General features: G+C 44.8%; 7 protein-coding genes and 2 pseudogenes across 19 annotated transcripts in view; 3 read left to right on the top strand and 6 right to left on the bottom strand.

Moving 5' to 3' along the window:
• Positions 1-2,449: 2,449 nt before the first annotated feature.
• LOC109899448 (protein CDV3 homolog) lies at positions 2,450-7,287 on the bottom strand. The gene is made up of 5 exons (XM_020494693.2): positions 6,797-7,287; positions 5,270-5,346; positions 5,007-5,137; positions 4,682-4,844; positions 2,450-4,571 (listed from the first exon to the last, which is right to left on the bottom strand). Exons 1-5 carry the CDS (start codon positions 7,001-7,003, stop codon positions 4,442-4,444), a joined length of 708 nt encoding a protein of 235 aa, XP_020350282.1. The 5' UTR covers positions 7,004-7,287; the 3' UTR covers positions 2,450-4,441.
• Positions 7,288-12,268: 4,981 nt separating this feature from the next.
• Positions 12,269-71,381, bottom strand: tmem108 (transmembrane protein 108). Of its 4 annotated transcripts, none has more exons than XM_031836071.1 (5): positions 71,069-71,381; positions 31,007-31,090; positions 16,638-18,092; positions 16,243-16,397; positions 12,269-14,470 (listed from the first exon to the last, which is right to left on the bottom strand). In XM_031836071.1, the coding sequence occupies exons 2-5, from the start codon at positions 31,044-31,046 to the stop codon at positions 14,360-14,362; spliced, it is 1,761 nt and encodes a 586-aa protein (XP_031691931.1). In that variant the 5' UTR covers positions 31,047-31,090; positions 71,069-71,381; the 3' UTR covers positions 12,269-14,359. The 4 variants fall into 4 exon arrangements, with proteins under 4 accessions (XP_031691931.1, XP_031691929.1, XP_031691930.1 ...); XM_031836069.1 differs by having other exon boundaries at positions 12,269-14,476; positions 71,069-71,378; XM_031836070.1 differs by lacking the exon at positions 71,069-71,381 and adding an exon at positions 33,511-33,882.
• An 8,281-nt stretch (positions 71,382-79,662) lies between these two features.
• On the bottom strand, positions 79,663-111,991 carry topbp1 (DNA topoisomerase II binding protein 1). The gene is made up of 27 exons (XM_020494691.2): positions 111,730-111,991; positions 111,217-111,310; positions 110,930-111,064; positions 110,627-110,770; positions 109,773-109,954; positions 105,705-105,898; positions 105,272-105,451; positions 101,110-101,276; positions 100,674-100,837; positions 99,855-100,111; positions 99,362-99,708; positions 99,051-99,223; positions 98,175-98,386; positions 97,634-97,956; positions 94,558-94,743; positions 94,032-94,144; positions 93,772-93,895; positions 93,436-93,600; positions 92,950-93,043; positions 90,916-91,096; positions 90,371-90,612; positions 90,030-90,166; positions 89,805-89,907; positions 89,153-89,316; positions 88,719-88,937; positions 85,664-85,825; positions 79,663-79,953 (listed from the first exon to the last, which is right to left on the bottom strand). The coding sequence occupies exons 2-27, from the start codon at positions 111,301-111,303 to the stop codon at positions 79,807-79,809; spliced, it is 4,602 nt and encodes a 1,533-aa protein (XP_020350280.1). The 5' UTR covers positions 111,304-111,310; positions 111,730-111,991; the 3' UTR covers positions 79,663-79,806.
• Positions 111,992-112,495: 504 nt separating this feature from the next.
• LOC109899445 (dnaJ homolog subfamily C member 13) lies at positions 112,496-161,491 on the bottom strand. 8 transcript variants are annotated; one of them, XM_031836076.1, is made up of 56 exons: positions 158,160-161,006; positions 157,883-157,996; positions 156,583-156,663; positions 146,269-146,344; positions 145,849-145,998; positions 140,080-140,121; positions 139,036-139,236; positions 137,602-137,808; positions 137,323-137,418; positions 136,904-136,995; positions 136,471-136,637; positions 136,167-136,246; positions 135,915-136,084; positions 135,643-135,675; positions 134,933-135,032; positions 134,664-134,771; positions 134,360-134,515; positions 133,987-134,043; positions 133,760-133,881; positions 133,525-133,600; positions 133,050-133,145; positions 132,776-132,916; positions 131,218-131,235; positions 130,486-130,568; positions 130,115-130,268; positions 129,898-130,001; positions 129,590-129,749; positions 129,317-129,481; positions 129,023-129,127; positions 128,630-128,832; positions 128,390-128,474; positions 127,966-128,120; positions 127,656-127,856; positions 127,317-127,518; positions 127,064-127,179; positions 126,882-126,960; positions 126,613-126,748; positions 122,095-122,279; positions 121,712-121,786; positions 121,322-121,441; positions 120,760-121,143; positions 120,491-120,604; positions 120,216-120,332; positions 119,673-119,850; positions 119,312-119,403; positions 119,048-119,147; positions 118,874-118,948; positions 118,625-118,737; positions 118,227-118,396; positions 117,965-118,007; positions 117,618-117,791; positions 117,257-117,436; positions 116,818-116,958; positions 116,406-116,549; positions 115,209-115,308; positions 112,496-113,750 (listed from the first exon to the last, which is right to left on the bottom strand). In XM_031836076.1, exons 2-56 carry the CDS (start codon positions 157,987-157,989, stop codon positions 113,653-113,655), a joined length of 6,927 nt encoding a protein of 2,308 aa, XP_031691936.1. In that variant the 5' UTR covers positions 157,990-157,996; positions 158,160-161,006; the 3' UTR covers positions 112,496-113,652. The 8 variants fall into 8 exon arrangements, 7 of the variants coding, with proteins under 7 accessions (XP_031691936.1, XP_031691937.1, XP_031691932.1 ...); XR_004211734.1 differs by lacking the exon at positions 158,160-161,006 and adding an exon at positions 114,881-114,989 and having other exon boundaries at positions 112,501-113,750; positions 157,883-158,139; XM_031836077.1 differs by lacking the exons at positions 157,883-157,996; positions 158,160-161,006 and adding an exon at positions 161,314-161,491.
• A 2,763-nt stretch (positions 161,492-164,254) lies between these two features.
• On the bottom strand, positions 164,255-166,678 carry LOC109899444 (cytochrome P450 2F3-like). Its single transcript, XM_020494687.2, has one exon. The coding sequence runs from the start codon at positions 166,501-166,503 to the stop codon at positions 165,028-165,030; it is 1,476 nt and encodes a 491-aa protein (XP_020350276.1). The 5' UTR covers positions 166,504-166,678; the 3' UTR covers positions 164,255-165,027.
• A 5,561-nt stretch (positions 166,679-172,239) lies between these two features.
• LOC109899443 (thread biopolymer filament subunit gamma-like) lies at positions 172,240-189,250 on the top strand (annotated as a pseudogene).
• A 1,794-nt stretch (positions 189,251-191,044) lies between these two features.
• On the top strand, positions 191,045-194,895 carry LOC109899442 (C-C chemokine receptor type 9). Its single transcript, XM_020494686.2, has 3 exons — positions 191,045-191,133; positions 191,349-191,395; positions 193,261-194,895. Exons 2-3 carry the CDS (start codon positions 191,354-191,356, stop codon positions 194,320-194,322), a joined length of 1,104 nt encoding a protein of 367 aa, XP_020350275.1. The 5' UTR covers positions 191,045-191,133; positions 191,349-191,353; the 3' UTR covers positions 194,323-194,895.
• Positions 194,896-216,670: 21,775 nt separating this feature from the next.
• Positions 216,671-216,810, bottom strand: LOC116376376 (uncharacterized; annotated as a pseudogene).
• A 4,083-nt stretch (positions 216,811-220,893) lies between these two features.
• The window catches only part of LOC109899441 (transcriptional activator GLI3-like), a 141,199-nt gene continuing 73,734 nt past the window's right edge, over positions 220,894-288,358 (top strand). For 2 of the 3 annotated variants that reach the window (XM_031836078.1, XM_031836080.1), the window contains exons 1-3: positions 220,912-221,276; positions 249,036-249,209; positions 274,370-274,639. In XM_031836078.1, coding sequence (XP_031691938.1) covers positions 249,077-249,209; positions 274,370-274,639 — 403 coding nt within the window. In that variant the 5' untranslated portion in view covers positions 220,912-221,276; positions 249,036-249,076. Of the gene's footprint in view, positions 221,277-249,035; positions 249,210-274,369; positions 274,640-288,358 lie in introns of all 3 variants that reach the window. The other variant, XM_031836079.1, reaches the window with a different exon arrangement.

Below are 288,358 nucleotides of genomic sequence, written 5' to 3' on the forward strand. Positions count from 1 at the left end.
AGTAACAGTACAGATGAAAAATGTTCAGGCCTACTGTATAAATTATTGTTGAAAGTCTAGGTTGGAACAGTTGCTGTTAAAACACAATACATATTTTTATTCTGAACTGGAATAAACTGATTGATCACATCACACAGATGTAGAACAGAAAACACACACAGTCCTAATGAGAGTATGTCTATTCTGGGCTCTGTTTTTGACAGCCTTAACTGCTTATATACTTGTTTTTTAAAAGTATGCCAGAGTTGAGAACCCTGACTCGCATAGGTATGTGGTGCCAAACTGGATCAGAACATCTACTGCTTTCTCAGTCAGGCAGGAGACCGCTTCATGCTGTATGTAGATGAGCAAACCAGAACTGTGTGAGTGTGTTTGCCTCAAAAAAGCATCTTGCTTCAATCAGTTTGTTCCGGTTAAGAATAACAATGAACAGAAACAGTTCCAACCTAGACTAGTTTTCAACAATCATTTCTACAGTAAGATGTACCGTACCGTAGGCCTGATCATTTTTTCATTTTCATCTGTACTGTTACTGGGACTATCAGTAGCTAGATTGCTTTGGCGAATGATAGCTATTAGCTGTGTACAAGGCCAGGGGATTGTTTGAAAGAGAAACTCACATCTACTACTATGAGAGGTAGCTAGTACTCACTTATCATCACCTGTTATAAAATTACAACAATACCTTGCTAGCTGACTTTTCCACTGTCGAATCACTGTTTCCTGAACCATTCTGCCCTGTTCTGTTTACCATCATGCTGTGGATGTTTGGTCAGGACGTGTCGTTTTTATTCATTTGTTCGTTATGGGAGACTCATTACTAAGCACTTCCACACACAAAACACACTGTGGGCGATCCTCGTTATAAGTTTGTATGAAAAAGAGAGCAATTAATCGCTGTATATGCGTTTCATGACAATTGAGCTCAGTCACAATTTGTGTCCATTTGAGGACAGCGGTGAGTGATGGCGAGTGGGAATGGCAAACGTTGCATCATCTGTTGCTGAACGACAGGGTTGCATCGTGTGTGTCGCGGACTGATCTCCAAGAAAACTGCAGGAAAAAAGATCCGTTAAACCCGCGAAGCACATCAATTGTCATGAAACGCATCTCCCTCTCACACTCGCTCAGCTGGCAAACAGCAGAGAGCGCAGATGCACTTGGCCAAATCAATTCCAGTAATTAATGAAATAATTATACAATTTAACTCTGACACGTCGCGACCCAACCCATACTTTAAGAAAGGCTGATGTAGACTAGCCTACCCATACCCACACAGCCTACTCGCGCTGTAGCTGCGAGCTGTTGGCTAGTGAACGTGCCAAGACCAGAGTAGACACATTTGCTATTTATTTTTTTGAGAACTATCGGTACAGTTGAAAATGTGATGGAAACACATTGAACTTTAGATTTGTATTTTGTGTACAGTACGTCATCACGCACTGATTTTTTTATCCGCATCAAGTCATTTGTTGATTGTTTATTAAGTGTGAGTAAAATATAATACAAATTGTTAGCTACATATGGGTTATTGTAGGGGATTTCTAAGCTTGCAATTTTAGAGGTATTATCTGTGTCCGAGAAACAGAACCTTAATGAGCAAGTAACCCAGACACCAGTCATGGGGTCAATGTCAGGTCCATTTGACTGCTTGGCATGGTGTTTACAAGGTAACGTATGTTAACTCATGTACATGTAGTCTGATCCTTGTCATTGAGGCTGGTGGGAGGACGAGCTCATTGTACTGGCTGGAATGGAATTAATGGTACAGAGTCAAACGTGGTTTCATGTTTGATACCTTTCCATTTATTCCATTCCAGACATTACAATCGCTCCTGCTCCATTCCAGAAGCTCCTCCCACCAGCATCCAATGGTGCGTCTGTGTCTCCCCCAACTTCACTCCTTGACTTTCTGTTTACCACTCGAACGCGCCCATTGGGGGAGCCACAGCGGGGTTTTCCACATTAGTTAAGCATTTGCATCTGATGTAAACTTTGACACAGCCAGAGATTTACTTATCCTTTACACCTGTCGCAGTCTTTGGCTCCGTACAGTTGTGGCTAGATAGAGCACAGCTTTCCAACCTTAACCTGCGACGTTAAGTAACATACCGATTCAGGTTAACAAATCACAGCTGGTGAGGTGAACCCTCAAAAACATTAAATTACTTAAGATCGTTAAAGATCCCAAAACACCACTTTAGATACATCTGTATCTAAAGTAGTGTGCACTTTTATCAGCTTTTAAACTGCAATTACATTTAAGGCTCAACCCCAGATGGTGCTCTGAAAGATCATTTATCAGTGCATTATTGTGCCTACTGAAACGTAATACTTACCTGTTGCTAATTCTAATGCAGAATAGTTTCTCAGTGTGGCCTTATGTGAACATCTAGCCTACCTGTGAAATAAGTGACTTTTAAGTTAAGAACAAAGACAAAGACACCCATCACAAAGATCACTGTTTATTGTGTGTTAAACTAGTCTTCGATAACAGTTCTCAGTAGAAATGTTCGCTACTTCCACCCACAACGTTTAGGCAGGGGTCCACAGGATGCTTTGTGTGCTACAGTGCCCTCCACAACTCTGGCCATCCATTTGCAAATTTTAAGTTCCATTACATTTCAAATGACTTCAACAGAAATATCTGAACACAACTCCAGCAATTCTTAGTTCTAACCCTCTGTTCAACCTAAGGAAATGCAAACATGGTTATTCTAATCTAAACCACCTGACCTTTCTATTTTACCACATCGGTTCATGAGAGGAGACAGTGGTCAGGTGGTTTGGAGCCCAAGCGGAAAGATAGCAGGCACTGACTGACGCTCTCCAGGACCAGGGATACATGTCATCGATCTGCTCGAAAGATTTCAATAAGTACAGAAACAATACACCTCATATTTGGAGAAGGAGCTTTGAGGGCAACTAACTCTATGGGGAGGATGGAGAAAGGGGGTTGAGTTCCATTCTGCAGAATAGGGTAAACTTGAATGTCTTGCACTGAAGCAATTCAATGAATATAGGCAAAAGCAAACATATGTACTCAAAAATGGACAGTAGTATGACAGGCCATACTTACTGTGGTCAATTACAGGCATTGGGTACAGAAGGGTCATTTTTGGGACGCTGTAGCTAGTATCTTTGCACCTGTAACAATATGTCAGTCTATTTTTCATATCCCACCTCTACACAATGACGTAAGTTCACGAACACTGGTGGAAACAAAGCCCTCAAAAGTAAAACAAAAAAGGGCCGTATCCTCAGAATCCTGTAAAAAGTCAAAACATCTACCAAAGGAATGACTTCAGATTAGAAAGGAGGAGCTTTAATAACGGTTTGCCAATGTTAACAATCAAATTTTAAAAGAGATGGGGCGCAAGTCAAACAGTGGATATGAAGGACAGTCAGTATAATATTCTGACAAACTACAACTCAGCACTACATTCTTGAAGAGGAAAGGAGGTTGGTTTATCTTTAAGTTGCGAGATCCAGGAGGCTGGCAACATACCATGAGACAACGAGCAAGTTTCTCTCTAGAGAACGAAGCAGTTTCCCTCTCTCGCTCTTTACAGTAAGGCCACTTTTAAATAGTCATTCTAAATGAGGACCATAACTTCTCTCCTGTGTCCACAGATCTTTGCAGGAGTCCCATTCTTGAGGAAAACAAAATCTTCAAGTTTCTAAGTGAAAGAGCCTGGTGGTCTTCTCGTCTGCAGGCCTGGTGTTTGCCCCACTCACCACCAAGAGCCAAAGCCCACTCAACATGGTCACCACAGCTGTGACTGAGGTAGTCTCCCCTCACATGCCCAAACCATAACTCAAACACACCAACCAACCATGTGCAGTTTGGGTTATAACGATCTCGCAAAAAAATAGATCTATTCGCAACAGTTCGTAAATTCTTCTCGCACAATTTTTTTCGTCTTCTTCGATCCTCTGTGGCTTTATAATCAAAGCAAGTTGAAGTCCAGAGAGAAGTTGTACCACACAACTGCTGCTCTGAAAACAATCCACAAAAGACAACCGTACGTTGTCGTTTGCTGTTGTTGATGCTGCAGTGTCATTCATATGGGTGTATCATATAGATTTTATATTTTTTTGTTTCAGTTAATCACTTGCCACAGCACTTTTGGATGTAGTCCTTCAGTTTTGCCAACCAGGTGCTTTGTGTATGTACTGTATATAATGCATGTAGATGTAAAGTGTGTCAGTTTATATGGTTCACTGTGTGAGGTGTATGAGAGTGTGTTTGTATGTATAATGTATGTATTGTACGGTGGTGTGAGGGAGAGAAGGTCCAGTGTGGTGGTGGCAGCAGCGCCAGCATTCGTTGTCAGGACTGCGCTGTAGTTAGGTACACACAGCTGTAGTTCAGCTCCCTCTGGCGGCTGGGCAAGACCACGCTGGATGGGCGGGGAGGGGAGGGGGGGGTTGGGGTGTGCTACTTGTCCCCCAAGATGGCGTACTGGTTACCGAGCTCCAACTGCTGCAGGGAGGCCCCACTGCCGCCTTCCTCTCGGCCACGGTTCTTGTGCTTCACCACCTCAAAGGTCTTCTCCATCTCCCTGTCTCTGAAACCCGAGCATTGGATATATTAATTAAACAAACAAAGACATTTCTACACTATGTGTGCCCACCTATGCATGCGTGTAAGATGAGTGATATTTAGAGGTGCACTGACCTGCGTGTCTCAACATGCTTGGAGCCGGCCCCGAGTGAGGGGAACTGTGTGTCGCTGAAGATCTCAGGGGGCCCCTGGTTGGGGCCACGCTTGGTAGTGGTCAGTCGGGCCCCTGGGGGGCGGTACACCCCAGAAGGCTTTGACTCAGGCACCTCTTCCACCTCTGTAGAGACGAGAGAAGAGAACCCGTCAGTGAAAACGGGGGCAAGGCTCATTAGTAGTCCACATTAATTGTCAAAACTACAGTGTCTGTATGGGAGTAACACTTCAATACTACAATTAAGGGTGTGAAATTAATACACAGTGCGGAGTGAGATATACCCACCAACAGAGGCAGGGGCAGGTGGCGGGGCACCGGACTTGTTCCAAGGCCCAGACATTTTGTCTCCACTGACCAGGATGATCTCGCCATCTTCACCGACCTCCTCCTCATACTCCTCTTCCTCCTTCTCATCACTGCCACAACCACCAGAGAAAACATTCAACAAAAACATGCAACTAGTACAAACATTTAACATGTCATTAGGGTAGTGCCTACTGTTTTCAGCCCACTGAATGAATGCAACCCCCCCCCCCATTCAGCCTTACCTTATCTGGAGAGCCTGCAGCCTGAGTCCGCTGTAGTCCACCTCCTTTGCCTCAAACTCCTTCCACTCCTCATCCTCCTGCAGACAGAGCAACGCTCATCAGTTACACAACCCACTGACTGATGGTTTAGCAATCAAAGGGTGTGTTCGTAAATTCAATCTTGAGTGCCAGAGTGCGCCCTGGGCGTTCATACAGTCAGAGCGTGGTCAGATTGTTTGTAAATTCACAACGTTTCGCTCCAGAGCGTACACTGGACACTCTGGCTGAGGAGTAGGTTTGAGCAGAGTGTTCAGACCTCTCAATGGCAGTCAAGCACCCAAGCCAAATGGTTAACGTTGGCTAGCTACTTCCAAACAAATGAGAACACCTCAGACTATTTTACAAGCCCTTGCAGAGCTGGTTAGGCCGTTTACGCTTTTTTGCAGACACTGGCCATATTCAACGGGTGTTGTGCGTTCTTAAATTCATCAGTTATTATGCGCTCTGGCACACTCAGACAAGAGTGCTCGGAAATTGGAGTAGATGGCCAGAGTGAATTTGCCAACGCACCCCAAGGACTCATACATTTGTGTCACATTTGTGTCTCAATTGATCATGCAAACTTGGCCATGAAAAGGAACGTTTGTCAAGGGTACAAATAAAATAGAAACTTGGATCTAGATACTGGCCACGCCCTAATTTGGCAGACTCAAAACGTTATTACAACATCCCTGGAACGTGTCAACCTCAGAACCATGTTACCTGCATAAAATGCTAGCTACTAGTAACGTTATCGCCAGTAGGTTCTACTCTTTGTGCTTTTGTCTGCACAAAGAAAGGTTCTATGTTTAACAGCTGTAGTCCAGTCCCCATTTTCCAGGCCCAACCACCTGAACCCTCAGACGAATATTGCAGGCCTAAGCATCTAGCGAATGAGGCCAAATAGCTAGTACGGTAACGTTACTCGTCTTCCAATTTGACAGATGTCAAAATTAATTAGCTAGTTAGTAAGCTAGTTATTTGCATTCGTCATGACGCATGTTACTACAACGCTGGCAATATTTTCCAATAATATTCAAATTCTTCACGAGCCATGTTGCTGGCTAGCTAACTAAGTCATATAATCCAATGTGTGCCAGTTTTCACCTGTCGAAAACATTCTAGCCACACTGTTTGCCAGTTAGCTATCGTTGATCAATCGAGAAAGCCGACACTGGCGCGGCCTAAAGTCATCGAGAAATGTCTGCTCACCGTCTGGAATACATCGTGAGTTTGCAGTCTAGCTAAGTTAGCAAACTCAATTATTGGATTGCTCTTTTAAGTAGCTAACCAATTGGCTAGTTAGCTAACTAAAACGTACATATTTCTCTCCATAAATCATGTGTGAGGCCAGTGTAATAACTAGCCAGCCATTGTGTATTACCAAACAGTCATGGCATGAGTCATCATCGTTATCAGGCAAACTAGCTAGCAAACATATTGACTTGGCTAGTAGTAGCAAGTAGCTTGTTGGCTAACTAGTACTAGCGCGTCGCTAGCTAACGTTACCTTCTCCGGCTGCGCATCTTGATTTTCGTTTTTCGTGCCCGACTTCTCCTTTTCCTTCTTGTTCTTTTTCAAGACAATTGGTGTGGGCCCAACTGGAGCTTCTTTTCCCTTACCTCCCTTTTCTTTCTTCTTCTTTTTATCCCTCTTGGCAAAGAAATCATCCAGGCTCTTCTCCGGAGCAGCACCACAAGTCTCTACATCCGCCATCTTCTTTCAGAAACAAACGCTATGCAAGGACAATCGTAAATTTCACAACGTCTCTATAATTCAGTTGAAGGGGAGGGATTAAATTGTTATTCGACCAGAGCAATCAAACAATTTCCCTTCTAGCGTAAAAAAGAAAATGTAGCTACTGTCTGACCGCCTGTCTTTCAATGTGCCACATTACCAATCTTTGGGGGCTGCGCTCGCTCACTGCTATTTGACAGGCAAACCGGATGTACAGCCAATACATAATTTCCAGGATGCCCCGGATGAACATGAACAGAAACACAATGGACATGCTGAAGAACCAATTAACTGCAAATAAAAACCACTTTAACCAATGAAATTGCATGTCTTTTTTATCGCCCTATCACAGTAGCCTGGTAGTAATCTGATACCACACCATGAGGTCTACTGTTAGTAGTGTGGTCCTCACTGATCAATTGATTGTATTGCTCATTGACCAGTTGATCATGGAACCAGAGAGCAGCACTTAAACAAATCTTTATTTTATTAATGAGTTTTCTTGTTTTCTCAATGCTGGCATTCCAAGTCATTACATTAGAATCAAATTTCAAATTTCTTTTTTTATATAGCCCTTCGTACATCAGCTGATATCTCACAGTGCTGTACAGAAACCCAGCCTAAAACCCCAAACAGCAAGCAATGCGGGTGTTGAAGCACACTGGCTAGGAAAAACTCCCTAGAAAGGCCAAACCCTAGGAAGAAATCTAGAGAGGAACCAGGCTATGAGGGGTGGCCAGTCCTCTTCTGGCTGTGCCGGGTGGAGATTATAACAGAACATGGCCAAGATGTTCAAATGTTCATAAATGACCAGCATGGTCAAATAATAATAATCACAGTAGTTGTCGAGGGTGCAGCAAGTCAGCACCTCAGGAGTAAATGTCAGTTGGCTTTTCACAGCCGATCATTAAGAGTATCTATACCACTCCTGCTGTCTCTAGAGAGTTGAAAACAGCAGGTCTGGGACAGGTAGCGCGTCCGGTGAACAGGTCAGGATTCCATAGCCGCAGGCAGAACAGTTGAAATTGGAGCAGCAGCACGGCCAGGTGGACTGGGGACAGCAAGGAGTCATCATGCCAGGTAGTCCTGAGACATGGTCCTAGGGCTCAGGTCCTCCGAGAGAGAGAAAGAAAGAGAGAATTAGAGAGAGCATACTTAAATTCACACAGGACACCGGATAAGACAGGAGAAATACTCCAGATATAACAAACTGACCCTAGTCCCCAGACACATAAACTACTGCAGCATAAATACTGGAGGCTGAGACAGGAAGGGGCAGGAGACACTGTGGCCCCATCCGATGATACCCCCGGACAGGGCCAAACAGGAAGGATATAACCCCACCCACTTTGCCAAAGCACAGCCCCCACACCACTAGAGTGATATCTTCAACCACCAACTTACCATCCTGAGACAAGGCCGAGTATAGCCCACAAAGATCTCTGCCACGGCACAACCCAAGGGGAGGCGCCAACCCAGACAGGAAGATCACATCAGTGACTCAACCCACTCAAGTGACGCACCACTCCTAGGGACGGCATGAAAGAGCACCAGTAAGCCAGCGACTCAGCCCTTGTAATAGGGTTAGAGGCAGAGAATCCCAGTGGAAAGAGGGGAACCCTTCCAGGCAGAGACAGTAAGGGCGGTTCATTGCTCCAGAGCCATTCCGTTCACCTTCACACTCCTGGGCCAGACTACACTCAATCATATGACCCACTGAAGAGATGAGTCTTCAGTAAAGACTTGAAGCTTGAGACCGAGTTTGCGTCGCTCACACGGGTAGGTAGACCATTCAATAAAAATTGAGCTCTATAGGAGAAAGCCCTGCCTCCAGCTGTTTGCTTAGAAATTCTAGGGACAATTAGGAGGCCTGCGTCTTGTGACCGTAGCGTACGTGTAGGTATGTACAGCAGGACCAAATCAGAGTATGTAATGCTTTGTAGGTTAGCAGTAAAACCTTGAAATCAGCCCTTGCCTTGAAAGGAAGCCAGTGCAGGGAGGCTAGCACTGGAGTAACATGATCAAATTTCTTGGTTCTAGTCAGGATTCTAGCAGCCGTATTTAGCACTAGCTGAAGTTTATTTAGTGCTTTATCCGGGTAGCCGGAAAGTAGAGCATTGCAGTAGTCTAACCTAGAAGCAACAAAAGCATGGATTAATTTTTCTGCATCATTTTTGGACAGAAAGTTTCTGATTTTTGCAATGTTACGTAGATGGAAAAAAGCTGTCCTTGAAACAGTCTTGATATGTTAGTCAAAAGAGAGATCAGGGTCCAGAGTAACGCTGAGGTCCTTCACAGTTTCATTTGAGACGACTGTACAACCATTAAGATTAACTGTCAGATTCAACGGAAGATCTCTTTGTTTCTTGGGACCTAGAACCAGCATCTCTGTTTTGACCGAGTTTAAAAGTAGAAAGTTTGCAACCATCCACTTCCTTATGTCTGAAACACAGGCTTCTCGGAAGGGCAATTTTGGGGCTTCACCATGTTTAATTGAAATGGACAGCTGTGTGTCATCCGCATAGCAGTGGAAGTTAACATTATGTTTTCGAATGACATCCCCAAGAGGTAAAATATATAGTGAAAACAATAGTGGTCCTAAAACGGAACCTTGAGGAACACCGAAATTTACAGTTGATTTGTCAGAGGACAAACCATTCACAGACGGATATCTTTCCGACAGATAAGATCTAAACCAGGCCAGAACTTGTCCGTGTAGACCAATTTGGGTTTCCAATCTCTCCAAAAGAATGTGGTGATCGATGGTATCAAAAGCAGCACTAAGGTCTAGGAGCACGAGGACAGATGCAGAGCCTCGGTCTGATGCCATTAAAAGTTCATTTACCACCTTCACAAGTGCAGTCTCAGTGCTATGATGGGGTCTAAAACCAGACTGAAGCATTTCATATACATTGTTTGTCTTCAGGAAGGCAGTGAGTTGCTGCGCAACAGCCTTTTCTAAACATTTTGAGAGGAATGGAAGATTCAATATGGTAGTTTTTTATATTTTTTGGGTCAAGGTTTGGCTTTTTCAAGAGAGGCTTTATTACTGTCACTTTTAGTGAGTTTGGTACACATCCGGTGGATAGAGAGCCATTTATTATGTTCAACATAGGAGGGCCAAGCACAGGAAGCAGCTCTTTCAGTAGTTTACTTGGAATAGGGTCCAGTATGCAGCTTGAAGGTTTAGAGGCCATGATTATTTTAATCATTGTGTCAAAAGATATAGTACTAAAACACTTGAGTGTCTCTCTTGGTCCTAGGTCCTGGCAGAGTTGTGCAGACTCAGGACAACTGAGCTTTGAAGGAATACGCAGATTTAAAGAGGAGTCCGTAATTTGCTTTCTAATAATCATGATCTTTTCCTCAAAGAAGTTCATGAATTTATTACTGCTGAAGTGAAAGCTATCCTCACTTGGGGAATGCTGCTTTTTAGTTAGCTTTGCGACAGTATTAAAAATACATTTCAGATTGTTCTTATTTTCCTCAATTAAGTTGGAAAAATAGGATAATCGAGCAGCAGTAAGGGCTCTTTGGTACTGCACGGTACCGTCTTTCCAAGCTAGTCGGAAGACTTCCAGTTTGGTGTGGCGCCATTTCCGTTCCAATTTTCTGGAAGCTTGCTTCAGAGCTCGGGTATTTTCTGTATACCAGGGAGCTAGTTTCTTATGAGAAATGTTTTTAGTTTTTAGGGGTGCAACTGCATCTAGGGTATTGTGCAAGGTTAAATTGAGTTCCTCAGTTAGGTGGTTAACTGATTTTTGTCCTCTGACGTTCTTAGGTAGGCAGAGGGAGTCTGGAAGGGCATCAAGGAATCTTTGTGTTGTCTGTGAATTTATAGCACGACTTTTGATGCTCCTTGGTTGGGGCCTGAGCAGATTATTTGTTGCAATTGCAAACGTAATAAAATGGTGGTCCGATAGTCCAGGATTATGAGGAAAAACATTAAGATCCACAACATTTATTCCATGGGACAAAACTAGGTCCAGAGTATGACTGTGACAGTGAGTAGGTCCAGAGACATGTTGGACAAAATCCACTGAGTCAATGATGGCTCCGAAAGCCTTTTGGAGTGGGTCTGTGGACTTTTCCATGTGAATATTAAAGTCACCAAAAATTAAAATATTATCTGCTATGACTACAAGGTCCGATAGGAATTCAGGGAACTCAATGAGGAACGCTGTATATGGCCCAGGAGGCCTGTAAACAGTAGCTATAAAAAGTGATTGAGTAGGCTGCATAGATTTCATGACTAGAAGCTCAAAAGACGAAAGCGTCATTTTTTTTGTTTGTAAATTGAACTTTGCTATCGTAAATGTTAGCAACACCTCCGCCTTTGCGGGATGCACGGGGAATATGGTGACTAGTGTAACCAGGAGGTGAGGCCTCATTTAACACAGCAAATTCATCAGGCTTAAGCCATGTTTCAGTCAGGCCAATCACATCAAGATTAGAAGTATTGTGGGAGCCTGGATGCGACCTTCGATGAAAACATACTTATTCCTGCTCTCCATTCAATGATAGTCTTCACTTTATATATTGTGTGCATTCTACAGGCGTGATGCCACCGTGTGAAACTATGAGCTTAGCATGGGACTGGGCTGTCCATCGAGCAGATTTCCTCTATTAGGCCTACTATGACTATTGGGCAGGACAATGACCCAACACACATCCAGGCCCACCAGTATATTTTGTGTAAAGGGCCTACATGGTCCCATTCTAGGGTAGTTGAAACCTCTTACATAATAGTCAAACAATGACAACAAATGACATTGAATATTAGCGTATTTATTAGTGATAGGAGAAAGTGGTAGGTCGTCAATGCACCCCAAGTAGTGAAGCTCTCTAGTTAAGCATTAGCAAAGTGTAGGCTTTATCCAATGACAGTGAGGCCATGTATAGAATGGCCACTAGCCAGATCCAGCAGAGATGAACAGAGAACATTCTAGTCAATGGTTTAGCTGGGGTCAGCAAGGCACTGACATTGCTTTGTCCCAGAGGTTTAATGTACATCTGTCTGCAGCAAGTGGTAATGATTCTTCTCTCATTTTTTAGTTATTGTACAATTAAAATTAAGATAGCCTTGTGTAGTGTAGAAGGTTGATCATATAAAATACCAATTGGCAGTGGCACAATTTCTCAGTAGTACTATGCAGCTACTATGCAGTTAATATGCAACTAAAACAGTCTTCATGGATGAGTGGAAGAAGTCAAATAGATGAATAGTCAATAAGACACGGAGAATGTTCAAAGCTTTTCTCTTTTATTGCTCAGCAGTAAAAATGACAGTGTATGTTACGATACAAAAAATACATGACGCTGGACACAAGATACTGCCCCTCCTCTCCATTCTACATTTAGCAAAATACCCATTCTCTGGTATGGCACCTCGTGCCCGTTGCAGCAACACTGAGTATACAAAACGTTATGAACTCCTGCTCTTTCCATAACATAGATTGGACAGGTGTATCCAGGTGAAAGCTATGATCCCTTACTGATGTCACTTGTTAAATCCACTTCAATCAATGTAAATGAAGGGGAGGAAACAGGTTAAATAATGATTTTTAAGCCTTGAGACAATTGAGACATGGATTGTGTATGTGTGCCATTCAGTGGGTGAATGGGCAGGACAAAAATGTAAGTGCCTTTGAACAGGGTTTGGTAGTAGGGACCAGGCGTACCAGTTTGTATCAAGAACTGCAACACTGCTGGTTTTTCCACACTCAACAGTTTCCTGTGTGTATCAAGAATGGTCCACCAACCAGACGACATCTAGCCAACTTGACACAACTGTGGGAAGCATTGGACACCTTGTAGAGTCCATGTCCTGACGTATTGAGTGTCTTCTGAGGGGAAAGGGGGGAGGGGTGCACCTTAATATTAGGAAGGTGTCCCTAATGTTTGGTATACTCAGTGAACATCCAGTAGATTGATAACATATTCAACAAAACGCTCATTCAACAACATTTTCAAACACTGGGTAGTATGATTGAACAGATAAGCGTTTCACAATGTGACAAGCAGAGGCAGTAACAAAAGGCAGCATTTAGCAACTACAAACATGTGACAAAGCAAAAGTAAAGCATGATACACAAATCGATTTGATAATGAAACAAAATATGTATGTTTGATTAAACTCTACCACTGTATGTGCTCACAGTAAATATTCAGGATAAAATATTATCTCAGTATTTTCATTGGTCATGATTTCTACGGCATTTTTTATTTTTACATCCAGAAATTAAATCAAATATCATTCAGTATCTGTACATTACAGTAATAAACACAATTTACTCTCATGGACAAATACTGTACTTATGGAGGGAGATTATGATATGTTTGGTCTCAAAATATTTAGGGTTAGAGAGGGCTAACGTTAAACAAACATCATTGACTGCCAAAACCAGAACCCACTCCATAACACAAATCCATACAGACAAACAGACAGAGATACACACAGACGGCCCATACCGGTGAACACGCACACACACGCACACACACACACACACACACACACACACACACACACACACACACACACACACACACACACACACACACACACACACACACACACACACACACACACACACACACACACACACACACACACACACACACACACACACACACACACACAGACACACAGACACACACAGACAGACAGATAGACAGACAGCTTGACAAAGGGAGTTAAGACATGTACGTGGTCCCTCAACAGAGAGGCTGGTGACACGCGAGGGGGAAAGTCCATTTGGTCTATTCAGATACAACGCTATACCCTTTGGGCACTCTCTACTACAACCTGGCCTCACAAACCTTGCCCTAAACCTCCATATCCCCTCAAGTACGTAGGTACAGAATTCAAGTTCAACAGGCTTTTCAGTAAGTATTTTGGGTTTGATTTTTAAGAAAATGAAACATAACGTTCTTACATAATATATTTTCTCTAAAGCAGAATTCAAGTGGCCACGTCCACAATGCTCTCACCATCAAGCCACTGTAACCAAAGGCAAATCACACATACTCCGTAGATTATAAAGACATAAAAACCATTATCACAATTAAGCTTTTGTAGAAAATGTACATCAGAAAAATATGCAGGCAAACCCTCATAGTAAATAGTGTCTGTTTTTAGCTCTTCTCTTCGTCTCGTTTATGTATTCATAATATACAGTATAAAGTGGGTGTCTCTGAAGTTAACCACATGTATAAAAATGACAACGACAGGGAGAAAAGGGCGGGGGACATTTATTTTGAAAGTCAGACTTTTATTTTTGACAGTCTTGTACCGGTGGTATCAGGACATGGCCACCAGACCAGCATCTGTCCGCTCTAGATGTCACAGGCCTTCTCTCTGTTGATGAACAGGGTCTCCTGGCAGAAAGGGTTAACCAGCACCACCCCGCTGTCGCTGTAGTCTCCATTAGGAGGTAGGCACGTCTCCTGCTCCTGAAACACACGCACACAGACATGCACGCACACATGCACGCACGCACATACGAAACACACAACACACAAAGGCTAGTGAGATTCAGGACAGAGTGTTTTGCGACCTAGGAGACACAAACAATTCTCCGTGCTTGGGGTCTGAATCGTATGTAGTAGAAAGGTGAGGACAAAAGATGGCTGACTGATTAAGCTAGCAGAAAGAACACAGAGAGACAAAAATAGAGGGAAAGAGGGAGGGGAGTTGAACAGGCTACACAACAGAGAAAATAAGTAAAGAAGGGAAGGGGAGACTCAGCAGAACACAGCAACACAGCAGAGAGAGGGAAGAGTGGAAGAGGGAGGAGTGGGAGAGAGACAGAGGAGAGTTAGTAGAGGGAGAGGGAGAGGGAGAGAGAGAAATCGTGGCAGTGACTCAGCTAAAAAGACATCAGGGGGTGGGGGAGAAAAAGCAGAAAAAAACGGATGATTCAGAAGAACGAGCCTTACAGAAAGAGAGGGGACGTGAAGAGGTACATTCTAGCTGGCAATACCCCTAACCCTAACATTAACACGTCACTGTATATAGTACTTGAACTATTGTATGGAAGATACACTAGGTTGCACTGGAAAAAGGCTATTTGGCAAAAATAGATATTGACCGTAACAGCCATATAGATAAATCAATTCACGGTTCATCTCTATTGTAACAGCATCAGCAAAGCTAGAGGCACTTTAGGGGAATTATAAGGAAAGACAAAGAGAGAGGGAGGGAGGGAAGAGGCAGCGCTACAGTGGGAGGAATAAAATAGGGACGCAAGACAACACCTGTGTGTCACCACAAACACCCTAAACATGTTCCAACCTCGGCATTCCCCTCCTGCACCACGGGAGGAGGCATTGACGGAGAGTGAGCGATGGAGTGAGCAAAAAGAGAGGACAAATCAGAAATAGAGGTGTGGTCAGTATGCAGATGAGAAATTATGTGGAGAGCCAATGATGCTGGGGACGTGCTGATTTCATAGCAACAAAAATATGTCCGTAGAGTGAATTGAAATGCGATAGACGACACCAGGGATAAGCAACTTTGATGGGGGCCAGAATTTTTTTTGTAATCATCAAGAGGGGCTGCTGGCTTGCGGGTCTGCTACCCACATCTATACCCACACATACAGTGTTTTGTGGGCCCTAAGCACCACCCACCCAGTTGCCCATCCCTGAACTATACAAAGGATAATCTAACGGTTTAAAATGACCCCAACATGATTCAGTTGAAGTTTTGGCTGTAATTTTACAGCAGAGGGCACTATAGTCCACATATATAGTCCACTGTAACCAACATGTTGACCTCACATCTGCTAAAGTACTCTAGCTACTTGGCAACAACACTGCTCACTTATTTACATGTTTTGTATCATTAGTGAATTCTGAAGAACATCTAGTTGAGGAGCCTAACTTGGAGGAGCCCACATTTGCAATGCCTGTACAAACATAGGCTGTATATTCAGAAAAGAGCTTATTTCTAAACTCCAGTCTATGCCATCACACAGATGATGTCAATTTGACCAAATGTCCATTATACCATGCTGAGTCCAGGCTTCACAACAACCGTACATATCGGCCCTTTCACTCTATATAATACATCCCCTGTAGAGCAATTTGGTGCCAGATTGGGGGGCTGTAACTTACATACAGGCCCTTCCACTGAAGTGAAACATTTCTCATTTCCTACAGGAATTCCTCTTTGGGTTTTATAACAAGGTTGTCAGTGACATCAGGAATAGGTGTACCTCAGCGTTGTCTAGGGACGTGATCTCCCGAGGCAGCTCCACCGCGTGCCTGTTGAAGTAGTCCATGGTGATGGCATTGTTCCAGTAGCTCAGGTTGTTCTCCTGGCTTGAAGACTTCTTCTTCCTCCTCATACAGCACACAGTCAACAGGACAGCTGGAGGGGGAGGGAGAGAGGGGGAGAGGGCAAAGTCAGTAATCCTCTAAAATGATATAACCTCTAATACATCAATCCAGGGTCTTTCATTATGTATCACAGTATTTCAGTGGATACGGTGGTCAGTATGAAAGTGGTCTCAGCCGCCAAAAAGTGTTGGTTAGCCTCCCACTGACACAAACACAATTTCTCTAACCTCTTGTCACCAGAGCCTTCCTCAGGTTGCTATTTGATACTCACAGCATGAGGTCACAGGCACACTGATAGCCAACACGATCCACATGATGTCCATCTTGCTCAGGCAGATGGTGGCGCGGGACAGCGGCGAGTCCATAGCAGGGCCAGAGCCGTTGCCTGGACCCCAGGGGTCCCTGGTGGTGGCGGGGACCAGGCGGTTCAGAAAGTTCCCACTGGCCGTGGAGGGAGGCTCCGTAGGGGACGAGCTGTTCCACTGGGAGGAGGGGTTCTTGCTAGGGCTGCCCTCCACACTGCCGTTATGAAAAGTGGCATTGCCAAGTGGGCTTTGTGGGCCAAGGGGGGCATCATCTGTTGTTGTACCCTGAGGAGGGGCCCTGCCGCTGCCTGTCTCCTGGGCTGCGGTGTCATTGGTTGTGGTACCATTGGTGGAGACAGGGCTGGACTTTGGGGCCAGACTGGCATGGGTCAGGGAGGGGGGAGATGGAGAGGTGGGGGCCGGGGCCGGGGAGGGGGAGGGGGGCTTGTCTGGTGGGCTTTCTTTTGGAGAGGCAGGCCCCTCTGTTTTGAGCTCCCTGGTGGGCCTTTCGTTGACCAATGGGTGCACCCCCCGTAGGGTGATGGCGTGGGGTTGGGACAGCTCGGGTGTGGCTTCAACATGCTCCCTGAGGGTCTGATCTAGAGCAGCATCCACTGAGGAAGAGGAGGAGGTGGAGAGGGAGGAAGGCTGCAGCTCACTGGTGAAGTCCTGCTGACTGGGGTCTGTGGCCTCCTCGTCATTCCCCACCAGGGGGGCATGCGTGTGTGTGGGGGACGGGAGACCACCAAGCTCCGGGTCAAGAGTATGCCCTCTCTCTGTGAGTGGGCTAGGCATTGGAGGAACCAGGGCAGACCCAGAGTCCGGAGCCACCTCACTATGCGGGCCACCAGAGCTGGTAAGGCTAGGAGGGCTGTTGCCCTGGTTAACACTGACAGTATCTGGGCTACGGGCTTTATTTACACTAAACGAGTTGGGCATGAGTCCCTGGTCTGCACTGAGAGAACTGGAGCTGTGGCCCGGGTTGAGAGCACTAGAGCTGGGGGAGTGGGCCTGCTTGACTGGGCTGGGGCTGGCAGAGCTAAGGCCAGGGTCTTGGTTAACTCTCACAGAGCTCACAGTGTTAGGACTGACAGTAGCTGCAGCTTGAATGAGGCTGTCTCTACTGGGTGGTGTTATAATGTGTGCCAGGCTGGTGTTGTGGTTTAGATGCCAGCCCCAAGAGCTGTGGGATGCGGTGGGCTGGATGATGCCCGTGGGCATTGCCCCTCCCTGTGGGGTCCAAGAATCCCCGCTGCTGGAGCCCTCCTGCTGCCAGTCTGGGGGGGCCAGGGCCGAGAGCGGGTTAGGGGGGCTGCTGTGGGGCGCTGCCATGGAGACAGGGTCCTGGGGGGTCCGGCTGGGGTACAGCTCCTGGGTAGAAGACACCAGGCCCACTGGCACAGCCAGGATCACTAGGACATCTACAGAGATGGAAGGGAGAGAGGGAGAAAGACAGAAAGAGAGAGAGAGTGTGAGGGAGAATTATTAGAAAGAATGTGTGTGTGCGTGCAAGTATGCATGTCTGAGTGTGTGTGTGTGTGTCTGAGTGTGTGTGTGCAGGTCTGTCTACCATTTCTCCTGAGGTTCCCTGCTTAGCATATTGAGGCACCAACACTGAGGCTCAGGAATTGCAATAGGCTGTTTATGAGTCAGGGAGGAACCTTACAACCTTGTCTTGCATCCATTAAAACTCATCATGCCTTAATCAACTGCCTGCACTGTGTTTGTCACTCGCCTGGTTTAACTAGATTGCTTTATTAACCTCATAATGCTGTGTGTGTGTGTTTGTGTCAGTGTGTGTGTGTGTGTTTGTGTCAATGTGTGTGTGTCCGTGTGTGTCTGTATGCGTGTTTGTGTCGAGTCTGTGTGCATGCCTATGCGTCCGTGTGTGTGTGTGGCAGACAGGTTGAGGACTAGTGGCACCTCTTGTCTGTCGAGAAACTTGCTCTAATTGTGCCAGCATGACTGAGCCTGCCACACATACATCAAATGCAAGAAGGCATCCTGACAAAGCGTTTCTCTTTCCATGGACAACACAACAGAAACACGCAGCAGTTATTGTGTTGATTCTGAGGTGATGCTAGGCCACATCTGAGAGGTCTGCAGTGGGAGAAAGATACAGATAGAGAGATGGATGACAGACAAAGAATCAAAAAGCTTATGATGTTTTCATATGTCCAAAAACCTGACAGCTTCACTCTAACCAGCCAGGACCCATAGGGAGGCAATGTAGCAACTAGCTATTAGAAGCTACCTGGGGGAGAACCATGTCATACTACTACATTATCTATGAGAGAGAGAGAGAGAGGGAGAAACTCAGAGGAGACCGGCGGGAGCTAATTCATTTCCCTCTGCTCCTTTCCTACCTTGTCTTATTGACACAGTTAAACATGGCTACTGTGAACACATCAATACCGACCGGCCGGTGTGTTCTACGCTGAACACTGTGTTAGTTAGCACAAAGGCAGGCAGGCGGTAGCACCAAAGCGCTAGCTAGCAAAGCCGTTGTTTTACATGAGAAGAGGAATAAGATACTTCATAGTGTGTTTTTCAAAGGCTACCCAGTGGTTAGCGGGAAGGAAGAAAGGACTGATATGAAAGAGACAAAAGAGAATGAAACATAAACTTGTAGAAAAAAAGGATCTATCTAGAACCTGAAAGGGTTCTTCGGCTGTCCCCACAGTATAACCCTTTGAAGAACCCTATTTGGTTCCAGATGGAACCCCTTTGGTTCCAGGTAGAACCCTTTCCACAAAATGGTTTAACCTGGAACCAAAAAGGGTTCTCCTGTGGGAACAGCCAAATAACCTTTTTTTGTGTACTTTTACCCCCTTTTCTCCCCAATTTCATAGTATCCAATTCGTAGTTACAATCTTGTCCCGTAGCTGCAACTCCCCTACAGACTCGGGAGAAGCGAATGTCAAGAGTCATGCGTCCTCCGAAACACAACCCTGCCAAGCCGCACTGCTTCTTGACACACTGCTCGCTTAACCCGGCAGCCCAAAGTCAGCTTGCAGGCGCCCGGTCAGCACAAGGAGTCGTTAGAGCGCAATGGGACAAGGAAATACCGACCGGCCAAACCCTCCCCTAACCCAGAATGACGCTGGGCCAATTGTGTGCCACCTCGTGGGTCTCCCGGTCACGGCCGGCTGTGACACAGCCTGGGATCTAACCCAGATCTGTAGTGACGCCTCAAGCGCGGCGATGCAGGGCCTTAGTCCGCTGCGCCACTCGGGAGTCCCGAAGAACCCTCTTTTTAACTATTTTTTTCTTCTTCTAAGAGTAGAGATGAAAAACTCTGTGTATGGAGGAGTGTTGGGGAGAAAGTGAAAGAGAGAGAAGAAAAAGAGAGGATGTTAAAGGAGCTGAAAAGACAGACAGAACAGTGTTAGACCTACAGTCATTCCTCTTGAATCTGTTCTACAAGTCAGTTACGACTATTGACTACGAAAGGCTATTTATTCTGTCCTTATTCTTAGTATTAGTCAGATTCTTAGCCTTATTCTTAGTCTCACTAAGCTGCTACACCTTTAGATGTGCCTCACCTTAGGTCAGACAACCCACACACAGGAAAGCAGCTGGGGTGCCTGGCTTATCTACGCTTTGGAAACACACCACCAACCCACACAATCAGTCGTACACACACACACACACACACACACACACACACACACACACACACACACACACACACACACACACACACACACACACACACACACACACACACACACACACACACACACACACACACACACACACACACACACACACACACACACTGATTCTCAATGCTACCCATATGACCCAGGTGTTGAAGCTATCGTATCACCATGGTGCTGCCTCGGTAACTATGGAAACCAAGTTTCCGTTTTCCAAACGAATGAAGAGATGGGCGACAGAGCCAGGGAGAGGTGAGAAAACTACTACATATACTGTAATACTGTATGTACAGATGGAGAAAATAAAATATAGAAAATAAATCCCAGAAGATAATTATGATCAAGGAGAAAGAAAAGAATAGTATTATGAGGGTAACAGCACACATCCACAATCTCAAACACTGTACTGATAGAATAGTACCCCCTCTTAACTCCATCATATACCAATACTCAGCATCACACATTCCTATACACTCGTTTCCTTCAGTCCATTATGTGATCCAATACCATGCAAAGGCCTGGAAGCATAGGCCGTTTAAACGTTATCTTAACTTAGTGTGCGTCCCAAATGGCATCATATTCCCTATATAGTGGACTTCTTTTGATCAGGGCCCACAGGGTCTGGTCCAAAAAATAATGCACCACATAGGGAAAAGGCTGCCATTTGGGACACAGACGCTATCAAAGCTTCTCCGGCTCGCTAGGTACTGTATGAGAGGGTCCTCTTTCCTCTGCCTTCTATTTACCAAGCCTGTCACGTCCCTAATGCAGAGAGGAGCCTATTCCAGACACTCCAGACCCATAACCGGGCGATAACAAAGACGGGATAGTTTGATTTATGACTAGTGCTCTCAAGAGAGATGGTCGCAAGGCAGGGAGACCATATACTCTCTCAGAAATAGCCCAACTCACCCTAGGATTTGTAACCTCATATTTAGACCCATTGTTGATCTCCGATGGTGGTATGTTGACCCCCGGTCTCCCCAGCCCATTGTTACTGTATTCAATCCTCCAACACGCACAAACATTATAATCATACTCTGCATGTTTTTCTGTGACATATAGCTATAGTTCCATCCACGCAGAGTAGAGTTGATAACTATAATGTTGATGGTGGGAGGCTGTTAGTAGACAGCTTATGCTACTGTGTTACTGCTATAGACTAAAGCATTGTACTACAGGCCAATAGAGTGTGATTGTGATAGCGACACTGCTTGCCATGCTGTGGTTTGGCCTCAGTCACACCCTCAATCAGGATCTAACCCCCCTGTCACAACACAACCTGGCAACCCGGCCCGGTCAGTCAGAAAAGTCTGAATAATACATGAGCTCCTGCTCCACTGGCAACAAAGTGGTGCGCACGCACACACACACGCACACACATGCACACACACACACACACACACACACACACACACACACACACACACACACACACACACACACACACACACACACACACACACACACACACACGCACGCACGCACACACACACACACACACACACACACACACACACACACACACACACAGAGCCCTGGTGTGCTCCTCCTCATCTGCAATAAACATACTTATTAATATTCATCTGGGAACTTGCTGATCATCATGTTTTATTGAGCAGCATATCTAAAACATTAAAGGAGGCAAAACACCTTTTAAGTTTGGTAAAATCAAAACATGTTGCATGATGTTCCTTGTCAGCCCGAGGAATAGTCAATATTTTGTGAAGTGTCTAGATTACTTGTGTGGGAGGCTACAGTATGTGTGGTTGAGTTAATCAATCAATGAAATACATCTAATCTTGAGAAGCACATGCACACACACACTAAAAAACAGATGGGAAAGGGGGATACCTAGTCAGTTGTACAACAGGATGCCTTCAACTGAAATGTGTCTTGCGCATTTAACCCAGCCCCTCTGAATCAGAGGAATAAAATGGTATTGATTCTCCATAATCTCAAACTCCCCTTCTCCCTCCCTCTTCCATTTCATTGTGAATTTCCCTTCTCAGACAATAAAGATCTATTGAATTGAATTGAAATGTGTGTCTCTTCCGTACAGTAAGGTAAATGTGACTATGCCTACTGGTGACTGCACACAGGGCTGAAGGTTAGTGAATACCAAGGACAACTACGATGGACCTCCAGTTATATCTGGGAGAGCCCTTCACCACTCATAACCCATGTCCTGCTTCTAAAGATTCCCTATGAAGACTGTGACTAAGTGTCCAAGGCCGCATCCCAAAATGGCAATATATTCCCTATATATAGCGCTCTTCCAAGCATGTGGGATGGCACCCCAAACCCAGCACTCCGTTCTGCCATGACTGGTCTCTTGGTCCTCCCGACCTCACGGGAGGGCAGCTCCCGCTCAGCCCAGTCCGAGCTCTTCTCTGTCCTGGCACCCCAATGGTGGAGAGGAGCTCTGTAAGTCACTATGGATAAGTCTGCTAAATGACTAAAATGTAAATACTGTTTCTTTCGGGTGGGGGTTTGTGTGTGTGTGTGTGTGTGTGTGTGTGTGTGTGTGTGTGTGTGTGTGTGTGTGTGTGTGTGTGTGTGTGTGTGTGTGTGTGTGTGTGTGTGTGTGTGTGTGTGTGTGTGTTCACCGGTATGGGCCTGTGTGTGTTTCTATTTGCTGATATGTGTGTGTACCACTAATGTGTGTGTTTGTATGCGGCAGTGGGTTGAGCTGGGTGTGGCAGATTGAGCCATGTAATTTGTCACAGAGCTCCTCTGGCTGGCTGATGAAGTGAATGAGTAAGCAGGACAAACACAGACAGAGAACCTGGCTCTCTCCACTGTGGTACAGTGAGAGGAAATGAACTGGGAGTAAATGAACCAGTGAGATGATCGAGAGGCCAAGAAGAGTGAACAGGATTTTATTAACATCTATTATTGAGCGGGCTGAGGTAAGATGGGAACATGAGAAAGAGAGGGAGGAGGAGGAGATGCAAAGGAGATAGCTGAGGAGAAGATGAGAGGGAGAATAGTGGTGGATGTGTGTGGTGGTTGATGGATGAGGCTGAAGCAACAGTGGTCAGGCAAAGAGAGCCAACTGGTGTGAGACAAAGACATGTTCAGGCAATATATTGTGTGTGTGTGTGTGTGTGTGTGTGTGTGTGTGTGTGTGTGTGTGTGTGTGTGTGTGTGTGTGTGTGTGTGTGTGTGTGTGTGTGTGTGTGTGTGTGTGTGTGTGTGTGTGTGTGTGTGTGTGCGTGTGTAAAATAGCCCCTTTGTTCCAAAACTCCAGAGGAAATAGTCTATTGTCTTCTCTTTCCTCATCCCTCTGTTTGGTTGAGATCCTCAAGCTAGTCTGGACTTGTCCACAAAGAGATTGCATTGGCACAGATGGTTTGGGAATGGTTACTAGATAGATTTCATTAAGTTATTGAGGATTTGGTTTACAGTTGAAGTCGGAAGTTTACATACACTTCGGTTGGAGTCATTAAAACTCGTTTTTCAACCACTCCACCATTTTCTTGTTAACAAACTATAGTTTTGGCAAGTAGGTTAGGACATCTACTTTGTGCATGATACAATTAATTTTTCCAACAATTGTTTACTGACAGATTATTTAACTTATAATTCACTGTATCACAATTCCAGTGGGTCAGAAGTTTACATACACTAAGTTAACTGCGCCTTTAAACAGCTTGGAAAATGGCTTTAGAAGCTTCTTATTGAAGGTGGAGGTGGAGGTGTACCTGTGGATTGGTGGAGGTGTACCTGTGGATGTATTTCAAGGCCTACCTTCAAACTCAGTGCCTCTTTGCTTGACACCATGGGAAAATCAAAAGAAATCAGCCTAGACCTCAGAAAATAATTTTAGACCTCCACAAGTCTGGTTCATCCTTGGGAGCAATTTCCAAACGCCTGAAGGTACCACGTTCATCTGTACAAACAATAGTATGCAGGTATAAACACCATGGGACCACGCAGCCGTCATACCGCTCAGGAAGGAGACACGTTCTGTCTACCAGTGATGAATGTACTTTGTTGCGAAAAGTGCAAATCAATCCCAGAACAACAGCAAAGGACCATGTGAAGATGCTGGAGGAAACAGGTACAAAAGTATCTATATCCACAGTAAAACGAGTCCTATATAGACATAACCTGAAAGGCCGCTCAGCAAGGAAGAAGCCACTGCTCCAAAACCGCCATAAAAAGCCAGACTATGGTTTGCAACTTCACATGGGGACAAAGATCATACTTTTTGTCGAAATGTCCTCTGGTCTGAAGAAACAAAAATAGAACTGTTTGGCCATAATGACCATCGTTATCTTTGGAGGAAAGAGGGGGAGGCTTGCAAGCCGAAGAACACCATCCCATCCGTGAAGCATGGGGGTGGCAGCACCATGTTGTGGGGGTGCTTTGCTGCAGGAGGGATTGGTGCATTTCACAAAATAGATGTCATCATGAGGATGGTAAATTATGTGGATATATTGAAGCAACATCTCAACACATCAGTCAGGAAGTTAAAGCTTGGTCGCAAATGGTTCTTCCAAATGGACAATGACCCCAAGCATACTTTCAAATTTGTGGCAAAATGGCTTAAGGACAACAAAGTCAAGGTATTGGAGTGGCCATCACAAAGCCCTGACCTCAATCCTATAGAAAATGTGTGGGCAGAACTGAAAAGGCGTGTGCGAGCTAGGGGGCCCACAAACCTGACTCAGTTACACCAGCTCTGTCAGGAGGAATGGGACAAAATTCACCTAACTTATTGTGGGAAGCTTGTGCAAGGCTAACTGAAACATTTGACCCAAGTTAAACAATTTGAAGGCAATGCTACCAAATACTAATTGGGTGTATGTAAACTTCTCACCCACTGGGAATGTGATAAAATAAATAAAATCTGAAATAAATAATTCTCTCTACTATTATTCTGACATTTCACATTCTTAAAATAAAGTGGTGATCCTAACTGACCTAAGACAGGGAATTATTACTAGGATTAAATGTCAGGAATTGTGAAAAACTGAGTTTTGGCTAAGGTGTATGTAAACTTCTGACTTCAACTGTACATGTAAAACATAAGGTGGCTGAGGAGACGAATGACTGTTTCAGATGAAATACAGTACATCTTGACTCCATCTAACACAAGACAAAGGACACAGAGGTACTTGACTCGCTTTAAGGTTGCTAGTACATTTGCGTGAAAGACCTTGTCTCAACACCAACACCATCTCCAGGTCTAGGAAGTGGGCAGCTAACGCCACTATCGAAAGCTACAGCCTGCTAGAAAAAAAAGGACAAGGTAAATATGACTGTTAAAATTACATTCTGATTTATGTCAGTGATATTAACCAAAAACCTATTTCCATTAACCCAGTCCAGAGATTTATCATGGGGATGGGCAATTTATGCAGTAAACTTGCATAAGAAGCGAGTGATATTCATGTATAAGTCCTCCATTGATGAGATGGAGGGAAATGGAACATTAATAAATCATAGGGCTGGCTGCTGCATCTTGTGCACTTGATCCAATAGCGTTGTCCCCCATCTTTCTGTCCCCGTTCCATCATTCAGTATTAGAGTCAAGGGCCTAGAAAGCCAAGATGGCTGCTCGGGGCATAGGATGTTATTGAGTTTGAGGCCTAGTGAAATGAATGCATCCTAATGAAGAAAATGATCAAATCCTCTACATTCAGCCACATCCACATCAGTCTTTACTCAAGCTCCCAAGCCTACATTCTTTTAAAAAACAGTGCTATCTAGAACCTAAACATTTTTTTTTTCCGGCCAGATGTCCCCCATAGCAGAACCCTTTGAATAACCCTTTTTGGTTCCAGGTAGAACACTTTTGGGTTCCATGTAAAAACTCTTTCCACAGAGGGTTCGATGTGGAACCCAAAAGAGTTCTACTTAGAGCCAAAAAGGGTTCTCCTATGGGGACAGCCCAAATAACCCTTTTTTCTACAGAGTGTACCAACCGGTGTAGGGGGATAATAGTGTGAGATGTAGCCTACAGTACTGCATCCTATATCCACCAGACCAGGCTAATCAATCATAGAAGAGAATCCACTTAGTGTGTGTAGTGGAGAACAGATCAGTGGATATCCCTCGCCTAGCTATGTAATCAATCATGAGAGAGAGACACTCTCACACTCTCTCTCTCTCTCTCTCTCTCTCTCTCTAACTCTCTCTCTCGCTCTCTGAAGGATAAATCTCCAGTCTGCCTATGTGGCAGGAGCCCAGTTGTGCTGCATCATCAGTAGTCGGTCGGTCAGTCACAGCGTTTCATTTAGCAAATCCCAGGAAATCTGGCATTCCCCAAAATAGGTCCTATAATACGCAACATCCTCCCATCGACAACATTCAATCCCCGGTGGCTGTTCTGTAGGCGCTATTTCTAAACTGCACAGCACAGTTTACCCTCCCCAAATCCTCACCTTCACCATTAGTAGGTCAAATCACTAAACTGACCTAAGATCAGTGTCTAAGGGGCATCTTCTCCAAGCTTAACACGCACATCATTCACTATGATGCCACAGGTGCAGATAATCATATTATCACATCATTAGCTGCTGGTGTATAGGCTAAACATGCATGGGTTGATATTGTATTGTAAACACTGTGGGCACTGATGCATAGCAGTTAGCGATTAAGGATGCCCTCAACGCCCAGTCCCCTATGGACTGTGTTAAGGATCGTTTATACTAATTGCTAATATGGTGCGCCGCGGATGCTAAGTCCATGGGATGCTCTGTGAGTCCACACGGGAGTTAGGAGGGTTGTCTCTACAGCATCGATCAGAATACCAATAAGGTTCCATCTCAAATCTAAAAAAACTCAAACTACACATGCACGCACACACACAAACATAGCCAGCAGCATACCACCCTGCATCCCACTGCTGGCTTGCTTCTGAAGCTAAGCAGGGTTGGTCCTGGTCAGTCCTCCCAATGCCAAGGGCATCCCAATGCCCAGGGCAGTGATTGGGGAGATTGCCCTGTGTACGGTGCCGTCTTTCGGATGGGACGTTAAATTGGCGTCCCGACTCTCTGTGGTCACTAAAGATCCCATGGCACTTATTGTAAGAGTAGGGGTGTTAACCCCGGTGTCCTGGCTAAATACCCAATCTGTCCCTCATACCATCACGGTCACCTAATCATCCCCAGCTTACAATTGGTCATTCCTCTGCCTTGTAACTATTCCCTAGGTTGCTGCTGTAAATGAGAATGTTATCAGTCAACTTACCAGGTAAAATAAGGGTTAAATAAAAACACACAAACACTCAGCTCATATTTGTAAATAAAGCTTGACGGAGTCGAATGAAAGTAGATGTTGGGCTTCTTTTGACGATGTGATTTGTGGAGAAGAGCCTGTGCATTTCACCTCATCTTTAACATGCTATCTGAACAGACCAGATCAACAGATCAAACTGATGAGATTCTTCACAGCAGGGGCACAAAAAGCCCCTTATCCCCAGTCAGACCAGTGGCGGGATTTGATTATCAAGCCTGTCCATGCTATTCCAATTATGACCTAGCTGCAGTAGTCAATAGGCGTTACTGATGTCACCTACAATATAGTATGTGATCTGACAGTTGATTGGTGAGGAGGTTGTATTGGTATTCGTAAGTCTCTCTGGATAAGAAAAACATTTCGACTCATCAAAACAAGGGACTGGTTTTCCATCCGTTTTCCAGTTTAATCCCCAGTATGGGTCCGGGGAATATACAATGGGATGAGGGTCAAATCATACAAATAAAAATGTAAACAGCATCTCTCCTTTAAGTTCAATACATTTATTCAAACACACTTATTTCTAGCAGCTATGTGCAATCACCCTTAATGAACTCTGTTTTCAGGTTAGGAACTATTCTTGAACAACAATTGTTTTCAGTCGGGAATGAAACAAACTGTCAGTCAGAGGTCTAAAGAGAGTGCATCTTTAAAAGTGGTGTCAACAGACAAATTCCACTGGTCTGCTGGTTGGGTGTGCCCGGCCCGCCTGCCAATCTATGGGGGAGAGTGGTTATCCCAGGGGGCTGAGGGATAGATGGGGCACATCCTGTGGACCGCTGGGACTGGGGGTGGGGGGGGTGGGGGGGGGGGGTTACGGCGGCACAGACGTGAGCTCTGAGAGATTCTATGGTACCGTTCCAAAAAGTACCCTATTCCCTACTTAGTGCACTACTTTTGACCAGAGCCATAGGCCCTGGTCAAAACTAGTACACTATATAGGGAATAGGGTGCCAGTTGGGATTCATCCTATCACACAGTGGGATAATATCTTCCTGTTTGAATGTTCTGTAAAGCTTGTCAGATTAGGTTACCCCCCCCCCCACACACACACTTTTTACAACACGGACATGTTTATCCCAGATCCCATATCCACTCTGTCAGAGACCTGAGGAATGAGAGACAAGGAGGATAGAAAGGCCCTCTGATGTTTACTGGGGTATTGATTTAGTAGGACAGTAGTTGCCTGGTTGACTGGGGGCTGAAACAGCAACTGGGCCACAGGTCCGGTCGGTTTAAACAGGAAGGAAAGACATAAACTAGGAAGTTATTCGGGCTCTGGGGAGAACATTGAGTCACGAAGACTGAGAAAAACAACGCAATAAAGTAGACCGGCAGCACTGTACCGCTCACACGTAATGTATAAGTTATTCAAGATATTACGGCGGTGTTATGACATTATTACAAGCACAATGTAGTGCCACAATAGAACCCAACCAAAAGGCGAGGAGCGCGGCCCTGCAACTCAGATTAGGGAGATTTCTCATAGCTTGCAAATCACTCTAAACGCTCTCACAGATAAGCATTTTACGAGCTGACGTCACAATGTCATTTGCACTTGAGTCAAGGAGAATTGCCGTACTGGGTAGGAATTGGATTGAGGACAGAGGGCAAAACAAACGTTTTCTGAAAACAAACAGGAAGTTTTCTGTAGCTTCAGGTGGGCCTGTACAGACAACCATGTTGAGACATGGAAGGAAAGAGAGAGTACAGAGAAGAAAAAACACCACAGGAAAGAAGGATTGGGACCAAAGGAAATGGGAGTACAGTGTGATAATATCCTGATATCATCCCACTCTCTGTGCTCTCTGAAACCCCTCTCCACAACCAACGCTATAGGCCAACTCATAAAATGAACAAAAATTAACTCCCAAGAATTCTCAATGAGCATTGTTCAATTCAGTTGAAATTGACCCAAACTCTGGTTTATATTACGATAATTGTATTTGCCAATTTATTTATTTGGCCAACCTAAATTTGACCTTATCTGAAAGACACACATACACAGGTAGGAGAGGGGGCTCCCACACTGGGCACCCATGGAGCAATTGTTGTGGGGTGCCTTGCTCAAGGACACAATGGCAGGCAATGGCATCTAGGATTTGATACCAGCAGACCCCTCCAGACCCGGGATTCAAACTGGCAACCCTCCAGTTGCTACAGTAGCTCCCCTCTCTAACCGCTAGGCTACATGCCTCCGCTGGCAGGTACAGGCCAGAATGAGAAATGAGAATAGACTGTTGTACAGAAAGGCAGCAGGAGTCTCTGGTGGGCTTCCCTGTCTAGACATAAGAACAAGGTACCTAGGCTACCCCCCCAAAATAGCACCCTATTCCCTATATAGTGTAGTACTTTTGAACAGGGTAGTGCAGTATATAGGCAATAGGGTGACATTTAAGATGCAGAGAGTTGCGTGTGAAGAGTCTGGGGAGAGGCAGGCCACAGCTGTGACTCACACAGCACATCTAAGTGAAAAATACCACCTGGACTGTCAATGTTGTGTTCCACAGAAAACTGATGAAACCTCTCAAAAAGAGGCGACAGATCATTTGGTACGAAGAACCACACGGTACCAAAAACAAACGGCAAAATGAGAAAAAAATTATAATCATCTCATTCTATGATTTCACATATCCTACATTTCTGAGCCAGAGAATGCTAAGAAATAGGTTCCATTATTTCCGTGGCTGTACCCTGTTCTCAACCCAGCACCACTGGAGAACATAGTACAAGCATTGGAACACTTTGACTGGACCATCTGTTCTTGAGTATACAACAGCATACCCTATAGGAGGCCTCCTGAGCAGTCAACAACCTTCATGTAACTGCTGTGTGATATGATTGAGTTAGATTAGTCAGGCCCAGCCTTTAACCCTTGTTGCTCTGTTCTGGGCCATGGGGCACAGGGTGAATCATATCATAGTAGATATGAGCAACCTGCTCCACTAACAGCCTGTGGTAATGTCAGTGGTTCAGCCTGACCCCATGTTCCACATTCTGCTCTGGACACCTGCCAGATATTCACCCCCCCCCCCCCCCCCCCCGGCCCTGCTAATATTCTTAGAATGTTCATCAGCATATACTGTATGATATGATTATGTAACGCAGAGATAGATAAGGATGAGTAACACTATGCGAGTACAATACCCGTTCTCTGTCTACATGGAATCGGCTGAGACTGTGTTTTGAAGGTCCTTTTCTTGTAGCTGTTATCAGCACTGTTATTGTGCCTTCACTTTAGCTGTTTTCTGTCTCACTGGACTCTATTCTACTGGCCCTTACCTGTGGCTAATGTGCAGTTTTACAAGTTTGGCTAATGTACAGTAAGCCCGTAGCTTAGTTATGTCACGTGTGCTATGAGTGTCAGTAATGGTTTGACTGTATCCTATCTCAGCTATGAGGACCCAGCCATGTCTACTCACTCAGCAGCTGGCGGCGCAGGACCTGCAGGCTTCTCTTCATGGTATCATGTGGTCCGGCTCCTCCTCCACAGTGCTCATGGTTCTCTGTGGAACACAACCAGACCAGAGAGACAGACTGAGATACGGCACCGCGGTCAGGAAGCACGGTCAGACACTGATGTGATTAGGTGAGGACATAGGGGGGGGGGGGGGGGGGGGGGGGGGGGGGGGGGGGGGGGGGGGGCGAGAGAGAGACAGAGAGAGTAAGAAAGAAGAGAGAGTGAGAGAGAGAGAAAGAAAGAAGAGTAAGAGAGAGAAAGAGAGAGAAAGAGAGAGAGAAAGAGATTGATCACATAGCCAGGTGAGGGGATATCCATTGAGAGACAGAGAGGACAGACAGAGAGACTGATATAGAGAGAAAAATACAGCCAGTGACAGATCAGGACAGACAAGACGATGTTTACAATTCCCAGTCAGGTCACAAACAGGAAAGAACTCAACAAACCCCCCCCCCCCCCCCCCCCCCCCCCCCCCCTCTGACAACAATAATAAATATTCACCATGACAGGCATAAATACTTAGCCATGGAAAAGTAACATAAATCAAGGTTGGATTAGACCATTAATGTACAGGGGGGTCATTGTGTATTTGGCTCCTGAACACTGGCTATGTATGAAATGCAGTACGCTGCACTCACTGCCTAGGCTGGTCAGTAAAACCAATCATGGGTCGTTAAACATTGATCAGTAGGGCGTGTAGTGTGTACTGAGCTATATATCACTAGACTGTATGCTAACTTCCACGTGTAGTCTTTAGAAGTGACAGAAGTGATAGTACCTTGATAAATGAAAGGAAGGCCCACACGCGCGAGCTGTGCACACACAAATTATTTTCACCTCTGGAAAAGCTTGCCTGTGTATGTGTGTGTGTGTGTGTGTGTGTGTTTGTGTGTGTGTGTGTGTGTGTGTGTATGTGAGAGAGAGAGATTGTATTTCCATGTGTTGCCCTGTCTTTGGGGAATAAACACACCTTCACGTCCCCTAAGGTGAATCCCCAATGCATAAATAATCTGGTGGCAGTGGCGAGTGTGAAATTGGATTTGTGCCCCCTAGGACGACGGGGTCTGTATGTGGGCAACCTGTGGATACGTCCCAAATGGCACCCTATTTCCTATATAGTGCACCACTTTTGACCAGAACCCTATGGGCCCTGGTCAAAAGTAGTGCACTATAAAGGGAAAAAGGTTCCACTCGAGACGCACCCTGTCTTTCTCTGAAAGCGCAACGCAATGAGAGGGGAAAGGATAAGCAAACAAGCACAGCAACACTGATAATTTCATAATGTATTGTTCCTTATGAAAATAATCACTTTCATAAAAGACTGGATTGAAATACGCACGCTGCAGGCTGCAACTCAATTACCAGTCATATTGATATTTGGCCAGTCGAATGCCAAAACAAGAGACTGGCCCACCGTGAGAATGCCCATTTTGGGCAAATTTCATTGGGGGTTGTCTCTCTCCTCTCCTCTCCTCTTTTTCTCTCTCCCTCCTTTCCCTCTCTCTCTCTCTCTTCTCACCTCCCTCCTTTCCCTCTCTCTCTCTTCTCACCTCCCTCATCTCTCTCTCTAACCCTTGCTCTCTCTCTCTCTCTCTCTCTAAGCCCTGCTCCCCCCCCCCCGCTCTCTACCTCTTTCTAGGTGCATAAGCATCATGCTCCAGGGCTAATGAGCGGAGTGGCGGTGAGTGTTTAAGGAGTACAGCTGAACCTCTCCAGTGTCCACAGTGATTACACATCATCACCCGTACTGGCTACCAGAATACCTTTCATTCACACAGGGCAGAGGAGGTGGAAGAGGAGGAGGAGGAGGAGGAGGGGGAGGAAGAGAAAGAGGAGGGGGAGGAGGGGTGAGCGGTGAATCATATCCACCTGCTATGATGGCACATTAGCTACAGGTGCGTGCCACGACTTGTCCATACACAGAGAGAGCGGGAGAGCGAGATATGTGGAGAGGCTGTGGATTTAACTACGATAGAGGAAAGGAGAGTATGGGAAAAGCCCCTCAGACCCCGGGCAGAGTTCGGCTAGACACAGAGAGTAAGAGAGAGAGAGATGATGTATTATGTCCTTAAAGTCCAGGAGCTGGATAGGACAAATAGTCCAGAAACAGAGGATTACGTCCGGGTTGAAATATGACTCAAGATACCTACCCAAAGATGTAAACACGGTGAGTAAATCACCGATCAACACAGATACCGTTGGTCTGTGTCTTTTCAGTAATGTCAGGGACAGCTAGCAGCTCCATGGTATTCCAACATTTTACAGGAGAATAACAAACGAACCACTGCATGGCAACTGACACACATACCCACACACACACACGCAGAGTGTGGCCATTGCCATGACAACACTAATAGTACATTGTATTCAAATCTCCTTCCCGAGGACAAATGGGACTCCATCAGAGAGAAAAAAATGCAATAATCCCATCATTTCTAAGAGAGAAAGACTAAATAAAGCACTCACCATTGGGACTGGGAGAATATGACTTTCAGAAACAATCCCTCTCCTCATAGCAACGCAGCGGTCTTTGTGTTTGGGCTCATGTTGACAGCCCTTTGGGTCCCCAAAATGCCTTTGCTGCTGCTGCGACTTGGAGAGTGCAGCTCTGAATAGTGAACCTGGAGGGGCGCACAGAGTTTAAGCCCCAGCCAAGGTCACTCGAGACGGGTTAATGAAATAAATCTGTCACTCTGTCGCCACCAGGGTGCAAGCGCGCAAGGATAACAATGCCTTTACATTTTGGACTTCCCTCTATTTTACTGTAGGGGTCTAGCGTCTAAGGATCTGGCTCGGCGCCTGCATGAAGCTGCACCTTCCATAACGAAGGAGGAAAGAGGGCGAGGAAGGAGGGAGTAAGGGAGTCACTGAACGAGTGGACAGGGCTGTGCTCTCATAACAACCCACAGATAACCCAAAGACCTAATCACACTCGTTTATGGGAGCTGATATTTTCCTCCCTCCAATGCGATGTTCTCACGGCTAGGTTCATCTGCTGGTTCCAGCTGCATTTGAATGAACACACTGTCTCAAATGGCACCCTAAGGGCACTACTTTTGACCAGGGCCCTACGGGTTCGGTCAAAAGTAGTGCACTGTGTCGGGAATAGGGTGCCATTTGGGACGCAGGCACTGTGAAGGCGGTCGGGAAATGGAGACATGCTCCTGAATTCCTTACACAGATTCAGGGAGTCAAATCTCAGTCATAAAGTAAGACAAATCTGAGAAAATGTGGAGGTGTTACATTGACTTCTTTCTTTCTTTCAGATAGCTGAAAAACATTATAGAGGTAACAACTTTCCCATTTCTCCACCATTTTAATATCCAAACTCACTGTGGAGTTATAAATAGGTCCATTTACAGTAAGGCCACCATGGCAGCCCCAAGGGACAAACAATGTGTCAGTCCCAAATTGCACCCTATTCTCTATATAGTACACTCTCAACAGTGCACTACCCATAGGACTCTAGTCAAAAGTAGTGCACTATAAAGGGAATAGTGTGACATTTTGGAAACAGACCAGTTAACATTAGAGGAGTGGATTTACAGTGGACCTCATTGGCATAATCTCAAGGGATTTGGTGATTGCAACAACACTGTGATGTCTATCTCGATCTCCTCCTCCCAGCAGACCAGACAAAAGTGAGGCGCCTTCATGGCATTCACCCTTTGATTATGTTTCTTTCGCTCCTTTGACGGGAATCAGTAAACAGTTCCTGATACCTCCTCACACATCAGGCCTTGTCCCTCCATGTGTTTCCTGTGCTGTTGTTGTTGGGGCTTTGGGGCCTCAGAGGGCCTCAGTTTGGGCTGTGGTGACTTAGTAGTGCTGAGCAGTGATGTCTCTGGGGCCCCTCCTCCCTCGCCTTCCTCCCCTCAGTCTTACTTGTCCTATTAGTGACCTCACAGTAGACCAAAGGCTGCTGGGCTTTCATAACAGGAATTCAAGTAAGACCCTGCTGAGGCTGATCCCCACTGGGCAATAGACCAGGGGCCTGATTACAATGAACAATTCCATTATGAAACAAATAACACTTATTCTTCAAGCATGAGCCACAACAACAGCTGGGGCCAGTGAGCAGTGACTCAACCACAGAGCAGCCGATTGGTTGTTGGTGCCCCTGGAGTACTGCTGCGATCACTTAATTGGCTGGCCAGTCAGACAAAACAAATGTAATGTTTACTACAGTATCGATTTGCTCCAATAACGGTCCCTGGTGATATAGCACCAGGTATTTACCGCAAGCTCTATAGAAAGAAAGTATTGGTTCTTCTGTATCCCATTTCTCCTCTCCACCACACCAAATGTGTATCTGCAGGATGCTATGGTGCTGAGTCACTGTCAGTGCTGTGAGTAGACGCTGCCGACCATGGCCCTGATGGCAGGATGAGTTGCGGTTGCTGTGTCATGCAGGCTGGTGGCGGTTGGTGTCGGCTGCGCGGGTCATCAATCAGCGCCACCAAGTCCCCCCCACCCCTGCCGCCCAGCTAATACATGGCAGGCCATTAAAAGGAGTGTCAGCATGACGTTCACCTCACCACAGGGGGGAGGTGGGAACACATCATTACTTCCTGTCACCCTTACTGACTAACTGGTCTGGCTACATGAGTCTCACATACTGTGCTGTACTGTCTGTCTGTCTGTGTGTCTGTCTGCACATCTCCAAAACCAGTCCACACCCTTTAGAGTAAATGGATAGAAAGCAGTAGAAACAGCTGTTTTATAACGTTGCTATAGTCCCCTCATAAGCGGCTCGTACGTAGCAACTCTGTGCTAATCGTACAAGAAGCGTATCGTAATAGCCACAGTAATTAGTGCGCAAAATGCCTCTGCACGAACATTAATCACCAAGAGACACCACTGCCATAAAACACAACCGTTACAACCCTGTTCCACATTCACGGAGCTGTGGCTGTCAATTCCCATTCCTCTCCCTGGGTTAGAGGCTAAGTTAACATCAGTAATGCAAGGCAGAGCAGTGTAGCACCAGAGATGACACACCTGCCAAAAGCAATGCGTGTGACATGGAGCATGGCAGAATAGTGAGTGGGCACCTGTTTAGTGTGTGCGTCAGTGTGTATGCGGTCTGCTCCTCAGGCTGACTCTGCCAGCTGAGCTCTCATAACCACCCATCCACACACACATACCCCCCACACACACACACACACACACACACACACGCACACACATACACACACACACACACACACACACACACACACACACACATGCATTCACACACACTAAAAGAAATGATGGGAAAGGGGGATCACCCTGAATGTGTCTCTTACTCATTCACTTGCCTCCACTCAGTAAAAGCCACAGCGGCACTTGCCTGCAGTAGAAAGGAAAGTTGAGGGGAGTGCAACAACAACATGTTCATCCTCCCCATGAATCACTAGCCAAGCCTGTCCTCTGACTAAGACCATTCATCAGGGGAACTGTGACCATGGTCCTGGGTGCGTCTGATTCGTCTCACACTATGGTTTCAACTCCTGCTGAGCACCTGCACAGTGCCAAACTCCTGGAAGCTGTCAACCATTGTACCGGTGCCTAATCACCAAATGACTTTCGACCTGTTGCCCTCATGCCACTGCTGGCCAAATGCATGGAGAGGGTTGTCAGGGAGCACCTTACCCTGTCACCCTGTCAACTGGACCTGCTACAGTTTGCCTTTAAGGCACAGAGTGGGACTGTAGGATAGTACCCTGACCTTGGTGAACATGGTGTCTAGTCACTTTCAACATGCTAAATCATATGCACACATATTTATTTATTTTAGTTCAGCTTTCAATACAATGCAAATATACACTGCTGAAACGACGACTGGACCTGAACGTCAACGGTGGCCTCGCAGGTTGGATCAAGGACTTTTTAACTGACCGCCCACAGAGGGTTCTCCTGAACGGGGCCCTCTCTGATGAACTGACCCTGTACACAGGGGCGCCCCAGGGGTGTGTCCTTTCACCGCTGTTGTTCTCTATCTACACTCACGAGACAAAGACCCAAAGGAAACAATGTGAGCCTTTGCAAGAACGCAGAAGACATGGCTGTGGTGGGACTATTTTTTAAAGATGCTACGTCAGACGGGGACAGCTGTTTTAAACAGGCCAACAACCTTCAAGAATGGTGCCGGTTAATTGCCTTCCACATTAATGTGGACAAGACAAAGGAGCTGATCATCAATGGCAAGGACCTGCCAATGTCCCAACAACTCTCTCTGAACAAGCAACCAGTGGAGGTGGTTGAGTGTTTTAAATATCTAGGGACACAAATTGATTAAAAGTTGGGATTTACAGAGAATGCAAAATGTATTTTTTTTAAGGCATGCCAGTGCCTGTTTTAATCAGGAAATTGAAGGGTTGAAGGGATGTTCTGGAGAAGTTGTACAGCAGTCAGGTGGAAAGCATCCTCACGTTCGATATGACAGTCTGGTATGGCAATCTGAGCGTGAGGAGCAAAAGCAAACTGCCCAGAATAGTAAACACAGCCAGCAAAGTAATCGGTCGACCACAGGCCCAGTTGAGCAGTCTGTTCCACCAGGTAACCAAAAGGGAAGGCACTGGCTGTCGTTGACGACCCCTCCCACCTACACCCTCACGTTCGAGTGCTTCCCTCTGGCCGGCGCTTCAGAATGCCCATGGCCAAGAAGAACGCGTTCAAACATTCATTTGTGCTGTTGGACGACTAAATGCAACATCAAATGTATTGGCATATGCACTTATCTATTTCTCTATTTTAACAGTGCAGGGCAGCGGTCAGTTGTGAGTAAATGTATCAAAGTCCTCTATGTTTTTAGGTTATGCAGTATGATGGGTTGACTGGTTTAAATGTTTGTTATGTGAGAATATATATGTATTTGATCCTTTTTAATGTAAGGTGATGCCAAAGAAAACTTGTAATCCTGGATGGACAATAACGTTTTATTCTATTGTAAGGTACAGCTCCCATAGACTTCAAATAGTATTATGGTTAGCCACAAAGATGATGCTGTGGACCTTAATAAGATGACCAAGCAGGGTAATAGGGCATTCAATTGGGAAGGATGGGGCTCCCCCAGAGTGTAGACGGACAGTGTCACTATACAGTGAACAGGGTGTCATCGTGAGTGACACAGGCTGCAGTTTGTCTGGAACACACACTTTAGTACAGGGGCCACAAGGTGACACACACATATGGGGGCCATGGGAAGGTCACTCTGAGTTACCGTTACATAAGGTGTCAACCCTCCCTGACTCACTGACTGACTGAATAACAGACCCACTGCATGCCACAGAATGGCAAACGATCGCAATGATCTGCAGGCACATTGCCAACACCAATAATGGGATATATATAGATATAGGCATGGGTGCAAAGACACACACACACACATACACTCAGTGTGCTAGTCCTATTATCAATCTCTGACATTAATCTGAGACGCGCAACATCCAGACATAGCATGGCTGTCATTTAAAGGGAAAATGTATTTTCACAAACATGCCTTCTGTCCCTTTGGAGTTATTAGGCCGAGCGATAAAGACAGAGATCGGGATGCAGGGCGTCTCTCTCTCTGGCAGCGTCTCAATCGTAAATACCTCTCTCCCTCGATCGGTCTCTCTTTCTCCCTTCTCTTTCATCTCTCTCTATCCCCATCTTTCTCCCCCTCTCTCTATCTCCCTCTCCTCCACCTTGTATCTGTCCTTGTGTGACCCTGCAGACAGTAATGATACAATTGACTGCTGCTGTGTTGTGCTGGTGCTGCTGACTAACAGTAAAGTGAAGCTAGCAGCGCGCCACGTCCCGCTACGCCTGTCACAATCACTAAGAAAGTAATACCACAGAAAAATAGAGAGCGTGGGGCTGACACCTAAATTCACCACTTTACACAAAGCGTGATGACGCCTGTCAGAATTTCCTGGAGTGTCTGGGTAGCATCCCAAATGGCACCCTACTCCCTGCATAGTGCACTGCCTTTGACCAGAGCCCTCTGCACTATGTGGGGAATAGGGTGCCATTTGTGATGGAGACTCAGTAGTCTGTCCCTGAAACGGTAGGCACAGCATGCACCCTGGAGAGTGTGAAGACAGGAGCATTTAAAGTGAAGTATTTCAGAGTCGAATCTACTTCTGAGACTACACTAGACAGGAGTGAAGTGAACATGAGTGTATTATAGCTCAGCAAAAGGCAGAATGACAACATCGAAAGACAGAGAGCCTGGGTAGGAGCTAGCATCGCTATATAGGCTAGCAAACACTTGTGTCTGATATGAGGCTCCCTGTGGGAATAGCCTAGCTAGCAGTGGAATTTTACAGCTGCCCCAACGCACCATAGAGTCGTCTGATATTAATATCTTCATCTTTGATCACCAAAGGGAGGCTTGTAATAAGAAGGCTCCCATGGGGGCAGAGGGTGGCGCACTAAAAAATAAACAACATCCACAAAAAAGCAGTCTGCTTCGGTCGAGATGAAAAAGTACAATTATAAACTGGGTGGTTTGAGCCCTGAATGCATTCCATGGGTATGACAAAACATGTATTTTTACTGCTCTAATTACGTTGGTAACCAGTTTATAATAGTAATAAGGCACCTTGGGGGTTTGTAGTATATTGGCCATATACCACACCTCCTCGGGCCTTATTGCTTAAGTATATGTTGTCTGCAAAACGCTTTCAGAATGATATAGCTAGAGAGAATCACTCGATTGGAGAACTTGCTGTGCTTATTGTGAGGTATTTTACTCACTTTTGCTTTATTCCCACCACTGTTCATGCTGTGTCTGTCGATTCATGATGAAGGGAATAAGAATTATGTTGATAATCTAATTGACTTAATTTCTCCCATCCAAGTGAAAGATGAAGTTCCAGAGAGAAGAAAAGAGGAGAGAAATAATTCAAATCTCCAGACAAATAACTCAAGGAACCAGAAGACGGATGCTTCCAACAGCTCTCAACCTTTAACAAACGCATCAACGTGCGATTAGAACAGATGGTGTTTCCTCTTGTCCCTTGTGTAAAGATTTCTGAAGCAAAGGGCAAACGTTTCAGCTCTAGTCTAGTTCAAGATGAGCCCCCTTACACCCAGATTGTCTAATCGTTAAAGTTCATAGCGTTGGCTGGATCTGCCAGACAGACAGACATGTCAGAAAATGGATTATTTGACTAGGTCGCTCAATGAGACCTTAGTAGGAGATAACGAGCAAGCATGTAACCATTTACCCTTGATCTATCCAACGCCTGGCCGTCCAGTGTCCGCAGCTACTCAGCTGTGACAACTGCTTGATTGGCACTTTGAATATCCTTTATGCAACAACCCAGCGGATTGGTGTAGGTGTTGTACTTCGTATGCAACGGTTGGTTGACTGTTAGAGGTGTTGAGCGTGAGCTAGAGTTGACATTTGAGGCTTGGTTAGCTGCATAAGCCCGGGAGTTTCTATACTATGTTCCTCAAGCTTGGTTCTTAGGTAGTGGGGGGCTGTGGGTGACGGAGTATCTGCAGTGGGACTGCTTCCACTCACAAACCTACTGTGAGAGGTTTGTGAGTGGGAGAGGTTGCGATAGCGCTTCACTATGATCTGATCTTATAGCGGTAAACATGGTTTAAAGTTGCCGTCTAACACTCCATCTCCCATCTCCCTTTGGTCTTCTCTCCTTTACAACTCCTACTTTCATCCGTACGACCGCCTTCTTTCATGCTCTCTCTCTCTATCTCGCTCTCTATCTTCCATAGACAAGATTGATGACTCCATGTCCTAACTCTCTGTTGTATTGACTTCAGAAACGACTTGTATTGATGCTCAGAAACGATCATTAGCTGACATGTACAGCAGCAATGCTTAAAAAAGAATCATACTAGGACATGCACCACTTCTGGGACTTTAACATCACAGCACCAAACATCACAGAAAAATCCTCTTTGAAATGTGCAGTTCATTCTTCATAACTGTCTGGCAATACCAAATCATGGAATCACAAGGATGTCCTAAAGAGGAACTATATGTCAGCCTCTGGTCAGACTCCTAAACTTCTTCACACATTTTATTATAATGTATTATCTGCTATTTGACCTGTTTAGGGGAATGTATATATAAAAAATATAAAAAACGGAAATATCACATTTACATAAGTATTCAGACCATTTACTCAGTACGTTGTTGAAGCACCATTGGCAGCGATTGCAGCCTCAAATCTTCTTGGGTATGACTAGGGCTGTTGCGATGACCGTGTTACCGCCACACCGGTGGTCACGAGTCATGAAGGCAGTCAAATTCCATGTGACTGTTTAGTCACGGTAATTAGGCTCTGATGCTGCTGACGGTCATTAGTAGCCTGCAAAATGCCTGGTACTCAGCACTCTATTGTCCCTCTAATCACTCTGACATCAATGCAAATTGTTTTTGAAAATCTTATCAAACACTTCATGAGAGCCCATGAGCTCATTTTGCACAATATTTCAATAGGCTATGCAATTGCGTGAGAAAACAGAGTGATGGCCTCTACTAAAAATAGGAGGATCAGCTTTCTATAGGCTAGGCCTACTGTCACGACTCCGACCGAAGGACACTCCCCTTCCCGTTCGGGTGGCGCTCGGCGGTCGTCGTCGCCGGCCTACTAACTGCTACTGATTATTTCCTCCCCCTCCTTATGTGTTGATTGTGTGCACCTGTTTTGTGTTAGGTAGTAAGCTTTATTAGTCAGCCGACCCGCAGGGCTCCTTGTGCGGGATTAATTATTGTGATCGTCTGTTTGGTGTACTTATGTGCACGTCTATGGGTTTTGTGTTTTCCCATTTTGTGGTTTTTCCCTGGACAGTTTAAGTCCCCCTGTTTGGGGCATTTGTTTGTTCAGTACGCCCTGTGTGTTTGTGAGGGTTGGCTTTATGTTCAGCGTTTTCTCAGTGCATTAAAATAGCACTCCCCTGAACTCTCTGCTTCCTGCGTCTGACTCCTCACCCACTACACTCAGACCGTTACACCTACTATATTTATTTCTCAACTTTCCTAATATTAAGCACATTGTTATATATATTTACAACAGGAGTATAGCGTACCTGGCTGGCATGAAAATAAACCATGGGGAAAAGCGTCCTCCATTCACTATTTAAGTGCAGAGATGACAATGTGTACTGCTGACCCTGTTTCGATACAGGTCCATGATAATGGTCCATTCTAAATCTAAACAAATTTCACACATTTAGTATATGTAAAGACAAGATCAAGAATAGTCTGATGGGTGACAATATTAGCCTATCACTTGTGAATTATATATTATAATGTAGCCTAGCCCATAGGCCTATATGTTTTGATAAGGTTTGTATCACAACTAAAGTAACTAACTTCTTAAAATGAAGCACATTAATCTGCTTCACAAGAGGTGTAGAGCCTAACTGGCAAACATAAGCAGCGAGTGAGTTTCAAGTTTGGGGAAGATCATTTCCACTATAAAAATGCATCTTTATAATAAAAGCATTACATGCATAATTGCATTTGCGGTCACTTTTGATAATGGTGTTTTCCGCTAATGGAACATTGGCACTTATAACCTACTGCCATGTGTGCATTGCTGCGCTTATAATGTGAAGAAATAGCCTAATAGTTTATCAACATTTTAAGCCAAACGTTCTGATCTGTTGCATCAGCCACATTGCGCACATGGTAGTAGGCTATCTATTGCATCCTACAACTGTCCCAGACTATGTTTGGAATATTTATTTCTCACACAGAATAGGTTGACCTTTGTACTATGGGGGATAGTAGATTGACATAGGCTAGTGCTTTTGCTGCTCGTTAGGCCTACTCATTTTGTTGGCTGACGAAAAGTAAATGTGGACAGTTATCTTCAATATGCACCTCGGAATTGAATAAGAACACACACAGTTGCGTCCCCGATGTGCCTGTCTTCACTTGTAGCCTGTGAGAAGTGAAGGTGATGGAGCACGCACAATGGCCACTGGCCGAAAAAGGCATGGATTTTTTTAGGGTGCATTAAGGCCACACAAAGTGGATGCCGCTGAGAAATTCTAGGCATAATCAAGTGCTTGTCAAATTGTGAATGAGTGACTGATGCAAAGCAAAGCTCGGCCTTTCATTAGAGTCACATCATGCAGCCTTACAATGTATTAAAAATCGAATCATATAGCCCAACGTTTGTAGAACAACTAAAGTTACATTAACAACTCTAAATTAAGCATATAGGAATACCTATTTCTTTGTTAACCGCTCAACACAGAATATTTTTATTTATTTTATTTCACCTTTATTTAACCAGGTAGGCTAGTTGAGAACAAGTTCTCATTTACAACTGCGACCTGGCCAAGATAAAGCATAGCAGTGTGAACAGACAACAACACAGAGTTACACATGGAGTAAACAATAAACAAGTCAATAAAACAGTAGAAAAAAATAAAAGAGAAAATAAAAGAGTGTATATACATTGTGTGCAAAAGGCATGAGGAGGTAGGCAAATTATTACAATTTAGCAGATTAACACTGGAGTGACAAATGATCAGATGGTCATGTGCAGGTAGAGATACTGGTGTGCAAAAGAGCAGAAAAGTAAATAAATAAAAACAGTATGGGGATGAGGTAGGTAAATTGGGTGGGCTATTTACCGATGGACTATGTACAGCTGCAGCGATCGGTTAACTGCTCAGATAGAAGATGTTTAAAGTTGGTGAGGGAGATAAAAGTATCCAACTTCAACGATTTTTGCAATTCGTTCCAGTCACAAGCAGCAGAGAACTGGAAGGAAAGGCGGCCAAATGAGCTGTTGGCTTTAGGGATGATCAGTGAGATACACCTGCTGGAGCGCGTGCTACGGGTGGGTGTTGCCCTCGTGACCAGTGAACTGAGATAAGGCGGAGCTTTACCTAGCATGGACTTGTAGATGACCTGGAGCCAGTGGGTCTGGCGACGAATATGTAGCGAGGTCCAGCCGACTAGAGCATACAGGTCGCAGTGGTGGGTGGTATAAGGTGCTTTAGTAACAAAACGGATGGCAGTGTTATAAATTGCATCCAGTTTGCTGAGTAGAGTATTGGAAGCTATTTTGTAGATGACATCGCCGAAGTCGAGGATCGGTAGGATAGTCAGTTTTACTAGGGTAAGTTTGGCAGAGTGAATGAAGGAGGCTTTGTTGCGAAATAGAAAGCCAATTCTAGATTTGATTTTGAATTGGAGATGTTTGATATGAGTCTGGAAGGAGAGTTTACAGTCTAGCCAGACACCTAGGTACTTATAGATGTCCACATATTCTAGGTGCACATTCCCTCAAATCGTTTGGAGAAAATATCCTTTCTATTTGTTTCAGCTTTGCTCAATTGTATTCTTCATACTATAAAATAATGTCAGTGTACTAGTGAACTAGTGTAGCCCAAAGCCATTTGAAATAGCCAGATTAGGACAACTCAGAGTATGCCATTTTGATCTTCTGAAATAGACTACATTTTCTTCATATCATGCTTTTTTAGACCTGTCTAAAATAAATAATGGATTTATTGTGAAGGTGTAGGTTATATTACATGGATTTAGGAAGACTTTTTAAAAGTAGATGTTCCAAAGGTCTGCATCAGTGGCTTGTAGGTTATGTGTGGAAGCCGGAAGAGGCTAAATGTGTTTATGTTAATTAACGGTCAATAACTGTGAGCCCAACAGTTATTTGACTGATAATCACTTGATAATCACTGGCTGACAACATTTTGTGACTGCCACAGCCCTAGGTATGACGCCTCAGTGTTGGCACACCTGTATTTGGCGACTTTCTCCCATTGTTTTCTGCAGATCCTCTCAAGCTCTGTCAGGTTGGATGGGGATTGCGCTACACAGCTATTTTCAGGTCTCTCTGGAGATGTTAGATCGGGTTCAAGTAAGGGCTCTGGCTGGACCACTCAAGGACATTCAGAGACTTGTCCCGAAGCCACTCCTGCCTTGTCTTGGCTGTGTGCTTTGGGTCATTGTCCTGTTGGAAGGTGAACCTTCGCACCAGTCTGAGGTCCTGAGTGCTCTGGAACAGGTTCTCATCAAGGATCTCTCTGTACTTTGCTCTGTTCATCGTTCCCTTGATCCTGACTAGTCTCCCGGGCCCTGCCGCTGAAAAACATCCCCACAGCATGATGCTGCCCCCACCATGCTTCAACGTAGGGATGGTGCCAGATTTCCTCCAGACGTGAGGCTTGGCATTTAGGCCAAATAGTTCAATCTTGGTTTTATCAAACCAGAGAAGCTTGTTTCTTATGGTCTGAGAGTCCTTTAGGTGCCTTTTGGCAAACTCCAAGCAGGCTGTCGTGCCTTTTACTGAGGAGTGACTTCCTTCTGGCACCTCTACTATAAAGACCTGATTTGTGGAGCGCTGCAGAGATGGTTGTCCTTCTGGAATGTTCTCCCATCTCCACAGAGGAACTCTGGAGCTCTGTCAGAGTTACCATCAGGTTCTTATTCTCCTCCCTGACCAAGGCCCTTCTCCCCCAATTCCTCAGTTTGGCCAGGTCTAGGAGTCTTGGTTTGTCCAAACGTCTTCCATTTAAGAATGATGGAGACCACTGTGTTCTTGGGGACCTTCAATGCTGTGAACATTTTTTGGTACCCTTCTCCAGATCTGTGCCTCGACACAATCCTGTCTTGGACCTCTACGGACAATTCCTTCGACCTCGTGGCTTGGTTTTTGATCTGACATGCACTTTCTACTGTGGGACCTTATATTGACAGATGTGTGCCTTTCCAAATCATGGCCAATCTATTGAATTTACCACAGATGGATCAAGTTGTAGAAACATCTCAAGCATGATCAATGGAAACAGGATGCATGAGCTAAATTTAGAGTCTAATACCAAAGAATACTTGTAAAGAAGGTATTTCAGTTTTTGTATTGTAAATAAATTAGTAAAAAATTCTAAACCTATTTTCGCTTTGTCTTAACGGGGTATTGTGTATAGATTGATGAGGAAATATTTGGATTTTATCCATTCTAGAATAAGGCTGTAACGTAACAAAATGTGGAAAAAGTCAAGCGGTCTGAATACTGTCTGAATGCAGTGTATGTGTATGTGCATGTGTGCGTGTGCGTGTGTGTGTCAACGAATGAGACTTCCTGTAAGACCACGGACATGTGTGTCCTCGAATGATCTGACAGTCAATGTGCGGCGGGCCCGACACCTGTCACTCCTCCCTGTGTCCGTCTGCAGCTGTGTGTGACAGCTAACCCCGTTGGTGTCTGTCTCTCTGCACCGTCTGACAGGTTCTGAGAACAAGCACTTGCGGGGTAAACTAATCTCCAACTGCAAGGGAACATTACTGAAGGTCCACACCACAGACAAGCATGCAGGAGGCTAGGAACTTATTTACTGTCTTCAAGGTTTTAGCACAGAACTCAATGCAGCATGGAATAAGTTTAGCACAATAATAAGGAATGTATTACTGGTAAAGGGTGCTGGCTCATTCAAATTTCACTTGAAAGCAGACAGGTGGTTGAAAGACAACACAATTTATGTTAAACAAATGCTCTGCACTCTTAGAAAAAAGGGTTCCAAAAGGGGTCTTTAACTGTCCCCATAGGAGGACCCTTTTTGGTTCCAGGTAGAATCCTTTTTGGTTCCAGTCAGAACCCTTTTGGGTTCCATGTAGAACCCTATGTAGAAGGGGTTCTACATATAACTCAAAATGGTTCTACCTGGAACCAAAAACAATTCTACCTGGAACCAGAAAGGGTTCTCCTATGGGGACAGCCAAAGAAGCCTTTAAGGTTCTAGATAGCACCTTTTTTTCTAAGAGTGTGGAGGTCGTATTAATGAGCGAATTAAAAACTCTCATTTCCAGCTGTGTTAGATTCAGTTGAGCTCACATAGTTCAATACTGTGGGGACAGACAGTGGTAAGTCAGAGAGCAACATGGGAGGGACAATGTCCTGACCAATGAGACCTCACTGTCCAGCCCTTCCTCAACTCTGATTGGTCGGACAACCCGGTGCGGGATATTTTTTGCCCCAGAGACACAGCAGTATCAGATGAGTCTCCTCACCAGTGATGTCAAATGGAGACAAACAACCCAGCGTCCCATGGCCCACGCTGTAGCATGACAAAGCAGCAGCGGCTGGCGCCACAACGCCAGGGGACCTGTCAACGACTATCTATCCTTCAACATCCCAGTGGGCATTGCAGTTACCCGGTGAGCCCTCCCCTGGCACCTCTTGCCCTGACACACTGTGGTGCACACTGTTATACATAGCCTGACACAGCCAGCCATGATGGATGGGGAGAGGTAGTACAAGGAAAAACAATGCTTTTCCCTGACAAAACCAAACGAGAAGTGACACTCGAGGACCGTAATACTGGCAGTTGAGAGCATGTAATTGGGTCGGAAGGTTTGTCAAGGTGTTTGTCAATTGGATGTTTTTATGAGCCTATGAGGTACCCATGGTAACCGTGGTCCTATTGCTCATCAATGAAGGAGAGGTGAGTCATGTATGTAGAGGATAGCAAAGTGTAGTGGTTAGGGGAGTTGGCCTTGTATCCAGACACATTCAAGTTTCAGACACATTGAGAATTCCTCTAAGATTTGGAGGACAGTGGAAGTATCCTGCTGCTTGTCTAAATGATTCATGCAATGATAAAGTATAATGCATTAACATTAACGCAATTTTAGTGGCCCTTAGGGTATCTATCTGCATGAGAGATTAATAATGTAATGGTGTAATATGCTATAAGGGCTGTATTCTACTGCCATTAATCTCCCGTGGGCAGATTATGCGTGTAGGCCAAGAGAATCTGCCAGAATTAATGCGATGGGTGAGATCCAACCAACATTAGTTCCGGTTTTGGGGTTATTTGGACGTATCAGGATTGGGGGAAGGCCACGCTTAAACTACACTATATATACAAAAGTATGTGGACACACCTTCAAATTAGTGGATTCGGCTATTTCAGTCACATCCGTGGCTGACAGGTGTATAAAATAGAGTACACCGCCATACAATCTCCATAGACAAACATTGGCAGTAGAATGGCCTTACTGAAGAGCTCAGTGAATTTCAGCGTGGCATCGTCAAAGGATGAGACCTTTCCAACAAGCCAGTTTGTCAAATTTCTGCCCTGCTAGAGCTGCCCTGGTCAACTGTAAGTGTTGTTATTGTGAAGAGCATCAACGGCTCAGCCGCAAAGGTGCCACAATCTCACAGAACGGGATGGCCGAGTGCTGAAGTACGCAGCGTAGCACATTAAAAACTCACTACAGAGTTCCAAACTGCCTCTGTAAGCAACGTCAGCACAATAACTGTTTGTCAGAAGCTTCATGAAATGGGTTTCCATGGCCAAGCAGCCGCACACCTGACTAAGATCACCATCTGCAAAGACAAGCGTCGGCTGGAGTGGTATAAAGCTCGCCGCCATTTGACATTTGACTCATTGGAGCAGTGAAAATGCGTTCTCTGAAGTGATGAATCATGCATCACCATCTGGCAGTCCGACGGATTAATCTGGGTTTGGCAGAATCCAGGAGAACGCAACCTGCACGAATGCATAGTGCTAACTGTAAAGTTTGGTGGAGGAGGAATAATGGTCTGGGGCTGTTTTTCATGGTTCGATCTAGGCCCCTTAGTTACAATGAATGGAATTCAAAACGCTACAGCATACAATGACATTCTAGAGGATTCTGTGCTTCTAACTTTGTGGCAACAGTTTGGGGAAGGCCCTTTACAGTTTCAGCATGACAATGCCCCCGTGCACAAAGCAAGGTCCATACAGAAATGGTTTGTCGAGAAACAGTGTGGAAGAACTTGACTAGCCTGCACAGAGCCCTAATCACAACCTCATCGAACACCTTTGGGATGAATTGGAATGCCGACTGCGAGCCAGGCCTATTCACCCAACATCAGTGCCCGACTTCACTAATGCTCTTGTGGCTGAATGGAAGCAAGTGCCCGCGGCAATGTTCCAACATTAGTGGAAAGCCTTCCCAGAAGAGAGGAGGCTTTTATAGCAGCGAAGGGGGGGGAGAAACTCCATATTAATGCCCATGATTTTGAAATGAGATGTTCAATGATACTTTTGGTCATGTAGTGTTATTTGGCTGAGAGTTTCTTTTTGCAAGGGTGGTGACTCTATTTTTAACACGTATGAACACAGAAGTTCATCACGCAGCTGACCAAATTAGGTGATATTTTACTTCTGGGTTAACATAGATTATGCAGCCATAGAACTGAAGCATGCTACTTGGGTTGCGTTTGATGTTTCTCCATAAAAGGTCTAATATACACCAACAGAGTGAACATAATAACACCAACATACTTAATTGCTCAGATAAACAGATGACAGACAACATGTCACCATGTTCATTTCAACACGGGGATGGGTTTTGACATACACATGCCAAATATTTACCACAAAGGGGGTGACTCAAAACCAGTCTCATGGACTAATGCTCTCTTTCACAAGGCATCAGGAGTGACACAGCACACACACCATACAGACTAGGCTCAGATAAACGCCCCTGTAAAGACATGCAGCATGAGGCAACAGTATTTGTTATAAAAGCTCTTGTGAATTATTAGTATGAGTCAAAAACATGGTATCCAAGATGGTTGGAAGAACAAGCAATGATGACCAACTATGGTATTTGTACTTTACGGAGAGATTTGATCTGGATTTAATCTCTATTCTTTCTCCATGTTTGAAACTATGACCCACTCCAATGCTATGTCCGGTACAAGACCTTCTTGAAAGCCCAAGTATTTCCATGAGGGTCCCTCAGCAAGCCTGTCTGTGGAGATAACCAAAATAACCTGCATTGTGTGGGAAATAACAACTCTCCAATGTGTCTACACTTCCTCTCTCTTCCTTCTTTAAAATCTGTCTGGCACACACAGATACACACATAAAGTAACGAAAAAAAATGCAGGAACGACAAGTCCAGGAAGTTCCATACTCTACACACACAACATTTTACCTCTTGACGCAGACTGCGCTTGTCATGGTGACAATGGCAGGAACGCAGGTTAGTGGGCGGTGGGGGGGGGATTTCCTTGACTGTCGAAACATGAACCAGGGACTTTAAAGACACAGCTGTGAGATGAGCGGGAGAACAGGCATCCGCCGCGAGAGCATCCAAGAGCGTCTAAGAAGGAGAGATGCTGCATTGTTCTCTCCCCCTCTCCTTCTACTCCAACCCCCGCTATTAGTGAGGCGGATTAACTCCAAGAAAGCGGCTGGCCATGGAAGCATGTCTGGCTTCGGCGCTCACGCACACAAACACACACACATGCAAACAGACACTCACCCACACCCATAGGGAAGCACAACACTCCAAACATGTGCACAATCAGCCACTGTAAGCTTGGTTAATTACACAATGATTATGACATGACAGTCAAAGGCAGATGCTAGACAGTCTGCGTATGAGAACACGAGGATTGTAATGATGACTGAGGATCCCTTACTCATGGCTGCAGTGTCATTGTCTGGTTGCTGGTTGCACTGTGTTCTATTTACATCCTACTGGTCCTTCATCCTTCGGATTCTTCCCATACAGTGGAGTGGGTCTGTGTTGGAGTGGTTTGACTGACCGAGGGTGTTCATGATTGACACCCACTGAGAGTAATTCACCAGAGCTGGAAGTGGCAGAACTAAAATTCTTATACCCTGCAGCCTTATCCACTGCCTGGGTACTACTAGGCTAGAGATGACCTTTCCCTATAGCCACTGAAGGAGATCCATGATTAAAGCAGTTGCAATTTGTGGAGAACCCTGGCTGTACTAGTTTATGACAAAGGAGTGGGAGCAGGGCATCCTAGGCCACCATGGAGCTAGTGAATGAGCCAGTCCCTGTGGGTATGGAGAGGTGTTTGTTTACCTGACCTGACAGACAGACAGACAGACAGACAGACAGACAGACAGACAGACAGACAGACAGACAGACAGACAGACAGACAGACAGACAGACAGACAGACAGACAGACAGACAGACAGACAGACAGACAGACAGACAGACAGACAGACAGACAGACAGACAGACAGACAGACAGACAGACAGCAGATATGAGGACATATAGGGTGTGGACTCTGTCTAGGCAGATTGGTTATTATAGGAGATGTGATTCTGCTGGGAGTTCAGACCAGTAGAATAGGTGTCGGATGGGCTCAGTTCAGACATATTAGGTGCTATAACCCAGCCCAGAGAGCAATCTAAGGGTGGAACACGATTATTGGATAAGCAGCTAATAAACATCCATACAGGCACTGCTCAATCAGAGCATGCCTAGCAGTGATTGGCCTCATCTGACTGGCAGTGCCTGAAGCAACACAAAGGGTCTGCCATGCACTTTACAAATTCATTACGCCCTTTAGAGCGCATCAGCAAAGATAACTTGGCTGGATCGGAAGAGGAGATTGCACTTCCTATCAATTGATTTGAAGATCATATCTAAACCTCATTGTCCTACATCTCTCTGGTGTCTGGCCATGTTAAAGTGAGCGTGACTCCATGCTGTTCGGGAGTTTATTCAAGGTTTATTTGCACCCCTGGATAGTTTACTGTTTGTTAGTTCCATTATCTATGGGTTTCTATTGAGTGCTTTGAAAACGTTGAACGCTCCGCCATCACGGAAACATTGATTTCAAAGTTGAGGATTTACCAAGACATTGTCCAGCAAGCATCATCGTGTTTAGCTAGCAATGGGCAAACACGCCAATAACTTCAGGTGACGTACTTTGAAGTAAATGGTCTTAACAAAGCAATAAGGCCATGATGCACCCTAAAATAAACTTTAATTTCATTCCTCCCAGCCAGGCTTCTATCTGAGGATTGAATTCAGGCTTTAATGGTGATGGTATCATCGCCATTACTGTAGAGAAGGGCTCTCCAACCCTGTTCCTGGAGAGCTACCTTCCTCTAGGTTTTCACTCCAGCCCCAGTTGTAACTTACCTGATTCATGTCATCAACCCAGCTAATTGTTAGAATCAGGTGGGTGAGATTAGGCTTGGGGGGAAAACCTATAGGACGGTAGCCATACTGTAGAGTAATAACAGCAAAGCATGTTGAGGAGTGGAGGCTTTTATAGCAGTGAAGGGGGGGAGAAATTAAATTAAAAGTACTTAATTGTCATACTTGAGGAAAAGTAAAGATACCTTAAAAGAAAAAGTGAAAGTCACCCAGTAAAATTCTACTTGAGTAAAAGCCTAAAAGTATTTGGTTTTAAATATACTTAAGTATCAAAAGTAAATGGAACTGTTCAAATGTACTTAAGCATCAAAAGTAAAAGTATATATATTTTTACCTTTATTTTACTAGGCAAGTCAGTTAAGAACAAATTCTTATTTTCAATGACGGCCTAGGAACAGTGGGTTAACTGACAGATTTGTACCTTGTCAGCTCGGGGATAACCTTTCGGTTACTAGTCCAACGCTCTAACCACTAGGCTACCCTGCCGAATGTCAAATTCCTTATATTATGCAAACCAGGCGGCTCATTTTTGTTTTTTATTGACGGATAGCCAGGGGTACACACTCAGACAAAATGTACAAACAAAGATGTGTGTTTAATAAGTCTGCCAGATCAGAGGCAGTAGGGATAACCAGGGATGTTCTCTTGATAAGTGAGTGAATTGGACTATTTTCCTGTCAAAATGTAACGAGTACTTTTGGGTGTCAGGGAAAATGTATGGAGTAAAATATATATATATATTTTTAGGAATGTAGTGAAGTAAAAGTAGGCAAACATATAAATTGTAAAGTACAGATACCCCCAAAAAACTCACCACTTTATTTTAAGAATGTGAAATGTCAAAATAATAGTAGAGAGAATGACTTTTCAGCTTTTATTTCTTTCATCACATTCCCAGTGAGTCAGAAGTTTACATACACTCAATAAATTGGGTGAATTTTGGCCCATTTCTCCTGACAGGGCTGGTGTAACTGAGTCAGGTTTGTAGGCCTCCTTGCTCGCACACACTTTTTCAGTTCGGCCCACAAATGTTCTATAGGATTGAGGTCAGGGCTTTGTGATGGCCACTCCAATACCTTGATGTTGTTGTCTTTAAGCGATTTTGCCACAACTTTGGCAGTATGCTTGGGGTCATTGTCCACTTGGAAGACCCATTTGCGACCAAGCCTTAACTTCCTGACTGATGTCTTGAGATGTTGCTTCAATTTATCCACATAATTTTCCATCCACATAATTTTCCAGCCTCATGATGCCATCTATTTTGTGAAGTGCACCAGTCCCTCCTGTAGCAAAGCATCCCCACAACACGATGCTGCCATCCCTGTGCTTCACAGTTGGGATGGTGTTCTTCGGCTTCAAGCCTCCCCCTTTTTCATCCAAACATAACATTATGGCCAAACAGTTCTATTTTTGTTTCATCAGACCAGAGGACATTTCTCCAAAAAGTATGATCTTTGTCCCCATGTGCAGTTGCAAACCGTAGTCTGGCTTTTTTATGATGGTTTTGGAGCAGTGGCTTCTTCCTTGCTGAGCGGCCTTTCAGGTTATGTCGATATAGGACTCATTTTACTGTGGATATAAATACTTTTGTACTTGTGTCCTCCAACATCTTCACAAAGTCCTTTGCTGCTGTTCTGGGATTGATTTGCACTTTTCGCACCAAAGTACGTTCATCTCTAGGAGACAGAACGCGTCTCCTTCCTGAGCGGTATGACGGCTGTGTGGTCCCATGGTATTTATACTTGCGTACTATTGTTTGTACAGATGAACGTGGTACCTTCAGGCATTTGGAAATTGCTCCCAAGGATAAACCAGACTTGTGGAGGTCACAGTTATTTTTCTGAGGTCTTGGCTGATTTCTTTTGATTTTCCCATGATGTCAAGCAAAGAGGCACTGAGTTTGAAGTTAGGCCTTGAAATACATCCACAGGTACAGCTCCAATTGACTGAAATGATTATATTATATTATATTATATTATTATTTGTGCCCTCGTCCTATATGAGCTCTTTGTCACTTCCCATGATCCGGGCTGTGACAAAAACTCACACTCATTCTTATGTTCAATAAATATATCGTATAGTGTGTGTAGCAGGCTTACAATTATAGCAACAACAAAAAACATTTGAGAGTACACTGACCCTGGTGCTAGAGGGGGTACACAGCTGGAGGTTGAATGTTTCAAGGGGTACGGGACTATAAAAAGTTTGGAAACCACTGCTCTACACTATTTTGTCACATAAACTGAAATCAGGCGAACTATGAGTTTTAGCAAACAGCAAAGGGCGGAGCGATTTCTGCATAGTGCAATTTCAAGGAGCTTTCGCATGTATTACTGTCAAACTCACAGCATCAATCAACTGCCTCACGTAGATGCTTATCTGGGAAATAATGAAGTAATCAATGCGACCACTCAGCACACTAATGACCAAACGCTAGCCTGCTCGACCGGGACAAGTTGTTTCTGCCGGCACCGACGCAGTGAGTGTGTGTGTGTCTGTGTCTGTGTTTGGAGTGATTTCAAGGCGGAAAACGACCCCCAACAGATGTTTAATTACCAGAAGACGAAGAGAGCTACGGTTGGCCTGTACGTGTCATCAGTCACGGCTGAATAAATGAATAGGTAAACAGAGGAGGAGGTACCTAGCATAGCAGGCCCCCAGCATGGTTTGTATAGTGGATGGAAGGACCAGCGGCTCAGAAATAACATGAGAGATCACAAACCCACACAGTCAGAACTGTTTATTAATATGGATGAAGGCAACGCACGGTCCAGCGCTAGGCTTGAAGTGTATTATTCCCAGTCTTTTTGCTTATGTGCAGTGGCAACATTGCTTTGGTGGAAGGTGATGGTTTTTTTCTGCTCTACTTGGAAGACAGACGTGTCGGCCGAGAGAAGATTTGAACAAATTACGATTGTGCCCCATCAATGAAAGTTCACTTACATCCCTTCTTGATATTCACCGTGTTAATAAAACACGTTATAGGGTGAATGTCCTCCTCTACACAGTTGTGTTGGTGAATGTCCTCCTCTACACAGTTGTGTTGGTGAATGTCCTCCTCTACACAGTTGTGTTGGTGAATGGGCTCCCGAGTGGGGCAGCGGTCTAAGGCACTGCGTCTCAGTGTAAGAGGTGTCACTGCAGTCGCTAGTTTGAATCCAGGCTGCATCACATCCGGACGTGATTAGGAGTCGCATAGGGCGACAGCATTGTCCAGGTTTGGCCGTCAACGTAAATAAGAATTTGTTCTTAACTGACTTGCCTTGTTAAATAGTTAAAAAATTATAAGCCCCCAACACTTGAGAGAGATCCATTGTGTGCACTAGAAATTGTCCTGAGCTGTGATGGATCTTGGTTGAGTAAGGTAAGGAGACAAAACGCACCCAGCGAGAGACCGTGCGTGCTAGACAAAATGAATGTCAATGGCATTCCAGCGCCAGTTTATGGCTGTGGTAGTTAAATGTCAAACGCTTGGCCCAGGGGAGAGTTTGCAACTGCAGCAGACAAAGAGCAAGAAACTCGCAGGTGTCTCTTTGCTCTCTCTCTTGTTCCTTTATCACGCTCTCCTGTGAAGTGCTGTGCGCGGGACAACGAGGCAGTATGATCAGCAGGATCTATTATTAGCGAAAGAGTGAAAAATGAAGTGAATGGAGCAGGGGAGGATGGAGGAGTGGAAGATTGGAGGAGTAGAGCCAAGCCTCCTCAACGACATTATTTTAAGAGCTGCTGTGGTGACAGTTTCCCGAGGGGATGACTGCAGCACCGCAGACAACAGAGCAGTGTGTGTGTGTGTGTGTGTGTGTGTGTGTGTGTGTGTGTGTGTGTGTGTGTGTGTGTGTGTGTGTGTAAGGAAGAAGGAGCTAACACCATAATACCAGTAGTTTAAAAGTAGCGTCACAGACAGTACATGTTCTATACACAAACACACAGAGAATAAATCATCAACGTTTCTGAGGCATGTCTGACTTGTAGTGCACTGCAATGAACTGCAGTGATTTTACTGGCACAAACAGTCTGCACCACAACCACTTGTCCAATTTAGATGCACCTTCAGATGAACCTGAAATGCTTCCATCTCTGGCTCAAAGACGCGGCTAAAGAAGACGGACTGTCCAGCAGGCAGGCAGCAGCTACGGTAGGGCCATTTCATTTGGCTCAGGGCTGTCATCCAGAACAGAGTCCATCTTCCATAGAGTCGGAACACTTAGCTAGGAAATCCGGGAGAGAACACAGAACATATGGGCAATGGAAACAAGTCCAGAATCATATCCATAACTCATGTGTCGTAACCCCCCCCCCCCAGCCATAACATCAAAGCCAGCAGCCAGGAAGGCAGACACAGCGAAGGACAGCTTACTAAGCAGACATTTCCCAATGGCTGCCCAGTTGTTCTTTCTGCCAATGAGTTACGGTGTAGTTTGTGTGACTGGGAGTAGCTGTGTTTGTGTGACCGGGAGTAGCTGTATTTGTGTGACTGGGAGTAGCTGTGTTTGTGTGACTGGGAGTAGCTGTGTTTGTGTGACCGGGAGTAGCTGTGTTTGTGTGACTGGGAGTAGCTGTGTTTGTGTGACCGGGAGTAGCTGTGTTTGTGTGACTGGGAGTAGCTGTGTTTGTGTGACTGGGAGTAGCTGTGTTTGTGTGACCGGGAGTAGCTGTGTTTGTGTGACTGGGAGTAGCTGTGTTTGTGTGACCGGGAGTAGCTGTGTTTGTGTGACTGGGAGTAGCTGTGTTTGTGTGACTGGGAGTAGCTGTGTTTGTGTGACCGGGAGTAGCTGTGTTTGTGTGACTGGGAGTAGCTGTGTTTGTGTGACCGGGAGTAGCTGTGTTTGTGTGACTGGGAGTTTGTTTAATGTGTTACTATGTTTATTATCTGGATGCCCCCTCCTGTGTTGTTTCCAAGCTGTCCACTCCAGAGACCTCCCAAGATCCATTGAATCCACTGTCTCCATGGTGATGTGGCTTGTACAGATGCCCCCCCCCCCCCCCCCCCCCCCACTCAGACACACACACACTCTCTCTCTCTAGACAATATCCCAGTGTGTCGTTTTGCAGTGTCTGTGTTTTTTTCCCTACTCTGTTGAGGCTTTATTCATTATTGTCAGCAGCTCTGTATATGGAAATTAATTGTGGGGCTGACGCCTCTCTCCATCTTATTCAATATTAATTCCGCCTCAGATTACCAGACGGCTCTACTCCAACCCCCAGGGAGTTGGGATCTCTTTAGAGCAGAGAGCAGAAAGAGAGAGAGCGAGAGAAAGAACCATATAAAGTACTCTCTAATTGACAAAGACAAGTGCCAAAAGTCTCTATTTGAATACACATACATACAGTACCAGTCAAAAGTTTGGGCACACCTACTCATTCCAGGGTTTTTCTTTATTTTCTACAGTGTAGAAGAATAGTGAAGACATCAAAACTATGAAACAACACTTATGGAATCATGTGGTAACCCCCCCCCCCCCCCCCCAATTTATTTTATTTTATATATACTATATTTGAGATTCTTCAAAGTAGCCACCCTTTGCCTCCATGACAGCTTTGAACACTCTTGGCCTTCTCTCAACCAGCTTCATGAGGTAGTTACCTGGAATGCATTTCAATTAACACGTGTGCCTTGTTAAAAGTTAATTTGTGGAATTTCTTTCCTTCTTAATGCGTTTGAGACAATCAGTTGGGCTGTGACAAGGTAGTGGTGGTATACAGAAGATAGTCTTTTACCAAATATTATGGACAGCTCAAATAAGCAAAGAGAAATGACAGCCCATCATTACTTTAAGAGATGAAGGTCAGTCAATTCTGAAAAATGTAAAAAGTGCAGTCGCAAAAACCATCAAGCGCTACAATGAAACTGGCTCTCATGAGGACCGCCACAGGAAAGGAAGCCCAGAGTTACCTCTGACCAGAGGATAGGTTAATTAAAGTGAACTGCACCCCAGATTGAAGCACAAATAAATGCTTCACAGAGTTCAAGTAACAACTCAAAATCAACTGTTCAGAGGAGACTGTGTGAATCAGGCATTCATGAATTGCTGCAAAGAAACCACTACTAACTACTTCCAACTGCCGTGTCTTTGTGAGACGCAGAGTAGGTGAACGGATGATCTCCGCATGTGTGGTTCCCACCATAAAGCACAGAGGAGAAGGTGTGATGGTGTGGGGGTGCTTTGCTGGTTACACTGTCTGTGATTTATTTATTATTCAAGGCACACTTAACCAGCATGGCTCCCACAGCATTCTGCAGCGATACGCCATCCCATCTGGTTTGCGCTTAGTGGGACTATCATTTTTTTTCAACAGGACAATGACCCAACACACCTCCAGACTGTGTAAGGGCTATTTGACCAAGGAGAGTGATGGAATGCTGCATCAGATGACCTGGCCTCCACAATCACCCGACTTCATCCCAATTGAGATGGTTTGGGATGAGTTGGACCTCTGTGAAGGAAAAGCAGCCAACAAGTGCTCAGCATGTGGGAACTTCAAGACTGTTGGAAAAGCATTCCAGGTGAAGCTGGTTGATTGACTGCCGAGAGTGTGCAAAATTGTCATCAAGGCAAAGGGTGGCTACTTTGAAGAATCTAAAATCTAAAATATATTTTGATTTGTTTAGCACTTTTTTGGTTACTACATGATTCCATATGTGTTATTTCATAGTATTGATGTCTTCACTATTATTCTACAATGTAGAAAATAGTCATACAAAAAATATATATAAAAAAACTGGATTGAGTAGTTGTGTCCAAACCTTTGACTAGTACTGTGCTTGCGAAGGTGGCTAATTCAGGGATTTTGGTGAAATGTCAGCTACTTTTGAATTAACTAGGCAAGTCAGTTAAGAACAAATTCTTGTTTTACAATGACGGCCTACCCCTGCCAAACCCTCCCTTAACCCAGTTGTGCGCCGCACTATGGGACTCCCGATCACAGGCCGGTTGTAATACAGCCCAGGATCGAACCATGGTCTGTAGTGTCTCCTCTAGCATTGAGATGCAGTGCCTTAGATCACTACGCCACTCGGGAGCCCGAGTGATACATTGAGAGCAATAACATGACGAGAACAGTTAATAATCCATACTATTAAAACAGGACAGACTCTGGGTTTCCAAACAAACTCATCTCTAAACCTGGATACTCTTCTAAAACCAGCCTTCTGAAGACCCTCATCCCTCTCAATCTGTCTCTCCTGAAGAGCTTTTTGCTCAGGCCATTCTTGCAGGCACTCTCAGTACCCTTCATCCTCTGCTATCGTCTAATTTCCCTTAGGTGACCCTAGCTAGCTAACATCAGCCTGCTCCTTCTGAGCCAATTAATCAGATGGCTGCTCAATCATGAAATGAGCCACGTGTAGTAGAGAAAGGACGAGCAGCATATACTTACTGTCAGAAGAAAAGGAATGTTTTATGAAGAGAAATGGCTACCATTATCCACTGTATCCTATAGACAGCCAGGCTATCATCACTTTAGTCCAGGGAACTCTCAGTTAACCCACAATAGCAAAACCGGCAACGGTCTAAAACGCCAAAGCTGGGTTGGGGAGGAAGGATGAAAGCTGGGATTTGTGGAAGGACACTGCTAAGGGTAAAGATGGAAGAGGGGGGCATCTCCTCAACCCCCCCAACCGATTAGCAGGCGACAGTGACATGGGAGCACACTAATCAGTAGTCCCCCTGGGCTGGCTCCTCAGCATATGGTGCATGGTTTAATCTCTAGCCCGTCTCTGATGAGCCCGGCCTGCATGGGCACCGCTGCTATGGCTTGAGTTTTGCTGTCAAAAGGAGCTAAATGTTCTGAAGTAAAGCGGAGAAAAGAGAAATATTGTTCCTTTTGTATAACGGCCACAGTATTTCAGGCTCACTCGAAAGAGATCTATCCAAAGGAGTTTACAAGGAAACAGAAGTGCCCATTTAACCCTTTTTAAACTTCAGATTGAAAGCCACTTTAGAAAGGTGATGAGGGCATTAATTGCACTGCTTGTCAACAGGGGTCACAACCTGTCCACCATTAGTGGGTCTGTCGGAGTAATCCTCCTGCTTGAGCCCAGTCCAGCCTCAATAAATCGGGAGGGCGACACCGGCCAGCATTGTTCCCCTTCATCACATGACCCTGGGTGACCATCCTGGGCCAGAGCACAGGGGTAGGAGTGGCATGTGTCCCCCTTCACCTCTCCACCCACCAGGCCCTCTTTATAATCCTATTAGTCCTATTCATCTGTACCACATTAAAAGGTCAGGTCGATCCTGAACACGAGCCCTCGCTGTGCCTTCACTCACAAATGCCTCCAAATGTCTTTCCGTTTCACTTTTCACACTTAGGCAGCCATTATTGACCATTACTGACCATGAGAAGCTGTCTCAGAGGTAACACGGTAAACGTAAATCCGGGACACTCACATTAATACGATATGTTACGTTTAGTATGGTTATATAAAACAGATGGTTACTTAAGGCAAAAACACTGGTCGAGGTGGATGGGTGGTCGTATAACACGAAAGTCTAGCAACCCAAAGGCTGCAAGTTCTAATCTCATCACGGACAATTTTAGCTAATTAGCAACTTTTCAACTACTTACTACTTACTTTTTTAGCTACTTTGCAACTACTTAGCATGTTAGCTAACCCTTCCCCTAGCCTTAACCCTTAAGCCTAACCCTAACCCCTAGCCTAGCTAACGTTAGCCAGCTATAAAAATATGAAATGCTCTGAGACCAAGTTGACTTCAAAGCTTAGTAGTGAATCTATGGTTAAAAAAAGTCTAGAGTTTCTCAGGGCAAACATGCAACACCTGTCAAACTAACAATGAACTGGGTGACAAAGACTGAGCTGGTGAAAAATTCAGACAACTGGGGGATAAAGTCTAGTGTTAAGCCCAGCCTTATGACTTCCTTGTACAAAGGGTACCAGAGATTTGTGCACCCCGTAACCCTGAGGGGATTTAGCAATATGTCCTGGAATGCCAAATTCCAATAACCAAATTGGACTCAAATTGTGTCCACGTGATCCGTAAAAACAACTCTCTCTATGATCATTGAAGAAGACAGCAGAAAGAAGGGCCATGACTATTTCAGGACAATCTGAAAACTGGCTAAATAATTACCTCAATTGAAACAATAACAAAGTGGTCACCTCACTTGTTTCGGTAAAAATCTGAGGGATGGGCCTGGAGAAATGCAACCACTCTCAAACTCATAAGACAGAGCTATTGATGCCAGGAATCACCATCCATCATGTCGAAATTATAGTTTTAACTACACATTGTTTGTTTACATTTACATTGCTTGCAAACAGTGGGATAAAAAAAGCTTATATTTTGTGTTCTGATGTGGTACGACTGTTGAAATAAGCTCCTGGGGCATTCAAAAGTTATATTCTTCAAGAATCAATGGGTATGCAGTGCATTCGGCAAGTATTCAGACCCATTCGACTTTTCCCACATGTTGTTACATTACAGCCTAATTCTAAAACAGACTAAAGTTTTCCTAATTGTTTATGAACTAAAACTGGCCAATGAGACACAAGGACCCAAACCAGTAACTCATTTAGCAGAACCATACACCAAATATGCAATACTACTGGCATACGTTTCGCTTTACACTCGGATTGCAATTCCATAACAAACGTTTCCCAAAACACAACACACAATTCTCTACCTTTGGCGCCTACCTTCACAACTAAAATATCTTGTGAGCAAATGAAAAGCAACACTGTTTAATAACAAGCTAAGCTCAATTACCAATTAATCACTTTCACGTGTGCAAACACTAATCGTGTAAATGTTCACTTTTGCAATCAAACCTTTGGTCTGGATAAAAAGGCCACAGGTGAATACTCCTGTGTTTGGAGAACAATGGAGGCAAACTTGGCAGAAAAAGGTGGAGGAAGAACAAGAACAAGATCAAGATCAAGATCAAGAACAAGAACAAGGAGAGTAATCTCTGATGAAATTCAGGCAACTGTGGTCAACCATGGTTTGACCTTGAGAGAGCCTGGGCAGAGAGTGCAGCCCAATCTGAGCCGCTTCACCATAGCATCCGGATGTTCCAAAATGAGAAAAGGTACAACTGAAGTCGGTAGATTACATACACCTTAGCCAAATACATTTAAACTCAGTTTTTTACAATTCCTGACATTTAATCCTAGGATCACCACTTTATTGTAAGAATGTGAAATTTCAGAATAATAGTAGAGTGACTTATTTAAACTTTAATTTCCTTCATCACATTCCCAGTGAGTCAGAAGTTTACATACACTCAATTAGCATTTGGTAGCATTGCCTTTAAATTGTTTAACTTGGGTCAAATGTTTTGGGTAGCCTTCCACAAGCTTCCCACAATACGTTGGGTGAACCGAGCTGGTGTAACCGAGTCAGGTTTGTAGGCTTCCTTGCTCGCACACGCTTTTTCTGTTCTGCCCACACATTTTCTATAGGATTGAGGTCAGGGCTTTGTGATGGGCACTCCAATACCTTGATATATCCAATATATATAGCCTCAATATATCCACATCATTTTCCATCCTCATGGTGCCATCTATTTTGTGAAGTGCACCAGTCCCTCCTGCAGCAAAGCACCCCCATAACATGATGCTGCCACCCCGTGCTTCACGGTTGGGATGGTGTTCTTCGGCTTGCAAGCCTCCCCCATTTTCCTCCAAACATAACAATGGTCATAATGACCAAACAGTTCTATTTTTGTTTCATTTCTCCAAAAAGTATGATCTTTGTCCCCATGTGCAGTTGCAAACCGTAGTCTGGCTTCTTCCTTGCTGAGAGGCCTTTCTGGTTATGTCGATACTGGTTACGTCGATATAGGACTCGTTTTACTGTGGATATAGATACTTTTGTACCCGTTTCCTCCAGCATCTTCACAAGGTCCTTTGCTGTTGTTCTGGGATTGATTTGCACTTTTCGCACCAAAGTATGTTCATCTCTAGGCGACAGAACATGAGTCCTTCCTGAGCGTTATGACAGCTGCATGGTCCCATGGTGTTTATACTTGCATAGTATTGTTTGTTCAGATAAACGTGGTACCGTCAGACATTTGGAAATTGCTCCCAACGATGAACCAAACTTGTGGAGGTCTACAAAATGTTTCTCTGAGGTCTTGGCTGATTTCTTTTGATTTCCCCATGATGTCAAGCAAAGAGGTACTGAGTTTGAAGGTAGGCCTTGAAATATATCCAGAGGTACACCTCCAATTGACTAAAATGATGTCAATTAGCGTATCAGAAGCTTCTGAAGCCATGACAACATTTTCTGGAATTTTCCAAGATGTTTAAAGGCAAAGTCAACGTAGTGTATGTAAACTTCTGAGCCACTGGAATTGTGATACAGTGAACTATCAGTGAAATAATCTGTCTGTAAACAATTGTTGGAAAAATGACTTGTGTCATGCACAAAGTAGATGTCCTAACCGACTTGGCAAAACTATAGTTTGTTAACAAGAAATTTGAAGTGGTTGAAAAACGAGTTTTAATGACTCCAACCTAAGTGTATGTAAACTTCCGACTTCAACTGTATGTACTCCATACAATGGACCTCTCTACTACTTTTACTACTTGACAGTAGAACAACATAAAGCACAGTAAAGACCGTAGATTCCAATACACACTGTAAGGGGAAACAAAGTAAATGTTTAATGTATTACTGTATGTATGAAATTGGGAGCAAAACTACTTTGTAACATGTTCATCTTGTATACTGTAGTGTTTACTGAACTGTATGCTATTTGGTTTTTTGTAGAATTGAAAGACGACCCTCACTTGGTGGTAGAACGTGTCTGTTTACAGATGAACAGGAGGCTGTCATTAGGCAAATGGTAGTTGAAAATAATGCCATAAGACTGTGGGGAAATCCAACAACAGGCTATTGAAAACTATGCCATGTTCCATAACATCAGAGTGAACCTATCAACCATAGCCCGCATCCTTAAACACCATCTCCGGATTAAGCAAATCTACAGAGTCCCATGAATTTTCAAAGAGTGAAGGTTAAACGGTACGAATATGTGCACGTACGTAATGTACTAACTAGTATTACACTCTGAAACATTAGACTCATTGTTGCCAGTGAACTCTACTATACAGCAATTACAGTATTTACTGTCATTTCAGAGAATCATGGAGTTGGATACAAGTCCCATCCCCCAGGAATTCATACTCATAGATGAGGCTGGATTCAATTTAGTGAAGACGAGGAGAGGAAGGAGCATCATTGGTCAACGCGCTATCATTGCGGTACATGGCCAGCGTGGGGTAAATGTCTCTATATGTGCAGCTATGAACCACAATGGGGTCCTCCACCGCCATGCCACCCTTGGACCATATAACACTGCCCATCTCCTTAATTTCCTGAACATCTTAAATTACAATATTTTTCAGCCAGAGCAGAGAGGACCAGGTGATCCTGAACAGCAAATGCATGTTCTAATTTGGGACAACGTGAGTTTCCATCGGGCTGCTCAGGTCCGCAACAGGTTCCCCATGACCATCCCAGGTTTACAATTCTCTATCTCCCACCCATATTCCCCATTTCTCAACCCCATTGAAGAGTAGTTTTCAGCATGGCGGAGGAAGGTGTATGATCGCAAACCCCATGAACGTATGGCCCTTCTCCAGGCAATGGAGGAGGCCTGTGGTGACATTCCAGCAGAGTCCTGTCAAGGGTGGATGAGTCATGCCAGAAGCTATTTTCCAAACTGTCTGGCCAAGGAGAATATCGCCTGTGATGTTGGTGTAAATCTGTGGCCCGGACCAAAACAACAGACATGACTGATTTTCCAGTGGTGTAAAACAATTAAGTAAAAATACTTTAAAGTACTACTTAAGTAGTTTATTTGGGAATCTGTACATTACCATTTAATATTTCTCGCAACTTTTATTTCCTAAAGAAAGTAATGTACTCAAGTAGTATTTTAGTGGGTGACTTTCACTTTTACTTGAGTCATTTTCTATTAAGGTATCTTTACTTTTACTCAAGTTATGACAATTGGGTCCTTTTTCCAACACTGATTTAGTTTTTTCGCAATGGAGTATTTTGACAGTTTCTTTATCTATTCCGTACAATTGATCTAACGTACAGTAGTTCTTTTGCATATGCTAAATATATTTACTGTATGTTTGCTGTTTGACATGTACTGAGTCAGGTTGAAATATTGCGTTCCTTGTTTGAGTACACAGAAACAATATACAGTATAACAACAATCTTAGTCTTTACACTGAAACAGGTTTTGAGTATGTCACATTAGTGTGATCTCGTTCGTCACTAAGTTAGATTCATTTGATGTGTGTGTCTCATTTGTATGCAGGGAGGACATGATTTTGATTGCTGTGTTTCATTTTGCAAGATGACTTTGGGGCTTGTGGAAATTAGCTAAATGTTGTGTGTTTAGAGTTGAGTACCTGAGATGTAGTTCCAGCAAATGTGTGTTAACAATTGTGAAAAACTAAATAGTTTTTTTACCCTCAACAATCTACACACAATACCCCACAATGAAAAAGCTCAAATTTAGAAATGTTTGCAAATGTATTAAAAAACAGAAATATCACATTTACATCAGTACTCAGACCCTTAGTACTTTGTTGAAGCACCTTTGTGATTACAGCCTCGCGTCTTCTTGGGTATGATGCTACAAGCTTGGCACACCTGTATTTGGGCAGTTTCTCCCATTGTTTTCTGCAGATCCTCTCAAGCTCTGTCAGGTTGGATGCGGAGCACTCTGGCTGGGCCATTCAAGGAAATTCAGAGACTTGTCCCGAAGCCACTCCTGCGTTGTCTTGGCTGTGTGCTTAAGGTCGTTGTCCTGTTGGAAGGGGAACCTTCACCCCAGTCTGAGGTCCTGAGCGCTCTGGAGCAGGTTTTCATCAAGGATCTCTCTGTACTTTGCTCCATTCATCTTTGCCTCGACACTGACTAGTCTCCAAGTTCCTGCTGCTGAAAAACAACCCCACAGCATGATGCTGCCATCACCATGCTTCACAGTAGGGACGGTGCCAGGTTTCCTCCAGATATGACGCTTGGCATTCAGGCCAAAGAGTTCAGAGAATCTTGTTTCTCATGGTCAGAGTCCTTTAGGTGCCTTTTGACAAACTCCAAGCAGGTGGCCATGTGCTTTTCCTGAGGAGTGGCTTCCGTCTGGCCACTCCACCATAAAGTCCTAATTGGTGGAGTGCTGCAGAGATGGTTGTCCCATCTCCACAGAGAAACTCTTGAGCTCTGTCAGAGTGATCTTTGGGTTCTTGGTCACCTCTCTGACCAAGGCCCTTGTCCCCCGATTGCTCAGTATGGCCGGACGGCCAGCTCTACGAAGAGTCTTGGTGGTTCCAAGCTTCTTCCATTTAGGAATGTTGGAAGCCACTGCGTTCTTGGGGACCTTCAATGCTGCAGACATTTTTTGGTACCCTTCCCCAGATCTGTGCCTCAACACAACCCTGTCTCGGAGCTCTACGGACAATTCCTTCGACCTCATGGCTTGGTTTTTGCTCTGACATGCACTGTCAACTGTATATAGACAGGTGTGTGCCTTTACAAATCATGTCCAATCAATTTAATTTCACAGGTGGACTCCAATCAAGTTGGATCAATGGAAAGAGGATGCACCTGAGCTCAATTTTGAGTCTCATGGCAAATTTACTTATGTAAATAAGGTATTTCAGTTTTTTAAATATATATTTTTTAACATTTAAAAAAAATATATATAAACCTGTTTTCACTTACTCTGTCATTATGGGGTATTGTGTGGAGATTGATAAGGAAAACATAATTTAATCTATTTTAGAATAAGGCTGTAATGTAACAAATGTGGAAAAAGGGAAGGGGTCTGAATACTTTCCGAATGCACTGTATATAATGAATGAATAAGTCAAAAAATGTATGTAACTAAGGACTCTGGCTTTGAAAGTCCTTATGTAGGCTAGATTAGAAAATATACAGTATCTGTTGACTGTCTTGGCCAATAGTCTTATAGGCTTGAGCACAGCTCTTTGAGATAACCGTCCAAACCTGTTGAAATCCACTGGGAATTACTGGTCCTTAGTCTCCAGAGGGACTGGGGATCATCTGGGAGTTTGACATAAGCAGGTTAAATATCTAAGCCAGCTCTTGTTTTTGTGTTTTGTGGAGAGTAAGATCAGCCAACCATGCTGAAAAGCAGTAAACAGGATGTATGAGGAATTAAAGGCACAATCACTTCAACCTGCTGCTGATACTTCCTTAGAGACTGAAAACATATGAAGAAGATATTCTCTAACCTAGGGGTGCTTTCGCAAGATGACTTAGCCGAGCTTCCATTGGAAGTTAGAGAGGATCATAAGACCAGCTTGTTGTCACATTGAAGTTGGCCAGAGAGGACCCTGCCACTTCCTCCTGGGGGACCCCATTGTCACAGGGGATGAACAACCCGAGCGTCAGTGGGTGGAGGTGTAGAATCGGATCGACGTGGCTGCAGCCGAGGAATGTAAGGAATTCCCAATGTAAACACGTCGTCTTCATGCTTGGCCGGCCGCTGCCTGCGCTCTTATCTCCCTGTGCCCATCGGGCCCTTTAATCAACATAATGGCTACTTATCTATTACCACTGCTTTTCCTGTAGTTGCTGATGTGATTGTGTAGCTGGGGCCTCTGCTAGCACTGGCCTGGCCTTTTGTGTTCCTAAAGCGTCCGGTGGTTGGTATATCACTGTTCACTCAGATACCCCCCAATGCACAGACAGACCTCAGTCTGATACTGGTCTCTATACAGTGTAATGGCTTTTGAAATGTCACCACCATTGAGAGCCATTTTTTTGCGAGGCTAACCGCTCTGCTTGGCTGGCCAACGCTCCTCCATCTCCTATGGGAGCGCTCTCTATAGCTGATAGGATCATAAGTGGCTAAGGGGGAAATGTACTTTTCTTCCTGGTTCGAATAGAGCGCTTTCGCTGTTCCAAACAAACAGTCTTCAGCGTGTCACCAACTCCTGCGGTTCTTGTGTGTGAACCCTCAACTCTTTCGGCTTAAACGAAACTCATTTCTAAGGCAGCCGAGTCTGAAAGTGCATCGCTAGTCGCTAATGCTGTGTGACATTTAGAAAATGGAGGAAAGGAGAAGCAGGTGGCTGTTTTTTCCTTCCCTCTCTTGTTCTATGAAATCCTGTTTTTCCAGCATGGTGCTTTTGTCAGCGCTAGAGGTAGTGAGTTCTAAGTCTACCCTGAGCATGTATAGTTTGCGGGGGCCACATTTACTCAGGGGGGTAAATTCCACCTCATGCTGTAAGGCCTAGTCGTACCATGCTCCGCCAGTCATGGGGGCTCTTGTGGAACTGTTATGTAGCCTGGTGCCCTGACTAGCCTACATTCCAACACTTTCACACGGTCTTGCAATCACAGAGCTTCGCTACTACTGTATTTCTCAACAACCCAGAGCCAGACACCAGATTTTTCCTTTTCCTGAACCATCCCTGATAATTTTGTTGGATTTTGTTTGTTTTGGATGGGAAAGTAGATACTTTCCGGGTGTTTTTTACTGCTGCAGACTTTTCCTGACAATTTTGATAAGACCGCAGGATGTCCAACCACTGGTCCCCTGACGCTCCTCTAGATGAGAGAAGACAGATAGGTCTATAAAGTGGGAGGCAGTTGCTGTCAATACCAGACAGTCGATACACTTTCCCAGGTCTGCCCTCCATCACAAGCACATCAGAAAGGATCATGGGGGATTGGACCGGGATAACCCATAAATCTCCCAGATGGAATGGTTCATGTCCTCTACATGTCACTCCTCCAGTTAGGACAGCATAACATTGGGGTTGAATAAAAGCCAGTCACAACATTTTGGTTCTAGTTCTTTGTCCATGGTAAACAATGACAGCATTTGGTCTTTATCTCGGACAACCTAGATCAGTACTAAAACAGTTCATTTTGACTTGACAAATTCATGTAGCTAACTCATCAAGGGTGACAGACAATCTAAATTCTAAAGAGACTGCCATCCTGCGGGTTATTTTGTTTACTTAGTCCCTTGGATTGGATGCGTCCTTTGTGTATTTCACTAACCAGTCTCTGAGATCCACATACAGCATGTCAGATGGACCCCAAGAAAGCTGTCAGTTACAGATGTCAATGCCCCTTAATGACCCCGCCCCTTCCCCCGCACACAGCAGTGGAGGATTATCCACAGAACAAAGAGGGTGGGTGGGGTGGGTGGGTGGGGGGGGGGGGGGGTTCTGTGGAGAACTGGGGACCAATATTCCAATCACAATGGTAAGAGTGACCAGCAGGCTCAATTAACACGCACTTAACAACTACACAATTTACTACCTCACTGTTGCTGAGGAAACAAAGCCAAAGTTTCCAGCTAAAAAGGTCTTCAATGTGAGGGAGAAGATAATCGTCTTGCTGTTTAAGAGAGTGCCGCTTATAATGCACTTCCATCGGTCCTGCGGGAATTTACCCTTTAATGGAAGAAAAATGTACTTGCTGTCTCTGCCATGTCTTAATTCTCAATGGTTTCTCAGTTTCACATACACAGTAGTTTTCATGAATAATACATTCCATAACCAGTCAACTACAACAACAATGGACGGATTACAACATGGAAATAGAGGTCAAGTGGTAAAACAGTCTGTTTGATGAAGTGTAATCTCGTTCCCAGACACTTTCGCCCAAATGCAATATCCTGGGGACGAGATTAGATGAAGTGTTAATTGTTATGATGAATATGGTTCAGGGTTCAGTAAACATGACCTACAAGCGAGCTCCAAAAGTATTGGGACAATGACAAAGGTATTGGGACAAATTCACTTATGTGTATTAAAGCAGTAGAAAGTTACGTATTTGGTCCCATATTCAAAGCACGCAATGACTACATCAAGCTTGTTACTATACATTTGCTGGATGCATTTGCTGCTTGTTTTGGTTGCGTTTCAGATTATTTTGTGCCCATCAGAAATTAATACATTATTGACCATTCAATTATTTTGGGCACAAAATAATCTGAGACACAACCAAAACAAACAGCAAATGCATCATCTAACAAATGTGTATTCACAATCTTGATGCAGTCATTGTATGCCATGAATATGGGACCAAATACATAACTTGTTACTATTTTAATACAGATGAATGAATTTGTCCCAATATTTTTGGTCCCCTAAAATGGGTTGACTATGTATAAAAAAAATGCTGTAACTTCTAAACGTTCACCCAACATGGGTGAAAATACCCTGAAATGAAAGCACTTTAACCTTATAGTCATTTTATTATTTTCAAATCCCAAGTGCTGGGGTACACAGCCAAAACAACAAAAAGAGGCACTGTCCCAATACTTTTAGAGCTTACTGTAGGTTGTCACCACCCCTGTTGGGTTTTAGGTCCGCCATTCAGTGTATACTTGAGACCACCGGTTGGTCATTAGTTCAGGGTCAATTACGAAAACGTCCATGTGCCCCCCACCTCCCAAAGTCGCCACGTGCATGGATGAATCCCTAACTTGGCTAAGAAATGGCAATGATACGACATAAAATGGTTCGATTGCATTTGATGATGGTGGAAATATACCCACAATTGTTTGCTCTGCATCCTTTTTAACAGGAATGTACAGTACTTTTACAGTATCTCTCCCCAATTATTTTCATACTGTGGAACATCAGGTTCGTCTTCCCACAGGCCAAGTGCTGCAACAGTCTACTAGAAATAGAACCGCAACACCACCACAGTCAGATACAGTAACTCAACAATTTGAATTTTAGCCAGTTATTGAGCGTCTTTGTTTCTAAACCATGACTCGTGTATTGTATTCCCTTGGCTCTCACAACCGTGAACTGTAATTAATAGCTGATGAATGGGTTATTAATTTGATTAGACAGAGTTGCCCGAGTAGCCTGGAGGCCTATTGATATCATTACTCCGATAGAGTGAGTCTCCTGAAAACATTCAAGAGTCGCAGACAATCGCACTCACATAGGGCTACGCGCGCGAAAATAACTGTACCGCGGTAGTAACAATGTAACAACAAACGCCAGAGTAGCTACATCTACACAAGAGGTTAGTAACCCAGTGATGCATATATCGACTATCGACTCACGAATGCACGAAACGTGTTACAATTTGAGCAAATAAGAGCCTAGGGGCCACACAAATGATTCCGCTTACCTATTACACAAGGTGCGTCGGTACGTCGGGCACTCCGCGTATCCCAGTCAAATGAATCCCCAAAAGCCGCTGTGTCACCATTCCAGTCACACAAACCGCGCGCACGTGTCTGGTTCCGAACCAGAAAGTCACATGAGCTCCATGTTCAATCCGAGGGAGCTCTATGTTGCTGCCCAGGAGGAGCAATTCAGTTTTTTTCAACACAATAGGATGGCGGGGATGCCTCCACTGAAATCCTTGGACCTGACAACGCTAGCAAATAACCACTTGGTGGAGGTAACAGGCTTCGCAAATATGAGGCGCATCATATGTGATTAGGCTACTGTGCGGGTGCACAAGGAACTAAATGACTGTTGGATTTTCGTGGTGTGAGTACAGCCGCGGAATTTTAATGAGGACATATTGCTGCAACGTCAGGCACAGCTTTTTGGTCCGGACTCAGATTAGGGGCTCCTGCGGATAAGCATGAATTGTCCCATTAACCTGTGGCTTAAACAGGGGTCCACACAGAGCGTTACTTGGTATTCTTTAACAAATCTACTTTGAGACAAAAGTATACACATCACACACATGGTTATGGGTTTAAATTAAATACATATGTACCATGTATGGTAGAGTTGAAATGTAAGTTTGCAACCCAATGTTACACTTTATATACATCACAGAAGACTGAAATATAACAAAACGCCTAGTTCACAAATGCTCAGCTGGTCCATATATTCCCCAGCATCTTGTCAACATGTGCCCTGACAACAGAGCAGATACTGTATCTTATACCAATCTGCCATTATGTGGTTTTACCCATAAGGTATTTTAAGGTGTAAAAAACCCCTCAAAAATGTCAAATTGTATCAAATATTAATATTCATTCCTACATATGACAGTAGTTTCATGGCCAAAATTTAATTATTTAATGTAGACAATAATTTCTTCAGTGTTTGGGTTTAGGCCCAGAAAAGAAGGGCATTCAATGTAAAACAAATCCAAGACAAACAAATCTAAGAACTAAAGTTTTGTTGCTAAGGATTCTATGACGCAGTTAGCCTTTACGGTTGGGACTGCAAGTTTGTGTTCCATTTTTTTGTGTGGATTGGAACTCAGAGCGACAAGACCAAGGGTCCCCGACCAATCATCACAAAATTTGAACACTACCAACAAAAGGAGCTGATCAAAAGCAGGTGAGGGGAGCTTAAAGGGACCAAATTCGGTTTCAATGACCAATTTCCAAGGTAGATAAATGAACGTCGTAAGAGACTGTATCCGGTACAAAGGCAACAGAGGGAGAAGAGTAAGCCTTTCTCATTGTGGACAAACTCTTCATAGATGGACAGCTATTCCAAGACAGCTCCATAACACCATGGCTGTACTAAATTCTACAGGGACTTCGGGTTACGAAAAAAAGAAAGTATGGGAACTGTAAAAAATATCTGACCACTATGAAGTGGATATGAACATACACGTACTCAATTACATGCTCGCTTACACATACGGACTTATACATACACACACACCTGATCTCGCTCTCTCTTCTCACTCTCTATTGTCGAGAACTGTTTCATAATTTAATATGTTTTTCATTTGTATATATTCTTTATGTATTTGTCTACAAGTTTAAATATGTATACGACAAGCAAGGGGAAGATACCAGAATAGGGGCATTGGGGAATAATAACATATTGTACAGAAAACATTTGTACTGTCGTGAAGCCGTCTCTAGAGCAATGCAAGGTATCTTTCATGATCATGTGAAACATCAATTACTATGGAAATGCTGGGATGTGTTTTTCAATGATGTTAAAAGTAATTATGATGCAACTATGACGGTGATATGATATGGATTACAATTATCATCATGAATATTAAGGCTATACTCACTACATGTTACACACATAGACACTTAACCATGCAAATTGGCAGAGTTATTATTTATTTGGACAGCACACATTATAGTCTTACTCTTCTACAGACATCGTACACACTCTCACTAAATCACATCCATTATCATACACATCAACCAACTCAATTTTACTACGCACATATCTTGTCTCAATTTTCTAACATCTGTGGCATTGGCTCGCAGACAAACAGGCAAGGGAATAAAAATACAAACAATAGTATGCAAGAATAAACACCATGGGAAAAGTGCAAATCAATCCCAGAACAAAAAAGACAGACTAATGTTTGCAACTGCACATGGGGACAAAGATCGTACTTTTTGGAGAAATGTCCTCTGGTCTGATGAAACAAAAATAGAACTGTTCGGCCATAATGACCATCGTTATATTGGAGGAAAAAGGGGCATGCTTGCAAGCTAAAGAACACCATCCCAACCGTGAAGGGGGTGAAGGGGGTTGCAGCATCATGTTGTGGGGGTGCTTTGCTGCAGGCGGGACTGGTGCACTTCAAAATAGACGGCATCATGAGGATGGTAAATTATGTGGATATATTGAAGCAACATCTCAAGACATCAGTCACGAAGTTAAAGCATGGTCGCAAATGGGTCTTCCCATTTGACATTGATCCCAAGCATACTTCCAAAGTTGTGGCAAAATGGCTTAAGGACAACAAAGTCAAGGTATTGGAGTGGCCATCACAAAGCTCTGACCTCAATCCTAAAGAAAATTTGTGGGCAGAACTGAAAAAGCGTGTGCGAGCAAGGAGGCCTACAAACCTGACTCAGTTACACCAGCTGTCAGGAGGAATGTGCCAAAATTCACCCAACGTATTGTGGGGAGCTTGTGTAAGGCAACCCAAAACATTTGACTCAAGTTAAACAATTTAAAGGCAAAACTAATTGAGTGTATGTAAACTTCTGACCCACTGGGAATGTGATGAAATAAATAAAAGCTGAAATTAATCAATCATTCTCTCTACTATTATTCTGACATTTCACATTCTTAAAATAAAGTGGTGATCCTAACTGACCTAAGACAGGGAATTCTCACTAGGATTAAATGTCAGGAATTATGAAAAGCTGAGTTTAAAAGTATTTGGTAAGGTGGAAATGGAGGAGACTACATCAAGGTAGTCGTCTTAACTACTTTGTCTCTTTCTCTCTTGCATCAAAGGTTTAAAAAGTTTTAATAGGAGACAGAATGCGATCTGATCATCATCTAATTGGCATTCACATAACTCTTATGGATTTTCCACATGGATTGGGATATTGGAAATAACTGAATTTTTCCAGTATAATATAGGTTCAGCAAATCCCCTTATTGTTTTGGATACCTTTAAATGTACCTTCAGAGGTCATTCAATTCAATATTCATCAATAATAAAAAAGCTGTTTCTGGCTAAAGAGACAAGAGTAACAAGGGAAATCCATCAACTAATAGTACAGGTAGATGGCAATAAAAACAATACTACAGAGATACAAAATAAGTTAGAGGAAAAACCCCCAAAACTTGAGGAACTTATTCAAGAACAATCTAATGTAATCTATTACAAAAATAAAGCAAACTGGATGGAATATGGAGAAAAATTCTTCCTGAATCTCCAATACGGGAACGCTAACAAAAATAATTTGCATAAACTCGTTACTGAAGACGGAGTTATCTATATAATTGTAAATATTTTCTAAATATTTTAGGCAGATGTTCTCTTTTCTGTTTCATCCTCTCCCACTGAATGAAGATTACAGTAAGGAATTCTTTCCAAATAATATAAAAAATGGAAAATTAACAAATGTACAGAAAGATCACTGCGAAGGCCACATTACAGTAAGATTTTTTTGAGGCTATTAAATCCTTTAAGTCTGGAAAAACCCCAGGGCTTGATGGCATACCGGTAGGTTATCCTACCTCATTTGCACATGCTGTATATAGATTTTTCTACTGTATTATTGATTGTGTTTGTTTTTTCCATGTGTAACTCTGTGTTGTTGTATGTGTCAAACTGCTTTGCTTTGTCTTGGCCAGGTCGCAGTTGCAAATGAGAACTTGTTCTGAACTAGCCTACCTGGTTAAATAAAGGTGAAATACATTTTAAAAATAAAGAGGTATATCAAGCCTTTTTTGATACATTAAAAGCTCCATTGTTAGATTGTTTTAACTACTCCTATAGAAATGGTAGTCTGCCAGGTACTCCGCAGGAAGATCTGATTTCTCTATTATTAAAACAAGACCCAGATGGCAAATATAAAGACCCAGTCTATCTAAAACACTGGCGGCCCCTTACACTTCAATGTTGTGATGCAAAAATTATTGCGAAATGAATAGCACTCAGAATTAAAAGGGTTTTACCAGGTATTGTTCATACTGATCAGACAGGTTTTTTACATGGACGATACATTGGAGATAATATACAACTACTAGAAATAATAGAACGTCAAGAAACATCTAAGAAGCCAGGCCTGGTATTTATAGCCGATTTTGAAAAGGCATTTGATAAAGACTGGGTTTTATTTATAAATGCCAGAATTCAATTTCGGTGATTCTCTTATAAAATGGGTCAAAATAATGTATATCAACCCCAGGTGTAAATTAGTAAATATGTATACTTCTCAGAGAGTTTTGAATTGTCAAGAGGAGTTAAACAAGGCTGTCCGCTGTCACCATATCTATTCGTTATGGCCATCAAGCTATTAAAATCAGATCCAATAACAGCATTAGAGGATTAGAAATCCAAGGCTTAAAAACAATGTATGCAGATGACTCAAGTTTTTTATTAAGTACACTAGCTGCAATGTCTCATTGAAGATGTAGATAACTTTTCTGTACTCTCTGGACTAAAACCTAATTCTGATAGGTGTACAATATTACGTATTGGATCTTTAAAAAATACAACTTTGACATTTCCCTGCAGTTTACCTATAAAATGTGCTGATGGTGAAGTAGACATACTTGGTATTCATATCGCAAAATAGAAATAACAATGAATTTCAATAGAGTACTTAAAAATAGACAACATCATGCAACCATGGAGAGGTAAATACTTGTCTATTTAATGAAAGACTTGCCCTGATTAACTCCTTAGTCATATCTCAGTTTACTCACTTACTCATGGTGCTGCTTACTCCTGATGATTTGTTTTTCAAATCATATGAGCAAAAATATTTAGCGTTATCTGGGACGCTAAATCAGACAAAATAAAGCGTGCCTATCTATATAATGAATAGGGTGGGTTGAGATGATTAAATATAAAAGCACTAAACCGCTCTCTAAAAGCTTCACTCATTCAAAAGTTTTACTTGAACCCTAAATGGTTCTCAAGTAGATTACTAAGAAAAGCTCATCCATTGCTTAAAAATGGCCTTTTTGCCTTTGTGCAGATTGCCATGTCTTATTTTAAATTAATTGAAAATCATGCTTTTTTTCAAAGTATCTCTCTTTTTCAAACAAGCATTGCAGAGCTGGCTACAATTTCATCCCCCTGAAAAGATAGAACAAATATTACAACAAATATTATGGCTGAACTCAAATGTGCTGGTTGATAAAATACCTGTATTTATGGGAAAGATGTTTGAAAAGGGTATTATGTTCTTAAATGATATTGTAAATTGGAATGGTAGAGTTATGTCCTTCATGGACAGAATTGGAAGGTCTGCTCAATCCAAGAGTACAACCAATTGATTACAGCATTACCCCAAAAATGGAGGCAGGTGGCAACGGGAGGAGGTAGGGAACTGGTCTGACTGCCCAATATAAAGGATCAAAACTGGCAGAGGAATAAAAATAGCATATAGGAAAGTATACCAGTTTCATTTGAAGACCAGGATGTTGACAACTGTGTCATACAGATTGCAAAATAGTTGGGAAGATATTTTTGATGTACCGATTCCATGGTACAGGGTGTATGAGTTGATATATAAAACGCAAGATTCAAGACTTCGTGCTTTTCAGCTAAAATTATTACATAGAATTCTTGCCACCAACAAAATGTTGAATATTTGGATAATAAAATCATGGAAGCGCTGCAGATTTTGTTGTGAGGATACAGAATCAATAGACTATTTATTTTGGTATTGCCCTCAGGTAGCCTGTTTTTGGTCTCAGGTTCAGCAATGGCTGAAAACACATAGCATTGATCTAAAATTGACCCAAGAAATAGTACTGTTAGGAGATCTGGAGAGACCGGGTCAGTCAATTACTAACACTCTTAGTAAAATGATTTATCTTCAACTCGCAATCTGTGGATTCTATTAAATTAGATAGATTGAAATTGTATGTTAAACATCACAGCATAGTTGAAAGATATGTGTTGCGTAGAAACCCTCAGTGGGTGGCCAGCAGAGATAGATGGGATGGGCTGAGGGAAGCTGAGGGTTGGGATGTGGAATTAGAGACAAGTGGGAGTGGAGTTGCTGTGCGGGAGATAGAATGATGGTCAAAGATAAGTCAAAAATCAAGTCATAATAAAACATAATAAAAAGTAAGTTTGAATGACACTAAGGGGCAGTGTTTTTACAACTAATGCCGGTTTGCCTGAGGCTGATGCTGTGCAGGTGTTTGTACACATGCATATACACACCCTCTAATTCAAATTAACACGTACAAGAACACACACATACATGTAATAGCACCAGACATGCAGACAAACATATACAGTTTGCATTGCTGTTATGATTTTAGTTGTCCTCGATGTCCTTAGTTATTTTTTTGCATTGTTGTTTGCTGTTTTCTTCTGTCTTTTTCTTTTTTCTCTTTAGTTCATTCTCTTTGTTGTTGGTACATCGGGGGGTTCTTGGGGGTGGGGAATATAATTAATGTTATTTTTCTTCTTGGGGGGCGGGGGGGGGGGGGCCTGTGGGAGGGTTCTTGAAAGGTTGAGGGACAGCTATTGGGGAACTGTGTGGGGGGGATCTTGTAGAGTTCGGGTTCATGTTTTTTCGCCTTGTGGGAGATTGTCAACGTGCCCTTGAGCAGGGCATTGACCCTGGATGCTTCTGTGTGTCGCTCTGAATAGGAGTCTGTTGGATGACTGGTATGGTGTAGTTGTTGAGCGGCTTCTCTGAAAGTATATTGTATGTTTTGGATATTCAATAAAAAAAATAAAAATCCAAGACAACACCCTCTAACTGAATACAAAGATTACCCCATTAAATAAATACAAGTGTTGACAGAAAACATTTAAATTAACTCGATTTAACTAGGTTGTCCTTGATGCCGAGACACCCCACTTTGGAAGGTTTTTAATTATGGGCCATGGCATGGGCTCTCACTCTCGCTTATACCACTAATATTTACTAAATCAGTTCACTATGAATGGAGGTTTCTGTTATTGCAATGTTTATTGGGTTCAGAGATGGAGAGCACACAACACTGCCACAGGCTCCCATGTCCCTCTCATCATCACCAAGGAAACATGGCATTGTAGTGGGAATCATGCTGTGCGCTGTCCCAGTGGTCTGACTTTCTCATCAGGTTCCTCAGCCCCTGCAGCATTTGTCTTATGAAATGCATCCCAAATGACACCATATTCCCTATATGGTGGACTATCTGGGGAATAGGGTGCCATTTGGGACACAGACATGGCCAGTGAGATTGTGGAGGGGGAGAGAACCCTTATCTGAGCCTCCAGAAACAGACCTGGGACAGAGGAATATAATTGGGCTTCCCATTGTGAATGTCCTATAGCTGGCCAACATGGAAGCACAATCGTTAAACACTAAGTCGATTAAATGGGTTAGGGAGTATTGCGCTTGCGAGAGGACCACTCTTTTGTAACCAACAAGACAATACTATAGCATGTTTAGCACCATATCAGTGGAAATGTAGGCTACGCATCCAGTTTGGTTCAGAAAGCCTGTGTCACCCGATTGCTCTGCGGGGAGCACTCCCCCATCTTCTCCCCTAATCCTGCAGCATTCAACCAACAGCTTAGCCATTTTGAGGTTAAACCACTTACCCCTCCACATAGCCGTGTAGTAGAAACCCTGCCCCTCACCAGCCTGGCATTGGCACATAACAGGGTAAGAAATCTGGTGTTCACAGTACCAGAGCGCCACACAGCTGTTGCAAGGTCAGCACAACTGCTTTGAACACATCTAGTGGGCTCTGGGGACTTCTCATTGTTCATTTTTCTTTGTTCTCCAGCACAGTAAGTAAACCTCTGCCTTGGTTAGCCTTTGCCAGCTTGTTCTGCGTTTATACGTACGCATATATGTGGAATCTGGTAGGTGAGATCAATGTTCCATCATATCAAAAATAACAATTATAGCTTAGCGAGGCAATGGCAGCAGTGTGGTGGTTAAGTGGTTGCCATGAGTAACGAGGTTGGTGCCAGTAATGGCAACGGATGTGACAGCGTGGGTCAGAGACTGGTGTGACACCCTGAACAAATGCCATTATCACTTCATAGCAGGTAGAATTGATCTCAAGAGGACTCAAGTTGTCAATGAAAAAAGGATAGGTTGAAACATTTTGTCCCTGCTTTTGGTATCAGTAGACTTAGAGGTGGGAAAAAAAGCTCAATGGTTCAGCATATGATGCTTAAAACAATGAACAACAATGCACTCATTCCAAGAATGATGCTTGGGATTCAAACCGATTGTGGAGTGCCCTCTATAGGACATACATCGACAGTGCATATCTCAGTGTTGAGTGCTTGAGAACATTGTCTGACTTGCTGAAAGCGCCAATCAATCACAATACAAACATTTGTCAAATTAATTTTATTTTCATACAACTAATAATTAAAAAAAATCTTATTTACAGACATACTATCATTAAGGCTTGCAAGGGTGTTTCTAAAATGATGGAATTTACTTGTTGACACCACAGCTCTAAATGCCGATGTTTTCACTTGAGGCGGGTCTTCTTGAGCTTGGAGGAATCTCCTGATACTTTGCGCTTGTGGGACGGGGTGGTGCGGCTGACGTCTGCGCCCACTGGCAGACACTGGGCCGCTTGAGGAAGATAGTAGATCTCTATTGGTGCAGACGGCTCCTGGACAAAAAAAACTTATGAGTTTTAGTATCAGTCTTCATTTTCTTAGTGGAGCAACATGTAATATTTTAGCCATAATTTAGATTCCTTCATGTTTTACAAGAACACTGCTTAGAAACGCCTAAAATGGCTTGGTACTGCTTCTTACTTTATCATAATCCAAAAAACATCAGTTGCAAGGATGTGAAGAACTAGTACACACAAGTGCCAGACCGGCTAGTCATGGGAGTAATATATATCTATAAATAAAACACACATACATATACACATTTCACCTTTATTTAACCAGGTTGGCCAGTTGAGAACAAGTTCTCATTTACAACTGCAACCTGGCCAAGATAAAGCAAAGCGACAAACTACAGAGTTACATGGAATAAACATATGTACAGTCAATAACACAATAGAAAAGTCTATATCCAGTGTGTGCAAATGAAGTAAGATTAGGGAGTAAGGCAATAAAACGACCATAGTAGCAAAATAATTACAATTTAGCAATTAAACACTGGAGTGATAGATGTGCAAGTAGAGATACTGGGGTGCAAATGAGCAAAAAATAAATAACATCGGGATGAGGTAGTTGGGTGGGCTATTTATAGATGGGCCATGTACACGTGCAATGATCTGTAAGCTGCTGACAGCTGATGCTTCAAGTTAGTGAGGGAGATATGAGTCTCCAGCTTCAGATGATTTTTGCAATTCGTTCCAGTCATTGGCAGCAGAGAACTGGAAGGAAAGGCAGCCAAAGGAGGAGTTGGCTTCGGGGGTGACCAGTGACAAAACAGATGACACTGTGATAGACTGCATCCAATTCGTTGAGTAGAGTGTTGGAGGCTATTTTGTAAATGACATCGTCAAAGTCAAGGATCAGTAGGATAGTCAGTTTTACTAGGGTATGTTTGGCAGCATGAGTGAAGGATGCTTTGTTGCGAAATAGGAAGCCAATTTTAGATTTAATTATGGATCGGAGATGCTTAATGTGAGTCTGGAAGGAGCGTTTACAGTCTAACCAGACACCTAGGTATTTGTAGTTGTCCACATATTCTAAGTCAGAACCGTCCAGAGTAGTGATGCTAAACGGGTGGGCAGGTGCGGGCAGCCATCGTTGAAGAGAATGCATTTAGTTTTACTTGCATTTAGGAGCAGTTGGAGGCCACGTGCCTTTCTAAAATGATATGTTTTACTCTGGTGAATTTATATTTCTTTGTTACTACTGGTATGTAATTGGAATTTGTGCCCTAGTTGCAGGTGGAAATGTTACATGGAGAACCTTTAACTGGCCAGGGTGGGTATTATGGAGAAGGTTGATCACATAGTATGGTTAAATGAAGGCACCGTACCATTTTATGGATCAAATATGAACCAACTGGATTCACTTTAGACCAGGGGTGTCAAACTCATTTCCATGGAGGACTAGTGCCTGCAGGTTTTTCCTTTTCAATGAAGACAGACATCCAGGTGAGTATATAATATATATAATCATGACTAATTAGTGACCTTATTTCAAATCAATCAAGTACAAGGGAGGAGCGAAAACCTGCAGACACATGGCCCTCCGTGGAATGAGTTTGACACGTGCTTTAGACTTTCCTAACATTACTTGTATGGGTGATAACCATGAAACCAGTTTTAAACATGTCTGTAGCAAAGGCCTATGTCTAGTTTTGGCAAAGGGTCTCATTTTAAATACATTTAAAATTGTCGCCAGAATTTTGTTCATTTTCATCCCAAATTCTCATTGCTAAAATGCTTCAAGATTAAATTCTTAAATTCAAGATAAAATGTTATTATTGACAATGAAAGAAGTGGGAATGTTGCAACATTTAATATAGCATAGCTTAACTAATTGTATTTTTGTGATGTTAATATTGGGTCGCAACTGAGACAAGCTGGTTCAATTTGGGTACCGAGGCAAAACCAGCTGAGAACCACTGCACTACAGATCCTGGTTCGATACAAGGCTGTGTCGCAGCTGGCCGCAACCGGGAGACCCAATTGGCCCAGCGTCGTCCGGGTTAGGGGATGGTTTTGCCGGCCAAGTTGTCCTTGTTCTATCGCGCTCTAGCGACTCCTGTGGCGGGCCGGGCGCAATGCACACTGACATGGTCACCAGGTGTACAGTGTTTCCTCCAACACATTGGTGCGGCTGGCCTCTGGGTTAAGCGAACATTTTGTCAAGAAGCAGTGCGGCTTGGTGGAGTCGTGTTTCAGAGGACGCACAGCTCACGACCGTCGTCTCTCCCGAGTCCGTACGGGAGTTGAGGCGATGGGACAAGACAGTAACTAACAATTCGATATCACAAAATTGGGGAGAAAGAGGTAAAAAATGCCATCAGAGTGAGGTTCTTCTTATCAAAACATTGGATTGATGGCAGCATTCGTGCGAAACTGAAAGCGCAAACCACTGCTTTTAACCAGGGCAAGGTGACCGGAAACATGACCGAATACAAACCAGTGTAGATATTCCCTCCGCAAGGCAATCAAATAAGCTAAGCTTCAGTATAGAGACAAAGTAGAGTCGCAATTCAATGGCTCAGACACAAGAGGTATGTGACAGGGTCTACAGTCAATCACGGATTACAAAAAGAAAACCAGCCCCGCCGCGGACCAGCATGTCTTGCTCCTAGACAGACTAAATAACTTCTTTGCTTGCTTTGAGGACAATACAGTGCCACTGACACGGCCCGCTACCAAAAACCTGCGGACTCTCCTTCACTGCAACCGACGTGAGTAAAGCATTTAAATGTTTCAACCATCGCAAGGCTGCAGGCCCAGCCGCGTCCTCAGAGCATGCGCAGACCAGCTGGCTGGTGTGTTTACAGACATATTCAATCAATCCTTATCCCAGTCTGCTGTTACCACATGCGTCAAGAGGGCCACCATTGTTCCTGTTCCCAAGAAAGCTAAGGTAACTGAGCTAAATGACTACCGCCCCGTAGCACTCACTTCCGTCATCATGAAGTGCTTTGAGAGACTAGTCAAGGACCATATCCAACCTACCTGACAGACTAGACCCACTCCAATTTGCTTACCGCCCCAATAGGTCCACAGACGACGCAATCGCAACCACACTGCCCTAACCCATCTGGACAAGAGGAATACCCATGTGAGAATGCTGTTCATCAACTACAGCTCAGCATTTAACACCATAGTACCCTCCAAACTCGTCATTAAGCTCGAGACCCTGGGTCTCGACCCTGCCCTGTGCAACTGGGTACTGGACTTCCTGACGGGCCGCCCCCAGGTAGTGAGGGTAGGTAACAACATCTCCACCCCGCTGATCCTCAACACTGGGGCCCCACAAGGGTGCGTTCTGAGCCCTCTCCTGTACTCCCTGTTCACCCACGGCCATGCACGCCTCCAACTCAATCATCAAGTTTGCGGACGACACTACAGTGGTAGGCTTGATTACCAACGACAACGAGACGGCCGACAGGGAGGAGGTGAGGGCCCTCAGAGTGTGGTGTCAGGAAAATAACCTCACACTCCTCACGTGCCAACAAAACAAAGGAGATGATTGTGGACTTCAGGAAACAGCAGAGGGAGCACCCCCCTATCCACATCGACGGGACAGTCGTGGAGAGGGTAGTAAGTTAAGTTCCTTGGCGTACACATCACGGACAAACTGAATTGGTCCACCCACACAGACAGCGGCTGAAGAAATATGGCTTGTCACCAAAAGCACACAAACTTTTACAGATGCACAATCGAGAGCATCCTGTCGGGCTGTATCACTGCCTGGTACGGCAACTGCTCCGCCCACAACCGTAAGGCTCTCCAGAGGGTATTGAGGTCTGCACAACACATCACCGGGGGCAAACTACCTGCCCTCCAGGACACCTACACCACCCGATGTCACAGGAAGGCAAAAAGATCATCAAGGACAACAACCACCCGAGCCACTGTCTGTTCACCCCGCTATCATCCAGAAGGCAAGGTCAATACAGGTGCATGGGACCGAGAGACGCTGTTTTTCAATCAAGGCCATCAGACAGTTAAACAGCCACCACTAACATTGAGTGGCTGCTGCCAACATACGGACTCAACTCCAGCCACTTTAATAATGGAAATTGATGTAAAAAATGTATCACTAGCCACTTAATATAATGTTTACATACCTGACATTACTCATCTCATATGTATATACTGTACTCGATACCATCTACTGTATCTTGCCTATGCCGTTCTGTATCATCACTCATTCATATATCTTTATGTACATATTCTTTATCCCTTTACACCATGTGTATGTGACAAATAAAATTTGATTTGAAACATGAGGAAATTGAGAAAAATTATAAATTGCTAAAATGTCAATGTCAGACCCATATACAGTTTGCCTTCAGAAAGTATTCATACCCCTCGACTTATTCCACATTTTGTCGCGTTAGACCCCCCCCCACACACACAATAAGTCACGATGACAAAGTGAAAACATGTTTTTAGAGATTTTGTCAGATAAAATGAAATACAGAAATCTATTTTTTTTACATAACTATTCACACCCGAGGGAATACATGTTAGAATCACCTTTGGCAGCGATTACAGCTTTGAGTCATCCTCGGTAAGTCTCAAAGAACTTTTCACACCTGGATTATACAATAAGCTCTCAAGTTGCTTGTTGATCATTACCAGACAGCCATTTTCATGTTGAGGAAACATGGCACCATCCTTACGGTGAAACATGGTGGCAGCATCACACTATGGGTATGTTTTTCAGCAGAAGGGACTGGGAGACTAGTCAGGATCGAGGGAAAGATGAATGGGGCAAAGTACAGAGAGATCCTTGATGAACCTGCTAGAGCACTCAGGACCTCAGACTGGGGCAAAGGTTCACCTTCCAACAGGAAAATGACCCTAAGCACACAGCCAAGACAACGCAGGAGTGGCTTCAGGACAAGTCTCTGAATGTCCTTGAGTAGCCCAGCCAGAGCTTGGACTTGAAACCTATCTAACATCTCTGGAGAGACCTGAAAACAGCTGTGCAGCGACGCTCCCCATCCAACCTGACAGAGCTTGAGAGGATCTGGAGAGAAGAATGGGAGAAACTGCCCAAATACAGGTGTACCAAGCTTGTAGCATCATACTCAAGAAGGATCGAGGCTGTAATCACTGCCGAAAGACCTTCAACAAAATACTGAGTAAAGGGTCTGAATACTTATGTAAATGTCATATTTCAGTTTTCACTTTGTCATTATGGGGTATTGTGTGTGGAGATTGATGAGGGGAAAAAAGTAATACATTTTAGAATAAGGCTGTAACAAAATGTGGAGAAAGTCGAGGGGTGTAAATACTTTCCCGAATGCACTGTATGTGTGGGGTACAGAGATGAGGTAGTCATTAAAACATTGCATACAGAGTGAGTCCATGCAACGTATGGTAGTTACGCACATTTTTACAACTGAAATGATTTTGGCTTGCCATTACAAAGGGGTTGAATACTTATCGCAAGACATTTCAGCTTTTTGTTTTTAATACATTTATTTTAAAAAATCCACTTTGACATTATGGGGTATTGTGTGTAAGTCAGTGACAAAAAAATCTCAATTGAACCCATTTTAAATTCAGGCGGTAACAAAATGCGGAAAAAGTCAAGGGGTGGGAAAACTTTCTGAAGGCACTATAAACTGCCTTTAAAGCAGTCAGACATATTCCCTTCAACATAATGTCCCTTTATGAGGGAGTTATGTGCTTTAGTTACAGTCCCACCAACCTGAATGAGGTAATCTGCGATGAACTCTGGCTTCAGACATTTCACTCCCTGGGACATGGCTTCTGGCACATCCACCCGGAAGTCTCCTGGCTTCAACCGACTGAATTCTGCAAACAGGTGCGTGGTTCCCTTGTACAGAGATGGAGAGGGACTGGGGAGAACCTGGAGAGAGGGTTAGGGAGAAGAGAGAAAGAGGGTGGATGGCGTAATATCCAGAGGTGTACACGTTGTCAATATCAACAAAGTATGGAGGAGATGGGCAGTCAGACAGATAAGTTTATATCATAAGCTTTCTCCATACTAAGGAACAGTAAGTGAAGACTGAGGTGCAGTATGACAGAGTAAAGGCCCACTAAGTCTGTATTAAAACATTTTTATATGGGCGCGTCTTGCTTATGACACCGTTCACGTCAATTGCGAAATACAGTCCTGCCGCAATCAATTATTTATTCAGAACAGGATTGAGTCGAGTCTTTCTACATGTGAAAATATAAATTGTTATCTGGAACACTGCCAAAGCTCTTAGACTTACCCAGAAACGCTTATAGCTGTAATCGCTGCCAAAGGTGATTCTAACATGTATTGACTCATGGGTGTGAATGCTTACGGAAATTTGACATTTCATTTTCAATCAAATTTGCTAAAATTTCAAAAAACATTCACTTTGTCATTATGGGGTTGTGTGTAGATGGCAAAAAAAACCACACAAAAAATAATATTTGAATCCATTTTGAATTCAGGATGTAACAAAATGTAGAATAAGTCAACAGGTATGAATACTGAAGATCAGTCTCCAGCTTATATCTCAAAACTTTCGTCAATGTATATGATAGGCTAAATTAATGTAGCCTTATCCTATAACACAGACTCGTTTTTGATTTCCTACAGAAAGGATTTGAATCTAAGGCAAGGTTTTTATACGTTTTTTTGAAAAGGGGAAATGTGATTTGCTTAAGTGTCTGAGATGGGTTTGCAAGGCGAGGCACATTTTAGGTGGGTGGGTGTGCGTGAATGAGCTACTAATTCTCTATGTCCATCCATAAAGTTTCCCAAGCCTAGCCTATATGGACTTCATCCTTTAAAATCAAATACAGTGGGGCAAAAAAGTATTTAGTCAGCCACCAATTGTGCAAGTTCTCCCACTTAAAAAAAGTAGAAAAATCCAGAAAATTACATTGTAGGATTTTTAATGAATTTATTTGCAAATGGTGGAAAATAAGTATTTGGTCACATACAAAACAAGATTTCTGGCTCTCACAGGCCTCTTCTCAGAGGCTCCTCTGTCCTCCACTCGTTACCTGTATTAATGGCACCTGTTTGAACTTTTATATCAGTATAAAAGACCTGTCCACAACCTCAAACAGTCACACTCCAAACTCCACTATGGCCAAGACCAAAGAGCTGTCAAAGGACACCAGCAACAAAATTGTAGACCTGCACCAGGCTGGGAAGACTGACTCTGCAATAGGTAAGCAGCTTGGTTTGAAGAAATCAACTGTGGGAGCAATTATTAGGAAATGGAAGACATACAAGACCACTGATAATCTCCCTCGATCTGGGGCTCCACGCAAGATCTCACCCCGTGGGGTCAAAATGATCACAAGAACGGTGAGCAAAAATCCCAGAACCACACGGGGGGACCTAGTGAATGACCTGCAGAGAGCTGGGACCAAAGTAACAAAGCCTACCATCAGTAACACACTACGCCGCCAGGGACTCAAATCCTGCAGTGCCAGACGTGTCCCCCTGCTTAAGCCAGTACATGTCCAGGCCCGTCTGAAGTTTTCTAGAGAGCATTTGGATGATCCAGAAGAAGATTGAGAGAATGTCATATGGTCAGATGAAACCAAAATATAACTTTTTGGTAAAAACTCAACTCGTCGTGTTTGGAGGACAAAGAATGCTGAGTTGCATTCAAAGAACACCATACCTACTGTGAAGCATGGGGGTGGAAAAATCATGCTTTGTGGCTGTTTTTCTGCAAAGGGACCAGGACGACTGATCCGTGTAAAGGAAAGAATGAATGGGGCCATGTATCGTGAGATTTGGAGTGAAAACCTCCTTCCATCAGCAAGGGCATTGAAGATGAAACGTGGCTGGGTCTTTCAGCATGACAATGATCCCAAACACACCGCCCAGGCAACGAAGGAGTGGCTTCGTAAGAAGCATTTCAAGGTCCTGGAGTGGCCTAGCCAGTCTCCAGATCTCAACCTCATAGAAAATCTTTGGAGGGAGTTGAAAGTCCGTGTTGCCCAGCAACAGCCCCAAAACATCACTGCTCTAGAGGAGATCTGCATGGAGGAATGGGCCAAAATACCAGCAACCGTGTGTAAAAACCTTGTGAAGACTTACAGAAAACATTTGACCTCTGTCATTGCCAACAAAGGGTATATAACAAAGTATTGAGATAAACTTTTGTTATTGACCAAATACTTATTTTCCACCATAATTTGCAAATAAATTCATAAAAAATTCTACAATGTGATTTTCTGGATTTTTTTTCTCCACATTTTGTCAGTCATAGTTGAAGTCACCATCTTTTTAAGTGGGAGAACTTGCACAATTGGTGGCTGACTAAATACTTTTTTGCCCCACTGTAGACAGAAAACTGTAGGCAGCAAGCATCATGTTGGTCAGCATGTGTGTGAGGAATGACGACAGGTGCCAGTTTTCGGTTTCCTCGCTTATTAAATGGGGTGCAACTGAATTAAATGGAGCCACGGTCCTTTTCTGATTCATCCTATCCTAATGAGGTCCTAAGAAATGCTTCTCTGTGACATGACAGGATTAAATGTAAATGAGTTTCTAGCCCAAGAGAGGGTATCTTCTTGCTCCCACTGCTCTTGTCACCGCGAATCTCATAACGTTTGAAAATCAAAGTTGATCAAATGTTTTTATGCTGTCATCGGGTAGAACTTCATATAAAAAAAACTACAGAAATGCGCAGTTTTCACATATGTTGACACTGGAGAAAACAATGTTGGAGATGTTGACACTGGAGAAAATGACAATGAGAATGAAAAGTAGAGTTGCCCTTTAAGAGCATTGTTGGTACCTTTGCTCCACCAGACTGCAGTAGTCGTCTGAACCCTGACTCTCTGGTCTGGTCGATGTTTAGCATGACGGTCCAACCGCTGAAGGCTCCCTCCAGGTTGTTCTGGTCCTGCAGGTTCCTCCTCCAGCGCATGGCAGCCAATGCCAGCCTCTTCTGATGGGAGCTGATGGAGGGTAGGGCATCCAGGATGGAGCTACTGCCCCACTCGTACGCATCCTCCTGGAACACACAGTATGTACACCCTCTCCATTAAATTCAAGAAGAATAAACAAGATGTCTTTTTTAATTGAGCTGCCCCTTCTTGGATAGGTCTCTCTTGCGAAAGATATCTTCTGACCTCATTGGGACTTCCTGGTTAAATAAAGATTAAATCCAAAAAGATGGCGCTATGAGTCTGTGGAGGCATGTTGTGGTGGTCTGATGCAGATCCTGACCTGGATAAAGTGTCCCACGGAGCGACAGGCCTCCAGGTAGGAACGGTGCAGGATCCACTTCCCGGAGGCCATGGCTGCCAGGTACTTCTCATTCCTCAGGGGGCTCCCCACGATGATGTGGGAACAGCTGGGGTCAAAGCACTGTTTGTCCAGCACCACGCCCCCTACAGGAACACAGACATGTTGAGTCAGACAAGGAGACAGACAAATGCAATAGGGGGACTAACAAACAGGACGACAGACCGTCTCAGAAGAGAAACAAACAAGATGTTTTAAGACCACTGTAAATAAATGGGGTGAGTACCCAATGCAGCCTTTTCCCTATATGGTGCACTAGTTTGAACCAGAACCCTATGGGCCCTGGTTAAAATGGTACACTATACATTAGGGTGTCAATTTGACACGCAACCAACGAGTTGAGGCTACTTTAGATTTCGGTCATTAAGCAGACGCTCTTATCCAGAGCAACTTACAGTAGTGGGGGTACATACATTTTTATACTGGTCCCCCGGGGCGAAATCGAACCCACAACCATGGTGTTGAAAGTGCCATGCTCTACCAACTGAGCCACACGGGAGCACATATGTACCAAAGAGACAGTAAAGATGGCATCTAGTTAGTTAGGTGGTCAGGGAGGAAGACTGAGACTCACCCAGCTCCTCTATGAGGGCGCTGTAGTCTATCCTCTCCTGGGGGTTGAGGGAGGAGAGCTGGAACCGAGGAGGCTCCTTCTCCGCCTCACTCTCCTCATCCATCTGTTGACAGCACAGCCTTTTTAGAATCACAGTACACTACCGTGCCGCTAAGTAACGATTCACATCTAAACATTTACTTATAATATCACCTTACAAGAGGGAGGGAGGGTGAGTGTGGTTACCTGTGGCTCTGGGGGCACGGGGGGGTTGGCGAGGGGGAAGGCGATGCTAGGGGCTTTAGGTGTGAGGAGGTCAGGCTCCTCGCCTGGCACAGTCATCACCCTCTCACCCATCTGCTGGTCAATCACGTCACACTCCACTGAATAGGAGGGAGAACATTTCAAAGGTAAATATTTGGCAAAACCATAGTAAGAATCTGTTGCTGCAGGTGCATTGGCATATATATAACAAGATTGAAAAACTGAATTTCCGAAGTCTATTGCACTCTTTAAATCCTTTGAAACTTATGCAACACTTGAGTGTGATTGAAGACAGGGGACTACTTTTTTAATCTCCCTCTCACCCATTTCCACCATTTCAGAGTCGGTCATGGAGACCCGGAGTGTGTTTCCGGCATTGTCAGAGTGGGATAGGGGTGCTGCTAGAGGTACAGCCAGGGACTCAGAGTGCTGGGAGGGGCTGCCAGGCCATTGCAGGTTGTCAGCCAGCTTGGCCCTCTCCTCCCGGGCCGTTGGGTCATCCCACACGATCTGTTCACTCTGAGACGGCTCTGTGTTCAGGTCCATTGCTGCCTGACGAGACATCCTAAATAACACCAAAGGAGGGAGACCGAGAGAGTTAGCCCCTTTTCACACTGTCAAGACACAGATGTACATGTCTTATTTAAATGGCAAACAAAGACATTTACATGAATAAACATCCAATGAAATTAAAGCACAAATTCAACTCAGTCTCAAGTAAAATCTAAACCTATGCAGTGCAGAGGATTTTGAAAACCAAAATGTCTGGACACAGATCTGGTCAATGGCATAGGGAAACTGAATAGTGAAGGTTAATGGAAGATTATTTTGACGTCTCGCAGCCCCCTGGTCTGTCGGTGTCTCATACCGCAGTGCTTCCAGAGTGCGCCGGACGTTTGCGTTGCGGCCAGGGGTATGGGGATGAGAGTCAGTCCCCCCGGAGCCCAGGCGGGCTGAAGAGCGCCTGCTGGTGGTCTTCTTGGTGGCTGACATGATCTCCTGCAGCTGCCTCTGGAGCTTCTCCCTCATCTCCAGGGTCTCTGACAGGTCTGGAAGACAGAGACGGTCAGAGGATGAGGGGAATGAAAGAAAGTGAAGTGTGTATGTATGTGTGTGTTTTGGGGACCTGCACTCACAGGATATTCAGTTGACTCCTGATAAGTGCAAACATCACTTTTTAATCAGTCAACAGCCTCATTCTGTATGAACCAGGAAGGTCCATAAGTGCAAACTCTTGCTTAGACCACAGGTTAAAGCTTTAGAACTTGCAAGCTGTTAGCTTTTCCCAATGGAAAATATGTCACAAGGAGGACCTGAGCCCCAGGACCATGCCTCAGGACTACCTGGCATGATGGCTCCTTGCTGTCCCCAGTCCACCTGGCCGTGCTGCTGCTCCAGTTTCAACTGTTCTGCCTGCGGCTATGGAACCCTGACCTGTCCCAGACCTGCTGTTTTCAACTCTCTAGAGACAACGGGAGCGGTAGAGATACTCTTAATGATCGGCTATGAAAAGCCAACTGACATTTACTCCTGAGGTGCTGACTTGTTGTACCCTCGACAACTACTGTGATTATTATTATTTGACCATGCTGGTCATTTATGAACATTTGAACATCTTGGCCATGTTCTGTTATAATCTCCACCCGGCACAGAGAGAAGAAAACTGGCCATCCCTCATAGCCTGGTTCCTCTAGGTTTCTTCCTAGGTTCTGGCCTTTCTAGGGAGTTTTTCCTAGCCACCGTGCTTCTACACCTGCATTGCTTGCCGTTTGGGGTTTTAGGCTGCATTTCTGTACAGCACTTTGAGATATCAGCTGACGTAAGAAGGGCTAAATAAATACATTTGATTTGACAATTAGCCATCTTGGTACTATAATAAAAAATAAAAAAATTACTACTGAAAGTAGACTTGGTTGTTCATGGTCAGACGTAATCAAAAACGTTTCAATAAAAGAACCCTTAACAAAAGTGAAACGGCACAATCTGCTAGTCAAAGTAACTAAACCTCATGTTGAAACTACTAGTCAAATAGAACAGTTTAGCGAGCCTAGTATCTGGCAGTTGCAGAAAGGGTTCAAATTCTCAGAGGATCTCTTTTATGTACTTTGAAATGTAGAAGTTACTTACTGTGTTGGTGTGTTGAGAAGGGAAGCGCAGCCAGCACCTGGAAGATTAATGAGGAGCTGCTTCTATCGCCAGCCTCGTAGACAAACACACTGCTAATATTCATACTACATAGTCCTGTACATTTAAATGTTCGTTTTATATGCATCATTATATGCTGTACTTCAACGCATGCGTAATTTACTTGAGGACCAGCAGTAGTTTTTTTCCAACAAAAAACTAAAAGTTTGTCACAAGGGGTCTTGAACCCGCACTTCACTAAGATTCCATTTATACCAACTTAATGGAGGATGGCAAATGACAGTGATAGCAGAGATAGAAGAGGAAGTGAGTCCCACTCATTTTTCCTGGTTCATATAGTCAACGAACTAAGCAGACCAGACACAGCTAGCTACCCCTTAAGCAGATTGGTACTGGGATAATTTTAAAACGGCCGGAGTACGACATTAATTTATCCACCATCTTTTGACAGTAATGGAGGGTAAATTAGAGCTATTTGACAAAGACCACGAGACACTTATTCTACTTAACAATAAACGAATATAAAAGTTACATTTTGTATAATTGTCCGCCATCCTTTTCTTTAAAAGCACATGGACGTGTGTGAAACGGTTAGGCAAAAACAAGGAATTTTGTTCAATAGCTGTTTTCTAAAAGGTTTATACTGGTGGTCTCAGCAAGAGTTCATTAGTCTGGACCCGGAACGTTTCAATTCAAAGCACTTGAGCTACGGCACAGAAGGGCAGACCAGTGGATCATCAGTGTATAAGAGCCCCACCTTTCTTCTCTGCATTGTCCCGGCCCTGCTCTTGATCAGTCTCTCCACTGACGTGATGGGAGGTTGCGGCGTCTTCTACGGCATTATCTTCAGGCTGAGGGGGACAAGGTTATGATGTGAAGCTTTGAACTGACAGCCTCCCTGCACTATTTTCCAGACACTCAAACCATTGAACAAATACAGGGGCCTTAAGTATCAAGCATCTCAAAGTAGTAGTGCTGATTTAGGATCAGTTTAGCCTTTTAGAACACAATGAATAAGCTTTTTTAGGGGGGTACATTTTACCCCTTTTTCGTGATATCCAATTGGTAGTTACAGCCTTGTCCCATCACTCCTGTACGGACTCGGGAGAGGCGAAGGTCGCGAGCCATGCGTCCTCTGAAACACATGGAGTGGGTGCTTGATCCTAAATCAGCACTCCTACGCAAAGATGCTCAATACATACAGCCCCATATCTAGAGTGAGCGGTTTCTGTAAGGAATGTACCCTGTTCTCTTGGGCCTCAGTGAGGTCTCTGAGTTTTGTGGTGCGGGTGGCAGGGGGTGACCTCTGGCTACTGTCAGGAGGCACCTGGCTGAGGTTCAGGCTCATCTTGGGATTGTAGGTGAACGGGTAGAGAGACTCCGACACGTGACTCTGATCCTCAGCACACTGGAGACAGACAACATCAACGAGTCAGTACTGAGCGCACACGCACACAGAAAACCACACAGACAGCAACACTTTTGTGACTGTTACATCTGATATAAGAATGGAGCGTGCCTGTCGTATACTTCATGCAAGTACATTTGCTTTTATGTGTGTAATGAAAACCTTCCGTACCGCCTGAAGCCAGTGCTGGGACACAACATGCACCCCTCTCTCCTTCACAGCCCTGTACTCCCGCGTGTTGTCCCCCACACGACCCTGGTAGATGTAGTGCGTCACGGTGTCGTCACACGACCACCTGGACCCCACACACACACACACACACACACACACAGAGTATTGGATCATAGAGGGAAATGCATCATTAATGGCAAGTGTTGTGACTGGCATTACTAACATTGTAGACATAGTTGCAAGCATGTTGAGAGGAGTACCTGAAGTCAGCTCCCAATGAGGCAGCGATGCCGTTGAGCTCCTGCTGCTTCTTGCTCAGTTTCTTACTCACACAGATCACCACACCAGTCAGGGCAGCAGCCTCCTCCTCCACCTAAAAGCAAACAAACATCACACAGGCATTTAAGAAATTGTGTACATCAAACCATTGATATCTCAATGTGCTGTACAGAAACCCAGCCTAAAACCCCAAAAAGCAAGCAATGCAGGTGTAGAAGCACGGTAGCTAGGAAAAACTCCCTAGAAAGTCCAGAACCTAGGACGAAGCCTAGAGAGGAACCAGGCTATGTGGGGTGGCCAGTCCTCTTCTGGCTGTGCCGGGTGGAGATTATAACAGAACATGGCCAAGATGTTCAAATGTTCATAAATTACCAGCATGGTCAAATAATAATAATCAACAGTAGTTGTCGAGGGTACAACAAGTCAGCACCTCAGGAGTAAATGTCAGTTATATGGGCTTGTGAGTGTATGAACTTGGCTGTGAAGGCTGTAGGGTGTGTTCTGTACCGCTCTGTGTGTCTCCTTGCTGAGGTGGGGGCTGGCTGAGAGGGCCTGGAGGTCAGGGTCGTGGCTGCGGGTGCTGTTGGCCAGGGCCACCTTCAGGTTCCTCCCGATGACCTCGGACAGCGGGGTCACGACCTTCTGACTCTGCTGTGACCTGCCCCCTGGTGTGTCCAACGCTGCTAACGCAGCCTGGAATATCATACAAGTACATAGTTTCAAGATGTGTTATGACAATTTATAAACTGAGCACTGAATTCTGATTGGCTGACAGCCGTGGTACATCAGACCGTATACCACGTATTTTTTACTGCCCTAATTACGTTGGTAACTAGTTTATCATAGCAATAATTCACCTCAGGAATTTGTGGTATATGGCCAATATAACATGGCTAAGGGCTGTTCTTTGGCACGACACAATCGTGGAGTTGGCCATACACCACACCCCCCCGTGCCTTATTGCTTAAATAATACTCAACTAGGGCTGTGGTGGTTATGACCTTTCGTCAGCTGGTGATTGTCATGCAAATAACTGCCGGCCTGCGTGTAATTGATAGTTAATTTTAAAAAAGTGGCATTTCTAAATGTTGAACTTCATATTCATCTCCAGCAACACCCCAACATCAACATGAGAAAATTGCATGTTTCTAGGTTTTGTAATAAAAAAAGGAATGTAAGTGTTTCCAATGACATCACCAACCAATAAATGTTGTATTTATTATGGATCCCACTTGGCAGCAGTTACTCTTCCTGGAGTCCAGCAAAATTAAGGCAGGTATACATTTTTTTTTTTAAACATTACAATACATTCACAACATTAAGTGTGCTCCCTCAGGGCCCTACTCCACTACCACATATAACAAGGCAGGTTCTACAGGCCATAGTTTTGTCACACCTGCACTACGGTTCTGTCGTGTGGTCAGGTGCCACAAAGAGGGACTAAGGAAAATTGCAATTGGCTCAGAACTGGGAAGCACACCTGACCGTTGGAGAGCCAACAATAATATGCATGTCAATCTCTCCAGGCTTAACGTGGAGCAATTTCCAAATGCCTGACGGTACCTCGTTTATCTGTACAAACAATCGTATGCAAGTATTAATACCATGGGACCACACAGCCTTCATTCCGCTCAGGAAGGAGACGTGCTGTCTCCTAGAGATTAACGTTCTTTGGTGCGAAAAGTGCAAATCAATCCCAGAACAGAAAAGGAACTTGTGAAGATGCTGGAAGAAACAGGTACAAAAGTATCTATCCACAGTAAAACAAGTCCTATATCAAGATAACCTGAAAGGCCTCTCAGCAAGGAAGAAGCCACTGCTCCAAAACCGCCATAAAAAAAGCCAGACTACGGTTTGTAACTGCACATGGGGACAAAGATAGTAATTTTTGGAGAAATGTCCTCTGGTCTGATGAAACAAAAATAGAACTGTTTGGCCATAATGACCATCTTTATGTTTGGAGGAAAAGGGGGCTTACAAGCCGAAGAACACCATCCCAACCGTGAAGCACGGGGGTGGCAGCATCATGTTGTGGGGGTGCTTTGCTGCAGGAGGGACTGGTGCACTTCACAAAATAGATGGCTTCATGAGGACGGAAAATTATGTGGACATATTGAAGCAACATCTCAAGACATCAGTCAGGAAGTTAATGTGCTTAATTTTTATAATTACATTTTTTATAATTGAGAAATAAATATAGCAGCATGAGAAAGCTGGAATCCAGTTTAATCTCTGTTTCGACACGAGATTGGGCTTATAAGAACACATTTCAATAGGCTATGTGCTTTCCAGCCGCGTTCAAGGGCGTTGAGTATTAGGCCATTAGCGATTGGCTGCTAGCAAGTTTGGTAAGGTACTAACGACCATCAGCAACATTAGAGCACAGTTTGGGAGAAGCCTAATGCCACTTAATATAATGTTTACATACCCTACATTACTCATCTCATATGTATATGTATATACTCTATATCTACTGCATCTTTATGTAATACATGTATCATTAGCCACTAAACTATGCCACTGTTTACATACCCTACATTACTCATCTCATATGTATATACTGTACTCGATACCCTCTACTGCATCTTGCCTATGCCGTTCTGTACCATCACTCATTCATATACCTTTATGTACATCCCTTTACACTTGTGTGTATAAGGTAGTTGCTGTGGAATTGTTAGGTTAGATTACTCGTTGGTTATTATTGCATTGTCGGAACTAGAAGCACAAGCATTTCGCTACACTCGCATTAACATCTGCTGTGTAATTTGATTTAGTTACTATGACTCAATAGTCAGGTGGAATTTGATGCGGTCATGACTCGTGACTGCCGGTGTGACGGTAATACGGTCACCGTAACAACCCAATGCTCAACATTATTCCGTCAATTAGTTGCAGCCCCCCCTCCTTCGCCCTCAGAACAGCCTCAATTCATTGGGGCATGGACTACACAAGGTGTTGAAAGTGTTCCACAGGGATGCTGACCCATGTTGACTCCAATGCTTCCCACGGTTGTGTCAAGTTGGCTGGATGTCATTTGGGTGGTGGACCGTTCTTGATACACATGGTAAACTGTTGAGCATGAAAAACCCAGCAGCGTTGCAGTTCTTGACACAAACCAGCGCACCTAGCACCCACTACATTACCTGCTGTTCAAAAGACACTTTTGAAAATTTTAAATGTTTTATTTTACCTTTATTTAACCAGGCAAGTCAGTTAAGAACAAATTCTTACTTTCAATGACGGCCTAGGAACAGTGGGTTAACTGCCTGTTCAGGGGCAGAACGACATATTTGTACCTTGACAGCTCGGGGGTTTGAACTTGCAACCTTCCGGTTACTAGTCCAACGCTTTAACCACTAGGCTACTCTGCCGCCCCCAAAAATGTTTTGTCTTGCCCATTCACCCTCTGAAGGGCATACATACACAATCCATGTCTCAATTGTATCAAGGCTTAAAAATCCTTCTTTAACCAATCTTCTCCCCTTCATCTGCACTGCTGAAGTGGATTTAACAAGTGACATCAATACGTGATGATAGCTTTCACCTGATAATTCTGTCACAGTAAAAGCAGGTACCTTACCTTGACATTGAAGGTGGGTCTGAAGAGCTGGTCTCGGCAGAGGAAGCGGGAGGGGGTGTCCAACGGCAGCGCTGGGGATTCTTTCTGCCCCCCTGCTTTCCTGTCCCCCTCTTGACCTCCCGGTGTGGTACAGTCCTTGTCTTGCTGGCCCTGGTCCAGCACGGAGCGGAACACCTTACTCTGGAAACGGCGCGTGTCCAGGGGGGTGACGGCCGCCCCGCTCTGGGGGCCCAGCAGGGGAATCTCTGGGGACTTGTTACGGGCTGGGGGAGGGGGCATGGATTGCTTCTGCGAACCCCCCACAAAACTCTCCTCTTCCCTCTCTGGGGAACAGAGGGAATACATACACTGATTCAGATGGTGAGATCTATCACATACAGCAGAGCATAAACTGTTTGTGCAAAACTCATCCCCTCGCAATAAATGAAATGCTAAGCTTTCACTGGCCCAGAAATGACTAAAACGTCATTCATCCCCCCCACTGATGCGGGCATTACATTAAAATCCATTCAAGAAGTGTCTGATTGCGAGGCAGACTGACCTGGAGAACGGGGCAGATCCACCAGGTATCGCCCCTCTTCTGCCTTCCGGCCCGTCCTGGCAGACTCCAGCACCCAGCGCAGGGTGACGGCGGGTAGCCCCCACTTTTCGGCCGCCTGGTACTTGGTGCCCTCTGGGCTCTGCAGAACCAGGTGGGTACTAGCCAGCATGCCCCTCCTCTGATTGGCCATGCGCACAAAGTAGTCCTGGACACTGTCCGGAGGATGGATATATGGAAAGGAGAGAAGGTAGTAAGACAAGAGAAACTACGCTCAAATACGCCAAAAAGGTTCTTGTTGCAGGATTTCAGTTTGAAGGATAAGCCACAAGGATATTTTGTTCTCAGTGCAATCCATGTCTGTTTGTGACAAGGGACTTGTATATCCAGTGTGTGTGTGACTGAGTAGGATGCATAACTAACATAAGACATTTTTAAAAAACCAAAGCATTTATCTGAAAAGTTGTGCAGCTGTATTTGCTGCTAATGGTGTCTTCATCAAGAATCGACTTAGGAGTTCCCTAAGGTCTCATTGGAAAGGTTGGATCCGCCTACGGCCCATGTGAAAATGTGCAGTCCTTTGATGCAAGTGTGTCCATTATATCACAATTATCTCTTAAAAACAAACCATTCAAACACTAAATATAACAGAATGCTGGAACATACTCTGTCCATATGAAAATGTGTACAATGTGGCCCTTCATCTTAGCAACCGCTGTACTAGAACTATAGCCTTGATAGTCTTTTATTTATTATTTTTAACTTCAGCTGGTGCCATTTATCTACTATGCAACCTGTATACTACAAGAGCAAACTGTCCTTCCTCGTGTGTGTGTGTGTGTGTGTGTGTGTGTGTGTGTGTGTGTGTGTGGTGGTTACCTGGCTCCCAGGTGTTTGGCTAGCTCTACCAGGGACTCCCTCTCTGCCCCAGTGAACTGGCTGACTGAGAGGACACAGTCTCTGAGAGGGGAGCGGCCCTCCATCACTGACACAGGGCTGAACAAGGGGTGGGAGCCCAGCTCTAACACACACTGCTGCTCCACACACATGGCCTACACAAAGACACATTGATTAAAACGCACACAATATGGGTTAATGAAGAATCACACACACTTGGCCTGAAGAGCCCACCCAGACCAAAGAGATCAAAAACATGGAGCCAGAATATTTGTCAACATTCCCTCTCTTACCAGCCAGGTATCAGTGGCCACCTCGTCCACAGTGGCCTCCACCTCGCAGCCCAGCAGGGGCACCACAGCGTAGTCAGCCACGGCCCGCGTGCGCCCCACCAGGACCTTCCCACAGTTCTCCGTCACCAGCATGGAGAGCTGGGCCTCCACCTCTGCCCCAAAGCCCACCAGGAGGAAGCGTTTCCCCGCAAATAGGCCCGCCTCACTGGCCTCCTGCAGGGTGGTGTCAGCTCCGGCCCCAACTTCGGCTATAGTAGAAGCCTGGCCTGGGGCTGAGACCCAGGGCTCTGGTGCTATAGAGCTCTGCCTCCTGTGGATGCTGCTGTCAGCTGGTAGAGGCATCTCCACTGGGGTTGGAGGAGAGAAATAGCAGATGAAGAAAGGAAGTTAGGAGGATATGATGGTAGTACATGGTACCTGGGATTGCAGGTGACCGTGCTGTGACCCCTTTGAGTTGTGGTCTTGCTGCTACACAGAGGAGCTCCTCCCTTACCCACTGTCTGGTCGTCATCCATGTACTGAGAGAGCATGTCCTCCTCGGCCTTCCTGTGTCGAGGGGTAGCTGGTTCGTGGGCTAGGGGGGCAGCCGAGGTGGTGGAGGAGGGACGAGAAACAGAGGTGCGGGGGGCAGGCATGGCCACAGTTGAAGGGGCAGGGGGCAGACAAGCCGGGTGGTGGTAGTCCACCTCAGAGAGCAGGCTGCCTCTGGAGAAGCTGTCCAGCAGCCACTGCACAGACACGACATGGGGCCTGGGGGAGAGATCAGAAAGATGGGATCACGTCAAGGCACAAGATAACCGTCATAGGTTATTTCCTACTTGACAACAGGTTGGTTTGCAAATTCATTATCCAAAATTCCCAGGTTTTACTGAAATGAGTGTAGTGGATTCTGGATTTCCTGTTAATTCCCTCCTGATTCCAGGGATATTACAACTGGGATTTCTGCAACACCTGGGAATTTTGTTCACATTAATGGAATTTTGCAAACCTATCTACAGGGCTTGGATCCAAGACTGCTTTCCTGCATCTATATCCGTCAGTGGAGGCTGCTAAGGGGAGGACGGCTCATAATAATGCCTGGAATGGAGCAAATGGAATGGCATCAAACACATGGAAACCATGCGTTTGATACCATTCCACCGATTACACTCCAGCCATTACCACGAGTCCGTCCTCCTCAATTAAAAGGTGCCACCAACTTCGTGATATCCGTACTTGAACAAATGATGGTTTAAATGACAAAGCTTATCAACCGAAGTGTAATATGCAACGGCTGAATATGTCTAACAGCAGCTCTGTGGTCCTGACTGACCTGTGTGTGGCTTTGGCCAGGAAGGTCTTGGTTTCCTGGTCAGTCTCTCCCATGACTACGTGGGTGAGCTCCTCGCTGGGCTGGTTGAAGTGCAGGCCCCCGGCCATGTTGACCAGGCGACGCAGCTTCTCCAGCCTCATCCCTGGAAGCCCACACAGGTACAGCTACAGGGGAAGACAGCGGAAATTCAACTTGCGTGTTCTAAAAGCCAAAGTGGCTTTACAATAAGAAACCGTAAGGAATAAAGATCCAAAAGGTATATGACATGTCTAAGTGAACATTTCTATAAGGCCTCAGTGAGGAAAGTAACCTGTGATTACTCCATAGAGGGGGGATCACAGAATTCAATCACATTTTTGTATTCTAATAGGGAGTTATAGGATCTCCAGCAAGTGGCTCATATCAAGATATAGTGCTGAAAGAACCTCCTACTGACCTTGCAGCCGTCCAGCAAGTCGTCTGCGGGGCCGACTGTGATGTCCAGAGCGTCGATAGGGTCTGGTGTGTCCAGCCGGCTGAGCGTGGCATTGGTCAAGGCCGTGTCATTCACAGTCATGCTGCTGTTCACAGAAATGTGGCTCAAGCCCAGTAGAGACGCACTCTCTGTAGGAAAACAACAAATTACCTCATTGTGACCAGGGGCTATTTCTAAGCGCTTTGAAGCATTATAATATGGATATTTGCAGCATGTGTGTTTTTATGTACAGTGGGAAGAAAAAGTATGTGAAGCCTTTGGAATTACCTGGATTTCTGCATAAATTAGTCATCAAATTTGAGCTGATCTAAGTCACAACAATAGACAGTGTGCTTAAACCAATAACAAACTAATTGTTTTTCTTGTCTATATTTCATATATAATTTAAACATTCACAGTGTAGGTTGGAAAAAGTATGTGTGAACCCCTAGGCTAATGACCTCCAAAAGCTAATATGAGTCAGGAGTCAGCTAACCTGTTAATGAGTCCAATCAATGAGACGATTGGAAAATTTGGTTAGAGCTGCCCTGCCCAATAAAAATAAATCACAAAATTTGTGTTGCTATTCACAAGAAGCATTGCCTGATGTGAACAATGCATCGAACAAAAGATCTCAGAAGAACTAAGATTTAGAATTGTTGACTTGCATAAAGGGTTACAAAAGTATCTAAAAACCTTGATGCTCATCATTTCATCATCAGTTCAAGACTGTTGCTACTCTCCTGAGGAGTGGCCGCCCTGCAAAGATGGCTGCAAGAGCACAACGCAAAATGCTCAATGAGGTTAAGAAGAATACTAGCGTGTCAGCAAAATACTTACAGAAATCTATGGAACATGTTAAGTCTACGATACGTAAAACACGAAACAAAGTGTTCATAGGAGGACAACCACAGGAGCCATTGCTGTCCAAAAAAACCATTGCTGCACATCTGAAGTTTGCAAAAGTGCACCTGGATGTTCCACAGCGCTACTGTAAAAATATTCTGTGGACAGATGAAACTACAGTTGAGTTGTTTGGAGGGAACACACACCACTATGTGTGGAGAAAATAAATGCATAGCACACCAACATCAAAACCTCATTCCAACTGTAAAGTATGGTGGAGGGAGCATCATGGTTTGGGGTTGCTTTGCTGCCTTAGGGCCTAGACAGCTTGCGATTGATGAAAAAACGATTTATCAAGACATTTTGCAGGAGAATGTTAGGCTGTCTGCCAAATGAAGCTCAACAGAAGTTGGGTGATTTACACAGAAAAAAAATACGCCTTCTGGAGCGGGCCAGTCAGATTCCTGACCTCAACCCGATTGAGATGCTGTGGTATGACCTCGAGAGCAGTTCACACCAGACACCAAGAATATTGCTGAACTGAAACAGTTTTGTAAAGAGGACTGGTCCAAAATTCCTCCTGACCGTTGTGCCGGTCTGATCCGCAACTACAGAAAACATATGGTTGAGGTTATTGCTGCCAAAGGAGGGTCAACCAGTTATTAAATCCAAGGGTTCACATACTTTTCCCACCCTGCACTGTGAATGTTTACACGGTGTGTTCAATGAAGACAAAAACGTATAACTGTTTGTGTTTTATTAGTTTAAGCAGACTATTTGTCTATTGTTGTGACCTAGATGGAGATCAGATCACATTTAATAGCCAATTTATGCAGAAATCCAGGTATTTCCAAAGGGTTCACATACTTTCTTGCCATTGTATGCATGTAAACTCAGCAAAAAAAGAAATGTCCTCTCACTGTGAACTGTGTTTATTTTCAGCAAACTTAACATGTGTAAATATTTGTATGAACAGAACAAGATTCAACAGACATAAACTGAAGGGTACCACAAGAGGTAGGAGGATGTCTTCCATGTAACACACAGCATTGAGATAGCCTGAAATGACAACAAGCTCAGTCCAATGATGCGGTGACACACCGCCCCAGACCCTCCACCAAATCCATCCCGCTCCAGAGTACAGGCCCCAGTGTAACGCTCATTCCTTCGACAATAAACACAAATCCGACCATCATCCCTGGTGAGACAAAACCGTGACTCGTCAGTGAAGAGCATTTTTTGCCAGTCCTCTCTGGTCCAGCGACTGTGGGTTTGTGCCCATAGGCGACGTTGTTGCCGGTGATGTCTGGTGAGGACCTGCCTTACAAGCCCTCAGGCCACCCTCTCTCAGGCTATTGTGGACAGTCTGAGCACTGATGGAGGGATTGTGTGTTCCTGGTGTAACTCCGGCAGTTGTTGTTGCCATCCTGTACCCGTCTCGCAGGTGTGATGTTCAGATGTACCGATCCTGTGCAGGTGTTGCCACCGCGAGGACGATCAGCTGTCCGTTCTGTCTCCCTGTAGCGCTGTCTTAGGTGTTTCACAGTATGGACATTGCAATTTATTGCCCTGGCCACATCTGCAGTCCTCATGCCTCCTTGCAGGAACAGGGACCCTGGGCATCTTTCTTTTGGCGTTTTTCCAGAGTCAGTAGAAGGGCCTCTTTAGTGTCCAAAGTTTCCATAACTGTGACCTTAATTGCCTACCGTCTGTAAGCTGTTAGTGTCTTAATGACCATCCCACAGGTGCATGTTCATTAAATTGTTTATGGTTCAATGCACAAGCATGGGAAACAGTGTTTAAACCCTTTACAATGAAGACCTGTTGAAGTTAATTGGATTTTTACGAATCATCTCTGAAAGACAGGGTCCTGAAAAAGGGATATCTTTTTGCTGAGTTTACGCATGTGTATTCTTACGCCTCACAACAATTGCCCTTCAGAGTCAATACAGATCTATTGAATAGGGATGGGGGTTTGAAATAATTGGACTATTCGAACAGTATCATGAATTTTTGTAAGATATGCAAAATATATATATTTGTAACGTAGCTACGTTTATAACCTGAGCACTGCGGCGCGAGGGAGAGATGCTGGCGCTCTATTGAACCCTGAACACTTGCCATATTCAGACCGTTCTCTATTGCTGCAGCTGAGGAGGGAAGTGTGTGTGTAGCGCGCAGACAGAGGGCGAGAGAGACGCAAAGGCAACTCGGCAACAGCCAAGAACAGCTAACTTATTCATCATCCCATTTAACAGTGTCCGTCTTGACTGGACTATTTTTATTTAACTAGGCAAGTCAGTTAATAAATTATTTACAATGACGGCCTACTTGTAAAGCCCCCCCGGGCCAAACCCTCCCTTAACCCGGACGACACTGGGCCAATTGTGCGCTGCACTATGGGACTCCCGATCACGGCCGGTTGTGATACAGCCCGGGATCGAACCCGCGTCTGTAGTGACGCATCTAGCACTGCGCCGCTGAGCCCCTCGGGAGTAGCCCAGAGAAGCTAGACAGCTATAGCAAGCTATGCTAATTGAAGACACATGCTGCGCTTTCCCCCCCCAACCCCATTCAGATAAAACAGCCCACCTGTTGGTTGCTCGTTGTATCCAGCTCCTTCTCATTTCACTAACTTTTAAATACGTCATTACATTCCACGTTGCATTGCATTAGTGAGTTCACTCCACTTGCTACACAATGAGCTTCTTTGCCGCTTTGATTGGCCAAACATGCTACACACCACTTTCCATGTCTGTAGCTTGTGAGGTGTTGAAAAAGTGTTGCTTTTATGTGTTGTGTTGCTTTTTGTGCTATTGCTCGGTCTGCGTGCTGTGTGTTGCTTGTCCTATGTTGCTCTGCATGTGCTCACTGCTCATTGTTTGTGTGTATTATTGATTTAAATAAAACCGGAACTTTTACTGCAACGTTGATTAATGTGTACTGTCCCTGTAAAAATAAAACTCAAAACTGTTCGGCTACTGGCCTTCTCATGGGGCGCACCGTGCACGTCATAAAAACAACATTGATTTTTATAAAACAATCATTTGAAATGTCATGGTATATCCTTGGATGTAGAATGCCACACTGATATTTTAAATGTAATTTAGAAAAAGCCTTTTCATTGTTAAAATAGGTTTATATTGATTTATTTTAGCAAAAATGTACTCAAGTAATCGAATACCAACATCCATTTAGATATTCAAATAACTGCACACATCCCTACTATTGATTAATCAGTCATACAATTCAGAAATAAAAAAAAATGTAAAAATAAAGGTCAAGCTTGGTGCCTCACCCTCTTTCTTCTTGCTGGTCCCGGTCGGGGTGGAGGTGTGGGGTTTGCCGTCTTTCTGATCCCCTCGCTCCACCGTGTAGCGACTCTCGTCCTGGCAGAAGCCCTTCTCGATGCTGTCAAACAGCCAGTGCAGAGACACACAGAAGACATTCCACTTCTGCGCACACTCATACTTCTGACCTGTAGGCACAGACAAAGGGAGGGATCAGTGAAAGTGATGGAAACTGGGTGGCAGTAGGAGAGACTCAGGAACTCTACGACCTAAAGCTGTTATTATATAAAAGGACATGAAGCATGTCTGTCCTTGTGATTATGAAGGAAAAGATCTGTGTGGCTGAAGCAGGATTTATCCCTGCTTAATTTCTTTGTGATGTGTGTGGAACTGATTCTGAACCTAACTAATTTGGACAATAAAAAGGTAAGTTCGACCTACCTGAGGGCTCGCTGACGATGAGGTGGGTGCACTCGTTCATCTTGAGCTGTCCGGTGTAGCTGGCCCCGTGCAGCTGGCAGAGCCTCTGCACCTTCTTACGCTCCACCGTGGAGAGGCCTGTGACACAGACGGTGCAGCCACAGAGCACAGGGCACAAGTAGCCCTCTATGGGCAGGTCAGTGTATCTGAACAGGCTGAGGGGAAGAGAGAGACAGGGAGATGAATAGATTGGTTTAAAGCTGCAATATGTAACTTTTTGAGTGACCCCACCAAATTCACATGGAAACGCGAATTATAGAGCTGTCATTTTCAGTGAAAGCAAGTCTAAGAAGCGGTAGGTCTGTTTTTGTGTGCCATTTCTATGCTTCCTATTCTTAAGTTTATTTTTTGCATCTTTTACTTTCAGTTTTGTACACAACCTTCAATCTGAAAATACAATATCTTTGGTTACCGAAAATATATTTCACAGCGGTTTAGATGGTAATGCATTGCTTGTTCTACACTACATATTGCTTGTTTTGTCACAAACTGAAATTTGGCAAACTATTAGAATTTTAGCAACCAGGAAATGGCAGTGATTTCTGAATATTGCACCTTAAATTTATGCAAGTAAAATACAACAGCAGCTACATGGAGCATCTAGGAAATACGATGAGATGGAAGTGCTGAGGGCTGTGCAGAGAATCGTAAGGTGCTGAATAGAGGAGGCAGACTGAATGCTGCAGGACTGTTTTGAGAACTGATTGAAATAAGTTAAAAGATTCATCCACTCAGGACTCATCCATCAACATTGAGGAATATAAATCGTCAGGTCACAGGCTTCATTGGGAAATGTGTTGATGATGATGTACCCACAATAACAATCTGGACACCCCAATCAAAAATCCTGGATGAACTGAGATATCTGTACCATGCTGAGAGCCCGTACTGCAGCATTCAATGTCAGCAGAACGAAACCCGGTGACGCCTATAAGGCAAGAGCTCCGAAAATCCATTATGGACGAAAAAATACGAGAGAGACTCAAACTTGAATTGATGTTCGACAACTCAGACTCGCGACGCATGTGGAAAGGACTACAGAATATCACAGACTACAAAGGCAAATCCAGGTGCATGTGGTGCCGAATCTTCCGACCCAGGTGAGCTTAACACATTCTATTGCTGCGTCAAGGCAGACAATACCGAGCCATCCAAGAAGGCTCTTGCTGTTCCGGACTACCAAGTGCTTTCTCTCCTTGAGGCTGATGAGGAAAACTCTCAAAAGAGTGAATACTCAAAGTCGGTGGCCGAGATGGCATCCCTGAGCGCGTCTTCAGAGTGTGTGCTGACTAGTTGGCGGGTGTCTTCTCTGACATTTTCAACCTGGCACTATGCCAGGCTGTTGTTCCCACCTGCTTCAAGGAGACCATCATTGTCCCAGAGTCCATGAAAAACAATGTGACATGCCCAAATGACTAATCGCCCTGACTCACACCAGTCATGATGAAGTGCTTTGAGGAGGTTGGTAATGGCTCACATTAAGGCCAGGAACACAGGACCCACTTCAATTTTGCATTCCGCTCCACGGAAGATGCCATTTTCATAGCTATTCACACAGCCGTAACACATCTGGACAAGAGGAATACCTACAGTTCAGCATTCAATGATATTGTTCCCCTGAAGCTCGACACCAAGCTCAGAGCCCTGGGTCTGGACACCACCCTCTGCAACTGGATCCTGGACTTCCTGACAGGCAGACCACAGGCTGTGAGGACTGGCAACAACACCTCCTCCAAACTGACTCAACACAGTTGCCCCCTGTGTTGTGTCCTCAGCTGAACTTCCTGTTCACCCACGACTGGCTGGCTTTGCACGACACCAACTCCATCATCAAGTTTGCTGACGACACCACAGTGCCTGAGGAAGGCCTGCAGCATAATAACGGATCCCACCACAAGCTGTTCACTCCCTTCGGGTTGGCAGACGGTATCGGAGCATGACGTCTGATAGAAACGGTCTCTGAGCCTGTTCGTATCTACAAGCCATCAGACTGCTGAACACTTGAACTGGCCACCTGCTCTGATTCTCTGCACCTTAGCACACGCGCACACACACGGAACTGCTTCTACCGGATTCTTATTATGATTGCTAAATACTGCACAATTTAGAGCTTACAACCCAATCCCCCAAAACACATAAATATGGCACCTTCCTGTATTATATGCAGGAAGTTATAATCATTAGTTTTAACTACACATGGCTGATGATATTACATGTTTATCTAGCGTGATTTAACAAAAGTGCATTTGCGAAAAAAGCACAATCGTTGGACGACTGTACCTAACCATAAACACCAATGCCTTTCTTAAAATCAATACACAGATGTATATATTTTTAAACCTGCATATTTAGCCAAAAATAAATCCAGGTTAGCAGACAATATTAACCAGGTGAAATTGTGTAATTTCTCTTGCGTTCATTGCACGCAGAGTGTGGGTATATGCAACAGTTTGGGCAGCCTGGCTCATTGCGAACTAATTTGCCAGAATTCTACATAATTATGACATAACATTGAAGGTTGTGCAATGTAACAAGAATATTTAGACTTACATAAAATACCGAACGGTTTCTTATTTCACTGAAATAATAAACGTTTTGTTTTCAAAATGATAGTTACCGGATTCGATCATATTAATGACCAAAGGCTAGTATTTCTGTGTGTTATGTTATAATTAAGTCTGATTTGATAGAGCAATCTGACTGAGCGATGGTAGGCAGCAGCAGGCTCGTAAGCATTCATTCAAACAGCACTTTCGTGCGCTTTGCCAGTAGCTCTTTGCAAGCACAGCTCTGTTTATGACTTCAAGCCTATCAGCCTAATGGCTGGTGTAACCGATGTGAAATGGCTAACTAGTTAGTTGGGTGTGCGCTAATAGCGTTTCAAACATCACTCGCTGAGACTTAGAGTAGTTATTCTCCTTGCTCTGCAAGGGCCGTAGCTTTTGTGGAGCTATGGGTAACGCTGCTTCGAGTGTGGCTGTTGTCGATGTGTTCCTGGTTCGAGGAGAGGGATGGAAGATATACTGGCAATACTATAGTGCCTATAAGAACATCCAATAGTCAAAGGTATATGAAATACAAATGGTATAGAGAGAAATAGTCCTATAAATACTATATTAACTCCAACCTAAAAACCTCTTACCTTGGAATATTGAAGTCTCATGTTAAAAGGAACCACCAACTTTCATATGTTCTGAGCAAGGAACTCAAACGTTAGCTTTTTTACATGGCACATATTGCACTTTTACTTTCACTTACTCCAACACTTTGTTTTTGCATTATTTAAACCAAATTGAATGTTTCATTTATTTGAGGCTAAATCAATTTTTACTAATGTATTATATTAAGTTAAGTGTTTATTCAGTATTGTTGTAATTGTCATTATTACAAATAATAAATAAATCGGCCGATTAATCGGTATTGGCTTTTTTTGGTCCTCCAATAATCGGTATCGGCGTTGAAAAATCATAATCTGTCAACCTCTACTTGAGACATCTGTGGCATGGTGCTGTGTGACAAAATGGCACATTTTAGAGTGGCCTTTTATTGTCCCCAGCACAATGATCATGCTGTTTAATCAGCTTCTTGCTTGTCAGGTGGATGGATTATCTTGGCAAACGAGAAATGGTCACTAACAGGGATGTAAACTAATTTGTGCACAAAATGTACCAAAAAAATAAGCTTTTTGTCTGTATGGAAAATTTCTGAGATCTTTTATTTCAGCCCATGAAACATGGGACCAACAGTTTACATGTTGAGTTTATATGTTTGTTCATTGTATTTTACTGAGCCATTTACTTGTTAGTATTCTTATATTTTATTGTTTCTTATCGTTGTTGCATTATCGAGAAGGAACCTGCAGGTAAGCATTTTGTTGGACGTGTATAGCATGTGTGTCCCGTACATATGACTAATACAATTTGAAACTAGGTGTACACTTTTAACATACTTGCTACACCGTTGGTTGATTAGACATAGCTTTCATTAATGTCTCTGGCAAAATGAGAAAGGCATAAAAATCCATATTACCTGTCCTGTGATTTCTCCCAGCAGGTTTTGACCCAGGCGGGCAGCAAGATGGGCTTCCCCATGCTGGCGGCCACCAGGTACTTCTTGCTCCCCACCTCCCCGGCAACTAGGTGAGTGACAGACACGTTAAGGTCCCGATAGACCCGCCCTCCCATCAGCTGTACCAGATCCATCACGTCAGCCTGGAGGTACAGAGACAGACAGTCACTAACAGACCTAATACATTGGATGCAAAACATTTCCGGGCATGAGATGCTCCCATTCATTTCAATGTAACCTGGACCTAAGCAGCACAGCTCCGCAAGAGGCACGCACTGCTCAGGGTAAAATTACACTTTGTTTCTATTTTCACCCCATTTTTTCCCCCAATTTAGGGGTATCTAATTGGTAGTTCCAGTCTTGTCTCATCGCTGCAACACCCGTACGGACTCGGGAGAGGCGAAGGTCGAGAGCCGTGCGTCCTCCGAAACACAACCCAACCAAGCCGCACTGTTTGACACAATGCCCACTTAACCCAGAAGGCAGCCGCACCAATGTGTCGGAGGAAACACCTGCCGACCGTGTCAGCGTATACTGCGCCCTGCCAAACCCGGACGATGCTGGGCCAATTGTGCGCCGCCCCATGGGTCTCCCAGTAGCGGCTGTCTGTGACAGAGCCTGGACTCGAGCCCTGACTCTCTAGTGGCACAGCCAGCACTGCAGTACCTTGCACCACTCGGGAGGCGGTTCTATTTTCGAGAGCTCCCCTGTAAGAATGTTTATGTGGATGTATTACATAATTGGCATGAAAAACACTTGTCATCATTGTTGACAAGTCAAGCAGAGTAGAGTAGAGTGGAAAGCAATGGATTTACCCTAGCCTCCTTGTCCAGACTGGTGCAGGAGATGGTAACATCAGCCATGGCCATGTTGTAGACAGGCTGCTCTGCTTTGGGAACACAGCGCTGCTGCTGGAGGCAGAAGAGCACCACTAGTGGACTCACCACTCGACAGCCCAGCTTTCACAGAGACAAAGGGAGGGTCACAAAGTTTTACACTACTGACAATTTTTCAGTACACTACATTGCTGAATGCTGACAGTGTTCTTAACATGTTGTGACTTGTGAGGATAAGTAGGTAGAAGCCAGGTTTGGGAATGTGTGCGTCTTGAGACAGACCTTTGTGCAGTGGTGGAAGGCTGGAGTGGAAAAGGTACTGAAGACAAAGAGAGACTTGTCATTACGTTCCATCTGTAATGCAGTCTCCTCATCAATGTTCTTCAAATAACTCTCTGACTGGAGCGCCATTATGGCCTGTTTCAGAAGGAATAGAAAGATGAGTAATTTCAATAACCAACACTTCAATAACAGAAACCAAAAGTATTACTATTTTAATATCAAATGTTAGTGGCTGTTCATGGACACTACAGTAGTGGCACTGGTATCGTAATCAAAGTTGTACTCACCTCATAGGCCTTGACAGCAAGGTCTGTCTTTCGTCCATTGACTTCTACAAACTTCACAACGAAGCCATCTCGCTCTCCTTTCGACATGGTCAACCTGCCATGTGACAGAAGTGCATTAACCCGTCATATGGCTAACACCGGCTCTTTAATTTATGACATACGTTAGCTAACTACAGGGAACATAGCTAGCTAGTTGCTCGATGACATGAGTGGTGACATTATTAACCAGCTAACGTTAGCTTATTTTACTGCCAGTGTCAGTAATGACTATAGCGTCATCTACATATTTAAACGTTAGCTAGCTAACATTAGCTGACAAATAATTATTGCAAGGCAGTCACTTTCTGTGCGGAGTGTGTGTCCTCAACGTCTGGGACGTGGGATGAGTTCAGGACCCGGTTTAAAAAGGCAAATACCTTCAAGAACCATAGCTAGGATCCTATGGTTCAAACAATGAACTTATGCCTTAAGCTGTTTTTGGGAAACCGGGCCCTGGTTCACCAATGTTCTTACCTTATTGGACCGCCAATATAATATTTTTTACTTTAGGAAATAACTAGGTTTGTTAAATTATCTAGAAGTAGCAAGCAACATTAACAGGTTTAAAAGTCGAGCTCGCAAGGGGCCAAAATCACTGGTGCACGAGCCCCAAATGAAGACGACTGGATGCCTGCTCGAATTGGAACGTCATTCACAGAGCTTGAAGACCATCAAAATAAAATATTTAAATCTGAACTATCGCCATCGTCAAATGTCTCGATCACTTGTGTACAACAAATACAAAAAATCGTTCAAACATCTTGTAGGCGTTGCTATTCGCGCGCGGAAATCGTAATCAGATGCAGACGGAAGTGAGGTTGTGGGGCTCCTAAGAAAATGAGGTGAACTTGAACGTGCGCCCTCTGCTGGCAGGCGTATAAATAAACGAATTCAACACGATTTCCACTTACCCTTGCTGCTGCCAGCTGTGTAACTGATTCAGCATGCCACCAATGGCACACCATTAAGATTGCATAAAATGTCAAATCTGAAGCCCAGTCTACTTAAAATATGTATGAGTTGTAAATTGTGATTAGATGTATTGTATTGTTAGTGTGTGTACTGCAGCTCAAGATTCTGTACCATTATGGCACAAGAGTGTGCTTGTTCTGTCATTGTATGTAGTGTTGCTATATGCCCCATTTTGGCATAAAGTTAAACATTTCTCTTATCTGACTATACTTTATATAGTCATCCATTCTTCTCATTAGTACTGACAATAGAAACACACATTATGAAGAACACTGGATTCCCTTTTTATTTCCTAAAATTGTATTTACAAGTGCGACTGATTCTTTTAAAATGTACATTCAATATAGAAAGTTTGTCATATTACATTGAACATTTCACAATTGCACTAGTCTTTCACATATATTTATAATCAGAGTCAGTATCATTCCTCATGTCTTAGCAGAAGCTCATTTGAATTGGTAAAGACCGTTATTTACCTATAAATATTAGAGTGCTTTTCGCATTCTGGGGAAGGAAAAGAACAAAAAGATTTGTGGTGGTGGAAGAAAGGTCAAACGTCAAAGAGTGAGCAGAGCAAAGTATGGCGCAGGATCATCGTGATTGGGGTAATACAGAAAGGAGACAACGAACGCACCTGTGACCACTTCAAAAAGGGGCAGACGGATGCTGACGTCTAGTCTTGCCCTGTCTCAAAGCACTGTTCCCTATAAGGGGGGGGGGGGGGTCCAGAGCACTAATACACCACAGTTCTGTGAGTTCCTCCTTACAACATTTTTCAACATCTTTCAACCATACCACACTAAAACATACATTATAAAATTAGGAAAGGTTTGACTGGTCCTGTAAACAGGTGAGCGGAGGAGATTAAGTTCATCTTTGTCCAGTGATCACATGTTTAGGCCGGATACACATAAGGTACCCCTCCTTCAGGACTCGTGGCTGTGATCTGTGAGGGTATGTGCTGCCAGGCAGAGCAGTGAGACCGGGCATGATGGAGAGAGGAAGGAGAAGAGAATGGAGGGAGGTAGGTCCAAATTTTCTTCTGTTCGTCTATCCCCACCACAAAAACATGTTGAGATTAAAAAATATATTCATACAAAAGTAAACTATTTGTGTCATTGGAAAAAACAAAGAAGCGGAAAAACAGGAAGAAAAAAAGGTTGACTCGATGACAAGTGTTATCATTTGCTTTAAAACAATCAAACAAAGGTTTACAACGAGTGCTGTTTGGAGGCGGGGAAGGAGAGCGACATTTTAAGGGTTTGAGGGCAGACATTTTGGAGACAGTCTGTGATGTCCCCTTTCCTCCCTCCCTCTCTTTCTCCCTCCAGAGAGCTGAGCAGTCTCTCTGAGCTGCAGCCTGTGAGCCACAGGGTAGTCTGGATGCCTGAGCACTTCTCTCCCTCTGTCTGTCAGTCAGTCAAATCAGCCTGAGTCTCCAATGTCATTGTCCACAGGAGGCGGAACGCTGGGCAGCACTGTGGAGCCGGTCCCTGCTGTAAGGTAGCCTGCTACACCTGGACCTGCAGGAACCACAGAGGCAGAAAGACAGCGAGAGAGAGCAGATGAGTTAAGAGAGAGACATACTTAGGGTGGCAAAATTCCAGTAACTCTCCAAAAATTCCCAATTGTTTCAGAAATCCAGGTTGGAAGACTCCTAGAATCAGGAGGGAATAAACAGGAAATCTGCAATCCTAAAACCTGAACCGCATAATTTTTTGGAAAGTTGCCAGAATTTCACCACGCAAGACATACTAAAGGCCACTGCGAATGTTCAAACTGGGTGACTGAGGAGGCATGATGTGATGCAAGTGAAAGTCACAACTGATGCAAGTACAACATCGTGTGATTATGCTACAGGGTTGGTTGTATGGGGAGGTGGTGCTAGAGATGGCATGGAGGTATATGAACGAGTATATGAACTATTGCTACAGAGCCTCCACGAGCATATTGCCACTTTACTTTGTTAGGGACACTGTTGGTTTCTCAAGGGCAGGGCTGGCCCATTAGTAGTTCAGAGGATTCACCCATTGATATGTGCTACAGGGACTTCATCCGTATAGTGTTCTTCCAATCCATGTCTGGAGATGGGGAAAAGTGGAAATTGAAAAACGGTACAAGATGGAGTGTGATGGAGCCTCCCGAGTGGCGCAGTGGTCTAAGGTACTGCATTGCAGTGATAGCTGTGCCACTAGAGATTCTAGGTTTGAGTCCATGCTCTGTCGCAGCCGGGAGACCCATGGGGCGGCAACCAATTGGCCCAGCATCGTCCGGGTTAGGGGAGGATTTGGCCGGCAGGGATGTCCTTGTCCCATCGCGCACTAGCGACTCCTGTGGCGGGCCAGGCGCAGTATACGCTGACACGGTCGGCAGGTGTACGGTGACATTGGTGAGGCTGGCTTCCAGGTTAAGTGGGCATTGTGTCAAGAAGCAGTGCGGCTTGGTTGGGTTGTGTTTCGCAGGACGCACGGCTCTCGACCTTCACCTCTCCCGAGTCCGTACGGGAGTTGCAGCGATGGGACTAACTACCAATTGGATACCACGAAATTGGGAAGAAAAAGGGGGTAAAAAATATATAAATAATAAAAAGATGGAGGGTGCCATGTCAAAGAGTGGAGATGGAGAGTGGCATGGGAGCAAGGATAAAGTCTACCTGCGTCAGAGCAAAGAGAGAGGAGGCGCGCTGGGAGGGACCTGCACAGGAAACTACAGCCCACTCCGCAGGGGGCTGCTGGCCGCCATGAGAGAGGGAGTGGAAACACCTGAAGAAGGAAATGTGGAGGAAGAGGAGAAAGGGAAGGAAAGGAGGAAGAGAGGAAAAGGAGGGAGGGTACTAAGCACAAAGTGAAGACGCAGTGCCCACAAAATGCCCCAAGGGAAGCATAGAAGAACGAAGGATTCAGATTGAGCCCGTAGAATGCCCCCTCTAAACTTACCATCTTTGTAGCGCATAACATAATGTGTGCAGAATCCATTCCTACCTGTGAGGTACCCTGCGGTCTGGGACTCGGAGATGAATAGGTCATGTTTCTGGTCTTTGAAGGCACTCCACACAGTGGACCGAGCCAAGATTTCATTCACCTGCAACACAGTACCACTCAGACTGACACGTGTACAATACCACAGTGGATAGGATAAGATCAACTTGAATGTCCTACGGAGAAAAGTCTCTTAGACACAGTACTGATGTATACAAACACTGTACACAATTCATCTCACACACAACATATACATTTCAACTACAAGCTAAAATACATCAAACAGCTGTGCTCTGTCTCAGTAGACTGCAGGTTGTTAATACAGGGCTTCAGATTGCAACAATTTAATCGCATTTTTTTTTTTAATTGGTCGCATCGATGCGAGCTGCACATTCTACATGCTCCCCTCACTCCAAAACGTCCTATTTTTTTCGTCTTCACACTACTAAAACCGTGACTTGTTTAAAAACTATGTGCATTACCCTCAAGATTCCTGTGATAAAAGTATCTCCCGTGTCTCTGGTTCGCTGGGGCCTGCCGCTGTGATGAACGAGCCATTGCGAATGTAAGCGTCATTGGGTAGTAACCTAGGCTACAACTGCACGGTATTTCCCCCAGGACACTGTATTTACTGTTAGATTAATACATGGCTACCAGCAGCGGGTATTACGTTTCCAGTTAGTGACCTAGCTCACGTGTTTTGAGTTTCCACTTGCTCAGGTGGTGACTCCGCGCCAAATAAATGTGCCTGTGATATTTTGTGCACAAAGACGTAGTCAAATTCATCTCTATTGAACAAAACATAATTCTGACAATTCTGGAGCCCTATTTTAACAATTAAATACAATAGCCTAAGTGCCAACCCAAAATTCATGACAATCCCTGGATTGGGTTGCACAACAAAATATATTTAAATCATGCATTCCCTGCATGAACATCCTAAAGATGAATACCGTCTCAGTAATCTATTACACCTCTTTGTATAGCATGGTGAATGACTTGATAAGATGGTTACATCATTTTTCTATTGCGTGATGCTGCAAAAAAATAAAAATAAATAGGTTGCGACCAAATCATGGGCTGGTGCCACCAACTGTAAAAGGTAGTGGCACCATTGTCACCAGGGAAAAATAATCATCTGGAGCCCTGTTGACATGTTGGACGATATGTTGATTTGACATATAGCCAGGGGTGCCTCACCTGTTCGCCATACTGCAGACTGCGTGTCATGGACTTGAGAGCCTTGACGATCTGAGCCTTGGTGGCCGAGGGGTTGTCTAAGGTCTCCAGCCCGATCCCTTCCAGTAGCCGCAGAAGGTACGGCACCAAATCCACTCGTAGGGCCTGTGTGTGCACGTACAAAACACATTAAAACACTAAAATGACATGGAATAACAACACGTATGAAAAGGACAGAACACCATGTCTTTTGATAAAAGAATTAACAGTAAGAAAAGGATGTGAGAAAAATAAACTTTATATCAGAGCGATGGGATGCATCCCAAATGGCTCTATTCCCTATAACGCACTACTATGGGCCCTGGTGAAAAGTAATGCACTACACAGGGAATCGGGTGCCATTTGATATGTAGCCATAATAGAGACGAGGTACCTGAGCCACCAGGTCAGTCTGCTCTCTCTGGAACATGCGGTTGAGCGCCTCGCAGGCCAGTCCTGCCATGTCTGCCCTCATCTTCATCCCGCTCATCAGAGGACCGATGGTCTCCAGAGAGGCCATGGAGCGCACACATTGCTGCACACACACACCACACATACAGAAACATGGCATTAGACTTGAATATATTTCCACGTGAGACAGAAATAAATATAACACAGATTTAGTGTTCCTGGGAAGATCGTTGACCTCCTTACATTCAAACAGGACTATTGTAGACTCAGTATGTAGTTTAAGTTGGCTTGGTTGTAGTTATACCACTACATCAGTACATTCGCCAATTACAGCTTGCTAAACTACCTTATAGTAGTCCGTTTATCTTGCCCATTATATATCATGAATTTAGGTTTGTTGTAGCCCTAGACTGTGAACGCACCTCATTGTCCGACAGCACGTGGATGAGGCGGATGGAGCTCTTGGGCACGGCGTTGTTCTTGTGGGTCAGTGCAGACAGGATGCGAGGCAGGTGGCCCAGGGGAGGGACCTGGTCACACAGCTGGGTCTGTGTGCTGAACAAACACACTGCTGCCGTGGTAACCGTCTCCAGGGCCTCACCCTGTTGGAAACGTGCAGCGAAAGGTTAAATCAAACCAAAATGGAAATACAGGGTATTCTATGAGATGACAATTTTTTCTGCTCAGTTACAGGAAGTGTTTGTGTGTGTACGAAATGTGCTTTAATTCACTCAGTGAGATAAACTCACAGGCGCAAGGAGATGAACACGTGAGTGTACTCACATTGGGGTTGTTTTTCTCGTACAGCTCAGTAAGGGTCTCCAGGAGGGACACAAGGAACTCCCTGGGTTTGCGCAGCACCCAGCCTGGCTGAGCGATGAAGATACGCAGGAAGACTCCGCCCACCGCCAGCTCACCCTGCCCCGCCCCATACGCCACCGTGAACTCCTCTGGCAGCTGCGCATACAGTCAACAGCATACCATTAACACGCCGTATATCATAAACATTAGTACAATGGGCGTCCCATGTGATTATTTTGTTGCTTCAGCATTCATCCCCGTTCACTGTCGGCCTACAATGAAATCCACAACATACAGAACAGCATTAGATTGAATGTGGATACACTTACTCTCCAGTTGACATCAGGATTATCCTTTTGCTGTTTGAAGTGCCTGCAGAGGACACGGGAGGAATATTTCGTACAAAAGACACAAATCAAATATATAGCATATAAATGGTGTATTTCATCATTTCACAGCTAACTGTTGTGCTGTCATTATGTCAACACTTTACAAGGCCACGGACAGTTTAACAATTTGGGGCCTAACGACCACAAAGCCACAGGGGTGGGTGGGTGAGTGACAGAGTGTGAAAAAAAAGTGGTTGCGTACTCGAGCATCATCTCACGGACGGTGGTGGAGACAGTCTCCCGGGAGCCGTCGTTCCAGATGAGCTCGGGGTTCTCGTGCGTCCCCTCGAAGATGTGCACTGCCGCCTCCGCGTTGTCCCGCATGGCGTCCATGAACACACCCGGCAGGAAACGCATCAGAGTCAGCCGCACCTGAGAGGGAGGGATGAGGTAGAGAGAGAGAAGGACAGAAGAGGTGGGACAGAGAATGAGTGAGGGAGAAAAACTTCCAAAATGGCACCCTCGTTCCTATTTAGTGCACTACTTTTCCCTATTCCCTAAATTGGGAATAAGGTGCCATTTGGGGCACAGTATTAAAGTAGTCTCTACAGAGTGTTAAGGTCTCTCCCTATGATCCTCCACACAGAGATACTGCCTCACCTTGGGCCCCACCAGCTTGTCAGAGGTCATTTTGGAGAAGAGCTCGGCCGTCTGGGAGCGCACCTGGGGGTGGGTGGAGTTACAGAAGAGGTCCAGCAGGTAGATCAACGCACCTGGAGGAGAGAGGGGAGAGAGGGAGAGTAAGTGGGAAGGTTACCCATGGCAACAGACATTGACATAAGCCCATATACACAACAGAATATAATACTGTATATTCAAGAACAAACAACAATTTGGTATAATACCGACCCTTAGTCATAGCTTCTTTGACTATCTTGGTGTTGGAGGTCAAGGCGTATAAAGTTTCCAGTACAAGCTGCCGGCCTGAAAGGGATGCAGAAAATCAGACAGGGGGTTTCTGAATAAAGTGTATATAGCTAGTAGAACAGACTAGTAGATGCAGTAGGTGTTCAGTGGTCTTACTGGAGGGCAGAGAGTGCAGTAGCACCAGTAGGTTGGACAGCACCAGGGACTCAGCGATGTTAGCCACACAGTCCTGGTTGGAGGTGACCGTGTTCACAACCTTATGGAGGACACAAAAACAGGTCTCAGGTCGCGGATTTAAATATACAGTGCATGCATGTGGGCTGATTGATTGGTTGATTTAAAAAAAAAGATATCACACAAGTGTTCTATAACAAATTCTGTCAATAATGAAATAAAATAAATATTCTAGTTGTGTTTTACCTCCAGAGCTAGCTGCTGTACCTTCCCAGCCCCGTGAACCCGTAACAAGGAGAACAGCAGCTTGAAATGGCCGATGCACTCAGTCTCCGAACCTGGGGGTCACAAAGAGCCAAGTCAGCAGACCGTAAAAGACCAATGAGCACTCTTTCAGTTTGTTCAGCTGAGGAGAAAAGGCAACGGAGACGGTACAAAACAAAAGTAGGAGGGGCATTTCTTAACGCTCCTAAAGCTAAATGCGTCTGCTTGCTTCGGCAATCACACAAAGTCCATTTCCTGGTAGTGGAAGAAGTGGTAGTAGCAGTTTTGACTGCAGTAGTAGTAAGAGTGACTGTAGATATCACAGAAGTAGGTTGCTGTGTACCTGGGTTGTTCTTGATGACGTTGCGGAGGGCCTCCAGGGCCATCTCGGCCCAGCGGAGCCTCTCGGCGTGCTGCTGGGACTCCACCTTGTTGCTCTGGGACATGGCCAGCAGGGTGGTGAGGTACTGGGCCTGGGAGCCCACGTAGTCCAGCAGGCTGGCTGCAAACGCCTTGGGGTACTGGACCATGGAGACATGGTTATAGGCTTATAATAAAAGCTTATAACACCTTTTATCTGGCGTTACGAACTAATACTATGGATGGATATAGCCTAGAAATACATCAAATTACTAGCGTTCTATTTAATGATATTATTGTAGCTAAATACCTAGGTATTACCACATAATTACCTGCAGGTTTTCAGATATTACTGTGAGCTGCGTGAAGCAAATGGATTTACCGTGACTCAGTGCTACTTAATGACAGGACTATGACATGACAATGGCTACAATGTTGTTAGTATAGATTTTCTTGAAGAGTGGTTGACAGTAACATGGAGGAGTATGATGCAAGGTCAAACGCTACGCCGAGTGTCGGAGCTCACCTCCAGAGGATAGGTAGGCTGCTCATTGTAGACCCTGACAAAGATCTCACCCACGATCAGCTCTTTACCGTGGTCGCTGAACACAAACTCTGAGCCAAAGCTCTTATCGTTCTCCCCCTAGGACAGAGAGAGAGAGACACACATGACTATACTAACACAGGATGCCTAATAATACACAGTCCATTTTGTTTTGTACGGTGCCTAATGACCAGCGACAACAGACATCCATGCTGAAACATATGATAGAGCCAGTTCATGTGCTCTCGTCTGCTCACCCTCCTGATGTTGGCTTCCTGCTGGGCTTCCAGGAACTCCAGCAGCTCGGCCCGGGTCCCGTTGTTCCAGATAAGGTAGGGGTTCTCAGAGTTACTGTTCAGCAGCTTCAACACCTGGTAGACATGGAAACAGAAGCATGAGTGAATGTGGGTGAAGAGTGGCATAGCAGAGTAATATCGTCAAGAGTGTTTTAAACTAGTGGGTCTATGAGTGTGTTAATGTGTCTAATCTGCATATCTACCTTTTACACTTTCCCATAATCACTAACCTCAGCCGGTACCGCCGACCCTAACCTCCTCGAAATATAGGGTGTGAGCATGGCTGCCAGGCTCTTACGAATGGTCGGGTTCTCCGGGGGTTGCCCCTCCACCCCGTTAGTCTCCACTACACCTCCCTCTCCGGTGGGTGGGGCGTAGCCCCCCAGACGGCTAAGGGCCACTAGGCTAAGCTTGGCCAGGCTGTTGGCCACCTCCTGCTGGTTGGTGTCCTGGCTGGTGGCCACGCCGCTCTCCTCCAGCGTGTAGTCGTAGTTGAACAGGTGCACCAGGAGGTGCCAGAGCACGCCGGCGTGGTACAGGTGCGTCTGCAGGAAGTAATCCACGGCGAAGGAGCTGACGCACTGCACGGCCAGCGCCGCTGTCCGCGGGAGACCCTGAGAGTGTACAAGAGAAGATTGCTTTCAATTGAAGGTACGCGGTCAATAAAAAACTTTTTTTTTTTTTTTAAGTATAAATGTGCGTCCTTTCTGCATTGGATGATACAGTGGTATCAGGGTGTATACAAAGCCAGAGATACAAGGCTGTTGTTGTATGATTAAGTAGAGATCTCACCTTCCCATAGTAGAGCACGTGACAGAGGTCCCTGATGATGTTGGGGAGCTCGATGATCTTTTCCCGGCACTCCTCAAACTGAGCCGCGACACTGTAGCACTTACACACCTGGCCGCACACCTAGGCACAGGCAACACAACCCCTTTCAACACTGAACTGTACCACTCATTTCCAGCCAGACATGTACGGCTCAGAATACAGTGCTAATAATCTGACAGATGTTTGTGGATGTGCTGTATTCTTAAAATATATATTTGAATACACGACATGCACAATCATTAAGGCGATTTGACACTATTCAGACAGGGTAGGCACTAGGATTGAACACCGGTCCCTGGTGGGGGAATCGTAAGTGACCACGGCTCTGCACTGTGGATCTGGTGATCTTACTTGAACAGCCATGTCATCAGACTTGCTGGAAGCGGTTAAAACAGCGACACACCGGGACAGCGCGTCCAACAGAATCTGGCGGAAAAGGGGGGGGGGGAGAAATACTTTTTTTAGATCATGTTATAAACATTGAAAGTATGAATGTAGGAATGTCAATCAGGAAAAGGTGAATATTGTTGCAACAATAGTATCTGAGTCGTATTCATCAGTTCCAAAACGAAGCAAAACATTTTTCAATTAAAAAACTAAAATAACCATTTCTTATTAGACAACTCTAAGTAGATCCCTTCCGGTTTCAGTCCGTTTACTATTGTTTGCTTCCGTTTGGTGCCTAATGAATATGATCCTGATCTCTGAATAGCCAGTAGGGTTGTTAGTTCTACCTCGATGCCACTTTCTCTGCGTAGTTCCTCAGCGTTTAGGGCGGAGCAGTTGACCGTGTGGAAGGCCAGCTCGATTGCAGCCGGGAGCAGGGGGGATGTCTTGGAGAACAGCTGCTCATCACCCGTCTCCATGGTGATGGTCTTGATGAGCATGGGGTAGCCGGCGTACTTGTAGGGTTCCAGTTCTGTTGACAAGAGGACAACAGTTTACATTAATATTACTCTTGGAAAGTAGCAAAAGTGTCAACAAGTAAACATTACTGTTAGCTAGCAAAGAGATCTGCGGTGGCTAATGACCCAGATGCTAAGCTAACCAGCCAATGTAGATATATATATATATATATGCTTACACATCCTAGATCTGAATGAATCTGAATGAATCAAATATTCTTATTAAATACTTTATTCTTTACATAGTTGAATGTGCTGACAACAAAATCACAACAAAATGATCAATGGAAATCAAATTTATCAACCCATGGAGGTCTTGATTTGGAGTCACACTCAAAATGAAAGTGGAAAACCACACTACAGGCTGATCCAACTTTGATGTAATGTCCTTAAAACAAGTCCAAATGAGGCTCAGTAGTGTGTGTGGCCTCCACATGCCTGTATGACCTCCCTACAACACCTGGGCATGCTCCTGATGAGGTGGAGGATGGTCTCCTGAGGGATCTCCTCCCAGACCCGGACTAAAGCATCCGCCAACTCCTGGATAGTCTGTGGTGCAACATGGCGATAGTGGATGGAGCGAGACATGATGTCCCAGATGTGCTCAATTGGATTCAGTTCTGGGGAACGGGCGAGCCAGTCCATAGCATCAATGCCTTCCTCTTGCAGGAACTGCTGACACACTCCAGCCACATGAGGTCTAGCATTGTCTTGCATTAGGAGGAACCCAGGGCCAACCGCACCAGCATATGGTCTCACAAGGGGTCTGAGGATGTCATCTCAGTACCTAATGGCAGTCAGGCTACCTCTGGCGAGCATATGGAGGGCTCTGCGCCCCCCAAAGAAATGCCACCCCACACCATGACTGACCCACCGCCAAACCGTCAGGCTGGAGGATGCTGCAGGCAGCAGAACGTTCTCCACGGCGTCTCCAGACTGTCACGTCTGTCACATGTGCTCAGTGTGAACCTGATTTCATCTGTGAAGAGCACAGGGTGCCAGTGGCGAATTTGCCAACCTTGGTGTTCTCTGGCAAATGCCAAACGTCCTGCACGGTGTTGGGCTGTAACCACCCTCATGGAGTCTGTTTCTGACCGTTTGAGCAGACACATGCACATTTGTGGCCTGCTGGAGGTCATTTTGCAGGGCTCTGGCAGTGCTCCTCCTGCTCCTCCTTGCACAAAGGCGGAGGTAGCGGTCCTGCTGCTGGGATGTTGCCCTCCTACAGCCTCCTCCACGTCTCCTGATGTACTGGCCTGTCTCCTGGTAGCGCCTCCATGCTCTGTACACTACGCTGACAGACACAGCAAACCTTGCCACAGCTCGCATTGATGTGCCATCCTGGATGAGCTGCACTAACTGAGCCACTTGTGTGTACCACTAGAGTGAAAGCACCCGCCAGTATTCAAAAGTGACCAAAACATCAGCCAGGAAGCATAGTAACTGAGAAGTGGTCTGTGGTCCCCACCTGCAGAACCACTCCTTTATTGGGGGTGTCTTGCTAATTGCCTATAATTTCCACCTGTTGTCTATTCCATTTGCACAATAGCATGTGAAATGTATTGTTAATCAGTGTTGCTTCCTAAGTGGACAGTTTGATTTCACAGAAGTGTGATTGACTTGGAGTTACATTGTGTTGTTTAAGTGTTCCCTTTATTTTTTTTAGCAGTGTGTGTGTGTATGTATGTATGTATGTATGTATATGTGTGTGTATGTATACACACACACACACACCAGTTTCACAATTCCTGACATTTAATCCTAGTAAAAATGATCTGTCTTAGGTCAGTTAGGATCACCACTTTATTTTAAGAATTTGAAATGTCAGAATAATGGTAGAGAAAATGACATTTCAGCTTTTATTTCTTTCATCACATTCCCAGTGGGTCAGAAGTTCACATACACTCAATTAGTATTTGGTAGCATTGCCTTTAAATTGTTTAACTTCGGTCAAATGTTTAGGGTAGCCTTCCACAAGCTTCTCACAGTAAGGTGGGTGAATTTTGGCCCATTCCTCCTGACAGAGCTGGTGTAACAGTCAGGTTTGTAGGCCTCCTTGCTCGCACACGCTTTTTCAGTTCTGCCCACAAACTTTCTATAGAATTGAGGTCAGGGTTTTGTGATGGCCACTCCAATACCTCAAATCAAATTTTATTTGTCACATACACATGGTTAGCAGATGTTAATGCGAGCGTAGCGAAATGCTTGTGCTTCTAGTTCCGACAATGCAGTAATAACCAACAAGTAATCTACCTAACAATTCCAAAACTACTGTCTTATACACAGTGTAAGGGGATAAAGAATATGTACATAAGGATATATGAATGAGTGATGGTACAGAGCAGCATAGGCAAGATACAGTAGATGGTATCGAGTACAGTATATACATATGAGATGAGTCTGTAAACAAAGTGGCATAGTTAAAGTGGCTAGTGATACATGTATTACATAAGGATGCAGTCGATGATATAGAGAACAGTATATGCATATGAGATGAATAATGTAGGGTAAGTAACATTATATAAGGTAGCATTGTTTAAAGTGGCTAGTGATATATTTACATAATTTCCCGTCAATTCCCATTATTAAAGTGGCTGGAGTTGAGTCAGTGTCAGTGTGTTGGCAGCAGCCACTCAATGTTAGTGGTGGCTGTTTAACAGTCTGATGGCCTTGAGACTGAAAAACAGCTTCTGTCTCTCGGTCCCAGCTTTGATGCACCTGTACTGAGCTCGCCTTCTGGATGATAGCGGGGTGAACAGGCAGTGGCTCGGGTTGTTGATGTCCTTGATGATCTTTATGGCCTTCCTGTAACATCGGGTGGTGTAGGTGTCCTGGAGGGCAGGTAGTTTGCCCCCGGTGATGCGTTGTGCAGACCTCACTACCCTCTGGAGAGCCTTACGGCTGAGGGCGGAGCAGTTGCCGTACCAGGCGGTGATACAGCCCGCCAGGATGCTCTCGATTGTGCATCTGTAGAAGTTTGTGAGTGCTTTTGGTGACAAGCCGAATTTCTTCAGCCTCCTGAGATTGAAGAGGCGCTGCTGCGCCTTCTTCACGATGCTGTCTGTGTGAGTGGACCAATTCAGTTTGTCTGTGATGTGTATGCCGAGGAACTTAAAACTTGCTACCCTCTCCACTACTGTTCCATCGATGTGGATAGGGGGGTGTTCCCTCTGCTGTTTCCTGAAGTCCACAATCATCTCCTTAGTTTTGTTGACGTTGAGTGTGAGGTTATTTGAGTGTGAGGTTATTTTCCTTGACTTTGTTGTCCTTAAGCCATTTTGCCACAACTTGGGATGGTGTTTTTTCCTCCAGACATCAAGACGGTCATTATGGCCAAACAGTTATATTTTTGTTTCATCAGACCAGAGGACAATTCTCCAAAAAGTACGATATTTGTCCTTATGTGCAGTTGCAAACCGTAGTCTGGCTTTTTATGGCGGTTTTGGAGCATTGGCTTCTTCCTTGCTGAGCGGCCATTCAGGTTATGTCGATATAGGAATTGTGTTACTGTGGATATAGATACTTTGTACCCGTTTCCTCCAGCATCTTCACAGGGTCCTTTGCTGTTGTTCTGGGATTGATTTGCACTTTTCGCACCAAAGTATATTCATCTCCAGGAGACAGAACGCATCTCCTTCATGAGCGGTATGACGGCTGCGTGGTCCCATGGTGTTTACACTTGCGTACTATTGTTTGTACAGATGAACGTGGTAGCTTCAGGCATTTGGAAATTGCTCCCAAGGATGAACCAGACTTGTGGAGGTCTACAATGTTTTGTCTGAGGTCTTGGCTGATTTCTTTTGATTTTCCTTTGATGTCAAGCAAAGAGGCATTGAGTTTGAAGATAGGCCATCCACAGGTACACCTCCAATTGACTCAAATGATGTCAGTTAGTCTATCAGAAGCTTCAAAAGCCATGACAATTTTCTGGAATTTTCCAAGCTGTTTAAAGGCAGTCAACTTAGTGTATGTAAACTTTTGACCCACTGGGATTGTGATACAGTGAATTATAAGTGAAATAATCTGTCTGTAAACAATTGTTGGAAAAATGACTTGTGTCATGCACAAAGTAGACATCCTAACCGACTTGGCAAAACTATAGTTTGTTAACAAGTACTTTGTGGAGTGATTGAAATACAAGTTAATGATTCCAACCTAAGTGTATGTAAACTTCCGACTTCAACTGTATATATAGCTCCTACACTCTTTTTCTAGCTAATAGCAACGCTGCCGTGTCTATCACGCCTCCAAAAATGGTTCGATTGTGACGCACCTTCCATGCGTATTCACTTTAGATGCGTATAACATGGAATACTAGACAGTGGAGAGAGCATTAGAGTGTCAGACCTTGTTTGTGTCTGTTGAAGAGGATGCTCTGGGCTTTGAGGATGAGGATGATGTTCTCGGGGTCGGGGCCGTCGATGATGCGGGACGACTTGGTGCACAGGAATTCATAGGCCTTGTTGACCTTCTCAAACATATCCTAAACACACAAAGACAGTTTATTAACACCTCCCCCCTCTGAACAATGACGGTAATGCTCAAACTCGGATGACGTCTGTGTCCCAAATGGCACCTGATTCCTTATATAGTGCAGCAATGGTGCGGTAACATACCCTGCCCTCTGGGTTCTTGTCCGGGTGGTACTTCTGGGCCAGTCTGAAGTAGGCCTTCCTGATCTTACTCTCCTCGTGTCTGTGGAGAAACCAACAAAAATCAAACACACTCCGTATAGAGAGTACCGATAGACATCTTGGAGGGGGAGAAGCTTCTTCTTTATGCATGCAAGGCCACTTACTGTCCCTGTCCCTTGGGCAGGTTGAGGACTTCGTAGGCGTCGTCCACAGACATGGAGGGAGGCTTCTTCTCCACCTCCCTCTTCCAGGCCTCCAGGGTGTCCTTCAGCAGCTTCACCTGCAGGGGGGCAGCCGACGACACAGAGCACGATTAACAGTCTCCATCTCGCTCATACACTGACACCTTCTCACAAAGTCAATCACACACACACACACACACACACACACACACAGACAGACAGAGACAGAACATACGGGCTCTCGGATGGGCCAGTTGGGGAAGCGGTTGGCGTCACACAGGTGGCGGAGGTAGTAGATGTTACAGAAGAGCTCGTTCTCCAGCTGGGGGAAGCTGACTACAGGGATGGGGCAGTACTGGTAGAGGGCTCGTGTGTTGCTGTACAGCCGTGGGCTGAAGTCAGCCAGGTGGGTCGCGATTTTCTCAATCATCATCCGCCTGGAGGGGGGCAAGGGGGATGAGACGTCAGACACAAACCAACACACAAGAGGTGGATGTAGACAAACCGATAGAAAAACCTTGGTCAAAACTATTTGTTAGACCTCTCCCCAGACAGACAGCAAGCTTGTGTCTACCTCATCTCGCTGCTCCAGATGGCCTCTGGCGTGTCAAACTCTCCCAGGAAGATCTCGGAGAAGCGTTCTGCCTCGTAGTTCTCCAGGTAACACACCATGGCCTCAGGCATCACCGGCCCCAGCACACTGCGCTGCACGATGTCTGTACCTTTGGCCTCCTCTGACTTGAAGGCCTGCTTCAGGTGACAGTACTTCAGGAACCTACAGGAAAACACAAGACGTGACAGGGTCCAAAACGTACAACGTAAAAGACCTATCTGAAGTGTGTGTGTGACATGCGTGTCCGTGTGCATCTCTCCAGCAGTCGGACCTGGCCACTGGCAGCACGTTGGAGCCGGTGTACATCATAATGAAGAAGAAGATGCCGGTGAGGTAGAGGCGCTGCAGGTTGGGGTTGTCCTGCATCACCAGGTACAGCACGTTGGCCACCTTCTCCACCAGGATGGGGTCAAAGGTCAGCAGCAGCTGATTGGAGAAGGGAACAGAACATGAGACATTTGAGCAAACATTTCATTTAATAAAAACCATCTCCATCTCACTTTTAATGTTGAGTCCAAGAATTGAACAGATCTTATTTGACCAATGTTTTAGTCTCAAGCAACCTTCAGATTATTTTATATATAGGAAAATGAAAAGAATAGGAAATAGTACACATTTTTTGTATTTAACCTTTATTTAACCAGTTAGTCCCACGGAGGTAGGAAGGATAATAATAATAGGCTGGTTCTGCTCACCTGGACAATGTGAGGGAGGCAGGTGTTATCGCTGACCATTCTCTTGATCTTGGGTAAGGGACGAATAATGGCATTGTCCTGGTCCCTGGGGAAAGACAGACACATTGTCACATTTTTAAACTGTGTGACAGCAAAAGAGTGAGAAATAGGGGGAGAAAGGGCCAAGCAAGAGAGGAGACGGTAAGAAATAAATAAATATATTTTTGTTTAATGAGTAAGAACCGAAGATCTTCTCCCTACCTGCTGGGGTAGTAGGAGCACATGGTGATGAGCATGTTGAGGATGAGCGTGGCCAGGTCCGTCTCATTCATCACCGCCTGCCCGCTGGCCAGCAGGCACCACTTGAGCTGCGGGATGGCCTGCAGGGGGCGCCAGCCGTCCATGCCCTGGGCCCAGCACCTCGTCTTGGCCGTCAGCACTCCATTGCTCCAGAACTCCTGCATCTGATGTGGGAAACGTGGACGTGTTCAGTCATCAAGATAACATGCTTAGAGATAGTTCACCGACGTTACAAAATGTACGTTGTCTTGGATACCCAAAAATATCTAAGCAATGGCACTGGACCCAGAGAAACTCTACCTATGGGGGTAGAGCTTAGCATCTGTGTTGGTTTTGTATTCAGAAGAAACGTACCTCTTCAAAGCTGAAGGGGCCCCTCCTCTCTTTGTCTGCGTTCCCAAAGTACCACTCCTTCTCGCTCTCCCTCTTCATGTCCGCCCCGGCCTCGATCACGTTGCTCTGACAGACACAAAGACACTTGTTATTAACATGAAACCAGACAGACTGGCCTGTAATAGAAGTCTATTTGACTTCCGACAGCTATACGCTTCCATGGTCTGCAACTGTATCAAAACATACGTTAGATACGCGATGAGAAGCACATGCTACAATTTGAATGGTTCAGACAGGGAAGTTGTGAAGACCTACCTGTAGTGGAACGGTGGCTCGGCTGGTGTGTAGGTGGGCCAGGGTGAGCAGGTCCACTAGGATGCGGACTCCATTGGAGTCCATCAACTCCTTCACATTTTTCTTGTTGAGGATGAGTTTGTTAAGGAAAAGGATCAGTCTGTCTCTTTCCAGTTTGTCTGTAGCCTGTAAATGCAGAGGGGAGAGAGAGACTAACCATTACAAAACTGTCCCAAAGGATCTCTGACTAGTTTGTGTGTGTGTGTGTGTGTGTGTGTGTGCCACAGCACTGACCCGGTCCAGCATGCCAACGATGTACTTGGTGTCGGTAAAGGGGCCAATCTCCTCGCAGCACTTCCCATAGACGACGGTGAGAGCCTGCAGGCACAGGCACTTCATGGAGACTTTGGGGGTGAGCAGGAAACGGTGGTAGAGCTCATTGAAGAACTCGTACCTGAGCGGGAGAAAAAGAGAGACAGAAAGACAGAGGGATATTGCAATTTGAACATTTGACTTTATTCCCTTCGTTTGGATTTAAAAGCAATATTGTCATTAGATGGGTTAAACATGGCCGATTGTGTTGTAGGTAGCTGATGTCTTACGATCTCTTGATGGCCCCAGACTCATCAGTCTCATCCTCTTCCAGCAACAGGCGCAGGTAATAATCACCAATCTTAATCTCATCCGAAAGACACTCGTACCTCACCTGCAACACACACGCAAACAACCCCCCCCCCACACACACACACACACACACGTCAGCTACCAATCCACATGATCAAAATATAAATATGGTCATAATTTGGTTTGTCCCCTGACCTCAAACTCCTGGTGGTTCCAGGAGATGACGCTAGCGTTGCCCAGCTCGCGGTCCACGCCAAAGGCCCTCATCTCTCCCTCCAGAGCGTCCCGCAGTTCCTCCCGTGTCTTCAGGTTCCAGATGAGGTTGGACCGCGCGTGATCCAACTGGAACCTAGGACACAGGAGAACCAGAGATTGAGACGGGACAACTTATCCAAAATCTAAATATTCACTTTTATTGCATGAACTCATTTGATCATTTAAAGTAGGAGGCTGTTCCAGCCGGAGAAACATTACAAACATAAAAAATAAAAGGATAAAACACAAAGTCTATAATAGTAAGAGAGAGTTAGGCGGACATTTTGTGAGCAAGTGACCAATGTACCTACCTGTAGTAGAAGAGCTCCCAGTTGGCTTCGATCTTGATCCTCTGTCTCCTTTTCCTCAGAATGACAGGTTTTTGGTTGGGGTTCTGTAGTAGAGCCAAGAACAACGTCAGTCACCACTACACCTCTCCAATGGTCAACTCCGCGTTGTTGGACAACTGGTCTACATGAGTGGACGACCGCAGCTAAGATGATTTATGACCCCCCCCCCACACACTAATACCAGCATTCACAATAGCCTGAGCGCCTGTCAGTTTAAGCTATCAGGCCAATTCCCTGTCAATCACGGTCATTGCCGAATTGCCATCTTTGGCTTGACAATGACAGTAATGAGATAGCAAGGGCGCACACATATATTGATCTTGACAACGTTCAAGGTACAACACACAGTCACAACACAGGTGATTGATGAAAACAAATACAAGGAAAGGTATGGTATGTATTGAATGGCATGGATTTTATCTATCATCTTTGTAAACCCCACAATGTTACAAAATGATTTTTTTCACAGTGTTAATGAATTGAAAACGTGTAATGTCACTGACCACCAGGTGAGAAATACTGTCATGATAACAAACACCAACAAAAACACACAACCTTTGACATAAACAGGGACAGAAATCCAACTACAGAGATGGGATCCCACAACATAACATGCTACATGAGCTCTAAAACTGACAGGTAAGCGTGGGAGGGGTCAAAAAGGAGGGGTTCCCATTGGTCAGTTCTACTTACCAGGTTATTTCTGTCCTGCTGCATTTGATTGACAGCAGAGAACCCCAACAGACAAGAGGGACAGGGTGGGGCAAGAGACAACACAGAGATTATTGGTCCTCAGTCGGATCAAACAGAGATACTTCTCATTGAAGTCAAAGGCAATCTGCACCATACGATCAAAATCTTTATCGACAAAAACAGTACGACAGCCTCCAGTCCAGATTCGCCCACCGTATGCGATGACAGTGGATCTATTTCAAAAACATTTTTACTGTATCAAATGAACATTAGCTGAAAGGAAAATCACAACCAATGTGGTAGCAATTTTAGAATGTGTGAGGTGATTGGTTGGCAAGAAAGTTCAATTAAAGGATTTGATTTGAGCTGGACTCACCTACACCCACTCAGCCCTCTAACAATAGTCTCATTCAGAAGCCGCACTAACAAGTATCTGTTTATCTTGGTACTTAGACAAACCTAGCGTGGTGAGACAAAAACCCAGTGACGGCCACAAAGTATAGGTGAACTTCGGTTTGTGGCAGCGTTGTGGCCCAGGAGATTTGACTAAAGTTGTGCGCTAAAGCAGAGAGTCAGCTGTAGGCCCAGTAGAAGAGAGGAGAAGAGGGCAGAGAGGCAGCTGTAGGCCCCATAGAAGAGAGAAGAGGGCAGAGAGGCAGCTATAGGCCCCGTAGAAGAGAGGAGAAGAGGGCAGAGAGGCAGCTGTAGGCCCCGTAGAAGAGAGGAGAAGAGGGCAGAGAGGCAGCTGTAGGCCCCGTAGAAGAGAGGAGAAGAGGGCAGAGAGGCAGCTGTAGGCCCCGTAGAAGAGGAGAAGAGACCAGAGAGGCAGCTGTAGGCCCTGTAGAAGAGAGGAGAAGAGGGCAGAGAGGCAGCTGTAGGCCCCGTAGAAGAGAAGAGAAGAGGGCAGAGAGGCAGCTGTAGGCCCCGTAGAAGAGAGGAGAAGAGGGCAGAGAGAGTTTACTGTTAATAAACAGACCCGGTCAAATGGTCGGTTTAAAGGGCAAACATTAGTCCTTTAAACAAGACATCTCCGTCTTTGCGACACACTGTAAATGCTTGCGTTTCATTCCGTCACCATATTGCACAGAACTTTACTCAGTGGCATCATTCATACACTCTCTAAGTAGAAGTCATAACAGCGCCAAAGAGTTAACATCAACATCCCAGCAATACTACACTTCACCAAGATCTCGCTGACGCAGACAAATGAGGGCAGACGCACACACAAAGCAAGCAGAGCATATCTGCTCAGCAGTGTCCAAAACAACAAAGAAGATGATTTGTTAGAATGTGGTTCAGAACACACTGGTTCCCAGAGTGTCTCTCCAATGGCAAAGTTGCTGGGTGATAGCAATGCTAGCCATGCTAACTGGTACTAAAGTAACTGGACCAGTCCAGCAGAGGGCTATGGAAGCAGTAGAGCCTGCAATACCGCTCAGCGCCAGCAGGAGGAGCAAGAGCCAGAGGAGTCTGAATGAGGGCATTGCCATTAGTGCTACTGGCCTAGAATGAAGCCCCTGAATGGGGGGAGAAAAGCGAGCAGTGAGTCCCTCCTCACCTCCTTCTGGGCGATACCCATTTTGTCCCTCCAGTGCATTAGCACGATGTCGGCCTTCTCCTTGGCAAACTTCTCCACCTCTTTGGCTGCCTTTCCCGCCACCCGCTGCCAGTCGGGCACCTTTTGCTGACCAAATTGGTCCTGTAAGGATGAGACACGAAAAGGCCGGTGAGTAAGTTTAAAACATCCAAGCATACATTAATGTCTGACGGTACCACAACAGTGTACGGAGCTGGTAAAGGGGAACGTCGCTATTGTCTCCGCTGCAGGTTACCGTGGCGATTTTGACATTGTCCCGGATGTGCATCCTGTCCACGTCTTTCTCCGGGACGGCATCAGGGCTGTCCAGGTACGCCAGCAGCCCCGTCGGCTGAGGGGAGAGAGATGGAGAGACAAAGAGAGAGAGAGAGATTGTACACTATCAAATCCAATGCCTCGTAACCATATGGATGGTACACAAGTGAATTGCCTGAACACTCGGGCCGGGACGATAGCAATATCGCTATACTCCTTACCATCGTGGCGAGGAAACCAAACACAAAGCAGATTTATGTTGGAAACAATCATTATGTTGTCATCCAGTCACATGTATTTGTTTTCCAAGCTAGAGCACACAATATTTTACATACAGCAGGTTTTTAAAGGACTAAAGAGTTCAGTCTGCTTTGTGTTTTCATTTGCGCCACGGTCAAAAAGATTGCTCCATTGGTATCGTCACAGCCCTACTGAACACCTGTCGGGAGCCTAACCAGTATTCTCTTGAGGAGGCTCATGGCGATGGGGTTCTCTGCTGTCCACAAGCCCACCAGGTGACGACTCAGCTGCCTGTGGGAGGAACAGTTTAAAAACCATGAGTGAATTTGTCAGAATACTAACTTGGAATAGGGATAAGTAATGTGGACGTTTGAGTAAATCACGCATGGACGTTATGGGAGACTTGCGTAAAAATCGGACGTAAAACGATTTGAACCCTTAGTCCTTTACCTGTTGGTGAGCATCCTCTGGTCTGAGCTGATGGTGAACATGGAGGTGTGCAGGTGTCTGGGCAGGGCTCCCTCACTCAGAGCCAGTTCCTGCATCTTAGTGGCTATCTCCTTATCCCCCTCCTAATAAACAAAACAGTAATTTATTGTTAATCATCGCCAATATAAAATCACAATAATTATCCTGTTTGTCATCATATCAAGACCTACTACCCCCCCCGAACTCACCTCAATGATGGCCTTCATCACCAGACCTGCTCCCTTCACAATGGCCATAGAGGGGTGCTGGAAAACAACAACAACTCACTGAGACAATGTTAAATGAATCCCATCAAAACAGATCGTCACACAGACCTTATACTGTATACAGAGCATGTCAGACAAACTGTTTGACAACGCTATTTCTTCTTTTCAAATTGTCCTCCATCTTTTAGTTTAACCCAACATCACCTTTTACTTAAGTGTTTTTCTTCCTTCCTTGTAGTGAAAAGTATATATATTTTTTTAAACATTCCCATTTCTCTTATTCTTAGCCTGGAACCCAAACAGAGCATATCAGTTATGGATTCCAGACTATCTTTCTCTCGCCACACCTAGCTACCTGGAAGAGTTTGAAGAGGGTGCGTCCGTTGGAGGCCACCATCTCCAGCAGCATGTCAAACTGCTGTCCCTCGCTGGTCTCGCTGTAGGGGGCGCACAGGGCAAAGGTCAGGAAGTCCAGCAGCGAGCTGATCACCAGCGCCCCCGTGCCGTGGTCCTGCAGGGAGAGAGGGAGGATATAGAAGAAAAAATGTTTTGTGAAGGAGACTGTTGTTAAAGAAACAAGATGGCTTCCTTTGGTTTCGCTCCCAGGTTTCAGCACCAATATCAAAAGGTTAGAAAAAATCTGATGCTGAAACACGTACCACGTTGCTGACGAACTTCTCCAGAAGGTTCTCCAGGAACTTCTTGGAGGACATCAGGGAGGCCTTGTTCAGTTGCTCCTGTCGCAGGTCATAGTCATCGTGCATCGGCTGGAAGGATGCAGGTAATTGCAAATTAGAAAATTGTAAATAGAAATTGTGCATTACCAACGGCAGTCATGTTCTCTGTAGTGTCATGGCGTAAACACCAGAAGTGTGTGTTAGATGGTCTGTGTGAACTTTTTGCTCAGGGGAATGCAAATGGTACTTACACACATAAGAGCACAAAGCATGTCTATGGCGGCATGTGTCACTCCGTTGTTGTTCCTCTTCAGAGCTTTCACCGTCTTCACCCCCAACTTCTCCCGGAACCTGCAACACACACAGACAGATTAAACTAGACAAAGACTCATTCACTTCATTGACATGATATGGAGACAAGGGGGCGGCTCATTGAGACTGGAAATTAAAAAACGCAGACAGACATTTTTAAATGACATCTCTGGTCTACAAATATCATTTTAAAAGGGTCTGGGGGGGGGGGGGGGTTTCATTCTCAACTATACAGGAACAAAGAATGGAAATCCTCTCATACATCTCAGTGACCCCAGAGAAGAGACAGACAGCGTCCTGGATACATGAGAGACAGATCGAGAGAGAGAGAGCGAGCGAGCGAGAGAAAGAGAGAGGCACACACACACGCAGACAGAGGCGGAGAAGAGAGATGGACGTCACCTCTCTTTTGATCTCCCGGTGTGCGACACATGAAAGGAGAGTAGTAGACAGATTAAAGGAGAACAGACAGACGGAGACAAGCGAACAATCTGAGCCAGACAGACAGACGCAGTCAGTCTTAGACAGAAGGCAGGCAGACAGAGCTAGAGAGCGCATAGACAGACCGAGGGCATACAGACAGGGAAGACAGGTAGGACATGGAAATTAGACAGAGAGGGCAGACTGAGATGTATGGATTCATATTTACGTTCCATCTGTGAATCCAGACCCTTGACCAGACCTTGGAATGACAGAGTACGTCTGTTACCTACACACTTACCAACACACTACTACACAATACTGCATAGCAACAACTATCAGTAGGAGAGGGAAGTGGAGGGAGGAGCAGAAGGACTGGGAGAACGTAGCAGAGGAGGTGAAAAGCACAAATAGTCAGAGCTTTGAAGGGAGAGAGGGTAGTGAAGGGAGAGAGGGAATTCAGGAAGAAGGGGCAGCAGTGTGTGTGTGTCGAGGCCTTACTTGGGAAGCTGTGTGAATGCCTGGAAGCCGGCCTTGGAGGCCACTAGGCGTCGGAGTGCCTGGAAGTGGCTCTCCAGCTCGGCGTTGGGGCCCGGCAGCTCACACTCCTGTGACAGCAGGGCCAAGACAGCATTGCTTATCAGCTTCTCCTTGTTCTCCGAAAACAGACCCTGAGAGACCGGAAGAGGAGAGGAATGTTAAAGATAGCATAACACACACACACAGTCGTTTGGTAGGTTTGAACACACTTACATCTTGGGTGACGGCGTGCAGCACACCACTGTAAGATACGTTAGCGTTGAATCTGAACACCGCGTCTGCAAAGTTTCCATCTGAGGGAGACAAGACAGGGACTCATGGTCAAACCCTCAGTCCTTCAGACATACAATATTAAACTGGCCATTACAGGTCACTGATAAAAAATCTGGGTTGTATGCATTAGGGCACACTGTAGAAAAACGTTTCTTATAGGACAAATTCAATTGTCCCTCCCTGTTGCATTCTGTTTGCTTCCGTTTGGTGCTTAATGAATACACCCGTGAAAGGTGTTACTCACTAGGGGGTGTTGCCAGAAATTTGAGGTGCAGGCTCTCCACTTCCTCATCCACAGGCATGCTCAGTAGGCCCCAGCGCTGGCCCCGCTGGGTGGGGGCCATCTTCACACACACGTCCCTGTTACCCGACGCACGCACCCCGTCCAGCAGGCTGGCCATCAGGGAGTCCCTAAACACACACACACACGTCAGAGCCCGAACAATAAGATGGAGAGGCTAGGGATACAGATATGACCCACAAATACGCACATTTTCAAACAAGAGAGATGTGGGATGGGTTAAATACAACACATATGAACAAATGAAGAACAGCAGAGCGTAGACTGAGACCGATAGATTTGGTGTAAAAAGAAAGTATGGAAGGAAACCGTAGAGGGAAAATATGGCATTCATGATACTGCATGTGTACAATAAGAGCTGTGTGTTTCACTGTACCTGTCTGTGGAGCAGTACTTCCTGATCTGGCCTCTGATGAACTCTATGGTGAACACCTGGGGGTTCTCCACATCGCAGATGAGAGCAAACACCTGCAGATACACACAGCATTTCCCCCAGATGACAATTGAAAAAAAACAGAGCTTCAGTCAAATTTATTTGAAAAAGACAAACATGGCATTTAACAGAGCCTGAGGCAGAGGACGGGCCATAGAAATAGAATGGATAGGACAGCTCTGAAATCAATCAAATGTATTTATATAGCCCTTCTTACATCAGCTGATGTCCCAAAGTGCTGTACAGAAACCCAGCCTCAAACCCCAAGCACCACAGGTGTAGAAGCATTATAACAAGTCATGGAAAATTCATCTACCAATTCTAGCCCCAGTGTTTATGTAAGAGATGTTGCAGCCACCCACCTCTCCAAAGGGCTTGATGGTGACTATGTTGTAGGAAGCTGGATCTCTCTCCACCAGACATGTCTCTGTCAGGCACAGGATCCTCTTGACGGGCTCCTGTCAGGGACAAACAGCACAGAAGAAGTTAGTCTCAAGTCTAAAAAGGGCCAGTTGACTACAAATAAAATGTTCATCTCAATATTCTAATAAATAAAAATTGCATCCTCATAAAAGGGTAAACACTAAACAGGACATTTATAAAAGTAATGATGGAGCGATAGGGATAGGAGCGATTCTGACCGAGTGGCGTGGGGAGATCTTCTGCACCACAAACTCAGCCAGGGAGGTGATGGACTCGTCTGAGCCGTACTTCCCGAGTCGGTCCGTCACAAAGTCCTCAAAGGTCAGAGGGTCCTTACGCAGCCGCAGCGTGATGCCGATGAAGTTGCCCGCGTGCTCAATGGCGCTTTTGATGATCTCGTCCCGGTGCTCTGACGCAAACAGGTGCTGAAGGGTGAGGGAGAGAGGGGGGAGGGAGAGAGGGGGGGAGGGAGAGAGGGGGGAGGGAGAGAGGGGGGAGGGAGAGAGGGGGGAGGGAGAGAGGGGGGAGGGAGAGAGGGGGAGGGAGAGAGGGGGAGGGAGAGAGGGGGAGGGAGAGAGCGATAAGTAAGAGAGGGAGGGATAGGAAGGTAGAGAGAGGAAAGTAAGGACAGAGAGAGGCAATAGGAAAGGTGGAGAGAGAGAGAGAGGGATGGGAAGGGGTGGGTGTGCAATACAAATGGTGAATCAGTCCTAGACAGTAGAATTTCTCAAGGGCATAAACACATTTGCACACAGACAAGCAAACCTTTAGAGCAGGGTGTCATGTAAAAACCAGCCCAGCGTGAAACGGTTCCCAGTCCCTCTGATCGTGTAGCGATTTTGATGTCATGCTATAAAATTGCTCCCAGCGTGAAACCGTCCCCAGTTGTATAATTGCACGCTCGTCTCTTTATGGGGACGGCTGAGCTCGTCTCTTTATGGGGATGGCTTAGCTCGTGCGGATGTTTCTCACACCCTCCCTCGACCTTGAAAAACTGTTCTGTGAGCATGCGCATTTGTGTCACATCTGCCAAATCAAATGGTGACCAGGAGTATTGACTGACCAATCAGAAGCTTGTTGAGGCGTGAGGTTAGCATATAAATACCTGGACAAAATGCTGAGGTTTGACGTGAGGAGAGATTTTTTGCGATTGCGCCAGGTTTCCGATTGACGGTGCATATATTTGTACGCTAGCTATACAAACAAGTTAAAACTGCAAAACTCTGAGAACAAACCATCTCAACCAGTTTACACCTAATTACACTAGTTAGCTAGCCAAATCAAGGGCGAGGGGGTGTGAGAAACATCTGCAGGAGCTCAGCCATTATTGACTCAACATTTTTACAACATGACCTCACAATCACAACACAAATCTGGGAACTATTTCACGCTGGAAAGATTTTCACATGACACAGGGCTCTCCCACCCTGTTCCTGGACAGCTACTGTCCTGTAGGTTCATTCCAACCCGTTGTAACTTACCCGATTCAGCTTATCATCCAGTAATTATTAGAAACAGGTGCGCTAGATTACGGCTGGAATGAAAACCTACAGGACAGTAGCTGTCCAGGAACAGGGCTGAGAGCCCTGGTTTCGAGACAGACACACACAAAGACAGGTAAACACACACTACCCTCCCCCTTGGGTACGTACCAGGCGGCTGAAGCCCCCATAGAGGATGCAGAAGCCCCCCTGGTAGTCGTTGACCTCTGCGAAGCCCTCCACGGAACGGTAGTCGTAGGAGCACACCACCCGGTTGGTCTGGGGATCGATCTGGTCGATGCCCCCCGGGGTCACCTCCAGGCTCACCGACTTCCGTGTGTCGCTCCAGTGGTGCTTGTAACAGTTGTAGCGCTGACAGGAGGGACACCCATGTTAACAAAGTGGACAAAACTTGTAGCATCACTGCATGATAGAGCTCTAAGCATTATCACGCCTAGCTCTGGTCCCGGGGCATCACGTGTGCAACGTCAGCAAGCCGCACGTACAGCAATGCCATGGACCAGAGCTAGGTAATGATAATGCTTAGAAAACACAATAGAGATCCATAGGGCTCTGGTAAAAAGTAGTGCACTATATAGGGAGCCATTTGGGACACATCCATTGTGCTCCTCTTCGATGAAATCACCAGGAAGTTGTATCGATCTGTGCTGTAGATGGAAGTCACCCTTAGGAGAGCAGGTGAGCAGCTGTTCTATTCCAACCTCTCCCTCCCTCACAAGGAAATGGGATTGTGCTGAAGGAGGAGAAAACCCAACACGGACAGAGGCTCTATCCCAAATGGCACCCTATTCCCTATATAGGGCACTACCTTTGACCAAAAGTAGCGCACTACATAGGTAATAGGATGCCATTTGGGACCGACACAATAAAACCCTCAGGGAGTCTCCAAGACCAGCTCAGCACAGGAGAGGGAGAACACAGATCCTATTATTAGCGAGTCAGGAAGAAGAAATAGAGGCTGCTCCACTCTGCCCTTCCTCCTACTCTCTACTCAACATGGCCCTACGGTGTGTGCAGGGTTTGTTTACCCATTTGTTCTGTTCCCCCACCTTTTATTCATTCATTCGTTCATGTCGGCATTCACATCATTCCATTCTCCTCTGTAGTGAGATCATGCATTCTGTTCTCCTTTCCCTCTTTTGTTCAGGTCTTCATTCCCTCACTCCTTTCTCCATTACCTCATTCAATACTCACCCTGCCAGTTATCTTTCCCTCAGAGAAGTCTGTCCTGAATCTCTGCAGAGAGAATGGGAGATCAGAGTAAACATGTAATCTGGGCCCGTATTCATAAAACTTCTCAGAGTGCTGATCTAAGACTCGTTTAGCCTTTTAGCTCATAATGAAGATGACGTGGACAGGGGGGGACCGGATCCAAGAGCAGTACTATATAACTCCGCAACAACATAATGAATACGGGCCGTGATGCATTGCCATCCATTTCAATTCCTCCCAATGTATCCTTTTAAGTTAGGTGATTGAGAGATCCTTTGAATAAGTTGACTTAGGCTGTTGAACACAAACTGGCCTTGATATCTGGGTGCTGGACGCGAGCCCTGATATATTGGTTCTCACAGAGACTTGCCCGAATTAGTCGGTGTCTGATAAGGACATTAATATTTGTGGTTACAATATCTTCAGTTTAGATTGAAAAATGGTGAGGAATGGCTAATTATGTAAAAACAACATTCACGTCATCATGTAGTCTAAATTTGACCGTTCAAGAAATTTGAGATGCTGGTTGTATGCATTTATTTGTTGCTGGGATTTACTGATATGCATTGATATTATTACTAAATGTGTCCCACAAAAGGTCGTACTGTACTTTTTAGGGCCCTGTACTTTTTACCATCTATACAAATAATATTGGTTTGTCTGGAAGACATTGTAACCTCCACTTGTCTGCGGACGATACTGTTGTATATTCTGTTGCCCATTCTGTTGACAAGGCTCTTTCTGATCTTCACTCTGCCTTCAATGTTTTACAGAAAACCTTGATTGCCCTCAAACTAGTATTGAAAGCGGGTAAAAAAAATGAAGTGTGTTTTCTAGGGCGTACAATCATTTCTCAACTGTTTTAAGCAGCTGTACCTTGGATGGTACCCATATTGACTGTGTAACTGCTTACAATTACCTGGGCATCTGGATCGACGACAAGCTGTCTTTTTCGAAAACATACTGATGAGTTAACTAAGAAGCTAAAAAAATAAATGGGTTTCTTCTATAGAAATAGGTAATGCATCTCGCTTAACAATAGAAAGCAGAACATTCAGTCAACGTTCCTACCGGTCCTAGTCTACGGCGACATCCATTTAATGCAGCTGCCAACACACTCAACCCACTGGATGCAGTTCACCACAGTCTACTACGCTTCATTACGGCTGACAGGTTCTGTACACATCACGGCATTCTGTATCAGAAAGTAGGTAGGCCATATTTGACTTCTCATAGACTGATGCACTGCTCTCTTTTTGTTTATGAAGGTCTTTCACAAAAACTCCATTGTTAATAACATTTAGACACACAGCGCCTTCAGAAAGTATTCACACCCCTGGACTTTCTCCACATTTTGTTCTGTTACAGCCTGTATTTAAAATTGATTAAATAGTGATGCATTGGGGGGGGGGGGGGGGGTCACTGGCCTACACACAATAGCCATAATGTGAAAGTGGAATTATGTTTCTCAAATTAAAATGGAAAAAAAAAACGTGAAAAGCTGAAATGTCAATCAGTTTTCAACTTCTGGCAATCCCGAATAAGTTCAGGAGTAAAAATGTGCTAAACAAGTCACATAAATTGCATGGATTCACTCTGTGTAATAGTGTTTAACATGATTTTTTTAATAACTACCTCATCTCTCTGTACTCCCATACACACAATTATCTGTGTGGGCCCCTTTCAAACACAGATTCAACCACATATACCAGGGAGGTTTTTTTAATGCCTCGCAAAGGCCCCACCTATTGGTAGATGGGTAAACAATTAATAAAAAGTAAGACATTGAATATCCCTTTGAGCATGGTGAAGTTATTCATTACATTTTGGATGGTGTATCAACACACCCAGTCAATACAAAGATACAGGTGTTCTTCCCAACTCAGTTACCAGAAAGGAAGGAAACCGCTCAGGGATTTCACCATGAGGCCAATGGTGACTAAAACCATTAGAGTTTAATGGCTGTGATAGGAGAAAACTGAAGATTGATCAACAACATTGTAGTTACTCCACAATACTACCCTTATTGACAGAGTGAAAAGAAGGAAGCCTGTACCGTTTGCAACAAGGCACAAAAGTAATATTGCAAAATAATGTGGCAAAGCGATTCACTTTTTGTCCTGAATAAGTGTTAGTAATGTTTGGGGCAAATCCAATACATGAGTAGTACCACTTTCCATATTTTTAAGCATCGTGGTGGCTGCATCATGTTTTGGGTAACTTGTAATCATTAAGGACTTGGAAACAGAATGGAGCTAAGCACAGGTAAAATTCTAGAGGAAAACCTGGTTCAGTCTGCTTCCCACCAGACACTGGGAGATGAATTCACCTTTCAGCAGGACAATTACCTAAAACACAAGATCAAATCTACACTGGAGTTGCTTACCAAGACAACAGAGAACTTTCCTGAGTGGCCGAGTTACAGTTTTGACTCAAATCTGCTTGAAAATCTATGGTAAGACGTGAAAATTGTTGTCTAAAAATGAACAACCACCAATTTGACAGAGCTTGAAGAATTTTGAAAATAATAATGGATCAATATTGTACAATCCAGGTGTGCAAAGTTCTTAGAGACATACCCAGAAAGACTCACAGCTGTAATCCCTACCAAAGGTGATTCTGACATGTATTGACTCAGGGGTGTGAATACTTATGTAAATTAGATATTTCTATTTCATTTTTTTATACATTTGCAAAAATGTATCAAACATTTTCACTGTCATCATGGGGTAGTGTGTGCAGATGGGTGAGAAAAAAAAGCTATATTTAATTCAAGCTGTAACAACAATATCCGGAATAAATCAAGGGGTATGAATACTTTCTGAAGGCACTGTACAACTTAACATACCCGGTCTCAAAACCCGGTCAAACATACCATCGGTCTCTACAGAGTTATTTAAATAAGATTAGTTTTTTGGTGCCTCTAGGGCATTTCAGACAGCTGATTGAGGAGCATTTTAAATTATGAATGTGTTTGTTTTCTATGACTTTTGTATCTCTGTTCCGCTTTTCATATTGTACTGATGTGTATAGTTTTGTAATTACATGGCTCATCTATAAAAGAGAATTTAGTCTCAGCATGACTCCATGTCAAAATAAAGGTGGAGAAAAATATGCTGGTCTAATTTGCATTTACTCACTAGAAAGAGAAATGTGAGTCTTGTGGGAAATATCAGGCTCATTAAAAAAGAGAATCTCTTACACCTCCTCAGAATACCAATGTCATCAACACATTTTGTTTTCTGCGTGGTGTGAGAACCGGCTGTGACAAGGGACCTGTAACTTGCAAGCGCCATCATTTTTTGCTACATTTTCAGACAATGAGCGTTTTTGCAGCTATTTGTTTTTTCACCGCCACTACAATTTAGGTGTGTGTGTGTGTGTGTGAGCGCACCTTCTTGACAATTTCATTGCTTTTAATTAGGGCTGTAAACTTAACGTGTTAATAACACTTGACATGTTCATCGGCAAAAAAAAAAAAAAAAAAAAAAAAAGAGTTGATGCTGTTAATCACGTCTCCATTTCTTCACCGCACGGAGCATTTTAACCCCCTGGAGTCTAAGGGGGATTCTTTAAGACAAGATATGGAATTGTTTTAAGATGGTCATACACCAAGGATTATTTAGCTTTTGATTTTGAATTTTACAACCACTTTAGGTATGAAATAATAAATACTTTGTTGGGGGATGACACACTGAATTTGGCCTTACTGCTATTAGCCCATAGACAAGCATTGAATAACAGATTCATACATGGAAAAACATGTATCAAAAATAAGTTTTGAAGTGTATACCTGAGCGATATAATAAAGATCAGGAAATAAAAACATTTTGCAACCATATTTTACCCCTTTTTATAGGCACTAAACTACTTCCATATAAAAAAAATATACAAAAAACACTGGTAGCTGGGCTACCTTCAGACTATTATTGTGAGCGTCCTAGAGCACAACAACAGACGTTAGCGAGAGTCTCCCCTTTCAACAGAGCGGTCAAATTAGTGTGTGTAGCCTCTCCACTGGGATTCTCTGCCTCTAACCCTATTACTGGGGTTGAGTCCCTGGCTTACTAGTGTTCTTACATGCCGTCCCTAGGAGGGGTTCGTCACTTGAGTGGGTTGAGTCACAGACATGATCTTTCTGTCCAGTTTTGCACCCACCCTCCCCCTCTCTCTCTCGGGCTCGTGTAGAGGCGGAGATCTTTGTGGACTATACTCAGTCATGTCGCAAGGTACTAAGTTGGTGGTTTGTTGATATCCCTCTAGCGGTGTGGGGGATGTGCTTAGGCAAAGTGGGTGGGGTTATATCCTGCCTGGTTCGCCCAGTCCGGGGGGGTATCATCGGACAGGGCCACAGTGTCCCCCGACCCACCAGTTTCAGCCTCCATTATCTATGCTCCAATAGTCTAAGTGCCGGGGTGCTAGGGTCACTCCGTTATACCTGGCATAATTCTCCTGTCTTATCCGGTGTCCTTTGTGAATTTAAGTGTGCTCCCTCTAATTCTCTCCCCCTCCCGGAGGACCTGAGCACTAGGACCATGCCTCAGGACTACCTGGCCTGATGACTCCTGGCTGCCCCCAGTCCACCCGGTCTTGCTGCTGCTTCAGTTTCACCTGACGTGCTACCTTTGTCCTGGAACGGCTGTTTCCGATTCTCTCTCTACCACACCTGCTGTCTCGACTTCAATGCTAGCTTATGAAAAGCCAACTGACTCCTGAGGTACTGACCTGTTGCACCCTCTACAACGACTGATTATTTTTGACCGGGTTGGTCATATATGAACATTTGAACATCTTGAAGAACAATCTGGCCTTAATGGCCACGTACTCTTATAACCTCCACCCAGCACAGCCGGGAGAGGACTGGCTACTCCTCAGAGCCTGGTTCCTCTCTAGGTTTCTGCCTTTCTAGGCAGTTATTCCTAGCCACCATGCTTTGCTGTTTGGGGTTCTAGGCGGTCTTCTGGATAGCACGTTGTGACATCAGCTGATGTAAAAAGGGCTTTATAAATACATTTGATCGATTGATTGATTGCAGCCCAAGCTTTCGGACTCCACAGACAGAAGTTGGCAGATCGTCAGTATCAACTCCGTGGGGGGGGGGGTCAAAAAGCAAAACGAAGAACATTGTTTTCGTGAGTGTGTTGTGTGTGTGTGAGAGGAGTCAAAACCATTCAGACACTATAGGAGGTTTTCTTAAGACCAATATTCAGAAAATCTCCTGGTCTGACGAACACCGCTGTAGCTCTGCCACCTTCCACTGCAGAAGGCCGTCAAACGGCGGATTGAAATGTAGCAAAGTTTTTTAAAAATTGAAAAATGGATCACTAGCTTAGACAGTTTTTTTATGATGCTAATTAGATTTGAGACGGCGGCGTGGATATCGGACCCTTAAGCGCAGAACACAATACAGTCAATGCATCACTGAAGACAGTGTGCCTCTAGCCAAAATCATGTAAATATGTTTGCTCTTTGTATCCATAGCGCCAGTTATTTATTCCTATACTCACACTCATTTAGAACATGCTACTAAAACATTCTGATAAGTGTTTTCCGTCCCTTACAATCAAAGAATAGTATGCCTGTAACTCAATGCACTGCTTTTTAAGTGGAAAAATATTTTCTTCAGGGACAAACTTGATTTGTGATTAATCGCAATTAAGTAATGCCATTCATTATTTGTATCATGTGACAGCCCTACTTCTATTATACGTGACGGTGTTTCCTTCCAGAACCAATGATGTGTTCTCTCACCAGTGCCTCTGTGAGCAGCTCTGTCCGGTGCTCTGTGGAGAACTTGAGCGTTTCAGACTTTTTGCCACTGCCCTTGCGGAATGTGAGGTTGAACTCGGTGCCCTGGCCCTTTCCCACCGGGGTGATGCCACAGATGTCCCCGTACGGCCACTACAGGGCACCACAGAGAGTGAGACAGAGAGACCAACATGTCACGTGTCAACAAGTCACATTCCATAACAGTGAAAATGACAGTTCATAGATATTCATCAACTTGGTGACAGGGGATATGCTGAACAAAACCATAACCACTGGGATATTTAGGACTAAACAGAAAGAAAAATATGTTGACAGTCATCACATAATGGTACTCATCACATGGATAATGTCACATGACTCAGACTGAGAAAACGTGACGGGATTAAAGAGGAGTCCCCTGACCTGGTTTGTGACTTCGAGCGTGGTGGGGTTGTACGTGGTAATGCCATGAGTGCCCACGGAGAAGACTCGTTTGTACCTGGAACAGAGAAGAGGGGAGCTCAGTAAGTCCGATACCTACTTACACAACATTTGATATACAAGGATCTACAAGACACAGGAGGTAGCTTAACACCCAAAACAATGTCTGCACCTCAAAATGGCACCCAATTCCCTACATAGTGTATCACATTTGACCAGAGGCAGAGACCTATGGGCCCTGGTCAAAGGTGGAGCGGTATAAAGGTAATAGCAGGGCCGTAGTCATGGACTTTTAGATGACTGTTATTGTTCTGCAAATGAACTCAAGGCAACCAAAGTGGTTGTAGAGTCAATGTTACTGCGGAAACTGACTCAACCACACCTTTGCTAGGCCTTCCTGTCTGCAGTCAGCTGTTCGCACCACACACAAAACAAATAATAAATAAATATTCATATAAAATAAACACTTTTTTTTTTAAACGGTTTTGACAGTTATTTTATTTTCATGACGATGTTCATCCATAATCGTCAGTTGCACAATTATACGGTCATTGTGCCAGCCCTAGGTAATACGGTGCCATTTGGGATGCAGACAATCCGTGCGGAGTGGACTGTGGAGAACTGCAGTGAGGGAGGTGATGGACATGATTGCCCTTGCTGTAGCCTAAGTGGTGCTATTTCTGAAGTGACAAAGATTAGCTTAGCATTGGCTTGGCTTGTGAATCCCATTAGCATTGATAAAATTATGCTAACATTGTTCCCCGTTAGTCAACGCTCCACAAATTACCTACCGAGCTGGAAATAACCATGGCAGAAATAAATACCTATTACGTCTGGGGAGTTTGACACTGGACAGAGTGGGACCAATGGACCAGGGAACTTGTGTACATCCAAAATGGCACCCTATTCCCTAGTGCACTACTTTTGACCAGAGCCCTATGCGCGATGAAAGGAATACGGTGCTATTTTCAGAGGCAGACGTTTATTCTGTACCAATACGGATGAGTGGAGCGCTGAAAAACTGATCGTGTTTTGTCACTGGAACTGAATAACCATCCATCCATCCATAGTCTAGGGATGTAACGGTACACAGTATGTTATCGAACCGTTCGGTACGCCGCCACGGTTCAATACGCACACTTGAACCGCGGAATTACGGTATGCCTGTCATTTTCCTATAATTTCCAAAACGTGCCAGTTGCGCTGCAGACTACACACACATTGTACATTCAGATCCATAGAACCAGACGAGCAGCTTGTGGCAAACTTTACTCCACAGCAATGTCTCAAAATGTACAGGCCGCAACCCCCCCCATGAGGGGCCCCATGAATAGATGGGAAACTAAAAACAAATAATCATCTCAGCTCCGACGTGACAAAGGCGAGCGCTAGCGAGACAGAGGGAAGCAAATTTGATGAGGCACCGACCTCTCAAATCAGCTCTGTGGGAACATTTTGAATTCAGCGTTCAATACAATGACGAGGGTAAGAAGCATTGCTTTGCCACTGTCGGCTATTCGAGTGGAAACCCTTCTAACATGGTGTCATTTACATCACCAGGCCGTATCCCTTGCAGGTGGAGCAAAGAGAGTCAACTCGTTTGCAAAAACACAATCTTTCGCTGCTGCCTTCCAACAACAATTTGCGACAAATTCAGAAAAACTAAGAATTAACGGACGCAGTGAGAGTATTCATAGCCAAAGATTTACCGCCCTATTCGGTGGTTACTGACTCGGGATTTCGTCACCGGATGAAAAAAAAAAAATGAGCCGGGTTACAACGTCCCCTCCCGCACACATTTCAGCAGCCAAGCAATGCCCAAACTCTATGAAACATCAGGGAGAGAAATTGAAAACAAATTGACACAGACACCCTATCTAGCTCTCTCCACTGATAGTTGGCCCTCCAGAGCAACTCAAAGCTACCTCACTGTGATGGTTCACTATGTACTGGATTGGGTGATGAAGAGCTACAGTTTGTCAAAGCTAAGAAGCACTTTTCATTTTTAAATGTTTTCCCGCCCCTTTATTTCATATAGTAGAGACAGAAACCAGGCCTACTCAGTCATGCTGCCATTTTTATGACTGGAACGTTTTATTTGTCTATAGGCAAAAATAAAGAGCTCATTGTTTAAAGGGTGATGTGTTTTTATTTTTTTCTTAAATATAAAAAAGATACCAAAACCGTACCGTTACTCACAAACCGTGATACATACCGAACTGTGGGCCCACTGTACCATTGCATTCCTAATACGTACATAAACCAAGTAGTAGCTGACACTGAGGGAGACGGTGGTATAAGCCAAGTAGTAGCTGACACTGAGGGAGACGGTGGTATAAGCCAAGGGAAGTGTCCCCCGAGATCTATGAGAAATGTGACCACATGCCACATTCAGAGGAAGTAGAAAAGGGCAGTCACTGTAAAGCTGACTGTTTATAACCGGAGTGTAAATAACATTAGGAACATCTTCCTAATATTGAGTTGCACCCCCTTTTGCCCTCAGAAGAGCCTCAATTCGTCAGGATATGGACTCTACAAGGTGTTGAAAGCATTCCACAGGGATGCTGGCCCATGTTGACTCCAATGCTTCCCACAGTTGTGTCAAGTTGGCTGGATGTCCTTTGGGTGATAGACCATTCTTGATACACACGGGGAAACTTGTTTGACACACAGACTGGTGTGCCTGGCACCTACTACCCAGGGTTTCCGTTAGCCGGTAATAGACAACCTTTGGCCGATAAAAAAATGGAAAAGCCTTCCGTTAGCCTGGAAGAGCCTTCTGTCAGACCGCAAGAGAGTGGCTGCTATCGCATCTCAAACAGAAAATACATAGGCAACGGAGGACAGGCTTCATCAGGGCGTCACGCACCACTTTGCAATGAGCTGGAGGCAGTATGCATTTAGAAAACTTTCTTAAAAATTGTTTGAAACCTGAATGTTTTACTTCATATTATGAGGCATGTTTTCCCTGCTTCAAAGTAGCCTAGCCAAAATCACACCATATCCGTGGAAGCAATTATTTGATATAAATCAACTTTCTTTCATTGTCCAGTACCCAAAGGCACAATCCTAGTCCTACTAGCAAAACACGCTAGTTGTTGCATATTAGATCTCCCTTCTTTCTAGATTTCTAATGGATATTTTCATCCGTCACCTGAAACTGCTCATATGTGCGGTGCCCTTTTGACAGTGTTTACCCGCTAATTGCATTATGGAACGAACATTTACTCGTATCCTACTGCCTTGAGTTACTACCATACCCCGTTCAAAGGCACTTACATCTTTAGTCTTGCCCCTTCACCGTCTGAACGGCACACAGACACAATCCGTATCTCGATTGTCTCAAGGCTTCAAAATCCTTCTTTAACCGGTATCCTCCCCTTCATCTACACCGATTGAAGTGGATTTAACAAGTGACCTCATTAACGGATCATAGCTTTCACCTGGCCAGACCATGTCATGGAAAGCATAGATGTTCCTAATGTTTTGTAAACTAAGTGTAAGTGTGTGTGTCTGTGTGGTAGGGCTACACAATTAATTGAATCCAAATCTTAACGAGGTTGTGATATTTTAACATTCCTCTAGGTCGCTTGTAACGTTCGTTTTTGTAGTTCACTCTGTATTTTAATTAAGCAATAAGGCAGAGGGGGTGTTGTATATGGCCAATATAGCACAGCTAAGGGCTGTTCCTGGATACAGCCCTTAGTCGTGGTATATTGGCAATATACCACAAACCTGAGGTACCTTACTGCTATTATAAACTGTTTACCAATGGAATTAGAACAGTAAAAATAAATGGTTGTCATACCAGTGGTATATGGTCTGACATACCATTGCTTTCAGCCAATTAGAATTCAGGGCTCAAACCGGTGAGTTCTCTCACCTGTACCCCGCTCCCAGACACACACCTCCTGTAGCCCCGCCCCCTGCCACTCAAGGAGGTTGTTCTTCGAGGCTTGACCACTCCGCGAATGGCACTTGCATGTAGTCAACATGCTGTCAAGTAGCAACATCTCTCTAAACCAGATGGAGAAAACCATTCTGCTTTGCTTCCAAATCCACATTTTGTTATGCTATACTATTAGTTTGTGTATCTTATTCTTTGCAAAACGCTAGTTAGCATGCGGTCTGTGCCTACAGAATTTGTTAGCTAGCGATTGGCATTAGCGTCTAACTAAATCACAGATGAAAGGGGAAACCTAATTAGTCATAATAATCTACCTTAACTTTGTTTTAACCATGTCTCATGGAACTAAGTCTACACCAACGTGAATGAAAAACGCAATCAATAATCACAATTGCCATTTACCCCCCCACTCTAGCTACCTCAGACCGGCTTTAGAGTTCCAGCTAAACTGCACCCCTGATCTGAACTATAAAACTAAACCAAGCTGAAGTCAGATGTGAGGCTCAGCTGTTGTTAAGCTAACCCCCAAAGAACCTATTTCCTGGGCTGTTAAATTGGACAAAGTGAATAGATGGGATTATTTCTGGACATCTTCCAACATACTGCTAACCATGCTGTGGTCACGCTGATGCTTTTAAATGTGCTGAATGAGTGAAGCAAAAAGATTCATTGGAAGCTGACTGACCCAACACAGGAAGGGTGAACCGGCCTGACGACAATCATGCAAACTTCCTTGCTCAACAAGCCGACCCTACATTTTCAACTACTTATTATCAGGCTTTATTGTCGTCTTACAATCTCTACCTACACACATTTAGGCATAGGCATATTGTCAGGAGAAGACTGTCACACTCGACCTTGAATTCACACAGAGTTGCCGCTCTTCAATAGCTGAAGGGAGTCTGTGTGAGCTGAAAGGAGCACTTTCAGTACCTCCTAATCACTGTTGTCCTCAACACAAAACATTCTGACGTTGAGCCCTGTGCAAACACACAGCTTCACTAGGTAAAGAGAAACAAGGTGGATACAACTGGTAGAAAAGGCCTTTTATTCATGCCTGAGTATGCCCAAATATCAGTATAGAAATCCAGAGGTAGATTGAGAGTAATCAGAGTCAAGGTTTGGGTGGATTCTACAGTCTCTGCAGCCCAGTAGCAGAACTGAGCTCCCTCTCCTCCTCTATCACCATCAAGCACATCATTTTCCTTTCATCCTTGCCAACTCCACCCTCCCGCCGAGTTTTAAGTGCAGGGCCCCTGCTCTGCTATCAAAAAGAACCCTCTTACACAGACCCTTTGACCTTGCTGCTCAGTGGCTGGGCCCGACCTCGTTTAAATTGTCATCCCCTCCAGGCAGACACAGCCACTCACCAGCACAGTCTAAGTTCGGAACAGCCCAGGACAGGTACTGTAGTAGCCAAGGCCAGGGTTGTTCTTTTATTTTGGGCCCAGGTATCAGTATAGAAACTAGGGGCTCAGTTGTTTTCCTGGGCAGGTTACATGGTCAGAAAACTCCACATAGCATATAGCCTATTTACATGGGTCAGAGATTGTGTCATGTACAGGGCAGGAATGCTATACTGCTCCTCATAACAACAGTCATGACCTCAGAGTGCTTTATATCATCATAGAGACACCGCATCAAAGTTCCCCCCCCGTTTGCAGTTTGGTTTGAAGGTCTTCCACTGAAACTCAGTCCAGCCGGCTAGATTTCCTCGAAAGCCGTATCACAGCTAAACCCAGAAGATAGTCTGAACAAGAGGTGAATTCCAAGGCCAAGATTTATTTCCATCAATAGATAACTACAGTAAAGTATGCAGTATGCCTATTAACCCGAGTGAGACTTTAGCCAGGAATCACTCTCACCTGACGGGACTGTCCGCCACAGAGGGTAAAGTACACTGTGTATATAAAAACGCACTAGTCTGCTGTTGTGCTGCACACAGCTTATAGAGTTGCACTGAGGCCTAATGCAAAGCAAGGCCGTGATAAGCACTTAGGCACTGAGCTATTGACTCCAGCTGGAAAATCAATTGTCTACAGTCTGTACACACAAGTGCACATACACGCACGCATACTGTTGTGTACAAACACACACTGAAAGAGCCTTTCCATTGACTGAATCCATGTCTCTTCCCTCCTTTACAATTCCTCACTGTTGCCTGGGACAAAGAAAGGCAGGCAGGGGGTGGTTATGGTGGATTATGTTACCAGGATGTAATAGAGATGAAGGTTTTACCCTCCAATAAAGGGAGTTTATATGAGAGAAACCACAAGATGCAGAAGAGTGCATAGTACAGCCCTCAAACTCACTGACAGGGCAGAACAGCCTGTGAGAAATGAACTAGGCATAACTGAACTGACCACTTCAGTCATCTATGCCTGTTAAAGCCATCCCTCCTTCACTCTTTGGAAACTTTGGGCAATTTGCTTTCCCGGCCTCAGATTTCAGAATAACGCATCACTTTAAGCAACTTCCTGTGTCTGCTGGAAACCTTAGTACAACCACTTCTCTTTCGCAGCTCACATAAACCCCACATCTCTAACGTTAAAAAAAAATATCCTAACTGAATCCAAATCATTAGGAAATGTTGCTATGTGCAACACGCCAAACATTTAGCCAACATGCTAATGCTAGGAAAATCCAGTAGCCGTTTAAACAGACATCTGCACAAACTGAATGAGACGTCCATGTGCATGGAAATCTGTCTCAGCTTAAAAATGTTGAACAACGTGGTGCGTTTACCCTCTTAGTTTGGTTCATTTGGACTAGTGTGAACACTATTCGTGGCGCACAAAAAAAAACAAAAAAACGAACCATGGCTCGCTCATAAAGATTGGTCTCGGTCCGATTCAATTTGGACCATGGTGCAGTTTGCTGCAGGTGAGAATGCTCCAGACCAAACACATGAAAAGAACCAGAGTCGCATTTTAGTGTGAACATATGATGAAATGCAGCGACACGCAATGTTGCTTCATGATAATCATAGATGAGCATTTTTGGGGCGCGTGGTTTTGTTGAGGAATTTTTTCCCATTTGACCAGTGGTGAAAAAGTACCCAATTGTCATACTTGAGTAAAAGTAAAGATACCTTAGAAGTGAAAGCTATTGTCATACTTGAATAAACGTAAAGATACCTTAATAGAAGTGAAAGCTACCCAGTAAAATACTACTTGAGTAAAAGTCTAAAAGTATTTGGTTTTAAATATACGCAAGTATCAAAAGTAAAAAGTATAAATAATTTCAAATTCCTTATATTAAGCAAATATTATGTCCCAATTATTATTATTATTTGACAGATAGCCAGGGGTACACTCCAACACTTAGACATCATTTACAAACTAAGCACGTGTTTAGTGAGTCCGCCAGGCAGTAGGGATGACCAGGGATGTTCTCCTGATAAGTGCGTGAATTGGACCATATTCCTGTCCTGCTAAGCATTCCAATGTAATAGGTACTTTTGGAAGTCAAGGGACATGTATAAGTAAAAAGTACATAATTTTCTTTAGGAATGTAGTGATGTAAAAGTACAAGTTCTCAAATATAAATAGTAAAGTACAGATACACCCAAAAACAACTTAAGTAGTACTTTTAGTATTTTATATTTTCCAGCATAGTGGTGGCTGCATCATGTTATGGATATGCTTGTAATCGTTAAGAAACGGAATGGAGATAAGCACAGGCAAAATCCTATAGGAAATCCTGGTTCAGTCTGCTTTCCACCAGACACTGGGATATTAATTCCTCTTTCAGCAGGATAATAAACTTAAAACACAAAGCTAAATCTACACTGAAGTTGCTTACCAAGAAGACAGTGGATGTTCCTGAGTGGTTGAGTTAACGTTTTGACTTAAATCTACCTGAAAATGGTTGTCTAACAATGATCAACAACCAATTTGACAGAGCTTTAAACATTTTGAAAAGAATAATTGGGCAAATGTTGCACACTCCAGGTGTGGAAAGCTCTTAGAGACTTACCCAGAAAGACTCACAGCTGTAATCGCTGCCAACGGTGCTTCTTCAAAGTATGACTCGTGTGTGAATACTTATTTAAATGCAATATTGAATAAGAAAACAATCAATTTAATCAATATTGAATTCAGGCTCTAACACGCAAAAAAAAATGTGGAATAGGTATAGGGGTATGAATAGTTTCTGAAGGTACTTCACGTTGACATTTTAACAAAAGCCCTCCTTGGACAGAAGCCTCCATATTCTACTTTATCATAAAGCATGAGCTCTGTAGTCTGGGCCTTGATTGAGTCAGAAGATGACAAAAGTGGCAGCCAGTCAATCAGATTACTGAGTAATGGCTCTTTCACTTGTGGTTAAGCTAAGTGACGCTAGGCTAAGTGACGCTAGGCTAAGTGACGCTAGGCTAAGTGACGCTAGGCTAAGTGACGCTAGGCTAAGTGACGCTAGGCTAAGTGACGCTAGGCTAAGTGGTAGACTAGTGGTTGAGAGCTAGCTAGCTAACTACCACACTGCCATAGATTCTCATTAAGATCCCATTAGGTAAGTATGAGCCTAGAACAACTTCAACACTTATCTTCACTTAACCTTGGCTTAAACTTTCAAGGTATGAATAATCCAATAAAGAAAAACCAGGACCTGAGGCCTTCAGAAATCACTGGCCACACACACTTCTTACACAAATCACATGGCTGCCAAAACCAGTTTCCTGGTAAACTGGTTTTTGCAGCCGTGTGTTGCGTAAGTAGTGTGTGTAAACTGTAGCCTAAACGTAACCGATGTGGTCTGTGTGTGTGTGTAGAGTGAATCCTTCGCGCTCGGCTCAGAGCAGATTCGTCATGGCAGCAGGGGAGCGGAGATTCTTGACGGTCCACGATCCAGGCAGCGATGGCTCTGAGAGAGGTCCTTTGTGTGGCCACAACATTGAGCAGCCTGTTTGCCACGCCGGGGCCAAGTCTAATACAGCCTTAAGATGCCAAGAGTCACAGGATTTAAAAGGACTAAGACTACAGAAGGGACACAGCCGTGGGAGAGGAAAATACTACACAAACACACACACACACACACACACACCAGAAAAAGCCCTTTGAAGCCGTGTAATCGGTGGTGAACCTTTTCTACTGAGGCTTGTAGCTAGTTTCGTCCTCAAACTGAACCTGCTCTCCTACTGTACTTCAGGACTGAGGAGGTTCTAATTAAAAGGACAAAAGTGCTACTCACGCTGGGACTGTCAGTAAAGAGTACAGGCTAATCAAGGTTGATTGTAATTAAGGTTGGCCCCCTGGCAGATGTTCCGTGTTCACAGTAGAGAAGCCCGGCTTTGCATTCTGGTACCGTGGCTGTTCCATAAAAGTTCCATAAAAAGCCACAGCAAATAGGCCAATGTAGGCTATACAAACAAAGAAAACTGTCTTGGGGTGAAGCTGAGAAAGCCGCAAAGGACCTTACTTCAGCCATATGCGCCACAGGGAGCGAAGAGGAGCAACAACATTACGTAATACACAAACCCTTCTCTCTTGACCTCCCAGTCAAAGCCCTGGCCTTACTCACTGACTGTCCAGTTCACAGTGTCGACACACGCACACAGAGAGGATGTGTAGAAGATATATTATGAAGCTCTCAACCCTGCCCGGGGCTAATCTGCGCTTTAGCACTACTGCTAAAGTTACCACAGTCAATGGCTGCCTTAATGGGACAAAGCTATTTTAGGAAGCAGGTATCGGTAATGTGGCCCTGTTGTTGTGTACAGCTCAATGCCTCACCACTGTTGAGGCCTACCAGAGAAAAGGGTTGGGACCAGTTTGTTTAGTAACATTTGCTCTTTCCTTTCAATAGTATATAGACCTAGATCCCATTGATTCATGATCTCATGGTTGTTACCATTCAGCTGTACTTATGGACCTTATGTCATAGATCCCGAGTGCAGTCTAACCTGCGCTATCTAGATATTGGGATTTCAGAAACATGTATTCATTTGGGTTAGCAAGAATCTGACACTAGTGATTTGTGAACACCTTGTCACCCATTGAAGGAAACGCACACACAATGGAAGCACTGAGTCAGGGATTTCAGTGCTTTCCCTTTGTTCTGGTGTTGACATCAGTGTGTCTGTCCTGCTGCCTGATTGCTAGGCCTACAACTAGGATCCGTGTGGAACGGTAGAGAACGATAAAGAGAAGGGAATACTCCGGACCGTGACCTGAACATCAAGAAAACTAAGCAATCTTTCACAAAGCAGAGGTGCATATAGAAGTTATGGTACTTGACTATTGAAGGAGTTACGAGTAATTACCCAACTCAGCCTAGCAAACCAGCCCCAAGGAGAGAGAAAGGATTTCATTGGTTGAACGAATGTTATCAGTATCAATGGGAGGTCTTTCAGGGAAAGAAACATTAGAATATGAGGTGGCTCTTACTTTCCCCTCCAGGAGTGTTTGGTGGTGTAGAAACAGGCCAGGTCTCTGTTGTCTTTGATGACATTCATCTTCTGGCAAGACCTGCAACACAAGAGAACAAGGTCAGGGTGAGAGACTCAAAGGGATGATGAAATGAGCTTTTAACAGTCTCGCGTCATTGAGTACATACAGGTCAGAGCAGCGGAATTGGACGCCAGGCAACTTTCATTTGAGCGAATGGCAGCAAGCAAAATAATTAGGCCTACAGTTTGCTAATTCAATAACGCGTGAAGAGCACAGGTCAATGAGAGGGATGGATTCCCCTCATACAGCTATCTTGAAGTAGTCACGCGAGTTGGGAGTGGAGTGGAGGCATTTGGATACGCAGATGCTTAGTTCTATTGAGAAGTCACAGGCAGAACCCACCCTGAGCTTAAAATACTTCCATTACAGCACATTATGTCACACACTGTCCAAAAAACCTGCCACACACACTTCCCACTGGCGGATCACATTCTACACCTCGCGTGAAAATCCTTGTTGACACTCCCTGTGCTGGCTGGGAGAGTCCTGTCTCGTCGCTGGCAAACTCTGTGGTGCTAAACACAAAATAAACAGTGTTGAAGAGCAAATTAGAGTGGAATCGACACAACAGATAGACGTGATACTCCGACTGACAGCAACTATTACAATCAGAGTCACTGTGGATGTCCTCAACTTTCACACACACAATTTACATTCATCTCTCTCCCTCTCTTCGCTGAAAGCCTCTGTGTGCAAATTTCCACAGACACTCAGTGGAGAATGAGCCATAGCCTACTTACAGGCATTGGGGAAATAGTGCCGACACAGCAAAATGGGACGGAAACTGCATGCAAGTGGTCAACAACATTGCAAAAATAAAACGTAGCCTTTGAGTAGGTCAGCTCAGCATAGCATACCATACCAAGAGAATGTATTGATCTTGCCAAAACAATGAAACTCTTTTTTTTCAGACATAACTTCTGTAAAATCTCTTGATTTACCCTAAAAAAAAGCTCCATATTTATATACACTACACTGGACTCGTAGCAGAAGATTCCCTTAGAAAGAGAAACACTGGCCATGTGTCATACTGAGAGAGCAAACAAAGGTTTCCATATTTTCAGTACTTGTGTTGAGAATACTAGACCTAGGCCTATTTGGAATGTAACTACAGTCACACGACATCACAGAAAAGGTGACTGGATAAAAACTAGTCGTAACTAACAGACAGACAAACAGTACAGTGAGACAGTAGTAGTAGACTAGTAGTAAATCGTGCCCAGGGAGCAGTAGTAACCTCTCTCTGCTGGCCACTGCACTGTCAGTGTCACAGGGGGAACCTTTATCAGCACTCTGCTCAGATCCTCCTGGAAATAACGGACTTTTCTTTTCCTCCCTCTCCATGTCGGACCTGCAGCAAGGGGCAGCAAAATAAGTCCTTATGAAAGACCAGTGTCCCCCCAAGAGACGACGAGTCGAACCCTTCTTTAATGGAAAGATTAAATCACGGAGAACTGTATCATGCAAACTTCCTAGGCAACGTATATGCTGAGTGTTCTTCCCTCTTGACTCACCACTGACACAGCCTATAGCAAACCAGACAGGAGCTAGCTGACTAATCCAGAAGTTAGTCATCAATCTTCCTCTGAACGAGAACCAGTGCTAGAGCCATCTAAACTAAAAGAAACAGCTCTGAATCAGAGCACATGATTTTTTTATGCATCAAACCCTTCCACATAATGAATTTAATCCAGCCAGGACGGATGGAATTTTATAATAGCGATGGGCATCGGTGTGACCACGTAACCTGCACTCCTCTCAACTCAAAGGCCATGCAGTTTAATTCTGTTACCGTGATGAGGAGTATTAAGAGAAGGGCCAGATTCCAGGATGTGGTCATGTGACAGCCCTACCCAGCTCTTCCTGTGGCTCAATTACTGCAGAGTTATAAGCCACCTCGGACCAGGACGAACTATAGAGAAAAGTAGTTGGACTTTTGGTTTTGAAGAAAATTGTTCCTTAGCTTGCCAATGGATGGTATACACACACTCAACAAGACAGAGCTGCAAAAGGATTGTACGGACACCTCACAGTGGTGGGGTGGGGTTACACGACCTGTGAGGCCTCGTATGGTTTCCAAGCAGTGAGTGAACAGTGCTGACTACGCAGAGCCTCTCTGGACATTGGGTGACTGTGTAACCTGCTCTCATGTGACTGCGCAATAACACTAAATCATTGAAGTTCTGCACAAGATTAAGATACCTGTGGCAGTTGCAGTTAACACAGAATTATGCAATAGTAATGGGAATCTTTTTTATTTTTTTTATTTTTTTTAAGAGTCAAATCTTACATCTTTGAATCGTATTTGTCTGAAAGGAACAGTTGTCACACCAGGAGCCTGGTGAAAATATTCTGAAATCTGCATTTAAAAAAATGCTTGAGGTTAAATTCCCATGTATCCATTTTTTTTTTTTAAACGAGTTATGGGTTTCCATCGCATTTTCAACTCTGATGGTTTTGTCAAAAACAAAATTGCGTTATATAGTGAATGTGCCCACTCTGGTCTTGGCACGTGTGCTCTAGCAAACAGCTGGCAGATACAATGCGGGTAGGCTACCTACATGATGAGATTATTATGGACAAAAGAGCGAGATCATTTGTATTTATCAAACGGCACCCAACCATCGATCATCATGTCACCAGAAAAGACCCTCGATATTGATTAGAAAGGAGCATCAAGCTCATTACAGTGCACAGCACTTTCACCACCCTGTGAAGTTCATAATCTGTAGCCTAATAAACTACATGCTTTCGCCGAGTCGTAGTGGGAGGACCACATAATATTTATTTTATTAGAATCCCCATTAGCTGTTGCAAAAGCAGCAGCTACTCTTCCTGGGGTCCACAATATTGGAGTCACGCAATATCATTTACTTTCATATGACAGTTATTATATCAATATTTGCTAATAAAAGTGATGCGCCTGCCACTTCTTGCATAATTAATTTTACTGACACAAAAATATCCTTTGCCTAGAATATTTTGTTTTGGCGACATTTGGAAAGTTTACCAGAAAATTGGCTGTTTCCATCAAGCCTGTCGTGACATTATTTTATCCAAAATGTACTTTACTTGTACAAAAAGGTTGGATGGAAACCTGGTTAGTGACAGCTAATATAATAGCACTGCTACGGAGGAAAAAAATGCCTGGCTTTACACACTTGCGGTTTGATAATTCTGTGCCTCAACAGTTCCACTATTGCTGCAACTGATAACTTTAGGGAAAGGGGTCTTGTGATCTTTTTATCGTTACATAGCGTCCATGCAATCAATGACTAGGGCAATTCCATGGTATCAGAATGATACAGATCTCTCACATTAAAATGTATGTATAAAAACAAAAAACATTGAAGGTTAAAAAAAAAAAGCATACAACTCTATGCACAAGGACTAATTTTAACAATGTCCACTGAACATTTTAGAAAAACAGATTTAGAACAATGCAGATGCAAAGTTTGGTAACCGAAGGACGGTTTGTGGAAATGGTTCAAAGTAGACCTTGTGCATAGAGTTGTACAGTTTGTTTAACTTTGCAATGATTGGTTTTTGTTTGACATACATTTTAAAGTGAAGAATCTTAGTCTCAGTATCATTCTGTTACTGTGGAATTGCCCCCCCTAGGCCTTATGGATCTCAGCCTTTGTAGTGGACATTAGTCTTATTATGTGTCTGATTGAGCACTGATGGTGCTGGTAAAAATCAATAATAAGGCTACTTCCAAAACTTCAATCTCGGGTAATGGGTGGATGGAGTTGCCTAGATTACCTTCATTAGGTCTACAACAAATTTGATCGACATATATTAGTCCGTGTTACCACCACTAATTTAGGAAGTAAAATCACCTACACATACTAATAACACAGAAGAATAATGAGCATTGTTCCTGGAATTGATTTCCATAAATAAAGTTAAAATATTTAATGTATCTGTAGGAGCACAAGAAATCCTATTGAATGCATGACAACCACAACACAGCGCAGTCAAGCCTGAGGATGTAGCTGCTGCTTTCAAATTCACAGTATGACTGCAAAATGTCTTTCTCGGTAAGCATTTCGTTGGTCGGTGTATACCATGTGTCCTGTACATACGACTAATAAAACTTGAACATGCATTTCACAGTACATGTCACACTGGGTCATGACCAAAACAATGCTCTTCGAAAACCCCTCTATAGGTTGACAAGGAACTTCCGTTAGAAAAACTAACTAGGTATATGTTTTCGCAGACACAATGAAAGAATGTAAATATGGGTTTCTACAATTCCATAAAATAACTGCCGACTCACTTTGATCACACCCTGTTTGGCTGCCGCTGTGTATCTGGCTCTGCTTGGGTAGCAAACTAGCGGCTATTAGGGCCACATTCAAGTGCAGCGGGCCAAGTTGAGGGGGGTCTCTAGACCGAATAAAGACGAGAGTCGAAATGGCCATTCCCGTGATGGACATTGTAAATATCATGACAATAAGCGCAGCCTAGAAGTGTCACAGTGTTTTATTTTATTAACAACACACTAACTGGATGTGGGTTTTTCTCGCAAAAGGGGGAAGCTAGCAAGCTGTCTAGTTAGCTAGGTAAGCCTAGCTAGCTAGCTTAGCAAGGGCTCTTGTCTATGGAGCTCAAAAATGAAGGAAATGAGTTGTGCATTGTGGCAGTCGCAGATGAAATTACCTGTATGTTCGCTACCAGATGCGATTATTTTCCGACCCTGAACCCCCACCCTCCAATGTGCGAGGCTGTTGTGTTTCTGTTTTCCCAATCCGATGCTGTAGCTGCTTAATTGCGCTATCTTCACTCGGGGCTCAGGACGCTGCCATATTCCTGATAGCCGAAAGTGCGGAAAGCGCACGCGCGAAATCTGTCGGTCTTGAGTGCCTGATTGGTTTGTCAGGAAGTAGCGCGTTCTATGCCTGATTTCTTTAGTTGTATTTTTTATTATTTACAACAAATCAATACAAACAAATACATGGGGAACACAATTATATATAAAGGATATTACACAAGGACCTTATTTTTGATTTAACTCGGCGAGTCAGTTAAGAACAAATTCTTATTTACAATGACGGCCTACCCCGGGCAAACCCTCCCATAACCCGGACGACGCTGGGCCAATTGTGCGCCGCGCTATGGGACTCCCGATCACGGCCGATTGTGATACAGCCCGGGATCGAACCAGGATCTGTAGTGACGCCTCAGTGCCTTAGATCGCTGCGCCACTCGGGAGCCCTTAAGGGGCATGCATACATTTATAATTCAAACTGCTTTTTTGTTGACAGAGTATTTAATTGTCTTAAAATATAGTTCAATGTAATGAAATGTGGTGTTTTGTTTGTAAATGTACATTTGTGAATACGAAATTTGTCCTAAAGAAGTTGTCTATAAGCGCAGATCTATGATCAGTATAATTTTAAAGAGACTCAGTCTTGGGAATTGAGAGCAACAAATGCATAGATGCCCTTAGATCAGCCAATAATCAGTGAACCCAGAGAATTAGCAGAGGAATATAAAATAGGATAAGAAATATGCCTTCCAAAATAAACAGCTGCATAAATGTTGCTCTCTACCACAGATTATTAATTATATTGACCAGATACTCAAGTAGCCGCACTAAATGGAAGGCAGTCGGGACCAGGCAAGATCAGGTGGAACGATTCTAGCCAATGAAAGGGCAGATACGCGTGTGAACAATAGGCAGAACTCCGATATAAAGTGGGGGGGGGTTTCTCAAAGTTGCCGAGATGTCACGTGTCCTACTTATTGCAGTACGGTCGTAACAACCTAAGCATTACGAAAGGTCTATTCGATCAAATAACCCACACGTTGCAAATAACCCATAAAATGTTTTGTTAACCAAATTCGACACTCTCACTGACCTCCATTCAAAACTCCTCGCTTGATGAGCAAAAACAAAACAAAAAACGCCACCTGCTGGAGAATACAGATTCCGTTAATTAAGAGAGTAGTAGCGCCCACTATAGACAACATCCTGACCTTTCTGCAGAAAGCAGGGAACGGCAGGATCATGTCTATTTTCACCTGCCATAACCTATAGGTTAGGGTTGATCGTTTCTACTTGCAAACAGTGGTGTAAAGTATTTAAGTAAAAATACTTTAAAGTCCTACTTAATTAGTTTTTTTGGGGTATCTGCACTTTACTATTTATATTTTTTATGACTTTTACTTTTACTTCACTACATTCCTATAGAAAACAATGTACTTTTTACTCCACACATTTTCCCTGACACCCAAAAGTACTCGTTACATTTTGAATGCTTAGTAGGTCAGATAAATGGTCCAATTCACGCACTTATCAAGAAAACATCCCTGGTCATCCATACTGCCTCTGATCTGACGAACTCCCTAAACACACATGTTTCGTTTGTAAATTATGTCTTAGTGTTGGAGTGTGCCCCTGGCTATCCGTAAATGAAGAAAAAAAAATAAGAAAATGGTGCGGTCTGGTTTGCTTAATTTAAGGAATTTGAAATGATTTATACTTTTACTTTTGATACTTAAGTATATTTAAAACCAAATAATTTTCAACTTTTACTCAAGTAGAATTTTACTGGGTGACTTTCACTTGTGTCATTTTCTATTAAGGTATCTTAACTTTTCCTCAAGTATGACAATTGGGTATTTTTCCACCACTGAATGCAAATGAGTAGGCTATTTAAGATGCAACTGTATCTATTATCTCAAAATGTCATACAAATATTTAATGAAGTAGGTGAACCTTCCACCACCTCCCTATTCAATTTAGAAAAATGTATTATCCAGAGCAACTAGGGCTAAGTGCCTTGCTCAAGGGCACATCAATTGATTTTTCACCTAGTCAGGTCAGGGATTCAAACCAGCAACCTTTCAGTTACTTGCCCCATGGGTCTTAACCACTAAGCTACCTAACACCCATTACAGTGCACTTTGGTAGAGACCACATTTGACTTAGATTATGGCGCATCACAAGAACATTCTTAACAAATGTGCACTCCCCCTTCCCAGAGTAGATCAAATAAAACAAAAGATGAAGCTAAGTTGAATGTAACAATAAAATTACATTTGTCTGGTTTTGACCTCAGCTTGTAGGTCACAGTCATCAATAGCCTTGTCAAACAAAATAGAAACTAACAAAGTTTCTAGAAATGTGGGATATTTCTTTCTGTCTCATGTGACTCAGACAGTGAACTGACTGCACCCAATCAGTGTACAGTTGATCTGTAGCTCTCTAGATGTTGTTCTCTAAACAACACAACACAATGTAGGAGTGTCCTGCCAGCCAGTTCCACAAACCGAGACTATTGATTTTAGTGACACCTGGGTCCCTGCCTGGCGTAAAGTGTAAGAACTCACCTCGCTTGAATGTAGATGGGAAACATCTTGGCCTTTGTGACTGAGTGGCAGAGTGATGTTGAGAGTGGGACAGGGACACGGAGTGGTCACATTATGGAGCATCTGATTCAAGGGCCTACCAACCATGTGCTGCCCATTAGTTAAATTGAATTATAGATAGACACAAGAGGAAAAGGGAGCATTTGCCTTCCCTACGATCCTGCAAAACAAACCATACATTGATATCTACAGGCTTCAGAGAAAGGAGGCCAAAAGGGAGGCCGAATGAACATTTACAAACTTTTTATTTGGTTCACATGGAGACAAATGGGAATGAAATCCCACACACATGTTGTCTATTTATACATCATATTCATCTTTTAGATATTCATTTTAGATATTCAGATATTGTCAAACAAACAGATAAGGGGTTTCCGATCTGAAACAACAGGTTAACAGAGTCGGGGGCCTGTAAAAAGGTCACAGATCACATAATTAGCTAGTTAACACACCTTCTCTGAGCCATTTAGAAAAATAGGGCGGCGCAATATGTGGCCACACATCAAGAGGTCAACGTGTCATGTGATAGGCCTAATGTGTACTCTCTTTATGTACCCTATTGCATTGTCATGTATGTCATCCTGGAACAATTAATTACACAAATTCCAAAGTTTTATTAAGACGGTATACTGTATACGTAATATAGTATTTCATTCTGATTCAAAAAGAAGAATAAAGCCAGCGAAAGAGTAGAAATACTTCACCATTGCATAAGCTGATAGTTTCCCTTCCTATGCAATGTGATGCATCCTCTAACTAACATGCAGCGTCATTGTCTAGCTCACCCCCATATGAATTGACTTCATTGCTTAGACACAAAGAAACTGATAAAGTGAAAGATACACTGCTACCTGGACCAGCCTCCAACTCATCAGATTACACTAGCCTGAATCCTCAGCATCCATTGCATTACTATCTGGTCAAAACACCTATCCCTCATCTCTACACCTCCTCCTCCAGAGTTTTCCTCCGGTGGTGCAGCTGCAGTTCCCCTCTTGGTCAGCGGGGGGTAGATATGAGCTGGTAATGGCGCGGCATGTTACCGAAGCTGCTAGCCTCTGGGCTGAGGTCAATGCTGTCAGGTCCTCCAGGGCAGGAGAAGGAGAAACTCTGCAGCAGAGACACCAGGAAAAGAAAGATCTCCATACGAGCCAGAGATTCCCCCACACAGGCACGCTTACCTGCAGAGAACGCTAAGAAAGCAGGGTTCTTCTGGAAGTTTCCGCTCATATCTAGGAAGTGATTAGGGTTGAAGGTTGTTGGCATGGCCCAGTGGTCCTTGTCTCGCAGAACAGAGTGCAGAATGGGAAGGATCACGGTGCCCTGAGGGATAGTGTACCCTCTGAATGAGATATTCTTGGTAGCGTAGTGTGGGAGGTTGAGCGGGACGAGGTCCAGGAATCGATGCACCTCGTGGATGACAGCGTCGGTGAAGGGGAGAGACTTCCTGTCCTCCACTCGAGGGATGCGGTGTCGACCAATCACTGTGTCGATCTCCTGCTGCACGTGCTCCTGTATGTCTGGGTATTTGATGAGAAGCACGAGGGCGTATCTGATAGTGGTGCTGGTGGTCTCTGTTCCTGCCAGGAAGAGGTTTAACACTGTGGACACCAGGTTCTCATAATGGAACTCAGAGGAGGACACATCCTTCTCCTGGTTGAGTCTGGTGAGGAAACAGTCTATGAAGTCTCTAGGGATGCCTGGGTCCATGGTCTCCTGGTGCTCGTGGATCTTCTTCATCACAAAGCCTCTCAGCTCGTCCACCTGGCTGAACATGACATGCTGCCGACCAGGCAGGCGTTGCATCAGCCAGGGAAAGATGTTGTAGAGCTGTCCCCAGGCGGTGCTTCCAAAGCGCAGTAAGTTCGTGAGGATGTTGAGCAAGCGCAAGAATTTGTCGTCCTCGTAGCCGAAGCGCTGGCCGAACACCAGGGAGCAGATGACGTTGGACACGGTTCGACTCAGGAAGGGCTGGGGGTCAAAGGGCATGGCTTTAGTGCCGTCCAGACTGTCTATGAGGTATTGGCTCTCCTCTTGTATCCACTCCTCCATCCTCTTACGGCCCATCCCAAAGTCTCTTAGCGTGGTCAGGGTGAAACGACGCAGCTGGCGCCAACGCTCCCCATTACTGATGACCAGGCCATATCCCTTGGTAGCTCGGACCAGGAAGGGGATGGGAGCTCGTCCTGTGAAGTCCTCAGCCTGGTCCACCAGAGCCTCCTTGACCGCCTCGTACCCCACCAGCACCACGGCCCGCTGGGGCCCCAGATACACTGTCATCACTGGCCCATAAACACCACTCCACTTGACGAAGCTCTTGTAGGGGGCCTGGTTGTCCATCTGAAGCAGGTTGCCTATCAGCGGCAGGCCGCGTGGTCCGGGAGGTAGACGGACGTGTCTCTTCCTCCTCAGCATGAACAAACACAGAAGAACCAACACCAGGCCTCCCAATATCACTGTACTATATATCTCCATTACTCCGGCCTGCAAAACAAACAACGTCTCTTGTTCTTGTTGTTCTTTTTCTTTCTTCTTCTTTTTTTTTTAACCCACCTCTCTTTAGTGTTTACCTTCTTTCTGTGCAACAGTGTCTGTCTGTCTATGTTGCCTGCCTGGCTGTTTGTGTGAGTGTCTGTGCGTGTGTTGCAAATGTTTGCTGAGATAAGGGGTTGTGTTGATAATTCTCTGGGACAGAGTTGAACAACAGATCAGTGATTGGCTGCTGACATTACGTGAATGCACCTTGCACCCATGTAAACAAAGCAAATTAAAACCCAAGGAGTGGAAAGGACTTATATCTTATACTGTGTCCGTCGAGGTTTAAAACAAAATCATACAAAAATTACGAAAATGACGAAATACAAAATACAACCATAAAAACTGAGGACGATGTACACGACAATACTCAAAAAGACAAGCGCAAACACAAACAATAGGCCTACTATATAATTACTATATAAGCAATGCCATGTGATCTATCAATTATAAATAAAGCAGACATGGAACGTTTAATTCTAATTCATATTTTTCAATGACAATTGTGTGGACTTTCTCAATAATAGGCTTACTGAGCTTCCAGAACACTCCTTATTGCTCAGAATCTCTTTCTGGTTTGTTAGTCAACTTTCGATGATAAATTGGTGCCTAACAAATTGTAAACAGGTTGGGCGTTAGAGATAATATTTTATCTTGCAGAAGTATTGTGTTATAAGCTGAGGGAATATGGCCTTTGAGGTCACCCAAGATCATTTGTGGGTTAATATGTAGTTTGATGGAATGATGGGAAAGCCACTCTTGAACCTTTAAGAAAAATAGAACCGCTGTCGGACAGTACCAAAAAATATGCATTAGGCCTATGTCCTCTTCTTCACTACAGAACCTGCATTTTGACTTAGTTGACAGAATTTTGTGGGAACTCTTGTGGGAACTCACATATGTGGGAACTCTTGAAGAGCTGAGCACTTGTTGAGCTATGCTGAGCACTTGTTGGCTGCTTGTCCTTCACTCTGCGGTCCGACTCATCCCAAACCATCTTAATTGGGTTGAGGTCTGGTGATTGTGGAGGCCAGATCATCTGATGCAGAACTCCATCACGCTCCTTCTTGGTTAAATAGCCCTTACACAGCCTGGAGGTGTGTTGGGTCATTGTCCTGTGAAAAACAAATTATAGTCCCACTAAGCGCAAACCATATGGTTTGGCGTATCACTGCAGAATTCTGTGGTAGCCATGCTGGTTAAGTGTGCCTTGAATTCTAAATAAATTACTGACAGTGTCACCAGCAAAGCACCCCCACACCATCACACCTCCTCATCCATGCTTCATGGTGGGAACCACACATGCGGAGATCATCCGTTCACCTACTCTGCGTCTCACAAAGACACAGAGGTTGGAACCAACAATTGCACATTTTTGTCTCATCAGACCAAAGGACAGATTTTCACCAGTCTAATGTCTATTGCTTGTGTTTCATGGCCCAATCAAGTCTCTTCTTCTTATTGGTGGCCTTTAGTAATGGTTTCTTTGTAGCAATTCGACCATGAAGGCATGATTCACGCAGTCTCCTCTAAACAGTTGATGTTGAGATGTGTCTGTTATTTGAACTCTGTAAAGCATTTATTTGGGCTGCAATTTCTGAGGCTGGTAACTAATGAACTTATCCTATGCAGCAGAGGTAACTCTGGGTCTTCCTTTCCTCTCATGAGAGTCTGTTTCATCATAGTGCTTTATGGTTTTTACGACTGCACTTGAATAAACGTTCAAAGTTGACACTCTTGACATTTTCCGCATTGACTGACCTTCATGTCTTAAAGTAATGGATTGTTGTTTCTCTTTGCTTATTTGAGCTGTTCTTGCCTCATGAAGCTGGTTGAGAGAATGCCAAGAGTGTGCAAAGTTGTCAAGGCAAAGGGTGGCTACTTTGAAGAATCTCAAATATATTTAGATTTATAAAAAAATACAAATAAATGGTTACTACATGATTCCATATGTGTTATTTCATAGTTGTGATGTCTTCACTATTATTCTATAATGGAGAAAATAGTAAAAAAAATAAGAAAAACCCTTGAATGAGTAATGTCCAAACTTTTGAATGGTACTGTATATATATTATGTAAGCTGCACCGCAATTCAGTTTTACTGTAAACTGCCAAAGTGCTCCGTTGTGGCACATGTATTTGTGTAAATAAAACCTAGCTATCTAATATGCAAATATCTGAATGTAAGGTGATTGCCATTCCTTAAGGGCCACAACAATAGCGATGATGACCCTGTGGGTGTAAACTCTGTAGAATGGCCCATTTTAGCAATGAGGCACTGAATAAGGTATTGGTGTTGTACAGCAGAGCGTGGGAGAAGGGGAAACTACCAGGCAGCTGGCAGTAGTGGTACCAATCTGGAAGCCAGGGAAGGACCGTATGAGGCCAATAGCTTTAACATGACATGTCTGTAAGATTATTGAACATATGATTACAGAGAGGCTCACTTACTTCCTGGAGAGCAGGGGGCTAGTATCGCCACATCAGAGTGGGTTCAGGAAGGGGAGGGGATCAATTGACCCAATGCTCTGCTTAGAAGCAGAGGTCAAGAAGGCTCAGGTGAACAAGGAGACTGTTGTAGCTGTCTTTTTTGATGTGGAGAAGCCATATGATATGATGTGGAACGAGGGGTTGCTAATCAAGTTTGATATTATGGCGGTAGGAGGAAGAACGTACAACTGGATGAAGGACTTCCTGTTTGGAAGGTCTATCCAGGTGAGGGTGGGGAAGTCTCTATCAGGCAGCTAGCTACCTGGTGGATAACGCAGGGGAGCGTGATTAGTCCTCTGTTGTTCTCAATCATGATCAATGATGTTTACTCTCAGGTTTGGCCGGATATTGGGAGGTCGTTGTATGCAGATGATGGGGCCATATGGAATAGGGAAAGAAATGTGCCTTACATAGTCAGGAAAATAAAGGAAGCAATTGATGAGGTAGAGCGGTGGGCATTAATGTGTGGATTCAGGTATTCTGTAGAGAAAACTCAGACAGTGTTCTAAACTAGGAGGAAGGTGGGAGATGAGGTACACTTGAGGTCATATGGTAGAAACTTGGATAACGTGGGGGCCTTCAGGTTACTTGGGGTGTACTTTGACACGAGGCTGACCTGGGCAGAACACATTGAGAGAGTGGTGGGAAAAGGTAAGAAGGTGCTAAATGTGATGCGCTGTCTGACAGGGAAAGAGTGGGGGGCTGGGCGTACCTCACTGAGGACCATGTATGTTTTAGTTTTTTTTTTTAGGGGTTGGATCAGCTTTAATATTGCAAATAGATTGTGGCTTCTATCAATGTAATTGTCTGCATGATTTCCAATCCCCCATATATGTATTTTTGAAATATATACAGTATATTAGGAGCAGGTATGTTGCATTGATCTGATCTGTAATAGACTATGGCAGTATAGCGTATGGTTCAGCAGCCCAGACCTCATCAATATGAAGTGGGACATTTCTGACCACCCTAATGTCTGCACTACAGGTGGAGATGGGTATGTGCCATTTTAGATTTGGAGACGACAGCTGGAGATGAATTATTGGGTCATCCTACAGGGACACGGGGTGTCTCATCCTGCGAAAGGGATTTTAAAGACAAGAGCAAGGACAAACACAAGCTTTGGGTAGGTGATACCCAGGCGAGGGAGATGGGAGGGAGATTGGTCCAAAGATAGCTATTCCTGTGAACACACCATGGCTACTCCCGCCTCCAGTTGTTGATCTAGAAGTGTTGGAGAGACTACAGAAATATAGGGAGGGTGTTGATCCTTCTGATTGGTTTAAGAGACATCTGGATACTGTGCATCAGGATTTTATATATATATGCAAAAGTATGTGGACACCCCTTCAAATTAGTGGATTCGGCTATTTCAGTCACACCTGTTGCTGACAGGTGTAGACAATCGAGCACATAGTCATGCAATCTCCATAGACAAACATTTACAGTAGAATGGCCTTACTGAAGAGCTCAGTTACTTTCAACATGGCACCACCTTTCCAACAAGTCAGTTTGTCAAATTTCTGCCCTGCCCCGGTCAACTGTAAGTGCTGTTATTGTGAAGTGGAAACGTCTAGGAGCAACATCGGCTCAGCCGCAAAGTGGTAGGTCACACAATTTCACAGAACAGGGTTGCAGGGTGCTGAAGCTTGTAGTGCGTACAAATCGTCTGCCCTCAGTTGCAATACTCATTACCGAGTTCTGAATTGCCTCTGGAAGCAACGTCAGCACAAGAACTGTTTGTCGGGAGATTCATGAAATGGGTTTCCATGGCCGAGCAGCTACATACAAGCCTAAGATCACCAATGTGTAATGCCAAGCGACGGCTGGAAGGGTGTAAAGCCCACTGCTATTGGACTTTTGAGCAGTGGAAACGGGTTCTCTGGAGTGATGAATAAAGGTTCACCATCTGGGAGTCCGATGGACGAATCTGGGTTTGGTGGATGCCAGGAGAACGCTACCTGCCCCAATGCATAGTACCAACTGTAAGGTTTGGTGGAGGAGGAATAATGGTCTGGGGCTGTTTTTCATGGTTCGGACTAGGCCCCTTAGTTCCAGTGAAGGGAAATCTTAATGCTACAGCATACAATGACATTCTAGATTATTCTGTGCTTCCAACATTGTGGCAAAAGTTTGGGGAAGGCCATTCCCTGTTTCAGCATGACAATGCCCCTGTGCACAAAGTGAGGTCCATACAGAAGTGGTTTGTCGGAGATCAGTGTGGAAGAACTTGACTGGCCACAGAGCCTTGACCTCAACCCAATCGAACATATTTGGGATGAATTGGAACACCGACTGCGAGCCAGGCCTAATCGCCCAACATCAGTGCCCGACCTCACTAATGCTCCCTACAGCAAAGTTCCATCATCTAGTAGAAAGTCTTCCCAGAAGAGTGGAGGCTGTTATAGTAGCAGAGGGAAGACCGACTCCATATTCATGCCCATGATTTTGGAATGAGATGTTTGACGAGCAGGTGTCCACATTCTTTAGGTCAAGTGTTTGCAGTCCTTTAGCTCACGTAGCAGACAAGACCTGCTTTATGACATACTACAAACCCATGGCAGGGTTAGACAGATGGGTATACAGACAAGATTTTCTTGGGTCCTAGCCCATGTGGGGGTGGAGGGGAACGAGGCATTTAATGTACTGGCTAAACAAGTACTTAGTAGTGGGGATGTTGATGTTGCAGTTTCAATGAGCAAGGCTGAGGCAAAATGCCTGATATGGACAGTGGTGGTGCAGCCATGGCAGAAGCAGTGGAATAGAGATACTAAGGGCAGGTATTTATTTAAAGTATAGAGGACAGTTGGGGAGGGGAGGACGGCAGGAAGAGACAGAAAAGAGGAGGCTATTTTTACAAGATTAAGGGTGAGACACAGCCGTTTGAATAATACGACTTTAAATGTGATAGGAAAGCATCCAACAGGAAAGTGTGATTATTGCCAGGAAACAGAGACAGTGGAGCATGGACTGATACAGTGTGGACAGTATGAGTGGGAAAAAGAGAGGCTGAGATCCAGTATGAGGGAGAAGGGGCTACAGGAAATTCGTTTAAATATTATACTGAGTAGAACGTCATTAGATACAGTCTCAAATATTTTGTTATCTTTTTTAAAGAGAAACAGGCAGGTAGGATTTAGATTATCCGTCTCTGGCTCACACTCCAGCACAGTAGGTTGCGGTAATGCACTATAACGTTGGATACCAACCGCCGATAAACACCATAGAAGAAGAAGAAGAAAAAGAAGGTCCCCATGGTTACCAAAGAAATTACTCTATTCGGTATCCAATAATCTCCACTGAATAGCGGAGCTCGCTGATAATGTTATTAGATTATCTTCTCAGATATCACTATAAATAAATACATATAAATCGTACTGTACCTGTTAGTTTGTGCATTGTGGCCTAGCCAGTTAACCTACAATTTAGCAGTTAAGGAGTCGGGTGTTTGCTGGCAACAATGGTAAGTAACATTAGCCAAATGTTAGCAGGAAGCTTGCTAGCTAGTTATAGTAGCCGCTGTAAACGAACGTTACTAGTAACGTTTAACGTTAGCCACATAGAACAAGGAGCAGTTACTAGTCACCTCCTTTCAACGTGTGTTTGTAAAACAACTTTTATAAACAATGGCAACACTAGTATTTTTATTTCACCTTTATTTAACCAGGTAGGCAAATTGAGAACAAGTCCTCATTTACAATTGCGACCTGGCCAAGATAAAGCAAAGCAGTTCGACACATACAACAACACAGAGTTACACATGGAATAAACAAAACAGTCAATATTATAGTAGACAAATAAGTCTATACACAATGTGAGCAAATGACGTGAGATAAGGGAGGTAAAGGCAACAAAAAAAAGGCCATGGTGGCGAAGTAAATACAATATAGCAAGTAAAACACTGGAATGGTAGATTTGGAGTGGAAGAATGTGCAAGGTAGAGAGAAATAATGGGGTGCAAAGGAGCTAAATAAATACAGTAGGGGGAGAGGTAGTTGTTTGGGCTAAATTATAGATGGGCTATGTACATGTGCAGTAATCTGTGAGCTGCTCTGACAGCTGGTGCTTAAAGCTAGTGAGGGAGAGTGTTTCCAGTTTCAGATATATGTGTAGTTCGTTCCAGTCATTGGCAGCAGAGAACTGGAAGGAGAGGCGGCCAAAGGAAGAATTGGTTTTGAGGTTGACCAGAGAGATATACCTGCTGGAGCGCATGCTACAGGTGGGTGCTGCTATGGTGACCAGTGAGCTGCGATAAGAGGGGACTTTACCTAGCAGAGACTGGTAGATGACCTGGAGCCAGTGGGTTTGGCGACGAGTATGAAGCGAGGGCCAGCCAACGAGAGCGTACAGGTCGCAGTGGTGGGTAGTATATGGGGCTTTGGTGACAAAACGGATTGCACTGTGATAGACAGCATCCAATTTATTGAGTAGGGTATTGGAGGCTATTTCTTTTAAATGACATCGCCGAAGTCGAGGATCGGTAGGATGGTCAGTTTTACAAGGGTATGTTTGGCAGCATGAGTGAAGGATGCTTTGTGTCACGGTTTACCGAGTCTGTGAGTCTGGAAGTAGAGTTTGCAGTCTAACCAGACACCTAGGTATTTGTAGTTGTCCACATATTCTAAGTTAGAACCGTCCAGAGTAGTGATGTTGGACGGGCGGGCGGGCAGGTGCAGGCAGCGATCGGTTGAAGAGCATGCATTTAATTTGACTTGTATTTAAGAGCAATTGGAGGCCACGGAAGGAGAGTTGTATGGCATTGAAGCTCGTCTGGAGGGTTGTTAACACAGTGTCCAAAGAAGGGCCAAAAGTATACAGAATGGTGTCGTGCGTAGAGGTGGATCAGAGACTCACCAGCAACAAGAGCGACATCATTGATGTATACAGAGAAGAGAGTATGTTGCACTGAGCCTTGTTATTGGAAAACCACACCCGTGTCCGACTTTCAGCTGTCGTATATAGCGTTACACCTACCCCGACTTAATTCATTCACTCTCGTCTACAGTCGGTTGATTTCGCCTTACCACTCAAACGATCCCAGTATCTTTGGCTAAACTATGATATGGACAGTTTGCTGATGTGGATTTAGCAAGGGATGTAGCTTTACCTTGCGTCTAGTACTACACTAACCACTGCAATCGATGCGATCTACTGCACGGATAGTTAGCTAACTAGCTAACGAAGTGCTGAATACGAATTCAAATCGTTAACTTTAACTAGCTAGCCAACAACTAGGCTTGCCAGCTGCCTAGCTAGAAGTTACACGGTATGACGTTTCCATGACAACGCAGCGCTCTTTACTGGTTAGCTAGCCATCCACATCATAGCTTAGTGACTGCAGCCAGATAACCTTGCAGTACTGTACATTTATTGAATAGCAGGACCGCCCCATTGCCTTATTCGATGTCGTGCTTGAGACAATAACTAGGCAGTTATAACGTTAGCTAAGGAACTAGTCTATAGTTGATCAATCAAGAGGGCCACTGACATTGATTAGACAGTCTTCTAGCTAACATTACTTACCTGCAGATTCACTGACATCCATCCCTGTTCCTCCTTGTCTCTCCAAGAAGGCTGAGTTTGGTTTCAATGAACACCATCAGAATGAGGCAATCAACTACATGCTCTTTGCATGCTCCAAGAGGGCCATCAGACTCAAGACCATTGACTCCTGCTTTGAGGACCTCAAAGACAGCAGGTGTTGTGTCACAAACAATACCCTACATTTTATCACAGCTAGCCAACAATGTTGGTCGGAGGAATGCATGTCCTGTCTTTTTAGGACTGCTTTTTATGGTATTTGTGTATATGTTATTGGAAAACAAGTTTATTATATTCTAGGCTAGTGGACAAGACCTTCACGGTGGACGAGGTGCGGGACATGCTGGACGGGCTGAAGCTAGTGGTGCGAGGAGAGGTGGAGACTGAGCTCGTCAACACGGCCCACACCAACATGCTGCTGCTCCGGCAGCTCTTCTCTCAGGCCGAGAAGTTCTACCTTCGTCTGCAGACTGACATCTCGGAGCTGGAGAACAGGTGGGCTGTGGAGTGGCTGGGAAGAGGGCTGTGAGGATGGGTGGGATGGCTTGGAGGTGGATTGTGGGGATGAGGGGTGGCTGTGAGGGCAGGCTGAGGCCTACTTTGAAATTTCCAACAGATGGAAGTACATGATAGCAGTAGGTAGGTAGTACTGAGAATTAGGCAGTGTGGGAAGGTTTATGGGAGTTCAAGGGTTAAGAGGGTGAAACTCAGGTGGAAAGCAACCTTTTAACCCCAACATGCCTCTGTGTGTGTGTGTGTAGCTTGTCAGTAGAGTCACTTATTATGTACACGAGTTTGAGCAGTGAGCACCCCCATACTCAAAGCAGAAGCCGCTTCCTTCAGTGTTTTTCATGTACGCTGTGTATGTAAGGCACTGAGGTCATTGCTGAGCCACTCATTCTTATGTGAATGGTACCCTGCTTTTCCATTTCTGTGGTTTCCTACTGTCACTGATATGTAGCCAGATGCAACCACAGCTTGTGTGACCTGTGTGGGTGGAGTAGTTCACATGATACAATACCGAGGTATGGTTTGATGTCGCTTGCCTTGCCTGGCGTATATTGTCAGGAAGTTTGCTTTTCTCCACATGCAGTGTAGTGAATGTTTTGAAAGTTAACATGTACATTTCTTTATTTTGGCAGCTAATTTTGTCTAAATGAATGCCATGAAGAACATGTAAATGGACTAGGCTGAGTGGAGACGAAGCAAAATGTGAAGAAAAAAACTGCCAATGAAAGGTCTGTTGCATCCAGGGTTACTAAGCATGGCTGCCAAGAATGTCTTACAGGAGTGCTTAATAACAAGCCTGGACACAGAAGGATGTGGGAATGTTCTCTACTGTTAAAAACAGCTATATCTCATGGGGAGGGGTTGTCACATTTTTACTTTGCCCCTCGAGGGCATACTGACACGGTGCCAAAAAACGTATTAGCGCATTCCCTTTCATCACGCTGAATTTACCACAGGATCATTCATCATGGTGCCTCAGACCAGAGGTGCTAAAGATACAACCGGGAACAATGCAGCGTGGCCAAAGTCAGCCGGGTCAGCAGTGAAATGTTGGCAACTAGCTGGTCGCGCAATTCATCTCAATTGTTCCCTTTCCGAAATCTAAACTCTGATTTTTTACGTAATGGATTGTCAGGTAACGGTTTCCCGCACTCCGCTCCCTCTTTTCCCCACCAGTAAGATCAAATGGGAGGATGAGGCTGAGGACTTTTCCCTCACACTCACTCCCCCACTCTCTGGGTAGATCTGAACTTGTTACTGGGGCCCAGGAACATGACACTGAAATTTATAGCATGGCTTTGTGATGTGGGGTACAATTCGAGGCCCATGGGCTGTGTTAATGTGTCTTTTAGAGATGGAGTGGAAAGCCATTCCTTTTACAGTCCCAACTTTTTGATATAAAAAGTTGGCAGTCCATCAGCACGGTAGAAAGCTGTGGTTACATAAATTGATAGAGAGATCATTTTTGTACTTTACAGACAAGACTCTGCTTTTCCTATAATGTGCCTGTGAATATCAAATCAAATTGTATTAGTTACATGCGCCGAATACAACAGGTGTAGACCTTACAGTAAAATGCTTACTTAACAGCCCCTAACCAACAATGCAGTTTAAAAAAAAATACGGATAAGAAATAAAAGTAACAAATAATTAAAGAGCAGCAGTAAAATAACAATAGCGAGACTATATACAGGGGGGTTCCGGTACAGAGTCAATGTGTGGGGGAACCGGTTAGTTAGTTGAGGTAATATGTACATGTAGGTAGAGTTATTAAAGTGACTATGCGTAGATGATAACAACAGAGAGTAGCAGCGGTGTAAAGGGGGGGATGAGTGTGAGGGAGCTTCAACTCCATTTGACCTTTTATTATTGACACCAGTCAAACAAAAACAAAACGTAAAAAACAAAAACAAGTCCAGGGCTTATGTCGAGTGTTTTTGTAGTACGCCTACATTCATGTGATAAGATAACCAAGCCCTTGAAAGTGTTCCGTAGGCCTCAATCCTGTGTGGCTGTTAGCAGGGCGTCAGAAGCAGGGAATACGCCCCTAGTAGCCACAGATCTACGTGCGTTCTGCAGCTTTTTCAAACCACATATGCAGTAAGCGTGTAGAGAGGTGCTTTGTTCACCACAAACATTTAGTGTTAAACTGTCTTCAGGAGGACAACCAGTGTGTTTTTCTTTTTCTTAAAGCTATGGAACTGTCAGTTGGCTGCTCCCCTATACTTGACGTCAAATGTTTTGCAATATGTTATACATCTCTTTCATAAAGACACATGTAGCTGTTATAGGCCAACGAGTCAGTACACTGACACTCACCGTATGGTATCAAACAGTCTGACGTTACTCTGCGTTGTTTGTATCCCACATGGGGTTCCGTGTGGCTCAGTTGGTAGAGCATGGTGTTTGCAATGCCACGGTTGTGGGTTCAATTCCGATTGGGGAGCGGTATAGAAAATGCATGTCCTCACTACTGTAAGTCGCTTTGGATAAGATCATCTGCTTAATGATGACAAAAGGAAACTATAAATGTGCTAAATGTCTAATTTACATGTTCTCTCCCCTTTTTTTTAGTTTTCATTCTCTGCAGAGAGTTGTTTGAACAAGTGGCTGAGTTTGAGAAGACTGAATTTAAAAACCAAAATAAGGTGACTGTTAAAGCCCAACCACCTAGACTTTTATGCAACCATTTGCCCTTTAAAGTAAAAAATACATTTATGACATGTTTATTCATACTTGTTAAGCTGAATTATTGCACTTACGATTCAAATGCTTTGTATTTAATGTATCACAATTGGAAACGGCAGACCACACGATGTGATCGTAGAAAATCAACTATTTTTAGTCACCAGCCCTCTGATAGGATCATCTCTTCTAGCTCTTCACACCCTCCCCATGCAACACATTTCTAGCACTTCAGGCTTGTCGAGGTGTGGGTTTTCACTTGAGTCTGAACAACAATTCACCAACAACAACTCATACGTTCCACTTAGTTTATAAGTTCATGTTTTAAGTCAATGTCATCAAAGTCATTGACCGCTTAAATCACCCATCGAAAATAAGCTTGAATGTATGACGTGTTTATTCACACCGGTTAAGCTGAGTTATTGCCCTTACATTAAATACGCAGCACTTGAATCGTATCACACTTGGAAACTGCAGACCACACGATGTGACCATAGAAAAATAACAACGTGGTCATCAGCCCTCTGATAGGAGCATCTCTTCTATCATTTCACACCCACCCACCCCATGCAAAACATTTCTATGAAGTCCTCACTTCAGGCTTGTCGAGGTGTGGTTTTCACTTGAGGCCGAACAACAATTCACCAACAACAACTTGTGTGTTTCACTTTGTTTTTAAGTCCATGTTATCAAGGTCGTTGACGGCTGGAATCATGAATTGATGCCATTCATTGATGTGGGAGCAGGTGCTCTACTTCACTTCATTGTATAGTACTACTGATATTGAGTACTGCATTGTTGGGAAAGAGCTTGCAAGAAAGGCATTTCACTCTACTTATGCTTGGGAAAATGTCATTTGAAACTTGAAAACTTGCCTTGCTTTCTTACCCAGACTAACCAGGAAATTAGCAAGCCCAAGTTATCACCACTGAATGAAGGTGAGGTATCTGAACTTCTCAACAAGGTAAAGGACTCGACTCTCCTGTGGTAATATAGAGTTAGCAGAATTAACACCAGGTCATTGTATGAGACTCATGCGTAACTGTTACATTACATTGGTTTTTCATCAGGAGATATCCAGGTTACAAGAGGAAAAGGATCAACTCAAGGGCAGGCTCCGAACTATGGAAACCCTGGTATTTAAATCCATGATTTGTGTTTCTGATTTAGGACATTCTTACTTAAATGCACTCTACTTCTTGTAACTTTTGACGTCATATTTTGTGCTCATGTTTCCACCTAACCTACACCTGACCTTGCTAATTGAATGATCAATGTTGGAATCACTTTTAGGAAGTAGCTTGCAGTATACCGATTGTGTTTCAGGCCATGGGTGCGTTGGATGAGAAGACGAAGGCGGAGAGGTCTCTCAAAGACCTACAGAAGGTCCAGGGGGAACAGAAGGTACTCTAGCACTGTAAGGGTTAACAATATAAATATAACAAAATGGGCCAAAAGAACATATGACTGTTGCAGTTGACTTTTCACTCAGTCATATTTCCTGTTTCCTTCCTGTTTTGATTTGTGCATTGTAGTATTTTTTTAAATTTATTATTATTATTTATTTTTTATTGATTATTGAGTATTTTAAATAAGTTGACCCCATGCTGGCCTTGTGTTTAGGATGTGTTGAACCTTTAGTCGTTCTTTTTTTCTGAACAATTACTATTATTTTGTTTGCTTTCATGGAAATCAACTGGTATGTATCAATCCAACACTATGCTTTGTGTGTTGAATACATGTCCATCTAAGTGTGCATCCCAAATGGTTCCCTATTCACATAGGGCTCTGTTCAAAGGTAGTGCACTGTATAGGGTAGAAGGGTCCATTTGGGACGTAGCCTAAAAGTGCACCCACTAAAGTGCTTTGTTTCTTTCCCCAAGATGGCCACCCGTTCTCAGGAGATCACTAGTCTTGAGGACACGGTGGCAGCGCTGCCTCTCAGAGAGACCTGCAGGACAACCTGGTCTCTGCCAAACACGACCTGCTCAGGGTACAAGAACAGCTGGCCCTAGCAGAGAAGGTACGTCCCTCTACCCCATACTGGAACCTGGTGCCTTTCACAGAAATCATGCATTGATGGCAAACAATGCAAGGTTGGGTGAACTTGGGTGAAGTGTCTGAAGTAAGCATTTGGCTCAAGAGCTATGGACCCAATTATATCAGCTATATTTGCCTATAAGAGGTTCATGCAACCCTGTTGTGTGTTTTTGTGTGCGTAGGAGCTGGATAGGAAGTTCCAACAGACATCTGCCTACCGCAACATGAAGGAGATTCTCACCAAGAAGAACGAGCATATCAAGGACACCAGGAAACGCCAGGAAAAGTGAGTCAGTTGATTATCATAAGAAATGATCAAGAATGATAGACAGACAGATTGACTAATTCATCTTCTGCTGAATGATGATTATGTTTGCAGTTCCTGTCTAACAACCTTTTTCGCTAACATTTTCAATATTTAATTTCCAGATACGAGTCCGATGAATGAACCCTTTGCCTCACACGACAAGACACAAAATAGGAGGTTAAAGCGCATGACAAGAAGGTGGAAATGGCCCTAATCCAGGGATTGCCACGGTAGAAAATGTTTTGACCCATTCATCATTTATTCTACCCCACTGCAGGAGTAGGCGGTTTGGAATTAAAAGTGCACTTGAGAATATCACAGTTCACCTGTAGTTTAGAACCTTCTAGAAGAATCAGATCATCTCGCTGATCCAGCAGATTTTGTAGTCATTAGGTTTAGGAGAGGGAGAGCGGGAGATTTAAGGTTTGGGGGCTAATCGACAGAGCCTCCTATGGTCAGTCTCACTGGGAGAAGAACCTTGAATGTCTCTGTCCCTTTGCTTCTCTATTCTGTCCCATGGAGTCCTATCTAGTAGCTGAAGTTTTGTATGTAGTAGTAGGTTTTCCTCACTGCACTATGCAAGTACTTTCAAGTCCTTGACTCACTGTCTAAAAAGGAGGCCTTCTGAATAAGGGAGATATGCCTGAAGCTTTGCAGCCACCTATATCTGTCTGATGGTGATGTGTAATTTTTTGTCTCTTCTCAAGACAGTACATTCTTTTTCATCTATTTCTTTGCACATGTAGCTAAGGCATGATGCAACATCTATCTATATGTATTCAGATGGTGTAATTCAGAGCTCCATGAATAGAGTCACGGCTAATGGTACATATTATGCAGCAGCATATGCAGCATAGCATATGCAGCAGCATATGCAGCATATGCAGCATAGCATATGCAGCATAGCATATGCAGCATAGCATATGCAGCATAGCATATGCAGCATAGCATATGCAGCATAGCATATGCAGCATATGCAGCATAGCATATGCAGCATAGCATATGCAGCATATGCAGCATAGCATATGCAGCATAGCATATGCAGCATAGCATATATAGCATATATAGCATATGCAGCATATGCAGCATATGCAGCATATGCAGCATAGCATATGCAGCATAGCATATGCAGCATATGCAGCATAGCATATGCAGCATAGCATTAAAACATATCTTGAGGGAAGTTAGTGAGGGAAATGTGTACTTAAGTATGATTTGACATGTTTTAATTTTCTTACCATCTATCCTGTTTTAGCATATCAAATAATTATTGGAAAGATCAGAGGTTGGACCTTAGCGAATGCAAAAAAAATATTTATGGAATATAAGCGCTACACTGACTGTACAAAACATTAGGAACACCTTCCTAATATTATGTTGCACCCCCTTTTGCCCTCAGAACAGACTCAGTTCGTCAGGGCATGGACTCTACAAGGTGTCGAAAGCATTCCACAGGGATGCTGGCCCATGTTGAGTCCAATGCGTCCCACAGTTGTGTCAAGTTGGCTGGATGTCCTTTGGGTGGTGGCCCATTCTTGATACACACGAGAGACTGTTGAGCATGAAAAACCCATCAGCATTGCATTTCTTGACACACTCAAACCGGTGCACCTGGCACCTACTACCATACCCTGTTCAAAGTAACTTACATTTTTTGTCTTGCCCATCCCTCTGAGTGGCACACACACACAATCCATGTCTCAATTGTCTCAAAGCTAAAAAAAATATTTTTTTAACCTGTCTCCTCCCCTTCATCTACTGTACAATAATGAATCATAGCTTTCACCTGGATTCTCCTGGTCATGCTATGCCATGTAAAGAGCAGGTGTTCCTAATGTTTTTTACATGTCTGTATCATGAAAGGGTTATGACCATATTTTGACAGGTTATGTCATCTGTCATGACATGGCTATGACCGTGTTTTTAACTTATGACGCTTGGTGTCAGTGTTACCGTATATTGTTCCAAATAATGTCTTAAAATGAACATAATCTAAAAGGATACTTTTGAGAAATCAATATTTTTAATGTTGAATAAATTAATGTGAATTTTTTTATTTCAGAATGTAGACCTACTTCATATGTTAAGAGCACATTATAAGGACTATAATGACATCAATATGTTGTCTCTGTCCTGTACGGTTCACAGGTCATAGGGATTTACAGGAGGCATGTATAGGTCTAAAAGGGGCCTAATGTGGCCGCTTTAAACACGATTCTCTCAAAAAATGGTTTGTGATGCAAATGTAAAAAGCATGTCAAACACCCTTCCTCTCAATGGAGTTTCTATGTGAGAATTTGCCAGAACGATCTGGGATACCCCCCCCCCAAACATTTGGGCTAAGCTGGCGTGAAATAGCCCTATAGCATGTACTGTGTCAGAGGTACAACCATCAAAGTAATTGGAATGTTAGAGCAATACAAACGCCTAACCCATCTTCATTCAGTAGCCCTTGGGTGACTAAACACCTTGACATTCCACAATTTATATATACACCACTGGGTGGGGCTGGCCTCCTGAGCTTTATATAGAAATCCTGGATATTCATCCATAGCTCACTTTTGCAGCTCCTGCGGTACCATCCACCGAGCCTATCATTATCTGAAGACCATGCCAATGGCTCTCTCTATGGGGTCCTCCACGCTGTCTGGGGAAGGAGGTTATCGTGGGGGCTTCAGGCTTCTCTGGAGGCCTGGGTGGGGGAGGGATGGCCCTGGCTCTCCGCTATGGAATGGGGCTGGGGGCGGGAGCACAGCTGGGGTTAAGTGGAGGCATGGGGATGGGGAATGCAGGACTAGGTCTTGAGGGTGGAGGAGGATACGGGGATGGGATGGGAATGGGGAGTGAAGCAGGCCTAGGTGTTGGGGAAGGAGGAGGCTACGGGGCTGGGATGGGGATGGGGATGGGGGGTGGAGGAGGCTACAGGGCTGGGATGGGCCTGAGTATGGGTGGTGGCAGTGGCAGTGCTGCCTTCTCTATAGGACCCACCATGGCATTAGGAGGGCTATGAGCGGGTACATTTCTGGATGCAGCGGGAGCATATCCTGCTGCGGGGCCCGTACTGGCCCCAGTCCTCTTGTGGGCTGCAGAGAAACACACCCTCTCTGGGCTAAACGAGCGCTTCTCAGGCTACATGGCCAAAGTGAGGCAGCTGCAGCAGGAGAATGTAGTGCTGGAGGCTCAGGCTGGCAGATATGACCAACGAGTCCACCGGAGCCACCACCACCACAGCTGAGAACGAGATCCAGCTGATAGAGAACCGAGGTAAACTGGAGAGACTCACCCTGGACACGGTCAAACTTGAGATGGAGCTGGACTGCATCCGGGGAACCGCCCATGAGATGAAGGCCGAGTAAGTCTCACTGCATGCCTTCTCATTGGGAGAAGTGCATGTATGCTCCCAAATGGCACCATATTCCCTTTATAGTACACTACTGTTGATCAGGGCCCATAGTGACGCATCCAATGTGATTTATTTTTACATGCTAGCTATTGTCTGCTAAACAAATTGTGACGAGGCGATTAGGATTTCCTGTCATACCTGTCACCTGTCATGCAGGTATGATTTTGAACAAGGTGTGAGGTATCAGCTGGAATCAGATATTGCCACCATGAGGAGGGTACTGCAGAATTTATGCTTATAAATATCAGATTTCATTCAATATAATTTCCTGTTCAGTTAGACAACAAATCGCTTTGACTATAGCTCTCCATCCTGTAGGACATTGACATGGCCCGCAATCTCCGCATTGAACTAGATGCCAAACACTCTAGCCTTAGAGATGAGCTGGACTTTATCACCAAGACTCAGGATGAGGTAATAGCCTAGAATAAAATCACAGAGCACAACACTATGAGTGCGTGCGATGCTTGTGTGTAGATGTGTGCATCTCTATATTCATCGTGAGATGGTGAGCAAGGCAAACCTCAGAGAGAACACTGAAGGTCCCTCTGTGAAAAGTAAAGTCATTATATTGTATTCTATTAAACTACATACAACTGTATGAGACTGCAACATATTGTAGGAGTGTTGTCATGTGAACTGTAATGAGTGGTATTGGCTGACAGATGGAAGGTTTTATAGGAGCTGTTCACTATTCAGTCCAAACTGGGCACCTCGTCCACTGACACATCAGTATCTATGATTGAGGGGGACCCGGTCAAGTCCTTTGACATCGCTTCTGCCCTCAACAAGATACGAGTGGAGAATGAGAAATCAGTAGAGCAGCACAAAGAGAAGGAAGATGCCTACTACAAAATTAAGGTACAGCTTACTCAAACTACAAAATGCAAATCGACAGCATTAGGCCTACTAAATGTATATGACATTTTATTCTTGTAATACCATTTAGATTTTCTAAACAATATGAATTATATTTGCTACTTATTTTAAAGCCACTCTTAATTGTTTCCTGTGAATGTACAATACACTCTCTGCCCAATAGGGGTCAGTAGAAATGGCTCGGTGTCTCATGGTGAATGAGATAGGCCTACTTAGAAAATATTTGGGCATGAGGATGCTATGTTTTTGGGGAGCGACACAAAGTATAAATCCCTTAATCTATGTAATGAAATAACTAGCGCATGGTTTAAAGTCTGAAAAGCAGATCACACCGAACAACTAGTTACTGAACAACTAGTTATACTGTTGTCTTTTCACTCAGAAAAGGCCTAGAAGCTACTCAAAGGGCATTACATTTTGGCCTGCAGGAACAAGGGGGAGGAACACTTTGGCTTGATCTGTTGATCTTCTTAGAGCTGAAACTGTCACAGACACCACAAGCTTGTGTCCCCAATATAACACTAGAGGGTATAGGGTGCCCTTTGGGATGGAAAATGGTGTGGTGACCAGCCAACTGTTACTCTCCTCCTGTTTTGAGTGAAACTCACCAAGCTGCAGAGCAGTTTGCCGTGGGTTAACCCCAAGTTAGTGGTGTCTTTGGTGCAGACAAAAGATTCAGGGAACCCAACTTCCTAAAGCAGGGGAAGAAACAAACAACTGCCAGACATTTTGTTGTTGTTGATTGATGTTTTATTAAAATAACTGACATGCAGACAGATATAGATGTATATACATGCATACTTACACATGACACTCGTTCCGCCTCTCTCATGCAAACATCTACATGCATCTTTCACTCTGAAAGTGACTCACATCAAGAATCCTGCAGCTCATGTAAAGAATACACTGAATGATGTTATCAAAGTGTGTATGAGACAGTAGCTAATGGCCCCGTGCTGCACTCTCTGCCTGCAGTTGGATGAGGTCCAGGCTGCCAATGCCACCAGCTCTGAGGCCCTCACCACCTCCAAGGCAGAGATCTCTGCCTCCAGGAAAGAACTGCAGGCCCTCAGTCTGGAGCTGCAGAGTCTGGTCAATATGGTGAGTCGGGTCTAACACACTGTGTGTGTGTGTGTGTGTTTGTGATTACACCATTTCAATCTATTGTACCAATACCATCTCGTATGTGAATAGAACTTTTCACTGGCCTTAGAGAGATAACTATAGTCATAGTGAAACGAAACCATGTATGTACAGTACCAGTCAAAAGTTTTGACACATCTACTCATTAAAGTGTTTTTCTTTATTTTTTTAACTATTTTCTACATTGTGGAATAATAGTGAAGACATCAAAACTATGAAATAACACATGGAATCCTGTAGTAACCAAGAGAGTGTTAAACAAATCAAAATATTTGCTTAGATTTTAGATTCTTCAAAGTAGCCATCCTTTGCCTTGATGACAGCTTTGTACACTCTTGGAATTCTCTCAACCAGCTTCACCTGAAAGGCTTTTCCAACGGTCATGAATCCAACTCATCCCAAACCATCTCAACTGGGTTGAGGTCGGGTGACTGTGGAGGCCAGGTCATCTGATGCTGCGCTCCATCACGCTTCTTCTTGTTCAAATAGCACTTACCCAGCCTGGAGGTGTGTTGAGTCATTGTCCTGTTGAAAAACAAATGATAGTCCCACTAAGCGCAACCCAGATGGTATGGCGTATCGCTGCAAAATGCTGTGGTAGCCATGCTGGTTAAGTGTGCCTTGAATTCTAAATAAATTACTGACAATGTCACCAGCAAAGCACCCCCACACCATCACACCTCCTCCTCCATGCTTCACGGTGGGAACCACACATGCGGAGATCATCCGTTCACCTACTCTGCGTTTCACAACGACATGGCGGTTGGAACCAAAAATCTCATTTTTGGACTCATCAGACCAAAGGACAAATTTTCACTGGTCTAATGTCCATTGCTCATGTTCCTTGGCCCAAGCAAGTGTCTTCTTCTTATTGGTGTCCTTTAGTAGTGGTTTCAGCAGCATTTTGACCATGAATGCCTGATTCACGCAGTCTCTGAACAGTTGCTGTTGAGGAATGTCTGTTACTTGAACTCTGTGAAGCATTTATTTGGGCTGCAATTTCTGAGGCTGCTAACTCTAATGAACTTCTGCAGCAGAGGTAACTCTGGGTCTTCCTTTCCTGTGGCGGTCCTCACGAGAGCCAGTTTCACCATAGCTCTTGATGGTTTTTGCAACTGCACTTGAATAAACTTTCAAAGTTCTTGACATTTTCCAGATTGACTGACATGTCATAAAATGATGAACTGTCATTTCTCTTTGCTTATTTGAGTGGTTCTTGCCATAATATGGATTTGGTCTTTTAACACCCCTACCTTGTCACAACACAACTGATAGGTTCAAATGCATTAAGAAGGAAAGGAAATACTTATTAATTGAAATACATTCCAGGTGACTACCTCATGAAGCTGGTTGAGAGAATGCAATGAGTGTGCAAAGCTGGCATCAAGGCAAAGGGTGGATACTTTGTATAATCTTAAATATTAAATATATTTTGATTTGTTTAACACTTTTTTGGTTACTACATGATTCCATATGTGTTATTTCATAGTTTTGATGTCTTCATTATTATTCTACAATGTAGAAAATACACCTGTAATGAGTAGGTGTGTCCAAACTTTTGACTGGTTCTGTAAGTCAGTGATGCTGTGACAGTGCTGTGATGCAGCTGATGAGTATCAGAGTTTGATATAAATCAGTGCTAACAGTCACACAGGAAGTGGTCGCTATGGTGTCTCGCATTGCCAAACTCCCCCACTGCTGAGCTTAGGCACAAACAGCAATACTGCTTTCCAGAAGACATCAGTGGTGTATCCATTCACTGCAGTTGTGTGCCTTCCAGTAGAAAGACAGGTGACTAAATGGGGTTTGCCAAGGCACCAACAGGATTGTTTTCTTTTTACCTCAAAATCAGTCTGCTGTTTTGTGTTTTACTTTAGAAATTTTAAGTGAGGTCCTGCTTATGGGAAATGGGTTACATTGACTGGCACTTTTATTTTGAAAGATACACTTTTGATAACAGGGTGACTGACGGTGGTTATGTTGTCCCAGTTAAACAATGCCACATATGTTCTAACATGAGCTAGCTAGTTAGTTAACAGATTCTCCTCCCTTCTCTCCGAAGAACATGTCCCTGGAGCTTAGCTTTGCCCAGTCCAGTGGGGGCGTGGCGGAGTACCAGAACCAGTTCAGGGGCATGGATGAGGCCATCGATGTGGCTAAGGTGGACCTGCACAAGCAAATCCTCAGCTACCAGGAGCTCCTGGACGTCCAGCTGGTCCTGGACGCTGAGATCACCACCTACCGGACACTTCTGAACTGGGATGACCTTAGGTTAGAGTGCTGATCTATGATCAGTTTTGCCTTATGATTGCGGGCTCAGAGCTCTCATTCAATTCAATTGAATGAATACTTTATTTCCAATCGACACTGGTTAATAAGGATATGGATAGGACCTCATATTATCCACATCATCCACCAGTGTCAGTGAGGCAATAACCAGTTGGCTGTCCTTCTAGCTTCCCCGTCCAGTCCTATGGCTCCTCCCCTCTCTACATGTCCATCTCACCCGGCCCCTCCTCCCACATCAGGAGCCCCTCCTCCAAATCTGGAGTTCTGGCAGAGCTCACTACAGTGATGAAGAAAGAGTTTAGTTAAAGATCAAATAGTCAGTTCTGAGCAAATCGGTAAATGTCTTGCATCATTCAATATCATTGAAAAATTAAATAGTTACCTGTTTTGGACCTCTCTTTCAGGGTATTTGCAGAGAGTATGTCTTTCACAAAGACTTCCTACACTTACACTGGTGAGAAAACAGTATGAAGACCACCAGGCGTCTATAGTCTCTTTCAGGGAAGGACTGGGACCAAAAATTATTTCCCCCCCTTGAGAGCTCTACCTTTTGGCCCATTTTTCCCCCTAAAGGCCCACATTACTGGCCAAATAATGATCATTCTGTAAAATAAATAAAAAATGTTTGCAGGCCCACTGGCTTAAAGATGGACCAGCCCATCTGGCATTTGCCCAAACTGCCATAATGCAGTCTGAGGATATGAGTAACTTAATGACTAGGTAAATCATAGATGTCACATATCCACACCATTGAAACCAGACAATAACTATTTAACCTTTCTTCTCTATGCATCACTGTGTTGAGTCATTCGTCTTAAGAAGAGTGACACTTTCTTGATAAATTCTATCTTGGATTAAAAAAAGCTAAACGTCATTAAAGACTGTTTGTACTTATTCATGTTCTCTAATTCTTGTTACAGTGACAGATGAGGTCATTGAGAGTAAGACCAAAGAAGAAGTGGTTACGGGCAAGTTTCTATAACCTTATCATTTGACCAGACAGAGCCAATGTGTTAGCAGACCAATGATACTGGACCGTGTGGTTTAGGAGGGTCATTCCAAGTGCCGTGAATCAGTCTCAAGCACTCAGATTATCTGTTGGAGTTGCCCTTATCCGCAGGGGACTTCACAAAGCATTCGTGCTGTCAGTATCACCATCAACCACATCATGTTATGTACATAGCATAGGCCTATTACTTAATAAATCAGTCCTTCTAAGTCTTAGACAGAATTTCAGAGATGTTGTTGGAACTAACACTGCCTTCTCTCTACTCTGAGACCACTACTAATGCATCTGATGCAGAGCCTGAGTCCTCGGTCAGACCTCACTATCACAGTGTGGTGACCCTATATGACCTTACATGACCTTTGCCCAATAAACTTTGCTTCATCATATCGGATTTCGTTGTGGTTATTATTGTATTGTAGTGAATCATAAGATGTTTGTATGAATGTCCATAGTGCAGACAACGTTTAGTTATGGATTTTCCTTCTGTGTATTCTGTGGGATTTTAGTAATTTATGCAAGAAGCGCAAGATCATTTGGGGACTGGGTTTGCCATATTTCAGGATCAGTGTGTGTTTTTGAGCATTGCGTGTGTGCGACAGAGAGGTCTGTCTTTGTCCTGCACAGGTGTTAAAGCACCTACCATGCACATCAGAGCTACAGTAATGCTGCTTTGCCATGTGTGTCAATTGGTACTGATGTCACCACCAACACCTCTCCGTCTGTCACTTTCTTCAAGAGTGTGTTCTCATAGGCACCCTAATGTACCCTTAACCCGGCTAACAGGCCATGGTTGTTTCACTTCACCTCTTTGTGGTCCAAACCGAGAAACGCAACCTGAAAATGACAGAAGAAGAGACTGGTATCTACTCTCAACCTCTCTCATCTCTGGGTCCTCAGTCTTGGACGGAAACTGCTAAATCAGCTTGGGTAGCGAAACCTCTGAGGATGGCACAATGGCTTGCTCTGATCTCTGTTGTACTCAGTGCCTAAAGATGGTTCGAAACTCAGAAGGTTAGAGAAGACTCTTCCTTACACCTGCTCACAGGAAACACACAACCATGCAGGCTTCCCTCTCCCTTTATGTCTCTATCATAACATAGTCACTTTGGAAACTCATAAAGTTGATATCAAGACAATATCAACAAAAAAATCTACATATATATATATATATATATATATTAAAGACAATATCAATTTTTGTCAAACTTGCTGGAACCTGGAACGCAAGCCGATAAAAACACAATTATATATTAAAATGAATTCAATCAAAACTATCAATACCGATTGTTCATTTTAATTTATCCGTGTTGTAAACAAGTCCAGGAATGCAAGGTACTTTTGATTCAGTGATTTTTGGGGATAATAAATGTGGTTTACTTTGCTTACATTTCATTTAACTTCTCCTTGCCCTGCACAATGTCTGCTCATAGTAGTTGCACTTCCTTTTCTACAGAGTCTGCTTCTTCCCCACAATAGTAAAACATGAGTGTTTCTCCGATGTAGTTTCATATGGGGAACACCTGACCAGATCATTGTGAGTCCTGTGACATACAGATCCTTTGTCTTGTCTTAGAAAACCCTCTACACCGTGCAAATGTGTGTTCACTGTGATAATGCTGTCACAACAGCCCACCATGAACCTCCCTTCCCCATACTGGTGTTATCTTACACCTACTACCAAGGTTCTCCATTTCACTTCTCCCAGGCACTAAGTGCTTAACTTAGAATACGGTGTTGTGTAAAATGTGGCGTGACATGAAGGTCGATGACGTGTTTTTGAAGGGATGAATGGGAGAATTGTAACAGCAGAAAGAGACAATAGACGTGAGACCCAATGTGTAGAGCAGATATGACTAATAACGCCTGCATGCAATGCTATTCGTTTCTGTCTAAGTTGGTGTCTCGTAGAACAAATGCAAGTAATCACTAGCATGCCGACAGACATGAGTGCCAGGGAGGTTCCCTAAAATGAAACGCAGTATCTCAATGTAATACTCTGTAGCCAGTGGAGGCTGCTGAGGGGAGCACAGCTCATGGTAATGGCTGGAATGGAGTCAATGGAATGGTATCAACCACATCTTTGAATCCATTCCACTGACTCCATTCCAGCCATTATTATGAGCCGTCCTCCCCTCAGCAGCCTCCACAGCAGCCTCCATTGTAGTTCAGGCAAAACCATAAAAGCTGGTGACGATGAGACGTGTAGCAATATTCGTCAAGGGCTTGAGGAAAGCATTGTTATCTAGTTGGCTCGTAGCACTCATCACAGACGGGGTACGTTCTTGTAACATTGTCTTTGTTATCAACTTTTTAGTGAGTTTAATGTGGGATGTTCTTTCATAGTACTGGAAAGTACTATGTAAACATTTGACGGTGATAAATTATGACATGATCAAGTTCTGAAGTGTATGTATGCAGTAAAAAAAAATATATCACATTAGGTTATTTGGGGACTAAACTATAAAAAAATGTTTTCCTTCTTCTGACAGGCAAAATGGAGTCACCATCATTCACAATATTTCCAACGTCTGAAACAGTAAGTATTATCTCAATCTAATTGCTTGTATTTACAACTATAAAGCCATGCTATAAAATGAGTTAGAGAGCAACATCAAATCAGCAGAGAATGGATTCAATCCAAATGTGTTTAATTGTAGCCAAGAGTATCTAGTGCAGAGATCTCCAACAGCCTGCCCATGAGTAGCTCGCCAAACAATTCTTAAGGTACCTGCAATTTAGAAGTGTTCCACCTCAAACGGTCATTAAATCTCACACCTATCAGACACCAAAAGCTCCCAGTTACGCTACTATCTAATCAACACAACCTTGACATTATCCTACCCCATGGTTAGCCACTATTGGCTTAAAAAGCCAAACCTAACACAATATCTGCCAATTCATTTCCAGGAATATTCCAGGAATATTACACGCAGAGTGTTTGTCAACACTCTGCGTGTAACCATGTGATTAACTTCTTGTGGGTTGACTGAAATTGTTTCACCAAAACCGTCACAATTAAAATGTCAACTGCAAAGTAGGCTTAGCTGGCAGAAGTGTATCAGGAGTAAGTATGTCACGTGTATCTATTATTTGCTAACTCTGCCATGAAATGAGCAGCAGCAGTACAGAACCATCACTAGACCGGCACATTCTTCACTGGCTAGATGCACAATTAGAGGAGAATTCAACAACAACAAAAAATCTAAATCTGTTAGTTTTCTTCCAGATCAAAAACAAAAAAAAGTATTCTGCTGTGATTTAACCATTGACATGGACTCAGAACATCCAATTGTGTTGTTTCTATATGAACAATTGTAATTGAGAGTGAAAAACAAACAAATCTAAACCAGAAAATAACATAATATATAAAACAGAATTTGAGGGGACCCTTTTATAGGGTCCCCTAGAGTTGTTTATTAACTATTACTTTACCAGGTATATTGGCAGAAAACAGTGCACTACTTTCTCTTCTACAGTAGGATGTGGGGAAGAGTTTTAGGGGAGAAGAGAAAGACGTGCCTATTTGAAAGCTAGAAAAAATTAGTTGCACGTGACCAGTTTCATAATTTTTTTTCTTTAAGTAGCTCTCATGTCAGAAAAGGCCGGAGACCCCTGATCTAGTGTTTGTCTTTTTGAACTCCCATACAAAGACCACATAAAGTTTCACATCAACATTAATGTGGTCGGAGAGGAACAGCATTTTATTTTCAACTCACCACTTTTAGTAGCCAAGATTCAGATCAGGATTTGGATCAGACTGGAAGGGTTGTTTATGATGTTTGTAGCAACGTTTTTGTAGTCTGTGTTCGTGCAAGTGTACAACAACTCTTGTAGCAAACATTTCTAACACACACGCAAACATCAGCATCAAATATCTACGGTGCGCACAAAAGAACTGGCCCCCCCCCCATATTTATCTCCTTCGTAGATCTGTGTCGGAGGCGACAACAAGTGTTGTTGACGTGCATCGTGAACCTGAGCCCCTATCTGTAGCCCCCCTGGAGCGTTAAGCCACCCCATCTCACACAGAAGGAAGTGGTGCAGCGGTGTGGTTTCTCCTGTTGAGAGACAGTGAGACACAACACCTGCTTCTGAGAGCAACCACAGCAGCATTGGCTTTAGGCAGAACGTCACTACCACCAGGTCTTGATGTCACCGTGCTGTGCTCCGCTAAACGCACTATGTTATGAAACACTGTAGTGTAGGCAGACGGTTTAAGGGAACAGGCAGCTAGCTAGTCAACCATTGCAGACAGGAAGTCATGAAACAAAAATGCTCAAACTACATTTAAATCTGTTGGTCTTAAACCGTTATGAAAGACACCGTGACAAAATAAATGATTAAGGACACCTGTTGCACAAATTCAAAGTAAAAGTCTCAGAATGCTTGTTTGTATTACAGGGATCTGGAGATTACACAGAGGACTATGAGGGAGGCTATACTGAGACCCCAGGGGGAATGTGTGATAAGTCCTGGGTGAGGGAGTTCCGGGGTCTCTACGAACCCCCTCTGTTCTGGCTCATCTTCTCCCTGGGCGCCGTGGGCAACCTGATGGTGGTCTTCATCTTTACCATGGTACGCCACCGCCTCAAGACTATGACAGATGTGTACCTACTCAACCTGGCTGTGGCTGATCTCCTCTTCCTGGGTACACTGCCCTTCTGGGCTGCTGATGCCACCAGGGGCTGGGTGTTTGGCCTGGGCCTCTGTAAGATCCTCTCGGCCGTCTACAAAATCAACTTCTTCAGCAGCATGCTGTTGCTCACCTGTATCAGTGTGGACCGCTATGTGGCAATCGTCCAGGTCACCAAGGCTCACAACCTGAAGAACAAGAGGCTGTTTGTCAGCAAGCTGGTCTGCCTGGCTGTCTGGATCATCTCAGGCCTCCTGGCTCTGCCCGAGTTCATTTTCGCCCAGGTGAAGCCTGACCACAGGGGCAATTCCTTCTGTGTCCTGGTCTACCCCAACAACCTCTTCAACCGCACCAAGATCCTGGTGCTGGCTCTGCAGGTCTGTGTGGGCTTCTGCCTGCCTCTGCTGGTCATGGTTCTATGCTACTCGGTCATCATTCGCACCCTGCTGCAGGCCAAAAGCTTTGAGAAGCACAAGGCACTGAGAGTCATCTTCGCCGTGGTGGCTGTGTTTGTCCTCTCCCAGCTACCGTACAACGGGCTACTCGTGGTTGATGCCACGCAGGCCGCCAACACCACCATCAAGGACTGTGCCATTTCGGGCCATTTCGATGTCGCCGGGCAGATTGCGAAGAGCCTTGCATACACCCATGCTTGCATTAATCCCTTCCTGTATGTGTTCATTGGCGTTCGCTTCCGGAAGGATCTGCTGAGGTTGCTGAGGCAGTACACCTGTGGCCTGAACCAGAGAGGCCTCAATAAGATGCAGGCCGTCCCCAAACGCCCCTCCGTCATGTCCGACACCGAGACCACCCCTGCCCTCTCCTTGTAACCCCGCCTCCCTGATACCACTCCCCCCCCCTCCCCATCTTGGCGTTACCACACCTACCCACACATTAAACATCACCTCAGACCATACTGTTGGGTTGAATCCTAGCTAAAGATCTGTGTGCGTATTTCAAATTTCTCATTGACATCCATACATTTAAACGTGTAAAGGTTAATACCAGGGGTCTCAAAGTTAGGCTTCAGCCCCCTGGGATTGCCTCTGACTTTATCATTACTTCCATATGATATCATAGGCTGCTAAGGACCGCACATTTCCAGGGGAGCGACAAACCCAGCTGCATCCTGATTACATTGGTATTTTGCCAGTATAGAAATTCAATGTTGTTTACATATACCCTGTGCAGACAGTCAACATACAATACATCCAAAGCATACAGTTCTCTAGGTCCTTGTATAAAAGTGTACATTACTGTATATAAATTGTGTCAATGAGTATTGTTACCTTGACTGTGTTACTGTTTTCTGTATTTGTAGAGTAGGTGCTGCTGCAAAATGATTGGCATTATAATTGTGAAAGGTATCCATTAAAACTGAAATAAAATGATTGTCCTCTGTTGTTTGTCAAAGTGAGAACAGTCAAATCATTATCTTGAAAACCAACACCAGTTAGAATACCTCACTTAGTCCTTTCTTCAAAATGTGTCACAATAATGAGACTCACACACACTCTCTTTTACGAAGGTCAATACGATTGAAATAGGCAGCGCAAAGGCCACATGAATAAATGCTACCGTTTTGAGACACGAGCGACGTTCACTTCTTATTTTTCACTTGGTGTGAGAATACGGCGCACTGTTTTCAATGGTGTAACGTACGTTCTGTGGTGGGAAAACAGACTAAGTGTGGCTTGTTGCGTCCACAACGCTTTCACTATGACTACGGCCTATGACTTGCTCTTAGTTGGCTGAGCAAGCACAATTGACAATCTGATTCCCCATTGAAAAGCAGTTGTACCACATGTTGGTATGGGTATGACTAGGCATTTTCAACGTTAGTGGTGAAGTTTGCCCACCTCATTCATACTGGTATGAGAAATGTTTACTCATTCACCTCTGAAAACCGTTGAGTCAGCACCATTGGTTCAGACAGGGTGAAAGTATCCTCGGCTCCAGGCTTCGCTCACATTGTGAGGTGAAAGTCTGTGGCAGAGGGTGAAAATGGCATGCCGTGAAGTATACTGAAAAACCCCTCTCCGCTGCTTGTTGTTGACCTGAATTTGAGTTTGAAATCTAATTGCAATTAATCTAATTGCAATTTTACACATTCCACTTGCTTTGGTTTTAGTCACCATTTGTAGCATCAAAACGCTTGTCTTTGAAGATTACCAGCATACTGTAGATTACATAAATACATACACGTGGTGTGTCTCTCCACTCATTATTGAGCCGATATTCTCAAACCCAACAGGTTGAAAAGAGGCATGAGATCGTCACAATCCGAACCAGTCATAGGCAGTATAGACACAGACACCCCGTCTGATCCGATACAGGCAGACACTTTCGGGAGTGTTTTTCTACAGTTGGCCATGCTACTGAAAACATGGGAACCTCAAAGGTCAGTAATGGGGGGCAGTTGCTGGCAAAGCCCTCTTATCTCTTCACTCCTCAGTGCAATTGGAGACGGTGAGATGGTGAAGCATTGTGAGCTTTACTGTAGGCTGTTTCATAACTCCCCCTTGATGCACTCAAACCACCGCTATCAAAGCATAAGTCTGAAATCAGACTGAATAGCAAATAGACTGAGATTGACTGAAGCTGGGGTTGACAGAGGCATGCCATGGCGTTCCATTTACCAGACCAAGCTAAAACATGCATTTACATTTTAAAATGACAACTGAGTGTGGCAGGCAGTGCGTGTGTTTTTCATGTAACGATGAGATAGTTAAGTTGCGCTGCAAAGGTGGATTCTCGATTAGATATAGACGTTTTTCACGAGAGCTAGGAAGGTCAACAAATTTGTGATGAGAAACTTTTCATCGTTTACTCACTTGTCAAGCTGCTCTGCTTGAAGCTCACTATGCCTCAGACTGAGGGTAGAAAAAAAGCATGGTACGTTTTTGAGGTTAGTGAGGTCGGCCATGCACCCCTGTACCTGTTCAATTCAGGTGAGACCACAGACGCACACTTTCATGTCTCTTTTGTTTTGTCTGCTCATTGCACGACAGGAAGTCATCTGTCAACTGGCTTCCTGTATCCTTGTATAGTACTACTGCAATACTACAGACACTAGATCCCTGTACAAAAGCTACACTACAGACAGCTAGGCCTCCATAGGGAGACCAGCCAAGTAACAGTTTTCTCTCAGCTTCTCCTCCACCTACTCCAAAGTGCCTTACTTCACTTTATTTAACTGCCATCCATGTGGATGTGGCCTTGAAATGGTCATGAGTTACCTTAAGTTGTTACTTTGTAAAAAGGTCATGTATAGCATTTCCCACACTCTCCTGACTGACTTACCACCAATGACCAGTCACCCCACTTCCAATTTCCTGCAGGGGTGGGCCTTCCTTCACTGAAACACCTACTTCCAATCTAATTGACTGACCTACAAATAATATTGAGTAGTTATTTATGATGCAAGGATTTGTAGATCAGTCAATCTTGCACTGTGTACCCAGTGAACACAGACAGACACTGATGTCTTTTTTTGGTTCTTGATTTCAACTTCCACGGATGTTGATTTTTGGTCCTAGATGTCTTTGTTTGGTTCAGATTTGGTCTGTTTGGTTCAGATTTGGTTTGTTTCAGATTTGGTTACCTTGAAGTGGCCCAAACGGATTTGGTCAGGACCGGCCTTTATTTGGTCCAAACATTGGCGCCTATGATTGATTCTGAACCAATCATAGACATCTATGCCCAATCATAGAAGTTTCACACGCGTGGACAGCACAGTAGAGCACAGCAGAGTACAATAAAGTACATTATAGTACAGTATATTACAATAAAGTAGAGCACAGAAGAGTACAATAAAGTACATTATAGTACAGTATATTACAATAAAGTAGAGCACAGAAGAGTACAGTACAGTAAAGTAAAAACAAGTATAGTACAGTAGAGTACAGCACAGTATCATTTACTGTATTGTACCCAACTTTATTATAATGTATTCTACTGAACTAAACTGTACTCTACTGAATAAAATTATGCTGTCTTGTACTGTACCGTACTATAATGTACTCTACTGTACTAAACTGTGCCGTACTGTTCAAACTTGTGAAACATAGACTTGACTTCTATGATTTGTTCAGATTTGGTCTGATCCGGACCGGACCAAATGTGTAATTGTCTGGGAGCAGAACTCATTAGAATAACACCCAACATGCTTTGCAAATGTTTGTTTTTAGATTTACATTTACATTTGGTGATTCAGCAGACAGGCACTCTTACGCAGAGCGACTTGCAGTCTGTGCGTTAAACTAAGCTAGATTTAAAAACATAAAATAAAAAAAATAAAAATGTGCTGATTACAACAGGTGCAGTAGACCTTACAATGCAGTTTTAAGAAAAATAAGTGTCAAGTAAAAAATAGATGACATTTTGTAAAAATAATTTACAAAATTATAAAGAGCAGCAGTAATAAACAGTGGTGAGGTTATATACAGGGGGGTACCGGTACAGAGTCAATGTGCGGGGGCACCGGCTAGTTGAGATAATTTAGATAATATGTAGGTAGAGTTAAAGTGACTATGCATTGATAATAAACAGAGAGTAGCAGCAGCGTAAAAGGGGGGACAATGTAAATAGTCTGGGTAGCCATTTGATTAGCTGTTCAGAAGTCTTATGGCTTGGGGGTAGAAGGTGTTTTAAGAAGCCTTTTGGACCTAGACTTGGCTTGCAGTAGCTGAGAGAACAGTCTATGACTAGAGGGGCTGGAGTCTGACAATTTTTAGGGCCTTCCCTCTGACACCGCCTGGTATAGAGGTCCTGGATGGCAGAAATCTTGGCCCCTGTGATGTACTGGGCCATACGCACTACACTCTGTAGTGTCTTGCGGTCGGAGGCCAAGCAGTTGCCATACCAGGCGGTGATGCTCTTGATGGTGCAGCTGTAGAACTTTTTGAGGATCTGAGGGCCCATGCCAAATCTTTTCAGTGTGCTGAGGGGGAATAGGCGTTGTCGTGCCCTCTTCACGACTGTCTTGGTGTGTTTGGACCATTCTAGTTGATGTAGACACCAAGGAACCTGAAGCTCTCAACCTGCTCCACTGCAGCCCCGTCGATGAGAATGGGGGTGTGCTCGGTCCTCCTTTTCCTGTAGTCCACAATCATCTCCTTTGTCTTGGTCATGTTGAGGGAGAGGTTGTTGTTCTGGCACCACACGGCCAGGTCTCATCGTTGTCGGTGATCAGGCCTACCACTCTTGTGGCGGATGTGTTGTTACCTACCCTTACCACTTGGGGCCGGCCCGTCAGGAAGTCCAGGATACAGTTGCAGAGGGAGGTGTTTAGTCCCAGGGTCCTTAGCTTAGTGATGAGCTTTGAGGGCACTATGGTGTTCAACGCTGAGCTGCAGTCAATGAATAGCATTCTCACATAGGTGTTCCTTTTGTCCAGGTGGTAAAGGGCAGTGTGGCGTGCAATAGATATTGCATCATCTGTGGATCTGTTGGGGGCGGTATGCAAATTGGAGTGGGTCTTGGGTTTCTGGGATAATGGTGTTGATGTGAGCCATGACCAGCCTTTCAAAGCACTTCATGGCTACAGATGTGAGTGCTACGGGTCGGTAGTCATTTAGGCAGGTTACCTTAGTGCTCTTGGGCATAGGGACTATGGTGGTCTGCTTGAAACATGTCGGTACTACAGACTCAGTCAGGGACAGGTTGTCAGTGAAGACACTTGCCAGTTAGTCAGCGCATGCTCGGAGTACACGTCCTGGTAATCCATCTGGCCCTGCGGCCTTGTGAATGTTGACCTGTTTAAAGGTCTTACTCACATCGGCGACGGAGAGCGTGATCACACAGTCGTCCGGAACAGCTGATGCTCTCATGCATGTTTCAGTGTTACTTGCCTCGAGGCGAGCATAGAAGTAATTCATCAATCCAGAGAAAGCGTTTCCACTGTTCCAGAGTCCAATGGCTGAGAGCTTTACATCACTCCAGCCGACGCTTGGCATTGTGCATGGTGATCTTAGATTTGTGTGCGTCTGCTCGACCGTGGAAACCCATTTCAGAGGCAGTTTGGAACTCGGTAGTGAGTTTTGAAACCGAGGACAGACGATTGTTACAAGCTACACACTTCAGAACTTGGCTGTCCCGTTCTCTGAGCTTGTGGGGTCTTAGCAGCTGAGCCGTGGTCGCTCCTACAGGTTTCTACTTCACAATAACAGCACTTACAGTTGACCAGGGAAGCTCTAGCAGGGCAGAAATTTGACAAACTGACTTGTTAGAAAGGTGGCATCCTATGACGGTGCCACACTGAAAGTCACTGAGCTCTTCAGTAGGGCCATTCTACTGCCAATGTTTGTCTTTGGAAACGGGTGTGACTGAAATAGCCGAATCCACTAATTTAAATGGGTGTCCACATACTTTTGTACAGTGCATTCAGAAATTTTGCAGACCCTTTCCCTTTTTCCACATGTTGTGACGTTGCAGCCTTATTCTAAAATTGTACACATAATACCCAATAATGACAAGCAAACACAGGTTTTTAGAAATATTTGCAAATGTATAAAAAATAAAAAACACAAATACCATATTTACATAAGTATTCAGACCCTTTGCTATGAGACTCAAAATTACATTGATCATCCTTGAGTTGTTTCTTCAACTTGATTGTAGTCCACCTGTGGTAAATTCCAATGATTGGACATTTGGAATGGCACACACCAGTCTATATCAAGGTCCAACAGTGAAAGTGTATGTCAGAGCAAAAACCAAGCCATGAGGTTGAAGGAATTGTCCGTAGAGCTCTGAGACAGGATTGTGTCAAAGCACAGATCTGGGGAAGACTACCAGCATTGAAGGGCCCCGAGAATACAGTGGCTTTCATCATTCTTAAATGGAAGAAGTTTGGAACCACCAAGACTATTCCTAGAGTTGGCCGCCTGGGAGGGAGGTGACCAAGAACTCAATGGTCACTCAGACAGAGCTCTAGAGTTCCTCTGTGGAGAACTTTCCAGAAGGACAACCATCCCTGCAGCACTCCACCAATCAGGCCTTTATGGTAGAGTGGCCAAACAGAAACCACTTATTAAAAGGCACGTGAAAGCCCGCCTGGAGTTTGCCAAAAGCCCCCTAAAGGACTCTCAGATAAAACAAGATTCTCTGGTCTGGTGAAACCAAGATTGAATTATTTGGCCTGAATGCCAAGCATCATGTCTGGAGGAAACCTGGCACCATCCCTACGGTGAAGCATGGTGGTGTCTGCATCATGCTGTGGGGATTTTTTTCAGTGGCAGGAACTGGGAGAGTAGTCAGGATTGAGAGAAAGATAAACGGGGCAAAGTAATGGGAGATCCTTGATGCAATCCTGCCCCAGACTGCTCAGGACCTCAGACTGGGCCAAAGGTTCACCTTCCAACAGGACAATGACGCTAAGCACACAGCCAAGACAATGCAGGAGTGGCTTCAGGACAAGTCTCTGAATGTCCTTGAGTGGCCCAGCCAGAGCCCGGACTTGAACCCGATTAAACATCTCTGGAGACACCTGAAAATAGCTGTGCAGCGACGCTCCCCTTCCAACCTGACAGAGCTTGAGAGGATGTGAGAATACGGAGAAGAATGGGAGAAACTCCCCAAATACAGGTGTGCCAAGCTTGAGAAGACTCTAGGCTGTAATCTCGGCCAAAGGTGCGTCAACAAAGTACTGAGTAAAGGGTCTGAATACTTATGTAAATGTGTTTTTTTTTTTGTGTTTTTTGTTTAATCATTATGGGATATTGTGCGTAGATTGACGAAGGGAAAAAACGATTTAATCCATTTTAGAACAAGGCTGTAACGTAACACAATGTGGAAAAAGTCAAGGAATCTGAATACTTTCCGAATGCACTGTATAGTGTACTTTTGTATATATAGTGTACTTGAAAGTCCATTCTAAAGTGTAGAGTTATTTTTACTTGTGTTTTTTCCCCCCAGAAACTATCCTCATCGTATCATCCCGTTTCATCCTGAATCGTCAATTGAGAAAGACCTTGTTCATAATATTCTCCACTGCAAAGCTTTCACTACCACACTTGCAAACCTTTCAATATTTTCCAGTTAATAATTCAAGTTCACAAGTAATCTGCTTCACAAATGCTCCACTTCTACTTTATTGTTCACTTGAATTCTTCACCTCAGAACTTTGAGAAGAACATCCGGGGGCATGAGGGCCCCCATTCATTCTGTGTGAAAAGAAAATTACTATATCTGCCACAAGATGGCGAACTAGCTTTACCAAGTGTCACTCTGACGTTAGTCTGTGGTGTTAATGTTATTGGTAAATTAACGCCATCTAGTGGCAATGAAGAGGACAGCCGGATTCCTCTTTCGTCAAGTCGTCTTGAGAAATGAAGGCTTATTTTGCATTGACTGATAGACTGTCTTGCAATAAGACAGTCAGTGAATAACAAACTTTGCCAAAAGACAGGGTGATTGATCTGACATTTTATTCACTCTGTATAATGTTATGGCAATTAACACAGGGGAGAAGAAAAACAGTTAAAAAGGATTGTGGTGGGATGTGACTCACAACTGGAACAACACCTGTGTCCTAAGACCACCATTCCATCTTTCTTCTCCAAGGGATTTAGGTGTGTGTGTGTGTGTGTGTGTGTGTCTGTGATAGATTGTACAAGAGCAACGGTGTGTGTGTGTGTGTGTGTGTGTGTGTGTGTGTGTGTGTGTGTGTGTGTGTGTGTGTGTGTGTGTGTGTGTGTGTGTGTGTGTGTGTGTGTGTGTGTATATGAGAAACAGCGAAACAGCGAAAGGCCTCTGAGTTATGGGCCTAGTAGAATGGGAGAGTCCAGGTTGGGATGTGTTGACCCCTTTGGCCTGGCTGCATTCTGGCACCAGAGAGGATTTGGTACTGTGAGACTGAGGGACCATGGCTCATGTATCAACAATGACAATGGCCTGCGACACACACGGGATCCTATTCTAAGATCTCAAAATACGTTGTGACAAATGCACTGTGTTGCAAAAGTTTGGGGACTGACTTACAGGTTAATACAATTCAAAAACGTTCTCTGTGAGTTCAAGCTATCCAGAAGGCAATACAAGTATTTTTTTTATTAAAGGCAAATAAAAGATAGGACCATTTATTCTAAGCTAACATTGATCTCCATAACACATAACACTCTCTTAAAAAAATGAAAAGTTTCATAGCAATTTATCCACACCCCAAACAGGGACTCTGTTATCCTTCTCCATCTCTCCCTCAGTTAATATTTCACTTCAGACTCCCAGGCCGACAGAAAGAGAGACGTTTCCATTTCATGTCCGTCCTTTCCAGGGCTGTGTGTTACCTGTATGGTGATAAGTGTGTGACTGACTGGGAGTGTCATTTGTCACTGTCCAACTCTGAGTGACAGTCACAGATTGACGATGGTGATGATGGGAAGAGCCTGTGTGTTGTTCTGGCGCCACACACTCTAAACACCCAGCCACAATACACAGTTGTAGGGCTATGGGGAAAATACACAAGCATGCACACACACACACACACACACACACACACACACATATTCCTCCATTTCAGAACTTGGCAGTGTATGACATTTTTTTTGTGTGTGCAAATCCAGCGACAATCCAACATATTGCACACAGGCAAAGCCAGAGCAATATCAAATAGATAATTCCTTTGATTTTATTCTAAAGTGGTTTCATGTTAAAACGTAAGGGATTTCCAGTTGTAAAACTGTCTCATCTGTTTTTTGCTTTGGGTCCTTAATGTATGATTCTCATGTTGTGAAAAAATAGCATGTACAGAACAATCTTTAAAAAGGAACAAATGACAAAATAACCTCAGCAAATTCTCCAGTGTTAAATCATCACTGACCGTGTTAAATTTAACACTGGGCCAGTGTTTATACGGGACCACACACTTCTTTCTGATTGTTAAAATAACACTGTACTTAGTGCTGACTCAGTTACACTTTATCAGGGTTAGGGAATTAACACTTTCAGTTTTATGCAATAAAACCTTATTGTATTTTTAACACTAAGACGTATATATACAGTGCATTCAAGTATTCAGACCCCTTGACTTTTTCCACATTTTGTTACGAAACAAGCTTATTCTAAAATGTATAAAATTGTTTTTTTCCCCCACTCATCAATATATACTATATACACAATACCCCATAATGACAAAGCATAAACTGGTTTTTAGAAATTGTTGCAAATTTATTTAAAAAAATATCAAACCGAAATATCACATTTACATAAGTATTCAGACCCTTACCTCAGTACTTTGTGAAGCACCTTTGGCAGCGATTACAGCCTCAGGTCTTCTTGGGTATGATGCAACTCTGTCACATGTCCTGTGGTTACATTTGCTTCTCTCTGGCAGCTGGTTGTGATTCCCTGCAGACCATTACACAGGAGTATAATTTTTGAGACTGTCACATAGCTGAAAAGAGAGAACAGTAACTTATTAGTTCAGGTTCATGTTTTGTCTACTGATACTATATTCTCATCTACTGCTCATATACATACAGTGCCTTGCGAAAGTATTCGGCCCCCTTGAACTTTGCGACCTTTTGCCACATTTCAGGCTTCAAACATAAAGATATAAAACTGTATTTTTTTGTGAAGAATCAACAACAAGTGGGACACAATCGTGAAGTGGAACGACATTTATTGGATATTTCAAACTTTCTTAACAAATCAAAAACTGAAAAATTGGGCGTGCAAAATTATTCAGCCCCTTTACTTTCAGTGCAGCAAACTCTCTCCAGAAGTTCAGTGAGGATCTCTGAATGATCCAATGTTGACCTAAATGACTAATGATGATAAATACAATCCACCTGTGTGTAATCAAGTCTCCGTATAAATGCACCTGCACTGTGATAGTCTCAGAGGTCCGTTAAAAGCGCAGAGAGCATCATGAAGAACAAGGAACACACCAGGCAGGTCCGAGATACTGTTGTGAAGAAGTTTAAAGCCGGATTTGGATACAAAAAGATTTCCCAAGCTTTAAACATCCCAAGGAGCACTGTGCAAGCGATAATATTGAAATGGAAGGAGTATCAGACCACTGCAAATCTACCAAGACTTGGCCGTCCCTCTAAACTTTCAGCTCATACAAGGAGAAGACTGATCAGAGATGCAGCCAAGAGGCCCATGATCACTCTGGATGAACTGCAGAGATCTACAGCTGAGGTGGGAGACTCTGTCCATAGGACAACAATCAGTCGTATATTGCACAAATCTGGCCTTTATGGAAGAGTGGCAAGAAGAAAGCCATTTCTTAAAGATATCCATAAAAAGTGTTGTTTAAAGTTTGCCACAAGCCACCTGGCAGACACACCAAACATGTGGAAGAAGGTGCTCTGGTCAGATGAAACCAAAATGGAACTTTTTGGCAACAATGCAAAATGTTATGTTTGGCGTAAAAGCAACACAGCTCATCACCCTGAACACCCTATCCCCACTGTCAAACATGGTGGTGGCAGCATCATGGTTTGGGCCTGCATTTCTTCAGCAGGGACAGGGAAGATGGTTAAAATTGATGGGAAGATGGATGGAGCCAAATACAGGACCATTCTGGAAGAAAACCTGATGGAGTCTGCAAAAGACCTGAGACATACCCCAAGCGACATACAGCTGTAATCGCAGCAAAAGGTGGCGCTACAAAGTATTAACTTAAGGGGGCTGAATAATTTTGCACGCCCAATTTTTCAGTTTTTGATTTGTTAAAAAAGTTTGAAATATCCAATAAATGTCGTTCCACTTCATGATTGTGTCCCACTTGTTGTTGATTCTTCACAAAAAAATACAGTTTTATATCTTTATGTTTGAAGCCTGAAATGTGGCAAAAGGTCGCAAAGTTCAAGGGGGCCGAATACTTTCACAAGGCACTGTATATAATACTGGATGAAATAATGATGTAGTGCCTCCCGGGTGGCGCAGTGGTCTAGGGCACTGCATCGCAGTGCTAGCTGTGCCACCAGAGACTCGACCGGGAGGTCCGTGGGGCGACGCACAATTGGCCTAGCGTCGTCCTGGTTAGGGAGGGTTTGGCCGGTAGGGATATCCTTGTCTCATCGCGCACTAGCGACTCCTGTGGCGGGCCAGGTAGGGATGCGTGCAGTGCACGCTAACCAGGTTGCCAGGTGCACGGTGTTTCCTCCGACGCATTGGTGCAGCCGGCTTCCGGGTTGGATGCGCGCTGTGTTAAGAAGCAGTGCGGCTTGGTTGGGTTGTGTTTCGGAGGACACATGGCTTTCGACCTCCGTCTCTCCCGAGCCCGTAAGGGAGTTGTAGCGATGAGACAAGATAGTAACTACTAACAATTGGATACCACGAAATTGGGGAGAAAAGGGGGTAAAACTTTTTTTAAATATAAATAAATAAATAAATAATAATGATGTAGTAATAACTGCTTACTGTACCTCCACTGATCTCCACAGTGACCTGCTCAAAGGGTTCCAGGACTCTGCACGCCTCCTCCACCACCTCCCATTCCTCTTGGGTCAGAGCATCAACAGGTGCATTGACAATAACCAGGGTAGAGATGATGGAGTCCTTTGACACAAGATACCGCTTCAACATAGAAAATGTTGAATTCCACCTTGTAGTGCAGTCTTGTTTAGGCCTCAGCTCAGGCATCGCCATCTGGCGTTGTGTAGACTTTAGTTTTTCAGCATCTACTGTGCTCTTGTGGAAGTATTCCACAGCTGCTTTCACTTTGTCCACAGTGGGCTTCATCAAATTCAGAGGATCTCTTACAATCACCTTGAGTGTGTGAGCAAGACATGGATGATGGGTCCATTTAAAAATGTTCATGCTTTGGTTACGTTAGCTGCATTGTCACTAACACAACAGACCACTTTTCCATCTACTTGCCATTCTTTGGCCACTCTCAATAGTTCCTCTGCCAAGTTCTCTGAGGTGTGTCTGTTGCTGAACTCAGTGCAGTCCAGAAGACAGCTTTTTAATGTGATTTTTGAAAGGGTTTTCCTACTTGGAATTGTGTACATTGAATTTAGATTATTGCTATAATTTCCAAAACCTCTGTCCTCCAAAATCGAAAATGGTTGGAAATTGGTGGCAATCATTTTAGCCAATGCAATATCAATTTGGCCTTGTTTTGTTACAGACATAGATTTTCGCATAAACTGGTCCATAGAAGACTGTGTTGCTGTGGGTCGCAGAGTAGGCCTACTTGACTGAGTGGATACATCTCCACGTGTGAAGGTGCTGGCTCCACCACTATCACTAGCAGGCCCGCTAGTTTCTCGAAGCTCCGCTACAGCTAGCTTCACAGTTGGGTGCACAGTTCGCATATGCCGGTGTCGGTTGTGCGTAGATCCGGCTTGATCTGAGATTTTGTTTTGGAAAATTTTACACTGTGCTCCAACATTGTCTACATTATTAAAATGCATCCAAATGCTACTGTGCTTCCGACTCATTTTTCAGCTGTAGTTTCACAGCTGTCCTTCCTCTCTCTCCCCGGCTCTTTGGTTCATTAGTTGACACTGCGTGTCTGATTGACAGGAACAACAGGTGAGGCTGTTAGTCTGAGCAGACAGTCAGAACAAATGTGTGTGCGCTTGAGCATTTAGGCCTATGTTATTATATATATATTTTTGTTCTTTGAATTAGTTAATTCTATTCATTTGAATCTTTTGATTATTCGTATCTTAATTTAAAAAATATTTGATAAATAGATTTGGCTCTTCTGATAAGCGAGCCGGCTCCCAACGTTCACCTACAAGAGCCGGCTCTTGGGTCGTTCGCGAACGAGTTGGCTCTATCACTAAATGTTATCATTAAAATGAAACTTTATGCCAATAATTTACATATACATATGTTTTACCCTAACACAGTAGTGTTGGGAACCTGCTGGTTTACAGGCCACATCAGGCCTGCAAATCACAAAATGCTGGTTTACGAAGTAATGTGTAATTCCTTTTGCAATCTAGACAGAGTTAGGACATCCAATAGTTGGAATTTGTATTCACCCTCAATCTGCATTCAGAATGACTGTCAGGGTTAGGACCATTGATAAAGGAGACTACCTAAACCATTTAAACTGGAACAACCATTTCAGTAACGGGTGCAATAAATCTAACTAAATGGATTTTGGATTCTTCCAGGTGAATTCTGAAATCGATCTATATAACACAAGAAAGACATTGCGACAACCTTTACCCTCCCCACTGCCGCACCTCACATAGTCAATTCTGCATCAGATACAGAGGTACCATACTCTGGAATTCTTATCTTCACATTGCCAAAACATCATCCTCCCTCAATCATTTCAAGCGAAGACTGGGGGTCAGCCTGATGAACCAAACTACCCATTATTCTCCTCCATGTAGCATAACTCTCACACACACATAATCAAACATGTTTTTTCTTGTATACTGAGTATATCATGTACAATTATAATTAATATTAACTGATTGAACAACCTTTTTTTTGTTGTACTGATATTTGTGGTGTGGTTTTCATAACATGCCTTTTGGGCTTCCAACCTCACCTGCACACCGTTTTGACCAGTTTATCAATCAATCAATCAAATGTATTTATAAAGCCCTTTTTTTACATCAGCCGATGTCATAAAGTGCTGTACAGAAACCCAGCCTAATACCCCAAACAGAAAGCAATGCAAATGTAGAGCATTTTGGCTAGGAAAAACTCCCTAGAAAGGCCAGAACCTAGGAAGCAACCTAGAGAGGAACTAGGCTCTGAGGGGTGGCCAGTCCTCTTCCGGCTGTGCCGGGTGGAGATTATAACAGTACATAGCCAAGATGTTCAAGCGTTCATAGATGACCAGCAGGGTCAGATAATAATAATCACAGTGGTTGTAGGTCAGCACCTCAGGAGTAAATGTCAGGTGGCTTTTCATAGCCGATCACTCAGAGCTAGAGACAGCAGGTGCGGTAGAGAGAGAGAGAGTCCAAAACAGCAGGTCTGTGACAAGGTAGCACGTCCGGTGAGCAGGTAAGGGTTCCATAGCCGCAGGCAGAGCAGTTGAAACTGGAGCAGCAAACTGGAGCAGCAGCAAGACCAGGTGGACTGGGGACAGCAAGGAGTCATCATGCCAGGTAGCCCTGAGGCATGGTCCTAGGGCTTAGGTTCTCTAAGAGAAATAAAGAGAGAAGGAGAAAGAGAAAGAGAGAAAAAGAGAGAGAGATTTAGAGGGAGCATACTTAAATTCACACAGGACACCGGATAAGACAGGAGAAACACTCCAGATATAACAGACTGACCCTAGCCCCCCGACACATAAACTACTGCAGCATAAATACTGGAGGCTGAGACAGGAGGGGTCGGGAGACACTGTGGCCCGTCTGACGATACCCCTGGACAGGATACCCCCGGACAGGATACCCCCGGACAGGATAACCCCGGACATGATACCCCCGGACATGATACCCCCAGACAGGATACCTCCGGACACGATACCCCCGGACAGGATACCCCCGGACAGGATACCCCCGGGCAGGGCCAAACAGGTTACATCCTGCCTGTTTGGCCCTGCCCGGGGGTATCCTGTCCGGGGGTATCCTGTCCGGGGGTATCGTGTCCGGAGGTATCCTGTCTGGGGGTATCATGTCCGGGGGTATCATGTCCGGGGTTATCCTGTCCGGGGGTATCCTGTCCGGGGGTATCCTGTACTGTTTTGTCTTTCACTTTCTTTCTTTGTTGCGAATAAAAGAGAACCTGAAACCTAAAGATTTGTTTCAAAAATGTGTTTTTGTAGCATAAGATTAAGGTTCAAGTTTCAAGTTTTAAAACTAGAAATATTACACAGAAAAATGAACACTAGGTAACACAGGCCAATTTGCTGTGTACAAATATCCTCCAACAACCAATTATCAATGCTCCTCCTCCTCGAGCTGGGGGAGCTCTCCCAGGGGTTGTACATTCCCCTGACAGATTTGGCATGTCAGATGGTTCCTCTTCGTGGATTGTCTGTCGAACAATCGTTTCCCTGCATTTCTGATTCATTTCAAATGGAAGGCCTTTTTGACGTCATTTCTGGTTCCAAGAATCCGTCGTTTATGCATGTTCTCTACTTTTAACTGATTCACAAGACTCAGTCTCTTGTGTCATATATGGACTGTTGTGAATGTGCATATGCACGTGTGAATCAGAGATGAGCTTAGACATCAATGTAAAGGCAATAATATGAAAGGCCTACTGTAATACAGTGCTCAATATAAAGTTACGGTTCTGTACAATACTCTTTCATTCAATCATTTTGTCGAGAGCTCTCCACGCTCTCCACTCCCACATAGGACACAGAGCCCTTCAAAGTCAAACTAACATCCCGTTCCATGCAGTATTCACAGGCTATCCGGCAACATTGAGGAGATACAACTATTCCCCTAGATGTCCCTAGTATGTCTTCTTCTCCTTTCTAATTCCAGCCCTCCCCTATGCACTTCTTCTTCCAAAACGCGAGGCGGTGAACCACGAGACAGACGAACAGTGTAACGGAGAGGTTTTCTAAAGGAGAGCGGGGGAATCTCTGTGGTCTCTACAGCTGTACCGGAGGAGAAAAAAACAAATAGAGCTCTATCACTACCTGTAGGATTTCAATGGGAGCGGAAAGCTTTGATGTGGACCAGAAAGAGAGAGTAGTTTGAAATATTGATGTTTCTCTTTTTTAACTGTATCCTGTGGGATCTCTGTCTGCTTTCAGGATGTGTGGAGTGTGTGTAGTGGTCTGGTCCACATTGCTGCTGCTGTTACTGGAGGAGAATGGACTGGGCTATCAGTTGAAGGAGTCTTATTGGTCCTAATGGTCCTTAATGTGATGGATGGCCCCCTTGACGAGGTGGAAAGGTTGGTCGGCCATCTTGTTTTGGGATCAAAAGGAGAGAGTTTTTTTTTTAGCTAATCTTCTCCAATGAGTATTAGCCAGTACATTTACAGTTTGTTTGTGGGTCTGATAACAAAAGGCTTTACAGCCCTTCAAATGGCTAGGATACATACTGCGTCGTCTATTTCCTGTCAACATTCAGCCAGAAGGGTGCGTACATATCCTTATCTAGTGTGTAGAGGAAGAACTGTTCACTTGAACTTTGACTTTGCCAACTTTGTCATCATGTCAGAGTTGAAGTATGCACTCTCCTCAGCAAAGCGAAAGAATAACTTTCTGATCCAATAGTCCAATCTTGACTTACTTAGCCTAATATCAGGGAGCGTGTAACGCAATTTCCAATGATGGCTCCAAAAGTTTGATTTTGAATTTGTCGGAAAGTGACCCACATTCTTTCATCAACAGCGAGGATGTCCATGCATGGAGAACAATTCTGAATATTGTTAACCGCCTTGAGAGCTTTTGTCTGAAAATTAAGAGAGGGCATCACACACTCCAATCAGGCCCAAAGAAAAAAGCCAGGGTGAAAAAACTAGGGGGATTAAATGCTAAACTCTCACACGTTCGCCGTTCGTACACATAATGACTTCTGCTGAGGAGAGATGAGATTATTTCCACATAAAGGAGAGCAGAGAGGAAAGGAGGGAGAGAGGGAGAGAGAGGGCGAGAAGGGAAGGAGAACTACTTCAGAGGAGCCAGGAGGAGGAGATAGGGCTGGGAAAGGTCTTGCGTTTAAGTGGAATTAACATGCTTTTCCATTGGAGTCCATTAGATAATCATATTAATGCCACACAAGGCTCCAAACCCCCTCACTTTGATTATTCCCTTTTAATCCACCCTGATAAGGGGGTGCAGGCGTCGTCGTTTCATTATGTCGTCATTTGGAAGCTGCATGAGATCCCCTCGGGACGTTATCACAGGGAAATTGCTTAAATAGCCGAAGTGGATATAGTTTTGCGTTTATTATTTTTGACAGATTCTAAATAACTCTGCAAATATCCCTCTCTCCGACTATAAGGGCAGGGGGGGGGGGGGGGGGGGGGGGCTACTGAGCGCCTGTTATCAGTCATGCATGCTAATGGAACACTCATAGACACCCGATATACCTCCAGCAGGCACAGAGAGAGTCAGCAGAGCAGCGAGAGAGAGAAGGAAGGAGGAGAGATAGAATGAGAGAGGAGAGAGGCTTTATCTCAGTGGTGTGTTCCCTGTTTGTTCTTTGGTTTGGCGAAATGGCTGTGAGCCTCATTGTGTGTGTGTGTCTGTGTGCGGAGGAGCACTTGAACCCTGTGTATACAGCTTCAGGATGGACGAGGCCTAATGCTCTCTTCAGGAGTAGATTAGTGGTCGGTAAAGTGGTCCTTTGTGGTGTGTTTATTTGCCCCTCAGTAGCTCTTTCCCCTGACACACTGGGAAGCAGGGGCCGCTGGGCCAGGTAGCCCAATTCTGTTTTCTGCCTTGTCATGCCTGGCCATGAAGTATAATGGAGTAGCGTTATTTAATAGAGTAGCACCACTTCCTCCTGATTCGGCTCACAACGAGGCTCGAACCCCAAGACCTCTGCCTTGCTGGCACATGTGACCGCCCCCCTCGAAGCACCTGTCTGCGCCACCAAAATGTTTGGTGGCACAAGTGATGACACTTCAGGCTGATGAGTAAGGTTCACACAACCCCATGTGCTACACAAACAAGTGGGGCTCAAATAAACAGTAAAGGCCGCCTCTATCCATTGACTTTACAAAGCTGTGAGTAAGAAAGTATTACAAATGTATTGTCTTATACATTAAATGGAAGCTTTGAAACATACACAATATTGGTCCAAAAGGAATAAAAACTGCTTCTTGACCTGCAACCGTTGGTGTTAACTCGAGAAGAGACGGCATGCGGCTCTCAACTGCACAACTCACTGAACAAGCCTGCCATTCTCTGGGGTTGCATCCCAAATGGCACCCTATTCCCCGCATAGTCCACTACTTTCGACCCGGGCCAAGTAGTGCACTATGTAGGGAATAGGGTGCCATTTGGGACACATCACTGGTATGTCCAATGCTATGCTAAAGGTCACATCTGGATGGATATCATATGCTTTCTGCTGACATATCCATTTCACTGTGACATCTGGCCAATGGGATAGAATTAGAGAGAAAAATTCAACACACTCCATATTGCCAAGTACTCCATTTATGTTACTTGTGTAATGTAGACATTACAGGCCATTGCATTATAAATTACCTTTTGTAAAAAGACTATTCCAGTATTACAATACATATTTGTTGTCATGTCTCAATCAGTGTGTAGCTGAAGACAAACAAATGCATACAATTCATAACAGATTGTTTAGTATAACACTATTACAGTACAATAATGTCTCATTAATGAATATAATATGTGTAGCCTTTGTTTGTTTGTCATGTGAGACTGTATACTGTGTTATTGTGTGTGTGCTTGTGTTGCCTGCCTGCCTTGGTGTGCACCTCTCTGACTGCAGTAGATCTCAGGTCTGGAACAAACAGTAGTTCCTCCTTTATTGGGGTGAGATCTGGGGCTTAGAGGGTGCCAAGTAGGGACCGGTACCCCTTTCTTTCTCCTCCAGAATGGCTTTGGCTCCAGAGGTGCTTTTGATGTGTGCTTTGGCTCTCTGAGTTCTACTTTGGAATATGTTCTTGGGAGACCATCGGTTACTTGCCTCCAGGCTGAATCTCAATCCCTAGGATCCTAGCCCTCTTTGATGAAATACTTTCGGGAGCTGCTAACCCCACTGATGTCCATGTGCACCCCCACCTCCCTCCATCACTCCTTCCCCCTCCCCACTGTCTCCCCTGTCCTCCCCCGCTCCTATGATTCTCTTTGAGAGACTCATATAACAAGGACTTTATCTCGGTGTAGCCTGGGTCAGATAAGCACAAGCTTTCACAAACAGACAGGAGAATGACTCGTGCACAGTAAAGTGGCCAGTGTTGATTTTTCAGTTTAAACATTTCTAGTGTTGATTCAGGAGTTAAGTAAGAGTGAAATGTAAGCGTGAAATTAACACTCAGTGGTGTAAAATAACCCCCCGTGTTGGTGTTAATAACCGGAGATATTGTCTTACACTGTGGGGAGTAAAACAGTCCCATCGAAATCACACCCATCATTATCATATTTCCCAGCATGCTCTACTGCAGGTAGATGTTTTAGGATTGTTTTTAATACCTGTGTTTTTGCATGTACAGTGCCTTCGGAAAGTATTCAGGAACCTTGACTTTTTCCACATTTTTCTAAGTTACAGCCTTATTCTAAAATGTATTACAAAAAATCCTTAGCAATCTACACACAATATCCCATACAAAATCGAAAACATGTTTTTAAACATTTTTGCAAATGTAAATATATTTTTTAAAGGACCTTATTTACATAAGTATTCAGACCCTTTGCTATGAGACTCGAAATTGAGCTCAGGTGCATCCTGTTTCCATTGATCTTCCTTGAGATGTTTCTACAACTTGATTGGAGTCCACTTGTGGTAAATTCAATTAATTAGACATGATTTAGAAAAGCACACACCTGTCTATATAATGTCCCACAGTTGACAGTGCATGTCAGAGCAAAAACCAGGCCATGAGGTAGAAGGAATTGTCTGTGGAGGTCCGAAACTGGATTTTGTCGAGGCTCAGATCTGGGGAAGGGTACCAAAAAGGGTCTGCAGCATTGAAGGTCCCCAAGAACACAGTGACCTCCGTCATTCTTAAATGGAACACGTATGGAACCTCCCAATCCTGGGAGAAGCGCCTTGTCAGGGAGGTGACCAAGAACCTGATAGTCACTCTGACAGAGCTCTAGAGTACCTCTGTGGAGATGGGTTAAACTTTCAGAAGGACCACCATCTCTGCAGCATTCCACCAATCAGGTCTTTATGGTAGAGTGACCAGACGGAAGACACTCCTCAGTAAAAGGCACATGACAGCCTGCCTGGAGTTTGCCAAAAGGCACCAAAAGATTCTCAGACCATGAGAAACAAGATTTTCTGGTCTGATGAAACCAAGATTGAACTCTTTGGCCTGAATGCCAAGCGTCACATCTGTAGGAAACCTGGCACCATCACTATGGTGAAGCATGGTGGTGGCAGCATCATGCTGTGGGGATATTTTTCAGCGGCAGGGACTGGGAGACTAGACAGGATGGAGGCAAAGATGAATGGAGCAAAGTACAGAGAGATCCTTGATGAAAACCTGCTCCAGAGCGCTCAGGACCTCAGACTGATGTAAAGGATCACCTTCCAACAGGTGAACGACCCTAAGCCCACAGTCAAGACAACGCAGGGGTGATTTCGGGACAAGTCTCTGAATGTCCTTGAGTGGCCCAGCCAGAGCCCGGACTTGAACCCAATTGAACATCTCTGAAGAGACCTGAAAATAGCTGTGCAGCAATGCTCCCTTTCCAACCTGACAGAGCTTAAGAGGATCTGCAGAGAAGAATGGGAGACCCTCCCTAAATAAAGGTGTGCCAAGCTTGTAGCGTTATACCCAAGAAGGCTTGAGGCTGTAATTGCAAACAAAGGTGCTTCAACAAAGTACAGAGTAAAGGATCTGAATACTTATGTAAATGTGATATTTCAGTTGTTGTTATTTATGGATTTACAAACATTTCTAAAAAACTGTTTTTCTTTGTCATTATGGGTAATTGTGTGTAGATTGATGATAAAAACAACAACAATTTAATCCGTTTTAGAATAAGGCTATAACCTAACAAAATGTGGAAAAAGTCAAAGGGTCTGAATACTTTAATTTTATGATACACAAAGATAAATAACATACATTTATTTGAGATGTTTTGCACCTGTTACTGAGATGGTTGTCCTAGTTTAGGTAGTCTTCTTATCAACTTTCCTAAACCTGACCGTCATTCTGAATGCAGAGCGCGGGTGAATAAAAATTAAATCTGTTGGATATCCTAACTATGGTTGGAATCCAATATTACACATCACTTTGCAAGCCAGCATAATATGACTTGAAAGGCTGATGTGGCTTGTAAACCAGGAGTTTCCTAACACAACTGTGTTAGGTTAAAACTAGGCCATCAAAGATAGGCCTTATGATATACACTGAGTGTACAAAACATGAAGGACACATGCTCTTTCCATGACATAGACTCACCAGGTGAATGCAGGTGAAAGCTATGAGCCCTTATTGATGTCACTTGTTAAATCCACTTCAATCAGTGTAGATGAAGGGGAGGAAACAGCTAAAAGAAGGATTCTTAAGCCTTGAGACAACTGAGACATGGATTGTGTATGTGGGCCATTCAGAGTGTGATTGGGCAAGACAAACGTGTTAAGTGCCTTTGAAAGGGGTATGGTAGTAGGTGCCAGGCACACCGGTTTGTGTCAAGAACTGCAATATTGCTGGGGGGTTTTTCACGCTCAACAGTTTACTGTGTGTATCAAGAATTGACACAACTGTGGGAATCATTGGAGTCAACATGGGTCAGCATCCCTGTGGAACGCTTTCGACACCTTGTAGAGTCCATGCCCCGTCGAATTGAGGCTGTTCTGAGGGCAAAGAGGGAGTGTAAATCAATATTAGAAAAGAGTTCCTGTATACTGTATGTATGTGGTCAGGGATAGCTTGTGCCTGTATAACAGTTTCCCTGTAATCCAATAGTGCATTTCATCAACACTTAGGGTAAAAAATATTCAGTTCACTGAGAGCTTTATAGAGGGCACTACAAAGTAAACATAGATTGTACGAACTGAAGTTTCTTCTGGGAATAGTAATTGTATTCTATTCTATAAAATGATAAGCAGGAAGCATGAAGTGGCCAATCAGTGACAGTGACAACAGCAAAGCATGCCCAGTCAAAGGTCCACTGTAAGACACACAGCAAAATCAATAGCGTACATTTAAATCGGAAAGCGGTAAAGGGATGCTTCTGGATTTTATCTACTTCCCCAGAGTCAGATGAACTCGTCGATACCATTTGTATGTCTCTGTGTCCAGTATGAAGGAAGTTAGAGGTCGTTTTTGTGAGCCAATGCTAACTAGCGTTAGCGCAATGACTGGAAGTCTATGGGTATGACACACTATTGATCACGAGAGTGATTAGTCAATATTATCTAGTCGTAATTATCTACATAGGACTAGACACCAGAGGTCTCACTCTCTGCGATTACAGCTTAAAAAAAATAACAACACTGAAAAATGCTTATGGGGCATTGATTTGACCATGATTCTACATCTTTTCTTTTTGTACCTCTCAGTCCCGTTAGTGGGGGACTGAGAGGTACAAAAAGAAAAGATGTAGAATCATGGTCAAATCAATGCCCCATAAGCATTTTTCAGTGTTGTTATTTTTTTTAAGCTGGTATGCAGTCCCTCTCAGTGGGGACGCAGTCCCCCACTAACACAATTTATGCAATCAAGATTCCCACCTTTGGGGAAATTGCAAGGGTCGGCACGGCCGGAGTGCAATGGCCGAGCCTGGTTGCCTCTGCTACAACATAGCGGTGACATGTTATTGTGACACCTAAATAGAATGATCATACGATGCGTCCCAAATGGCCCCCTAGTCCCCCATAGCCCTCTTGGCAAAAGTAGTGCACTATATGGAGAATAAGGTACTGTTTGGGACAAATCCATAGACCACTGGACAACAATGACCTCTTGACCACACACACACAGTCAAATCCTGCTTAAACGATAATTGGTGATTTTTGCCAAACCCCCACCTCTCAATTGATTGATACAGACCCCTGTACGCCTCTTTTACCACCATTTCCATGCATATTGATTATGTATATTGATCACACCTAACCCAACAGGAAAGCTTTCCCCCCTCCTTACCATAACATTAGGTCTCATTCAGAAGGCTGTGGCCCAGGGGACCACTTTTCCAGTTTCCCTATCATAAGAAGCTTGACGCATCACATAATTGCCCCTCATACGTGAATGGGACTTTATAGGGGGAATACCCAGAGCAAGTGACCTATGTTAGTTGGTTGTTTCTCAGGTTGAATGTGTAATGAAACAGACAGGTAAAATTGTTGTAAGAAGGCTGCTATGTAGGCTATCTACTCTCTGCAATTACACACTCCGTACCTACTGTAAAGAAGGACCCAGTTATACATAGGCCTACTTTAGGTTTATCTGAATCTCATGGTAAACATACATATATTTCAATTAGTTAGAGATATGGGAATGGGATTTTAAATACCAACTTAACTTTACCCGAATTAGTGAAATGTAGATCACGAAGCCACCCCACACTCCAAGAGAAAGCACAGAAAGAATGACGCTACAGCATGAAGCTGGTTGAGAGAACGCCAAAAGTGTGCAAAGCTGTCATCAAGGCAAAGTGTGGCTATTTCGGAGAATCTCAAATATAATATATATTTTGATTTGTTTAACACTTTTTTGGTTACTACATGATTCCAAATGTGTTTAAAAAAATAGTTTTGATGTCTTCACTATTATTCTACAATGTAGAAAATAGTAAAAATATTGAAAAACCCTTGAAGTAGGTGTGTCCAAACTTTGGACTGGTACTCTACATATACAGTGCCTTCGGAAAGTATACAGACCCCTTGACTTTTTTCACATTTTGTTGTGTTACAGTTTTATTCTAAAATTAATTAAATAGTCCCCCCCCCTCATCAATCTACCCACAATACCCCATAATGACAAAGCAAAAACTGTTTTTTTGAAATTTTTGCAAATAAATATTACATTTACATGAGTATTCAGACCCTTCGCTTAGTACTTTGTTGAAGCACCTTTGGCAGCAATTACAGCCTCAAGTCTTCTTGGGTATGATGCTACAAGCTTGGCACACCTCTATTTGGGGTGTTTCTCACATTCTTCTCTGCAGATCCTCTCACGCTCTGTCAGGTTGGATGGAGAGCGCTGCTGCACAGCTATTTTCAGGTCTCTCCAGAGATGTTCGATCAGGTTCAAGTCCAGGCTCTGGCTGGGCCACTCAACGACATTCAGAGACTTGTCCCGAAATCACACCTGTGTTGTCTTGGCTGTGTGCTTAGGGTCATTGTCCTGCTGGAAGGTGATCCTTTGCCCCAGTCTGAGGTCCTGAGCGCTCTAGAGCAGGTTTTCATTAAGGATCTCTCTGTACTTTGCTCCATTCATCTTTCCCTCTATCCTGACTAGTCTCTAAGTCCCTCCTGCTGAAAAAGATCCCCACAGCATGGTGCTGCCACCACCATGCTTCACCGTAGGGATGGTGCCATGTTTCCTCCAGACGTGACGCTTGGCATTCAGGCCAAAGAGTTCAATCTTGGTTTCATCAGACCTGAGAATCTTATTTCTCATGATCTGAGAGTCTCTAGGTGGCTTTTGGCAAACTCCAAGCGGGCTGTCATGTGCCTTTTACTGAGGAGTGGCTTCCGTCTGGCCACTCCACCAGAAATGTCTGACTGATAGAGTGCTGCAGAGATGGTGGTCCTTCTGGAAGGTTATCCCGTCTCCACAGAGGAACTCTAGAGCTCTGTCAGAGTGAACATTGGGTTCTTGGTCAACTCCCTGACAAGGCCCTTCTCCCAGGATTGCTCAGTTTGGCTGGGCGGACAGCTCTAGGAAGAGTCTTGGTGGTTCCAAACTTCTTCCATTTAAGATTGATGGAGGCCACTGTGTTTTTGGGGACCTTCAATCCTGCAGAATTTTTTTGGTAACCTTCCCCAGATCTGTGCCTCGCCACAATCCTGTCTCGGACCTCTACGGACAATTCCCTCGACCTCATGGCTTGGTTTTTGCTCTGACAAATACTGTCAACTGTGTGCCTTTCCAAATCATGTCCAATCAATTGAATTTACCACAGGTGGACTCCAATCAAGCTGTAGAAACATCTCATGGATGATCAACGTTTCCATTGGATGCACCGGAGCTCAGGATGCACCGGAGCTCAATTTCGAGTCTCATAGCAAAGGGTCTGAATACTTATGTAATAATGTATTTAAAAAAAGAAAAAATATTTATACATTTGTAAAAATGTATAAAAACATGTTTTAGATTTGTCGTTGGGATATTGTGTGTAGTTTGCTGAGTTAAAAAAAAAAAACATTTTAGAATAAGGCTGTAAAGTAACAAAATATGGAAAAAGTCAAGGGGTCTGAATACTTTCCAAAGGCACTGTGGAAAGTTTGGGTCACTTAGAAATGATCTTGTTTTTGAAAGAAAAGCAATTTTTTTTTGTCCATTTTGTCCATTTTTTGTCCCACAAAACACCAGTCTCAACGTCAACAGTGAAGAGGCGACTCCGGGATTCTGTCCTTCTAGGCAGAGTTCCTCTGTCCAGTGGCTGTGTTCTTTTGCCTATCTTAATCTTTTATTTTTATTGGCCAGTCTGAGATATGGCTTTTTCTTTGCAACTTTGCCTAGAAGGCCAGCATCCCGAAGTTGTCTCTTCACTGTTTATGTTGAGACTGGTGTTTTGCGGGTACTATTTAATGAAGCTGCCAGTTGAGGACTTGTGAGGTGTCTGTTTCTCAAACTAGACACTCTAATGTATTTGTCCTCTTGCTCAGTTATGCACCGGGGCCTCCCACTCCTCTTTCTATTCTGGTTAGAGCCAGTTTGCACTGTTCTGTGAAGAGAGTAGTACACAGCGTTGTACAAGATCTTCAGTTTCTTGGCAATTTCTCACATGGAATAGCCTTAATTTCTCAGAACAAGAATAGACTGATGAGTTTCAGAAGAAAGTTATTTGTTTCTATTCTAAACTACAAATGCTGATGCTCCAGATACTCAACTAGTCCAAAGAATGCCAGATTTATTGCTTCTTTAATCAGCACAACAGTTTTCAGCTGTGCTAACATAATTGCAAAAGGGGTTTCTAATGATCAATTAGCCTTTTTAAATGATACACTTGGATTAGCTAACACAACATGCCATTGGAACACAGGAGTGATGATTGCTGATAATGGACCTCTTTACACCTATGTAGATAGTTTGTTAAAAAGCGTCCGTTTCCAGCTACAATAGTCATTTACAACATTAACAATGTCTACACTGTATTTCTGATCAATTTGATGTTATTTTAATGGACAAGAAAATGTGCCTTTCTTTCAAAAACAAGGACATTTCTAAGTGACCCTAAACTTTTGAACAGTAGTGTATATATATATATATATATATATATATATATATATATATATATATACATATATATATATATATAATGTGTGTATGGTTTATTACATTAACTCATACTGAAATAAACCATGCCCATCTTATCCTTAATACTGATTATTTAACATGCTCGATGTATTGTTTGTGAAAAAGGTCTAAACCCAATCGTTAATAGGGCCACTTGTGCTGATGCCCAGCCACTGGTGTTGAAACTATCATAAGTAACAAGACAACACAGGACACCCGAAATCACAAACTTCATCCCAAGGAGTATTGCTATAAGTGAAATATTAGTATTTGCCAATTCTTGCAATTGCATGGGACTGGTACTGTACAACGGTCCATTCGTTCCAACCATGTCTACATCGTCTCAGGAAACTGCGGCCCGGAGCAGAGAAGAGAAAGGGAGGGGAAGCGGGGGAGAATAGAAAGAGAGGGAGGTAGAGTGCGAGGGAGCCCGATCCGAAGGGAGGAGTCAGGCGAGGGAAAGAGCAGCTGGAGTTCTACACTTCGCCCTCTTCTCCTCGAAAAGCATACTTAATGTAATAACAACAGTCCACACGTTTTTGTAAACACTTATGTTGTCTTATTCATACAGGTTCATCATCGGCCATCGTCAGGTATGCAGGGAGGCTTACAGTATTAGTTCAGTGTTCGCTCTATTCAGAAAACTGTGAAAAGGAGAAAGACGCGGAAAAGAAGGAAAAGTCTGGCAGAGCGGTTTTCGGAGTTGGTGTCTCACAACTCCAGAGCGCGAGAGGCACATCTGCAACAAGCGAAAAAATACTTCACTTAAGAGAAGAAGACAGAAAAGATCAAGAATTATTGGAGGGAAACATCCTTCGAACACGTAAGTGCAAAAAACACGACGAGGCATGATGAACTGTTCCCTTTGAACATTTTGCTCTTTGCTGGCTTTGAAAGTTTTGAGGGAGAAAACACGACGTCTATTCAAAAACTGTCAGAGGTATCACGTTTCAAATAAGTTGGAATTTCATAGAAGTCCACAAATCGGAGGGTGGTGATGAAATTATAAAATTGTATGAAAACTCAACTTATTCACAAATATTATCACACAAAATTACTATTTATTTTCCTGGATGCTTTCTAGTTGTTTTCTACTTTCTTTAAAGTTACAAGTTGACCCATTGCACATTTTCTCAACTTTGCCTATATAATTTTTTAAGTGATAGAAACTCACACTCACTCTGTTAATTCAACACAATGGTTGTTAAAGTGCGTTTAAATTTATTTTATGGAAGGTTTGAAGCTATTCTTTTTGTAAACACTTTAATGCAAAAGTAATTGCATTGTTGAGAAGTGTGGGCTGAAACAACTTTGGGAACTTCCACTACAGACACAACTTTTTTGGACTTTTGCCTAAAGAAACGCACGGGGCATGCATATTTAGGCCTACAATGTGATCATATTTCAGCGCGATTTTACAAAGTCGTGCCTGTTATCGATTCGGTCTCATCCATTAAGCCTAATATGAGTTATGACTGCATTACTATAATTTATGGAACATTTTCCTGAATCGAGTATAGCCTATTCTGATAACAATCGAATGTCTCTATTTCTACAATCAAAATATGAATGTTGGAATACAAGTAGGCCAACATTGATTTAACAAGGCACAGACCTATATAATGAGCATTTGATCGAGTTTGACAATAGTAGAACACTGACTGGGTTATATCAAATTAAATAGAAAAGTTATAAATATAACATTTAATTTCTGAGTTGAAATACAGGATATGCTACTAATAATTAGTGCGGGCACATTTGGATACTTCCCCCAAATATTTTATTGCCTTTATTATAATCAGGCCTAATTATTCGGCCTATATTTTTTAGTCTTTTATCCATTGAGTTTTCTGCGTATGTACTTTTCGGTCCGTTATGTATCATGGCAGCACGCCTCCACATGTGGAGATATTTGTTTTAAACTTTTCCTTCTGCTCCCCGCCAGCTGTTCCACATTTTATCTGCTTGTCGGATTCGCTGTGAGTGACTGGTGGACCGTTTGTGTCTCGGGTTTCACGCCGCTATACAAACGACGAAGGTTCGAGGCGTTCAGCCGTGCGGTGACGGCTCAGCCAAACCTTCTTTGACACTTGGCAAATTATTAACGGAGATCTAACTGCCTTGAGAACGAGCAGTAAGAGTTGAATGCAAAACAATAGAAGTTTAAGAGCTTGAGCAGATAAACCCCCCCCCCCCCTCGGGTTAAGAACATGGTCATCTGGATTGGACTATGCCAGTTTAATGCCCTTATGAAAAATCTGTCATGTGCTGCCTTTTAATATTTTTTTTGCCATGCGTGTTTTTTTATACAATTCTTAAGGTGGTAATTTGTAAATAAATAAAAACATTGCAAGAACGTATAACCCACTTAATTTAGTGACTGTTTTTACACATTCTTTTTAAAAAAAAGCATACTTTTGTTTGCATGAGCCGAAATTATGCACTTATTTCTGAAATCAAATGCTTATTAGGCTAGCCTACTGAATAATAATTTAATTGATAAAGGAAACGGCTCAACTATTTTGCTGAAATAATATTTGGTAAGTGTGAACATCAAGGAATATATAAACCTTTCTTTTAGCCTACTTCTCAATAACTCAATAGATTATTTTTCATACTCAAAACATGTGTTTGTTACAGTAATATAGTGCATTGGTATCCTTATCTAACCAGGACATTTGTATTAATGCATTTAGCCTTTTAATCAACAGGAACAATGTGTTTGGCTTCCACAAATCTTAATGTTATACCTCAATTCGATAAGGCCTACCTGCATTTTATTTTGAAATGGTAATCTGTTATTTTATTTCCAGAGGATGCAATGGACATAAAAAATATTCAACCATTTATATATTTCTGGGTTTTTGCTGTTGTGTTTGATTTACCGCAATAGTAGTGATTGATTGTCGACAGAAATCTCTTTGACAGAGTGCATTTTTCCTGAAGAATGTGTGATTACTTACCTCCAGATTTAATGATCACAAAAGCAACATGAAATGTCATTATATTAATTTGAGCTCTATTTAGCCTTAATGGATGGCAGATATTTTCCACGAGAAAATGATGCTCTGAAATAACCAGAGATTGGCTCTAAGTACATGTATATAATAATGTGCACGGAGCCAGAGATATTTTACGATTTAATCATATTAAATATGAATGATATCTGATGAACACACTCAGTGTTATAAATATGTATGGTGTTACTGTTTTACAATGTCTCCAGAACAGAACAGAGCTCAGCTAGGGGCTGCAGCTTCACTTGAACAGGTGCAATTTTACAAAACAAGGACTGCATGTCATAAATGATTCAGCAACAGTGATAAATACACACAATGTTTAAAGATGATAATCTGGTATTTAAAAAAAGAATAAAAAAGGCACATTGAAGAAGCCCAGGTTTTTTTCTTCTCTGCCAGCGGAGATGAATCAGTGCCTGTCTGGTGAAGGGGGCAATCTGTAACTCACAGTCCCACGGATAGGGAAGGAAACTCGCGGATAACCCCTATCCTTCCTCAGCCCGTCAGAAAGCAGAGCAGCCCTTTATCTCCGCATTAGCACACCTTTACATTCAATTATGCATCGCTGCAAAAACACCAGGCAGTGCACCCGTGACCTCTCCAACCTGCCCAAAATAGGACCTGTCACGCAAGCAGATGTTAATGCACCAAGATGACACTCTATTACCCTCTTAAATCAAGGACCCCTCCTCCTCGCCCCGGCCCGCAAATCCACTGTTCTAGGCAGGCCTCTGTCCTTAGGCCCTTTTACATCCTAGAGGAAGAATACCTGTTATCAGGTGTGTATGCATGAGGCCCTAATGACGTGCTAATGGGCATCTATAAAGGCACACTCATAGATAGCAAGTGTATTGCTCTGCCAGGTTAATTTAGGGGAAGTTGTTTTGATCAAAGATAAGGACCAAGGCATTTTTTGGTAGCATTTATTTACATTTTTGGTTTGTTGTGGTGTGGATCCCTGGGTATGAGGCAGATATGGGGTGCGATTCCTGCTGCGGTACTCACAGGCCGTTCGGCGGTCACGGATGTCAATGTGACGAAAGGTTTATCCTACAACTCTTTAGCAGAGCGCTAAGTACTTCTATCCCACAAACCACCGCTTACATTAGCAGGTGAGGAGAGGTGCAGTTACCTCATCTATTCAGAGCATGTTGGCAGAAATAAGTAAACATGGCATCACAATGGCTATCCAATCTATCTTTCCCCTACGTGTGAGTATAGCCGCTGCATGAATAGACGGTCCCCAAAAGGAGTCGCTCACTTTGATGATTCTGAACTTTGATATATATCGACATGAAATCGAAAAGGCACAGTTGAAGGGGGGGGGGGGAACAAGTCCAGGAGAGAGAAAGAGTGAGAGAGATATTGAGGGGGAAAAAAGGCAGAGAGACAGGAGACGGAGGTGCATGTGTGATGAGTGAGAGGCTCCTTCGCCTTCTTGTAAAAAGTTTGGGCTGTGGCAGTTCGCCGCCAAGTGTAGCCTACGCCAAAGTGTCTGGATGCATTTGCGTGTGAGCGGAGAGAAGAAGGGGGGCAGGCAGGCGTGCGGCGTGGCGCAGCACGAGGGCTTCTCCTTGGCTCTCCTAATCCCCAGGCCCAGCCATCCCTTCAGGGCATGCCTCAGATCTGGCTCTCCTAGCTCTCCGCGTGGACCTACCCGGCCTCCGCCAGCCGATTTAATATGCTATGTGTTCCTTCTCCCCCAGCTTCCCTCCACCTCCACCAGCTGCGTCCCAGAGCGGGACCCCCATTCACCCCCCCACACTCCCTGCTTCAAGGAGCCCCACTTAAGGCACCTTTCACTGGGCTCATGTCTTTTGCAAAGTGAGGGGAGGGGGGTGGTTGATCTGATGAAGGGGGATCAGAGAGAGAGAGGGACACGTGTAATGACATGCCTATACACACACATGCATTTAGATAAACCCACACATCCACACCCTACACATGGGCTTCCAAATGTGCTCTTACTCCACCTGCATGTTTTAAAATGCAAACGCACCTCGATATAAAATATCCCCATCATAGACATGTTTTACACGCACGGAAGCACGTACACTCGCACGCACACGCACACAGGAGCGTGCAAGCAGAGCTCAAGCTGCCGTAGAGGCTGAGAGTCAGAGTGGCCGTTTCTTTTCCAGGGCTTTGGCCTCACGGAAACCCAGATTGGACCTGCCAATTAGCCTGGTCAACCAGCTTCCCTGAGAGAGAGATAGAGAGAGAGTAACAGAGAACGAGAGAGAGAAAAGAGAGAGAGTAACAGAGAACGAGAGAGAAAAGAGAGAGATAGAGAGAGAGTAACAGAGAACGAGAGAGAGAAAAGAGAGAGAGTAACAGAGAACGAGAGAGAAAAGAGAGAGAGTAACAGAGAACGAGACAGAGAAAAGAGAGAGAGTAACAGAGAACAAGAGAGAGAGTAACAGAGAACGAGAGAGAGAAAAGAGAGAGTAACAGAGAACGAGAGAGAAAAGAGAGAGATAGAGAGAGAGTAACAGAGAACGAGAGAGAAAAGAGAGAGAGTAACAGAGAACGAGAGAGAAAAGAGAGAGAGTAACAGAGAACGAGAGAGAGAAAAGAGAGAGAGTAACAGAGAACGAGAGCGAGAAAAGAGAGAGAGAGTAACAGAGAACATGAGAGAGAGAGAGAGTGTAACAGAACAAGAGAGATAAAAGAGAGATAGTAACAGAGAACAAGAGAGAGAGTAACAGAGAACGAGAGAGAGAAAAGAGAGAGTAACAGAATAAGAGAGAAAAGAGAGAGTAACAGAGAACAACAGAAAAGAGAGAGTAACAGAGAATGAGAGAGAGAAAAGAGAGAGTAACAGAGAATAAGAGAGAGAGTAACAGAGAATAAGAGAGAGAGTAACAGAGAACAAGAGAGAGTAACAGAGAACGAGAGAGAAAAGAGAGAGTAACAGAACGAGAGAGAAAAGAGAGAGAGTAACAGAGAACAAGAGAGAGAGAGAGTAACAGAGACCGAGAGAGAGAAAAGAGAGAGAAACAAATGATTTACTAGAAAAAAAAACAAGATGAATGCAGGAGTGAATGAGCGCTAGCAGACTCCTGCATGAACCACAGTGCGTATCAGCGGGCGCCTGCGTTGTTTTTTCTCACACACTCGAGTACAAACAGAATACAAATGGCGGCAGGTCGCGCCTGGCTGACGATGGAGCTGGACTGCGCTCGTCTCCTCCGCTGTTAGCCCTGAGCCTCTGGAAAAGCGTCTTTGCGGCTGCTGTGTGAAGTGTGGCAGCAAGAGGTGAAGTGAGCTGCGGGCCCATTTGCCTGTGGTGTGGTGGGCTGTGTAAAGTTGAGACGCTGAGCTTGGACAGTGGAGTTGTAGTTTCCGACTTCCAGGGGTTTTTGGGTCTGTTATTGTAGATGTGGCATTGTGTCAGGGGCATGATGCGAGCCAGTTGTGGCATCCGTGAGGGGGCCTGCTCTCCGTCGTTGTCCGGGGAGTGTGGTGACGGCCAGGGGACAGATGAGGCGGCCAGCTCACTGTGAACAATGATCTGTCACTCCCCCCCCCCTTCCTGGTCTGTGTGTGTGTGTGTGTGTGTGAAGCCATGCATCAGGCTGCTGCACGAAGACACACACACACTTGGACAGGCTCAGACAGGCGCATGCACGCACACACACAGAACAACTGCGGGAGAGGTCAATTGAAGGCAAGGGAAGGGTCACTGATTATTGTGATTGGGACTGAATGGGAGTTCATTTTTTGTACACCCCCCAAGTCTGTATGAGAAAGATCATTTCTAATATCAGTTGCATAAATAGCTGTTTGGAATGATTTTGTTGCATTGCTCAGACTGTTCTGCTACACAATGCTACACAACGTGTTTTGTATTTGCTGTGCCCCATGCTGGCCTGGTTATCTGCGTTAGTGAGTAAGCCCCGTGGGTCTTAGTGGAACCTGGGGGTCGAGATTGAGGACGGGGACATTGTTTGAATGTCAAATGCCAATCCCAAGGTTAATACCTGAATATAGTTCAGGCCCAGTTGCCCCCTCCCTTCTGCAAACATGTTTTAAATGAGTGCCTCTTCCCCTCCTTCCCCTCTTTTCCCCCCTTTCCCCCCCTTTCCCCTTCTCCTTCACTTCCGTCCTCTTTTGCGGGGAATTTGACCCCCGTTCCTCCTCTTCTCTAGGGGCCAGTGGGGCCTCCTCTGCAAGTGAATGCTAACAGCCCCTGCCTGTAAGACAAAAAATGCCTCATCTTAGAAAAACAAAAGGGGAACTCTACTATCGGAGCAAATTTCTTGCCCGACCTGAAAGGAGGCCTCTTTTGTCTGGATGGCATTTGAAGACTAATCGTTTTTTCTCATGCAAAAAGCACTCTGTCTTAAGAGCTGGGCCTCGGAGAGAGAGAAAGAGAGGGAGAGAGAAGGAGCTAGTGGGGGCTGTGTTTTAACAATACTCCGCAGGGAGCAAGGAGGAACGGGGGTTGGAGGGGGCGCAGGGGGGGATTCCTCTCCTTTGCTTATTTTTTAGACAAAGCCCAGTTCCTTGCAGGGTTGAAGGGAGAAAGGTGGTGGTGGAGGTGGGGGCTAGAGGAGGGAGTGGGATGTGGTGGTGGTGGGGGAGGGGGGCTAGAGGAGGGAGTGGGAGGTGGTGGTGGTGGGTGGGGGGGGGCTAGAGGAGGGAGTGGGAGGTGGTGGTGGTGGTGGGTGGGGGGGGCTAGAGGAGGGAGTGGGAGGTGGTGGTGGTGGTGGTGGGTGGGTGGGGGGGCTAAAGGAGGGAGTGAGAGGTGGTGGTGGGTGGGGGGGGGGCTAGAGGAGGGAGTGGGAGGTGGGAGGGATCCAAGAGTTTTTAGTTCCTTGAAAAGAGGGGGGGGGGGGGACGCCAGCCGTTTCTAATGACGGTCTGTCATCGGGGCTCCCCTACCTGCCAGAGGAAACCTCAGGGCCCCGACACTACACTGACTCCGACAGGCTTGGCTTGGGGAGAAAAAAAGTGGGCCTCGGAAATGTATAGAGCAACAGAAATATGAACTTGTATATGGGCCCCTAAAACGTCTTGGGCTATTCCAGGCCTGACTGGTGTTTTTATTAAGAGAGGTCGACATGCTTTGGAAATAGATCTTATTCATGAAGAAAAAAAAACCAGGGCTGGACTTCCCAAAGAATTCATTATGTTCCCCTTTCCCAGAAGCCTCGGTGCTCCGCAGGTCCCAGCCGTGCCTCGGAGGACGCCGAGCGTGTCGCACCGTGTCGCGTGACTTTGTAAAGCCTCCCTCAGCGAGCAGGGGAGTGCGAAGGGTTCCATTTGTCAAAGGTGCCCGGCAGTTTTTTTCCCTTCTCAACACTTTCCCGGCTCCGTCCCAAACTCATTGTCTGAGCTAAGGCAGGACATTAGTCACCACGGTGCTAGTGGAGCCTGCGGGGCTGTGGGACCAACCAACGCTGTTCTGGAGCAGGGACTGCTAGTTGGACAGAGAGAGAACTAGAAGAGGGAAAGAGGAGGAGTGATGGAGAGTGTGTGAAAGAGAGAAGGGGAGAAGAAAGAAAGAAAGAAAAAGGGAGAAAGAGCGAGTGTGGCTGTGTGTTTGAGAAAGAGAGGTGTGGAGGAAAGAGAGAGAGCGTTAGAGGTGTGGAGGAAAGAGAGAGAGCGTTAGAGGTGTGGAGGAAGGAGAGAGAGCGTTAGAGGTGTGGAGGAAAGAGAGAGAGCGTTAGAGGTGTGGAGGAAAGAGAGAGAGCGTTAGAGGTGTGGAGGAAGGAGAGAGAGAGTTAGAGGTGTAGAGGAAGGAGAGAGAGAGTTAGAGGTGTGGAGGAAAGAGAGAGGGCGTTAGAGGTGTGGAGGAAGGAGAGAGAGCGTTAGAGGTGTGGAGGAAAGAGAGAGAGCGTTAGAGGTGTGGAGGAAGGAGAGAGAGAGTTAGAGGTGTAGAGGAAGGAGAGAGAGAGTTAGAGGTGTGGAGGAAGGAGAGAGGGCGTTAGAGGTGTGGAGGAAGGAGAGAGGGCATTAGAGGTGTGGAGGAAGGAGAGAGGACATTAGAGGTGTGGAGGAAGGAGAGAGAGAGTTAGAGGTGTGGAGGAAGGAGAGAGAGAGTTAGAGGTGTGGAGGAAGGAGAGAGAGAGTTAGAGGTGTGGAGGAAGGAGAGAGAGAGTTAGAGGTGTGGAGGAAGGAGAGAGAGAGAGTTAGAGGTGTGGAGGAAGGAGAGAGGGCATTAGAGGTGTGGAGGAAGGAGAGAGGGCATTAGAGGTGTGGAGGAAGGAGAGAGAGAGTTAGAGGTGTGGAGGAAGGAGAGAGAGAGTTAGAGGTGTGGAGGAAGGAGAGAGAGAGTTAAGAGGTGTGGAGGAAGGAGAGAGAGAGAGTTAAAGGTGTGGAGGAAGGAGAGAGAGAGTTAGAGGTGTGGAGGAAGGAGAGAGAGAGTTAGAGGTGTGGAGGAAGGAGAGAGAGAGTTAGAGGTGTAGAGGAAGGAGAGAGAGAGTTAGAGGTGTGGAGGAAGGAGAGAGGGCGTTAGAGGTGTGGAGGAAGGAGAGAGGGCATTAGAGGTGTGGAGGAAGGAGAGAGGGCATTAGAGGTGTGGAGGAAGGAGAGAGAGAGTTAGAGGTGTGGAGGAAGGAGAGAGAGAGTTAGAGGTGTGGAGGAAGGAGAGAGAGAGTTAGAGGTGTGGAGGAAGGAGAGAGAGAGTTAGAGGTGTGGAGGAAGGAGAGAGAGAGTTAAGAGGTGTGGAGGAAGGAGAGAGAGAGAGTTAAAGGTGTGGAGGAAGGAGAGAGAGAGTTAGAGGTGTGGAGGAAGGAGAGAGAGAGTTAGAGGTGTGGAGGAAGGAGAGAGAGAGTTAGAGGTGTGGAGGAAGGAGAGAGAGAGTTAGAGGTGTAGAGGAAGGAGAGAGGGCATTAGAGGTGTGGAGGAAGGAGAGAGAGCATTAGAGGTGTGGAGGAAGGAGAGAGAGAGTTAGAGGTGTGGAGGAAGGAGAGAGAGAGTTAGAGGTGTGGAGGAAGGAGAGAGAGAGTTAAGAGGTGTGGAGGAAGGAGAGAGAGTTAGAGGTGTGGAGGAAGGAGAGAGAGAGTTAAGAGGTGTGAAGGAAGGAGAGAGAGCGTTAGAGGTGTGGAGGAAGGAGAGAGAGAGTTAGAGGTGTGGAGGAAGGAGAGAGAGAGTTAGAGGTGTGGAGGAAGGAGAGAGAGAGAGTTAAAGGTGTGGAGGAAGGAGAGAGAGAGTTAGAGGTGTGGAGGAAGGAGAGAGAGAGTTAGAGGTGTGGAGGAAGGAGAGAGAGAGTTAGAGGTGTGGAGGAAGGAGAGAGAGAGTTAGAGGTGTAGAGGAAGGAGAGAGGGCATTAGAGGTGTGGAGGAAGGAGAGAGATCATTAGAGGTGTGGAGGCAGGAGAGAGATCATTAGAGGTGTGGAGGAAGGAGAGAGAGAGAGTTAGAGGTGTGGAGGAAGGAGAGAGGGAATTAGAGGTGTGGAGGAAGGAGAGAGAGCATTAGAGGTGTGGAGGAAGGAGAGAGAGAGAGTTAGAGGTGTGGAGGAAGGAGAGAGATCATTAGAGGTGTGGAGGAAGGAGAGAGGACATTAGAGGTGTGGAGGAAGGAGAGAGAGAGTTAGAGGTGTGGAGGAAGGAGAGAGAGAGTTAGAGGTGTGGAGGAAGGAGAGAGAGAGTTAGAGGTGTGGAGGAAGGAGAGAGGGCATTAGAGGTGTGGAGGAAGGAGAGAGGGCATTAGAGGTGTGGAGGAAGGAGAGAGAGAGTTAGAGGTGTGGAGGAAGGAGAGAGAGAGTTAGAGGTGTGGAGGAAGGAGAGAGAGAGTTAAGAGGTGTGGAGGAAGGAGAGAGAGAGAGTTAAAGGTGTGGAGGAAGGAGAGAGAGAGTTAGAGGTGTGGAGGAAGGAGAGAGAGAGTTAGAGGTGTGGAGGAAGGAGAGAGAGAGTTAGAGGTGTGGAGGAAGGAGAGAGAGAGTTAGAGGTGTGGAGGAAGGAGAGAGGGCATTAGAGGTGTGGAGGAAGGAGAGAGAGCATTAGAGGTGTGGAGGAAGGAGAGAGAGAGTTAGAGGTGTGGAGGAAGGAGAGAGAGAGTTAGAGGTGTGGAGGAAGGAGAGAGAGAGTTAAGAGGTGTGGAGGAAGGAGAGAGAGTTAGAGGTGTGGAGGAAGGAGAGAGAGAGTTAAGAGGTGTGGAGGAAGGAGAGAGAGCGTTAGAGGTGTGGAGGAAGGAGAGAGAGAGTTAGAGGTGTGGAGGAAGGAGAGAGAGAGTTAGAGGTGTGGAGGAAGGAGAGAGAGGAGTTAAAGGTGTGGAGGAAGGAGAGAGAGAGTTAGAGGTGTGGAGGAAGGAGAGAGAGAGTTAGAGGTGTGGAGGAAGGAGAGAGAGAGTTAGAGGTGTGGAGGAAGGAGAGAGAGAGTTAGAGGTGTAGAGGAAGGAGAGAGGGCATTAGAGGTGTGGAGGAAGGAGAGAGATCATTAGAGGTGTGGAGGCAGGAGAGAGATCATTAGAGGTGTGGAGGAAGGAGAGAGAGAGAGTTAGAGGTGTGGAGGAAGGAGAGAGGGAATTAGAGGTGTGGAGGAAGGAGAGAGAGCATTAGAGGTGTGGAGGAAGGAGAGAGAGAGAGTTAGAGGTGTGGAGGAAGGAGAGAGATCATTAGAGGTGTGGAGGAAGGAGAGAGAGCATTAGAGGTGTGGAGTCTATAGCTCTACCTCAGGTCTCAGTGTGTAAGCCCCTGCCCTGTCTACCCCCCAAAGCTGCGTTCACAAAGAGATTTACAAGACAGGTCTCCGGTGTGCTGCTTTGCCGCCATGCATCATGAGTGTGTGTGTGTGTGTGTGTGTGTGTGTGTGTGTGTGTCGAGCGTATGCACGTGAGAGAGAGAGTGTATTTTTCTGGGTTAAATGTGCACTGTGAGAAGACATGTTTTTTCTTAGAAGGTTACCCAAAATGAATGGGTCCTAACTAGTCAGTGCTAACCAGAACCAAAGGAAGGTATGAGATGACTTATTCAAGAGAGGTGGTAGGGGGTGTGTGTGTGAGAGAGAGTGTGTGTGTGAAAGAGTGTGTGTGTGTGTGTGTGAAAGAGAGAGTGTGTGTGTGAAAGAGAGAGATAGAGAGAGAGAGAGAGAGAGTGTGTGTGTGTGTGTGTGTGTGTGTGTGTGAAAGAGAGAGTGTGTGTGTGAAAGAGAGAGATAGAGAGAGAGAGAGAGAGAGTGACATCACACATACAAGGGATCCTGTTAGCTTTTAGAATTATTTATAAAGCTTGGCTTTTGTGTGGCTCTGTAAATCCCTGTCTCCTCCCATTACTGCCTATGACTCTACCTGCGCCACCTTCAACCCCAAATGCTCCCTCTGCTACTGTACTGAGTCTCAGTGAGTGCTGATCTAGGATAAGTTCAACCTTTAAAATCATAATAAGATTCGAATTATGCACGGGAGGGCTGATCCTAGATCAGGACTCCGACTCGGACACTCTTTATAGACACCAGTTGTATATATTCTGTTTCTTTTAATGGGCGAAGAAGTACGAGATCAAAACAACGACTGTTGTTCCAGTCGTTCCTATATGGGTTCTATTATTTAGTAGAAATCTGGTTGTAGTGACACGCCCAATTCTGAGACTTCAGAGAAAATCACAAAGTTATACTGACCGTCACATATGGGCTTGATTGCACTGTAGAGTTTTGTGTGCATTTATACAGAGTCCCGGTGGACGGTTTAGTGCGGTTGAGATGGTGTATGTTAATGTTGCCTTCATTGAAACAAGCTGCGGTGTGATTATGGCTCAGCTCTGGAGATATGAGCAGAGCGCTGAGCTAGCTCTCCGTTTCTCCCGCTGGCATAGAGATCAATGCAAACCGGCTAACACAGCCTAATAACCCATTTACACATACATTGGGAAAAACATTTACATACATCGACCCTTAAACTGATAAAGTAGGTCCATGTCCTAGAGGTAAGAGTTATTGTGCTTGTGAGTGATTAGCTCCAGTGCGCGTCTCTCTCTCTGTGTGTGTGTGTGTGAACTCTCCCGCGACTACCAAACAGTCCTGTGTGTGATAGGTGCCAGATTGTGTAGCTGCTAGCCAGACTGTCTCTGCCGATCAGAAAAGAGAGAGAGAACGAGAGGAAACAACTAGAGAAAAAGAGAGGGGGGGTTATTACAGTACAACGTTCCTCTGATCTGATTCATCGTCGACTGTCTCTCCTGCAAAGGGTGAACTTATTATCCCTGTCTCAACCTCCAGAACGGTGCCAGCTGCTCCCCATGTTTCCCAATTAACCCCCGGTACCCGTCTAACGCACCAATTAAGGCTTCCTCCTCAACGTTTTTATTTGCACGTATTAGCATGCTAGCGTTGCCGTAGTGCCCGGGAGCCCTGGGCTGTGTTCATTTGGCTACCGAATGGAAGAAAACGGACTGAAACAGGGACGGACTACCTGGACCTGTCCAAACGTTTGGAAACGATTTTGTGTCCTAATGAATACAACCTTGGTCTGGAGGGATAACTGAGAAGTACGCAAGCGAGTGTGGAGAGTGTTTAGGAGGCGTCCTAAGCGATGGCTTTACGGCCCCCAGAATTTATTTCAGGCGGCAACGCAAACAGCTGAAAGGCGTAAACACAGCCAGATGTTGGTTAGCTTCCTGACTGACGACGGCTCCAGGGCCCGAGGGAGCTGCCAGTGTAATTACAAGTCTTGCTCCCCGAGTTTTTTCGTGGCCTTTTCATTCGGGAGCTAGTCTGTATGTCCCTTTTGAGTGTAGGGGGAGTTTTTTTTTGTCGCCCACTTGGAAATGCTGTGAGTTGTATGATAAGGCACGTGGATGTTATTGCATATCTCAATGGAGTTTGAACCAGACGTGTTCTTTTTTTACTGGACTTGCAGTATCTTCAAATTCAGTCTCCACTCCGATGATATTCACTCTTGTGTGTTTTGAAACGTGAAGTGCAACTTCAGTAGAGCTTTAGGCCGAGCTCTGGGACGTGTGTGTGGGTGCACCTTACTGACACTGGGAGAGAAACGGGTGCTTTGGGGAGCGCCAATCTCTCTGAGAGTAAGCGTGTGTGTGTGTGTGTGTGTGTGTGTGTGTGTGTGTGTGTGTGTGTGTGTGTGTGTGTGTGTGTGTGTGTGTGCGTGTGTGTGTGTGTGTGTGTGTGTGTGTGTGTGTGTGTGTGTGTGTGTGTGTGTGTGTGTGAGAGAGAGAGAGAGAGTGAGAGTGAGCAGGCCCTGATGGGGGGGCTTTTCATGAATGTGAGACTGAAGTGTTATCTTCCTACCAAACTAGTGGTGCTGTTGGGAGACACGTCAGCCATAGGGGAGCTGGCTGAGCTGAGCTGCCTGGGAGTCTCTGACTAGGACTCCCTCTGTGTCTCTACTTCCTTTGATCTACCACTTTCTCAACCATACTCATGGTAGAGTACAGTACAGTAGATTACAGAACAGTAGAGTAGATTACAGAACAGTAGAGTAGATTACAGAACAGTAGAGTAGATTACAGAACAGTAGAATAGATTACAGAACAGTACAGTAGATTACAGAACAGTAGAATAGATTACAGAACAGTAGAATATATTACAGAACAGTACAGTAGATTACAGAACAGTAGAATAGATTACAGAACAGTAGAATAGATTACAGAACAGTACAGTAGATTACAGAACAGTAGAATAGATTACAGAACAGTAGAATAGATTACAGAACAGTAGAATAGATTACAGAACAGTACAGTAGATTACAGAACAGTAGAGTAGATTACATTCCAGTAGATTACAGAACAGTAGAGTAGATTACAGAACAGTAGAGTAGATTACAGAACAGTAGAATAGATTACAGAACAGTAGAATAGATTACAGAACAGTACAGTAGATTACAGAACAGTAGAATAGATTACAGAACAGTACAGTAGATTACAGAACAGTAGAATAGATTACAGAACAGTACAGTAGATTACAGAACAGTAGAGTAGATTACAGAACAGTAGAATAGATTACATAACAGTACAGTAGATTACAGTACAGTAGATTAGAGTACAGTAGAGTACAGAACAGTAGAGTAGATTACAGTCGAGTAGATTACAGAACAGTAGAGTAGATTACATTACAGTAGAGTAGATTACAGAACAGTAGAGTAGATTACATTACAGTAGAGTAGATTACATTACAGTACAGTAGATTACAGAACAGTAGAGTAGATTACATTCCAGTAGATTACAGAACAGTAGAGTAGATTACATTCCAGTAGATTACAGAACAGTAGAGTAGATTACATTCCAGTAGATTACAGAACAGTAGAGTAGATTACAGACCAGTAGAGTAGATTACAGAACAGTAGAGTAGATTACAGAACAGTAGAATAGATTACAGAACAGTACAGTAGATTACAGAACAGTAGAATAGATTACAGAACAGTACAGTAGATTACAGAACAGTAGAATAGATTACAGAACAGTACAGTAGATTACATTACAGTAGAGTAGATTACAGAACAGTAGAGTAGATTACATTACAGTAGAGTAGATTACAGAACAGTAGAGTAGATTAGAGTACAGTAGAGTAGATTAGAGTACAGTACAGTAGATTACAGTACAGTAGATTACAGTACAGTAGATTACAGAACAGTAGATTAGAGTACAGTAGAGTAGATTAGAGTACAGTACAGTAGATTACAGTACAGTAGAGTAGATTACAGTACAGTAGAGTAGATTAGAGTACAGTACAGTAGATTACAGTACAGTAGAGTAGATTACAGTACAGTAGAGTACAGTACAGTAGGTTACAGTAGAGTAGATTACAGTAGAGTACAGCACAGTAGATTAGAGTACAGTAGAGTATATTAGAGTACAGTACAGTAGATTACAGTAGAGTAGATTACAGTACAGTAGATTACAGTAGAATAGAGTAGATTACAGTAGATTACAGTAGAGTAGATTCGAGTACAGTACAGTAGATTGCAGTAAAGTACAGTACAGTAGAGTAGATTAGAATACAGTAGAGTAGATTAGAGTACAGTAGAGTATATTACAGTACAGTAGAGTATAGTACAGTAGAGTACAGTATAGTAGAGTACAGTACAGTACAGTAGAGTATATTACAGTACAGTAGAGTAGAGTACAGTACAGTGCAGTAGAGTAGAGTAGAGTACCTACTTGATTACCTGCTTTTTGTATTTAGTTGTGTTTATTTATGAAATCACTCACTCCCTGAACTTGCTTCCCAACTCTCAGCGCACTCCTTGCACCCGGTCATAGAGTTTGTTTTATACACGTGATTCATAGCATTGCGTGGTTTAAGAGGAGTTACTTAGCCGCCTCATTAAGTGAGCCTCAGTTCCGCCACAACAAATGAACTAGGCCCAACTCCCCCACTTCCCTCTCCCGCTTCTTCCCCCGTCCGTCACAGCCATGCCATGTTAAAAGACTATTAGGGCTCTGATAGCATGCTGATAGCATGAGCAATCACCAGGCGTTCTTGGCCGGAGCGGGTTGAAGTTATTTCCTCGGGCAGTGTCCCAAATGGTACCCTATTCCCTACGTAGCACACTACTTTTGAGCAGAGCATTGTTGACCCTGATCAAAAGTAGTGCACTAAATAGGGAATAGGGTGCCATTTGGGTCTCGGACTCAGTGGGTCCACCTGGTAGAAGGAGAACAGATGATAAAACAGAATCATCAGAATGTAGTGTGGAATGTGTGACTCAGTTTCCCTTTGAATGCCTTTCTTCCCTTTTCACTTCCTCTGTCTGTTCATCCTCTCCTTCTCCCTCCATCCCTTCATCCCTCTTTCACTTCCCATTGAACAAGGGTCTAATTCCAGGACTTCATTTTGCAATGTGATGGCATTCCTTTATTTTGCCCTGCTCTCCGCCCTCCCTCCCTCCCTCCCTCCCTCCCTCCCTCCCTCCCTCCCTCCCTCCCTCCCTCCCTCCTCCCTCCCTCCCTCCCTCCCTCCCTCCCTCCCTCCCTCCCTCCCTCCCTCCCTCCCTCCCTCCCTCCCTCCCTCCCTCCCTCCCTCCCTCCCTCCCTCCCTCCCTCCCTCCCTCCCTCCCTCCCTCCCTCCCTTTATCGCCAGAGAGCCAAACACCAGTGCGACTTCATCTCGTCCAATCATCCCCCCTCTAATACACTTTAAATGGGGCGGCCGCGAGGGTCTGGACGGAGAATTAATAACAGCCAATAAAGCGCACCTCCGGGGCATGGCGGCGAGTCTTTAAGTAAACATTTTGACTTCTTGAGGGGGGGGGGGGGTCGGGGGCTAGCGACTTGATGAATCGTCGCGGAGCTCGGCGAGGGCTAATTTCTCACTTAGCCGTCCTGATGAGGCCTGCCTAATAGGGGCCTGTGCTGCCTGCTTTGCCTTGCTGATTGTCTGCTTCATGGGTTGGGTTGATTATTGTGCTGCGTTATTATCACGCTGGCCCCTGGCTGTTGTTCCCCCGCAGAGGCCCTGCTCTGTCATCAATCACATCATTCACTACCCTCCTCTCCTCCACTCACTCTGGTCTGTGCTGTACCGTTTATACCAGTGACAGAGAAGAAGGAGAGAGCAAAGAGGTGGGGTGGGAGGAAAGCGGAGCGAGAGGGAGAGAGGGCGCGCGGGAGAGATTTGTGAGAGAAAGAGAGGGGGAAAAGAGAGAGAGAGAGAGAGAGAGAGAGAGAAAGAATGGAAAAGACAGATATAGAAAAGGGAAAGAGAGCGATGGAAATATAGAGAGGGGGAAAGGAGGGAAAATAGACAGAGACAGAGGGAGAGTCTGAGAGCCCAGAGGGAACTGGGGGATTAGAGTGTGGAAATGAGAGAGGGACCAGCAACCTGTGGGCTCAGCCTCTGGACAGACAGACGGACATGGTCTGGGGGAAGTTGAAGCAACAACTCCATCACTCCACTGGAACTGCCTCTGTGTCTGCATCCCAAAGGGCACCCTATTCCCTACTTCTTTTGACCATAAAATAAGACCCATATGACTCAAGAGGGAGCCAGAGATCAAGATGACCAGAAGGAAAAAAAGGTAACCTGACCCGACCGTCCTCCTCCCACTCCTGCTGGCTTTCGTAGATTCTGCCATTACTCTCCTGAAGTTGCTGGTAATAGGCTACACGAGGAGTCGGGCAACCTTTCTCATGTGGAATGCCAATTGATCGTACTATTTCTACCGATCTGCGTGCCAGTTATGGTTTTCATATTCACATTTTCATGGAACAGTTCAATTTCATTTATAATAACGCTTTCGTATCTCAAAGTCATTGTCAAGTGGTTAATCAAAATTCGATCCAAATCTAAATGAAAATGATACAAACTTTAAAAAGTTACTTCTATTGCCATTGTCAAAACTAACCTACATAAAGCCAACAAATAAAACATTGCAGCCTGCAGGTAGAAAATATCCTGATAAAAATAAATATCCTATAAATCACATTGGCTTCGCATGGCCTGTCTGCAATGAACTTGAAACATTGTATCAACTATTAACTTAGGTCAGGCCTGAAGCTGGTGCTAGCAAACTTGCAACATTTAATCAAATATTCTAGGCCCTCAGAGTTTCTCACACTTCAAGTAAACTCGGGACAGACACAACTGTAGGCGATTTGCTTAAGGGATAAAAAGTAATCAGGTAGGCCTATTTTATGATGTTTCCACTAGATCAGAGCATGACATTTTTCCCTTTCACGCTGAGTGGTTATCGAAAGGGAGAGAGCTGGAAAGATTTTTCAAATACATTGAGGAACTATTGTCATTCTCTATGGATGGAAAAACAGACTTTGTTTGCTTGCTTGTCTGAGATGAAGAAAATGATTACTTTGAGATGCTCCACAGGTCATTAGTGGTGGTGCTTTAAGCCAATCAGAAATACTGTCAGATCTCCAAATGGGCACATGTATAAGTCAACATTTTTGGTGCAGGCCAGGTAGCCTATAGGCCTACTTCTTTCTATGTGTAATCAGGTGTACCTCGTTACTCAACATTGACACGAGCACTCCAAACTAAAGACAATGACGAAATTGACATAACTCGAAATGGAATTAAATAAACCAAAACAAAAAAGTCCAATCCGATAATGAAAATGATAGAAGACTGGAATCATAATATATTGAACGCGTTAACAGAAATGACTGTAACCAAACAAACATTGTAGATTAGAAATTAACATGGCGTTGGCCCCCACTTTGCTGCTATAACAGCCTCCACTCTTCTGGGAATGCTTTCCACTAGATGTTGGAACATTGCTGCTGGGAATTGCTTCCATTCAGCCACAAGACCATTAGTGAGGTCGGGCAATGATGTTGGGCGATTAGGCCTGGCTCGCAGTCGGTGTTCCAATTCATCCCAAAGGTGTTCGATGGGGTAGAGGTCAGTTCCTCTTCGACAGACCATTTATGTATGGACCCCGCTTTGTGCATGGGGGGCATTGTCATGCTGAAACAGTAAAGGCCTTCCGCAAACTGTTGCCACAAAGTTGGAAGCTCAAAATCGTCTGGAATGTCATTGTATGCGTGTTAAGATTTCCCTATAGTGGAACTAAGGGGCCTAGCCCAGACCATAAAAAACTGCCCCAGACAATTATTCCTTCTCTGTCAAACTGTACAGTTGGCACTATGCATTGGGGCAGGTAGAGTTCTCCTGGCATCCGCCAAACCCAGATTTGTCTGTCTGACAGCCAGATGGTGAATCATGATTCATCACTCCAGATAACCTGTTTCCACTGCTCCACTGCTTCAGCACTCAGCTGTCCCGTTCTGTGAGCTTGTGTGCCCTACAACTTTGCGGCTGAGCCATTGTTGCTCCTAGACGTTTCCACTTCACAGCACTTACAGTTGATGTGTGCAGCTCTAGCATGGCAGAAATGTGACTGACTTGTTGGGAAGGTGACATCCTAGGACGGTGCCACTTTGAAATTGACTGAGCTCTTCGGTAGGGCCATTCTACTGCCAATGTTAGCATATGGAGATTGCATGGCTGTGTGCTCGATTTTATACACCGGTCAGTAATGGGTGCGGTTGAAATAGCCAAATCCACTAATTTCAAGGGGTGTCCACACCCCTTGAAATTACTACTGCTCGACAAAAAAAAGTTTTGGTCGATCCAACAGTCTATTCGACCAAACAATCGACGAATTGTTGCTAGCACCCAGTGTGTCCAGCTGTATGAGTTGATTGTATGTCAACTATGGAAGTACATTATCTTGGGAAGGACGTCTGCTTAACGCAATGACACAAGTCTAATGATATGAATGGCTCCTCTATGGAGACATTGCGTTAGGGATGACTATGCAAATATGAATGGAAGTTCTACTGTATGTGGACAAACTGTATTAGCTATCTAGAGGTCTTTATGAGTGTGAGTAGTTGTATGTGGAGACATGGAGAGGAAGGCCTCCTGTGGAGATGGAGGGAGGAAGGGAGGCAGGGATGGAGGGAGGGAGAGATGGAGGAGAGGAGGTAGTTCGATGGTCCCCAGGGCCATGCAAGGAGACCCCCTCTCAAAGCCGTACCTGCTCCCTCTACAGCCCCCCTACCATCTCTCTGCTTGATCCCACTCACTATGAGGTGTGTGTGTGTGTGTTAGTGTATGTGCAATTTTTCATCAACAAAGGAATTCCTCTGCTTCCCCCCATCTACTCCCTAGGGTCCCCTCTCTTCCTGATGCTGTGCATACATACACTTGTAGATGAAAAGTCACACAAGCCCATACAGTGTACATACACTCGCACACAGAACAGCTCACACACTCTCAAATACAGTAGAGAGCATCTCTCGCTCTCATTTTGACACCTGCTGAGGTACCCAGAGTGAGAAAAAAACCACAGTGGTAAACATACTAAGCAAAGTACAGGAGAGATGTGTGGGTCGAGTAGGTTCAGGTTTTGTGGTGTCTTAGCTTGAGATCCTTCCCGAAGCGTGGTGTGTCGTGTCCCGATACGACCCTCACTCTTTGCTCCGCTTTGAATTCCATGCGGTCACTTAACCCCATTTTAGGGCCAAAGACTCAAAGTGGTGAATTTAGGCGGGAAAAAAACCATGACGAACTGAATGGCTAGGAGCGAGTTGGAAAGAGAGGCTTATTTGTATAATAATCATTGTTGTGGGGATTCAAGTCAAGATGGACCAACATCTCAAGGGGCCACGTACTGGTTTAGGAATTACGGACAAATGACGGCTAGACTTCACGTATTGTGTTTCTTGGCTGCTGCCGTACTGTGTTTTACCTGGATATCAGTTTGCAATTGTTGGGTTCTGCTTGGAAACAAAATACCTGAACTAGCATCTTTTCCCTTTTTTATGCCAAGTGCAGAAAGTGTATAAAACAGAGACTCTGTGGCTTCGTGGGGGGAAATGAATCGAGTCAAAGTAAAAGAGAGAGAGAGAGAGAGAGAGAGAGAGAGAGAGAGAGAGAGAGAGAGAGAGAGAGAGAGAGAGAGAGAGAGAGAGAGAGAGAGAGAGGAGAGAGAGAGAGAGAGAGAGAGAGAGAGAGAGAGAGAGAGAGAGAGACCCAAGACCGCGTAGCCGTTCCACCAAGGGAAAAGGGCTGACTGCTTTTTCCATTGTTTCAGTCTTGGGGACTTTTGGGGTCCCAGTTGCTCTTCGTACACCAGTGCGACTCAAACAAATACAGTGCACAATAAATAAATAAGCTAATAGGCGGAGGGCTGGGGGAGCCGGGGAACGCTAGAGGATGCCGGAAGTTTCCATTGTGGCCCGCCTCTTTATGTGCCCCTTATCTATTGGGTAGCAAGCGCAAAAGAGGCATCGTGTAAGCATTAAGATTACATCGTGTGGGTTTGTTACCCAGGAATGTAAGATGCACTCAGCTCGTCGCTGTGTGAAACGACACACGGTCCCTCGCCAGTCCTCCAAAGCATCTTAAGTAGAGAGGTCTGGGAGACGGAGGCACTCGACGAGCATAATCGCATTAGCTCCGCCGAAAGCCACCGATGGGCTGCGTTGTTGCACTGTTTGTCCTTGACAACAACATTTAAACCAACCCTCTCCCACGTGCTTTGCAGTCGCACCTCCCCACTCCCAAATAACCGCATGGATTTGGTACTTCGGACAAAATTCCCCAGTTTTGTTGAAATGATTCCTCCTGAGGTGTACCTGTCGGAGACGGGTAGATGTTTGTGGACTTCTTTGAAGGGTAACAGACGAGAATCATAGCTAATTCACCCCCCCATTTCAGGTCTGGTTCATTAGTCACTTCATATAGAACTCATTGCCCCACAAACAGTTCAGATGTCAAGGTGTGGTGTCGCCCACTCTGATAGAACAATATCTAAACGTGTGAACGACTTAGAGTTTAAACAGCCCGACCATGTCACTGAACACAAAAGGGTGAGAAAGGGATAGACTGAACAAGTTGAATGGCATGTGTGTGTGCGAGTGTGTGTGTGTGTGGTGAGGCGTAACTAATTGCTACTAAATGGCCCTTACTTCAGGGGACGATCCCCCATCAGCTGTAGGCCAGACTAAGTGCCATCTGGGCACAATGTTAAGTCTCATCCCTTTTGAATGGGACCCACCACCCAAATCCTGCATCCAGCAGAGAATCCCTCTTCCCGTTCCCCTCCCATAGGGCCAAGGGCATCCCCATATCCCCATCAGTGCAGTGTTGCACACAGCATGGCGACCTAAGTATGTGCTATTCACTCAATGACAACATTGAGCTTGTAATTGTGAACGTCTCTCTAGTCTCTTCAATGTGGGGATTGACCTGGGGATTGAACCGCCAACCTCTGACCATTTGGTCACACTTGAGGTTCGCTAACCGCTCCACCTCTCAGCTGTTTCTCTCGGGTTTGCCTCCCGAATGGCACACTATTCCTTATATAGTGCACTACTTTTGACCAGAGCCCTATACTTCAACCCCCCCCCCCCCATCCCTCTCCAAAGCGAGTACATGGGGGCCCAGGCCCCTTGCAGAGGGTTTCTGGTTATACCCACTACCTCCTCACCCCACAGTGTTTTAGTTATTCCAGCTGTGCTTGAGCTCTTAATGTTGTTGGCATAGCTGCACAAAGTGCAAACACACACACACACACACACACACGGATCTCCTTTGTCTTGTTCACGATGAGGGAGAGGCCAGGATAGCACCCTCTCCCTCAACGTGATCAAGACAAAGGAGATGATTGTGGACTACAGAAAAAGGAGGGCAGAGCACGACCCCCATTCTCATCGACGGGGCTGCAGTGGAGCAGGTTGAGAGCTTCAAGTTCCTTGGTGTACACATCACCAACGAACTATCATGGTCCAAACACTCCAAGACAGTCGTGAAGAGGGCACGACAACGCCTATTCCTCCTCAGGAGATCGAAAAGATTTGGCATGGGTCCTCAGATCCTCAAAAAGTTCTACAGCTGCACCATCGAGAGCATGTTGCATCACCGCCTGGTATGGCAACTGCTCGGCCTCCGACAGCAAGGCGCTACAGAGTGTAGTGCGTACGGCCCAGTACATCACAGGGGCCAAGCTTCCTGACATCCAGGACCTCTATACCAGACCGTGTCAGAGGAAGGCCCTAAAAATTGCTAAAGACTCCAGCCACCCAAGTCATAGACTGTTCTGTCTGCTACTGCACGGCAAGCGGTACCGGAGTGCCAAGTCTAGGTCCAAAAGGCTTCTTAACAGCTTCTACCCCCAAGCCATAAGACTCTTGAACAGCTAATCAAATGGCTACCTGTACTATTTGCATTTTTACGCTGCTGTCACTTTACCTCTACCTACATGTACATATTACCTCAATTACCTCGAGTAACCTGTGCCCCCGCACATTGACTCTGTACCGGTACCCACTGAATATAGCCTCGCTAATGTTATTTCGTTGTTGCTCTTTAATTATTTGTTATTTTTCTTTTTTCTTCTTTTTAAAAATGTGTATTTATTTTTTACTTTTGTTTTTTTTAGTAAATACTTTCTTAACACTTATTTTTCTTAAAACTGCATTGTTGGTTAAGGGCTTGTAAGTAGGCATTTCACTGTAAGGTCTACTACACCTGTTGTATTCGGGTTGTATGTGACAAATAACATTTGATTTGATTTGATGCGCGTGCACCTCCTCACTCTTTCCGGATCGAACCTTTTCCTCCATTGATGGAACGATGCCTTTTTTCCTCTCTCATATTCCTCTCGTTTTCCATTCTTTCTCTTTTTCTCCCCTCATCTTTAACCCTGTTCATCCCTCTCTCTATTTATCCTCCATTATTCCTCCATCTCCCCCTCCCCCCTCTTTCTCTGTGCTGTAGTGTGTTTGTGTCAATGAGCGTCAGATAAAAGGATCTCGGTGGTCGCTGATGTAATGATGATGAATGCTGCAGCACTGCCAGTCCCCCCCCCTCAGGGATCCCCCGGCACCGTGCTGCTCCCCCCATCCCCCAATTTGGAAGTACACCCTCAGCATTTTTCTCACAAATATTATCTGAGTTTATATAAGTTTCCATGCTATGTAAATTCAGGACAGCAATAGATTGTGACTAGTTTGATTTCTTCGATAATGTTCTCCTTAAGCAGTTACAAAAATTAAAGGATTTTTCAAAGCCAATGTTTGTAGCTTGTTGTTTAACCCGGTGTGAAGAGAAAACACAGATTCTCTTTTTTGATCAAAGGCAAAAGTTTATTTCGGTGTTTGACTTTGATGTGCACCATTTGCAGATGACTTTCAACTCCGAGCCTTTGTCACCAAAGCGTATAATTTATGTTAAATTGATTTGCTTAATGTGCTTATAAAATAAGAATGTTTTTTCCCCCTTACCAACAGTCTGAATTGTGGTATTTTAAACCTGTTTAATCGCCTCCCTTTCTGTGGGAAAGGATTATGGTGGCACACAAATAAAGAATACACCCTTTCATTCTCCCTTCACTAATTGAGTGTGGGACAGTCATTTCAAGGAATAAACATTAATATGAAATTTACATTTTATTTTGGGTAACGACTGCAACCGATGCGTGGTTCATAATGCCTTCTTTTGTAAGGTGCTTACTGAGAGCAAACCCTTCTGTTAAACAGACAGAGAATAAACATCATACAGCCGCTGTAAAATGTTGGCGATTTTTTTTTTGTGATGTCTCATGCAAACGTGGCGGAGTATGTGTTTTTCTACCCACTGGGCACACACTGGTTGAATCAACATCGTTTCTTCATCATTTCAAAGAAATTATATTCAACCAATGTGGAAGAGATGTTAAAATGACTTTTTGTGCCCAGTGGGTATTGACATGTAAGTAGATTAGTGTGTATTCCCTAACAGCTAAGGTTCAGGGTGGATGCCCTACAGTACATGACGACATACAGTATCGTGAAGTACTGTATAATATTATGTGCCTCCCTGAGAGAAAACGTCAGGATAGAAAATATCGTTATCATTTCCTGGCCTAGATTGGAATCGCCCTCCATGTACTTACAATGTGTCATACTTATGACTTACTCAGTAACGATAATGGTTATAACTAGATTAGGTCATAACTGGGGCCCAGAGTTTCCCCCGGCCAGGTGACATAGGAAAAACTCTGGGCACCGCTGATAACCCATGTACTGCATGTGTCCAGAAAACACAACTCGGGGGTTCAAAATCAGATATCAGTTACATGGCTTGCATGTGAAGACACTGATAAAAGGTAGCGAGAAGTAGAAAAAGAGAGGTTTTCAAGAAAAACAAGACAGAAGGAGAGAGAGAGACAGACAGAGAGGAACACCTGCAGGACGGGGGCGATTGGATGTAGCAGTGGCGTCCAGGTCAGAGGGATTATGGGTGAAAAGGTCCCGCTTTTAATTGCCGCTCTGGAACCACGGACCGCTCCGCCCGCCTCGTGGAACACAAAAGGGCGGTCAGCCACGCTTGAGTGGCCTGGAGCGGTGAATATTTGCTCTAGCAATGGAATGTTTATGCCCCTGCTTTCTCCTCACCCCTCACTCCTCCCCCAGTAGATTTCCCCCTTCTGAATAGGAACACCCCCCCCCCTCCTGTCTTCCAACCTTTTCTTTCTCTCTTTTTCCTCCCCCTCTCCTCTGACTCACCTGGGAGGAGGCAGAGAGGTTTGAGGGCTCAAACACGGAAGGGAGCGCATGCAGACACGCACCGGCAAAAGCACGGGCATGCCAAGGGTCAGTCTATGATGGGAGGAGTTTCTTTCCCTTCTCCCTTTTCTTCTTTTTTTATCTCTTCTTCTTCGCTTTTGCAAGAAGTTCAATCGTCCGAACGGTGTAGCGTGTAATTTAAAGGGGGGGGGGCAGAAAAAACCTGACTCAGGGGCTCTATTGTCTGATCTCCCCTCTGCCTGAGATGGACTGTCAGTCGGGGGGCGCCTCATGTTTGAGTTTCTATGGTTGCGGGCCGCTGAAAGAGGTTGAGCGGCTTGCTGTCTCTCTCGACCCAGGACCTAAATCGATGGCGAGCTCAGGAACTCTCTCTCTCTCACACACACACACACACACACACACACACACACACACACTTGTTGTTCTCCCAAAAATAGAAAAATCTCTGAATCTAACCCAAAACTAAAACACTCATCTTATCAAAGGCATACCAGTGATTTGAGGTGAGATCTGTTGTAGAAAGGGGGAAACAATGTCTGGAATGATATGGTACACATAGTGACATGGTACACATAGTGACATGGTACACATAGTGACATGGTACACATAGTGACATGGTACACGTGTATTCATGTGGGAGTGATTAGAGGAAGAGCTCTTGTTTAATTCTGTTTTGATTGGTTGGGGAGTAATTGCTGTTTTTTTTTTGGTGGTAACGCCACGATTGCTTACAGATGTTGTCAGTTAGAAATGGACGGCAGACTGAGTTTTTTCCAGGAGGGTTGGACAAAAAATGAACAAAACGCATGTTTGTCTTTATTTGAAAGACAAATTTGCATAGACTAAATATTTCCAGCAATTATCCTTGAATTATGGCATGTTTCGGGGTCTAAAAGAATCAGAGGCATCATGCCCATAGGGGGCACGTGCCCCCTCAGATTTATCTTTAAAAAAAAGTTTAAAAAAAACAAAAAAATAAACATACCAAAAAACAACAATCTGCAATACCAACCACTTGAAGCTGGCTTTAGCTAGTCCAGACAGGTTCCCAATCTCCCAACCACATAACTAGCTACCAGGAAGCCCTTTCAGGCTATCAATCAAGTTTTACCCAGATTTTTGAAGAGATGCAGAGAAGCATATTTTGTTTCTTTAAAAAAAGAACCACCCATCAGGAGGAAACAGACAGTTCAAGAGGGTATGCTCAGATATGCAGAAAAATAGACTTAAACAGAATTAAACAGAATGATTATGGCTCTAGATTGCAGGAAAAAGCTGTTTCAGGTGTTTTAAAATGCAAACTTATAGCCCCCCTCCAGACCACCCCCGTCATTCTCACGTACTTTGTGCCCCCTCAGATTTCTGCGGTGCATGACGCCCCTGAAAAGAAGGGCTTGCAGTGGATTTCAATGATCCCATGTTTTAAGTGGTTTAGCACCATGTTGGGTTACTGTCTCCATGGCTAAGATTCAGGGAAGACTTGACCCAAGTCGAGGTTCTGAACTAAGACGATGTGCTACTATAGACTGTTGGCTGAACTCCTCTTTAAAACGGAGAGATAGAATTAACCAAAACAACATTTATTCTTCGAGAGAAAGAGAAATTGCCTGGCAGCATATTATTCCCAAAAGGACCCCCAGACAAGCCTTCATTTTTGGGGTTGTGAATGTTTCTCTGTAGTATCCCCTGAAGGTTAGTCACTTCTTTCTCTCTGGAAAGAGGAGGAATTCTCAGTACGTACCTATCCACAACCTTCACTTCTATGTACTCTAAGATATAACCTAAAACTCATTGTACAGCAACTTCTTTAACTAATTTACTTTGAAATAAAAGATATAGAACTGAATTCCCTTGGTTACTGGAAGTTTACTTTGTCACAGTTGGGTAAGACGAGAAGTTAGCTCGCTGTCCTGTTTGTAGGGTTGAAAAAGGACCAAAATTCCAGTTGAAGGATTCCCCGATTTTCCTCTTATTCCAGGATTTGTGTAAAACCTGTAAATTTGGGGAAAGTTATCAGAATACTATATGACCGTTGGGTGCGTTGAGAGGGCAGTGGGAAGATCAAATGTAACAATTATGAGGGAAAATAAACACAGTGGAGCTGGTGGATTGACCTTCGCTGTGGCTGGGGACGAAATGGGATTGGCTGGGAGGACTTCCTGATGGTATAGAGGTCAGAGGTCAGCAGACATGAATGTCAGTACCATGTGATTGTTTTCTTTTCAAAGCTTTTAGATGTCATGCCTTTAATTCAACCCAGTTAGTTTCTCAAGAGGTGGAGGCACACTGGCGCAGCTCTATTGTTGAGCGAGAGTGCGACATCATCAGCCTTTCGAGCAATTCATTGATGCTTCATCTTTTATCTTGTTAAAACATTGGTTGTTTAACAATGGTTTGAAGCTTAAACAAAGCATTTTTTTTATTTTTTATTCAAAAAAAACTATGATAGATACTTACTGGGCCATCCTCACTCAGAGAGACCAGTGTATCTGGAGAGAATGTTGGGAAAGTCTGTGATGAGACAGTGTGTGCTAATGGTGTACTATAATGGGACGCTACATCATTGGTCTCCTCTTGGTTGGGGTACTTACCTGTCCTCTCTCTCTGTCATCCCCCTTCCCCAGGTGTCCTGTCTCCATGACGTGCTGAGGAATGAACAGTCGTCATGGAAACCCAGTCCCAGGCCAGTTCTGCAGCTGAGAAGAAGAAGAGGGTGGAGACCATCGTGGCGACCAAGGGCTCGTCGGCGCGCGCCGACATCAGCGAGAAGGCTGTGGCCTCTAGCACTACGTCAAACGGTAAGAGTCTAACTTACCTTAATCCCCCCTTCCTTACCTGCTCTGATCCTCTCTCTTGTTCTCTTCCTCGCTGGTTCCTTCTATCTCTCTCTTGTCTATTTCTCATTTTGTCTCACTCCAAACAGGGAGTTAACAATGAGTTGAATGTTTTGGTCATGAAGTTGAAATATTGGCGATTCTTCATTTAGAATGATGTTTGTAGTGGAATATAAGGCATGAGTGGATCATGCTTATACAAGTGTTTTCTGAATGCATATCAGTTATACTCATGTGTAAAACAAGGCTCTTCTGTAGGAGATTGAGTTCATATGCAACATACAGTGCCTTCAAAAAGTATTCAGAACCCTTGACCTTTTCCACATTTTGTTAGGTTACAGCCTTATTCTAAAATTGATCAAATTGTTATTTTTTTCTCATCAATATACACACAATACCCCATAATGTCAAAGCAAAAACGTTTTTTTTGACATTTTTGCAATACTGAAATATTACATTTGCATAAGTATTCAGACCCTTTACTCAGTACTTTCTTGAAGCACCTTTGGCATCGATTACAGCCTCGAGTCTTATTGGGTATGACGCTACAAGTCCTGAGCACTCTGGAGCAGGTCTTCATCAAGGATCTCTCTGTACTTTGCTCAGTTCATCTTCCCCTCAATCCTGACTAGTCTCCCAGTCCCTGCCGCTGAAAAACATGATGCTGACACTACCCTGCTTCACCATAGTGTCATGATGTTGGCCTGGGAGATAGGTTTATGACAGTCATAAATACCTCTTTCCCCCCTTTTCCTCTCTACCCTACTGAGGTTACATTTGCAAAACCCTTGGTTAATTTAGAGATTCTGGGAACGTCAGAATGTGGGGGGAAATTAACTATATTCTGGTAATCCGAACAATTGAACATATGCAGTGGTACTTAATGAATATGATGTCAGTTCGGTTGTCATCTGAGACATTCTCATCAATGATAAGATTACATAAACTACAGTGGAAAGTCTACACATCAGAGTTATCGGATTCACATGGAATTGTTGTTCAATTTAAATGTTTGAATATGAAATTATTTGTGACGGGATGAAATGTGATTTTAGCTTCTAAAATGTGAGATGTGGGTTTTCATAAGTTAGGGCTGCTCACTCAGTGTCACTCAGTGTGAGCTGCTCACCCTGGCCTGAACAAATAATAAAGATAAACACAAAATACTTTGACCAGGGCGTGACAGAACCCCCCCCCCTAAGGTGCGGACTCCTGAACGCACCTCAAAACAATAGGGAGTCCGGGTGGGCGTCTGTCCATGGTGGCGGCTCCGGCGCGGGACGAGGACCCCACTCAGTAAACGTCTTAATCCCCTCTCCCTTCGTCCCTGGATAGTCCACCCTCGCCGCCGACCATGGCCTAGTAGTCCTCACCCAGAAACCCACTGGACTGAGGAGCAGATCGGGACTGAAGGACAGCTCGGGACTGAGGGGAAGCTCGGGAGTGAGAGAAAGCTCAGGAGTGAGAGAAAGCTCAGGAGTGAGAGGAAGCTCAGGAGTGAGAGGAAGCTCAGGAGTGAGAGGAAGCTCAGGCAGGTAGGTAGATCTACCAGATCCTGGCTGGTTGGCAGATCCTGGCCGACTAGCGGATCCTGGCCGACTGGCAGATCTGGAAGAGTCTGGCTGACTGGCAGATCTGGAAGAGTCTGGCAGATCTGAAAGAGTCTGGTTGACTGGCAGATCTGGAAGAGTCTGGTTGACTGGCAGATCTGGAAGAGTCTGGTTGACTGGCAGATCTGGAAAAGTCTGGTTGACTGGCAGATCTGGAAGAGTCTGGTTGACTGGCAGATCTGGAAGAATCTGGTTGACTGGCAGATCTGGAAGAATCTGGTTGACTGGCAGATCTGGAAGAGTCTGGTCGACTGGCAGATCTGGAAGAGTCTGGCTGACTGGCAGATCTGGCGGCGCTGGGCAGACTGGTGGCGCTGGGCAGACTGGCGGCGCTGGGCAGACTGGCGGCGCTGGGCAGATTGGCGGCGCTGGGCAGACTGGCGACGCTGGGCAGACTGGCGGTTCTGGGCAGACTGGCGATGCTGGGCAGACTGGCGGCGCTGGGCAGACTGGCGGTTCCTTGCAGACTGACAGCTCCTTGCAGACTGACAGCTCCTTGCAGACTGGCAGCTCCTTGCAGACTAACAGCTCGGGCTGCTTCATACAGACTGACAGCTCTGGCTGCTCCATGCAGACTGACATCTCTGGCTGCTCCATGCAGACTGACAGCTCTGGCTGCTCCATGCAGACTGACAGCTCTGGCTGCTCCATGCAGGCTGGCAGCTCTGGCTTCTCCATGCAGGCTGGCAGCTCCAGCTGCTCCATGCAGACTGACAGCTCTGGCTGCTCCATGCAGGCTGACAGCTCTGGTGGCTTCTTACAGACTGACAGCTCCATATAGGCTGGCAGCTCTGGCTTCTCCATGCAGGCTGGCAGCTCCAGCTGCCCGACGTTCCGTCGGGCGAATTCCATGCAAAAAGCACCAACACAGCAACTCCCTCATTTCTCTCTCCTCCAATTTCCCCATTAACTCCTTCACAGTCTCTGTTTCGCTCACCTCCAACACCGGCTCTGGTTCTGGTCTCCTCCTTGGCTCCTCACGATAAACAGGGAGAGTTGGCTCAGGTCTGACTCCTGACTCTGCCACACTCTCCCTGAGCCCCCCCCCCAAGGAATTTTTAAGGGGCTGATTCTCAGGCTTCCTTCCGAGTCGCCGTGCTGCCTCCTCATAACGGCGCCTCTTCGCTCTCGCCGCCTCCAGTTCTTCTTTGGGGCGGCGATATTCTCCAGGCTGAGCCCAGGGTCCTTCTCTGTTTAGGATTTCCTCCCATGTCCAGAAATCCTTATAGCGCATCTCCTCTTTGGGCTGCTCCTGCCTGTTGACACGCTGCTTGGTCCGTTGGTGGTGGGTGATTCTGTTACGGCTTTCTAGTTGTGATGAAGGAGAGTCGGACCAAACTGCAGCGTGTCGATTGCGATCCATGTTTATTTAGACAAACGTAAACACGACTAAACACAAACACTACAAAACAATAAACGAAAACCGAAAACAGCCTATACTTGTGCAAACTAACAGAGAGTACACATAGGACAGATAGGACAATCACCCACGAAATACAAAGTGAAACTCGGGCTACCTAAATACGGTTCCCAATCCGAGACAACGAGAATCACCTGACTCAGATTGAGAACCGCCTCAGGCAGCCAAGCCTATACAAGACACACCCCTAATCAACCACAAATCCCAATGCCTACAAAAACCCCAAAAGGACAATACAATAACCCCATGTCACACCCTGGCCTGAACAAATAATAAAGATAAACACAAAATACTTTGACCAGGGCGTGACACAGTGGCCCGCCTCTGTGAAGGGACAAGGGCTATAACACTTTTCAAACACACCCTCCTCTCCCTTCCTATATAAAGCCTTGACGACAACATAACTTCCTGTTCCGAGGATATGAGGACGCTGGTCCTATGTCAGAATGGTTCAGATAATAACTACAGAACGAAGCCAACATCAGCGTGAGCTTTGGTTGCGAATGGTATGAACGTTGAACTCTTATTCACTACAGAAATGATACCTCTTAGCTGTTGAGTTAGCGACCGCAGCTGCAAACGCAGGTTAGGAAGGAACAGACAGAGTATCCCGTCTATCAATCAATGACGTTACTACAACGTATCCATTTGACAACCAGAGACATTCTTCAAAGGACAGAGGACTCGGTTTTTCCTCCATCTACCACCAACCTATTGAAGCACAGCTCAGAGTAAATATTTATTGCATTTTCCTTTTCCAAATGGTCGGTAATTTAGAATGCATAAGATACTGTATTTACAATAGCACAGCTTCGCCTTTGTTCCTGTCTTCCCGCTCTTTCACTCAACCCAGCCCTTTTCCTTTGTGTAACAAGCTGTCATATCTGTTCTGCCCGCTAGGGACGTTTTCCTTTATGATGTAATTTGTAATCAAGTTATGATTTAATTATGTGTATGTGTGATTAGTTAGGTATTTAGTAAATAAATGATTAAACCCAATTTTGTATTGCTGATTCAAATTGTTAGCCAGGGTTCTTGCAGATAACCAAGAATTTACAACTTTCAGATGAGACTGAAGTAAGATGAAGATTAATGTTGACTGCTATGTATGTCAAATATTACAAGGTCTTTAAGAGTTTATTCGGAAGATAACAGCTCTATAAATATTATTTTGTGGTGCCCGAATCTCTAGTTAATTACATTTACACGATTAACTCAATCAGGTGATAGTAATTACGGAGAAATTATTTTATAGAATAGCATGTCATATCACATAATCAGGCATAGCCAAAGACACGACAATAGGGATGGTGCCAGGTTTCCTCCAGACGTGACATTTGTCATTCAGGCCAAAGAGTTCAATCTTGGTTTCATCAGACGAAGTGAACCTTGTTTCTCATGGTCTGAGAGTCTTTAGTCCATTTTGGCAAACTCCAAGTGCTCTGTCATATGTATTTTACTGAGGAGTGGCTTCCGTCTGGCCACTCTACCATAAAGGCCTGATTGGTGGAGTACTGCAGAGATGGTTGTCCTTCTGGAAGGTTCTCCCATCTCCACAGATCAACTGTAGAGCTCTGCCAGAGTGACCATCAGATTTTTGGTCACCTCCCTGACCAAGGCCCTTCTCCCCCGATTGCTCTGTTTGGCCCGACGGCCAGCTCTATGAAGATTCTTGGTGGTTCCAAACTTCTTCCATTTAAGAATGATGGAGGCCACTGTGTTCTTGGGGACCTTTAATGCTGCAGAAATGTTTTGGTACACTTCCCCAGATGTGTGCCTCGACACAATCCTGTCTTGGAGCTCAACGGACAATTCCTTCGACCTCATGGCATGGTTTTTGCTCTGACATGCACTGTCAACTGTGGGACCTTATGTAGACAGGTGTGTGCCTTTTCAAATCATGTCCAATCAATTGAATTTACCACAGGTGGACTTCAATCAAGTTGTAGAAACATCTCAAGGATGATCAATGGAAACAGGATGCACCTGACCTCAATTTTGTGTCTCGTAGCAAAGTGTCTGAATACTTATGTAAATAAGGTATTTCTGTTGTTTACTTTTAATAAATCTGCAAAAATTTCTAACAACCAGTTTTTGCTCTGTCATTATGGGGTATATTGTGTAGATTGCTGTGGATTTTGATTTATTTAAGCAATTGTAGAATAAGGCTGTAACGTAACAAAATGTGGAAAAAGTCAAGGGGTCTGAATACTTTCCGAAGGCATTGTAGGCAACATCTTGAAGACACACCAAAAGAGAGGTAGGTTTTGACTCTGGACTCATTCACATTTTCATCGTTCACTCACGACACAGCTGCAGAAATGAAGAATATTAGATAACAAGATAACTTTTTCTCCAGGAGTGACTGGGACTGCCAGACACAAGTCATAACAAACCCGGAGAAGAAATGACCATGACTTAAGTTGCAGCTGTGCTCATTAGCCTGAGCTGTAAGAGTGAAGTTTTTGGGGGGGGTTGAGGGGGATCGAGGATTGGAAGAGTTCGGGGAGGTTCGGGAGGTGGAGTAGAGTTAGGGGTGTCCGCAGAAAAAGAGAGAGAGAGAGAGAGAGAGAGAGAGAGAGAGAGTGAGTGAGAGAGAGAGAGAGAGAGAGAGAGAGAGAGCACTCTGTCACCCTTGGTTTCCGTCTGAGCTGTAGGATGTGAAATGTTATCTTTCCAGGTCCGTGGCGGGAGACTTCAAACACCCCAGGAGAGGGTTAATGACTACGAGAGTCTGCCTCTCTCACTCTCTTTCTCTCACTCTCTCTCTCGCTCTCTCTCTCTTTCTCTCTCTCTCTCAATATGCCAGTTATAGCAGGAAGTTGAGCGGGGTGGGGTGGTGTGTAAGAGGGAATACATCCTGATGCATCTTGTGAACTCTCTCCCTCTCTTACTCATTCCCAGATGGCCAACACTATTTTATTAATTAAAGGGGGGAAAGAGGGAAAAAAAGTTTTATGGTGTGGAAAAAGCATGGATGTAATTTGGCTCTGGTGATTGCAGATTTCTCTTTGTAAAGCTTCGACAATTACTAAATGCTGTAAGGTTTGTCTTGGAAGCTCGCTCCCTGTAATCATCCAAACCTGATGGAGTCACACACACACACACACACACACACACACACACACACACACACACACACACACACACACACACACACACACACACACACACACACACACACAGAGAGAGAGAGAGTTATCCACAGGGAAAGAGTGAAGCACTCTTCTAGATCCATATCTCTGAGAATCGTAAGATAGCTTATACATTCTTTGTGCAGGTTATAATGACAGCACATTCCCCAAGTGGCCCCAGAACTCATAACCTCTTATCAGGTGTAACCTTACACCCCGTCAACTTTAACCCCTGCATCCCCCCTGTCCCCGCTCCCCGTACAAACAAAAGGTAATTGTGAGCAGCTGTGGAACCCCAGTGGCTAGCTCTTCTCAGGAAGGCCCAGACAAATATTTCCTCTGTCAAGCTGCAGAGGAGTAGTGGCCCCTGAACCCACGCAGGGGAAACCCTGTAGGACACCCCTCCGCCACAGCATGCTATTAGAACTGAAAAGGGGAAAAGTGAAAAGGGGCAGTTATTGGTGGACTTATGGGCTGTTTAGCTTTAGGCATCTCTGAAGTGTTTTCTTTTGCAATACAATTACAACATGATTGAGTGCTTTGGTTTTGTTTGTGATTAAAGCATATGGAAATAAGTTATTGGAAAACCTTGCCTGGTAGGCTTTGAGTCAAAGCTGTTTTGGACTTAATTGATTCAAATGTTGGCAAGACCTGAAGGTTATAATTTGATTAGAAGACTCCAATTTTCATTTGAAATGACGTTACTATCCACTCTCCCGAATCTAATTCCAGAACACAAAGAACAAAGAGGACAGATACAACTTTTTTTCTTTCTAAAGATTAGAAAGTTAAAAAAAAATATTTAAAAAAAATATTCAGTAGATAACACAAGTAAATTAGTTGTGGTTTGTAATTATGATAAAAATACTGTACTTATATTCAGTCAAAACCCTAAGGGCTTAGTGTAGTTATACACTTGCAGTATGTGACAGTGTGTGTACATATGTCCTGGGGAGTTTCCTAACTTAATAAAAATCTGAGCAGTGGAAATAAAAAATAGGCGAAACTTTTGTTTCTTCCTTTTTGTCCTTTCTCTGGCTTTCTTCCTTTCTTTCGCTTATTTGTTATCTCTCACTCTCTCACTTAAAAAAAAATAATAATCCCACTACCCTCTCTTTTCTGTCGACGTGCACTCCTCTCACTCCTGATCTCTCTTCCTCTTCTTCTCTGTAAGTTTTGTCTGAGTTGAGAGAACTTGCTTGGTGCTGTAACGGAGTATTGGAGGGGGAGCTAGCTGTAGCTAGCGTTCCCACATGGTTGGCTAAATGGTGGCTTCATCCTGTGTGCCATTCATGTCCTCGCCCGCTCCCCTGGCCTGACAGCTCAAAAGGACCGACTGGGCCACAACAATGCTGTGATTGGTGTTATTTAGGAGGGCAGGGAGGAGGCATGGGGGAGACCCCCCCCCCACTCTCATCATTCTCCAGGCAGGTGGACCACAAAGTCTCCTGATTCTTTTGTTGCTTCCCTGGTCCCTCCAAAAAAAGATGTCCATGCTCTTTGGCTGAATAAATCCTGTCGTCATGGGATAATTTGATAATAAAAAAAGTAAAACGAAGGGAGGGAAGAAGGGAGGGGAAGGCCTATTGATTGAAGAGAGAGAGAGGGGGAAAAAAGTTTCTGGTTGGTTGGTCCGTTGGACTTTTTTGCTATGGACGCTGCTGAATTAGGGAAAGCGAGGGAAGAGAGGGACAAAGAGGATTGAGAGAGAGAGAGAGAGAGAAGGCTAGAAGAGACGGAAAGAGTGAGCGAGAGAGGGGAAGTAGAGATAAAAAATTTGAGACATTTTTTTAAAGAAAAATTGGAGTGAGAGGGGAGGGTTTGAGTTAGCGAGCTAGTTTAGGAAATTGTAGTGGAATGCATGGCCTAAAGTAGCAGGGTGTCTGTGAACCTAATAGTTTATGAAGGAAGGACTGGAGACCTTTAAACGGTCACGCTTGGAAGGGCAGGAGCAGGAGTCTCAGAGGCACAAAAGTTAAGCCTTGAAGGGCAAGGAATTTTCTGCTTATGTGTAGTAGGTTACCAGCGATATCCCTAACCCAAACGGAGAGCGTGGCAAAAGTGTTTCGGAGAGAAAAGGAGCTGTTGACTGCTTTGAAAATAGAAAAAAAAACTTCTGAAAGAGGGAAGGAGAGGAGAGGGAGAGATACAGAGAGAGAGAGAGAGAGGGGAGAGATAGAGGAGAAAGAGTAAGGGGCCACCTTCTTTTTAGGGAGCCATTTAAATGATCCACGGTAAATAGAAGGGGGATGTCATCTGACAGAAATAAAGTTCCCGGTTAACAGCGGGGATGGAAAGTCATTTACAGATACGCTGTCCCTGGCCATCTTTGTGCTGCCCAGATAAGGTTTCATTTCAGAAACGGATAGGAGACATTTTCACTTACGGGGCCCCCATTCTGCGACACCTGTGATAACAGCTTGTGGACCCTAATTGAAAATGGGTTTCAAAATGGATTTTCACTTTTCTTCCACTGCCTGCCTCACCCCCCCCTTCCTCCATCATTCCCTCCCCACCTCCTCACCCCCATCAACGCAACCCCCCCCCCCCCCTCCCACCTCTGCTCCCATCCCTTTTCCATTGCTTTCCTTGTGTCTGGAAATATTGGAGGGATGGAGGGCCAGGGAGGAGGGAGAGAAGGAGGGAGAGGAGGGGGTGGGGGGGCTGGTATTCGATGCGTTGGGGAAAATGGAGCGTGGGGAACAGATGATCCCTCAGCACCCTGTCAGCGGGATGACAGCCGCGCGATCCATCTTATTAATGAAATCATTGATCACTTAATGGGACTCATAATCAACTGTTTCTCCACTGTCCTCCTGCCTCTTTACTCCCTCCTTCGCACGCACACACACACACACACACACAACACACACACACGAGCATTGCCACCATCACCACTCTCCGCTTTTCATTCCACCATTTCTCTCTCTTTACCCCCAAAAGTCAGATTTTTTCGTTAACAAAGAAATGGAGATTTTACGAGTGGCTTTGAAAAATATGGATGATATCGGAGAGAGAAGTGGGGTGGAGGAGATTTGTTGGTGAAATGAAAGTAGGCCTGTGTAATCATAATTTATTTCATCATTTAGTGCCAGCTTGAACAAGACTTTCTGGCTGGCAGCTCTGGTATGGTAGTGGTGTCGCCATTTCTTGTGAGAAAATCTTCTAGGTATTGTTGATTTACAGTATGTCTATGTTTGGGGCTGTGATTGCATGAATTATGCTTGTAGACTTGTAGTCTGCTTGTGGTAATAGTAGATTTGACTGTGCGTGTGCAAGTGTGGGCTGTATACATGCATGTATAGTGGTGTAGTGAGGACCTTGTGGCTCCTGTCGTAAAAAGCAGGGAGGTGGGTCCCTCCTCGCACTCTCTCAGCCAGCCAGCCAGCCGGGGGTTAATGAGAGGGGGTCTGATAGAGGCCTGATGGAGGGATAAGGGACAAACAGCACAATGGAGGAGGCGAGAGAGACCCCCTCTGACAAACCCACCCCATGCCTCGGACGAAAGGCGGCTTCTAGGCTCTGTCTGAGTCACACACACACATACACACACACACACACACACACACACACACACACACACACACACACACACACACACACACACACACACAGAAGGAATGACCACTTTACGTTATTCACGTTCACAGTGTTTGAGATAAACAGTATAATGATACAATACGATGGTAAGAGTGAGAGCGGTTGTTAGATACAGAGATATGAACAGAAAGTCAATGTGACCCTATACACACACACACACACACACACACACACACACACAGTTGTGCAGTATGCTGTGGACTCCACTGGTGAGTCAGCCGTTTCATGGACCTCTGCACTGAAGGCAATTTCCTGCAGCAACGGGGCGACGGGCTTTGGCAGGGACACCTCACGGGGGCCTGAGGCGCAGGATTAGGGCGGCCCCGCTGCTCGTCAGGGCGGAGGGGCCCTTAGCTAGCCCAGGCCCTGCCCAACAACCTCAATCCAGCCTGACCTCCCCCTGCCTGCATGCCTGCCTGGAGGACCCACAGTGGAGGAATCACACTGATCCATCCAGCATCCATCCACCCTCCGGACTGGGAAGAAACTCCACTGCTTCCACATAGCCTCTCGCACTGCCTTTAGCAGTACTCAACTGTAGCATGCCGAATCTGAATCGCAATACTTTCTCTCTCTCTCTCTATGGCCCTCAGGGGTTAGGGGGAGGTGGAGGTGTTTTGCCCACCTCTCTTATGCCCACTGTCTTGCGGGGATCTGGCAGGAGTGTTTGCTAGGGCTTGGTGTTTCTCAAGATTCTGGTGCTGGCATCATGTAGTGAAGTCGTTCAATATAGGTCACCTTCTTTCATATGTCTACCGAAAAGGGAGTGGAAGCAAACACATTTGGTATTGGTCATTTTATTAATTCAGCCGGTAGTATTATATTGCAGTATAATCTGTCAGTATAGTTTGTATGAACCTTTAAAATACTGTCCATGGAGCTCCTGGGGACCTTTTCAGTGAAATGGTGAAAGCCGTGAAGGCCTATGAAGTCAGGGGTCAACAAGGTCAGGAGCATGAACCTTAACCAATGAACATCCTCAATACTCACAGAGGGGGATCAGCCTGGCCTGTCTGTGCAGGAGGTCGGAGGAGGTGGATAGCAGTCTCCCCCTAACTACTGACACTGGATCAGATATTCTGTCCCTTCAACGGTTATGGTTTTGGAAAGGAAGTAGGATAATCTGATCCTAGACCTGTTGTTAAGAACAACTTTCTACCTAGACCCGTCTGTGAAGAGCGAGACAAACAGACGGGCCGGCGGACGGGAAGCCAGTCAGGGGCCTCGTAAAGACATAAAGTAGTAAAGTAGGAAAACAGTATTATTCTGCCACTGTGTCCATTTGTCGGTAGGCATCAGTGACCTCCCTCCTACGGAGAGGAACAAAGCAGGAGTGTCCTGACCCTGCCAGCAGAATGTATTGGTCCGTGTCCCTCTTCACTCTTTCTTTCTTCTCTCTCATTCTTTTTCTTGTTCCCTCGCTCGCGCCTGCTTACCTCTGCTGGATGAGAGCGATAGAGGGGGATGTGAGGCTTGGAGAGAGACAGTAACTAGTGTGTGTGTGTGTGTGTGTGTGTGTGTGTGTGTGTGTGTGTGTGTGTGTGTGTGTGTGTGTGTGTGTGTGTGTGTGTGTGTGTGTGTGTGTGTGTGTGTGTGTGTGTGTGTGTGTGTGAACCATTTAATATGGCACAGCGGTCTAAGGCACTGCATCTCAGTGCTAGAGGCATCACTACAGACCCTGGTTCGATTCCAGACTGTATCACAATCGGCCGTGATTGGGAGTCCCATAGGGCGGCGCACAATTGGCCCAGCGTCGTACGGGTTAGTGTTTAGCCGGGTTAGGCCATCATTGTAAATAGGCTTGCCTATTTAAATAAAGGTGAAATAAATTTACAAAAAATTAAAAGTCTTGTGTTTCAGGGAGAGGGTGTGTTATGCTGCATGTGAACTTTGGTGAGACAGTGTTTTGGTGTCTGTGAATGACTTGTCTGTTGACCAGAGTGTGTGCTGGTATATGTATGATTGAGTGCATATGTGTGTATAAGTTGGCATTTGTTTTCAAAAACATCTGTATGTAAAACTTGTCCATTTACCCCGGATCAAGATGCATGAAAATGAATCAAGACGTGATCTTAGGTTTCAGGTTTGAAGGGTAGAGAGGGAGGGAAGAGGGCACCATGTGCTAGTTTGCACCCTAAACCCTGTAATCTCTCCCCTCTGACCTCCCCGTCCCCCTGCCTCCCCCGTCTCCCCCTCTCCTCCTCTCCCTCCCCCTCTCCGCCCCCACTCTCTCCCCTCGCAGTGCGAAAAAAGGAGCCAGGATCAAAGAAAGTAAAACCATGGCAGTGATTTCTGGTGATTGATTAGAAGCAGAGGAGGTTGAGAAGCGCCTTTTCTTCCCACTGGCTCGTCGGCTGTGTGCGCACCCTCCCAGGGCCCTCGTAAATAGCTCAGGTTTTCAAGTGTGAAGACAACTGCCGCGATTGGCAGCCAGTTCCAAGAAATACCAAGTAACGACATCCATGTTGGAACGAGCTCCACGCTCAGGTTGTTTCAAGTTTTGGATGTGCCTGTTGGAAGGCGGTGGAACCCAGGAAGGAGAGGAATGGAGAGAAGAGGTGAGGGAGTGATTTTCAAAAAAGGAAGGCACGTGGAGAATTGGACTCAGATGTGTAGCGAAAACAGGGGGGTTGGAAAAGAGAAGAAGAAACGTCTGACTGTCTGGGAGGACTGAACTCACGGCTGTTGCTTACAGCAGAGGGGCGGGCAGTTTGAACTTGAGCAAGGCCCTTCTCATGTTAATCAATGGCATAGCTGTCTCTTACCATCTCCTCCCCCTCGGTCCTAACACAAGCCAATCCAATGCCCCGGGCCACTGACAACTGAACGGCCCTCTAAAGGCATGTTAAAGGGCCGTGCCTATTCAATGTTATTGAGATAAATATGGGAGCAAGCAAGCGCGCACACAGGCACACACACACACACACACACACACACACACACACACACACACACACACACACACACACACACACACACACACACACACACACACACAGATTGTATCTGAGGGCTACTTTTCTGTCCTCTCTCTCTCTCTCTCTCTCTCTCTCTCTCTCTCTCTCTCTCTCTCTCTCTCTCTCTCTCTCGCTCTCGCTCTCTCTGTGTCTCACCTGAAGCTGTGAGCCTAATGATGTTGAGAGTTTGGGCCTCGCAGCGACAGCTCCAGTCCAGGGGAGACGTGTCTCATGTCAGACAGAGAGAAAGGGGGACATCACTGGAGTCAAGCAGGAAACTACTGGAGCAACTGTCACTAGATGGCATTACGTTTTATCAATGACCCTTACAGAGTAATTGAACACAATCTGGAATGAAATATTATTAGGTGTCGGAAGTTAATAGATGATTTAATATTATCTACAGTACAGTACCATGGTGTGTACAGTAGAGCACACAGTCATTAATTCACACATGCATGCGTAATTACGCACGCACATGCAAGTAGTTACACTGGCAGATACACACATCCTTATGGAAAAACCACATGATTTCACGTGTGGAAAAAAAAATCATATTTTTTGGGGAACACTTCACATGTGATGATATTTCACATGAAGTTTCACATGTGGATTTCCACGTGGGATCACATAACTATTTGCAGATGTTGAGCTGAAATGTTCACATTTGAAAACAAAAGAGACACGTGAGGCCATATGTTCACACTATTCCATATACTGTAGAGTTCACATGTTAACCCCACCTTTTTTACATGTTCGGAGAACAACATGTTTTCACCTCACATATGAATTGCAGATTCACATGTGGAATTTGTATTGCAAATATTTGTAAATCAATTTTGCACTTTCACCTGAAAAACATTAAAATGTTGTCACGTGTAGTTTCATGGTGTCACATGTTGAATTTTTTGCATACCCATGTTGTCACATTTATTTCACATCAGATCATGTTTTCACATGTTATCACATCAACTTCAAATAAGATCACATGTGAACAGATGACATCACATGTGATCACATGACATCACAGGTGATCACGTGAAATACATGTGGTTTTTCCATAAGGGCGCACGCACACACACACACACACACACACACTCCGGGGGCAGCTGAAGGAGGATGGGCCTCCTCTGCTTATTAACTGTTTGGCCTCATGACTTCATCTGTGGTGCTGTCAGAGCGGAGTAGAGGAAGCGAAGAGAGATGGACCACGTTTTCCCAGCCCTGGCAGCAACGCTGGCTCAATGGGTTCTTTGTTCTGGTCTGGCTCTAGACCAGCTCAGTATGGGGCTACGGCATAGGAGGAGAGGGGGAGGGAGGAAGGGAGGGAGAGGGGGGAGAAAGGAGGTGGAGAGGGAAGAGGGGATGGAGAGAGGAAGGAGATGGGATGGGGGAGAAAATATCTAGGGGTGTACAATACAATACGTATAGGACAGTATGTACAGTTTGCAAAAGTTTCAAAACCAACTAGCCTAATGAGGAGCTCCTATCCTTACAGTGTTGGTCCATTATGTAAAGCACATGTACGTCCAAACATCCCAATAGTCCCTTTCCACCATGTTACACTGATTATTCCCTCTCTGTGTTCAAGTCATGATCATGTAAACCATAACAGAGCTTAAGACAAAGCTGTTTTCCTTAGGGGGAATAAAATTGAGAAGTGTAATGTGTCGTTCGGTCATCCCAGCTGTGTGTGTGTGGAATGTTGGGATTAATGGGAATTTAATAGGTTGATTAAAGATGAGGGGAGTTTGATGGCAGAAACATCTCTGGGGCGATGGCAAGGAGGAGGAGGATTCCACAGGCCGGAGTGACAGGATAGGTCACAGAGGAGTCAACCTCATTACTGAGAAGGGACAGCAACAGGAGGCAATACTCCCAGAAAGAGTGGGAGGGAGAGAAAGGGCAGTGGGACATTGAGAATGAGTGTGACATGGAGAGAGGAACGTTTTAGGGAGAACGGGGAGAGAGTGATAGAACAAAGTGGTGATAAGAAAGTGACAGAGAAGTAGAAGACAAATCTGAGAAAGGAGGGATAGTCATTGAGGTTGACGGACCTTAACCTCTCCCTTCTCTCTTCTCCTCTCAGCACTCTAACTCTTTCATATCTCTCTCTTTCTTTCATATCCCTCTCTCTCTCTCTCTCTCTCTCTCTCTCTCTCTCTCTGATTAGAATAGTCTTGTTTACCTACTATTGTGTGACTCCATCAGTTTTGGATATTTCCAAGACAAACCTTACAGCATTTAGTAATTGTCGAAGCTTTACAAAGAAACATCTCTCTCATTCTCCGTCTCTAGCATGGTGGCCTGGCTTTGACTAAGTTAGCTATCTAATCATAGGGAGAAAGATTGTTCTTTTTTTCCTCTAGCCACCTTCTCCGCCTCCCACCTCTCCTCAGCTCCAGACTGTGGTTGAGTCTGATCCTTTAATCTCTAAGGCTTCTATGGCTGCCTGCGACAGTGTAATGATGGGGTCCGCGCTTCACATAGGTGTTTTGGGGGGCTGAATTACGTGCTGTTTACGGAGTGGTCACTCCCTCCTAGGGGTTGTTCCACCTCAAAAGGCTGAAGAAAGAGGAACTTGACACCCACCACTTCAAGATTATTCTGAAATAGTTTCTGTTGTTTGAAACAGATAAGAATGGCATTCCTGCAACATTATTTTGTTGAAATATAATTTGAGTTTAAGCTAATTGATTGCATCCAAAATCCATATGAAGTGCGAAAACCATTTCTTTAGATGTCTTACACACTGTTACAAAAAAGTTTGTTCCAAATCGGATGTTAGCTACTCAAGTATCCTATAAATTAAAATGGTCAATTCAGGTGCAATCAATTAGCTTAATTTCTCAGTTTCCATCTACAGAAACAAGTTCAGAACCATCTGAGGTGGTGGGTGTCATGACTTGCTGAAATGACATGGAATGACCCCTAGATCACAGGAGGGGAAAATTACCCGGAGTTGGTGGTAGAAGTTATCCAAATCTGCTCTATAATGAGGGCTGTGTGGAGTAAAATGAAGACTGATACCTTTGTAAAAGGATTCATTGTTGCCTGTGATTTGTCGACGCGGAGACTTTGACGGAAAGAAGCCAAGTCTTGAGCTGTCAGGAAAAGTGAGGAAAAATGGCATGGTAAGTCAACTGATGACTTTCAAATGATTATCGTGTCAAGGTAGAGAATGTCGATTTACCTCGAAGCGGGTTTTCTTTCTTCCATTTTTTTTCTTTCTGACATCAGGTGACTGGATGTGTTCAGAGTGTTCAGAGCCCCTGATTGCCGGGTTGGGTTGTTTTTATGGCTTTGGGCAAGCGGTACAGAAATCTGTTTGGTCGTGTTATTTTTTATGACGTTTGGCATGTAGTTTGGAATTCTGATTCTCATGCTCTCCCTGTAAAAAGAGCCCGTATGTCTGAATGCGGCGGGCGAGAAATGGTAAGCGTTAACAGCTGCCGCATCAAAGGCGCTCGGGCATGTTGTGCGTTTAACCCAAATCCGTCACACTCGCACAAAGCCCCTGATTCAACCTGTAATGTAGACATTGAACAGAGAGCGTCAAGACCACAACCAATGAGAGGTTACAGCCTCGAATGAACTCTTAACACCTCTCCTCCACATGGCAGGTCAGAGGTCAGCGAAGCTCGCACCTGATTGGTTCCCTGGAATGGTTACTGGGGGTGAGAGGTCATTTGTGTGTAGAATTTATTTTCATTTCGCAAAATTATGCCTGAAAGTGCAAAAAATGGCTACTGGAAACTATTACAAAACCTCCATGTCTCTGTGGAAATTGCTGAATCTACTTCAAACACTTTGATTCGACCTCTACACTGTTGGTTGAGCTGTTAAGCAGGTAGTTACAGCCAGAATAGATCAACAGCTAACTAAGTGAGTACCGGCCAGGGCAAGGGACTGATCCATACATTGGATTTAACATCAGAAGAACCCTAATCACCATGGCCACTGAGCTGGGGAGAGGGAGAGAGGGACAGGGAGAAGAACCAAGCGATGGATGTTCCACTCAGAGCCTGAGACATTTACCAGTCATTGATAAACTGCTTAGCAGCGGGCAAATTAATGAATCCACCATCCACTCGGCCTGACACAGAGAGGGAGAGGGTGTGGGGGGGGGGTTGGATGTGGGGGGGTTGGATGTAGGGGAGGAGGGCAGCAGAGGACCGAAGGGGAGGGGGGGGGGGATGAGGGAGGTAATCCGGTTCCAGCTAAACGGCTGATCCCTCTCATTCCTCAGATATCAAATGTCAAAAGTTAAATTAGCCTGCTAGCCTCAGATAGGAGTTAACATGCTTTTAAATGGGGCAGGGGGTGGAGGGGGAGGGAGGATGCGGGCGATTCTATCCCCCTCTGGGACGGCAGCGGGCAGGTGCCTTTGAAGTGTCTAATTATCCCTCTGACTAGTAAGCACTGGCTAACTGTCTTAATGGAGCCTGCTCTGTCTGATCTCCTCGCATGTATTCAGACACACACACACACACACCATCCATCGCAATGTGTTAGAAAAGCAGCTCTGAGAGGCAGCCATGAAAAAAACTCTTCATAAAGTTTGTAGAAACTATAGTGAGATAAATGTATTATGTCTTTTAATAATTCTGTATCGTTAGGTGAGAATTCACCACAGTGACAGTTGGACCTAATTCACTATAACTATTTTTTATTTCGCTCTAACTGTTGGTTGGCACTTCCCCACCTCCTTGCTTTGGCTGGGTGTCCATGTTCTCTTGGCGAGCGCCTCCTAATCTGAGTGCCACAGGCCCCGTCCGGATCACAGTGGCGTCAGAAGTGGGATTCCAATGCTCCGGCCCAGTGGAAAGCTGGCCTAGTCCGGCCTGGTGGGCTGGGAGCCATGCCTGAATCCACCCTCTACCCTAACAGACCCAGTTAGCAGCCCGTCCAGTCCAGTCACACTTCTGTCATAGCTGTACGATATCACAGTCATATTATATTGTGGTGGAAGACTGGAGGTCAATAACGATAACAGACAAGGTTGTCGGATGCTGACGACCTTGTTAGTTGAATATGAAGCCATGTCAATGCTGGTCAGACTTCGTTATTGCGTTTGTAGTTTCGAGCACTGAGCAAATGCATCTCCTCGGTTTGATTCTTAAAAGAGTATATGAGTCAGGGTGCCCTTTGAGTGAAATTCTTAAAAATTCAAAAAAGGCATGGACTCATCACTGTTCTTTTTGGCCAGTGTAGCTCTGCTCCTTCACAATGTGCTCCTGATGAAATAGCCTGGGGGTGGGGGGGGGGGGGGGTTGTAGAGAGTGGTTCTGGCCCTACGGATGGCTTGCATCCGGCCCCTGTTGTATGAAAGGTAGTCAGTAGGGATTGGAGTGGGGGTGAGGCACGGCCCTGCTGTGAGGCTGATTTGAGGTGAGCAGGGAGAGCAGAGAGACACGGGAAGGGGCAAAGAAGCCTAGATTTCTTTTGATTCCTCTCCCCTCTAGGCTATGGGCTGGGACTGAGAGCCAGGGGCCCCTGGTAGGGTCCCAGCAGAGCCCCAGCGGCGGAGTGAGGGGTGTGGGACTCCGGGCCGGGGAGATGGGGTCTGGGGATGCCGAGGAGAGGGGGCGGTGTGCAGCCGAGCCAAATTGAGACGTGGGAGCCGTCGAAATTAGCCTAGATGATTATCGAGGAGAGCAGTAGTCGGGCTGTGGGGGGAAATCAGGAATCTTCCCGACCTGCCCACCGCTTCTCACTGCAATTACTCTAAGCATCACTCACAGCAGCTGTATTTACATAATGCGCCACTATGGGACCACTCTGCAGAGGGGAAATAAGACAAGGGCGGAAAGTTACTGACAATGAATTCAGGCGTGTTGCGCCACAGCTAACCTTTTAGTGCTTTTTTATTTACATTTTATAGATTGGTGACGGTCTACTTTTCTCGCTTGTTATCCTGAATATAAATATGATCCAAATCATGTAATTCCACAGCTATTGCGTTGGTGATTGATAAATGGGAAGAGGGCCAATAGTTGACTGTCCAAGATGCTACAGGTCATGACGTGTGAGGTTAAGCACGCAGGATCCCCTGAGATGTTGTGCCCGTGTCGTGACGTTCTACGAAGAGTTTCTTGACACGTCTCCCATGTCACTGTAAACAGACATTGGAAAAAGCTCCATTAAGACTCAGTCACCTTCAACAGAATACACAACTGAACTCTGTTGTGGGAGATACCACTGAAGCTCCCTCAGCGGGGGGTTAAAAGAAAACATTCTGGCAAAACCTGCATCCTATGGGACCGGCAGCCAAAAAGTTGATCGGACAAATACCCCACACAATTGCACTAATCTTCCCCGTTCTCTTCTCTTGTTGTGTTTGCGATTCCTCCTCTTGGTGGAGTTTGAAGGTTCTCTCTCTGTCTCTTCTTTCAGCCTGCGCTGCTAATCGTGAGTGATTCCCTCTCTCTATAGCGCAGGTGCCATGTACAGCGAGCTCTTCCTAAGCCGCTTGGAGAGGTAGCTGCTACGCTCTTATTAAACTCTAGCCAGCCGCTGAAATGTTTGCCTCCCTCTCATTGTTAATTGGGCAGTCTTCAGTCTTTTTTCGCGGGAGTTGATTTGCAAGAGAAAGAAAGAAGACGGAAAGAGAGATTATCGCACAGGAGGAGAGGAGCTTTGAAGAAGTGTTTTGTGTTTTCCTCCACTCCTCTTCTCATCTTTTCCCCCCCTTTTTGTCGGGTTCCTCAGCCAAACCCCCATCACCGTGCCACAGACAACACGGCTTGCAAATGTTCGCAGGTGGAGGAGAATGGTTGTTGTGTCGCTGGCGCTCGTTCAGAGGCAAACGACACCTCCTCGATGGGAAAGGTTTCGCACAACAAAGCCAGTTCGGGGGTAGAATGTGCAAGACTGATGAAAATGCCCCTTTGTGTTCCTCTGACTGAAACACATGTAGTAGCTTAAGGCAGCGAAGACTCCTACATGGTGCTGGCTGTAGAGTACCAAATCAAATGTCTGAGAGGCAGGAGCAGATTGGCACTCCGACCCTTGTTCTACACAACGGCTGCCTTTGAGAAACACCAACTCCCTCCGAAGCAGAGGCTTTTTGTCTTCGCTCCCTCTCATTACTTTGAATCAGCCAGGCACCCTTAACTTCAGCTCCCTTGTCCCAGGGCCCAACTCTCTCTATCTCTCTCTCATTCTCTTTCCCCCTCCTCTAAGGAATTGGCTCCACTCCATTCCTCATTATCTCTTTTATATTTTCATTTTGTCATTTGTTGTATTCGTTCCCTCCTCCTCCCCCCCCCCCCCCTTCCATTAAAGGCCCTCTCCTCCCCTGCTCAGGCATGAGGGCTTTCTCTGAAGGTATCCAGAGAATAGTTTTTACAATGGAAGACCCCAACATAAAAAGGGGAAAAACCAGGGCATTAGGACTTAATGAGCGGCTGGCTGGGCGAGAAAGAGAGATAGAGAGTGAGAGAGAGAAAGTGAGAAAGAAAGAGACACTGAGAGAAAGTGAGATAGAAAAAGAAAGAATGAGAGGGGGAAAAAAGATAAGGTGGGATAGAGAGAGAGAGAGTCACTAGAGAGTGATGGATAGGAGAGAAGAGAGGAGGAAAGGAGAGAGAATGCCAGGGAGAGAGGATGGAGAGAGCATAGGCTCCATTATAGTGGCAGAGAACTCCTGAAATACTAGAGCCGGGCGTGCACTCTGATCAGGACTGCAGTGAGCACAATTACCTTCTTTTCAAATCCTTCAGTGACACTGCGGGAGGAAGGAGGACTTTGAAACTTGAAAGGCAGGAGCTCGCTTTCAACCTCAAACGCGAGCAGGAAAGGGCTCTGAAATTTGTTCAGTGCTCCCCATCCACCATTAGCTTGTTTCTTCCTCTCGCCTGCAGGCATTTAAGCAGTTTTTGAAAAGATGTTAAGAAATTCAATCACCATAGAGAGTCCTGGATAGGTCTTTTTTTTCTTTTTTTGTGTGTGAGGCATGCTTCCCCTTGGTCCACCGAGGACCGGCCTCCTGCTTTGTGTTGTGGGTGAATGGACTTGTGAACCGGTGGAGGAGAGGAGGACGGGATGGGGGCAACCATGGGAAAAAGGGAGGGAATAAAAGAGGAATGAAAAATGAGGGAGGGAAGAAAGAGAAAAAGCCAAGAGGGTCTGTTTGAGGCTGATGGTGTTCAGGGTTGGAGAGGTGCTCCTGAAGTTCAGGCTTTTCAAAGTGTTTGCAGACACCTGAGTCCTCCACATCAGAGGCAGAGTACGCTGCACAGCCACAATGGATGAGAACACTGACTATAAAGCCTCCAGCTATCCAACGCAATACACTATAAAACACCATTGGACATACATTAGACCAAAAAATACATATTATAATCATTATCAGTAAACTGCACCTATGAAGCTCAAGAGGGTTCAAGTATAGTCAAGTAAAATATAAGCAAGTTTTCCAGACGTTTAGGTTGGATGACATGTGACCGGGATAAAAAATTGAAATGGGGATAGGACTGGGCCTTGGGGATCCCTCCTATTTCAGTTTCACCATTCAAGTTTTAGTTCTTGACCTTCTGCTGCCCAGTATTTGTTTAACCTTTTAAAGTGCTATACACTGAAATAATGAACCCATTTTAGGTAGTATACACTGAAATAATGAACCCATTAAAGGTGGCATACACTGAAATAATGAAACCATTAAAGGTGGAATACATTGAAATAATGACTCATTACAGGTGGTATTCAGTGAAATAATGAACCCATTTAAGGTAGTACACACTGAAATAATGAACCCATTTAAGGTGGTATTCACTGAAATAATGAACCCTTTTAAGGTAGTACACACTGACATAATGATCCTATGTAAGGTAGAATACACTGAAATAATGAAGCCATTTCAGGTGGTATACACTGAAATAATTAACCTATTTAAGGTAGTATACACTGAAATAATGAACCCATTTAAGGTGGTATACACTGAAATAATTAACCCATTTAAGGTAGTATACACTGATATAACGAACCCATTTAAGGTGGTATACACTGAAATAATGAACCCTTTTAAGGTAGTATACACTGAAATAATGAACCCATTTAAGGTGGTATACACTGAAATAATGAACCCATTTAAGGTGATATACACTGAAATAATGAAACCATTTAAGGTGGTATACACTGAAATAATGAACCCATTTAAGGTGGTATACACTGAAATAATGAACCCATTTAAGGTGGTATACACTGAAATAATGAACCCATTTAAGGTGGTATACACTGAAATAATGAACCCATTTAAGGTGGTATATGGCAGAATGACAGTTCACCATGGTGACGTGGAGGGGAGAGGAATGTTGGAGTGACAATAGTTTGATTTAAATATTAGCTGCTTGACCTCTCCGAGACATAAGTGAGTAGGGCTGGAGTTCACTGAGAGGGAAAGAGAGAGGGAGGGGGAGGGAGGGAGGGAGAGAAAGAAAGACACCCACCCAAATGGGGGAAAGGGGAAGAAGCCAAAGAGAGACACAGGAACGTAGTGTAATAATATCTTTGGGAATAATTACCAAAATATTTTGTCTCCAGAAAGAGTTCATAGACGGTGTTAGCTGCATGGGCTTGTGGGAGTTTGACTTCACTTCCAAATGTTCAAACGTTATTACTACAAGCACATTGTGTATGTCAAGTCTATGGAGCAAATACATAAATAAACTAGACCAAGAATTAGAAACTTCTCCTGGTCTACCATAAGATATTATTCCCGGGCCTCAACTCTGTGTTCGCTGGATCAGTATTCAGTACATACAGGCCCACACTCCTCTCAGCAGCATAACCCTGTCCTTTGCTCTAGTTGCTCCCAGCACAGTTTACAGTCCCCACTTTCTTCCTCAAATCCAATCCATGCGAGAAGATGAACCCCGAGTCTGAAATCCCTTTATGTTAATATTGCGCTTTGCAAGAGCAGACCCTATTAATCCAGCTTTAACAGCATAAGTGCCATTATTCCCTTAATAAGATCAGGGGCTGTGCAGTATAGGATTAAATACTTATATCATAACTGACACTATAATTTCCTGCGGAGGAGAGCATGAGCCTCTGCTCTCTTGCTGGTTTGTCAGTTCTGTGTTAAGTCTCGTGGAATTTGCTACTCCCGAGCGCTGAGGCACCAGTCGGGCTGCATGGCTGGGCCCTTACACAGGTAATGGACGTGGGAGAGTGAGAGGGGGTCTCTCGTTCTCTCTCTCCTTCACTCTCCTCTCGACCCATCTCTCTCTCCGACTCGGGGTAGCGCTCTTTAATCTAGCCCTCTCCTCTGCACTCAATTGGCTTTTGGAGGGCTGCAATTCTCCATCGCCTCCAGTTCATAGGGGGGCCTTACAGTGCTAGGCTGGTAAATGCTACAGAACCTTTGGCGTTGGCATCGCGGCACTCTGTCAGGGCCCTCAGTGAGACGTTAAAAAAGAGAGAGCAACAGGGGGCACCGAATCAACCAGGAACCAGGGCTGGACCAGAGGAGATTTCCCAGCAGCCTCCAATGGATCTGTTGCTCAGTCAAGATAAGGCCAAACTCAGTGGACTCTCTGGATCAGGATGGAGGAATAGGGTGGATTTGAGGCATTTAGGAAGACAGAATTGTATGTGACTGAATCAAACAGGTTTTGCAATAGTTCTGTAGCGCATTCGGCTAGAGCCAGTGTAAAACTTTAGATGAACCAGTGTAAAACTTTAGATGAGCCAGTGTAAAACCTTCGATGAGCCAGTGTAAAACTTTAGATGAGCCAGTGTAAAACCTTAGATGAGCCAGTGTAAACCTTTCGATGAGCCAGTGTAAAACTTTAGATGAACCAGTGTAAAACTTTCGATGAGCCAGTGTAAAACCTTAGATGAGCCAGTGTAAAACTAAAGATCATACAAAACATTAACCTAAGGATGTTAAAATGTAATAATTGATCATAATCATACTCAGATACAGATGATAGGAATAATCTCCTTTTATTTACAATGAAGCTCAACATTCATCATTTCTTGGACACTATTCAAGTGAGTAGGAGTTAGTGTTACATGAAGAGCGCCCAGAGTATGCTCTCTTCAGGGACTACTCAGAACTAGTCTGTACAGTAGCACTCACCAGGTTAGGGACCATGTGACCCCATGAAGGCCAGGGTCAGTGGTCAGGTCAAAGGTACATTCTTTCCAAAGCAGCTCAGCCCTTGAACTCTCTTCACTTTCATCCCCACTAACCTAGCACACCAGGGATAGCTTCTCAGGGGGACTCTGCTTTCCGTCTTTCCATCTCTCCGCTTAGTTTCTCTCCTTCACCTGGAGAGAGAAATAGAGAGAGAAAGAGATTACTCTGGCAGAGAGGGGGTTGTGGAGAAAGAGGGGGGGGGTGATACCATGAGGCCGCTTAATGGGCAGTTTGGAATGCAGGCGGAAAGACCCGGTTGCCTTCTCCATGGGAATCCATTTATTTTTATAAAAGGAACAGACGAGGCTGACTTTAAGATCCGACTTGGGAATCGCTCCCCCTGAATGTGGCTGTGATGCAGGGGGTTCGTTTAGTTGGTGAGAGCACCAGAGATGAGTCCTATTGGCTTGAGCTGTCTTCTGCTTGAGTCCTATTGGCTTGAGCTGTCTTCTGCTTGAGTCCTATTGGCTTGAGCTGTCTTCTGCTTGAGTCCTATTGGCTTGAGCTGTCTTCTGCTTGAGTCCTATTGGCTTGAGCTGTCTTCTGCTTGAGTCCTATTGGCTTGAGCTATCTTCTGCTTGAGTCCTATTGGCTTGAGCTGTCTTCTGCTTGAGTCCTATTGGCTTTAGCTTGTCTTCTGCTTGAGTCCTATTGGCTTTAGCTTGTCTTCTGCTTGAGTCCTATTGGCTTTAGCTTGTCTTCTGCTTGAGTCCTATTGGCTTGAGCTGTCTTCTGCTTGAGTCCTATTGGCTTGAGCTGTCTTCTGCTTGAGTCCTATTGGCTTTAGCTGTCTTCTGCTTGAGTCCTATTGGCTTGAGCTGTCTTCTGCTTGAGTCCTATTGGCTTGAGCTGTCTTCTGCTTGAGAACTCACACGTTCAGCTGGCTTATATGGAGACCAAACCAGCGTGGATTTGCAGGGAAGACCCACTGTGCATACTTGGTTGGTTGCATGTGTACAAAACAAATCCCCTGCCCCTCATAGGAGTACGCTAAATTATCTCATTTGTGTGTGTGTATTCACTCTGAGAGGTAAAGAAATTCCCCTCGACGGTAGCATCCGTAATTCATCTGTTCTAATTCTGCTGACTGTGAAACTACTAACCCTCCACCACCAAAGGCATTCAGAACAGGTTGAGAAGACTTCAGCAGACTTTAGGCTCTGTACAGTAGCTTTAAATGTACAGGGATCAATTATGGTGTATGTACCCTCAATAAGTTAGGACCTTACCCTCTCTCTCCCCCCTGTCCCCTTACAGAGGATGAGAGCTCGGGCACGCCGTACCACCACCACCACCACCACCACCACCACCGTGAGAGGCGCAATGCCATCAGCACCCAGGCCCCCACACCCAGGCCCCCTGGCAGCAAGCTGGGCGAAGAGCCCTCCACCTCCACAGAAGAGCGCCCACCGTTGGTAAAGAAAGAGTTGCACAACTCGCTGCCCCACCTGGTCGACCACGGCCTCCCGTACCGCGGCACGCTGTTCGCCATGGACCCTCGCAACGGATATCTGGACTCCCACTACGGTGAGTACAGACAACGGACCTCAGTTTACAGAGGAGGGGGTTGGATAGGATGTTCCATTTGATTGTTAGAGAATGTTTATGATGCCAAAAGTAGTGGGTACTTGCTTCAGGGTTTTTTGGTCATCAGACAACTTGAATTGTCTCAGTGAGTTACTGAATAGATTGATGGATAATTACATAAAAAAGAAAAAAACTGGGGGTGAGATCAATTATAAGTCAAAAAATGAACTGTGTTTGTGTGTATTTGTGAGTAATATACTGTCATTTGAGTGAGGCGGCAGGCTCAAAGACAACATGCCTGTAGACCCCCCAACACCCTCTGAACAGTGGCACCAATGTTCTGTAGAATAATAGGTAGAAGGCAAGGCTGCTAGTCGCTTGATTAGGCCTGACAGATCAGCTGCTCTCTCTCTCTCTCTCTCTCTCTCTCTCTCTCTCTCTCTCTCTCTCTCTCTCCCTCTCTCTCTCCCTCTCTGGGAAGTTAGTATGTGGAGCATTCAGCACAGCTCCTTAATTCCCTCATTAGGGGCCTGTCTGAGCCCAGTACTCCACTTCCACTCATCAACACACACATCAAAACCCCAACTCTACACTACACTGCATTGCGCAGTCAAACCACACTCACTACCTCCCCTCCTCCTCCTCCCCCTCCTCCTCCCCCTTCTCTCTGACTAGGACGGAGAGACTGTGGGTGAGAGAAAGGGAGAAGAGAGAGAGAGACACAGTATATATAAAGGGAGGAGTGAGCGAGGTACATGAGGTTTGAGGTTATGATAGAAAAATCATAGGAAATAAAATATGAAAGAGAGAGAGAGAGAGACAGAGAGAGAGAGAGCGGGAGAAGGAATAAGAGAAAGGTGCAGTAATAGAATGAAAGAGAGACAGATGAGTGTAGAGCTGGGGGCTGTTTAGGAGGATCATTTCGCCGCCACCATAGCCTGAATGGACGTGGCCTCCAGGATTTGATCGGACGGTTTGTTTACTTTCGATACATTGCCTGCGAATTGGGCCTGACAGAGGGGTTTTAATCCGCAGGACGTAATGAAAAGGTCTCTCTGTCCCTGGCTCTGGCTCCGTTTCTTTACTGTAACTCTATTTATGTAGTTAGTTCATAAGCCTGTGTCTCCTTTGTGCACTGGTGCTTCCATCCACCACAGAGCTACAGTGCTAATCTGAAAGGTTACTTAAAGTCAGGCCCTGGGTCTGTTCATTGGTGTAGTGGACAGGATCCTCGCAAGCAGAACATTACTGTCGATTACAGCCCGGTCTTAGCTCAGCAGGACTGCCACTTTTGATTGCGAGTGTGTGTGTGTGTGTGTGTGTGTGTGTGTGTGTGTGTGTGTGTGTGTGTGTGTGTGTGTGTGTGTGTGTGTGTGTGTGAGCACTGGGGGTGAGCACTTGGGGTAGGGGGTTTAAGCCCACTGAAGCCAAGGGGAACTAGGGGCGAGGGCTTGGGGGGATGGGTGGGTGGGGGTGGTTGGGGGTCACAGTGAGGGGTGGCAGCGCCTCAGGGTCATGCGTAAAAGTCAGAGTCTGAAATGGAGAGTTCAGAAGCAGCAGGAAAAGTCAAAGGGGTCGTAGAGCCTCAAAGGGCTCCATTCTTTCCACTTGGGGGCCTCCTGGGCCGCAGGACAGCAATCAGACCAGGCAGAGGGCAGAGTGGATAGAGAGATGACTGGTGCTATAGGCACCCCCTGTTCTGTGTTCTGTTTTCTCTTCTCTTTTTCTCTCTCTCTCTCTCTCTCTCTCTCTCTCTCTCTCTCTCTCTCTCTCTCTCGCTATCACTCTCTCTCTCTCGCTATCACTCTCTTTCTTGTAATCAGATATTGATAAAAGTATCAATTCCATCCCAATGTTTTAGCATAGACAATTATTTGACCGAATTGAGATGACTAAGTTCTAGTGAAGTTCAGTAGAAAAGTACAACTGGAGTACATGCTGAAATGTGAAGACAGTCGTTTTTTCCTCTGAGGGTGAAGTGTAAAGTAAATGGATGTCCTTGGGACGTGCCCTGACCCTGACTCAGTTCAGAAAGAATTATGACCAGAGGTCAGAGAAGAGAGCAAGCCGGGGGCTGTGTAAAATGGCTTCCTCTGGTACCAGGTGTGGGGAACACGAGGTGTCCCTGAAGGCGCCTGCCGGTCAGCCCGGTCCCATTCTCTCTGATTGGACCCAGGCAAGACCCAGGACCAGGCTCCAGAGCCTCCACCTCAACCCCTCATGGTGCCTTCAGTCTGGGGGTCAGGAAAGGGCGAGGGCCCTAGCCCCTTTGAACACGGAGCCCACCACCACCACTAGCCCCAGAGGTATGAAGTACATTGACCCTGTGCTTGGTTGAACCCCTCCCAAACCTACTTCCACGGTCCACTCCACCAACACCCCCTCTCCCCTGAGGTCTCTGACTGACTGTCACCTCCCTAAATGTATCCCAGGTGTATGTTGCGACTGTGAGGGTGATGGAGAGGGGAGCATGGGTCTTTGTGCTGTGCTTGCAGAGCGCGGGGCGCAGCACGGCCTGGCCACGGCCGACAGCCAGGTAAATGTGATTACTCTTCCCTCCGTTGTACTGTCAGTGCTTAATGTGGCTAAACGCGCCAACACCTGCAAGCCTCAAGCGCACCTGCACTGCCGGGTCGTCATGGTCATAACTGTGGCGGTGATACGAGTTGTGGTGGCTGTTGAGAAGAAGTGGAGGGCGGATATTGGGGGTCGGAGGAGGAGGGGGTGTGGAGTTTGTGTTCTTTTTAGAGGTCGCTGCTTCTCTTTGCAAATCTTTCCTTTTCAAGCAGCCCCTTCTGTGCTCTCTCCCACTCCCCTGTCTGAGGCCTATAAGACTCTGATGTTTGTGTTTACTCTCATCTTTACACCCACTTGCCCACATAAAGGAGGAGGCATTAAGGAAAAATAGGCCCTATTGTGTGCATTAGCTAAATCGCGGTGATGCCTAGCTTCTTAGCCGCTTTTCTTGGGCAAACATAAGGATAAGAGTCCATATCCTGCTTACCACAACACTAATACGTGGGGCTTTCGCCCGGATAAGGAGGAGGAAGGATTGGGGAGGAGGATTAATAAGAAAGAGAGAGAGACTTGTTTAAAAAAAAAAAAAAAAGATTTCTGTATTGTGAGAACGTGTGTATTGTGAGGACGTTAGCGCGGCGGGCTGCGGCGCTAGCGACATCTGTTTACACCGTGGGCTGATTAGCGGGTCAGTGGTCCTCAGCAACAGTGGAACACTTGCTGGAGATCCGTCCGTCGTCTCCGCTCTCTCCCTCCTCCGGGATCCCTCTTCTTCCTTCAAGTGTTTTGTCTTTTTCTTAAACACTCGTTCGCCCCTTCCTCCTCGGGCCAGTCAAAACAGTTCCCGTTACGGGATCGCGAAAGCGCATCCTCTTCAATGGGCGGCTTTCTTATGTTTCTTACCAATCCAAACAGTATTGAAACATCAGAAGATGTTTTGTCAAAGGAAGGCGACTGGGGAGGGAAGGAAAAGCACTAAGCTGTTGAAACAATCCTTAAGCATGTTGGTTGGTTCCTTGACAACCAAGGCTGTTTGGTGGTTGCGTGTGTGTCTGTGATGACACAGTATACGAGGTCATTGTGTGGACCGAGACAGACTCTTATAGCTGAAGTAGAAGAGGGAACATATCAGCGTAATAGTCTGCTGTCTGGAATCAAGATCCATGGCCAAGCACCTCCAGCTGGTAATCCTCACACCAAAGCCTTGTCCATGTCTCACCTCTGAAACCTCTTAGACCAGGGCTTCTAATAGCAAGGTGGAAGTACAGTAGAATTCTATGGCTGGTCTAGTGCGTAGTCTGGATCCCGACAGGCTGTATCCCTGTAATCCTGCTCTTTGTAGCCAAAGCCCTGGCAGAAGTGACCATTACCTTGGATTGTGAAGACCCAGAGCACTGGGAGAGGGGAAGGAGAGCCCAGCCAGCACTCAACCAGACCCAGGGTTTATGCAGTGAGGGTGGGTGGTGGTCTGGTGGTCTGGTGATCTCCAGCACCAGACAGGGGTTAGGTTAACCTCCATGGCTGCTTTGCAGAGGATATTTCAGGTCTACAGGTCCGTAGCACGGCGAGGCGAGACGAAGACTCAGCCCATGTCAGTCTGTCTGCCTCAATATTCAACCACAGCAGCTGACCACTGAAGTGAATGAGCTGGCTGTCACAAAACCCCAACGTGATCTGCACCACAATGGACCAGGCTCTGTACAGTTAATGACTGCATTACTGCACTCTCTGATTCAGAGTCACACATATAGGACATACAGGAACTATAGGAAAGCTTTCCTGGCACAGAAAAAAAGTAATGGAAAAAAATTGAAAAAGTAATTTATAATATTTTTTTCTCTGACAGCCCATTCAAAGAGGCCAACTTTCTGGGTTCCACATCAGGAGTGTTGGCGACACAGGTTCAAGCTCTCCTCCCCACAGACATTAGACTACAGAGGAGCACGGGGGGCGGCAGGGAAGCGTGGGGAGACACGTGCCCGTTTCAAGGGTGATCGAGGGCAAGTCTTTGTGATTGTTTCAATATTGGCTTCTGGAGCGGCGGGCGGTCCTGGTGAAACCCCCTAGTGGGGCACAGGGGGGCAAGAAGGGTGGAGGGGTGAGAGGAACCGGGGGGAGCCCGGGGGCGCCCTGCAGGCGATGGAAAGGAGTCTCTTCAATCCACCACCTTTCATCAAGAAAGAGAACCATGGCCGGGCAGCTCTTGAATTAGCCCCGCAGTCCAACACACCGGGGATAATCGTCCGTGATCCTCTTTTATACAGCTTATTAGAGAAATCTCACGGTGTAAGATCGGCCATATTCTCGCATGCATGTGCCGCTTGTAGGCCGTTTGATGAATGAAGGGGTTAGGCAAAGTTTGAAGTAGTTAAGGAGCCACGTTCGCTCTGAGTGAAGGTCAGACTTTCTTGTGGTTTCTCTTAGTATCTCAGAGCCCAAGAACGTGCGTAAAATTGCATTTTTAACAATGCCAAGATTAATTTGGAGTGGCTGGAAAATAAATAAAAAATATTTAAGAAATGAATATTCAGCATTTCCTGATATCATTCTTGCAACATCTGTCTGTGTTTTGGACCCCGGCGTCGATTGAGGAATGGCTAATCGGTCGGTAGACACACAGCGGCATCACATGTCCAAAACAATAGGCGTGCTTTGAAGTAGCGAAGGCTTAAAAACGAAGACTTGTTATTCGGACTGTCCGCAAGGATACGCCGCCACCAACACCAGCACTAACACCACCAGAAACAACAATAACGCCTCTTCAACCACAGAGACCATAAAGACGTGAGCGCATGTATGGACAACATAGAGGCTCATGGGTCTTTCTCTTCCTCCTCCTGCTGACGTCTTGTGCCTTCCTTTTCTCTCCCTCCTGAAGTGGCAGCAGTGGGATAATCACTCGGTGTGGAGTGGGAGAGTCACACTCAATTCGCGACCGCCTATATGTTTGTTCACTCTATGCAAATCTCACCGCCGGTCTTGTAGAGCAGCGATTCGTGTCCCTTTTCTCATAGCGTTAGCTACAAGATTAGCACCTTTATCCCTTCAACCAACCCCCCCCCACCCCCCGACGCTTCCCTCCCTCCCTCGCTTTCATCTCTCCATCTCTCCCGAGGACGGACTGTACCTATTGTTCTACAGGAGGAGAGGGCTGAGGCATGCTGGGTAATTAACATGTTTCCTCTCAGCTCTGTTACCTCTGTTGAGGCTGGAGCAAATAAGTAGACGACAGTACATCCTCTTGTCTGTACCACAGGGGAGAGACTTACAGAAGAGCGAGACGAGAGAGAGGAGGAGGACAGGAGAGAGGAAGAAAGAGAGAGAGAGAGTCAGTAAGAGAGATGGAAGTGCAAAAACGGGGGTGAGAAGAAGTGCCAGTGAGAAGAGAGTGAGACTGGAGAAGGAGAGAGGAGTGTGGGGGGGGGGGGGGGTGTAACAAAGCAGAAAATGAAGAGAGACATAAAAGAATGGGAGCTCGAGGAGGTCAGGCCCATCATAGGCTTAGTGTTGCCTTCAAAGATGGCTGGGACAGGTGGCAGCTCCAGACAATCTCGCTCTGCAGAGCAGCATCCTCTCAGGAGGAGATAAGGGATTCCTCCGTCCAGCCCTCCCCCTCTCTTTCCTCGTCTCTCTCCCCACCCCTCTCCTCAGCTCGACTCCCCCAGCCGGGGCGGCTTTGATGTGACTCAGTGTGAGCAGGCTGAGCGGTGCGGCTGGGGCCTGTTGGGCCGCTGGGAGCCAGACTCTCTGCCTCTCTGGCCCGGTTCAATCAGCGGGGCTCTCCGGTGCCCGCCACGTTCAGGTCTCATTAAATCACTCCGGCAGGGTTAATCCTCTTTAAGGTTTTACACGGTGCCCCGTTTGTCTGTCAGCCACAGCCACCGAGGCCATAGGGACCCCCAGAGGCGCCACCTGCGTGACAAAAGACAAAAAAATAAAAATCACTGTGACACCAAGTTCTACTCCTCTCTCCTCTCTTCTACCCCGTCCTCGCTCCCCTGTGTACAGTACTGTATGTTCTGCTCTCCTTTTCTTTTCTCTCAGTGCTATCACTCCTTCCCTGCCCCATGTGTGCTCTCTCTCCTCTCTCTCGCCCTCCGTTCCCTTGATAGTACCTAGCTCTGGTTGTAAGTCTTTTAGGATTATTTTGGGGGGAATTTGTTGACAGGGGTGGAGTAAATGGATTACAAGTTATCCTTGTTTTTGGGAGGAGGGAGACGGGAGAGATCAGGCCCTGCTTTGAGTAAGAGACAAAGAGAGAAGGGGGAGAGAGAGGAAGAGAGGAAGAGGGCGAAGAGAGGAAGAGGAAAATATGAGCGAAGGGTAAGAGAGACAGAGATGTCGGCCTATGGGGAGAGAGACAGAGAAAGACCGAAGAGTGCGTGTGAGAGGGAGAAATGAAGAGAGTCAGAGAGTTACAAAGGGAGTGTTGCTGTGCGGCGAGGGAGAGCGAGGGCTGTAATTGGCCGGAGGTGACGACCCCTGTCTGCTCCTGAGACCCGACAGTCATTTGTCTGATTGCTGTGACACTGGGGCTGCGACCAAAATGGTACTCTATCTACTAAATAGGGCCCTACTTATGACCAGAGCCCTGGTCAAAAGTAGTAAACTAAATAGGGAATATGGTGCCATTTGGGACATTTCGTTTCTCTCTGCTGTACACCGCGTGGTGTGACCAAAAAAGGTGCTGTCCCCATAGGAGACATAAATAAAAAGATGAAATAAAGGATTTTCCTATGGGGACAACCGAAGAACCCTCTTGGAGCCCTTTTTTCTAAGAGAGTAGACACTCATAATTGAAAATATGTAGACTGTGTCTGCAACATGCAGGTGCACTACATTAACGAGGTGCACTAAATCAAATTCCTATCAACTTTGGTTTCTTTTTTTATGGGCCTAAAGTATTACATTCTTGAGTCCTGAATCCTAAATATCACGTGTAATAAATGAAGAATTCTGTCCAAGCGAACAACAAATCAACGCATTTACATAACTAGTGAGAGGAATAGATAAAAGTTTAGTTTAGTTACTCGTTTATTTTATTTGCCACTTATGCTATTTCCTACGCTGTCTGTTCTTTCATAACACATGTGGATATCAACTTGAATGCCCCCGGGCCACAGTGACCAGTCACGCTGACCAATGCCTTGTTGAATCCCAACCCTGCTCACTAGCTAGCCTCACTCTGCGTGGGTTAGAATTGAGGTGCCTCTTTCCCCTGCCGTACCAGGTCTGTGTGTTATTAGCCTCACAGTCACTGACTCTCACAGAGTCAGGCAGGGTTACTCTTATACACGCTGTCATGCTGGGTCAGCCCCAATATGACCTGCCGTGGGGCCCACGGTGGAGCTGCACTGTGGAGATATGGGGGGCTATAGGCAGGAGCCAGAACAGGATCCGGCTCAGTTTTGGACTGTTTCCTTCCGGAACCTATTTGGCCGGATTCGTTACCTCTTGTGGCATTAAATATAAATGTCACTTTTTGCAATGTAAAAATTTGAATAAACACAATGAAAACACAACCATCCTGCAGACTCTCATCTCTCCAGCATTGCACTTCCTCATATATTTCCTTATAGAGCCACGCAAACGCTTCTGAAGGAGCTGCAGCACGTCTGATAAATGTAAATAAATTTGCCAAAGTTCGAGTTTTCATTTAAAAAATATATATTTAACCTTTATTTAACTAGGCAAGTCAGTTAACAAGTTCTTATTTACAATGACGGCCTATCCCGACCAAACCCAAACCCGGGCGACGCTGGGCCAATTGTGCGCCGCCCTATGGGACTCCCAATCACGGCTGGTTGTGATACCGCTTGGAATCTAACCAGGGTCTGTAGTGACGCCTCTAGCACTGTGCCATGGTCCGCTGCGCCACTCGGGAGTTACTGCTGTCTGTTCAGAAAGAAATGAAATCATTCAGAATAGCCTACGACACCATGAGAAAGCCTAACATTTTGCCACAGAGGAGAAATAGCTTATTTTAAAAATAGCCTAGCTGTAGTGTGTAACCCAATAACAAGGCATGGCCTGCAGTCGGGAACGCACAGCAAATATGTCAGTGAACAAACAGCATGCAGACAAAACGGGCCTTTCGCCATATTTCAAATAGTTTACAATCGCGGGAAAACACAGGTTGGAAAGCAAATGTCTCCTGCTGAAAAGAGAAGACTCTAATAATCTTTCAGCGGTAGGCTACCAAAATATTTGATCAAATTCCAAATATTGTTTTACAAAGTAAAACGAGAGAGAGAGAGAGAGAGAAGCACATAGCCTCTCTCTCTCTCTCTCTCTCTCTTGCTCTCTCTCTCTCTCTCTCTCTCTCTGTCTCTCTCTCTCTCTCGCTCTCTCGTATGCCATCACCAGCGAGCAAGCTGCTGATCATTGGGTGAGTCAGTGAGACTGAAAAGCATTTTTAGTCCTCCTCATATTGTAGAATAAAATATGTATCCTCACACCTAGGCCTGGGGTATTGATTATGGTCATTGTAGTTAATTACCATGTTTTCTGCGCTAAGCTATGTGGAATATTGGCCTGTTGGAAACTACAACTCATTACTACATCGCACCGTATGGGCTTGATCTGATTTATCTACAGAGAAACTGCACAATGTGCGCATTGAGCTCACAGAAAAAACCCAACCGAAATGGAATTCAAATAATTGAACCAATGTTGGTCAATAAGTTATTTACAAAATATTGGTTAATCTCTCTACACTAATAGACAAAAAATGACATCTTGTCTTATCTTATTTCAAGTGTTTGCTGATATCCACATGGATATTACCATACACACACAATAACACATTCAAGTTGAAATCACAAGTCAAATTCATGACATTAAGGACACTCAAAGAGTTTTGTTGATTCATTTGCAGAGGTAGGCTGTGGGGTGACTTTATTTAATCATATACTGTATGGTGCTATATACTGTATACACCATGCATTAGCCATGCTTAAAATAAAGGTTTAGTGAATGGTCTGGCACACAATGTTCCTCTTTATTTATTCACTGGGGTTAAATACTTAAACATGGACCTTAAAAACAACACAGATCTGAAAATAGGATAATCTCGAACCACCATAAATCACATGGGAGTAAAACAGAAATATGCGTATAGCATGGGCCTGTTGAGTTAACCTGAGGTTTCAGTCATTTCCTTTCCACCGCCAGATGTATCATTGTTTGGACTGGCTGCTCGGGGGACCAGGCACTAAGCAGAGAGAGAGAGAGAGCGGGAGAGAGATGGGAGAGATGGAGATGGAAGTGAGAGAGAGAGAGGCAGAGAGAGAGAGAGAGAGAGAGAGACAGGAGTTTAGTGCAGTGTAAATCTCTACCCGGCTGGGAAGGGGGAGAAGGAGGAGGGTGGGGAAGGAAAGGGAGGAAAAGGGGGAGGAGGAGAAAGAGGAGGGCGAACCGACGCAATGCGCTTTGTCCTCCCCCCCCCCCCCCCTGCAGTTTAGGCCAATCTGTAGGAATTCACCAAATGCAGTAGATAGATTGGCTCTCTGCAGAGGACCCCACAAAATAGCCTCAACTTCTACTCTGCTGCTCTGTGCTGGCATGGAGGGAGAAAAGGAGGGAGGGAAGGAAGGTATGTCAGGGGAGCTGGTGTAGGGGTACAGTTCGCGGAGAGTGGTACGTGTGTAGCTCCATTCTGAGACAAAGCGAGGGCTCTCACTGGGAGCGCAATTTGTTAAGATTGACTCCACTTGGTAAATGTCTTGCCGATGCAGGACTTCCATTATGCTATTTGGGGTGGGGTAAGAGGAGTACGGGGGTAGGGGGTAAGAGGAGTACGGGGGTAGGCGGTATGGGGTAAGAGGAGTACGGGGGTAGGGGGTAAGAGGAGTATGGGGGTAGGGGGTAAAGGAGTATGGGGGTAAGGGGAATAAGGGAGGGTAAATTGCTTTGACCAAACATATTCACTGCCTAATCTCAACCCTCATCTCTATCCTGCTTCCTGATTGGTTTAAAAAACATCTACAGTATATGCCCCAGTATGTAAGGAACTGTCAGCAATACATAGGCACAACACCAAAACACCCTGCACAGAGTGACTTATGCAGTGTAAACTAGAACGTTCTTTGCTTCTTTGAGACAGCGAGAGAAAAAGGAGGTAACGAGAGCGGAAGAAGAGAAGTGTATTGATTTACTGGGAAAGGAGAAAGTGCAATCTGCCAACCCTTCTCTCGATGATGAATGGCAGAGAGATTGGCAAGCCAACACTTTAAACACACTTCTTTTATTTAACCTCTACCCTCTTGCCTTGTCTTCTCTCTCACAGTTAGTCTTTGCTGAGTAAAGGATCTGTTTTCTCCCCAGTCAAACACACACGCACACCCACGAAAACACACCCACACGCACACTAGCTGTTTTGCTGAGTCTAGGCCGCTCACACACCTAGTACAGTACTGCAGAGAGCCTCAGCACAGCGAGAGCATTAGGCTAATTTATACAGCGGTAATTAGCCCATTAGACGTGCAACAATCTGGGACAGTAATTCAGCAAAACGCTCCAAAAGTCAACAGGAACTCCCACTGAGCTGAGCCGAACAGTCCCCGGGAATGTGTTATTTACATGTTGAAAACAGCTTGAGGTCTCAGTGGAAGCAAACACAAGCAAACAACTAGAGCAGTGGTGCAGGGGGGCGAGGGATTGATCTGGAGGCGATGGGGACGTTCCGCAGCCCTCCATCCCAAATAACAACCTCCGACATCACACACACTCCTCGCCATGTTGACACAGTCCGCATGGGGTTCCCTTCATGTGAACAGTTGTAGCCGAACAGAGACACAGGTGTGCTGGTGTGATCCTCGATCACGTGGAGGTGTTTTGCGAGGGAAGGGTCGGCGTCGCACAGTTTGTGGAGTTGAGAGAAGGTTAGGGGATCGTAGGGGCCGCAGGTTTTGTGAACCCGAACGTCGCGTAGGCGTACAAGCGCTCACTCATTCACGTCCACATGCCGTGACTCGTAGTCGGTCCTACGCGCACGCGCCCTCAACGAGCATCTCTCACGCGCTCAACTCAGCCAGCGCTCTCCCACTCGCTCGTCAGTCATCATCTGGCTTCGGGCAGCGGTGAAGGCAGCGTGCCTGAGTGTTGAGATCATGAGCGAGGAGAGAAGTGGCGTAATGAAACCTGGCAGTGCTGCAGGCCCCAGCGCCGCTGTCATATGTTCCACATTACCCATTCACAAACCTGTGGAGCAGAGCAGGCCCGGCAGCAGCCCCTTTTCTCACTCCGCTTCAGTCGGTTATGACAATCTGTCAGTGCGTCTTTGTGCTTTTGCACCAGAGCATGGAGGAGCGGAGGAGACTCGGTGGGTTCTGGATGACTGTTCTTCCTCAGTGTCAGGCTGCGGATGACACAGTGTGCGCACGTCCCAATGGGCTCCCTTTTCCCTATTTAGTGCCCTGGTCAAAAGTAGTGCACTGTGTCGGGAATAGGGAGCCGTTTTGGGGGGGGCGCGACTCAGGGGCGCCATTCGGGACGCAGGCACAGCGCTGGAGGAGAGCCGGGAGCAGTCAGTACGGGACAGGAGGAATCTCCCCTTATGACTAGTCGTCAACCTTCTGAAGAGGTAACACGGGGGACAGTATGGTCGGCGAGAGTATGGTTGACTCTTCAGATTATTTTCAAGCGCCGGCAACACACAAACTATAGCCATACTCTAGACCTTACTAGACCTTACATTGAGGGAATACATGAGCTAATAAGAAACCACTAGAATGATCTGCTTTAGGCTTTATTCTCTCAATCCCCCTCCTCTTTAAAAACCCTTTTATGTGTCCAATAAAAGACAAAGTAATTATCATCCTCTTCTTAACGAAGGGGAAGCAGTAGGCTTTTGGTCCTCGGTAACAGTGTGTTGGTGTTAGAATTACAACTAATGAGTCTGGTCAAAGTCGCCAACTAATTGTCCTTTCATTACACACCCATTTGTAATCACGTCTTAATGAGTTCCGTCCCTAAAAGAAATATGAAACGAAACATTAATACTCTGCTCTTATGCAAAGTTATTCAGGGTCATTAAAATACTTCAAAAGAATGTGAGACTTATTTGGTACTGGTTAGTGATGAATTGCTGTTGAGTTGCGGTTTTGGAAATGTACTCAAATTGATACATTTTGATAATTTGCTTTCCCCCAAAGCAAAAGTTGCCAGACTGTGCCCATTATTTCTGAGGATTTCAGCCTGTTAGGGACGTACTGTATTTGGTTGGTATAGTACAGGATGCGTCTCAAATTGCACACTTGTCCCTATATGGTGCACTACTTTTGACCACCCTATGTGCCCCGGGAAAAAACTAGTGCACTAAATAGGGAATAAGGTACCATTTTGGATGCAGACTTCTGCTTTACCCTATAATGGTTTACTTAATCATACTCACATTGCCATGGGCGGTTATAGGACCTCTGTGCAGTTGGGGCAAATGCATACACATTACACTCTCTCCTATGGAATGCTAGTCCATACAGTGGTGTTGTGGCAGCAGCGGTGGGGACGCTCAAAGCTGTGACACGCGCATTAACTCTCCCAGCTGTGTCTGTATTCTAAAGAGGCCCCGGAATACATGCCGTGAATATCCAGAAGAGCAAGGGCAATTTACTCCCAGAGTCAACAAAGTAGTCCCCACAGGAGACAGTGGTGATGGATTGTGGGATGGAGCGCTCTCTCTCTCTCTCTTCTCTCTCTCTCTCTCTCTCTCTCTCTCTCTCTCTCTCTCTCCCGGGCTCTATCTCCCTCCCTCCTCCCTCCCTCCCTCCCTCCCTCCCTCCCTCCCTCCCTCCTCCCTCCCTCCCTCCCTCCCTCCCTCCTCCCTCCCTCCCTCCCTCCCTCCCTCTCTTCTCTCTCCCTCTCTCTCTCTCTCTCTCTCTCTCTCTCTCTCTCTCTCTCTCTCTCTCTCTCTCCCGGCTCTATCTCTCTCTCTCCCCTCTCCTCTCTCTCTCTCTCTCTCCTCTCTCTCCTCTCCTCTCTCTCTCTCTCTCTCCTCTCTCTCCCGCGCTCTTATCTCTCTCTCCCTCCCTCTCTCTCCTCTCTCCCGGGCTCTATCCTCTCCTCTCTCTCTCTCTCTCCTCTCTCTCTCTCTCTCTCTCCTTCTCTCTCTCTCTCTCTCTCTCCCGGGCTCTATCTCTCTCTCTCTCCTCCCTCTCTCTCTCTCTCTCTCTCTCTCTCTCTCTCTCTCCTCTCTCTCTCTCT

The sequence above is a fragment of the Oncorhynchus kisutch genome, linkage group LG11, assembly GCF_002021735.2.
Source record: "Oncorhynchus kisutch isolate 150728-3 linkage group LG11, Okis_V2, whole genome shotgun sequence".
Taxonomy (NCBI): Eukaryota; Metazoa; Chordata; class Actinopteri; order Salmoniformes; family Salmonidae; genus Oncorhynchus; species Oncorhynchus kisutch.

Coding starts and splice junctions, on each gene's coding strand:
- LOC109899448 (XM_020494693.2), bottom strand. CDS start 7,003: ATGGCGGATGTAGAGACTTGTGGTGCTGCTCCGGAGAAGAGCCTGGAT. Junction 5,138..5,269: donor CTGCAGGCTCTCCAGATAAG/GTAAGGCTGAAT, acceptor TGGTTGTGGCAG/TGATGAGAAGGAGGAAGAGG. Junction 4,845..5,006: donor ACCTGCCCCTGCCTCTGTTG/GTGGGTATATCT, acceptor TCGTCTCTACAG/AGGTGGAAGAGGTGCCTGAG.
- tmem108 (XM_031836069.1), bottom strand. CDS start 31,046: ATGAAGAGAAGCCTGCAGGTCCTGCGCCGCCAGCTGCTGA. Junction 18,093..31,006: donor CCTGCGCCGCCAGCTGCTGA/GTGAGTAGACAT, acceptor CCATCTCTGTAG/ATGTCCTAGTGATCCTGGCT. Junction 14,477..16,242: donor CGTCCCTAGACAACGCTGAG/GTACACCTATTC, acceptor CGTGTGTTTCAG/GAGCAGGAGACGTGCCTACC.
- topbp1 (XM_020494691.2), bottom strand. CDS start 111,303: ATGTCGAAAGGAGAGCGAGATGGCTTCGTTGTGAAGTTTGTAGAAGTC. Junction 109,955..110,626: donor GTCTGGACAAGGAGGCTAGG/GTAAATCCATTG, acceptor CTGTACCTCCAG/GCTGACGTGATGGATCTGGT. Junction 105,452..105,704: donor CATCGTCAGCGAGCCCTCAG/GTAGGTCGAACT, acceptor CTGTGCCTACAG/GTCAGAAGTATGAGTGTGCG.
- LOC109899445 (XM_031836076.1), bottom strand. CDS start 157,989: ATGGAGAGGGAGGAAAAGAAAAGTCCGTTATTTCCAGGAGGATCTGAG. Junction 137,809..139,035: donor ATGGGGGCTTCAGCCGCCTG/GTACGTACCCAA, acceptor CTCACCCTTCAG/CACCTGTTTGCGTCAGAGCA. Junction 126,749..126,881: donor ACAAGAACCCAGAGGGCAGG/GTATGTTACCGC, acceptor TTGTGTGTTTAG/GATATGTTTGAGAAGGTCAA.
- LOC109899444 (XM_020494687.2), bottom strand. CDS start 166,503: ATGGAGATATATAGTACAGTGATATTGGGAGGCCTGGTGTTGGTTCTT.
- LOC109899442 (XM_020494686.2), top strand. CDS start 191,354: ATGGAGTCACCATCATTCACAATATTTCCAACGTCTGAAACA. Junction 191,396..193,260: donor TATTTCCAACGTCTGAAACA/GTAAGTATTATC, acceptor TTTGTATTACAG/GGATCTGGAGATTACACAGA.